Below are 288,358 nucleotides of genomic sequence, written 5' to 3' on the forward strand. Positions count from 1 at the left end.
GAAGGGCTGCGTTAGCAACCTCCTGCGTGAGGAGCTTCTTGGGCCAGTTTGGTCCATAACGCTACTGACCTCAAAGAGAAATGAGCCAAGGATTTAGGTTATGCCCTGCTAGGTTCTCAGCAGTACACAGTGTGATTGCAGTTCACGTGCTTTCCAGGTAATCTTGCCAAGCATTAACCAAGCTCAAAAGTGTCTGTGGACAGTCAGCTTTTAAGGAGTCTGAGAATGTGGGTCTTGGAGGGCCTCTGACCGACCACCAGCTTCAAGGGAAGCCCACATGGGTTGGAGGATGCCTCCGTGGCCTTTCTTCTGCATCACAGCTCACCTACAAAGAGTTTATTTGCACAGTCATCTTGACAGGAGACTTAGACTAGCTAGTACAGTGTGGGGGTCATACCTTATTCTTCGAATGTTTGAGCTGAGAAATTTGAGAGTGTTCCACACCAATGGAGGGCAGAACCCTTCTCCTGAGTCCTCACAGAAAGACTCTGGCTTGACTCTTGGCTTCAAACATGATGTTTATCAATTCTCATTCAACAGGTGTATATCTCAGGTATGTGGTCATCACTGATCTAGTGTCCTCATGTTCCTTGAATAAGAATGAGTGCCAGGAAGTCTCTAAGCTGAAGGTTCCCTCATCTGTAATGTGGGGATTAAAAGCAGTCACAGGGAGTGGAAGATTACAGAATGCACGTATAGAAGCATTTAGCACATTCCCGGCATAGATACAGCACTACACAAGTGGAAGCTTTGACGCCTTGGCCACATGATGCTCCTATGGATGGGTGACACAGTGGCACATTTGTGTCGGCCACCAAATACACACTGCCTCAGTCTGCACCTGCACTTTTTCTTTTGAGGAATCAAGGAGACTTAACAAATGTATAAGCAATGATTAACGTCCATACCAGGATCAAGAGATTAAATCATCTTTGTAGAACTTGTTGTAGAAGTCAGGAATGATTTCCACATGAAATAGTTAAAAAATGAACATATTTATAGGAATACTTTCGGTTGGATAGGAAATTTACTTATATAAAAGAACGCCTCTGTGACAATAACTGATAATCTTTCTTTGGTTTTTATTTTTTTTCAATCCAAGATGGTTCTCTACACACAGCATAGAAGAGGCTACATGGTCCCATGCAAAATGTCTAAACTAGGAGTAAGAAACTCTAGTTTCTGTATCTACCTCCAACATTTGTTGACTGTGTTATCTTCACATAATCACTTAACATCTGTAAACTCCAGTTTCTTCATCCGTAAGGTGGACATAGTAATACCCATTTTGCCTCCTTCCCTGAATCCTGGTGAGTGTCAGTGGCATCTCGTGCCCTGCTCTCTAGAATTACCTTGCTCTGAGGCCACATCTTGGCCTCTTTCCCCAACAGCACCCCACTTCTTCAGACATGACTTAACTCACCACGGGACCTTGCTGTGAAGCAGAGTGAATCATAAAATTTCTGTGAATTTTCCTCGCTTGATCTAGCACCCCTTCCAATGACACAGGGGTCACACTTCCACCTCAGGAAGTGGAACGACAGGGCAGGTGCATGCAAATGGGGGCCAGAGGGGTTTGGTGGGGCTGCCATAACAACAGCAACAACCTCACAAACTGAGTGGCTTCAAACAACAGAAATTTATGTTCTTACATCAATAGTTCTGAAGCCCAGACATCTGAAATCAAGGCTTTAGTAAGGCCACGACTTTTCCAAAGACTCTGGGGAAGAATCCGTCCTTGCCTCTTCCCAGCAATCCTTGGCATGTCTTTGCTTATAGCTGGATCACTGCAGTCTCTGCTGGTGTCTTCCCGTGGGCTTCTTCCCCATGTCTTTGTGTTTTTTCTCCTCTTTTTATAAGAACATCGGTCATTGAATTTAGGGTCCACCCTAATCCAGTATGACCCCATCTTAACTAATTACATCTATAAGACCCTGTTTCCAAAAAGATCACATTCTGAGGTTCCAGGTGGGTATGAATTTTGGCGGACATTAGTTAATCCATTATACAGGCCTTTTAAATTGTGTACTGTGTGGGTAGATTTATGCCTTCTTGGTAAACCAAACCCTAGATCCAGTACACACTTGCTTGAGGAACAGTGCCTCTGACCATGTCCTCATCTCATTCTCACCCTCTACCTCAATCCTGTTCAAAATTCCTTGTCCCTTTATTGGCTCTTTTGTTGAACAACCACCTAACCATAAACCTAGAAGTCCCCTTGCATGCACCCCCTGTCCTCACCATTGCCCTCGCCCTCCTATCCACTCAGCAAGGCCAGGCATCCTCTCTCGTAAATCTCAGTGATTCCACAGTGCTTCCATCACTGTCCCCTTAGACACCGGGAGAGCCTCAAAGTTAGGCCCCCTGCTCTGTCTTGTTCCCCTGTTCCTGGGCTTACTGTTGCCTCCAAGAAGTCTTTATAAACAAAAACCTGGTCAACCCACATCCTTGCTGATGATCCCGTGATATGACCACATCTAAACTCTCAGCTGACTTCCATCCACCTCGTCTCCTCTCTTCTGTTGTTACACACGAGCTTCACTCCAGCCACACCAAACATTTTGCAGTTTCCTGCACTTGCCATGCTCCCCCTCACCTCCACGCCTTTGAAAATACTGCTTACGCCTTCTGGCACAATGTGCTCTATGGAGCCTGCCTGGCTCACGACTATGCATTTCTGCTGACATATCTCAAGCTCCATTTTTGTTTTTGAAGCCATCTCTGCAGACCCTGCATTGGTGCACAACTCACGCCCCTCATCTGTGCACACAGTTGGCTTAGTCCTGGATTTTCTTGCTTGTTTCCCATACTGGATTCCTTGACAGTTGGTACCTATGTTCTCTACATTGCAGATATCTATACTCCAGGTCTCAAACGCAATACCGAGCAATAGTAGGTTTATTAAATGCTTTTGTAGTGAGTGAAATGAGGTCTTCCTGACAGAGTTTCAGACTAGTAGTAATTGGCCAAATCAGGGCCAATGTGTTGCTCATTCTTGTGTACTATATGGCACGTCAAGATTTCTAATTTCTACATTAGACTATTGAATATGTGATTCTCCAGGGCACACCAAGGTCATGTCATCCTTTGTTTAATGGCGATCACTTATGTGGCTATAGAAACATGGGCATGGCTCAGTTGAAGACTGTATACACTGTGTGTGTGTGTGTGTGTGTGTGTATATATGTATATATATATCTTATATTTTATTTACATTTCTATATTTTTCTAACTAAGGGAAAAATCTTTTTGACAGATTACCTTTCCTGAGATGAGGAAGTCTGAGCCCAGAGCATTTAAACAACAGGAGACATCTAGAAAACACACTCTGGTCAAGCAGAGAGATTACCAAGAAGCACTTCAGTGTGCTTCTCAGGAATTGCCTCAAAATTCCAGATCTGACTCTCGCTAGACTGCCTGTTGAAGTTGAAACCATATTTGCAAGCTTGGTCACTTTCCTCCTGGGAGTCTGGTTGGAGCAAGGAGTGGAATCTGAGTGTTAAACGTGAACAGCTCTGTATCCAGGACTCCTGTGTGGCATTGTCATGTGCATTCGCTGCACTGGCACTTTCATTCACTGACTCTGCAGGCATTTATGAAGTCCTCACTGTATACCTGTTATCATAATTGGCACTGTAGACATAGGGGAAAAAAGGACTAGAATAGCTCCCAAGGGAATCAAATTTCATACTTGTATTTCCCTAGGCACTTGTACAATGCTAATATCTTTCCTAGTCAGTCCAGAGCTTTGTTTAGCTGTGGACTCAATCACAGGATGCTTATTTAATGTTGAAAATGATGATTCTGGTTGCGGGGATGCTTGTCCTTATGTTGAAGAAGACAGTGATTCCCCTTTTTGTCATATAACATATATTGTCATATCAGCTAACAATCTCTGACCTTGCAGCCCTTAAGAAGAATTATGTAGTGCTATACCGATGGCATGGAAAGATGTCCCAAATACAGTATTTGGTGAAAAAAGCAAGTTTCAGGATAGTGTGTATGATATAAAACCAGTTTTATTTTTGAAATACTGGTGGAATGTTGTTCTGGGGCCAGGAGCATCAGCATTACCCAGGAACTTGTTAGAAATGCAAATTCTAAGGCCTCACCCCAGACCTACTGAATCAGAAACTCTGGGTGTGGGGTTGGCAATTGTGAGCTTGACCTCCGGGTAGTTCTGATGGATGTTCAAGTTGCAGAACTGCTGCTCTGGTGTGTGCAGTGTCCTGCTATAGTTTGCTACTGTCTGTGATATCCTGGGGTCCAGTATGGGCTTGGCACACCTTTATAATTGGCATACAGTCCCAGTAAATGAATTGTTTATGTTTGTAGAGGATTTTGATTACATTGTTTCTGTTCATTGTATTCATATAGGCCTTTCCTTTGCAAAATCAGTAAAATAAAAAGTCAATAAATTACATGTACTAAAAAATGCTGATGATCATATGAAAAAATCTCTGGAGGATTATTTATTAAGCCAGTGCTTTTCAGACTTTGATGTCCGTACAGATCACTTGGGGTTACTTGGGTGAAAATGCAAGACTGGATTGAGGCCTGAGGTCCTGCATTTCTAACCAGCTCCAGACCGGTATTGCTGCTCCATGGAGCACATTTTGAATCGCCAGCTGCTAACGTGTTATCCATGGTTATCTCTGGGAGATCAAATGGTGGGGAGTTTGCACTTTGTACATTTCACCTTCGTGGATTATTTGAAATTTTTTTTTTTTTTTGCAAGAAACTGTATTCAGAGAAAAGAGTAAAGAGTTTAAAAATCTTTCACTGGAATTTGCCTTACTCTACATTTCTCTGCTATGCAGACTTAGCCTTTAAAAAAACACTTTCAAGAGCAAATCAAAAGGAAACTCATTTATTGGCCCTATACATTCTCCCCTACCCATATTGCTGTCTATATGAGTGTTTAAAAGTAGTGGTAAGAAGGGATTAATATTAGCTGGAATTTTTTCAGGGCAAGTATCAGAAATCTAATTGAAATAGGCTTAAGGAGGTAAAGGAAATTTTAAAGAAATCCAAGGGAAATGCTGGCTTCAGTCATGGCTGAATCCAAGTCTTCAAATGATATTTTCAGGAATTGGTCTCTTGCCATCTCTAAGCTCTGCTTTCTTCTGCAATGGCTTCATCTTCAGGCAGTTCTTCCTTCCCCAGGGTGGGCCCCTGGCAGCCCCAGGCCCGGCTTCTATAGCTAGCAGCCACAGCAGGTGAGAAGGCCTCTTCCCAGCAAAAGCTCCAGGGAGGACTCCCATGGGAGGAACCCAGCTCGGCATCTTTCTCAGTTCCTTCAATTGGCCAGACTTGGCCACATGCCCACTTCTGGAGAAGCCTGTGGGTAATATCAACCCCACTCGAACCAGCTAGAGGAAGGGGTGATTCCCCCAAATCGAAGTTTTGTTACAGGAACAAAGTGGAATAGATATAAACAGGAGAGATGGTGTTCGGTTACTGTGCAAATCTTCCAGCCCAACCCCTTCCTTTTACTTATTTGGAAACCGAGCTAAGGGATGGATCCAAGGTCACGCAGATAGTCAACAGCAGAGCAAGATTTCCCAGCTTCTGCCCTATTCTCTATCCTCTCTTCTGTGGATTCTTGGAAACTGGGTATGAATCAAACACGAAGTTTCTATAACACTTGCCTTATCTTTGAAATATCTTCTTAAATACCAAATGTCATGAGATCGAATTGAAATGAACTGTAATTGCACATCTATCATCTTTGACTCTCCTGCGTTGACTGCCCAGAGTAAGAAAACCACATTCCTTCTGTGATAGTAATCCTTGCTACTCCTTTCCTCCTTGGGGAAACAGGTCGAAGCTTGACAAAGTGTAGCTGCTGATCTATTTGGACGAAGTTCGAGCCCTACCCAGTGATCCCCTGAGTGAGGTGGATGCCCTGTGGATGGAGAGGCTCCCCCAGCCTCTGCTCTCCTCTTGTGGCATATTTTATCCCAAGAACTTGATTCACAGTCTAGACTGGGTCCTCCCTTTGGGTGGGCATGTTGCCCTCCCAATTTTCCCAGGCACAGCAATATCCCTGCAGACAGGTACAGGCATGCATCAGAAATCTGGAGGCTTGCCTAAAACGTATGTCTGCTGTTCGTGAAGGGGCAATGTAGCAATTACATGAGTAATGCAGTGGCAGATCTTCTGTGAGAAATTAAAGCTGAAAAAAGAGGGCTTTCCTCCTTGAAGGAAGGGTGTTGAGTGAACTAGCTCTTGCTTTGGGAGTCCTGTCTTCTCCCTTCCCTTTCCCCAGACTCAATCCCTTCTCCCCAGACATTCTTTCCTGAGCACCCCACTCTGGCACTTGACAAGCCTTGGAGATGAGAAGGAACTGGCTGGAAGTAAATAGTCTGCTTGCTCACAGCAACTGAAAATTTTCTTTCAACGATTCTGATTCCATGGGAGGGAGCTGAAGATTAAAGCCTGGAGTCTGCCGCATTCCCAGAGCAGCAGCCTGGCTCCTGGTGGCTCCAGCGGCAGGTAGGAAAAGAATGGTTGCTCTTACCTTTTGTTTTTTTTTTATGAGCTATAATTTGAAGACAAATTTAATGTTAAATGTCAGTACATTGGACACAGCAGAAGCACCAAAGGATTTAAATAATTTGATTTCTGTCTGTAAACCAGCCCAGATGAGTGAGAGGGTTGGTTCTGCTGTTGAAGCCGATCTATCCCATGATTTTTTCTTTGGGGAAGGGGCTGCCCTGTGTTGTCCCATGTAACAACCATTGCAATTGGGCTAGGAACAAACTCATGTCTTGAAGAATTAGACAATGCCTGTGCTTTCTGGACTGTGGCTTAGAGTGTGTGTGTTTAGGTACGTGTACGTGTCCTGTGCTCCAGACACACACTCACCTTTGTTAAGAACACTCTCAAAAACACACAATGACCTGACCAGAAGAGAGTCCCCCTTTGATGCACTGTTATTCTAAGCATTTCCAGAGCCCAACAATGACTCCTTATAAGACACCACCATAAGTTTTTAAAAAGGAAGTTATTAAGAGTCTGAGAAATCTTGAGTAGGTGTCAGTTACATTAAGTATCAGTTACATGCTCACCCTCTGGGTTGCAAAAACAGACATTTACATATTTTGGGTTCATGCACTTCTTTTATAAGGGGTATAACTTAGGAAAACTAGACACGAGATCATGAAGTGAATACAGTGAGCTGTTACAGAGTTTGTCATAACCAGATACCAAGTGTTGTAAAATTAAGATACGACGCATGTCTGATAGAAGGAAGTAATAAAGGGAATATGGAAAAAAACAGAATGGAGTTTTATGAGAATTTTTAGGTCTACTTTTTAAAAGCAAACTGAGTTTGTGAGTCAGCAACCAGGGAATCAGTTCTCATACAAATTATTTATGAATTGTGCCATTACATAACTTTTAAAGATGACCAAATATTGAGGTTATCTATTGTTTGCCATTGTGTGTGTGTGTTTGTGCATCTGTATGTACCAGAGAAAGGGAGAGAGAGAATGAGGGAGAGAGAGGCTGAGGAGACCCTCACATTACTGGGTTACAGACAATTGTTGGGTTATTTTAAAATGCATCTCTGAAACACTGATCACCACCTTCTGTGTTTCTGGCACTGTGCTAGGCCCTGGACGATATATACATATCTAATGCTGAATTTCCTCTTCAGTAACCTTTACCTACCTCTTATTAGTGTTGCCAACAAAAAGACAACCACAGAGTTTTAGTGCAATTACTGTAATGGGACTCCTAAGGAGGCCTAGTTACCCAAACTGCTTGTGTATTTACCTGCTAGAAAAATACATATCGTCGTCAGTCGGGAAGGATACCCTGTTGAAAATAAATACTGTAGTACCTCTCAAGTTTCCTTGCTTGGGCTCAAGCTTCCTTAAAATCCAGTTCTCTAAGGCCAAGGTAGAACAAGAGCACTACTATTAAATTTGGGTCCTCTTTGTGACCCCTGATTTCCATGGGTGGGGGAAACTGGTTCTTTACTGACAGCAGGCTGCAAGGCAGGGGACAGATGGCTTTTGGGCCCTGCCTTCTGCCCAAACCCCTGTGGGAGTGAAGTTGAATGGAAGGTGTGTGGAGCCCCTTCTCTTTGGAGGACTCTTCCCTAGTGTCTCCCTGGCGACCTTCTTCTTCATTTTGTTTTGGATCTCAATGCCCTGGGCTCTCAGCAAGCATTACTGAGTCTCCTTCCGTGCAGCCCTGGACCCTCTCTTGCCTTAGAGGCTGGCTCCTTAGCCGGGCGGCGGCAGACCCAGAGGCAAGGCAGATAGAGGCAAAGCGGCCTCCTTGCAGTCACATGCTCTTCCTTCTCCCTTCCTCCCTACAGTGGCTGCTTCTCTTGGTTGCTATAAATAATACCGTTCCCCACTCTGGAAAACGTCTGAGTTTGTCATCAGTGGTCCCTTAGTTCCACATCTCTCCCAGCTCTGGTGAGAAATGGCACCATGGGTGACGTGACAAAGCTGAGGAAGAAATCAACAACGGCGGTAACACCACCTGACGTTTGCTGAGCCCGGGCTGTGTGCCAGGCGCTGTGCTGAAGGCCTTATGTGTGGGATCTCATGTATTCTGTACGGCAAGCCCGTGAGGTAGAGACCACTGGTATCTCCACTTTACAAAGAGACTGAGGCTTAGCCTTTTACCTGTTGCCGGGGGATTCCGTTCTAAGTGCCTGACTCCAACGCATTCAGCCACAGCCTGATATGAGAGTGAGAAGTTTAGCATGAAAGTCGGCCAAGAGAAGACAGTACAGACCTGTGAGGAGGAGCTTAGGCACATCCCCTTCGGGCCCTCTTAGCTGCCCTGCCCTTCTGTGAAGCCCCTGCAAAGGTCTGCTGCGAGACCACCAGGGAGACCAAAGGGCTCGCTTTGCGGCCAGAGACTGCTCCCTCCAAGTGGCCTGTTGAGCCTCCCTTTGAGGTCTGGCAGCTAACATTTATCTTGGTCTTTGTTTACAAACAAGGGCTATGCACCCTGTTCTTTCCTTGCTATTTAGGACTGACTTTAATTCTGCAGGAGCATCGTTCTGCTTCTACTGCGCTGCTGTTTTTAAAGACACACTCCAGCCTTAAGGGGAGTCAGCAGCTGTCCATACCTGTTCGTTTCTTTTCCTTGGCTTTCAGCTCGAATATTCCACACAACCTACCTAGACCCAAGAGGAGTTCTCCTTTAGGGATGGTCTCTATTGTGTCAATTTCCACTCCTAGTACCTGTTTTAAGCCCAGGAAGAGTGTGGGAAATCTTGAGGCTGTTTTCTCTTGGTGCCACAATTCACAAGTTTTGTCATTGGCTCATTTCTGAGGGGTATTGTCACATCTTGAACCGCTTGAATCTGTAGGCAAATCTTCTGTAATGTAGATCTTCTTTCACAAGACTAGGGATGCCAGGGAAGGGCTAAGATAAGCCACTTTAGCACCAAGACCACTGTATGGCCTTTGGGTTAACTTGAACATCACACTGAGACCTAGCCCCTTAAACTTCTTAGAAACTATTTTTACTGTGACTTCATAATGAATTAGTAAAGTGTCACCTTCTTTGAAATTTGGCCTTAACTCTCTTATTTTCAGTGTCAAAATTCTTATTTTGAATTTTTTTAAAAAAAGAGAACAAAATAATTGAGTGTTTGAAGCAACAAAAAGGGAGGATATTGATGTTACTTGAGCACCTACTATGTACTAGGTACACTGACAGCCTCTTTGCGTATAACACAACATTTAATCCTGACAGAGCTTGGCAAAGTAGAAAAATCCATACTACAGTTTAAGAAACTAAGGTTTAGAAAAAGTAAATCTACTAAGTGTGACAGAAGTAGAATGCAGACATGGATGAGAATGCAAAGCTCAAGTTGTTTCCCTTTTTCTGTGCTGCCTCCACCATGGTGCCTTGATGGTGAGCCCCTTCCCAGTGGACAGAGTGTGCTCAGATGGCTCATCTCATTTAATCTTTACAATCTGGGATAAAGGTACATGACGTGGATTTGGTGAATGAGGAAACCGAGACTCAGAGTGTGCTGCTGGGACCACTGGAAACAGCTCCTATTAAGGCTTGATAGTTTCCTACTCATCTCAAAGACAGCTACCTTCCTGGGAAAATGGTGTTTACATGAAAAAATTTAATCCCCCAGTCCAGATCCTAATCAACAATAACTATTTGTATCACTTTTGATTTTCCAAACCTTGATCTTAGCAATATGTGTTCACTACATGTGCTTTATTTTGTTCTATTTTATTTCTAACACAATACTATTTCATAGACACAGGCCAGTGTCAATGAAATGACATACTTGTCATTTACTATATGAATGTAGTTTTTTATCCTACTACTCAGGCCAATTTCTTATTATTGAACGTTTGAGATGGCCTAAGGAATACAACTTCTTTAGTTTTTTCTTTTGGAGGTATCAGTCCATTCAGGCTGCTATAACAAATGCCATAGACTGGAAGGCTTATAAACAGCAGAAATTCATTTCTCATTATGCTAGAGGCTGAGAAGTCTAAGAACAAGGTACTGGCAGATTTGGTGTCTGGTGAGGGTCTGCTTCCCCATTGATAGCTATCTTCTCACTCTAACCTCATATGGTGGAAGGGGCTAGTTTGGGGGTGTCTTTTATAAGGGCACTAGTCCCAATCATGAGGTGTCATGAGGATTTCAACATACAAATTTTAGAGGGATATAAACATGCAGACAATAGCATTCTGCCCGTGGCCCCCTCAAATTTATGTCTTTCTCACATACAAGATACAATTCTTTCATCCCAGTAGCCCCAAAGTCTTAACTCATTCTAGCATCAACTCAAAAGTCTAAAGTCCAAAGTCTCATCTAAACAGCATCTAAATCAGATATGGATAAGACTCAAGGTATGATTCATTTTGAGGCAAATTTCTCCCCAGCCGTGAACCTGTGAAACCAAACATGTTATGTGCTTCTAAAATACAATGGTGGGATAGGCATAGGGTGGATACTCACATTCCAAAAGGGGGAAATAGGGAAGAAGAAAGGAGTGGCAGGGGCTCACAAGTTCGGAGCAGTTCCAAAAGCTAAAGGCTCAAGAATAATCTTTGGCTTGATGTTCTGCCTTCCAGGCCCCCTAGGGCAGAGGTCCAGCCATCTCTACCCACTGGAGTCATGGTCCTTTCCCCATAGCTTTGTTGTGCACAGCCCACACCACAGCTGTCACAGTTTGGAGTCACGTGCCTGTGGCTCTCCTGGGCTGCAAGTGCATGCCTGTAACTAGTCCAGGGTCGTGGGGGCAGTCCCACCGCCATAGTCCACTCTGCATTGCCCTAACAGTGCCCTACTGTTGCTCTGTGATGGCCCTGTGCTTGCTGGGGCTTTTGCACTCTGGCCCTGTGACGGACGTGGCAGCCCTAGTGATTTCTGAAATGACTTCAGGGCCATTCTCTCATTATCTTGGACAATAGGTCCTGGTTTCTGTTTAGAGGTTGACTAATTTCCTTATCAGGTTGTTGTTTGGCCACACCTTTGTTGTTCTGTCCCAAACATGCTGTCTCATTCTTTACAATATAGATAGGCTGAGAATTTTCCAAATCTTTAAGTTCTGCTTCCATTTGAATTAATATTATAATTCCATATTTAAATCATTTCTCTCTTCTCACATTTTAGTAAACGCAGCCAAGAGAAGCCAAATCCCACCTGCAACACTTTGCTTTAAAATATCCTCAGCCAAATATACAATTTCATTGTTCACAAGTTCTTCTTGAAAACACTAGAACACAAACATAATTCAACCAAGTTCTTTGCCACTTTATTGTAAGAATCACCTTCTGTCTAATAACATGTTTCTGATTTCCCTCTGAGATCTTATCAGAATGGCCTTTAATATCCATATTTCTACCAAAATTCTGTTCACAAACACTTATGTATTCTCTAAGAATACTGAAACTTTCTCTACAGCTCTTCTCTTTTCCTTCTGAGCCGTCAGCACAGTCACCTTTACACATCCATTTTGGGAGGACACAAAAATTCAGACCATAGCAGAAGGGTATGGTTTCCAAAGAAGAACTCACTGAATCAAATAGTGTGACAAATTTGATAGCTCTTAGGACAAATTGCCAGATTGCTTTCCTCGGAAACCAGCCACAAGCACAGGTTCTTGTTTCTCTACAGTGTCAGGCCGGCCTGCTCTTTACTGAGTTGAATTTATTATAGTTATCCTCTCCAAAATGTTTCAGGAGAATCTTAGAATGTCTTTCTCCCCATCACTGAGCCTTTTAACTGAAGACTTGCACTGAGCCAGCTCTCAGCGGCAATTCCTCCCGTCAGAGTAGTGAAGACCTGCAACGCCATGTTCCGTGGCCTAATGGAGTCGGGCAGAGGGAGGACGGGCAGAGGATAAGCTGAGAAGTAGAGAGACAGGTGAAGAACCTGTGATAAACAAGTAGGTCAGAGGAGTAATGGAAGACATGGGAAACTGATCTCTTTGGGATTCTTGAAATCAAGACTAGGATATGAAATATATTTATTCACTTACAGTTCATGTGGTAAGTGAATAAAGGAGCCAGCCTCCAAGATGGCTCCTAACGGCCCCACCTCCTCATGTCAGTACCTGGGGTCGTCCCCTTCCACATCCTCTCAGGGTTGGTCTGTGTGACGAATAGATTATGGGACAAGTGATGATCTGTCACTTCTGATATGAGGGTATCCAAGATGGTGCAGCTCCCGCCTCTGTTACTCCCGTCCACCCTTAGATCACTCCCTCTGGGGAAGCCAGCTGCCAAGCTCAGAGCAGCAAGCTGGAGAGGCCCACGGCATGAAGATCGCGGTGGTGACAGTGTTCCAAATGCAGCAGAATCCCAACTCACACCTCCACCAGGAAACCCGTACCATCCGCTCAACTCGTGTTTCCTGTTAGACTGAACAGATGATATCAGAACAAACCACTCCAAAGCATGGTGGCTGAAAACAATTCTTCCTTGTTTTTTTTGCAGTTCTTTGGGTTAACTGAGTAGTTCTCATGCTGATTTTTCCACTTACTTATGTGGCTCATGTCACTGCAGTCAGCTGCAGAACTGAGGGTGTCACTATCATATCTGGGTCCTCAGATGGGGCTGGCTGGGACTTCCTCTGCATGTGGCCTTTCATCACAGGCCTTAGCACAGTATAGTGTTCTTAGTGTACAAAGGGCAAGAGTGGAAAATGCAAGGCTTCTTGAGGTCTGGGTCTGGAAGTCACACAACATTATTTCTACCATATTCTATTGGGCAAAATAAGTAGAAAGTTCAGCTAGATTAAGGGATGGGGAATAAACTCTACCTCTTAATGAGAATATTTGCAAATAATTTGTGGTTATTTTTAATCCACGAAGTCCACCTTCTAGCAACAATTATTTACATTCTTCCCATGTGCAAAATACACACACCCCTGAAGTTTCATCTGATGACCAATCAGGCTCCAAGTCCATGATTTTACGATCTGCATCTGGCCCAGACATAGATGTAGTTCCTCTTCATCCAGAGTTGAGATTTGCCTTCCAACCTAGCATGTCCTGGCCCCTGTTTGTTTCCTCTAAATCCTGCTTGTAAATTAAACCAAACCCCCAGCATACAGTGTTGAAACAGGTACATGGTAGCTCTGACAGATGTCCCCATACATACAGGGGAGGAATATAGGAGGCAATAGGCAATGACTCAGTAATTGCGAAGGGTATCCAGGCACATCTTGTCAGGTTCCCCTACTCAGGCAGGCAGGGTTCCTTGATGAGGGTCTGGCTCTGCTTTGGCTTCAGCCCTCGGGGTTCTGAATTATACCCCCTGAGATGCCTTTTCTTTTGGAAGAAGAATGGTCTATGTTTGCAGCTAAGTCGATTTCTCGGCCTGCTTCCTCCCTGTAAAAAGTTAAGGGCTCGGAGGTCTCTTATCATTTAAACTGTTACTCCAACCTGATATAACTCCTTTAAAAACTTTATGGGTTGTCTATTCTTTTATTATTGTTCCCTCCATTAGACAAAATCTATAACAACAGTTTCTTCTGGAACAGGCCTGTCTCTACATCAGTGCTGTCCAATAGCAATAGAATGCAAGCCACAGGTGTGAGCCACATGTGTATTTTTTGAAATTATAGCTACATTTTTTAAAACGGTAAAAAGAAACAGGTGAAATTCTAATAATATGTTTTATTTCATCCAATATATCCAAAATATTATCATTTCAACATGTAATCAATATGAAATTAATAATAAGATATTTTAAATTTTTTTCATAGTAGGTTTTGGAACTCCAGTATGTATTTTCCCCTTAGAGTACATCTCAGTTTGGACTAGCCACATTTTAAGTGCACAATAGCTACATGTGGCTAGTGGTTACTATATTGGGTAGCCCAGCTCTAGATTACTGGGAGATATTTTGGGACAGGCTTCTGCGAATTTTAAAAGCCCTTTTGTCCAGTTGAGAGGATCTATTCAGGACTTCCTAAAATCTTTTAGAGGACTTAATAAAGGGGCTTGTAGCCACAGTCTAGGTTTATCTTTACCCTGAGACCATTTTATACTTTGAGAATCCTTTGCCAGCTAGAGAGATAGAAATAAGGAACAGCCTTACTTTCCAACCCAGCAAGTACTGGGCCTCCTCATTTCTTCTACGTTCTGTTTGCAAACTAATTGATTCTTTAACTCATCCTCTCTTCCTGTATTTTATCCTGAAATGCTTTAAAAAAACCAAAAAACCCGTTGGTGCTTTTAGTATCCTGTCTAGAAACCACGTTAGCCAGACCTACAAATTTATTAGGTACATTTTTCACCTTACACATTACTACAGAAGAAAGTTTTATTGATTGTTTTACCAATATAGGTTGCCCTTTTTCCAGCCTCCAAAAACAATTTCCTCACTGCCCTTCCAGCTTCTGCCCACCATCTGGTCCCAAAGCCAATGCCACATGTTTTAAATTTTTGTTGTGACACCACCCCACTCACCAGTTTGTGTGTTAGTTACCCAGTGCAGACTAATAAACAATCCCAACACTCAGTAACTTAAAACAACAACAGCTTATTATTTCTTGTGATTCTGTGGGTTGACTGGCTAGTTTAATCATGACTGGTATTACCTGGGCTTATGCATGTGTCTGCCTTCAGCTGGAAGATCACTGGGCCTGGGCCAGCTGGAACAGCGGGGCCTCTTGCATCCATGTGCTCTTTCATCCTTCCAGAGGCTAGACTTTCTCACGTGGCAGTGGCGGTGTTCTAAGAGCACAGGTCAAGCTTCATTGTGCAAGCACTTATCAAGCCTCCACCATTATCATATCTGCTGATCCCTTTGACCCAAGTCAGTCACATGACCAAGCCCAAGGTCAACGTGGGAGGAAACTACACAAGGGCATGGATTCCGGGAGGCAGGACTAGTTGGGGAATAATCAGTGTAAAGCCTACCACTCTATCTCTTATGGTGTTTTATGGATTGCATGACATATTTATATCTAAAGCTCTGTTTAGCACGGTCCTACTACTTTGTAATCTGCCCAGAGTCCCAGAGGCAATAACTGAATTCGGTTCTAAAGTTGCTTTTACTTTACATTTGGAAAGATTCCATCCATGTTTGCTCTAGTCACAGTCTAACAAGGAACAAAGTGTTGAACAGATGGGACGGGTTTCCTGGCAGAGGTGAGAGTTGGGATTTCACTGTAGTTTTCATCACAGTTAGTTCCCACACAGAGAGACCTAACACGGTCCCTTGCCATAGATGCTGTTCAATAAACATGTGTTCCATGAAGCTCCTTTTCTTCCAGAGGAAGACCCTTGCCCTCCTTTAGCAGGAGATATTGACACTCAGCAATGACAGGTGAGCCTGTAGTTTTTCTGTAATGTAAAAAGTGGTCATAGGGACATGCATTCATATATACGAGAAAACAAAGAGGAATTGAGGTATAAGTGGCTTGATTTTCCTTTCCATGTTTTAGATGAAAAGTTTGTGGCAGTGTGCAGTGGCATGTCCCTGTAGTCCCAGCTACTCAGGAGGCTGAGGCAAGAGGATCTCTTGAGCCCAGGAGTTCAAGACTAGCCTAGGTAACATAGTGAGACCCTGTCTCTTAAAAAATAATAACTAAATAAATAAATAAATAAATATTTTTTGTGAAGCTCTATGGTTTTGATAGACTGTCATATCTCCTGTTTTTAAAAAATTGGCTAACATTTATCTGGTACTTGTTATGTCCAACATTGCTCAGAAAGCTTCAACTATGTTAACTCATTTAATCCTCAAAGCAGTTTGTTTTATGGTGGAGGAAATGCAGTACAGAGAAACTAGTTAACAGCCCAAGGTCACACAGCAAGTAAGAGATGGAGCCGGGGCCTGAGCCCAGCCAGCCTGGCTCTGAGGTCCATGCTCTTAGTCACTGTCCCACAGGTGTCTACATGAAGGGAAGGCAGGAAAGACTATGAAAGAGAAAAACCAGGTGTGCGGTGAGGCAGAAAGCTGGGCAACACTCCAGATTCTGTGTATGTTCTTTTCAAGTATTTGGTTTTTGGGTACCTGCATAAACTATTCTTCTAGGACCCTGACTTCTCTCTGGTGACTTGCTTTCCCAATCTGGGACATGTTTTAGGGAGCTATTTTTTCCTAATTTATCTCATTTGATTCTCATGTGTGAACTGAGCTGGTTAAATTGAAAATCTTCTGAATTGTTATGGAAATAATGACTTGGTGGCCCTGAACCCTGGCCAGAGAGTTTGCTCTGTCTCGGGAGACCAGCAGGGCTCCTGCTGCCCTGGTGGAGACATCCAAGTCCCAACAGAAAACAGTCACTCCGGTTCTGCCACTGCCACGTCAAGATTTAGGATATGTGAAGGTACTAAGTTTTCAGAGTAAGAAAAAGAAGCAGCTCACATTCATAATGGAGTCTTTTAAAATCTGCCCAAGTACTGCAGGAGTTGCACTTCAAAGGGTTTTGGCAGTTACGTGTTTTGGGAAACGATGGGGGAGATGTTAGAGATGTCAACTAAGGTGGAAGGAGGACAATGTGGTGTGTATATAAAGAGGAAAGTTTTGAATGAAGCAACATTTCTACTACTCATGTGTTTTGGGATTAGTTTTTGTTTGTGTGGACACAGAAAGGCCTGGGTCATTAAAGTGTCTTCAGTTCCCAGAGGAAGATTTATGAGGTTAAAGAAAGCTGGAGGCCACAGAAGATGCTACATGTATGTAGATGGTGTGAATCTCACGAACCTTAAGCACCCTGTGTTAGATGCCCATAAAGTGAGCTGTTACAAAGTTAATTTCTATTGCAAGTGTCAATGGTCTCAAAACTATTGTCCTAAATGAGGAAGCAGTTTTGATCTTTGATGCCAAGGGGATATTTTGCCATGAATCCTTGTAGGAAAATGACCAGCTCATCAGGGTGGGTTTTCATTAAGAAAGCTGGTGCTCAAGACAGCTTCCCTGTTCATCCTTCGTAGCATACATCATGTCCTCTGTCCCCAAACTCAAACAACTTGAGCTTGGAATTGTGCTACATGCAGAATGAGAGATTAGAAACAGAAACTCCAAATTTCTCTGTGCCGTTTCCTTCTGTCTTGCTGCCTCATTTGGGGTGTTTATGTCATTTTCAACAAACACCTTTTGAATTTTTCTAGCAGAAAACACTCTAGAGCACTAATTATGATTTCTCTTGTATAATTTCAGCACTTGATAGGAGCCATTTATTCCCAGATTCTGCATTATCAGTTCCATGACCGAGCACACGGGCTTAGCATACGTTCTCTGTGCTTCTCTACATCTCAGATTCCTAGTTTATTTAAGAAATCTTTAATTTTTTGACTTGTAGCTCATTATATCCACATTTGTAAAGGTCATGCAGACTGCAAAAGTGACAATTACCACGGAACAAAATGTTTTTAATTAGATTATCTCCTTTCTGGTCAAGTCCTTATTATTGAAATAACGGAGGTTTCATTCGTTGGTTGGTCTGGGTGAGTGCGGTGCCTCGTTGCAGACTCGTGCCTGACATGCCACAGAATGACAGTAACTGTTTGATTCCCTGGGTCCAGCCAGAGCTATGTTGCCAGGTAGCAGAAGCAGGGTCTGACTTGGCCCCCTAGAGAAAAAGGGTTGAAGGCATTCAATGAGAAGAGGAGACAGGGTTAAAAGAAAAAATGAGCCATTTCTCATCAGGCCAGAGTCAGGATTTCCCGGACTAGAGATGAGCTGCCATGTCAGCTACTGAAGAAATGAAGCCGGGAGCTGTCCCTCTCTCACATTTCCATCCCAGCACGACTTTCAAAAGCACTTCTTTTTTCTAGATAAGGATTTATTAAGATGTTGAGAGAACAGAGTAGGCTACACTTGCTCAAATTCATTTTACAGTGTTTCTGTTTAGATTTAGACGGCAGCCGCCTGGCCTTTGCATTGAGCTGTTCCGGTGGTAGCTGAGAAGCAAAAGAGCCAACGCACAGCCCCAGCCCTGGCTCCTCCTCGGCCCTGGGGCTCACGCCTGGCTCCCGCAGGTCTCAGGTGAAGAGCTCTGTCCTAGGCTCAACCTCCAGTTGGGAATCCTCTGGTGGCTGACACATCTAGTGGGGAAGCAGAGCCCCCTACCCAGAGGCAGGGTTGGCTGGTGCTTTGTTGGTGGGACTTGAGAGACCTCAGAAAGGTTCTCTGTGCCCCACCAACTTGCCACACTATTAAGGAGTCATTCATTTCTTTATGTTCACAAATACCCTTTTTAAAAAAATCATTATTTAACATAAGATAGATTGCTTATTTTCCAAATTTTGACATGAATTGGCTATGTTAAGTTCATTCTTTTTCATAACAAACTGGGCACCTCCTAGAGAAGGGAAAGGGTCTCACAGGTCTAGGGACAAGGACACCGAGGTTGTCTAGAATACAGGGTGTCAGGCCTGGATGCAGGCGTGGTGGGTAGGTAGGCGGAGGGCTTCTGGCAGACAGTATGGATTCTGAGGGCCAGTGACTCCCAAATCTGTATCCATAGCCCCAGATGCCCTCCAGAGTTCCAGATTCATCCTTACAATTTCCCTTTGAATATATTCATCTAAAGTCCAACAGGTACGTTAAGTGCAGTGTGTTCAAACCTGAATCCCTCCTTTCTTCTTTTTTGCCCACACTCACACCTTCTCCTCTGCTTCAAGTTGTCTTGAACTTCTCTCCATCTCCCCTACCCAGTCACCAGTCCTGAAAATTTTATCTCAAACAATTCTCTGCTCCAAGTCCCCACTGCCTGTGGTTTCTTTCCGACTTGGTTTCCTCACACAGCCAACTGTGACAGCCTTTTTATTGGTCTTTCTGCCTCCATCTCTTTCTTCCTACTTTACTTCTTCCTCCATATCACTGCCAAAATTAACCGTCTGAACACAAATCTGATCACCGTTCTCCTCTAAGAGCCCTTGCTTTAGCAATCTGCCATAGCTACAGGATAAAGTCTCAGCCCTGCCGTGCATCACACAGAGCCTGTCTCAGTGTGGTCAGCCTCGTCCCCCTGCCCCGCGGGAGTACAGGCCATAGTGACTTCACTCAAGCTCTTCCCTCTGCATTACATGACCTTTTCCTCTCTATTCCACTGTCCACCACTTCATCAGTCCCAGCATAAATAGCACCTCCCCTGGGAAGCCCTCTCCAGCCCCCAGGCCACCCGCTCGGCCCCTAGAGCACTTTGCACGGTGCTGCTCCTGTAGCTGCACTTAGCACAGGGCCTGCTCACAGGAAGTGCTCGGTTAATGGCTACTGTTGACGGGAGGATGCTGGTGGAAACGGGGCTCCAACAGGTGACAGAAGGTGCCAAAAGGGAGAAGAAACAAACTGAAGACCAAGTTAAAACAGCAAATCAGGTATGCCATTTACAACCTTCGGACTGGAAAAAAGACTCATAATGTCCAGTTTTGAGGATGGGGGAGGAAACGGGCAGTTTCATTTGCTGCTGGAAGGTTGATATATGGGGGACAGACTTTGTGTTAGGGAAATTTTGACAGGCTGTATCAAAGCTTTTAAAAAAGATGACAGGATTTGACCCAGCACTTCTGTTTTGAGGAATTCCTCTTAAAGGAATGATCTGACCAGCATTCAGGGATATATATAAAGACCCTTGTTGATATCAACAATAACCTAGTGACATCTGAAATGTCTAACGGTAGGCAGTAGATTAAATAAACTGCAACACATTTTTACCCTGGACTATTAAACAGCCATTAAAAATGATAACATGGACCTACATGTATTAACATAGAAGATAACCTCAGTGATACATTGTAGAATGAAAAAAGTCAGTTATAAAGATGTATGCACACTATGACCTCACTTAAAAATATTAGCATAGAAAAAATCACGAGGAATATGTACTGTAATATTAATTGTACTTATTCCCAGTTGGTGGTAATTTTTACATTTTTCTGTATTTTCTGAATTTTTTTTAAACAATCAGGAATTGGTTGTATAATCACACACACAGACATGCGCACACACGCACGAGCTATTTCCATTAGGGGGACAGGCAGAGAAAACAAGCACAGCTGCAGCTGGCTCATCCTGACTTCAGTTCCCAGCATCACAGTGGCCAGGGGCAGCCTGGCTGGTGTGGTTGCTGAGAGCAGATGAGGGGCAAAGCATCCCGTACCTCCTGTTAATATCCTAGCTAGCCAAGGATCCATTTGAGGATGTCTGGAAGACACTAGAAGCTAAATCAGCTAGTGACCCTGAATAATTCATGGCCACAGACCTTTTCAAAATTCTACTGTAGGAGAAAATCATTTTAAGAAGACCCTGCATCAGGAATTCCAGTGTGGCTGAGCTGAAACCTAGCAGGGAAGCTGGCAGGAGCTTCTGAAGCAGAGGACCTCCTCCTCTTCCCCCTCGCCCTGCCCCACCAACACATTTTAGTTCATAGAGCGCCTGTTGCTTTCCAGTTCAGTTACAAGTCCTCGGAGTGAGTGAGTGTTGAAAACACAACCCAGGGGGAGCTGAAAGGGGTTCGCTGGGCATTGCAGTGATGACAGTACTCAGTGAGGTTCCAGAGAGTGTGGCAGCAACATTTGCCTCTGGGTCATTCCCCAAACCCACGCAATGGCTTGGGCAGATCCCTGGGACAGGCAGGAAGTCAGGAAAGTCTATTCTCTTTGTGCTGGAGGACAGGGTCACTCTGCCCTCCAAGGTGCTCTGTGCAGCTTGCAATGGCATGAGCCCTTGCCTGCTCACGGCAGACACGCATCCTCCACCACCCCTTCCCCTACAGCGTGTCCGCTCCGGCACCACTGTGGGCCCTGGGGCCAGCTACTCCCCGCTCCTTCCCCTCGGCCCCCCCTGCAGCTGCTACAGCTGCCCGAGGCCTGGGCGATGAGGTGGGTGCACGGCACCCAGCCTGCCCCGTGCTCGCAGCCTCTCCCGCAGGCTGACCCCGGCCGGCCCTGCCTGGCGCTACTCTCCGTGTCCTCCCTCCCCGGGCTGCCCACACTCATAAATCTCCAGGGCCCCGGGGACCAGCACTGGCAGCAGTTGAGCCAGAGTCTGTCCCCAGAGCAAATTGTCTGGGAGCTCTGCCAGCTTCTGAAGAAAATCTGCTTTGTGAACAGGGGAAGAAGCCTCTTTTATACTTTCTGCTAATCATGTTATTCACATAAGAGAGCTCCGTGTGTTTCCTTCCTTTCCCACAAGTCCTCGGACTCAGGCCCCTGCTTGTCCCAGAGCCCTGAGGAGTCAAGAGCAAAGACGTGAACAGGTGGTAGACTATTGTCGAAAATATGGAGGAAAAAGGAAAATAAATGTTCTAAAAAATGGCTCCCTTTCTCGAAACACTAAGGTATTTTACTAAACACATTTTCTCAAAACAGAAGAAAACTAATGATCTAGCCTGACTGGGAAGTTTATACAGCCCATTATGAGCGTTCTCCCCCCACAAAACAAACAGTCATGAGTTATGTCTTCAAAAGCAAACCATAATTAAAGTCTTCTGCCTATGAGGTTGATTTCTCTGTGATGTTTCTAAGCTAATTTGATTTTCTTTGCCTCAACTTGTCCTTTCACTTTTGGTCTTTCTCCCTCTTCCCACCCCTTTCTCCAAGCCCTGGTCTTTCCCTCTTTCCTCCCCAGCATTCCCCACGTCAAAAAGGAATGGAGGCCAACAGCTCTAGTATGACCGTGAATGATTGAGACTTACGTGCTAAAAACCATCATGGTGAGCAAGTCAAGCTTAGACAAGGGACATCCTTCAAGTAATGAGTTCAGGAAGTTTTGCCTTAACATTGCTGCTTACCATCCTTCAGAATGTTTATGCAAGGCCTCACTGGAATTGCCTTGAGGGCTGGTTTACACATGCACAGCAAAATCAACCTCAATACTTTTATCTCATCCCTCTCATTCTATTCCTTCTTCGTCAGACTTGGCCCTGAATGAAAAATCCTGCATGAAAACAAAAATCTTTCTAGAACAACAGAGGTTTGCCACCAGTAGCAATACACATGTATGTATGTATTTTAAATCAGCCCGAGACAGTTCGGATGGAGGTGGTACAAAGTTGTCTTGTGAAAACAGAGCAACATTCCGGTCAGCACCCTCGAGTAGCCACGTTGGAAGACAGCATTTCAGTTTCATGCCTAAGTTCAGAACGATTGTATGTTGTTTATTTTTCATCAATCCTGTTGCCGTGGGAGGAGGCAGAGGTGATGTATGATGTGCACTAACGTTAATCGAGTGTGTTCCATGATGAGCCCGGATCTGAGCTGAGCATTTTGTGTGCAATGTCTCATTTATTCTCCCAGCAATTCTGTGAGGGAGCAGAGGCTTGGAGAGGCAGGTAATTTGACCAAGGTCACGCAGCTGGGGAGAGCAGACCCAGGAATTGGATCCATTGTGCTGACTCCAAGACCCAGTTACCAACTCATCAACACGAGGCAGGTCACTTGTTTTCTTTGCGCCAAATAAGACACTTTGCATGAAATTCACATCTAAACTGCTCAGCATTCAACAAATGTGTGTTCACGCCTTTCTCTTTGTGGCTGTTTCTCCTTAACTCTCAGTATCCCTGTTACTTTTGTTTTTCTTCAGGAACTTGTTTCCCTATTTTTCCTAGAATATTATTAATGATCTCTAAAAGAAATCCAATATATTTTATTACTACAGATTTTTGCTCTGGCCCATGGCTTCATTTGTAGATGTTTCTCATTTAACCTCATAAAAGACAGAGCTCTGTAGAAACAGTTATTGATATACTACAAACAGTACACGTTGTTTTCTTTGTAAAGCTTATGAGAAATCTGAACACATAAACACAGCATGTGTTCACCAGCTCTCATTAAAAATGCCTGCTGTTTGGTCTCCTCATCTAGAACTTGGAAATCTGCCTGTTCCTTGGGAATTATATCTCCACAGCTAACACCTGAAGGATCCATCTCTGCTACCCTCCTCAGTTTCCTTTTCCCATTGGCCTTTGCAGCAACACTGTGTGTGAGGTCAAGTTTATCCACTCATTGTTTCTTTATATTACCTCTGACCTTTCTGGATGCATTGCCTGCACTGTCCTTCTCCTCCCCTCTCTGCTCAGGGGTTCACTTGAGGAAGTGTTTGGTTCTTCTCTGTCTTTTGATCTCCCCAATGGTCTACAGCCCAGAGTGGAGCCTGGGGGGCTGCTTGGTAAAGACTTCACTGAGCTGCTTTGTGCACCTGCAGCCCTGCCGCAGCCCCTCCAAGTAGCCCCAGTAGCCCCACTGCTTTCTAGCCTACTCCCAGGTGCCAATTAAACTTACTAAACAAGACACTGATGTTCCTCACACAGGAGAGAGGCAGAGATAGATTTTAAAATCACTAACAAGTTTTGGTCTTTACTACAGTTTTTCACTTACAACCTTTGTGGTAGTTTTTCTACCAGCTTTGCAAAAAAAAAGAAAGATGGCGACTGATTCAGATAAGATAGTATCACAGAGGCCAGTGGCCATGAACTAACATGAAGAGGAAGGAAATGCTAATGATATGAATAACAGCTTTGATCGTAAAAATTCTTCAATGTTAAGTGAAGTATAAGTATAATCTATTTCAAATTGTGGGGGGAGGCTGTAGTTCCTGGAAAACACAAATACTTTTTGCAGTTCTAGAACACATCACTTTAAACGCTATCAAAGCTTACAAAAGAGTAAGATAAGAGATTGGGGAACCCCATTATGTCATCATTTTATAGATGGAAAAAAGTGAAACAAAAGTTAAGTTTTTTGGAAGGGAAAAGATTGGTTAAAAGCTAGGATTAGTGTAGTAGTTCTCATAATTCAATGACAAATTCAATGTCCATATTTTATTCTTCTCTTTTAGTAATAGCACTTCACAGTGTATGTAGGCATAGGAATCATATGCTTTTCCAGTCACTTTAGAGCTCTTCAATACAGGACTAGAAATGAAGAACACTGAATTTTGGGCCTTGATCTACAATAAGCTCAGTTGCTGAAGTCTGGCCATGCATGTTATCCTTCAAATTCCTCATCTTTAAACGGTTGGCTTGGAGCTAGGGGAGTGAATGGATAATAATTATGCATACCAAAGTGTTGTGGCAATTTAATTAATATTTATACAGTACTTGGAGATCCTCAGATGAAAGTGCTCAACCAAAGAACAATTATTATCCTATCCTAATATCATAGAATCCCTCCCTGTTCCTGCTCCACATTTTGGGGCCAAAGTGAAAGGAGTTAACCTCGAGTCTGGGAAGCCCTGCCATGAGAATTATGGTGGAGGGTGTAGATGTTAGCTTGTCACCCCTTGTGCAGAGTGATGGTTTATTTTGGGTTGCTGCGATGCTGTTGCAAATCACTGTACCCCCAGGAGACATTGTCCTCTCATCCATCAAGCCTGCCACCAGGGTATTTTCTGCCTCGGCAACTCCTCGCCCTCAAAGCTGGCCCATGCAAGGGAATCACGACCTCCTTCTGATGGTCGGTGTCATGTTTTATTTTTTTTGTGATGGATGAAAAGAACTGAAGTCTGGGATACTGCACAAATTGGTTGGTTCTAGCGGCTGCGGAGGAGACAAGTTGGGAGGAAGAGCAGCCTGTCTGTCCTTTATTCTTTCCCCCAATTCTGGAACCCACCCAGCCCTGGTCATGTGACCAGAATGGATGCAAAGCAAGGGTCAGGGCTCAGTTGTGAGGCCACGATAAGCCCCTGGCATTTAAAGGGCTCCTGTCCTCGCTGCTGTGGCCTCTCCTGGGCTTGACCATGGCAGCACTGACCACTGAGGCCCTCCAGGGCCTCTTCCTCCCCAGTACGGGATACTGGTGACCATTCCAGCACAGATGGGGAGGCTTTCTACCTGCACATTCTCAAAATTAGGAGTGTGCAGTCCAATCAGCCCTGAAAAACACAATGGCGGTAGGAGAGTTTCTTTGCAAATGTTCCCAGAGTGTCCCGACAGGCCCATCTGCCTCAGAATCACTGGATCAACCTACAGAATCTGGGGCGTTGAATTCTGCATTTTAACAAGCTCCCCAGGTTTCTCTTAACTGGCATAATTCCCCGCCCCATTCCTTGTTGAGACAAGACAAGTCTTGACAGAAAATTTGGTCCCAATGACCAAAACAGGCTGGATGTTCTAGACTTCCTGACAAAAGCCATCCCTATCAGCTGGCACATTTTGAGAAAAAGTTTTATAAATTACTAATCAGAGAATGCCAAGTGAATGGTTCCTTTGGCCATTTCTCCCAGCCTCAGTGCACGATGCTGCCAAGTATTTAACACCTACCGAGTAAGAACACCCGGTGTGGAACCTTTCTCTGTAATGGCTGTGTTGGCTTTACACTTTAAGGTCTGGACGGCAGAGGCTCAAGGCAAAGGCTCGTATGTTCCAAGGGAACCTTGTACACATTTGATCAAGGTTCTTGGCTATTTCCTGAATCTCTACATTTTTAAACTAAGAAAGCATTTCTCTAATGACCCAGAGTCAGGTGTGGGTGCCAATCTGTTAAGATGGCTTAGTCTCAGACCTGGGCTCAGGCTTCTCTGAAATTCTGTAGCATCACCCTTATTCATCCCCAGCCTTCCTCATATCTAGGCCCTTGTATCTCCCCAGCTAAGGCCTGTCTCTCCTCTCCAGTTCTGATTGGAGGCAAGAGGAATTTAAGCTTTCTCAGCTCCCATATCTGGGGGGCTTAGGCTGATGGACACTAACCAGCCCTGGGATGTCAGGGAAGTCACACCTCTCTGAGCCTTGGTGACTGTATTTGTGAACATGAGAAGAACAATTCTTACCTTGCTAGGATTAAATTAGATAATGTATGTTAAATGTCTGACCTTGTACCTGGCACTGCAAGGTGCTCAGTAGGTGGTGTGATGTCACCATTATCATCTCTGGGTCTCTCTCCCTGCTCGCCTGACCCTGGCTGCAGCAATCCTGACCAGCAGACCCCCCAAGCAGGAGGCAGCTGGGAGGAGGGAGGGGACTAGTTGTCAAAGTCCTCCCCTACCCCATCACAGTCTTCAAATGTGATCCTTCTCAATAATTTTCAAGATATAATGTTAATAAGATGAGTTAGTATGACTATGATGACAAGAAGAGAGAGGAAGCAACATGAGATGCAAGATGGTTACAGAGGGTGGTTGTGGGTATTGCTTTTTTCTTTTTAACTCTTTTTCTCTTCCATCAACCAATAGCAGAGTTTTCACATACATTCCAAGTCCGTGACCCTGTAGTACAACCACACTAGTGTTCCCAACCCCATCCTAGAACCTTGTCATGCTTCTTTTCAGAATGTGCTACAGGATGGAAATAGAAGCACACCACTTGTTGCCCTCTCATTCAGCCCCTTCCTTCAGTGGTTTGGTTCTAATAATGAACCTCCTGTCCCTTGGTCTCAAATTCCAATGCACCTCTGTTCCCGTTACCCAGATCGTAACTCTGCCTTCATCCCCGTTTCTGAGCGCTGATTCCAGGACATAACTCCATCCCCTTCTACCTCTCAGAACTGCCCATCTCTAACTAGGCCCTTTGCCTGGTAGTGGGGCCTCTGTTCTCCATGTGTCACCTTTTGATGCCCATTGCCTGCCTCCCTGAACTTCAGCATATCTGCCGCCTAAATTTCCCATGGCTGGACTCCATGTACTTGCTGAGTCCCCTCTCCCAGCACACTCATGCCCCCGTTTGTTGGAACCCTGTATGGAACCATCTATGCCCCCTGAACACAGTGTCTTGGTCTGGCAGAAGCTCCACTGTCACCTGGTCCTACCTCCCCATACCTGTCTTGTCCCTTGATGACAAGTTTGCTCCCCATTGCTACATAGTCTTCATAGTGACCAGCTGTGGCCAGGACACCAACCACTTGGAACAGGCAGCTAGCGGAGCAGAAGGAACATCGTCAGGAGATAGGATAACCGAGTGTTTCCAAGGAGACTCATTCATAGGAATAGCTGTGTTGAGGAAAACCACGAGGGAGGATGAATTTTTACCATTAAATAGCATGAAATCTCTACTGAGAACCCAGCCAATAAAGGTTGACTCTGAAGAAAAACCAGCTTCTAATACAAAGAGAATGTGAGAAGTTTTAGAAAAGCAGAGCTTTAAGGGGGCTAAGATACTGCAAGGTCATGACTAGCATAATACAAAGGGGGTGTAAGCTGGGAGGGACCTCTTTCTAACCTTCTGGGAGTTCAAGTTACCACTCCTGAGCATCAGGGCAGGTTGGCTGCCCCGCACCTTGACTTCTTTTCCTAGTTATATGCAGGGCTGTACTGCACAGAGGGGGAGGAGCTACGTGATGTATGCAGGAATCTGGAATTTTCCCCTCCCATCAAAGATCTGTCCACTGGTCAAGCCCTGACCTTGAATTCTGTCGTTCAACTTCCAGGGCACCTCTGTTCCCATTACTCAGATAATGAGAGTGTTCCAAGACACACTCTTGAAAAGTAAAATGCGTTCCACCCGAGTTGATAAATTCTCCATTTGCAGGGACTGGCTTTTAGGTTAGCTCTTTGCCATCCAGGCAACTAGACAGAAGGCAGGTCCATTTGACTGGGGGTTGGTAGAAGGAAAGAGCACAGGTATGCATTGACTAAAGTGCCGTCCACTCAGGAACACAGCTCTGGAGTGATGACATCAGAAACAGGCAGGGACCAGGGCAGTGAGAAGCCAACACAAACAACATAGCATCTCCATGTGCTTTCAGAAAGGTGCAGAGTGAGGACACACATGTGCGCGCACACTCGGGCGTGCACGTGTGTGTGTGTGTGTGTGTGTGTGTCTTTCAGAGTGGAGTAGATGATGTGAATTTCCAACTTCCATTTCTCTATATTCACAGTGCTTTAGAGCCCTGTCAGCTTGGGCATGTATAAAAATGAGAAAATGCTTGTGCTTTTTTCCCCCTAGGCAAAGGGACTGATTCTTAGACTCAGATAAATATGAAAAGCTGTGGGCTTAAAACTCAGTTTATTTATTTATTTTTTTGATGGCACTTAGAATAAAATGTTCCAAATTGAACATTTAAAAGGGAACAAACAAAGTAACCCATTATGCAAATGTTATTATGGGATGGAGAGTCCCCGGGGAAAGGAAGATAAATGTATTTATAATTGCATTTTAATCTTTTCCACTGGAAAAATTCCCTGCCTCTTTTAACCCGATGCCAATCTTTGAGTCAAGAGATGGTGATTTTAATCTAGAACTTGGTCAAGATGGCTATCGATTGCCTTGGCTATAAAGGACCTTGTAATTTTGCCTCCAAATTGTAATGTCATTTTCATTTCCCTTGGTCATTACAGATAGATGTTCTGTTATAAACACCTGAATGATTAGCTTTGTAGTATAGTTTTAATTATTATTTTGTTATAAAAAGTGCTTAAAATTTGGAACTGGGAAATAACAGGGATGATTAAGGAAACAATTTTAATTGGTATACTCCTCCCTCTAAATTACATTTTCCGATGGTTTATTTATCAAAGTTGACCAATCTGGTTTGGCTGTTTCCTTACATATGAGGCCGTATCTCTCCCCTGAGGAGACTGCTGGCAGACAGGCTAGGAGCAGTAATGAGTTTTCCAATCCAGACCAGATGGAAGCAAGGCTCCAAGTCCTTTATTCTGTGCAAAGAATGCACCACTTGTCACATAGATATAAAAATCCTTAATGAAGCATTAATAAAGAGAGCTGTTTATCCTTCAGTGTAGCAGTTTTAGAGGCCAATGAGAATGTAGAAATACAGCTGTTTGGGTAAGAGAAATTTAATTATATTTTTCTCAGTCGTAGCTCTCAACTGTTGATGGAGAAGAATAGAATCTCAAGTTCTGTTCAATTACCCAGCCCTGATCCTGAACAAAGTTGAATTTTCCTTCTTTAGGACCCAATTACAAAGCCTACAATTACACCATTGTCATCCAGGCAGAAGCAAATGCATTTTATCTTCTGCAAAGCAATGGACTGAAATGTAATCCTGCTACAAGATTAACCACAAGCCACAGTTACTTCAGAGTCATGGCCATGCTTGCAGCTGAAGATCACTCTCCAAATGCAGGCTGGCTCTCCAGCGTGTCTTGGTGTGATAGCTCACAGACAGCCCTGCCTCACTTTACTCCTTGCAGGCCTGAGCAGGAGTGATGGCTGGCTTCTCAGGCCTTCCTCCCAAGCTCCTTTCTACAGCAGCCAGCCCCATTGTCCCTCCAAGCATGGCCAAGACATTGAAATTTTTGAATAGTCTAAGCAAAGGAGTTCCTCCTGGACAAGTATAACATAAAAACAATTAAGGAAATTTTGTCTTTGTAAGAGAAAAAAATCATCTCAGTTTGTTCCAATTAACTTCTTTTAAATAAGGCTTGCATAGAAAGAGACATTAGATAGTTCGGAGAGTCATAGCTTCCCAGGCACTCAGTCCCATGGAATTAGGTGAAGCATTATGTCTAAAATTTATTCAAAAATTTGGATTTCCTTAATATTATGCACTGTAGTAAGGATAATTTATCTCATCTCATGGCATAACAGAGGAATATTATTTACAAATCAATGGGAAAACAGAAATGTAGACTTAGATGTAGATTGTTATCCATGGCACCCATAAATAAGGGGCTCTTCCTCCGAGGGCAGTGGGAAAGAATACTAGAGTCCCAGCTAGTCAGCTTCGCTGTTAAGTAGCTGTGAAATCTTGGACAAGACATTTACATTCTCAGAAGTTCATTTCCAGATCTGTATTATGGAGATAAATGTACTGTTAATAATACTCCCTGTAACTTCCTCCCTGGGGCGTTGTAATGGTTCAGTGAGAAAATGCATATGAATCTGTTTTATAAACTGCAGTAAGTACTATTTGTTATAATGGTGGGCAATCTTTATTATCAATTTTATCTCTGATATAATCTAAAGAGAAAGTATTTTCTTTGTGACTTTTCTTATTTTTGAGGTCCAGTACATTTTCTCTCACTTTGGAAAATTTTAACCATTAGGAGTCAAAATGATACACACCTTACTCCAAGTATTAACTGACTTCCCACCTGGGATGTTCCTGGAAGATCTGGATTATCTTGTTGCTACCACAGCATTGTTTTCCCCCTAGTGGCTGTGGCTATCTGGTTATAGCTCTCCTATTACAGCAAATGCTGCTTAGGGTATGGCAGGTCATTCTGAATAAAACAACCACCACCTTCACAATCACTCAAGCAAGCCAACTCTCTGTCACTTCACTCATGTGTGCATAGATACAATCATTTATACGTTAACTACGTTTAATAAATAACTATTTGCCTGCACTGAGTGCAGGGGATGAATAAGACAGTCCTGTCCTCAAGATGCTCACTGCTAACAATAAACCAAAAGATTTAATACATGGCACCGTAGATATTTCTTGCATTTCTAACAGAGTGCTTGAAATATGGGACTTTTTTTTAAAAAAAAGATAAGGTCTTGCTCTGTCATCCAGGCTGGAGTGCAGTGGCCTGATCATAGCTCACTGTAACCTCAAATTCCTGGGCTCAAGAGATCCTGCTGCCTCAGCTTCCTGAGTAGCTGGGAATACAGGTGCATGCCAACACATCTGGCTAATTTTTTAAAAATTATTTTTGGTAGAGACAGGGTTTCACTCCTGGCCTCTAGTAATTCTCCCACCTTGGCCTCTGAAAATGATAATATGTTGCATTTTAACAAATATTTGCTGAAAGAAATGAATAAAGTTTAATTCACCAGGGTTCTGAGAGTCAGTCACTTTTCCCAGCAGAAAGGACAAACTCATTGGGTTCCAATTTTGAGAGCCAAGGAGAGGCTTGAATTTTCTAACTCAGAGATTCCTATTCTCTCTGAAACCCAGAACAAACCCAACTTTTAAATTACTTTCTCTACTGCAACAAGGAGGTCATGGTGACCCTTACACTGTAATGAAATGGTGTTTGTATTCATTGCTGACTCACCTTATGTAGTGAAGAAGACTTTCTGTTGAGAAGTATTGGAGAGAGAGGAAAAAAGTGAAGGTGGACATCAAGGCAGAGACTCCTGGTAGCACAAAATTTGGGGCCGCTATATCACTGGAGGGTCTTGTGCTTGATAAGCCCTGGGACTTGCCACAGATACATTATCAATCACTGTAAAGGAGGCCATATGATTTGCCTTGGAGCTGAATTTTGAGAGACATTCACTGCAGTCATTAGCAAAGCTTATTTGTAAACAGATGTGCCCATTTTGTCCTAAGCAATGATATTTTCAAAAACTTCTGCTTTGTGGAAGACATCACTTAGAAAATGAAAAGGCAAACCACAGAATGGGAAAAAATATTCATACTACATATATCTGTCAAAGAATTTGTTTACAGATATATAAAAAACTTTTATAACTAAATAATTTTTAAAAACTTAATTTACAAATAGGCAAAAGAATTGAACAAATACTTTTCCAAAGAAGACATATGAGTGGCAAATAAACATAAATAAATGTTCAACCTAATTAGTCATCAGGCAAAAACAAATTATATACTACAATGAAATATTGCTATACACCCACTGGAGTCGCTAAAATTAGAACAGATGTGGTGCAACTTGTACTCTCATGCACTGCTTATGGGAGTGTAAAATGGTGCAACCATTTTGGAAAAGAGACAGTTTCTTATAAAGTTCATCACATACTGCTCTATGACCCAATAATTCCACTGCTAGGTATTTTACTCAATATAAGTGAAAATATATGTCTACACAAAAATTTGTACACAAATGTTCATAGCAGCTTTATTCTTAATAGCCAAGACCTAGAAACATCCCAAGTGTCCATCAGGAAATGAATGAATGTACAACGTATGTTACATCCATACAGTGAAATTAAAAATCAGCATTTAAAATGAGTGAACTAGTCATATACACAACAACATGGATAAATCTCAAAAACATGCCAATCAAAAAAAAAAAACACAAATGCAAAGGAATGCACATTTTATGATGCCAAAAAAGACAAATCTAATCTATAGTAATAAAAAGCAGATCAGTGGTTGTCTGAAGCTGGGGGTGGGGAGAATGGTATTACAAAGGAATTCAAGGGAACTTTTTCAGGTGATGGGAATGTTCTGTATCTTGACTGTGAAGATGGTTACACAGGTGTATACATTTGGTTAAACTGTATAGTAATACAGGTGTATCTTATTATATGTAAGCTATTGTCCTATAAGGTTCATTTAAAAAGCTGACATCATGAAAGGACACACATAAATGTATTAAAATAGAACTCAGAATCAAAGCATTTATATTATATATAATTTGTATTAAAGTCTTTTTATTATAGTGGAATATAAAGAGCTACAATGAGATTGGAGCATATGAATTGAAAGAAGTGTCACCTATATATGTTCTTTTAATGGTCATACTATGATATGATTCAGAGAATATGCAACACGATGCACTTGAATCTTCAGGAAACATTTACATATTTATGCTTTTTATCTTCCAATAGAGAATGCATAGCCCTAAAAACAAAGACTGGTGTCATTTTATTTAAATTTGTGGAAGAGAAGCATTGCTTTGTTGACAGAAGTGGGCAGGGTAAGCAACTAAAATGCAAAAGCCCTAGCCAAGAAGCTGGTCTTAACCCCAACCAAAACAATAAGAAGAAGAAGGAGGGAAAAGAGACACACAGGGACCAGTTTGGGATTATAAATTTTCCTGTAGGAAGCCTGATACATATTGTGGAATGGTCAAGTCTAATTTCATCCCTAAAATTCTTTTTTTGTACTTTTTTCTTTAACTCACCAAGGTAAATTTCTGAAAAGCAGAAGTGATATTTATGTACCATAAATTCTTAGCTTTGAACAAATCATATTTCTGGTTGTGTCTGGTTTCAGGCTACTTATTTATGTAGCCCTTTTCTAAGCAGTGCAGAGAGCTCACTTAAAATGCAATTGCAAATGTGGGGTATAGAATGAATACCTTTAAATGTAGTAATCATTTTAAATGTACCAGGATTAAAGGTCATTGAAATGACTCATCTGTGAAAACATAAAATGAAAAGATGAAATTCTTAATTTAGCTGTTCCTTAGGTTTGTTTTTTAGCAGAATTTTAAAAATGGCTTAAACATACCTCATACTGATTTATCCCAGACCACATATCAAATCATAAGTGGATTCTTACATGAAATTTCTTCTTTCTAAATACCAAAAAATAATCTGGTCTTAACCTCAAAATGTTTAGGTTATGAATGACATGCAAACAATATCATTTTTAGTTACATATCTTACATGTGGTTGTTTTTATGTAAAGATATAAATCCAAAGAGCAGGGAAAGAAGTAAAATTACAAAATGTTGGGCAATTTAATCTTAACCTTTGCAAACAAGCTTCAAATTTTTAAACTAGCTTTGTCATTTAGGTTTCTCTCCATCGTATTGCTGTTATAAAAGAAGCCCCTGCAGCACCATGTTTCAGGAGTAGTAGCAACATCATGAGAATGCTTGTTTTCCTCTGTACTTTTTAGAAAGCACTCTAAGAAATGGAGCATTAATTTAAAATCCCATCATATGTATCTTCATCTCAGCATCATCATAAAATCATGGATTTGACAAATTTGCACAAGAGTCCCCCGCTTTGGGGATTTGGAAAGAGAATGTTGCATATTTCCTCCTGGGTTGAAAATACTTCCTATGCTGGAAATTTCTTCTGCTACTAGAGCAAATTAGATTTGGCCTGGAGGACTCAGACCTAAAAGAAACCCTGCTGTGGGCAAAGTTAAAATATAATAAACATTGAAAATGCAACACATAATATAAACTTTTACGTACAGCACTTACTTCAGCAGCATATGTACTCAACTGGAACAATATGGGGAGATTAGCGTGGCACCTGTGCAAAGATGGCATGCAAATCCTTGTGTGCTTCCCATTTTACAAAAATCTAAGTTATAGACGTGATTGGCATGGGATAAAAACTATACGGAAATGCAACAGAATGGAAACAGTAATTATGTCTGGGAATTAGGACTACAATTTTTAAACCTGTCTGTAATTTTTAAATTTTCAACAATAGGGTGTATAAATTCATAATCAGAAAAAAATAAGCATTTATATATAAAATTATACGTTCATGCAAACTGACTACCTGAAGACAAAAGCAGAACTGACAAGAAGTGAATTGAAATTGTTTTCTTTCAGCTTTCATACCTTAGGGAAATGACTTTCGAGCTATTTTGAACAGCAGAATGCTTTTGTAAAAATAAAATGTTATATAGACTCCTAGTGCATAAAACAGGCAGAAGCAAAGCTGCTCTGTAGGGTGAGGTAGGGGCAAATGACCCACTGAACCTTCCCCTCTGCCCTCTGTGGGCCTGGGAAGTACCTGCTCAGAACCTGCAGCAATGCAGAATAGAGCTAGAAAGCCGGGGATTGTGAACTCTTGAAGATAGACACCCACACAAGTGATGCGTTGCCACTAACCCGGTGCCCTGGACGTGGTTGGTCTTCAGTAAACGTATATTGCTTGGCTGCCTGGCCGGCTTATTTTCATGGCCATCTGGTCTTTATGATACAGAATAAGATGGTGACAACGTCAAGGTTCTTCCCAAATTGTTTGTTTTGAAACTTCCCTGACATCTGATAACTCATGCATGGGTCAAGGAGGCACATCTGCTTAGGTCTTGCTTCTGAAGTGAACTACTGAACACATGCACACCTGTAGTTTAGGTCAACCTAATTTTAAATGTAGATTTATTAAAGTCACCTGTATTCAACATTACATGTCTGGAAGTGTGCTCTGTAACAGTGTTGTTGACTAAATTGCGCACCGTAAAATGCATATGGTGGAAAGCATATGGTGTTACAAATATGATTTCAGTGTGTTTTGCAGATTATTTTGTGCTAGCAATGTCAGGGGTAAAGCCTCCAGAAAGATGCAGAGTAGAGGAAAGAGTCCAGCTGCTTAGGGCCATGATTACGTTTTGCTGTTTGATAGTTGCCCATTTTTATATACACACACACACACAATATCTCATATTTGATGTACAAAAATATACAAATAGATGCACATGATTTTCATACATAGTGTAGTGATTAAGAACCTGGACTCTGAATCTAGCCTTCCTGAGTTCAAATCTTGTCTCCCTCTGACCGGGCATGTCACTGTGGGCATGTCATTATGGGCAAATGTGTTGGCTTTTCTGTGCCTCTGTCCCTTTCTCTGTAAGTTAGGGGTGAAAATGTCAGTACGTTATAAGGATTTTAAAATATAATAGACATAAAGTTCTTAGAGTACCACCAGACACATGGTAGTCACTCGATAAATATTATCTATTATCATTTTATCATTATATCATACTTATTTTTTAGAAGGACTTATAAAAATCCTTAATAGGTGTTCTTTGGGGGAGAGGGTACACTGTGGGGATGGAGAGGTCCTTTCCGTTCTGTACTGTTCTCTGCCATTGGACTTGCTGATCTTTTATATGGATTGCTTTTTATTTTTATGACAGCAGGGGTTATCATGCAGGAAGATTTTTACTTCTTTTCCTTTTTTGTGCCTCTCTATTAAAAAGCATACAATCCAGGATGGATGGATGGGTGGATGAATGGATGGATGGATGGATGGACAAGTAGAGAATTTTTTTCAACTGTAAATAGAAGGGAAAGTGAATCTCAGACTTGGTTTTGAAGACCCTTCTTTCTTCAGTTGATGTTATACTTTTCACTGCTTTTTACCCTAGTAAATATCATTCTGATGGAACTCTCTTTCTTCTGCCTCCTGCTTTGTATGAATTGCATCATGACCCCGATCTCATTTCTTTCAGCCCATTTTCCATTTATTCTAGACTATGGCACATGTTCATATACTATGCCAAACCCTTGCTCTAAAGGGAAAGTCATAAAATAGAAAAGATTTATTACTTTTAGTCTTAAAAGAAGGTCCCATGCGTCACGTGAAGGGGTCTTCTGTCAGGCACAGACTCTGCCTCAGGAAGTACAAAGTCTTTTGAAGGAGATGAATGTGCAACCACGTAAGTGCAAGAAGATGTTATAACTACCACGAAAGAGGTGAGCTCAAAGTCCCATGGGGGACACAGGAAGGGTCCAGAAGAGGGCTAAGGAGGTGACATCTATTCCGTGACCTGAAAGGCAACAGCAGTGAGCTGTGTCTTGTGCAGGTCTGAGCAGTAAGCCATAAGTAGTTGATCTTCCCTCTGTTTTTCTTTCTTTTCTTTCTTTCCTTTGTTCCTTCCTTTCTTTCTTTCTTTCTTTTTTTTTTTTCAAGACAAGCTCTCTTTCTTGTCCAGGCTGGAGTGCAATGGTGTGATCATAGCTCACTGCAGCCTCAAACTCCTGAACTCAACCAATCCTCCTGCCTCAGCCTCCCGAGTAGCTGGACTGCAGGCATATGCCACTGTGCCTGGCTAAGTTTTATTTATTTATTTATTTATTTTTTTGTAGAGACAGCATCTAACTATTGCTCTGGCTGGTCTTGAACTCCTGGGCTCAAGGGCTCCTCCCACTTTGGCCTCCCAGAGTGCCAGGATTCCAGGCGTGAGCCGCTGAGCCCGGCCTGATCTCTTCTTAACCAGTCCTGGCCCAGGGCTGTCCTGCTCTGTAGCTTGAACTCTATAGTTAAACAGCTGTCTAGCAACCAGAGAGTGGAAGGGATGCACAAGAGAACAAAGTACTTTGCATTCACACAGTGATTGCCTTTAAAAGGTGGAGCAGACAGTGTCCCCAGCTTGCATCCCCTCACCTCATCACCTCAGTGCACGGAACTTCCACCTTTCACCACGTCCTCATTTGAAGGCTCTCTCTGGTCTCTGGGGCCTGCTTTGCCACCCATTCCACAGGCAAGAAATGCCAGGGAATAGCATTTCCCAGGAACAGTCTCCTATCAGTAGCCAAAAGGATTTGGAATATAAATACCCCAGCTGCCTTGACCCTTGGGGGATGACTCTGCGGAGTATGTTTCCTCAGAAATGAGCCCCAGTTGCCCACAGCAATAGCTCCCTTCTCCTCCCGTCCCTGTATCACTTCTCCCAGGCCCCCCTGGTAGTGCTTTTTTCACCTTCCAAAGAAACCTCTTGCATTAAACCCTTGTCCCAGCATCTGCTTCTGAGGGAACCCAACTTAAGACTCACAGGCAAGCCCATTTGCAAACAAACAAAACACCACTTCTTGTATCATCCCTACATTCCCCCACTCTTAGTCACCCTCCCTCTCTGTTTCCACTCGTGGATCTGTGCAGCACTCAGCACACTGTGTCCTTGCTGTTCTGCCTCTCCTGTAGAATTGTAAGGGCTTCTAGAACATGGACTGTGTCTCTCATCTTTGTATCTCCAGGACCTCAATAAATGTTGCTAAATGAATTTCCTGTGGGCTCTGCAATCTTCCTCCAGGGAGAATGCCTGCCCAGAAGGACCAGGTAGGTGAGTACGAGGAATGATGTTCTGGGAGAGAAGAGAGAAGCAACTCTGATAATGTATCTGCAGTAAAACTTAACCCCTGCCCATGGGTACAGCACATGCATTACTGTGCTTCAATTTCTCTGCCTCTGAAGTAGAGAGATTAAATAACACTTACCATGATTTAGTGTCGGAAAAGTGCTTTGAAACTTCAGAAAGACTCTATAGGATTAAAATAGTAGCCACCGTTCCATCATTTAAATAATCTCATTGGCAAAGACCATGCATTAATCATCACAGTGGAGTATTTTTATACTCACTGAACATCTTTCATCTGAGAGCATCACCATGGTTTATAAACATTAACTCAGCATATTTCTCATGATAACATCCAGACTGGTCCTTTGCATGAATGAATAAACTGAGACCTGGAATGGCTAAACAACCTGTCCCCAAACAGCCAGAGTTGGAGGCAAGAGACAGGCTACCATTAGGCGAGTTAGTAATCAAGAGATAGCCCTGTGTAAATATTTGGGTAGATGAGACAAATAGATCAGATAGGCAGACTTAAGAAAATAGTACTCTCTCCTCCTTTCCCTGATCCTTGTGGGAGGGATCTGGGATTCCCAGGGGAGTCTCTAGAAAAACCTCCACTGAATAACAGGTTTCATGTATTATGAAAACCTCACAAAAGATTGAGCAGTTGCTTTGTGCTCTGTGTCTACTCTGTGCATTCCGTAGAAGCCCTTTCAGGTGGCCCTATATTTTTCATGCTTCTGACAATAAAACTCACTGTACCTTTTCACCAGATAAAGAGGGAAGGCTGCTGCACCTTTATGGAAGACAGATGGGTGCAGCATACAATAAAAAAGCTTCCATTATAGTAAAATATGATCCTTCTGTTTCAGCATCTGCTCTGTAAACGTAGAAGCAATCCTTCAGCAAGACGCAGTGGCAAGATCCACTGGTCAGGAGTTGCCAGTTCCTCCTGCTTACGCCCCGGTGTTGGTGGGTGAATCCCCACTTTGGCCAGTGGGTCACCCAGCTGAGGGCCGTGAGTGGCTTGTATGTTCTCTCCTTGGCCAGTCCCCAGAGAGCTGAAAGTCAGTAACACCATGATGTGATGCACAAAGCACTAGGAGCACTAGGAACTGGCAGATTCTGTGCCTGGTTGTGCCTGCTGTGTGGCTTTGGAAAAATCACTTTGCCTTTCTGTTTCTCAGGTCCTCAGCTGTAAGATGAGGGGTTTTTAGCTAGATGTGTAATCTTCCATCTGTACCATGAAACTCCTTCATTCTGGATTTCTTGGGAGCCATTTAAAAGGTCCTGAAAGGCAAAACACCAAGGTCCCCAACCCAGCTACAACCAGTTGCTTTATTTTTCTCTCTTTTATAAATTGAGCTTCCGTGTAAGATTGCATGGGGTGGGGGGAGGGTGGGCTTCTGCTTGCTGGTGGGGGGTGGGGAGTTTGAAAATCACTGGTCTTGTCTGCTTTTCCTAACTATCAAAGGAAATCATTTGATACTTTTGATATCCTGTGATTCTTTTATATAAGAGCAGAATGGAATTGAATCATATCAGTGCAGACAGACCTCCCAGCAAAACCAGTCAATCAAGGAGCTCCCAGGAAGCTTCACAGAATCAACAGCTCCTCCACCCCCCACATCTCTCCCACCCCCACCCTACCTCCACCTTGCCCCCCACTCCACCAGTCCCCACGTGCCATTAAGGCCCAGCAGAGCTTTCCTGACAAAGCGTGCTGATTTCTCCTTTTCTGTTAACTTAATTGTGAAGGCTCTCCCACAAGTCCTCATTGCTTCTCTCACATTCAGAAACTTAGTGTAACCATTATAAGTCATTCTTTCTAAGGCACACAAAGTTAGTAGTTAGCCAGCGGGACGTGCTGGCAGAACAGCCCCGTAGACCTAGAAACATGGTGTTTTGTGTTTTCATTTCATGCTTTTCCTCTAAATGGGGAAGAAAACACTTTATATTGTCTGAAAGTACAAATTATGGCACTAGACTCTTTGGGCTTAAATCCTGGTTATACTTCTAGTAACTTTTTGGTCTTGGGCAAGTTCCTTCACTTCTTTGTGCCAAAATTTATATATCTATAAAAAGAGAATAATACTAATAAATGAAAACACCTACCTACCTTTCAGAATTGTTGTGATGATTAAATGAATTAATATGTGTTAGTGCGTGTAAAGTGCCTGCCATTTAACAAGCACCGCAGAAGTGTTTTCTAATTAAATATATATATGTACACACACCCATATTTGTGTTATATATATATAGAGAGAGAGAGAGTGCAGGAGAGGGAGAAAGGGAGGGAGGGAAGGGGGGAGACAGAGAGTGTGCGTGAGCGAGGGCAAGTGCCTGCTGTTGTCCAGGCATTGGGCCAGGCATTTTATCAATATTGCTTTTATCTGTGTATTTATTATATACCCGTTAGCAATAATCTCCCTCTAATGGATCATAAAAAAGAACTGAAATTTCTCCCCAAGCAAGTGGTGGGTATAAAATTGGGAGTCCCCTAGTCCCAGCATCTCACCATAGACCACTCTACCTTAAGAGACACACATCTTAAACATCTCACCTGGTACAGGCATCTGGCAGCCATATTGCATGAGGAAGAGCCCACAGCCATTTTTACCCTTTCCTCCAGTTAAAGTACTCAGTTCCTGTGACTGGAACGAATGCCAGACCACAAGGATCTCAGAGAGAGTTCGGTTCTCATTTGCAGCTTTGCGACGAGATGTCCTGGGGGAGCCACCTGGCCACTGGCAATGATGCCTGCAGTGGTGTGCTGGAGCCGGCTCCCGCCAGCTCGTAGGAGACAACTGCCAAATTTCAGGAATTTTTTGAGTTTACTGTTAGACTTAGCCACTATTAAAAATTATATTATAGCTGGGCTCATGCCTGTAATGCCAGCACTTTGGGAGGCTGAGGCAAGAGAATCACCTGAGCCCAGGCATTCAAGACCAGTCTGGGCAACAGAGCAAGACCCCATCTCTACATAAATTAAAAAATTAGCCAGTGTGGTGCACACCTGTAATCCCAGCTACTTGGGAGGCTGAGGCAGGAGGATCTCTTGAGTGCAGGAGTTTGAGGTTGCAGTGAGCTAGGCTGACGCCACAGCACTCTAACCTGGGTGACAGAGCAAGACCTTGTCTCTCTAAAAAAAAAAAAAAATTATGTTATGTAAACTTACAATGAAATTACATTCTAAAGAAAGGTAGTAAATACTCAGCTCATCACTTCCTAATTAGTTTACTACATTTTACTATTGCCTATGCTCTTGAGATTACTGACATCTGTTGTGTCTGTGCAGTGGACACGCTATATAAAGAAGTGCTATCATGTCCCCCTTCCCAACCCCGCTTTCCATGGTGTCACACTGGAAGCCAAAATGGGCCACGTGGGTAGAAATTGGTAAATGCTACAATCAGGGTTGGGCTCATTGTTTCTTGATTATTTAGACTTAAGCAAGTAATGGGAAGATGTTAGTAATGTGGATTAAATGTAAAAGTGTGTTTCTCTATCTCAAGATATTTGTTAATTAAAAAGGAAAATAGCAACTTCACAGTTTAGAGGCCTAGCAGATACCACCTTAACAAAGATATTGTCTTAGTCCATTTTGTGCTGCTATGACAAAATACTTGAGACTGAATAATTTTATAATAAACAGAAATTTCTTGGCTTATCGTTCTGGAGGCTAGTAAGTCCAAGATCGAGGGGCCAACATCTGGCAAGGGTCTTCTTGCCACATCATCCCATGGCAGAGGGACAGAGACGGTGAGAAAGAGCAGGAGAGTGAACTCACAGCCGCAAGCCCTTTTGCAACCTGCATTAACTCGTCTGTAATGGTGGAGCCCACGTGATCTAATCCCTCCCTCTAGGCTCCACCTCACAACACTGTTGTGTTGGGGATGAAGTTTCCACCACGTGCTTTTTGGGGAACACATCCAAACCATAGCAGTGATCAGGGTTAACATCACTGGTAATAAGATATATCGACATAATGTGCCCCTTGATATGATGTGCTTAGAAGGGCACATTACTTCTGGAATATTCTTGCATTAAATGTATAACCTTAACATAATCATGAGAAAATGTCAAGCAAACCAAAATTAAGGGACAGTCTACACAACTAACCATTCTTTTCCAAAGTATAAGGTCATGAAAGACAAGGGCATAGTGAGATATTGTCACAGCTGCAAGGAGACATGACAAGTAAATGCAATGTGAGATCTTGAAAATTGGAGTAAAGTCTGTAATTTGGTTAATAGTACTGTACCAATGCTAATTTCTTAGTTTAGATCATTACAACTTGACTGTAAGTCTAACTCACTGCAAAAGAAAAAGTTAAGAAGTGTGTTGTGTCTGAACAACACAAAAAAAATTGAGGAAATATTCTTCCAGTATTCACCAGCTATTATCCAGTTTGGCAAAAAATTCTCTCATGTCACTGTTGAACAAGTGATGTAGTGACATGGTCTTTGTTGTTTCAGCTTTGTCTTACTCATTCACATAAACAAAAACAAACAGCCAATATTTATATTAGAAATATATTCATTTGTCAATTGCAACCACAGGTTGGCTATGGATACAGTACTGGAAAAAGTCAGCAAAAGTGCTGTCTGAGTATCAATAAGTTTGTGTTGCTTGTATTAACATTTATATATGTGCTACCCATCCTCTATATCAGTAAAATTTACAATAAACATATCCTTTTTTTGTTTGTTTAGAGGGTCAGTTGTTTAACATTTATCAGCACATTATTGAATATCTGTCAAAATTACTCATCTTTCCTTCTCTAGGGCTTTTCTTAAGAAATTATTAAATACATCCATTTAGTATTGCATCTATTCTTTTTGTTTGTTTGTTTTTGAGACAGAGTCTTGCTCTTGTTGACCCAGCTCTAGAGTACAGAGGTGTCATCATAGGTCACAGCAACCTCAGACTCCTGGGCTCAAGTGATCCTCCTGCCTCAGCCTCCCAAGTAGCTGGGACCCAGCTTATTTTTCTATTTTTAGTAGAGACAGGGTCTCATTCTTACTCAGGCTAGTCTTGAACTCCTGACCTCAGGTGATCCTCCTGGCTCAGCCTCCCAAAATGCTAGGATTATAGATGTGAGCCACCGCGCCCAGCTGCATCCATTCTTTAAATACACAGAAAAATTCTCCTTTAGATAGGACTTTTATTATCAATATTTTTGATAAAGTACACCTTGGTAAAGCAAATTATCACCTCTAATTTATCATTTTTATAAATATACATTTTCATACTCTGGCTTGATATATTTTATTGGTGATCATGTCTGGGGATCTTCCTGTGACTTTGTTGACAGCAATTCCATTCATTCAGGCTGAGGAGAGTGAGTACAACATCTTCCCCAAAGCAGCGCTGTGGCACCGCGCTGATCACCCGCTACTGATCGTTTTAGCCGTCATTGTGTGTGAGCTTCGTTAGGACTCCTTGAGCCAATTTTCCAGCCAGGCGGAAGTGTTAATACACATGATTTAAATTAGTAAAAATCTTGTTTTGTATTTGTTTCATAATTTGTTGAGTCTGAAGATGTCCTTTATATATAAATAACCACCTACATTGACCCAAACTCTTAAGGACAGAACTTGTATTTTGTTCTGTGGTCATTTTCAAGATCACTTTCCCCTTTTTGGGTTACATTCATCTCTTTAGCTGTGTTTTTACCAGGCTTCAGGCTGGTCCTCAATCTGACCCGAGCTACTTTTCCAGGCATTGGAGCTATTAATACCATTGCCATCCCCACTCCCTTTGCCAGCTGGACTGACAGCTGTCTGGACCCACCTTTTGCCTGCCTTCCTTCTGTGTCTGGCCATCACTCTGCTCTTGCCTGGAGTGACTTCTCCCTTCCTTCATGGCCAGATGAATCCCGGGCCTTTACCAGGCACAATGTTAGTTCTTTCTACCTCCTCCATGAAGCTCTCCATGAAGACCTCTACAATCTTCCTCCTTGCAACTCTTATATTACTTCTTGGGGGTACTGCTAATTTGGAGATTACATGATGTGTTGAATTGTCAGATTGTGTGTGTGTGTGTGTGTGTGTGTGTGTGTATTTATGTGTTATCTCTCCAACATGCCTCTAAGCCCCTAACAACAGAGACTACTTTCTATGCATCTATATATCATCCTAGGACCTTATATATTCAGTAAATATTTATTGACTGCTTTTAAAAACAAATGAACAGACAGACACTACAATTGAAGTTCTAGATTTTATTACTTTCTTCAACATTGGCCTTTAACCTTTAAGCAAATTCTTTGTCTCTAGGAAGTTTTTTTCTGAGTCTTTCGGAGAGCAAGATCAATATTATTATAATCCATATTTGCATAACACCTGTCATCCTCTGGTTTCAGTGCTAAAAACAAGAAATTAACCTTCTCAACAGTGACAGTAGCAAAGAGCTCAGTCCTAGGTTATCCTAAAGCCCATTCAACCTCATTTTGTAAATCCTTGTCATCCCAGTGCCTAGCACACTGCCTGGCTTTTAGTAGAACCACAGAAAATGTAAATGTCACCCAGCCCTTTGAGGGCTGCAGCACTCTGAAGAATGTTTCCCTAAAATACTTCAGAAATGTTTATGTCCTACAAACAGTAACTGTGTCTGCCTCCTCCGTGGCTGCCACGTGTTTGGGTCACATACCTTTTACATCTCTCTTGATTTTTACCAAGTGTTAATATAACCCAGTGGCAAAGAGAGCACCATTCAGAGGAATCATAATACCAGATGAACAAAGCCAAGACCCACTTAGATTTTTATTGTGCTTCGAGAACAATCTGTAGTTCTTTCTGGGGAAGGTTGGGTTAATAGTAGGGAATGGCTGTGCTTAAGAGCCTTTGGCAATTGCTCAGAAGTGTTTACAAGGATTTATTTCTCAGGGTGGTTTGATTTACAGAAAAGTTGCCTTTAAAAAAAAAAGCTGGATAAAACAGGTTCCACATTACATTCGTATGAGTTGTCCTGAATGGCATAAATTATTTTTCCTGAGGCTATTAGCTCAGAGTCTGAGTAAAACACTGGTATTTTCACGGGAGTGTAACGCACAAAGATCACGGTGCCTCTCTGTCCTGTATAACGCCTGACCTGTTCCTGCGTCTCACCAAATGCTCGTGATCTTCGACTCATTCACCAAACTGGAAACTGGGAAATAATCACCTTCCAATATTTCTACCTGGTTTGTCATGCCTACTAATCCCATCCTTTAAAAAAGAAATTTTCTCTTGAACTCTATCAATAAATGTCACAGTCTCAAGATGACATTACCAGGCCTTACGCCCAGGTTTCCTGCCCTTCCCTAGGGTGCCACCCACCTCTACTGCCCCCTCTGCTCCACTTCCAGAGAGCAGCTCTGGTCTCACTAGGTTGTGCCTGGTGAGTCCTTGTCACTGTGCACGGACAGTTTCCCTCACTTGCGGTTTGCCTTGTGGGCTATTTTCCTCAACACGGACCCCTTTATCGGTTGATACCAACAGAAGGAAAGCGTTTGGAGAACAACAGAACTGCAACTTCCAGGCGGGTAGGGAGAGGCCCTCGTCTGCCGCTTTGGGTTGACTGGGTGTTGGCGTGGGCGAGGCAACTCTGCCAGCGTCTTGCACGACCGAGGCGGTGAGTCTGTGGAGGGTGGGTGTGCGCAGACAGCTCACCCTGCTCTGTCTGCCTGCAGGGACTTGTTCACACAGTTCAAATGGCTGCAGATCTCAGCTCATCCCAACGGCTACTAACTGGTTATGTTTTCCTGAACCACATGCTTAAACCATCTTCCTCCACATAAGCAGCTATTTCCCACATGGTATGACTACTAAAGAAAGGAAAAACTTTTCTCACTCTGCCAATGGTAGGTAGTATGTGATTTTGTCACCAGTACGCAAAGCTCAGTCACAACAGGGTCGTATGATTGGAGAGTGAGTTGTTTCTTGTGATGGTTGAATTTTTGTTGAAAAAGGGCTTGGAGCCTGGCTACTGGGAATTCCTTCTCTGGGGTATGATCTGAGATGTTTTCTTTTTAAACCTTCTTTCCAGTTTTCCTATTGTGAATATCCATCAGGTCTGTGTAAATATCACTGTCTCTCTCCCCTTTGCCCAGACAGTAGTCACTTTATTTAGCTTTTCCTTCTATAACCTTCTACTTAAAAGGGTTTTCAGTGTCACTATCCTTCCTCTAAAACTGGGGATTAAAATTCCCAGCCTTCCAGAACGGGTGAATAATTGCTTTGTCATGAGAAAAATCAATATCTGCCCCCACAGGAAGTGGGGCAGGAAACAGTTGGACAAAGGCCTGCACTTCAGCTGAGTAGCAAGGTCATGTGTGTGACCCCAAAAGGTTATGCTTTCCTGCTTGTTTGACAAAAAGCTGATGAGCCGGGCAGAGGAACGAGAGCCCAGATATGACTGGAAGCGCGTGCCAGGTACTCCCCCGGGGAGGACACAGGGCTCGGTGAAATGTAGTATTGTCGCCCGGGGAATCCACAAGAGGAAATGCAGATTCCACGTCAGGGGACGGGGACAGTGGGCTGTTTGCTCTACAGTCTGGACGGTTTTCCCTTCCAAGGCTCAGGGACCTGCAAAGGCATTTTTAAGCCTGTTGAGTAAGCTTTTGATTGAGGTCAGGGAAACTTAGCACCTTCATGGCTCACAGGTCCTGGAAAGGCCTACCGAGCTCGCAGGGCCTGCCAACTCTTCTAGCCCCACTTTAAAAACTAATAAACAAACAAACAAACAAAAAAACCCAAAAACCCCAGCTTATTGAGATCTAGCTTACGTATATAAAATTCATCCCTTTAATGTGTACAATACAGTAGGTTTTATGATATTCACAGATATGTGCAACTATCACCACAATTTTAGAGCACTTTCATCACCTCAGAAAGAAAGCGTGTATGTTTAGTAATCATAACCCTTCCCTCCCACCCCTATCCCTAAGCAGCCACTAATCTACTTTCTGTACCTAGAGATTTGCCTGTTCGGGACATATTAATAGAATATGTGGTCTTTTGTTATGTAGCAAAATGTTTCCAAGGTTCACCCATGTTTGGCATGTGTCAGCATTACATTCCTTTTTATGGCCACATAATCCATGGTGTAGATATGCCATGTTTTGTTTATCCATTCACCAGGTGATGAACATTTGGGTGGTTTCCATTATTTAGATATTATAATGGTGTTGCTGTAAATATTCATGTGCATGTCTTTTTGTGGACATATGTTTTCAATTCTCTTGGAGTGAAATGGCTGGGTTATGTAGTAACTCCTTGTTTCACTTTTGAAATCCTACCAAACTCTTTTCCAAAGTGACTACACCACTTAACGATCCCACTGGCAAGGTCTGGAGGGTTCCAATTTCTCCACCTCCTTGTCTACACTTATTATTGTCTGTCCTTTTTTATTTTAAGCTATCCTGGTAGATATGAAGTGGTATCTCATTGTGGTTTTGATTTGTGTTTCTTTTGTGAATGAGAATGTTGAACATCTTTTGTTTATTAGCCATTTGTATATCTCCTTTGGAGAAATATCTATTTAAATCCTTTGCCTGTATTTTTTTAAATTTTTAGAAAATATTTTACTTTCTAGTTATAATCATTCATAATCCAGCCTATTTTTCATTGTAGAATGATATGGATAATGGGGTTTCTTACATAGTTTACATTAGGGTTCACTCTCTGTGTCGTACATTCTATGGATTTTGACAAGGATATAACGAAATGTACCCACCATTATACTGTCACATGGAATGGTCTCACTGCCTTAAAAGTCATCTGTGCTTCACCCATTCACCCTCCTCCTACCAGCCATATCTCTTTTTACTGTCTCCATAGTTTTGCCTTTTCCAGAATGCCATATAGTTGGAATCATATAGCGTATAGCCTTTCCAGATTAGCTTCTTTCAGTTAATAATATACATTCAAGTTTCCTACATGGCTTGATACCTCATTTGTTTTTAGTGCTGAATAATATTCCATCATATGGATATAGCATAGTTTATTTATCCATTTACTTACTGAAGGGCATCTTGGCTGCTTCCAAGTTTTGGCAATTATTAATAAAGCTGCTATAAACATCTGTGTGCAGGTTTTTGTGTAGACATAAGTTTTTAATTCATTTGAGTAAATACCAAGGAGTGTGATTGCTGGAGCATATCATTAGAGCGCATTTAGTTTTGTAAGAAACAGCCAAACTGCCTTCCAAAGTGGCTATGCCATTTTGCATATCCTAGCAACAGTGAAAGAGTTACTATTGCTCCACAACCTTGCCAGGATTTGGTTTTGTGTTTTGGCCATTCTAATACGTGTGTGGGTGGTATAGTTGTCTCGTTGTTTTAATTTGCAGTTCCCTAATGAAATAAGATATGAGCATCTTTTCATATGCTCATTTGCCATCTGTATATCTTCTTTGGTGAGGTGTTCAGGTCTTTTGCCCATATTTTAATTGAGTTCACTTTTTATTCTTGAGTTTTAAGAATTCCTTATATATTTTGGATAACAGTCCTTTGTCAGATATGTCTTTTGCAAATATTTCTCCTAGTCTGTGGCTTGTCTTTTTGGTCTCGTGATGGTACCTTTCACAGAGCATACATTTTAATTTTAATGAAGTCCAGCTTATCAATTATTTCTTTCCTGGATTATGCCTTTGATGTTGTATCCAAAAAGCCATTGCCAGACCCAATGTCATCTAGACTTTCTCCTATGTTATTTTTCAGGAGTTTTATGATTTTGCATTTTACATTTAGGTCACTGATCCATTTTGAGTTAGTTTTTGTGAAGGGTGTGAGTCTGTGTCTAGATTCAGTTTTTTGGATGTCAGCTTTGCACATTTTTTAATTGGGTTGTTTATCTTTTTTATTGTTGAGTTGTAAGAATACCTTATATGTTCTAGATATAAGTCCCTCATTTAATATATGATTTGAGAATATTTTTTTCCATTCTGTGGGTTGCCTTTTTACTTTTTTGATGGTGCACTTTGAAGCACAAAAGTTTTTAATGTTAATGAAATCCGATTTGTCTATTTTTTCTTTTGTCACTTACAAATTTAGTGTCATATCTAAAAAAACCATTGCCCAATCCAAGGTCAAGAAGATTTACTCCTATGTTTTCTTCTGAGAGCTTTAAGTTTTAGTTCTTATATTTAGGTCAATTATATATTTTGAGTTAATTTTTGTATATGGTGTGATGTATGGGTCCACCTTCATTCTTTTGCATGAGGATATTCAGTAGTTCTGGCACCATTTGTTGAAGAAACTATTCTTTCCCATTAATTGTCTTGGCACCCCTGTCAAAATTTAATTAATCAATTAAGGTAAGAGGGTTTATTTTTGGACTTTCAATGCTGTTCCATTGATCTGTATGTCCATCCTTATAACAGTACCACACTGTCTTGATTACTATAGCTTTGTAGTAAGTTTTGAAATTGGGAAGTGTATCCTCTACTGAATACTTAATCTCTTGAATTTCCATGTGAATTTTAGATTTATTTTTATTTTATTTTATTTATTTATTTATTTATTTTGAGACATGGTCTCATTCTGTTACCCAGCCTTGAACTCCTGGGCTCAAGCGATCCTCCCACCTCAGCCTCTCAAGTAGGTGGGACTATAGGCACACACTGCCACACTCGGCTAATTTCTTTTATATTTTGTAGAGATGAGGTCTCACTGTGTTGCCCAGGCTGGTTTTGAACTTCTGGACTCAAGCAATCCTCCCACCTAAGCCTCCCAAAATGCTGGGGTTACAGGCGTGAGCCATCATGCCTGGTCCTCCATATGAATTTTAGGATCAGTTTGTTAATTCTGTGAAGAAATAATCTGGAATATTGATAGGGATTGTGTTGAATCTGTAGGTCTTTTGGGGAGTATTGCCATCTTAACAATATTAAATCTTCCAATTCATGAACATGGGATGCTTTTCCATTTATTTAAGTCTGCTTTAATTTCTTTCAACAATGTTTTATAATTTCCAAGGTATAAATCTTATACTTCTTTTGTTAAGTTTATTTCTAAGTATTTTATTCTTTTTGATGTTATTATAAATGAGATTATTTTCTTAATTTTATTTTTGGATGGTTCATTGCTACTATGTAGAAATACAATAGATTTTTATATATTGATCTTATATCCTGAAATCTAGCTGGACTCATGCATTAGTCCTGATGGGGTTATGTTATTTTTGATGGATCTAGCTCTACTTTGCACTACTCTCCTCCTTGTCTTCGAATATACCCTTTCTGATCTTTTTTCACTTCTTTAACACACTAAGTTCCCTCTTGTCACAGGACCTTTGTTCATGCTGTTCCCTGTTCCCTCTTTCTGGATCTCACCTTTCTTCTGAATTTTTCCACCTGGTTAAGTCATCCTTCAGCTCTATCTCCCTGAGCCACTACCACCTTGGTCCATGTCTGGCCTCATTTTGCAAGCCATCAGAGTACTGTCCTTCTCCTCAACATTTACTTTAACTTATGCTCTCATTTATATTATACTTTGACCAATGTCATTTTCCCCAACAGACGATCAGCCCCTGTTTTTCTATTATAATTCTCAGCACCTACATACTGCCTGGTACATGGTGGATGCTTAAGAAGCATTTGTTGAATGAAAGAACAAATGTATACTTAGCATTGGGGAAATATAACCATCATTAAGAATGCTGGACAGGTGTGGGGTGGGCAAATTGAAGGTGGGGCACATACCATTTGTGTAACCAATCTGGTCTCCTTCTGGAGAATTACACTCCAGAATGGAATGTGATTGTCTTGGGAGAGCAAAGGCATTGAGTGTGTAGCCAGTAACATGTTTTTGTTTTTTCTCTACTAAAACTCCCTGCCTGGTAGTGGGAAACCCAGAAAGAAAAACCCAGCCATCTGAGTCATTTGTAGATGAATAGCCCCAGTCTGACTTTGTGTTCATTTCTTGCCTTTCCTGAGGTACAGATGACTTGGGGGGGAGGGGTGGAAGAGGAAGTAGAAAAAGATTCTTTTTTTTTTTTTTTTTTTGCCAAATTAATTCACTCTGGCAAAAATAGGGAAATCCCCAACCAGCTGTTCCAGTGACTAGCAAGAAAAATATTCCCTCACAACAGTCCAACAAAAAACACATTTTATATACTGGCTCTCTTAACAGAATGCTCTAGAGCCTTTCAATTATTGCCCACCTTGAATGCATCAGTGACAATAGTTAAACATGGTTTTTTTCTTAAGTGGAATTCTCTTAAAAGTCTGGGTTCAGCTCTGGTGCTTTGGTGGCAACATCAACCCCATGGAATGAGGTGGAAGGTTGAGGGTGGTAGAGAGCAGAATTCTGGGGCCAGGAAAATGAAGCCATGATGAGGTGGGCCTGCCCCTTGGTTGGTGTGTGACGAACTTCCTGTCCTATTGTTGGATGTTGTGTTCTAGTTGTCAGGCCAGACAGATGGAAAGTGTTTGCATGTGGAGAAAGAAGTAGGAAGTAGACATTTTCCACTTCAAGCTATATTTTAGATGTTCCTGACATACGTGAAATGAGGTTTTGCTTCAAGTGTCTTGAGACCCTTTCCACCTTGTAAAGTATTATACAGGGTGTCTCAAAAGTTGCCATACATAGGGAAAATGGGAAATTGTAGCCAAATGTACCTTTATTTACAGAATATTCTTTACAAAATGTTTCCTTTATATGGAGACTTTTGGGATACCCTGTATTACGAAACTACAAGATTATCATGGGAGGGACCACACTATTTTGTCTTTATATCTCCATTGCTCACCACAGTGTCTGGCTCAGGCTAGGTGCTTAATGTAAATTGGACAGAACGTCCAATTTTAAATATCTTGTCAAAGGAAATTTTAAAACACTAGGAGTTTATATTGCAACAAGAATGGAAGAAGTACATGAAAGCAAAATACACAAATACATTTACTTTCTTAGACTAATATATTAAGGTAAACACCATGCAAGGGCTACTCTCTCTTACTGTCCCTCCTATTTCAGAATACCTCTCTAATAAAAGAACAAAAGCCACAATTTGAGTCCTTCTGAACTCTTCCAAACCCGGTCAGTAATGTTGAAGCAGGGTATCTCAGACCAGAGGTCTCTGAGTACTCATGGGCAAGTTTCTAGTTGCAACCTAACAAAATTACCCAGGACGAAATGGTGACAGATCTCTAAGTTGGGATGACTTTACTTGAGCTTAATAATTTGAAAATTGTTACATCTGTAAATGGAACAAGATCATTGAACTTGGATTTTCTTCCTGGGATTTCCTCCACTCTCAAAGCTTTGTCTGTCATGTAGATACTGCTTTGACTTCATAAGTATTCATTGAGCATGGATGGAGGTACCGTTCTGGATTCTGGGAAGAGAGCAGTGACTAAAGCACCAAGTTCCGGTTCTCATAGAGTTTATGTCCTGGTAGAGCTTATTATTTTCCCCATAGTAAAATGGAATAAAAACAGTACATATCTCATAGGGTTGCTCTGAGGATTCAGTGAGAGGCAGGGGTGGGATAGGGAGGTGGAAGACAGAGAAAAAATGAGAGAGAAAACATCTATCTGCTTTTCAAGGATCTTGGCTATATATGGATTTGAGCAGAGGCCAAAGGAGACCCGTTGTTAGGATGCAGAAATGCATGCATGATGTTAGGCTGCAAGGAAAGAAGCGGTAGAAAGAAAAACATGTTGAAAACATGAGTGAAAGGAAAAGAATGCTATCAAGGGTGTAGGAAAGATTAACCTTGGCCAGAGAACAGAACTGTGACTCCAGATGTCACAAGAAGAATCTTGAGTGGGGAGACTCAAAGTGTGCTTATGTAACCAGGCCCCGGAGAAGTGTCATTTAAACTTGTTAAGTTTTCCATATTAAGAAGTTGGAAGTTTGAAGGGTAATATGTGATGCCTCTGAGACATTCTCCTTGCTAAATTATATGGTAGGAGGCTTTTACCATGAAAGTAATTTAAATATACATAAAAACAGCACATTGATGTTTCCCAAAGTTTGTTCCCAAGAAACCTGCATGGAATCACCTGGGTACCTGCTAAAACTATGTGATCCTAGGCCACGTGACTGCTTGCCTCACAACAGAATCTCTGGAAGTTGGACTTGGAAAGCTTCATTTTTTAATTTTGGCAAAATGCACAAAAGATTTACCATTCTAGCCATTTTAAAGTATAAATTTAGTAACACTTAGTACATTCACAATGTTGTGTAACCATCATTGCTATCTGTAGTTTCAAGACACTTCATTGCCCCAAAAGGAAACCCTACACCCATTAAGCAGTCACTCCTCAGTCCCCTCCCCTCAGTCTCTGACAATCACTAATCAGCTTTTACTATCTACGGATTTGCTTATTTTGGATGTTTTCTATAAACAGAATCATACAATATGACCTTTTGTATATGGCTTCTTCCACTAACTATAATGTTTCCAAGATTCATTCATTGATATCATAAATTAGTGCTTGTTTCCTTTTTATGGGGGTATAGTATCCCATAGTATGATATGCCACATTTTGTTTATCTGGTCATCAGGTGATAGTCATTTGGGTTGTTTCCTCCTTTTGTTTATTGTAAATTCCATTTTTTTTTTTTATTGCAGCCATCCTAAGTGAGTGTGAAGTAGTATTTCATTGTGGCTTTGATTTGCATTTCCCTAATGACTAATGACATTGAGCATTTTTCCATGTTCCTTTTGGCCATTTGTGTATCTTCTTTGAAGGAAATGCTATTCAGGTCCTTTGCTCATTTTTTAACTAGGTTGTTTTTCTTTTGGTTGTTGAGTTGTAGAAGTTCTTTATATTTTCTGGATAATAGACCCTTGTCAGAAATATGATTTGCAAATATTTTCTCTTGTTCTGTGAGTTGTCTTTTGACCCTTTTGATAATGTCCTTTGATGAGCAAAAGTTTTTAATTTTGATGAAGTCCAATTTATCTATTTTTTTCTTTTATTGCTTGCAGAAAAGTACTCAAATTGATTATGATTTTTATGGTTATGATTATTATACTAAGGCAACCAATTTTTCAAGATATTGGAAGTATTACCAAGATATTGTCTGTTGATAATTAGATTGTCTTTAAGTGTGTATATCTAAGAGTATCAAAGAAATTATACACATCTTATTCACCTGTATTATTTTCAATTAAAAGATATATTTAATTAGCATAAGTATTGTTTTACCTTTAAATTTGATTATAAATAAATTTCATGAATTATTTAAAAGGATTAAAGCAAAAATGAAAACAAAACTTCTAAGAGAAATTATTTAGCCATCTTTACTAACCGGTGGTAGTTTCATTGGTCTAAACATTTACTTTTATATAATTTGTTTATATTCCACATTTATTTCATTCACCAAAAACTTATTGAGCATCTCCCATATGCTAGACAATGTGCCAAGCACTAAAGATAGAAAGATAGATCTCACGGTCTTGCAGGAGATAAAAACATGATAGCAGAAAAGATAGTACCACACAGGACATTTCTGTAAGAGAATGAGACCACAGTGCTGTGAGGTCAGAAAAGAGTGAATTAGGTGATGGGAACTCAAAAGAGGTATTTTGAGCAAGGGAATTCCATGAACTAATTTAATTTTTTGCAGTTTAATTCTGGTATCAATGTGGGAGTAGACTGGAGTAGAATAGAACAAAATCAGACAGTAAGATCAGTTAGAATGAGTATTTTGGCAATGAATTCTCTCCATATTTTTTTTGTTCAGCCCCTAGAAATGTTCTAAAATGTTTCAAATGTTGATGTGAGGTGGGTTTTCTTAAACTTTTATTATGGAAAGTTTCAAACATATATAGAATTCTTCCGTGTAGCATGAGCACAGCTTAAACAGTTATCAAAACACGGCCAGTCTCGTTTTTCATCTATACCCTCCTCATGGTCCCTTTCCCAGAATTTTGAGGCAAATCTCAGATATCATATTATTACATCTGTAAAACTTTTACTATGTAACTCTAGCACAAAAGAACTCTTTTTTTAAAATATAGCTTAATACCATTATCCTACCTAAATAAAGGTAATAATAATTTTGTAATGGTATGAGGTTTTTTTTAAACTTAAAGACTACGTAAATATTCACATATAACATTCTATCTTATTTCCCATGGAGAATTTTTTTTTCTCTTAATACCTTTGGTAGGGGGTGTAGGAGTGATTGAATTTCTTAAAAATGAAAATAGTGCTTCTTAAAATATATACAAAATATGTAACTCCCAGAGCCATATTAATTATTAACTCTTCTATTATATGTATTAGCAGGGGAGTTTATGCTTTATTTGTTGTACACTTAAGTTTGAAAATAATGTGCATAAGTTGAGCTGTTGAGAAGTTTTCCCTCTGAGATTTTTTTTTTAACCCAATAATAATTCCTCACATTTGTGTCATGCCTTAAATTTTCCAAAGTGCTTTCATGCCTATTATCTAGTGAACTCTGAGCGTTCTGCTGTGCAAAGATGTCTATTATCTAATGTTTACAACTGTTATCAATTTTGCTTTGTTGTGGCTTTTGGGCTTGGAATGAAATAATAAGCAATATATGCAAAATCCTCTACTCGTGAGCCAAGAAAGACTTTGGAGTCAAGCCTACATGAGTGATGAAAGGAAATTAGTGCAACATCTCATCAGTTATAATTTACTTAATTTTCTGTAGTATGGGAATATTTGGCATTTATGCACACACACATGTATAATGATTTTAAATCCGTGATTATAACTCAGTATTTTCCATGGGCTCAAAACCCACTCATAAATTTCCTGAACCTCTTGGAAAGGGGCCTGTAGTAAGATTAGGAAACATGGCATCACATGAATTAGGACAGCGTTTGTGGCAGAAACATGCTGATAGATCACTCTTAATTGGTGCTCCATTCTTTTTAATCATGTCTTTAAGTTTTGTTAACATTCCCAGACATGCATTAGACAAAGTTATCCTCAAAACATTCTATAGCAGCAGAGCCTGGTGTCTGTTAACCAAAGAAATTAATACAAATGTCATGTTTAATATAGATTCCTGCTCTTTACCCATAAAAATCTAGAAAATTTAAATGCTCTTTAAACACAGTTAGTTTCTCTGCCTTCTATGAGGGGATCCCCATCCCCAGTCTCCACGTGGCAGCTGCAAACTTTGCCTTTAAAGTGGAAAGTCTTCCCAAAATTACGTCCACCAGGAAAGAGAACACTGCTTTTCTCATAGTTCCTATAAAGTTCCTGAAGTTCACTCTGATTGAACTGGCTTTGGTGACATGCCTGACTCCTGTTTGGAAGTCCTAACAGACTGTATCTAATGGGGTAGAGGTAATTTAGTCTCCAAAAGAGTGGGGTGCTATTACACTAAGAAGATGGAATAGATGTCAGGCAACCCCAAAACAATTGTCTACTGTAATTCATATTCGTCCTAATTGAACATAGATATTGATGACAACTTATGTACAGGTGTAGAGCATAAGCACACTGCTTTCTATTTGAACAAAGTTCTGATAATAACCTTCTCCGGTTAGATTTCAGCTCTGAGCACTTCTGAAGCCATTAAAGACCTTAGTCAAAAAGAAGCAAAAACAGATACTATCTATACAGGGAAGTGATTTGAGAAACCCAGGTAAAAGAATGTCAAAAAGCAAATGCTAGCAAAAAAAAAAAAAAAAAATATATATATATATATATATATATTTTATAACACCTCCTGCCAGGCAGAATTCAAGTTGAAAATTCAGCTAATAGGAGAATATTCCTGGGATGCTCTTGGAACCTTGTTAACCAAGAACCAAAGCCCCGTGGTACAATGACCTTAGAAATTTTGGAAACAATAACACCGTGAAAAGAGAGAGAGGTAAAAACTCTGTGTGTTCTGTAATGGAAACAAACCTGTTGGCATTTAGAAAGTCTACTGAGTGTTTGGGTGTCAATTTGTTTTAGAATTTCATTCCAGGAAGTAAGTTCCAACTCTAATGTTATGGAGAAATTTAAATATTTATACCAGGAAAAAAAAAAAAAAGCACAAAACCCTCTATCCCAGAGTTCCAACTATTGACAAGTTACATAATTCCACCTAAGGTAAAATGTGAAGCTCTGCATCCTGCTTTCTGCTGGGAAGCTGTTGCTTCTGTTTCTCTTGGCCGTAACTTCTCTTGGCCTGAGCCGGATGTCATCCTGGTTCCTAACCCTCCTCTTGAAGCCACAGGCTGTAATGCGTGAGTCACAGAGGTTAAAATGCAGCCTTTTCTGGTTTATATCATATGTGTATTCTATAATAATCTTGGAATATCATTCCATGATTCATATCCTAGCCTGGCATGCCCTAACCAAATGCATCTTCCTGTCTGTCGATGTATAATATATTGAGAGCTCTATAGTGCTTATTAGTATGGACTGACTTTAGGAAACCATTTTTATATCCTCTGGGAACTTACTTTCTTATGGCATCCCACCCAAGTGCAATTTGTATGAATAATTGTGATGCTTAACTTTATCTTCACCACTCCATATAATGTACTGAATAATCTTACAAACGTGCCAAGGAAAGACCAAATATAAGAAAAGTATTTATTTTATAAAAAAGAGGCACATCTGTAAGCATTTTGGAGGGTAGGCATATTTCCCAAAGATTTTGAGATCAGACACATGTTGGCACTCTGTGGCCCTGGTAAGCCTATTTGAGTCTTTTGTAATTCAGTTAGAAACTGCATACCAATCCAGAGTTTATAAACAGTGTCATATAACATTCATTTTGAAATATACAGAAATGTTAATGAGGTGATGCTGTGAAATCATCTTTACTGAGAAATACTATGTGTGCCAGCATCAAACACTGGGGATAACCAGTTTCTTTTGTCCTATAAAAAAATGATACCCAAAGACATCTGAGATCCCATCCTTTGCAGAAGTATCATTAAGGCTGTGTAACTGTGGCACCAAAGGACAGGTACCACTTAAAAATATAGAAATATGAAAAAGAGGCATTGCTGGAAAATAAGAGTATACATTCTAGCTAAGCTCTATAAGTAATGTAAACATATCTGGTGTTTGTCCCCATTTTCTTCCTGGGACCTTTTAAATAAAAGCTTAGTAATTCCTTCCTAATCATAAGCTGTTAGGTATCCCGTGGCTTGTAGCCATCAGAATTAATTGCAGGTGCCCCCGTGGGTCTGCAACATGCGGGTAAACATGATTATGATGGGTCCCTCACACAGCTTGGCAGGCTTAGGGTAATTAGCTCTGGATCCTCTCTTGTTCTGAAGTGTGTTTCATTCTCAGTGGATTTCTGAAGCCACATTTTGCCTGGCTTAAGAGAAAACTGATGGTATGTGAAATAGAAAAAAAAAAATTTTGGACTAAACTCTTAATTTTTGAAAGGGGAAGTGTGGAGGAAGATAAAAAAAAAAGTGTAAATTAAAGGTTAAAGCACTTCCGTGAAGCTCTTTCCCGAAAGCAGGAAAAGAAAAGTGAATTTGGTGGTGGTATATTTACCCTTGAATTTAAGAAGAGTGACTCTTTCCGGTCTTCAAAAGTCCAGACTTTGACACCATCTCGATGTCCTATAAAACCTTGCCCTCTGAAGTGTGGGTTGAAGGCCCAGCAATGTCTCCAGAGAACAAATTAGAATTGTATAATTTTGGCCACTCCAGAGCTGAATCAAGATCGGCATTTTAACAAGGACCCCAAGGTGATTTGCATTTGAATCAACATTTAAAGACCACGGATGTAATACAAGCTTGGGATACTTAATACATTTACAGAGCTTCTCATTCTGTCTAGGAAGCATTTAGATTCCAGGTATGATTGCCAGACGGACCCAGAAAGAAGCAAGTGCAATGCTGTCCCTTGGCAGAGCATGTCCTGAAGGCAGGGACCACGCCTCCCTGGTATGGGGATTCCCAGCACCTGGCTCAGTGTGACATATTGAGGTGGATGAATGGGTGGATGGCCAGATGGATGGATGGAGACATGGTAAACCCCTAAAAAAAAACAAACCCTTAAGTAAATATAAAAAAGTCAATTAAAAGCAGAATATTTTATTTTTACACAGCATATAGGCTTACTTAATCTCACTATCACAGTGGAATTCATGTCAGGTCAATAAAGTCTTATTTTAGGAATTGATTGGACAGATCTAGGCCTCCAAAAGCTTATGGAGCCAGGTTTGGTTTGTGGAAGGCTGTGCATTCCAGCAAAGAAGAATTCCTCTCCTTCCCTGAACTTATTTGGCACCCTGCCATTGTGTCCCTTACTGCTGTGTTCCTTTTTTCTAGCTGGGCCCTGTCTCCACAGTTAGAGTATAAATGTTTTAGAGGCAGGACCCTGCCTGGAATGTTGACTCCTCTGCCCCAGCACAAGTCCATTCACCTAAACCCATGCCATAGCGGGGCTCGTGCCATGTCTGCTAACGCTGATGGCCATGTGACAACATGAAGAAATTCACCCCGGAGAGCCACAGTCTGTGTTCTCCCTTTCTCATCCCTAAATTCACCAATTCTTTTGGAAGTAGGAATGATGTCTTTTTACTATGGGCTCATTTTATTGCATTCAATGAATTTTTGGGAATCAGAGCCAGCCAAAAGTTGTACAAATATTAGGCAGCTTCTGCTTCTCTGACACTTGATGAAAACGGCATCTGTGCTAATGCATCTACCCTGCCATCAGGAAGCTCTTCTCCCTGAGAGGCATTGCCAGCGCCAGCCTCACCAAAGGGCAGCTTGGGAGGAGATGCTCCACGCTCCCAGCCCGAAGGGATTCCTGGGATGATGCCTCATGGTGTAGGGGTAGAAGCAGGGCGGTGAAGTGAGTGGAAGAAGCATGAATTCAGAAAATCTGTATTTGAATTTTAACTCTCCCACTCACTACTTGGGTGACCTTGGCAATTTTCACAATGTCTGTGAAACACATTGTACAATGCATGGCAGGGAGTCAGCATTCACCAGATGCTAGTTTCCCTTGCCTCTCTGAGCCTCAGTTTCCTCATTATGATGACTAAGAATATTGCATACTTTAGTACTTGGCACATTGAACATGCATACTGAATGCTTTTAATTCCTTCGCAGTTTGCTGGTCCCTGGGGCCACCCACACTGTTTGGCACATGCTGTTTCCCTGTGCTGGACCTCCTTAGAGTCAAGTGTTCTATTGGATGACTTTCATTTGTCCCTTGCTGCAGTGATCTGAAATCATGGTCTATCTGCCAAGTGGACTTTCTTCTAGCACCTACACAGTAGTTTCTGCCCATCCCTGACCCTGTACTAGATAGATCCCTGGTTCACCCAATTCCTGTTCCTAGATCTAGGGACTAGATCTAGAAAACTTTCCCCATTTGCCACCGGTAACTGACTTGTAGAAAAATATCAGAATCCAGAAGTTTTTATTCTTGGTGTACTTCCTTTTCGAACTTCATTCAGTACTTTTGGTATTCTTGAAGCAAATATTTTTATAAATCATTGTCTTTAAAAATAAAGTATATAGGTTCATTGTAGGAGAAAAATTGACTTAAATATAGGTAATAAAAAGGAAGAAAAAGAAGGTCAGTCATAATCCTATCATATGTAGAGAACCATTATTTGGCACTTTGGTAAATCCCTTTGAAATCTTTATATAAATGAACATACACATATATATACTTTATATAAAAGTACAAATGTATATAATATAAAATATATTAACATATGTAAATATATGTTAAAATAGTTTAAGATATAGGTATGTATTTGCTCTATTTGCCTCTAACTGTTCCATGTTTTTAGAAACTATCAAAAACAACACATACACAATTTCAGTGTTCTTACTGTTTTATGACCTGCTTTTTTCACTTGGTTATCCCCTGTGCTATTGAATACAAATCACTGTTTCAACCAGTGGTCCCCAGCCTTTTTGGCACCGGAGACCAGTTTCATGGAATGAAATTTTTCCACAGATCGTGAGGGGTTCAGAGGATGGTTTTGGGATGATTCAAGCAGATTACATTTATTGTGCAGTCAAACCTGCTAATGATAATCTGTATTTGCAGCCGCTCCCCAGCGCTAGAATCACTGCCTCAGCTCCACCTCAGATCATCAGGCAGTAGATTCTCATAAGAAGCATAACTTAGATCCCTCGCATGTGCAGTTTATAGTAGGGTTCACACTCCTATGAGAATCTAATGCCACCCTGATCTGACAGGAGGCAGCATTTGTGCAGTGATATGAGTGATGGGGAGCTGCTGTAAGTACAAATAAAGTTTCACTAGCTTGACCCACTGCTCCCCTGTGCAGACCAGTTTCTAACAGGCCAGAGCCCAGTGCCCATCCACCGCCCAGGAGTTGGGGGCTGCAGGTTTAAACAAATCAATGCCTAGAACATTGCTGAGCCTATAACAGTACACAATGAATATATATCAAATAAATGAATAAACATATCCTGATGTATTCTCTGTGTAAATTTTGAGTTTTCTATGTTGGATTTCCTTTAAGTGGGGTAAATTTGTTGATAAAGTTTTATGAAAAATTTCATTAAAAAAAAAAACCTCATTCAAAGGGAGATAAGGTGGGTGTTTATTAACATCAGTTGGTGGACTCCTGTCCGTCATAACTTCTCATCTTAGAACTGCACACAGATTTAATATTGGTATCCTATTTGGACTAATTCAATACTGCAAATTTAAAAACTATTTTTCCTTTGAAATTTGGGAGATTTAAGTAGAATGTTTTCTGGGATTGGGCAAACAGTTACAAGGGCGACAAGTGTCCTTGGATCCCCTACCACACACACACCCTGATGCCCCCAGGGACCAGGGAGTGAGTTCACACATGAAGTAGACCGGGCGTCGGTGCAGATATAAACCCACTGCAGTCACTCTGTGAAACTGGAGTGCCCACTCCCTTCCAAAGGGCAGCCATGACTGAACATGTGGCGATACGGGGCCCAGTGGTACCAGATCTTCTTACCTTTCAAAAGAAGCCAAAAATTTGAATATTTATGTGAAATTCTTCATTTTGGATAATTGCAACTCATTTGATTTAAAAAATATAAATCTATGCAAGCCAAACAAAATCTACCTGATGACACCAAGCCTCTGAGTCAGGCTAAGGAGCTGTTTAAATTGCCTGAAAGACCACAGACGCTTGAATGCCAGGTGGGAGACTGGTTAGGCCTGCCTTCATCCAGGGGGGCCACATGTAATCTCATAAACCAGACCTAGATTCTCAGTGGCTCCCACAGGAAGTCGTAAGTACATTCAAGGAGTCCTGAGATGGCAGTTTTGCTGGGCAATTACTTCAAGGAATGCCAGTTCAAATAGAGGAGACTGCCAACATCTTTGACCTGGCTCAGTGACTTGGCAAGTAGAACAGAGAGAGGTCTTAATATATTGCGATTAAGTTCTTATTTCTAAAGAGATCTCTGGGACTAAATTATAAAAACCCTCAGATTTACCTTCTCTTGGAGCTCTACTAGAGTTAAATGTCTCTACTGCCTCTTAAAAAGGAAACAAATGTCAAAAACAGACAAATCCCAGCCAAGTGATGGGAAATGTCATTTCAGGATAATAGCCTTAATAGCATCTGCACAATACTCATTAAAATATATTCTTTCCTATGAATGCCCTTAACTCTGCAGAATGGGGACATGGCTTCAACCAGACAGGTTCTCAGATCAGGTTACATCAAGATACAAGCAGTGGATTCTGTGCTGCCTGGTCAACAAGGAAAGAAATCCAGGCATTTTTGTTTTGTTTTTTTTTTTACGATTAAAATGCTTTATGAAGGAGATGGATAGTTTGTCATCTTTATTATTGATCATCTACAAGTATTAGGGTTGATTGAACAGTGGAGGCTGACGCAGTCACTACCCTGGAAATTTTGATTTAATTTCAAAAGACAGAGGGCCGTAAATCCACAGCTGTGAGAAAATAGGCATAGTTAAGATGCACTCCAAGTACAGTGGTACTCAGTGGAGCGGCCACTTCTGGGGCTTTGTGTATACCTGACTCTGCTTCCAGTCCCGAGGTGGCCGGGGTACTCGTTAGGACTACTGTGTTCAAGATATATCGAGTGGCCAATTTCTGCACCATATTCCATAGCTACTCTGTGAGGCGGGGTTGGCACTGAGGAAACCTTGGAAACTGACCTCCCATTATCCTAGGAGATACTAGGAGTTACTCCATACAAAATACACCTGAACGAGAACTTCGGTGAATCCCACAGAACCGCACAAAATGCATGTTGGCATGAGGCAGGAAGGGACGCCTTCCGCAGGATATTCTCCAAAGCAAGCACTCGCTGGGATCTGCAGTGAAGCCCTGAAGCGTATTTCTGCAGCCCTAGCCCATTCTTATCCCAACCCCTCAAGGGCCGCAGGAACTCGGAGACTCCCAGATGACTTGGGGCATTACCTGGGTGAGGTCGGACTGATTTATAGTTTATTATTGAACACTTTCTCCTTGAAATGATGTGTTTGGTAATTAGATTCCTTTTTTCTTCATTTTGTGACATCCACCCATCTATCCATCCATTTTATACACTTTTAGTGAGCACCTACAATGTACTAGACCCTGTGCTAGGGAACAGGGATAGAAAAAGTAACCCAGGTACATGCAGTTCCTGTCCTTATAGAGCTTGTAGTCTGGCAGAGATTCATATTAAATACTCCCACAACTGGTGAATATTATTATCAGGATAGATGCCATGTATTGAACACTCCTTTTGCACCTCTTTTTCACATCCTCTCTGCCCCACCTCTTATCCGACCACTGTTGTGGCCACGGGTTCCAGACAGGCTTTGGCCGGCTTCACAGAGGTGTAATTTGATGGTGCCTGTCCGCAGCCCATAGCTACTTCTCGCTTCCTGCCCTGGGGCTTCTCTGGTGCTGAGGTGTGGGAACTGCTCAGAACACACAATTATCAAGCCTGGAGGTGGGGGCAAATTAATACCCATGGGGCCACCTGATGCAATGGGAGGCTGAGGCTAATAAATTAATACCTCCCCTTTTTACCCCTCGGTGAGCAGTTCAGAGATGATTTTCATAAGGTTCCTCAAAATGTTCCATAAGAACTGAGCACTCATTGCCCACAGCAGTGATCAAGTCATAAAATATCCTTTTACTGGCTTTCTGTCTTCCCTGTTTCATCCCCTAGGTCCCCTACTTCTACTTCCTGAGATTATCCCCAAGTAAACTGCCTTCGTGTAAGCCCTTCTCAAGCTCTGCTTTCAAGAACCACAGGCTATAAGAAGTATAACGACTCTGAGAGTATATATATAAACACACACACACACACACACACGGGAACCCTGACTTTATCAGGACTGTAAGGGAATAGAATAGTGCTTTATCCACTTTGTTAGATGTTTTTGGTTGCCTACCCAGTAGTCATTTCCCACCTCTTCCCTGCTAGTAGAATCCCCAATTTTACACACCAGACATCCACCCCTCAGCAGAGCCCATTTAATTCACCAGTGATTGATCTAGAGGTGAACATATGACCCAAGTTAGGCCTGTGAGACATAAGAAGGTCAGCTAGCGCTTTCTTGAAGTTTGTTTCCCATACTTCAAAGGCAAGAAGTAGACGCTCTCTGAGTCTAGATATGATGCATAGGCCTGTGTCAAGCATCTTGCAGTCATGAGGGTATCTGGCTTAAGGGCAAGGCCTGTACACCAAGATGGTGTGGCAGAAAGTTGGGAAGATCTTGTGGTTTTGACATTGGGCCACTGAATTGGCTAACAATTTCCTTATTTTATTTTTATCTGGTTTTATTGTTTTATTTCCTTACTATTTATTTTGAGCTGAGTCTTTGGCTACTAAGAAAGGGTCATCTTCCCTGCGGGGTGGATACCTGATATTGCAGCTAAAAGCATCAGAAATGAAATGCCTCCTGGAGGTAGGAGTATGGATCAGATTTTCTCATCTACTGATTAGTTCTAAGAGATATAGACTTAATTTTTTTTCTGGTAGCTCTTTCTACTGCTGCTTTGGCTCTGAAGGAGTTGCAGGTAATGAATAGCTAAGAGAAGAAAAGGAGCAGGGCTTACCAAGAGTGTGAGGGGCAGGGTGTGAACTTACACAGCAGGAAAGGAGAGATGGGTCTAGGAAGATGAGGTCAAGCTCCCACATGAACATCAAAACAGCACCCTAATACCCCATTAGCAACAAGCATACCTGGTGCCCAGATGTTAGTTCCTAAGACCATTCCCCAATAAAAGGAACCAGGGATCCTTGGAGACATGAATGATTCTAGGACTCGGGCAACAAATACACAAGATGAAGCTGGAGCACCTGGTAGAGCTGGAAAGTAAGAAACTTCTAAAACAAAACAAAATGAAATGAAGCAAAAGCATAAACTCAACAATGATGAAGGTATGTCAAAGGGACAAAGAGTTGGCTAACTGAAAACACTCCCAATGGCCAAACCTGGAACAATTTGAGCAACAAAATTAATAAGTATTTGTATTATAACCCAAAATATAAAATAAATATCTATGAGTCCATATGGCATAAATAAATGGTTGCATAAATAAATAAATAGGGTAGAAGAGACAAATCTCCCAGTAGAAAAATTCCTTCAGTTTATGTAGATACTCTGGCCTCAAGGAGGTGGAGCATAACTCCCCATTCCTTAAGTGGGAGCTGTGTATAGTATTGATACTTCTTTCCAAGGAGTACAGTGTGGAAAGAGGGAAAAGTAACTTTCCAACTTGCAAACAGTACCTCAACCAGGTGCTCAGGATTGGCAGCAACAGCAATAAGTCATGTTGATACTATGTATCTTTGATATGATGTGATGGGAATGGCATCTGGGGAATCTGTGATTTTCTTCCCAAAACCCATAACCACAGTCTAGTCATGAGAAAAACATTAGATAAATCCCAATAGAGGGACATTCTACAAAATACCTGACCAGTACTGCTCTAAATGAATGTCAAGGTCATTAAAAACAAGGAAAGTCTGAGACACTGCCACAACCAAAAGGCGCCTCAAGAGACATGAAACTGTGATATGGCATCTAGGACAGAATCCTGAGACAGAAAAGGGACATTAGGTAAAAACTAAGGAAATTTACATACAGCATGGGCTTTAGTTAATGATACCATATCAATATTGGTTCATTAATTCTAATACATACAGCATACTAATGTAAGATGTTAGGAATCCGAGAAATGGGGCACAGGGTATATGGAAACTCTGTACTATTTTCACACTTTTTCTGTAAATCTAAATTGTTCTGGAAAATAAAGTTTATTTAAAAAAATACCCCCTTGCCTGCACTAGGAAATACTAATGGCCTACATACTGTAGCCCCTTCTCTTTAGTACAAGATTTCTCAAAAGTAGCTTTCTTGGCTTAAAGGGCAGTGATGTGAAAACTTTTACATAAGGGCCACCAGATGGCTGTCATGTGGCAAAAGTCTACCCTCTGGACTTTCTACCTGAATACATGACCTTCAGATGCATGTTGGGGAGCATTTAACCCCCCAAGAAGAGTTCTACTGATGATGTCTATCTAAATAATGTGATACATTTCATAGTTTCAAGTGATAGCAACTAATGCACATTATAAATATAGAACTCAGATAGTTCATACCAAATTTAAACCACATTTTATGTTTTAACTTTTATTCCTTCAACAAATATATAATGATTGCCTATTACGTGCCAGGAAATATTCAAACTAAGTGCCTTTGATTTTCACAACTGGGCTATGTTGGAATTGCTTTTGGAACTGATTAATTCCAAGCACTTATAAATTTGCAGCTTTAATTAGACACTGATTCAGTCTGTTCCTGGTTAAAAATAAATAGTGGGGATATATTAAAGAAAAGATACTACTGTTGAAGTTGCTGTGAACTTAATTACATGTTGGGTTCAGTTGACTTACTATGTAAGGTCCAAACGTCTTTGGATGATTTGTTCAAAGGTTGGAACAAGAGATATCCAAAGGCACTTTATCATCACCTCTTACCTTCTGATGTAGTCATTTGTACATACCTCAGTTACTCATAAGCTCCTTCAAAGCAAGGGTTAAATATTATTCACCTCTGTATCTCCCATGTAACTACCAAAGGGCCTTGCACATAATTGTTAAATACATTTTGGTGAATAAATTAAATAAGGTTTACCTCTGCTGCTCCTGTGACTTGATAGGAGGCTTAACTGGAATCACAGCATACTCAGAATGTAGATTTTGATTACTGCCTCCTTTCTGCCCACAAAAGTCACTGGCAATATTTAGAAAGCTTTTGTTCTCTCAGCTTAGCAGATCCATGTATTTTAATGCACTATATATTATATATTTTACTATATTATATTCATTTTTCACATCAATCACGGAGTAATTAGAAGTACTTCTTTTTCTTAACAAGTGTCAAAACATTTCATAGCACCAGTTTACTTTGCAGAATTTTACATCCCGAGTAAGTGAAAGCCTTAATGATCAGAGTCAAACCTTACGCATTGAAATTAGCTCTGCGGTGACATTTACTTAATTGCTTGACAAGACTGTGGCTCAGTCAAGCTTATCTTTCCCAAGCTTATCTTTCTTATTTTTGATCTTATTAATTAAGCCATTTAGATCAAGTCCTTGGTGGGCAGGAGGTGGGGTGAATTAGACAAGGCTTCTGTTCCAAAGAAGATTTAGTCCGTAATTATGTCCAAACTTCCCAATTCACAGTCCATCCTAGCTGTTACAAGGATTAATGTACCCATTGTATGTAATACAGCAACGCCTCATTTATCACTGGAGAGGGAGGTCACCCCCTAGTTCCGTCCTGAGCTGCCCCTGTCTCCTCTGCACCCTCCACCATACTCCGTGGCTTCAACCGAGACTTCTATTCAAGTGGCTTCCAAATCCAGATCTAAATCTCTGACTTTATTCTAAACCCCAGATGCCTGCATTTCCAAACTCTCCATTTTGCTTTCTGAGGGACCATGTTATTTTCACGTGGCACTTAGTACAATGCTTTGCAGGGTATAAGAAAGTAATAAATGAGGAAATGAAGCATTATTCACAACTGCCAAGATAGGGAATCAACCTAAGTGTCCATCAATGGATGAATGGATAAAGAAAATGTGATGTATACACAGAATGGAATACTATTCAGCCTTTAAAAAGAGGAAATCGGCCGGGCGCGGTGGCTCACGCCTGTAATCCTAGCACTCTGGGAGGCCGAGGCGGGTGGATCGCTCGAGGTCAGGAGTTCGAGACCAGCCTGAGCAAGAGTGAGACCCCCGTCTCTACTAAAAATAGAAAGAAATTATATGGGCAACTAAAATATATATATACAAAAAATTAGCCGGGCATGGTGGCGCATGCCTGTAGTCCCAGCTACTGGGAAGGCTGAGGCAGTAGGATCGCTTAAGCCCAGGAGTTTGAGGTTGCTGTGAGCTAGACTGACGCCACGGCACTCACTCTAGCCTGGGCAACAGAGTGAGACTCTGTCTCAAAAAAATAAATAAATAAATAAATAAAATAAATAAATAAAAAGAGGAAATCCTCTCATTTACAACAACATGTTGGAATCTGGAGGACATTATGCTACGTGATATAAGCCAAGGCACAGAAAGACAAATACCACATGATCTCACTTATATGTGGAATCTAAAAAAGTTGTACTCATAGAAGCAGAGAGTATAATGGTGATTATTAGAGGCTGGGGGTTGGGGGAGGGGCTGGGAAAATGTTCTTCAAAATATATAAAATTTCAGTTAAACAGATGAATAAATTCAGGAAAACTGTACAACATGGTGACTATGGTTAATAACAGTGCATTATATACTTACAAATTGCTAGGAGAATAGCTTTTAAATGTTCTCACCACCAAAAAAATAAGCATATGAGGTAATAGATACGTTAATTACTTGATTTAGCCATTCTACTATATATATATAAATCATGCTGTATCCATAAATATAGACTTTTATTTATCAATAAGTAAATAATTTTTAAAAAAATCAAATGAGCAAATGAATAACTAAATATTTAATACGGAAAATCAAAGCCAACTCTCTTAAGAACTAAAAATTTTAGCCATTTTCAACAGGAAGCCATCAAAAATGTCATATTAATATAATTATATACCTTTTTCAACAAAATGTAGTAAACATAATTTAATATATATATTTTTTTTACGTAGAGATCACCATTATGAATATCAGTTGCTATAACACACAGTAACATAGTAGTCCTTAGGCATTATTAATCATTTGAGAAAATTTTCCCTCCTCTAAATCATCATAAATAATTTTCTGTCCTTTTCCTTTTAAGACATTTATGTTAGTTTTCTGTCTCTATATTTTGAAGTTTTTCTCTCCTAGGACTATCTTTTATAATTATTTTGAATCTCTGCTAATAGTAGAAACGAGCAATCTACATTTATTGACCCGGAATAAGTATGTATTGATCTATATTGTACATTATTGTTTCCTATATCACAATCAAGGTGTGAGAAGGCAGAAACTCTCCTATTACAATGAAATGAATATCACTCAACACAAAACTAAATTAAATTTCATATTTATTTAAATTTTCTCTGATAAGAAACTCTTAAAAGCATTTATATTGGTATCCTATATGTTTATACAGAAAATTATACCTTCAATAGAGTGGTCAAAAATGTAGTAATAGTCATGTCAGCTGGCAACACTGTATGAGAGCAGCATGGGAGACAAGCTTGGTGTAATAGCCAAGTGGGCAGGAGATCTCTGTTGACATCCCACTCCTTTACATTGATCCTGAATCTTCCCAAGGGTGTCCTTCCTACATCCTACCCTGACCTGTCCTCCCATGAATTTCTCCAAACTCCAAAAGTATTCTTGGTCCTTTCTTAATAAGTTTCCAGCCCATCATCTTGGTATCTGGGAGAAAGTAATTCGATGTTTGCATTTTATAAACAAAATTAATTACATGAAATGAGTTGTGGATTATTGACGTCTATGAAGTCCATATTCTTAAGCCCCTCTCCCCAACATCAGAAGACTATGAGTTAGCAACTTGCCATCCCACTTGGAAATGTCACGGTTTGGGGGAAGACTGAGCTAAATTCTGAGTACAGAATATTTGCCACTTGAATCTAGATCACTCTTTTTAAATGGAGTCTGTCTGCGGGAGGTAGTTGCTTACATCAGCTGCCTTTTAAGGGTGAGTCAGGAGGATTCAGAAGAATTCAGCCACATAGGACTACTACGGAGGAAAGAAATCACTGTGGCAGTGAGTCCCTGATATCAATGACAACATTAATTTCTCAGACTATCAATGTGGTCTTTCTCTTGTGGCCTCTAACCCTAACCCTATTACAAGGAAGATATTGCTATCATTGAGGGCTAGAATATGGAATTAAACAAAAGCAAACAATTTTATTTGAAGATCCCTTCAAAATTGGAAGGGACCTTCTTTGTACTAGAGCCTGGTGTGGCCCAGCAGTAGGAGTGTGTTGTAAACCACCAGTGCTTATTAGAGAGCAGTGGGGAAAAGTATCTTCTATTATATAAAGAGTCTGAAGCTGTGAATCATGTATTTAAGTAACAGAGGTGAAGGCAAATGGCAATGGACTTGTAAGCAAAGATTACGCTGAATTTGGTAACAGGCTTGGGTGGTTTTTTTATGACTTCAACCTGACATTGACCTGATGAGCTTTAGAAAAATAGTCTTGAATTGAAGAGCACTTACCTCCCAGCAGAGGGGTTTCCATGTTAATGGACATGCCAACTTTATACAGTAAAAGTGAAGGTCAAGGGTATCTGAATAGTATGCATGATCCTTTCAGGCTATTGTAATTGAATTTTCCAATATCATGATTCACTGAGAAGAAAAAAGGAAGAAATCAGCATAGATTCATTTTTCATCTTAACCTAATTTTTAAAAATAATATGTTTAGCTTATCCTTCCTAGAAAATCTGATCTTATACAAAGATCATGGTATCAAACCATTTTCTAAAACCATATTTCCAGAAGAGGCCAATTCAGTTTATTTTCCTATTCTGTAGAATTTGGCCAAAATCAAAAATTCCTACCCTGGCCTTTTTATCTGCCTTTCAGGGCCCAAGTCTGGCATCAGTTGCTCCTTCAGCTTCAAGATGAGGTGAGAAATGACTATTTGAGGAAACACAGGTCACTGCAAAGTCAGTGTCCATCTTTCACCTACACATCTCTATCCTGCCCCATCCTGCGGCCACAGACTACATGATCCAAAAATGAATAACTTGCCTTCTCAGTCAGAATATAAGTATTAACCAGAGATCCAGGGACTAATGGGAGTAGGTCAGGAGATTAGATCTAGCTCTTACACAGGTGGACAAATATTATACAGCTCTGTCCAGGAGGTGATGTGTGATGCCATTCATCAGATAGCAGGAGCATTGTTCAGGCCGCAAGGCACCCTGGGCTCTTCAAGTTGGCCCAGGTACGTGTACTCTGGAGACACAGTTTTATAAAAACCCTGGTGCCAACGTAGTTCAGAATGAGTAGGATTGGGAAGTCGATCATGCATGGTGACTGTGAGAGCCCCCTGCACTGTTAGCCTAGAAAAAGCTCTTCCATTAACTTCTTGTCACAGGGCATCCAAGTCATCCTCTCCCTCCACTCCCTCTCTCCAGCCAAGGTAGAATTTCTGCACAATGGCTAAATCATAACAGGTTGGAAAACATTACCAAGAAGATCTGAGTCAATACAGACTTTCTTTCAGCCTGAGATTTTATAACCTGAATTGAATTAAACATGACAGATTAATTAAGAAACACAATTTGCATTATGTTGATCATGGATTGTCCCAGTTACTGTTGCTGTACAACAAACCACCGTAAAACTTAGTGACACAAAACAATCATTTATTGTAATCTTGGAGTCATTGGGTCAGGAATTGAGACAGGCCACAGTAAGGATAGCTTGTCTTTTGCCACAGTGTCTGGGACCTCAGCTAGGGAGACACAAAAGCTGGGGTGATTTGATGACTTGGGGCTGAAGTCATCGTAAGGTTTCTCTCCAACACGTCTGCAGTTTTGTGGACTGTAGGCCGAGAGCTCAGTAGAGCTGCTGACTGAAGTGCCACCTCCAGCATGGAAGACTTCTTCCATGGTGACAGCTCCTCCCAGAGTGAGGAGAGAGAACCAGGAGGCAGCGTTATGGCCTTTCCTGACCTAGCCTCAGACAACATCGTTTCCACGGTAACAGAACTATGGCTCACAAGCCCAGACTCAAGGGCAGAGTCAAAAATTCCATCTCTCAATGTGGTGTAGAATGTTTGTATATGCTTTATAAGTGTTTTTAAGTTGCCTCATTCATATAAGGCATAACTCTTGAGAACTAGAGCTATAGTAGGAAAAAAGCTATTGTGGTTACAACACAACTTTGATGAAATGCGTATCTCAGTAACAAAACATGATGAAGAACTGAAGAAAGTATATTAGAAAGTCTATGATAACACTAATAGCTATTAAAAACGCTTAACATAATCAGGCTTGGAAAAGCCCAGGTTTATTCACTGATAGTAAGGTTTTATAACTATGTACTTAGATATTTAGAAACAATTTTATTTTCAGAATTCCTGCAAGATAAATAACTTTGCAATTGCAAGTTATAACCTTTCCTAGCCACCTTTACCTCTTGAAAAAAAAAAATCATCCTATTCCCAATTTTTAATCTTTTTATTATGCAAAATTTCTTCTTGGAAGTACAGCTATGTATTGATTTCATTTATTATAGCTCTACTGACTATGCTGCTCCTTGCTCAGCATCGCTTTGCACCCCACACAGAGGCCCTATTTCCTCTCCAAGCCTCCTTCAGTCATGTTCAAGTTTCACACCTCATTTTATTGAGTCTCTCTCTGCACTGTACTCATATTTGTCATCACTTTTAAACATTTGAATTCCTAAGCTTGGATTGTCTTTTCATTAGGGCCAGAGAAAATGCATTCATGTTGGGGCCTTTGATCTCTGAGGCACTACGTGATTTAAGTTTGTCTCAGATCTTCGGTTTCCTCTCTGCAGTAATGAATTTGGGCAAAAAAAACCTGTATAACTTAGTTTTAGGCAAAATCTCTTTTTTTTAGGGTTTTTTAATGATGGGAGGAGAAAGAAATTGACCTCTTTGAGAAGAGAGGAGGTAAAATGGAGTGGCCTGAAGGGACCCCTGGAGATTAACTGGCCTCTATTTTGAACAGGGAGCTCTGGGGTCCCAGAGAGCAGACCAAGCACAGCTTGGACAGAGAGAGATTATGGGCAGCAGCAGCTCGGAATAATAGGTAGTTTAAAGGATATAATTAACAACCTTCTTCTGAAAAGCAGCACAGCAGCCTTAGAAAGAGGGGGTCAGGGGCCCTTTGTGAAAGGCCCCAGGGCAAAAACCTCTTCCAAGCACAAGGGAAAGCAAATGTTTAAATAAGCAGTTCCCATAATAGTTAAAGAGTGACTTCACTTGCATGTAGGAGCTTGTATTTGCTACAATCAGGTACCATGTCACTTATAGAAAGAAGTTTATCATCATGTGTGATATTTTCCTAAGAATATAAGAAAAAATAATGTGTGTGCATTCCTTACGTGTGTATATTTAAAGAGAATAAAAAACACAGAGAAATGATCTTTCACAGAAGGAATAAAGGCAGACCTGTCCGTGCAGCTTAACTTGCCACGGTGTGCCGCCCAGCTTGGATTCATTTCTGTTTGTAAAGCCCATAAAAGTCTTGAGTGAAAACTTCCGTGGAAAAGCTTTTATAATTCAGAAGTCATCATTCAGGCAAAACCCAGACCTGGTTTGGCTCCTTGGCTGGCACTGCCTGGGGCCTCCTCCCTTTGTTCTGCTCTGCACACAGAGGAGGAGGAGCCAAGGAAGATGAAAGTTCTTGACACTGACGCCTGGCAGGACAAGTCCGGCAACTTTCAGAACAATGCAAATTGAATAGCCAAATTACAGTATTTTTCCCAAACTGAAATGACTTTCTTCACAGAAAGGTGTTACACTTGGTTTAAAAGTGCCAGATTCTACCGTGACCCATTTGAAGGCAGCTGTAGTTGAGTTCTAAGCTGCAAGATGCTAGTGAAACACCATCAGATCAGCCCACCAGGTTTAAGCACCAAAATTGATGGGGTGAGGCGAGGCATGCTTTTCTAGGCTTCCTGCCCAAAGGCTGCTTGAGGTTTGTTTTTAAATATTTAAAAAGAAACACCCCTTCTCACTTTCCATCTTCAGAAATGGGCAGAGATTTTTGATGGCGGTGGTGGTGGTGGTGATGGTGGCTGTCCTTGTTTTGTTTGAATGAATCACTAAGAACCAGAGAATGCCACGGTAGGAATGGACTCTGAAGGTCTAGCCCAATCACCTCCATTAACAATGGAGGAAGGAGAGCTTGAGGGAACAGCAGAGCTCTGGAAGTAGCAAGGCCTTAGGTCAAAGTCAAGTATGGGGCACATCATATTGTTATGTCTCCCTCATTTGAGGAACAAAAATCAGAAAAGTTTAATGCATCTTCCCAAGTTCACAGAACTGGTTTTAGAAAGGCCAAGACAAAGCACACTGGGCTAAAGAAATGCATACGTTTGGGGGCCAAAGGAACAAATGAATGACACTTCCAGTACCGCATGAAAATTCATTCCAAATCCAACATATGCTGCTCACATTGCCCCGTCATTTGGATGCTCCATACAGTTCCTCAGAGCAGACAATAAGGAATTGATTGTCCACAGGAAATATTCATACAGATGTGCCTCGCTTTATGGAACACACTGGGCTACTGTGCAGGTAGCTTTGACTATATTTCTAGTATATACGAACAACTCTCTGTTTTAAAAAAAATTCCTTGTAAAACAGGCACCTTTTATGAAAAATAGAATAAGCAGCCTCAATTTATCTGTTTTGTCAGTTCAAATTTTTCTACCTAAAATTCGCTTCACCTGGGTCTTAAGTAACCTGAAAAAGATAATGGAGCCCGCATCCTTCCTACAGCCATTGTTGTAGAATGTGCATTTTGAGTCATGATCCCCAATGGACTTTCAGAACCAAAATTCAAACTCTTTGCGTGTATTGTCCATGTCGGTTTCCTGTCTAGACTTAGAACAATGTATTATAAAGTATTCTTCTGTGTATCTCCTTCTGCCTTGCAAACGTGGGGCTAAGAGGACAGGATCACTTGTTTTGATGGAATTGGTTGGAGCGGAGCCTTTGCCACAGCCTCCCCAGGCAGAACCCTCCCTCAGTATACAGCAGGATCGAAAACGCGAATGCCCACAGGGCCAGACGGTTGATATAGATGAGCAAAGTAGGTTAGGGCAGAGCAGCAACAGGGAATGGTGTGGGCTGTGGAGACGCGGTAGCCAGTGCTCCGTCAGATGGGGCAGGTGCTGCTCAGCTCCAGCTCATGGTTACCAGGCACACATGTAGGCCAGGTTTTGACAGACTGTTCAATTTTTTAAGGGAAAATATAAATCTAGACTATTTAATGCAAAATCTTCCAACTTGTTGATATTAGCAACTAACTCAAATTTGTTTTAAAACCTTGTAAGAGTCAAATTTAAAGTTCTTTGGTCCATTAGTTACCATTGCGAGACCTCTAGACCCTATGATAATATGTAGTGAGTACTAAATTGTATGAAATAGTGTGTTTATTTTCTAAATAAAACACAAGTAAGACCACTCGTCTTTCTGTAGAAATCATATGCATCCTTTAATCTTTGCCTTAATCACTTCTTTCTTAAAACTTTCCCTAACCCTCTGACATCAAACATCTATCTGTGAGGTCTGTGCTGCACAGTGAATGCTTAACTGTATCCTTTCTTTCATTGTTTCTGATTATTTCACATGTACAGATCTTGTATTCAGACTTCATCATAAGCACTTCCGGGTCAAGACTCGTATCTAACACTTCCTTTATGGCAACCTCAAAGCTCCATAAATGTTTGCAGTTGCTATTTTTTTTAATAAAAGGAAAAGAAAATAGCCTTTACTGACATACAGATACATAGTTATACAAGGAATGAGTTTAGTGTCTTGAAGTTCCTGAATTTCTAGCCTAGACAAGCTAACAAGTTAACGTCTGCAGGCACCTTGCCCTGATGAGCTGAGAAGCACTGGCTTACCATACATTTTTGAGAAGAAAGCACTTGGCAAAATAGCTATGAGTTCATCATGTCTTTTCTAGAATAAAAATATTGTAGACTATATTTAGTCCCATGGAGGTGATGTGGTCCTTTACAAGCCTTGACAGTGAGTGAGAAATTTTCTGAGTCAACTCTTGTCTGCAGGAAACCTTCACATTATTTATTCAGACTTATTTATGTATTTTATTTTTATCCTGCCTCAGCCTCCCTAGTACCTGGGACTATAGGTATGCGCCACCACACCTGGCTAATTTTTCTATTTTTTTGTAGAGACAGGATCTCACTCTTGTTCAGGGTGATCTCGAACACCTGGCCTCAAGCCATCCTCCCGCCTTGGCCTCCCAAAGTCCTAGGATTACAGGTGTGAGCCACTGTGCTCAGCCCCTTGCATTGATTTAAACATTAAAAGAATGGTAGGGGCCGGGCGCTGTTGCTCACTCCTATAATCCTAGAACTCTGAGAGGCCGAGGCAGGTGGATCGTTTGAGCTCAGGAGTTCGAGACCAGCCTGAGCAAGAGTGAGACCCCCTTCTCTACTAAAAATAGAAAGAAATTAGCTGAACAACTAAAAATATATAGAAAAAATTAGCTGGGCATGGTGGCACATGCCTGTAGTCCCAGCTACTTGGGAGGCTGAGGCAGAAGGATTGCTTGAGCCCAGGAGTTTGAGTTTTCTGTGAGCTAGGCTGACGCCACGGCACTCTAGCCCAGGCAACAATGTGAGACTCTGTCTCAAAAAAAAAAAAAAAAAAAAAGAATGGTAGGCCTAATTATAGGTCAAATTCATGTTCCACATTCACTTTTCCCAGAATTCTCTGGGCCTTCTTAGAGTGCTTTGGAGGAGCAGAAGCAGGTGTGGTGGGATGAGAACTGGAGCAAGCGTTGAAGTTCCAGAAGTGATTGATGACTATCTTTGTCCCTCAGATGGGGTGCCTGAGAAATGGCAAACACTGCAAGCAACTTTTGGCCATGTTCTGGCCATTTAAGTTATCTCTCTGCTGCCAAGAGCAAGCTCAAATTCCAGAACAGCTGGGCATGTGTGCCAGACTGCCCAAGGATGGGTCTGGGAGTGGGCCTGGCATTTGGTATGAGTCCAGCACCACTTGTGGGTAAGAAAGTACAGAAACAGTGACCCCTGTGAATCCCTAAGTCCACTGGGCTTGATGTAATGTAGGATCCAGAGGCTGAGGTGAAAGGGACCCACTCTGGTATGAATTGACTGCCTGACCAAAGGAAAACATTGTATTCTCTCCTTACCTGGAAATGCTGATCAAGTACTCAAAAAGGCTTTTACTGAGGAACCCCCATCTCCATACTTGCCCTCATAAACACCACACTTACATGCCTCTCAGATACTTCTTTACAGTTCTCATAGTTTGCCTGTATTGTGTAGTAATCCAGAAAAGAAATAAATCATTAAATAGACCACATCTTTGCATTAGGAAGCAGACTTTGGAATACAAAAAAGAAAATTGGGGGGGGGGGCAGGGCGGTGTTTACTAAAAATAGTGCCTTAGTTAAACAATACTTGGGTCAAAATAAATATTAATTAATGTTATTTCAAAAATTTAGTTGTAACTCTGATACTATTGTCACTGCCTATTCAATAGAATTTCCTGTTAAATCATGAAGTTTCCTTTTTTATTAGTCACTATGTTGATCCAATTGCATCTTCTTCATCTGCAAATTTGCACAAGTTGCTAACAAGAACAAAAGTCATTCTATAAAAAAGACACCTGCACCCGAATGTTTATAGCAGCACAATTCACAATTGCAAAGATGTGGAAACAACCCAAATGCCCATCAATTCATGAATGGATTAGCAAAATGTGGTATATGTACACCATGGTATATTACTCAGCTATTAGAAATAATGGCGATATGGCTTCTCTTTGGTTCTCCTGGAGAGAGTTGGAACCCATTCTATTAAGTGAAGTATCCCAAGAATGGAAAAATAAGCACCACATGTACTCACCAGCAAACTGGTTTCCCTGAGTGCACATTTGGGAATAACACCAATTGAGTATCGGACAGAGGTGGGGGCTGGGGGGAAGGGATGGGTGTATACCTACTTGATGAGTGCGATGCGCACTGTCTGGGGAATGGACATGCTTGAAGTTCTGACTGGGGGGCATGGGGGTGGGGGAGGGGATGGGTGTATACCTACATGATGAGTGTGATGTGCACTGTCTAGGGAATGGACACACTTGAAGCTCAGACTCAGGGAGATGGGGAGGCATGGGCAATATATATAACTTGAACTTTTGTACCCCCATAATGAGCTGAAATAAAAAATAAAAATAAAAAAAAAAAGTGATGCAGAAAATACAACTCATATATCCTTGAGATAATGGTGTTTATTCTGTACAAAAGTTAATGCTAATTATAATAATAGAGAACTTTATATTTGTTTTTCTTGATTGTCCTTTATCTTTCTCTCAACAGCCTTCGTGTTCATTTTTTTCTCATGAAGCATCTTCTGGTTGGAAACTTGTCAAATTTCATCAGGTAAGAAGTACTCAATGTGAACCGATAAACCTTTTTGCAAAAATAACCCAAGTTTAGAAAATCCAAAGATGGTATCAGCCTTGGACAGATGTCTAGAATATAAACTGGGAAAGGTCAAACAGAGTCTCCAATCATGCACAATTCAGAACACACTTTAGAATCGTAGTCTGAAAATGTGGTCCCTGGAACAGCAGCAGCACCCAGGAGCCTGTGAAAAATGCATATTCTCAGGCCCTCTCCTGTGCTTTAATAAACCTTCCAGATGATTCTGATATGCACATAATGTTGAGAAACAGTTTTAAATAGGTTCCATGAACCAAACGAAAAGAAAATGTCTTCTCTGGACTGGTGGAATTTGATGGATTTGATGTCTTTTCTGCTTTTCTTCATTGCTCTCTCTTCCTTCAGGTTTATCCAATCCTCATTTAGAAAGCTAAAGTTTGTATCATGAGATCTTACTTCATTCCCAACTTACCGTGTTTAAATGCTATCTAATGTGGGATTCCATCAAAACTAGGTGTTTGGGAAGTTGTCAACTAATGAACTGATTTAAATCCCTCATTAGTTTGAGAAGGAAAATAGTCACAAAAGACACATCTATAAAAGGGTGTCCAACTTCTAAGATGGTTGCTTTTTGCAGTTAATATTCATAGCACATTCTCTTTACAAGTGAAATTAATGATTTTGTGTGGGCCAATGTGCTGAATTGTTACCTCTGAAGTCATTTGCAAAGGATTATGTTGTCCAAAATGTGATCTTGTCATCTCATAGTGTTTAGGATATGTGGAGTTCCCTGTATTATCCAGTATTGTCAATTGTGGAAGCCAGCCTAGATAGCTGCCCAGCAGCCATTTCACTCCCATCCTCACTCTTATTTGGTATAACCCTGGGAATACCATTGAATTAACTATCTGCTAAACTTAGAATATATATAAGGATACTGTCATTCTGAAATAATTGCTAAATGTTGCCCCCAAAGCACCTTTGCTTAAGATGCCCTGACATTTGCAAAGATATGCATGATTTCTTCTTCATATCCTACATATTTCTTGAGAAAGTAGGTATCAGAGTTTCTAAGACTCAGTCTTCTCATGTATAAAATGCAGATAGTAATAGAATCTACGTGTTGGAATTGTTCTAAAAAAAATAATGCAGATAATCCAGGAGCACTTAGCACAGTGCCTGGCTTAATAAATATTAGCCAGGATGAAAGATAATTTTATTAATAGAATTGTAAATTCAAAAATGTCACATTAGACCTTGTTCCCTTAAAAACAAGCACACAGGGAAGATATCAATTGTCTCTCCCTTGCATGGTTCACCCACCTACAAGTGTCCCCAGCCCCACCAGGCCAGCAACACCACTATTACATTTTTCTAGGAAGATTTGTTGTTGTTGTTGTTGTTGTTGTCGTCACTCCCTCTTCCCTGCTCCTTTAGTTCCTTGGCCACTCCTAGCACTCCAACTTAGAATTAGGGACGTGATAAAGTATGGAAAAGCACCAGGCTCATGCACAGTGCAAGGACAGCACAGAATAGCGTCTGCTAAGAGCTTCTCTAATGCCCACCAGCCCCTGGAGCAAAATCCAAAAGGCCAGCTGGGTGACCCAAGTGCAGGCATCAGAAGATCAAAGGACCTGAAGAGGACCTTGAAAGGTGATTTATCTCCCTAACCTCTATTCAACTTGCAAAGCAAAAATGTAATCAATTTTCAAAGATTTCAGGAGAAGGAAATTTCCCTAACCTTTCACATAAATGTTAATGTGAATGGAGAAGAGTTATAAATGATTGTGAAATCTCGTTTTGGCATAAGTTTAAATATTTCTTAGAGAGAATATGCTGGAAAGGTACAGTTCCATCTATGACAAATTGCCCTGTAGATGGCTTTGGTGAGAGGGGAGATGCAGAGGTGGGAAATGGGATTATTGGAAGAGAGGTATGTAAAACACTGGGATTAAATAAATATCCAATAAACAAGAGATTTCTGAGGTTGCATTAGTGACACAGAAAAAATGAGAAACATCTGGAATCTGTACTTATTTTGCTGGTCAGAAACACAGTTTTGAGGTCCTTTGTTGAATCATTTACTTTGTAAAGACTTATTAAAAACAAATGCCTCAGGTGGTTGAAGAGAGAATGTATTGAATTCGGAATGTCAAGCCCTTTAAGGGAACCATTTCAAACAGTTTTTACTTTCCATCAGCTAAGCTTAATGCTGTCTCCTCAAACTAGTCCTTTTGTTCTATTTCAATACATACTTGAAGAGTCAAAGGCTTACAGACCCACTGGAAATTTAACAGTAAATTTTTGGAGACAGAAAGAGAAGACTAATTTTCTTCACATTCTTAAGTGATATGATTCTTTCATAGCCAACACTCTTCCCACAAAAAAAGAGAGAGAGAGAGAGAGAGAAAAGAAACATCTAAGAGAAGGGAATTTACCTAGATTACGGCACTTATTTTTTATTATAGACATAGGTGAGATATAGGAATGAGGTTATTTTCCAGGGAGAAGAAAAAGACGTTATGAATCACTTAAACCTCACGCTGTTCTCAGTCAGTGCTTGCAAATGCCCTTGCTGGGCCCGTAACTAGCTGCTTGGTGTAAGAAAGCAGGGTTACAGGCCAATGAGGTGACTTGGTGTTGGAATCCTGAGGAGACCACTGACTTACTGCATGCCAATGACCTGCTGGCTTTGTCCTGAGACGAAGGAGAGGGGGAGGGATAGAGGGGAGGAAAGAAAGGTGAATTCGGATAGAGGTGAAATAGGTATTCCAGAAATACTCTCCACCCTCATCAATTTGCTAGTCTTCTCTATTACTTTATAAGAAGGTAAATATTGTGAGAAGCCAGATCTCAGGGAAGGCATAGAAAGGAATCCTACATTGAACATAAGGTATATTTATGAAATTCTACAAGCATACTGAATTCCCATGATGCTACTGTGGAGCCAGCTTCACACTGGTCTTTAGTATTCCAGTTATGGTGACAAAGACAGTCCTTGTGTCTTATATCTCGATGCCCAAGCTATTAAATTCAGGAGACAGAACACCCTTACCTTAAAGGAGGCAAGGTAGAGGGCACATGACTACTGGCCAAGACCATTGTTCTCATCAAAGAATCAAAGAATCGCCATGTATCAGTCAGACCACAGTCCTGGTTCTCTCTCTAACCAAGTAACCTGACGTTAAAATGACAACTAGGGGTAGTTTGGGAGAAAGAAAGACAATAAAGTTGCTTTCTGGGAGACATTCCTAGAATCCCTCAATAATTAGTTATTATTAAATTCATCATCCTCTTCAACCTATTTTTTTTATTTTCTAATTGGAGCATCTCTCTGGGTAACAGTTTCCATAGAATTACTAGCCACTGTGTGACTTCATGCTTTGCTTTATTTGTGCAAAAGTTATCTTTGATGAACCTGCTTAACCTACAAGGAAGGTGTTGGTGCTGGCCCCAGCAGCCCTGCCCTGCCCTTACGGGTTTATACACATCAATTCCCTCTGCCCTCAGCGTCCATCTCTTCAGACTGAAGGTGCAATAGGTGTCCCTTCTCCTCATCGCTCAGCCTTTCTAGTTGCCTCTCCTGGGTGGGGCCTGGAATTTACTGAGTTGCATCTTCCAAGCACAGATCTTGGTACAGGCAAAAATAGAGTATAAATATCCACAGAGCCTCAAAGACTACCCTGATAAAAGGTCTTTCTAAAAAAGTATCTGTATGTATTGTGTATTATTATTAACAAAATACAATGTAAACTTGTTGCTTTCATGGAGGACCAATTTGGCCTTTTTCATCCCTGCATGGAGCCTATAAAAACATCTCTTTTATGCCTAGAGAGATGATGCCTCAGCAGTCACTCAAAATGGCTACCAGGAAGCTTTTATTCATACCACCTTATTTCTGAGAATGGCTTAAATTTGAATTTTAAGATTTAATTTGTTATTTAATTTAATTTCAAGATACAGCTTAAATTTTAAGATCCAGAGACAGCCCAAAGTAAAAATTACGGGAAAGGAATTAAGGCAGATAAGCAATTCTACCTTCTCTAGTGACATGAAACTTTTTAAAAGATGGGCTGTGAACACGAGGACCGCTGTCTCTGTGCTGTCCCGGCACCGCGCCCTTCCGCCCTGCGTCAGCGGGGGGCGCCCACCCGGCTCCGACGTCCTCCTGCGCATGCTCCCCGGCACAGGGGAGCGGGGCTCCCTTCTGAGGCCTCCGTAGGTAAAGGGTTGTAAGAAAGTGTCAGAGCAGCAAGCCTGACTTTCATGGACTTGCCGGGTGTCTATCAAACTGTTTCTCTTTTCATGAGATTTTACAGAACTTTCAGCCTTCTGGTCACACAGAATGTTTTCTTTACGAAACCCTCAGAGATTTTTTTTTCCCTCTCCATCAGAACCGCTGGACTACAGAGCTTCCTTATGATTTCTTAATGGGATTCAGCTGCCCAAACTGCAGCGTTTTCAGCTGTATTTTAGAATGCGCTATGTCTCTGCCTCGTTTTTCATTTGCGGATGCCTGGAGCTCTCTGGCTTTCTCTTTCTCTCCTTGCCATGACCAGCAAGAGCTCATGGACATGAGCTGCATCTTTGGGAACACGAACCTATCAGCAGGTATTCCCAATGGAGCAAACGCTACCTTAATTCTGACAGTTTCTGGTGTGGTCCCATGTTCCTTGAGAAAGGAGACGTACATTGGAGACCCCTGTCAGCACCAAGCTGCTGGCAGCAAGTGGTTGTGGCCATGCGCCGGGAGGGAGCAAGTCCAGCTTGAGCCTGTGGTCAGCAGTGCAGGAGAAGAGCAGACAGCAGGCCCCAGCAAGGGGAGTTAGCACAGCTGAGAAGCAGAGCAGGCCTGGCGCTCAGGACCAAGGGGAGGGGGCCACAGGAAGAGGATCTGAGACCAGAGCCCACAGAGTCCACAGGGACCAGAGGGACAAGGCACAAGGAAGCACAAAGCAAGCTTGTGTGCCAACATCAAAGAAGGCATTCTAATCACTTCCTGCTTCTGCATTCTTCCACATTCCTGCAGTGCAGACAGTAAGCCCAGCTTAGGTGGGAACAGGGAATTGAGATGGGACACACAGGGACAGGGGATCTGATGGATCTTTTACATCCCATAAGAGGTCATGACAGCACAGAGAAAGAAGAGTCCTTTCAAAGCACACATGTGAACATTAAACGTGATGCAGTCTGCCAAGGCAGTTCATGCTAATGGAAAACTCTGTCTCTGATCTCAAGCACACAGCCTATCTCATCTCTTCTTTTGAAGTGGAATGCTTTTAAATTTTTTTATTCTATAAAATTCAGTATGCAACCCCCTTCTGTGACAGAGCTTCTCTTTTGGTCCTCTGTGAGTGGACATCATCTTATACTTCCCTCCACCTCTAAGGTCACAAACTTCAAGTTTCGTTTGACCCTCAGTATGTTGTCCCATGGCCTAGGCCTTCAAAGTTTTCATTTCCATCATCTGCAAAATCTTCTCTGTCTTCATAGCCCTTAAGAGTCCAGATATATGTGCTCTGGAGATAGGAAGCTCCCAATATCAAATTAGCTCCTTGGGCCCTGTGGTCTGGCCTGTGGTGTAAATGCTTACAGAAGACAGGTCCTCATCCTGGTTCCATCTTTCACTGGCCACGTGATGTTAGGCAAGGCTCTTCCTCTCTTTGAGCCTCACCTGCCTACTCTGATGACCTGTTGTAAGAATCAGACGAAATAATACAGGGGAGAGGATTATAAATTTTATAGCACTGTACAAATGATGAAAGGCATTGTTATAATAAAGTATGGATCCTTGGCTCCCATTGGGGTGGGGCTGAGCCACCTCCAGTCATTCTCTTGGCTTGTTTGTGTAACCTCTGGTGAAATTTCAATAATTGTTGGGAGGCATAGGTTTCAGCATATTCTTTGTTTCTTCTGTGGCATTCACAAGGCAGTCACATCTGCCATGACCTGATCCTTATCGGAAAGGATGGGGTGGGAAGATATGTAGCTAACAAAGGCTTGGGGGCTCTGGGTAAATGAGACATCTTAAATAGGAACCATTTACTCCATCAAAAAAAGAACAGCAAAAATATTACCAAACCCATGACACAAACAGCCAATAGCTTAGCACTATGGTTTTTACCATTTGAAGTTTCCATTCAAACATATTTCATCTCCAGCAGCCAGCATCATCGTGAACATTAAGTTTAACTGAGTTGCTGGTTCAATTAAGCCTCAGCAGATAGTTTTGCATATCAGATATGTGCCAATCCCTATGCTATGCATATAACCTTGAGTAATTCGTAGATTCTTCCTTAAGAAACTCAAATACAAATAAACAAACACATAAAAATGTTAATGCGATAATTGCTCTATTCAAAGTACTACGGGAGTGCATAGGATGGAGCAACTAACTCTGTATGGAAAGTAGAAGAGGAGGTACCATGTGACTTGGTCCTTCAAGGATGAATAAAAGTTGGTCACTGAATGACTACAGAGCAGTGGTTCAGTGCATGGGCTTTTGGGCAGCCCACCTGCTTCAAGTCCTGGTTCTGCCACTTCCTAACCACATAAGTTGGCCAGTTACTTTTGAGCTTTTGATGCCTCAGTTTCTTTATCTCTACAATAGGTATAATACCCATAGGGCCAACCTCACAGGTTACTATGAGCAGAAATGAGTTCAGACAGTTCCTGTGGTGTGGTTGGTCACTCAATAAGCAGTAGCCATGATTTTTGTTATTATTTTTCTTTGCTAATTTAACAAGCAGGAAAGAGATTCCTGGAACTCTTAGAGATCTCACCTTTGAATTTAAGAAACTTATAATAGCATCATTATCACATTATCATTATTAATAACAATAAAGCTATCACTGATACCAGACACTAGATTCTTTTTGTTTGTTTGTTTTTTGACATAGGGATAGAGTGCAGTGGCATCATCATAGCTCACTGCACGTCACACTCCTGGGCTCAAGTGATTCTTCTGCCCCAGCCTCATAAGTAGCTGGGTCTGCAGGTGCATGCCACCACCCCATGCTTGGCTAATTTTTCTATTTTTTTTTTTTAGAGATGAGGTCTCATTCTTGCTCAGGCTGGTCTTGTGCTCCTGGCCTCAAGTGATCCTCCCACCTTAGCCTCCCAGAGTGCTAGGATTACAGGCGTGAGCCACTGTGCCTGGCCACTATATTCTGTACATATGTAATTTTACTTAGTTCTCATAACAATCCTGAGAATCAAAAACCTTACATTGAAATATAGATAACACCACAAAAAATACAAAGTAAGTAAAAAATAAGTGGCACAGAGTGTGGATGAAAGAGAAGTACATAAGAAGAGATATTTACAATATAAAGTAATGAGGCAAAAGTCAAAAGGATTACAAAATGGTGGGTTTAAGACAAGTGAGATGCCAGGTGTGTTTTTCTGTCTGTTCTCATTTTTGTTTCTTTGCATGTTCATGGCCCCTAAGCAGAGCATGCCCTTTCCAATTTCCTCCAGTTCCCACCTCTTATGTCACATCCAGCCCTGAAAACATTTGAGTACTGAAGCTTGTGATATGCAGACAAAGATCTAGAACTTGTGTTTTGAGACTGCTTAGGTTTATTGAACAATGTTTTTGTGCCAGGCACTGCGCCGGTACTTTCAAATACATGATCCACGTAACATCCTGAATAAGGTATTATTATGCCCAATTTATAGATAAGGAAACTGAGTCTGAGAGAGAGCAAGCCTAGAAAGAGTAACAGGATGAAAAGCACCAAAGCGGGGAGGTTCCTGGCATGTTCTGAGATTCCCTTGACCAGAGAGGAAGATTCGTACAGGGGAGTGGTAAGAGTTTGGGTGGAAGAGGTCAAATGGCCTCAAAGGCCAGGCTTAGGAATTTGGACTTGGCTATGGGAAGCTAATAAATGATAGGTTCCCTTTTCTTCATTTTAGCTTTACGAAACCCACTGACAGCAAACATATAGGCTGCCACAAGGTTTTCTCTAAGGAAGAAGAGGTCCTAGGTGGGGCCAAAGATGTTTCACTTCTCTTTGAAATTGCCCTGTTGTGGGCAGGACAGTCCTCCCTCTCTCGTGAGACCGTGAGGGAGGAGGGGCCTTCCCATAAATGTCCTCAGTTGAGTTTTCCTATTATATGTAATATCATTTTCAAGAAAATAGCCACCCAATCTCCACCCCCCTGAATTCCAGTCCTTGAGATCTGACTAATATTTAAGCCTCGCATTTCAAAGTGCCCTCGGACAAAGAACTAACTCCTTACCTTTGATGCTAAGATGTTCCTCATGACACTCTCCTATTTTCCTCTCCACCCTCCCCTCCCTTCACGCCCACGTTGCACCCAGTCATGCTGATCCAATGACTGCTCCCTGAAAGCACCAGATTTTCTCCAAAAATCTTTATCAGACTACAGTCACAATGGAGACCCAACCTCTGTAGTGCCTTGCACTTTCTTCTAGGGTACAACTGCTCACTAAGGACGTGTTTGTTTACTTTAGATCACGAGTTCTGTGATGGTTGGGATCCTGTCCTGTTCTCTGTTCAGCGCCCTGAACCTAGCACATCCCAGTGCATAATCAATGCTCGAGAACAACTTGTCACATGAATAAGTGTTTAAATGAGCAAATAAATCACATGATTCCCTGATCCATACTCATTGTTGAATCCTAGCCTTCAACTTGCCAGCGTGTTCACCCTCTCTCGTTATTCACCTGACTCCCATCCCCCTGCAACTTGGTCATTGATTTCTAGATCCCTCTCTAGATCTGACATATTCTCCATCCTGTTCACAATCTGACAAGTGCACACACTCACCACCACCAAAGCAACAACAAAACTGTCTTCTCTCTGCTTTCTGGGGCTCGTCCTTTACCAAAAAACCATTGTTTCCTGCCAGAGCTCTGATGCTGTCACCCATGAAATCCTCCTGGGACTCACAGTTCTCCATTTCCCTCTCAGATCCAATAATTATGTTTGAATGGACTAGACTGGAAGAAGAGACAGGGAGAGGAGCCCTAACAGAATCTCGATTTTATAGCATTTTTGTCAGCATTTCCCGGAGTAGGAGAGACATGTGCGTGCATGGTGTGTGTGTGCGTGTGTTTGTGATATATCAACCCATGCCTGGGCATGGTCTAGCTAACTCTCAGAAATGAGCGGCCTGGGAGGAATGTGAATATCTCCCTGCTCATGGGGAAGGGATAGGCCCTGGATGGGCTGTCCCAGCTGTAGGGACTCAGGAGTTCTCCCAGCAGGACAAACCTGGAAGTCCAGTACCAGCAATAATAATTATTTTAGCAGCATAATTGAAAACATCTATGAGCACTCCCTATGCTCCAATCACTGTGTTAAACACTTTACATAGATTATCTCAATTATGCCTTACATCAACCCTATAGGGTGGGAGCTCTTATTCCTATTTTACAACTAAGAAAACTGAGGCACGGAGAAGCTAAGTACCTTGCACAAGCTCACACAGTAAGTGGTGGAGCTAGGATTTGAACCCAAGCACTCTGACAACAGAATTCCACCCAATCCAAATGAAATGGTCCAAAACAGGTATCCTGTAACAATTGAGAGTCAGAATGTAGAAGCATCACAAAAAAGTGACAAAATTTGTTTTTATACTACAACCCTCACAGACTGAGGAAAATGAAAGAATCATTGCCTCTTTAGAAACATATGATGGGAAAGATATTAAAAGTATTTCCCAACATGCTGTACTTACAGCAATTTATAAATTTGTAAATATATACCATTGCACTTATAGGGTGAGCAAGGGAGCACAGGACTGTCACACATTGCACTGGTGTGCTCCCCAGAATTGTGCAGTGCACAGCCTGCTCAACTTTACATGGTGGCCCCAAAAGGCAAACTTCTTTATATCCATGAATTACTATAAGGACTGAGTGAAGACCTATTATTGGTGCTTGAGCTAGTGTGGCCTTCAAAAACTAAATAAGAGAAAAAAGATATATAAATGATAAACTGGCTGCCACAGTACCATAGAAAGCAGATATCTTTCCCAACATGGCCTCAGAGTCTCTGCAGCCTCCTCTGCCACCGGACCTTTCTAATCAACTGTACCGATGTCATTGTCATTAAACTTGCCACCATTCCCCAAACATGTACCCTCCTACACATCCCAATCTATACAAATGCTTCTCCCTCTTCCTCAATATCTCCCCCATCTTTCTTCACCCACTACCTCCTTCTCCTTCGAGACCTATACATTCATCCATGCCTCATTCGTACATTCATTCAGCAAACATTTTTGGAGCACCTCCAGTAGATGCAGGAGTGAGCAAGATGAGGAAGGCATCCCCCCACCCCAAGTTACTCACAGTTTAGAGGGGGAATTAAACAAATAAAGTGAGTCTTCTCCAAGAAGTTTTATAATCGTTCTCATTCTCTTTCTTCCCCCATGTTTTGGAAGCATTTAGAATCTACATCCTTGTCAGTCAAGTACCAATTTGAAATGCTTAAAGCAAAACAAACACATAGTAGAGGAATATAGAATACATGTCGAAAGCTATAAATTGGTGCTTATATGTCTGTATTTCTTCTGGGTTCATTTTGTGAGAAGGTAATAAAATGCTAAGTTAAAGCTCTGTTGATTTTCTCCAGGCACTTGTCAAATTCTTGGCATCACATTCTACCCTGTTTCCAGGATTCAGAGGATCTAAGCGGTGCTAGTGAAAAGTTTGGTTCAGCAAAATAACCTTATATTTCATTCTGTTTCATTCTAGCCTGAAAATGCTCCCCCACCCCTAACATTAAATGTGTGAAGCTTGAACGAGACAGCTATACATAGTGTGAAAATAATTTCATCCCCAAAGACATAAGGTAGCATATCATCTTAAGGGAACCACAGCAGGTGAATGACTTAAAAAAAAAAATTCTCTGCTATGAATATCAAGTTCCATCTGGCCATGCATGTTCCGTTTTAGGACTAAAAGGCTTATCTTAGGCCAGGCGCGGTGGCTCACGCCTGTAATCCTAGCACTCTGGGAGGCCGAGGTGGGCGGATCGTTTGAGCTCAGGAGTTCGAGACCAGCCTGAGCAAGAGCGAGACCCCATCTCTACTAAAATAGAAAGAAATTATATGGACAGCTAAAAATATATACAGAAAAAATTAGCCGGGCATGGTGGCGCATGCCTGTAGTCCCAGCTACTCGGGAGGCTGAGACAGGAGGATCGCTTGAGTTCAGGAGTTTGAGGTTGCTGTGAGCTAGGCTGACGCCACGGCACTCACTCTAGCCTGGGCAACAGAGTGAGACTCTGTCTCAAAAAAAAAAAAAAAAAAAAAAAAAAAAAGGCTTATCTTAGAAGCCTGCGAGCACTTTTCAAGCAGGAGCTGTGTCTTATTTGTTTCTCTAACCCAGACACCTAGCGTAAGGCTCAATAAATATTTGTGAATATGTGATACATACTGATCAAAGTAGAAGTCTAGGTTATTTTCTAACTGTTCATCATGCTCTCTAGTGTTCTGGAGAAAGGGCCACTAGACTGTGTTTCTGATTTGTTTGGTTGAGGAGGGACAGGAGGAAAATTGTTTTGCTTTGCTTTTGAGATATGTCATAATCCAGTAGAAACCAGGATGAGAGCAAGGACCTTGTCCATCAAGATAGCTTAAATACTTATTGATCATCCCACTTAATGAGTAAAGCCGTTGGATGACATTATCTTCCCGGTGAGCAATACTCAAGAAAATAATTTTACATTCAGTTTTAGTCTACTCTGACATTGAAGTTTTGCTACATTTTCACCTCTGGAATTATAGCCACACCATTCTATAGCTCCAGACCCCAGGTCACTTCCACAGGCTGGATAGAATCATCAGGAAGCTACAGGCCTTCCCACAACCCCATACTGCTGCTGCAGTATGTATTAGTCTAGATTCCCTGTGAGATCAGTTTGCAAACAGGAACCAGCTTACAGAGCCATGCTTGGTCTGAGAAACACAACAGTCATCTCACCTTCAATGCATTGCAATATTTGATGTCATGATCCTCTTCCTGTCCCACTTGGCATGGGCATTTGGTTTGACTTGGTAGTGAGAAATGTGACAAGACTACGGGAAATTTTCCCTCCAGAGCACTTCTTAAGGGAGCTTGATTGCTTTACCAGAAATTTGTATTGCTTAGCATGCATGAAATGCCTCTTTGGTACATTAGGGTAAAGGTGCAAGGCAAAATAAACACATTTCATCTTGACCATATTTGAAACTTACAATAAAAAGGAGTTAAAAAGGTAAGCTGATGAAATAAGGACATTTTATCATTTTATTCCACACTTCTCTTTGACTTTCTCCCCTTTCCCGTAATAACTTTGCCTCAACATAATGGTACTCATATGCATTTTCAAAGGATTTTCATTTTATTGTTATTGAATTATATAAAGTAGTGTCAGTAAATCCATTAGAGATTCTCATTCCCAACTCCTACAATTTGGCTGTAAAGATTCAATAAGAAACCAGGACATTAAGGACAAGCCAGGGGCTGCAGCGGCACAGTCTTTATATGTTTGTTTATGTCGTAATCGTCTTTGTTTGCCAAAGCAAAATGGTTTAAAGTTGCCGTGCACCAGGTAGGCCCTGGCCTACGGCCTTCAGGGTTTGTTTAGAGGAACAGCTGTGTTGGCGATGCCTTGGTTTCCCTTCCCGACGCCCCACACCAAGTCCTCGGTGTTGTACCCAGTCCCACACCAGGCTGGGGGGACTGTTGCATCCGCTTGATGCCAATGTTCTTCTAGTGACAGAGTGACAAAGGGCCCTTTGTTGATCTGAGACAGACTCCTAGATTTTCAAATAAGGCATTTAGTGGTAAAGAAAAGCATTTTTTAAAAAAAGAAGTATGTTATTAAAGAAGTCTCTCAGATATTCCAGAGCCAGTTTTTAACATTCCTTCTTATGTACTGATGTTGTTTTTTTATCATTTAGCCCATCAGAATGAATAAATGTTCTTCTTTCTGAAGAGTTGAAGAAATGTACTGTTCATCCTGAGAGTCACTAATGCCTCCTGTGAACCAGCTCTTCCTAAAAGTTGAAAATGCCTGTAGACATAGAGTCAATGTTGGATTGATTTTTGTTCTCATTTTCTTTCTCCAGATCTAGTATTCTCCTGCAAAACAAGTTATAGTGCAATATGCACTCTTACAGACTGAGTCGGTTGCCATGGGGTACATGAAAGAAGTCAGGTATATTTGGGCTCTTTTCTCTAGAATTATATAAAATTGGTCTTTATACCTGCTTCTCCCTCTTGGTGAGGGGGGATGGTAACTCATTCATTTATTCATTCATTTACTTAATTCATAATCTATTCAAAGCATTTATTGAGCAGCAGTTGTTGGCCAGGCACAGTGGCTCACACCTTTAATCCTAGCACTCTGGGAGACCAAGGTGGGCGGATCGTTTGAGCTCAGGTGTTCGAGACCAGCCTGAGAAAGAGCGAGACCCCATCTCTACTAAAAATAGAAAGAAATGATCTGGACAGCTAAAATTATATATATAGAAAAAAATTAGCCGGTCTTGGTGGCGCATGCCTATAGTCCCAGCTACTCGGGAGGCTGAGGCAGAAGGATTGCTTAAGCCCAGGAGTTTGAGGTTGCTGTGAGCTAAGCTGATACCACAGCACTCTAGCCCAGCAACAGAGTGAGACTCTGTCTCAAAAAAAAAAAAAAAAAAAAAAAGCAGCGGTTGTTTACTAGGACATGAAAAAAATAGAAAATAGTGAAGATCCTTGCTATTTGCTTGGGAAGACAATATCTACATGCATAAAACAATTTAATTCTTAAGATTTATTTAAAGTGTGTAAAATTTAGTTGTAATAATAATAATAGATGATATTTATATAGCATTTATTATGTGCCAGAAGCTCTTCTATGTGTTTTACATATACTAACACATATATTAATCCTCACAACACCCTTACCAAGTAGCCACTACTGTGATTCATTTTGCACACAGTGAAACTGAGGCACAGAGAGGTTAACTGCCCAGCAGCTAGTAAGTAAGTAGCAGAGCTGGGATTTGAATCCAGGCAGTCTGGCTCCAGGATCCAGGCTTTTTGGCCACTGCCTATCATGTACATGTACTTATTGTACAATTAAAATAATGCAGCCTGAGGTCACTCAGGAAATCTGTCAGTGGAAGATATGGTTCTTAAGCAGAAACTTGACGTTCTAAGGTTTTGGCTGCGAAGAGGATAGAATTGGACTTTCTGAGAAGCAAGAAAAGCATCAAGAAAAGCTGGGATTTTTCAATGAATATGGCATGATGGGAGGAATGACTATCTCATAAAATGGTATGAGAAAACTTGTATATAGAGCCTTGAGCACCAGGTTTAAAGGTTTAAATATGTATCCATAGGCAGGTATATAAGCAAGGAATAGACTCCTTCACATATCCATATAGTTACAGCAGTGGAAGGGACCTAGAGAGCATCCGTTCCAACTCCGCCCTTTATATTTGTAGAATCTATGGTCCAGAGGGTGGCAATAACTCCCAGAGTCACTTACCCAGTGGCAGAGCATATCTCTTCTGATCCATCATTTAAAGCCATTTCCAATGTCCAGGCCACTCTGGAAGATTCAGAGACATTTGGTTCAGCCTGGAAGGGAGAGAAACAGATAAGATGACCTGTGAGGCACTATTGCAAAATCCAGGTGAAGCACAAGAGGCCTGGGCTCAGTGAAAATAGTAAAATTTCCAAGAAAGGAGTGAGAGAACTTGATGGGATATCAGCAATAAAGGAAAAGAAAGAGCTAAGGTGCCTCACGTTGGCACAGCTTTGGCAGAAATGGGGAAATTGGGCAAAGGGAGAGTATCAGTTCGTGTTTGGCACCTGTGAGAGGGAGGTGACCTTATTATAATTAGTTCTGTGTGGTACCTTCTGTCACATGTGATCAGATTCCAAGCCCTTTGCAATTTTCCCATTAAACAGTTGCCACTGTCGTCAGTGTGTGAGCAAGTCCTTGTCAACATGGTGAGATGGAATTCAACTCAGTGTTGCTTTGACATCGATTGACTGCTCCATCCTGGTCTTTCTTTTGGTAGTTTCTTTCACTGCCAATCAGCTTCAGGCATGTTCACTTCCCTTAGAGTCCGTACAGGATAGTGCTAAAGGGTATAAGCTTGGAGAGCAAATGGCCTAAATTTAAATTCTGGTTCTATAGCTTCTTACTTGTTTTGATTTGGGCAAATTGCCTCACTTCTTTATGGGTCAGTTTCCTCATCCATAAAATAGCACTGTGATCAGTACTTACCTTCAAGCAATAATGTATTGAATGAATGCATACATGTACAGCACTTAGCATAGTACTACATGTAGCAAACGATAAACAGTAGCAATCATTGTCGCTGCTCTGTGACTCCCCTTAGCTCCACTACAGTTTGAGTGTTTTTCTCTATGACAGCCTGGCAAGATGGAGTTCTTCCTTTCCACCAGCACTCTGTTCCTGTGGCTGCTGTTGTGACATTAGCATGTTACATTCACCCCAAGAAGCCCCCTCAGCTTCTCCAGCAAAGCCATCTCGGGCCCCTGATTCCTCACCATATTGAGTCCCTCCCCAGCAAACCACCCTTCACCCTCACATACATGCACATACAACACAAGGAGTAAAGACCCCTTTCTCCATTTTTATGTAATCTTACAACCTGAAATTGTGATTAGGCCACTGAGCTTTTACCCAAGAACACTCAGATTAAGCAGATCACCCAGTTCTGGGATTCACCTAGCTAAAGTTGCAAAATAAGTCCTCTGCTTCGGCAGTAGGACTGAAAAGGGATTAAATGCAAAGACTTGAGAGGCAGCTGGACCTAAGTTGAAAACCAGACTTCACATTTACTGACTATGTGACCTTAGATCTAATAACACCTGAGTCATTTTCCTCACCTATAATGTAGGAATACCTACCTTGTTTGTCATAAGGGCTAAGGGTTACAGATCTATGGAAAACATTATACCTGACACAAAATGAATGCTCAATAAGCTCTGACTCTTGGTAGTACTATTACTGTTACTATTGTTGTCACAATAACTCCATCATCCTTCCAAGCTGTAACAGGTGCATATATTTCTATATCATTAAGGAAATAATTGTAAAGCCACCCTTAATCATGAGTGCAAACACCTAATGTTTGAAAATGTAAAGATTTTTCAACAGTGTTTAAGCTCTTGTTTTTTACCTTTAATAACCAAATTGTTGCTGCTGATGGCTGGCAATATCCAATACAAGAAGGCATCAGAGCAATGTGGCAGCCAAACCATAATCTTGTTTTGGTTTCATCTTGAATATTGGCTTCTAAAGATGGAGGTGCCAGTGGCAGGCCCACCAGCAAGGGATATGTCATCTGTGTAAGGTCAGAGGATTTCAATTCTGTGGGGCACTGAATTACTGCAGAAACGGCTCTTTGAGGGGACTCAACCACTACTCTAAGGTCTCAAGTTGATATGGTGATGCCATTGCCTGCCTGTCCTCCATATTCTTTATACAGATATCATAGGTCATACGGCAGTTTTAGGCTTTTTAATAGCTCTCTGGGGTACATGAATAAGCTGACATGAAAATTTACAGATTGGTTTCATCTGCAGCCAAATTTTAATAGAAGATTAAGGTGATGTCTCTGAAAATACAGATGAGGTAGCAGTAACACCTCTGAATTCCTAGGAGACGCTGTGCAGATGACACCAAATTCATGCCTGTCCCTGTCCCTGAAAGTAACCTCGAGGATCTTTCCTACTGGTGTTGGCAGCAATGGCATTCTTATTCCTCTTCTGTACATTCAACACAATGAAGCAAGGCTTAGGTTATAGCAAGATGGAAATGAACTCCCCTGGTCCTGGAGAGGCAAGGGCTGCTTGGGTTAGGATTCTAGAGTACTGTTTTTCATCCATATTTTCTTTCTTTTTTATTATGTTCTCTGGCATTACTGTAGTCTGTATTACTCTGCTATTTCATATGCTCTCTTCTGATTTGGTTTTGGACATTTTAGAAGATGCATTTTTATTAGATGCTAACAAAACTAGCACAGGGGAAGTTAAGGTGTTCTATAGGTCTCTACTTGATTATGTAACAAATATTAGAAATTATAAATACAGGGAGCAGGAAAACTCTCCCCTGTTGAAATATCTTCTTGGGTCTGTGGGAATAGGATCCAAACAGGGATCATAGGGCTCCCATTCCTTTTAAGACAAATTTTAGCAATCAGCTTGAACTCCCAAGATCTCTTAAAAATACGACTATGTCAGGCTGCCCCCAGTCTCACACACTGATATGCCACTGTCTATGCCTGTCATTGCTCTCAGTTGAAAGGGTTCTGGCTAATTTAAGCTATAAAGAATGAAATGAAAGATCATAGAGAAGCGAAGAGATTCCATGGGAAGGTCAGAGTATCAGACTCAAAACCCACACAGGGAACAAAGGAAACTCACAAAATCTCATGCCACATAAACAGCTTGGCTCAGGCACTGCCATATCTGGGGACTATGTGCTATGGCTGGTGCCATTGCCACTGAGCAGTGGGCATCACCACGACCACAATGAGCCTCAATTGTCCAGACTTCCCCATGTCACTCACTCTGATATTAAACCCCCAGTGGACACACAGAGTTGACAATGTGCCCAACATGGGAAGGAGATCCAGATGATGGAGAGCCCAAACTGGCACTTGTCCACTTTCTTTCCCATCCTCCTTTACCAGCTCACATGCTGCCATGAATTACAATCCTTACAATGTTATCAATCCCATTTTACAGATGGGAAAACCAAGTCTCAGAGAGGGTAAGTGACTATCGAAAGTCATAGAGAGTATTTATCACTTCTAGATTTTTGCTCCATGTACAGGTTTTAAAACACCACTACCTGGTTTTTTGGTTTGGGTTGGGTTGGATTTGTTTATTTGTTTTTTGTAGGTTTTCCTTTTTTTGTTTTGTTTTGTTTTTTTTGCCAATGGAATTTTTTTTTTTTTTTACTTTTCTAATGAAACCTTAAAAGAAACCTCAATATCCAAGGCAGACTAAAGCAGCTGCTTGGGTCAAAGAAGGATGAGGGAGAACAGAGCCCCATCTGCTCGGCCTCACGTTCCTCAATTCACACACACGGAATACTCACCACTAAGGTCTGAAAAATGCTGCTGCCAGCCTCAGCAAGGGAGGTTGACCATTCCTGGTTCATTCCCTGTCACTGCCTCTCTGGCCCTGGGCTCAGGAAATAGCTATGAGTTGAAATAGAGAGTTAGCTGTTCATACCCAATTTTGTCCTGGCCATGGTCCAGCACTTCTCAAAACATGTCCCATAGAGCACTGGTTCAAGATATTAATAAATGATAAAGGTAAAGGTTAAATGAGAAAAAAAAGTTTTATAAGTGTTGAATTTTTCACCTTAGCTAAAAATATGGAAAACAATAGGTTTGTAAAAATTAAAAACATTTCTTACCTACAAGGAAAGACTCTCAGAGAATATTGTGACTCTCCAAAGAAGTGATATGGTGTAAAAAATTTTCCAAACATTTGACCAGAGACCTATTTTTCAAGTTGTATTTCTGAGGGCCAGCTCTAGAGTTTTTTGATTTGGCTTTGTTTTTAAATACCTACCAATTTCATTTGACTATTTTTGGAGGCAGGATGAGTTGGTTTATTTCCAGGCATTTTTCTTTAAGGATTCTTGTAAAACTTGTAAATCCAAGGAGAAATGCTAAACTCACCCAGGAAAGGTAAATCCCTCTGGGTACCTTATATCTGAAGGATCTGGTTTAGGTAGTGTTTCTCTGTAAGGTTAGAGTATAGACGATGTGGTTCAGAAGAACTCAGACAAATCCAAGGCTTAGATACTTTCAAGATGGTAACAACAGTAATTACAACTCTGTAGTTAAAACAGGTCTATAAAGTTCAATGACAAAAGGCAGTGAGGTGAAGGGATATTTGCTCTCAGACTCACTCTTTTAAAATCCTAGTGGTTATATGTTTACCCCTAAAGGGAAATGGAGGTATCTCCAAAGGTCTAATTCAAGTACAGGAAGTGACCAAAATTTTGGAGACATTTTTAACACAGTAGAAAGCATCAAGCTGCCCCGGGCAATCTATTCCAGGTAGACAGCCGTGACTTGTCATTCTACTCTCTGGAAGTCAGTATGTAGCCCAGTTTATAAATACCTCACAGTCTCCTGTTACCTTTTTCCTCAAATGAAACCCGCTCAGCCTGAATTGTAATACCTTCCTCAACTACATCTTTATCTCACCAATCCATTTCTCACCTTAGATAAATCACTTACCCCACGGGAGCTGCTGTGGAGTTTTTTTGTTTGTTTTTATTTTGCTTTGTTTAGTATAAAATTGAAGTAATGGTAAGTGCTTTGTCACTTCTGAGGGCTGTGGTGGAATCAATCATGTTGATCAGGTCCAAGGCTAGCCCACACCGCACCTGTGTGCTAATTAGGAAAAGGTGGCCTTCTGGAAGTAGACAGCCTACTGGCTCAGGTTTGGCCAAGAGCATAGGCTGGATTTCAGCCCCACATACCCCAGCTGCCTGATACAACTTGCCCTACTGTGGCATATATCAGTATATGCAAAAGGACCTTGTAGATTGAAAAGTGCTTTTGTCAGGCAGTGTTGTGGAGCCCTCAAGGGCAAGACCACGGAGACCTGGGTTTTATTACAGGCTCTCCCATAACAGTTGTGTCACCTGGGCAGCCTCTCTAACCTCCGAACCCCAGGGTCCTCATCTGTGAGATGGAGATAATGGCAAACAAGGTCAGTGTGAAGATTAAGGTAATGTCTGACAGTACCTGGAGTGTAGTAAGCACTCAATAAATGTTGGTATTACTATTATTATTACTAAAGCATGGAAAAATAGGCTTTTTGACATTATTGTCATTTTAATTCTAACATAGATCTTCCGTTTGAGCCAAATTAATTTTCTTCTTCTTCCCGACATAACAACACACACTGGCCAATCTCTGAGCTTTCCCTATATTTCTTCTCAGTAGGAAGAGGCTCACTCTTTGCCAATCCCTAGCTCTCATTTTACCACTCCCCTGATGTTTTCTCAATCACATAAGTTATACTACATTATCGGAGACTAGTTAAAGACAGGAATAAAATCTTATGATGCTAAGTTAAAAGGGCAAGGTACAAAATTATATATTCATGATCTCAATTTTGTAAAAAAATATTTTTAAGTATGTACATGTAGATTGTGTATGTCTTGCGTGGGCTCACTATGCATTTATTTCTGTTACCACACGTTAATTAAATAACACCTGTCTCCCAACCCCACAGTTCAAATTTCAGTTGCCTCAGTATATTAACTGAGTAACATTGCTAGCAATTTAGTCCACAAATCACAATGTGAATGACATGCACATCACAATCAGTGACCAGTCACAGCCCTGCTTTCCAAGTCAGTCTGCAATTGGTCAGTGCACATCTGTTACTCAGTTCACGCACAAACAGCAAAGTGTGTGGTTGTGTTGCCTCCTTGTCTCTTAATGATAAACTCACATGGCATTTTTTATAATGGATAATTGAAACAGGAAATTGGTCAACAATGATGAAAGTACAGCAAAGAAATGAAAAAATGGTGATGGTGGAAATGAAATTTGAATCAGATGTAAATGAAGTTATAGAAGAACTAGCTTACCATGAGAGTGTTGACACTGCTGTCCTTTGAAAGACTTTAGGTATGGACCTCAAGGAACTTAGTTAAGGTGAAACCGACAGATGAGGAAAGTGGTTGTGACAAAAAGAATGAAAATGTTGCAGAGGAAGTGATGCTGGCAAAAAATTTTACATTAAAAGAACTCTCAGAGATCGCTCACATCATTGAAAGTGCAAAGGCTAAAGTATTGGAAGCTGACCCAGACTTAGAAAGGAATAGGACAATTTGCCAAGACATGAAAGATGCTTGCTCTGCATCGTAAGTTCTACAGTGAAAGATAGACAAGCATTGTTCAAACTACTTTTGTTAAGTTTTTTACAAAGAAATAAAACACTATAATTCTCAGTGTTTCTATATTTTAAATTACAGAGTACTAAATATTAATTTTATTTTTTTATTTCCCTATACATTTATAATCAACAGTAAGAGAGTTTTTAATGTTTTGACAAAAAATTTTAAAAGTTACAGAACAACTGGATTTTCCCCATTGATTATTAAGATCACTTTGCATGGTTCCAGCTTTCCTGGTCATTTTTGCAGTCTCACACTAGTATGTAAAGTGAAATTTCCTGTACCTATAACTCCGTAGGAGAAAAATGACTAAATAAAAATATACCAAAAAGTTAGCATGGGTATAATTAACATTACAGCTGATTTTAATTTTCTCCTTTGAAATTTTCTTATTTTCAAATGTTCAACAATTAGCACACATTACCTTTATGATTAAAGAAGAAATTGTTATTTACAAAAAAGTTTGGCTTTATATTTAGTGCCATTGAGAATTTAAAACACCTTTGATTGGCCGTCTCTGTTCTTGGTTTAGGGCCCCTCAACAAAAATATGATTAAAATGACTTGTTGTTGAACTATAGCTTGACAAAGGCATTTGGGTTATTATGTGTGATTTTTTAAAAATTATCTCAACTAGATTGAAATTTCTTTTGTGTAAGGATGATCTATTTGATGTGTTATCCCTTTCATCCCCTGGAGCTTTGTACAATTAGTTTTATATACGTAATAGATGCTCATTAAATATTCTAACTCATCTCTCAAAAACCTGCCAGCAATTGCTAGGAAGATTACCCAAAGAGCATCAAGAAACACATTAGATGACATTTGAACACATTTTAAGAAATTTCATGTAAAACTATTTCAATGTTCTCATTTAATTAAAAATTTAATATTTCTTCTTTAAACAACATAATTATTGAGAACCTGGAGGCCCCTAAATTATGGTGGTTACATTTTTTTGGTTTCCTTAGTAATTGTGATTTAGCCTCAGAGCCTTAACACATTTCTTTAGATTGCAGCAAATGGGGTTAAAATTTTAATCCATGCATACATATCAAAAAAAAGCTTTGACTGTTACAGAAGCCACAATTTCATTTTTTTCTTGGAAAAGATCTTACTATGACCAGCTTACTAGTTTTTAAGACAACATTTTCATTGTTCACTGATTCAATCAGTAACTTCTTTTTGTTTTTTATTTCAATATATTCAGGGGATACAAGTGCAGTTTTGTTACATGGATACATTATAGAGTAGTGAGGTCTGGGCTTTCAGTGTACCCATCACCTGAACAGTATACATGGTACCCAGCAAGCCATAATTTCTACTTCTTAAATGTTGCTCATTTTATTTATTTATTTATTATTATTATTTTTTTTTTTTTTTGAGACAGAGTCTTGCTCTATTGCCTGGGCTAGAGTGCCGTGGCGTTAGCCTAGCTCACAGCAACCTCAAACTCCTGGGCTCAAGTGATCCTCCCGAGTAGCTAGGACTAAAGGAGCGTGCCACCACCTCAGCTAATTTTTTCTATTTTTAGTAGAGACAGGGTCTCACTCTTGCTCAGGCTGGTCTCAAACTCCTGAACTCAAGCAATCCTCCTGCCTCGGCCTCCCAGAGAGCTAGGATTACAGGCTTGAACCACCAGACCTGGCCTGTTCATTTAAAATTAACAAAATATCTCACAAATGACTTTTTAAAAAATGTATGTCCTTTCTTAAAAATATGTGAAGTGCAGAGAAGAACAAAATCTGTGCATTCCTATTGCAGCACCTGACTTTTTTTGAAGGCTTCACTGTCTGAGTCAGCTCAGACGTGGGAGCCAGGCAATGGAGGCAGAGATGGCAGGTGTGTGATGCAATTTTGCCACTCGGTTTAGTACACACAGCGTTTTGTAGTTTTTACCTAAGCCACCTTCTTGTTTTTCATGGCATCCTGATGAGTTGCCTCTCATTGCCCTGCCCTCGGCGTGGAGTGAGTGACGGTCACACCACCTCCACTTGCACAGGGAGGGGAAGAGGAGAGGAGAGCAGGGAAGGGACTCTCCCAAGTCGCCAGCCAACAGCTCCAGATGTCCCCTTCTGACAAAGACAAGGTGTCTGTAGTGTAGCCTCTACCCTAGCAAGAGAGTTTAGCATTCACCGTTTCCTGAAGAATGTGAATAAGTGAAAGAAAAGACAAATGATTTCAAATTTCAAAATACATCTAGAATTTTTTCGCTCCCCTCCCCCAGATTTTTAAATAAACATCTCCCTCCTTGCCAGCTTACTAAATTGTACTGTGACAACTGGCAAAGGAGTGACTGTTTGCAGGGTTGTGTCAGTACCAGCAGACAGTTGGCTGCTGCACGTATACTCTTGTTCCCCGAATGATCCTGTTTCGGGTCCTCTGCCCTCAGCCTTGTGAGACCGCAGTGAGCATGTCAACGTGCCAGACTGGTGAACTCGTGCTTTCTGATGACAAAATGAATCCAGTTGTTTTGATTCTGTGTGCCCTGCTAGAGCTCACGGGCTTCATTCCCAAAGAGAAAATCTAGGTAAACCCTGACTCCCATCTTTGGATACCAGAACACTTGTTTGATATTTTAAGGATAAAATTAAAGGTGACAATTTAAAATGTTTATGATATATTTTTGAAGCCGTCCCCTCTCCACCTCTACAAAATTTTCATTCCTCCTTCCCACTTTCTGTACCAAAGATAGGGCCAAATGGCTTGGCACATACAGGGGTACTCTGGGGGACAGCAGATCACGGTGTGAGAAATGGGAATACCAGGGTGAATTATCAATTCAGGGGACCTAGATGAACTCAGGGCATTTCTTACACCTCTTACAGAAATTTGCTGAGAACAAGAAATAAGTACATGTTTTAACCCTCTTCCACCCCACGACTCCAACTCCCCACTACAACTGGAGATGGGAAATGTAGCAGGAAGGATCCCTGTTCTTTATAGGTGGCAGGACTTTGGTCAGAGCTGTTGAGCAAACACAAAATTGACTTCTATGAATTTTCATTCCTTTCTTTGGAGATGGTGCTGTCAGGAAAACTACCAGAACCTGTATGGAAGAGAAATAAAGAACTGAATTCTAGAGTTAACTGTTGGGTTAACTCTGGATGATCCAGCCTCAACGGAAGGGCTAGAGAGGCCTGAACTCTGATAGAAACCAAAAGAAGGAGCTTGTAATTCTTGTCCCTCTTTGTACTAGGAGTCCACATGGACCAAGGAACCAAGCTTCTTAGAATAGGCAGACAAGGTAGATGCTTATAAAACGTGATTTGAGAGTTTCTGAAAGACCTATCTTGCCAAAGCTACATCAATCCCCTCACTCTGAGTGCCTGGAATTCCACATTTTACAGTTACCACTTTTAGACTAAGCCATTAGCCTTTGAATTCAAATTTGTGCCCTGGAAATATAATGTATATTGTTATTAGATCCCATTTTCCCAGATTATTTTACCAAACACTTTAACTTTCCCTTTACAGAAACTGGGATATAAGATACTGTGGAATCATAGAATATGGGACTGGTAAAATTTATTATATTAAAAAGGTAGAGAACAAAACCTGCTTCCAGGGTAGTCAGGGATATGAAAGGATCGTTAGCAGTGCAAAGGCTCATCTCTGGAGTGAAGTGTCAAAAAGAAAAAGACTATTTAGAGAGGAGAACATAGGGTGAACCCTGGTAGCCTCAAATCCAGCTGAATCTGCCAAATCCAAGATGGCAAGAGGAAGCCCTTCTGTTTCATGGAAAAGGCAATTAATAAGGGTGAATTGAAGATAATATTGTAAATCAATTATATGCTATAGAATAGAAAGTACTAGCTTTTCCATATGGTTATAGACTATGGTTCATTCAATTTTTTCAATAAGCAGCTGTTTCCCTTCCTTAGCATCTCAGGCTATAATGGCTCTTCTCCATTCTGGTTTCATTTTAATACTAAAATATTGCCAATTATTAATTAATGGTATTCCAGTGTAAATGGAATATAAGTTCTACAATCTTGAATTTATATTTCCTCTTTTTTCAGAGTATGCAGGGTTTTATATATTTTGGTTTGTGCTTGTAGAAAAATGTTTTACTTCTGCTGTTGAAATCATAGCCACCCGCTGCTTTTTGTAGCTGTGAAATATTAGAAGTCTTGTCACTTGCAGAACTAATGTTCCCACTGATGTTCCTCTGTAGCCCTTTTGATTAAAAAGCAGCAACAGCCTGAGACAAGGCCTGGGACTGAGAGTTGCCTATTATTTTTGTGTCTTATTTGGCCACAGTAATTCTCAGTCCAGACTTCACATCAGAATGAACTATGCAGCTTTTTCGAATTGTGGAATTTCCAGGGGAAGAGCCTGGTGTGTTATGTGTGTATGTGTGTGTTTATGTATCTGTCCATCTGTCTGTCTGTCTTAAATTTCACGGGGAATCTGATGCATAGCCAAAATCAAGAACCCTCACTTTATTGACTTCAGGGAATATTTGCAAACAGTGTACATTTGAGTTTGGGAGGTGATTTAAACCCTGATATAAGCTGATACTTATTATGTAAGATCCCGACAAATTATCAGATCAAGATATTTTGTGTGCATTCTTCTCTCTGCCTGTTTCTTCTGTGCCTACATGGAAATTAGAAGTATCCTACTTCATAAGTTGCCCACGTGGCTGAAGGTCCAAAGTGTCATCAGTAATGACTTTGAACGCTCTGCTTTATGCACGGGTGGAATTGTTTTGCATCCTGAGGGTGGTGGCCTGAGCAGTAGCTGAGCCTCAAGGTTCACGGTTAAGAATGACACCACTGTGGCCTGTGGATACCACTCGCCATATGGGCACACGGGTGATGAGAGAGTTACCCTGAGCAGAGCCCCACTGCCTGGTTCAAAAGTTCATGGGCACAGAAAGGGCAATGATAGTGCAGAGGCCAAGAAAAATGCTTTCTTTCATACAAGAACATGCAGAGAAACCATAGGATCCCTGGCTCATCTGAAACACACAGAGCCCTGTGTGTGTACGTAGGGTCCTCAGATTTGCTGCTCTGTTGCTGCAAGCTTATACACTACCCAGATGCCTCCTACCTCAGAAAAACTACATAGTATTTGATTAACACATGTGAATATACACTTTAAAAACACGCATTTTTGTAAGAGCCTGATTGCAATGTGTAAAAGAGGGTATCCGTACATAAAGTGACATGACCTATAGTGTGTGTATTCATTCATGTGTATTTCCTGCTGTGTGATTAATACAGCAACAGATATTGCCTAATGTGTGCTGAGGAATGAGCTAGGTGATGCAGGAACTGGGAGATAATCAGACATGCATCCTACCATGGAGAGCTTACCTTATATTTATAAAGAGAAAATGTATGCATACATAACTAGAATACAGGGCAGAAGGCGGCAGGAAATGCCACCTTGGTACCATTGAAGTACTTTGCTGTTTCAGAATAAGGAGATTGACTCCAGCTGAAGACAATTAGGAGAGACTCTCTGGAGGAGATGGCACCTGCCCCGGACCTCACGGAATAATAGGATTTGGACAATGCAGAGCGTGGGGGAAAGGCCAGGTGGGGAGGCTTTGCAGGCAAAGGGAACAGGGGTGAGCAGAGACATCAGACACAAGACTGAGGGCTTCTACTACGAGTTTGGCTGGAATGTGGGATGTAGGAAGAGGAAAGGCAGCTCTGCCACCTTGCAGAAAGCCATCCTGGACCATCATGAACCTCTCTGTGCCCGTTTTCTCATCTGTAAAATGGGGATAATAGTGCCTACTTGATAGCACCGTGTGAGGAACAAATGAGGTAATACATGTAAACTGCTTAAAACATTCCTTGGTACATAGTAAGTGTTCTATGAATGTTTGATCTGAGTTATTAATGAAAGGGGTAAAGAAATTCCAAGACCAGATAATCTCTAGGACGGTTCTAATTCTAAAGACCTAGCACTCAGGGCCGCACAAAGTTCTGAGTGGTGTCTGGGCTCCCCAAGGCGGGTGTGCCACTGAAACTGGGGGCAGTTTGGGAGAACAGTGTGGGAAGAGACAGAGGCCTGGGAACAAAAATGACTCCAAAAACAAGCAGACAGCTGCCCCCCTTACCTTTTGCTGTTAATATTAATATGGAATTGGAAGAAAGCAAGGAGCCATTTTATGCCATCTCTTACTCTCTCCTCAGTGAAAAATTCCCTATTTTAAATTTTCTTCGACTCTCTTTCATGTCTTCTTTGGCAATGAAAGGATTAAAAGAGAGAGTGAGAAAAATAGCTTTGCTACAGGGAAGAGAAAAAAGAAAAACAACTAAAAACAAAACAAAAACAGCAATCAACATGATAATCTGTAATCTTAAACACAGAAAGTTGCCCCAAGAGCCAGACCTTCACCCGTTCCCTTCCTGTAACCGGGAACTAATGAGATGGGTCGCCAGGGTGTTGGGTAGCAATCAGTCTGGCTGCTGTCTCTGCATCTCATTGCCTTTCTAATGCAGACACAAGCTTCCTTAGTCACTCTTGCTTTTTTAACTTCAAACTTAGTAGTCAGGTTCTGAATAATAACAACCTTCCAGGTAAAATTCTCTTTGTTAAATGCTGAAACAAATGCCTTTGAGACCGGCTCACTTCTCTGCACTTGATTCTCTTGGGCATCTAGTCTGGCCCCCGAGTGTGCCCCTGAAGGGGGTTTGCACGGGGACTGAGGAGTCTCAGCCAGTATTTCAGCTCCACACAGCCAACCTGGTCTTCCCCGACACAGGCTCCTGTCTATTCCCACTCAAAAAGAGTTGCCAGGAGACTTGAAATCACAAATCTGAAAACCCCAGCACTTCATAAATTCAAGGTAACATTGCTACTGTTCTAATTTTTTAAAATTACAGCACTCCGTTTTTCTCCAAAAAGGGTATAAACAAGAAGATAGTTTGGTTTGTACTTTTCCTCTTTCTTACCTAAATCTCTCCTTTGAATTGCCAAGGGAAATCCTTTACTGGAACACAGACACAGAGTTATTACAGTGGATAGTAAAGTAAGATATGGTGAGCTCAGGGGCTCCATTTTTTGCTTCATTCAGCAACATATTTCAGAAGAGCATCAGTAATTGGGACGTAATCTATTTGTCAACAGGAATCCGGAATACTCCCTTGCAGTTGATTTCAGAAATCCATTTGACTCTTGCAGAGTGCTATAACCAAGGTGAGAAAGGATAGAAACAGATGCAGAATTACAATTAGCAAAGGGAGAAGTGTTCACTGTGGATACTTAACACGCACTGGCATTTGGCCACCAAGCTCTGGTTCTTCCTTCGAAGCTCCTGACACCTCCCCTTTGGAAAGGAGGTTAATAATGGCATCATACCTACACCCCCACAGTTACAGCTAAATAACAATTTCCATGATAAGCCTTTGTTTTTCTACAATTGAGAATTTAAGGCAGCAATTTCATCTATAATGTCTGAGCCCAGAATTTATTTTTGGCTTTTTCCAAAGAAAGTTGTACCCATTTAACTTTGCCTGACAGTAAGAGAGAAAAATGTTTTTAAAAGTACAAATTTTAATTAGCTAGGCAATTTGCCTTTCTCTGAACCCTCAAACCCTGGCCATTGCCAAAGGCAGGAAGCCAGCTGAAGTGGAACTGTGATCAGATGCGGGGAGGCAATGTCAAGGGTTTGCAGCAAGCAGCAGTTGCCCATAGCCTGGGTTAGTAATATGCATATTATTTTAATGACTCATTAGTGCTTGGCTTTGAATGAACACTGGGTGATTAGAGAAAAGGATATCTGGGCAGCAATTTTTAGAACACAGAGGTAAGATGTATTTTTCACCACTTGCTTTGAGGGGCAGCCTGGTGCCCAGATGTTGACCTTTAAGCTACCTCTCCTAGCCCTGGGGCTTCCCCTGGCATTTCCTGGGCAGACCCCTCCCCCAGCATCCCCTGAGCTCCAGCTTTCAAAGCCTCTGTCCAGGGCTGGTTGGATAGCAGGCAAACTATACCATAAGGGAAAACCTGCTGGCTGGCAGCTTCTAGGGCTAATCTTGTATTTTGTTTCCCAAGTCCACCTTTCCGTGACACCTCAGAGGAGGGTTTTACTGCTCTGAGGTTTAGAATGTGTGTTTCAGGGAAAAAGACTCTTACAACTTCAGCCTGGGTAACTTACTTTTCTTTGCCTCCTTGGTGAGAGGAGACCTTTGCAGGAAATGCCTTCACATCAAACCCACCTTGCCCTGTCCCCCTTCACTTGTCCGGTAGTTACCTAGAGTTAGTGGCGAAAATTCCAGGTTCAGTCACTTGCTAAAGGACTCATGAGTGCATTTTGTTTGGCGCTTTGAAAATCTCTAGAAATTTAGTAAATGGCTCAAGAACTGCCTTCAAGCTTGGGTTGCTAAATAAAAATTTTTTTAAATCATTTATGCACAAGTAAAACCACAAAGCAGTAACTTTGACTAGATAAAAGGCTTGAGACCCTGAGGATGTTTTGAAGCCATTATCCATGAAAGGCAAAGGCTACGGTCCTGTGTCTACTAATGTGTAGATAAATGTCCCCAATGCCTAGGCTTGATAACACTGAGCAATTATCATAGTCTCTGTCATAGCTTAGCCATTTAATTTATTTTCTTTATCACTTTCTTGGCAGTTAATAGCCTCTGATTTGAATTTTTAATTTTTCTTGTACCACAATGGTTCTGCCTCTCTGATGAGATTGTAAGCACCAGTGGACAAGTCATCTTAGTCTTCTTGGCAAACCTCATAACACCAAAACTGGTTTCCCGAATCAAGACCTGAGTATCCTGACACTCAAAAATTGTCTTTTCAACATCCAGTTAGCCTCATTCGTGTATTTTTTAAATTTATTTATTTTTATTTAAATAGATTTTTACAGGGTGGGGAATCTGTGGCTTCAAGGCCACATGTGGCCCTCCAGATCCCCAAGCGTGGCCCTTTGACTAAGTCCAACCTTCACAGAACAAATCTCTTTATTAAAAGGATTTGTTCTGTAAAATTTGGACTCAGTCAAAAGGCCACACTCAAGGATGCAGAAGGCCACGTGTGGCCCCGAGTCTGCAGGATCCCCACCCCTTCCCCCTCCCTTCTGAGGTTCCCGTGTCCTTTAAGTCACTCTGTAGGTGCCCTTTCTTTTAAATGGAAATTCCCAGAGGGAGGGGTGATCCCCGCCAGTGACTCCTTAATTTGAATTACTTCAGTCAGATAATCAGATGTTCCAGGAAATAGAATTAAGGAAAATGGAAGTAATTTTTGAACCTGTGGAACTCTGAGAGAAGGTGGCCAGCCCACCAGGCAAGGACTTTGTGAGTGTACATGCATGAGCAGGAAGGGTTGGAAAGAGAATTCTCACTAGTTCTGTAACTTGTCTGTGGCTAGAAACAGACGTAAAATTATGTCTCTAGGCATCCATGGATGTTTCAGAGCAGGGTTGGCAAACTGTAGCCAGTCACCTGTTTATGTATGACACACACGCTAAAGGTAGTTTTATTATTTTTAAAAGTTGGAAGAAAAAATCAAAAGAAGAGTACTGTTTTATGACACATGAGAATTATATGAAATTCAAATTTCAGTGTCTATGAATACAATTTAGTTGAAACACAGCCACACTGATTCATTGATGTGTTATCTATGGCTGCTTTTGTGCTATGATGGCAAAACTAGTAGTTTCGACAAAGACCACATGGCCCAAAAAGCCTAAAATATTTACTTATTACCTGCCCCTTTACAAGAAAAGTATGTTGACCCTTGATTTAGAGCAAAGTTTTTTTTTTTTTTTCATTTCTTTTTAGCTTTAATACTTTGGATGGAACAGTTTTTCATACTTATAAAATGAGCAAACAATATTTCTTCCCTGTCAAAAAATATTAGAATGTAGAGAGATAGTTACAGAAATGTTCATCTCAGTGAGGTTAACATATACACACATAGAAACAAAACTTTATGCCTAACCATATGGTAGTGGTTGAGTGTGGTGCATTTATACAATTGATTTCTGTAGAGACATTTATTGGTGCCATGATCTAAATGTTTGTGTCTCCCCAAAATTTACGTGTTGAAATCCTAACTCCCAAAGCAGTGGTATTAGGAGATGGGGTCTTGGGAAAGTGATTAAGTCACCCAAGCCCTCCTGAATGTGATTAGTGCCCTTATAAAAGAGACTCCAGAGAGCTAGCTACTTCTTCCACCATGTGAGGACACAGCCATCTGTGTACCAAAACTTGGGCCCTCACCAACACCGAATCTCCTTGTACCTTGATCTTGGACTTCCCAGCCTTCAGAACTGTAAGAAATAAATTACTATTGTTTATAAGCCACACAATTTATGGTATTTTGTTGTAGCAGCCTGAATAGACTAAGACAAGGGGCACAGAACTGCGCTTCTAATTTTAATTGTTTGTACAGTATGAACTCATAAAAAATGCTGCAATAAAAAATATCATCAGACCGAGCATGGAGGCTCATGCCTGTAATCCTAGCACTCTGGGAAGGTGAGGCAGGAGGGTCACTTGAGCTCAGAAGTTTGAGACCAGCCTGAGCAAGAACAAGATCCCATCTCTACTAAAAATATAATAGAAAAAATTAGCTTGGTGTGGTGGCATATGCGTCTAGTCCCATCTCCGAGGCTGGGAGGGAGAATCATTTGAGCCCAGGAGTTTGAGGTTGCTATGAGCTAGGCTGACAACCACGGCACTTTAGCCTGGGCAAAACAGAGCAAGACCCTGCCTGGAAAAAAATATCTTAAAAAAAAAAAGATCCATATCAAAATTTAGACACATATCTGAGTGGTGGGATTGCAAGTGGTTTTTCTCTTCTTTTTGCTTCTCTGTATTTTCTAAATGGTTTCCAGTGAACAAATATTACTTTTACAAAAGTAAAACCATAATGAAAAATGCTTTTTCCTTTCATAATAGAGATGGATAGAAAAACAGAACAAAATTATCTAATAGTACATTAGATAATTTTTATTATTCCCTAAGGTAAAAAAAAATTCTCCTGGGAGATAGTGGAACAAGGACCTTGGCATCAAGAGGCTCAGAAACCAACTCTACCAATCACTAGTTATGTAATCTGGAGTGAACTGCCTACTGTCTCTGAGCCTCAGTTTTCCAAGTTGTCAAATAAGGAATATAACGTCCTCTTGGGGCTTTTTAAAGTATTAAATAAAATCATGCATACAAAACAACTAATTCACATGGTGACAGGCATATAAGCACTAAAAAACTGTCAATTTTTCAGTAATTTTATAGAGAATATTTGCTATAGAGATGTCCTGCATTCCATGGTAATTTCTCTTGTGATTAAAAAAAGTCCTAAGGTGAAATGTATGGATCAAGGAGCAGGGGAGGCAAGTGAGTGAATAGCAGAGCAGCACGAGGACAGGAACACCAACTATCCTGAGGACAACAGAAAATGGAGCGGTTCGACAGAGGCATTGGCTTTGTCGTTTGGTCAGGAAGCTTCTATCACTACTCACAGTAGTTGGGGACCGCTAGATTGGCTGGACGTGGGCACAGTGGCTGTATGTGAGTGATAGTGCAGGTCTTGAACCGTCTTCCAACAGTTCGCAGTTCTGCATGCCCGTTATATGAGAAGCACCAGAGATCCCGAGATGCGTAAGACACAGTCTGCTCCAGAGTGAGCTGCAGTTTCAAGGTGGGGTTAGAGGGATTGCTTTGGGCAAGGCAGTAAGCAATCAATCACTGTGTGTCCAGCACACTTTCCAGTTCAAGTATTTAATAATTAGCATTCGAAGGAATGTTTGCACAGTCAGGGTTAGCAAGAAGGAAGATTATTTCTAAAATACTATTAAAATAACCATGTTCTGAGGAAATGATTGGATATGATAAGGCCAGAAATAAAAAAAAATCACTAAAGAAATCTCATGATAAGTTGGAGGAATAGATGCTAAAAGCTTAAGAGAATGGGGAGAGATGAAGAGAAGGTTCTACAGCACATTGTATTTCTTCCAACAGACAGCAAGGAGTATCCCTTGGGTAGGATACTGCTGAGTGGAATCTCTGCAATGTGCCATATTCTTTTCATCCTCCTTGTCCATCTTGTTTTCCAGGTAATTCTTCTCTGAGAGTTCATTTTCCACCTTGGCCCTCTCTACATTGTATTATATATTCCCAACCTTCTAAACTATTGCTTACTATTAATACTGACAAGTGAATATGGTCCACTCCTCGAGATTATATTCTTGAAGTTCCAATGGCCTGTATGAGCTATGCTCCCAAGATATATGAGGGGTAAAAACAAAACAAAACCCAACCAAAAACACAACCTTCTCTTCATGAAGTCCCCTGTATCTCCACCCTTGCCCTGCCTGGCCACACATCTGATTTGTTACACAGTCATTATTTTTTCCATGCTGTTTACTTCTCTGCAGGTTTCTTTTACACATATTTGCATTATGTTATTTATTCTAATTTTAGGATGGGTTTGCATAGGCAGCCTTTGCTATGCCACACAAGGGAAATAAATCATTCTTTCTTACTGTGTCCATGCCTGAAGTATTTAGTGTCTATATAATTACATTACTTATGTCTTACCCCAAAAGATGTGTGTTCTACTCGAATGTCTACCTTGAGGACGCTGAAAGAGAATGCACATCTTAAAAGGCACTCCAATGAGGCGTCACACCCTCATCTGCAGGAGTGGCACCCAGTAGAACAAAGACTATACAGGATTAACTTTCTATGGGATCTGGGATATGGCTCTTTCCATAGTTGAGCCTCCTAGATAATTGGAGATGGTGTGTGGACCTTGCAAGGATTGATAATGTGACGTGGGTTATACATTTTGAGACCTGATGAAAGAGAAGGCAACTAGAGTCACAAAGTATGTTATTCATCTGTTAAAGGGAATTAAAGTGGGCAGGTTAGGAGAAGATAGACCTTTGGGTCCCAGAATTTGTGTCCTTCCCACTGCTGTAGCTGGGTACACTGAGCCAAGCTAGAGTGATTATTAATTACCCAGGCTCCATGCTATTGAATTCAGAGGGTCAGAGAAATTGATGTCTTGATTGAAATTTGATGATGTAACCAGCAGTAAGGTGGGTCCGTTTCCAGAGGCTAGAGAAAGTGTGTTCTCTCCAGGGTAAGGTAAGGACCATCCTCTGCCACCCCCTTGCATCCTGGAAGTCCTCGGGTCTTCAAGAACCTGGCAGCACCTCCTTGGGCTCTGGCATGAGGAAAGAATGATCCTCCCATTCCACACAAACATGCACTCACACTCTTACACATATAGACTTGTACATATTCAGTAATACACATGGATAAACATTCAAAAATACACATACATAGCCATACATACAATGTGTACACATATAAACACCCATATATACACAGTCACACATATAAATACATACACATGACACATGCACACCCTCACACACACTCTTATGTACACATTCACACACCTCCTGGGCACTGTGCAGGCCCTTTCTAAAGAACAGTCTCTGGCCCCAGCCTTCTCCTGCCACCTCTGCCCCACTGATGCTCTGGCCTTGGGCTAATAAGCAGGTGACCCTGGCTCTCCTGGATTAGCTCATGAATTATTCCTGTCCCAATAACTTTAGAATTGAGCGTCTGAAACGAATGCTGAAAAGCAGGGAGGCTGTGTGTATTCGTCAAGGCTCTCCAGAGAGACAGAACCTATAGGATATACAGAGAGAGAGAGAGGAGAGGGATTTACTAGGGGAACTGGCTCATGCGATTATGGAGGCTGAGAAGTCCATGATATGTCTGCAAACTGGAGACCCTGGGATCCTCAGGAGTGCTGACTCTAGCGTGACTTAGCCTAAATCCAAAGGCTTCAGAACCAGGGAAGTCGATGGCGAAGGTGCAACTCTCGGTCCAAGGCCAAAGGCCTGAGAACCCCGGTGGGGGGTCGGAGAGTGGGGAGGAGGGGTCGGGGTGGGGAAGACACTGGTGTAGGTTCTCAAGTCCAAGGGCCAGGGAGCCTGGAGTTATCATCCGAGGACAGGGAAGGAAGAGTGTATCCCAGCTCCAGCAGAAAGATCAATATTTGCCTTTTCCCCGGTTTTACTCTCTCCAGGCCCCCAGCAGATTGGGTAGTGCCCACCGGCATTAATGGTGGGTGCTCTCCACCTGGTCCACTCCGACTCACATGCGAATCCCTTCTGGAAACACCCTTACAGACACACCCCAGAATAATGCTTTACCAGGCTTCTAGGTGTTCTTTAATCCAGTCGAGTTGACACCTAAAATTAACCATCATGCCACAGTTGGGAAAGCAGGAGGCAGAGGCTCTTTCTGCATCTAGAGCAACATCGGACCAGTTCATCTCTTCAGTCTCTTCTGCTCAGAGCAATCTATGGGACTGTCGATGTTTGGTACCCAACTGTATTACACATCTGGTTTAAAACTGAGGGGGCAGGTGGGGCATGGTCATGAAGATCAAAGAAAGAAGTGGCCCCGTCACTGAGGGGCTAATGCCAGTCTTGACTGAGAAAGAAATGACAGGGTTCAACTTTCACGTGATTGTTTTTACTTCTTAAATTTATTTTTATTTATTTTACTATTTTTCATTATCCAGTAATACATGATGTGCATTATTGTGGATAATATTTCAGAAATGTAGGTGAAGCCATGGCCTCTGTCCTCCATGCTATGCCCCTTGCTCCTGGGGGGACAGCCACTGCCAGCAGGCAGCTGTGGCCTCCCAGTCTGTCCTGGTCGGTGGGCTCCTCTTCCTGACGAAAATAGTACTGCAGGAATGGCCTTAAAACTGGCCTTTTCCCCCACTTAATCATATGTCTTAAAGGGCTTTTTATTAAGTGATTTTAAAACAAAACAAGCGACTGGCCTTGCGGGCGGGCCCCTTTCCCTGTTTCCGCCCAGCGCCACGCTGGGCCTGCGGTTCTGTCAGACAGGCCTGGTTCTGGGCCCGCCTTTTCCCATCTCGCTGTCACAGCGCTCGCTCCGCAGCGTCTGGGCTCCCGCCCGTCTGCTGCGGCCGCGTGGAGGAAGCAGAGTCGTCTTACTGTAATTATTTGAGGTTCTGGGCAGTTTTCTGTGCATCAGATCCAGTAACACAAAACAGAAGAAAACCATTATGCCCAAACCCAGCTATTTACTGTCTCCCACACAGCTTTTTCTGGGAAAGGGAGACCGCGGTAACGTGGGAGAGGAGCTGCGATCCGGGCTGGGAGCTGTGACCTGCAGACAGGCTCTGGGCGCCCGCAGGGCTGACCCGGCAAAACGCGGCAAACAAAGCCGGGCCTGGGCTCCTCCAGGGAGAGCAGCCCAGTGACTAAAACAACACAGACGGGGTCAGATGTTTTCCTCAAACCCTGGTTCCGTGACCAGCTCTAGAACCTCGGGTCAGATACTCATTATCTGTGCGCCTTGTCCTTTTCTCATGTAGAAAATGGACGTAACAGTAATTATAGCTACTTTATGGGGTTTCGTGAAGCTTAAGTGAGAGAACGCATGCAAAGTCCTTGACACAATACCTGGCATGAGGTAATTTCTCAAGAGAGATTAACTGCTGACTGAGCTTCCTCCTCCCCTTCCTTCTCTCAGAATTCTTCTTGGTAGTTCCATCTTCTTGTGTCTGCCCAGCGAGTCCCCGCTCCCTGCTCAGGCACACTTGCGGTAGCTGGGGACCCCTCTGCTGCCCCCAGCCTGCCCCTTCTCTAGTTGGGTGCTCCCCTGGGGCTTGCCCTCTCTCACCTTTTCCTCAAACCTCAAAGCTCATTACTGCAGAGTTTCCTCTCCACACCCCACCCAGCCGAAGCTCACTTCACGGCTTGGTGCGTTTGCCATTCATTCCTTCCATATGTGTGTATGTCAGCGCCTACTTTTTGTGCCAAGTGCTGGGATAGGTGATGGGGAGAAAGACACAGTCCTGCTCTGAGGAAGCCCAGTCCACTCTACTGGGGTCAGAGATCGGCAAAATGGCTATTACAATGCAGGGTGCCAAATAAATGCTCTGATGAAAAGGCGTGTTCTACATGCCTCCAGGAGGATGTGCACACCAGCCTTGGGGTGGCTTCTCTACTTTCTAGCAGATTTCTCTATCTGTCTAGACTCTATCTTCTAAATCTGCTATTGAATTTTTATGTCATCAATTACATTTTTAATTTCTAAGTATCTTTTCTTGTTCTCTGATTATTCTTTATTCATAGTGGTTCTTTTTTTTTTTTTTTTTTTTTTTGAGACAGAGTCTCACTTTGTTGCCCAGGCTAGAGTGAGTGCCGTGGCATTTGCCTAGCTCACAGCAACCTCAAACTCCTGAGCTCAAGGGATCCTCCTGTCTCAGCCTCCCGAGTAGTTGGGACTACAGGCATGCACCACCATGCCCGGCTAATTTTTTCTATATATATAATTTTAGCTGTCCATATAATTTCTTTCTATTTTTAGTAGAGATGGGGTCTCGCTCTTGCTCAGGCTGGTCTCGAACTCCTGAGCTCAAACGATCCGCCCACCTTGGCCTCCCAGAGTGCTAGGATTACAGAGGTGAGCCACCGCGCCCGGCCCATAGTGGTTCTTAAATGGTGTGTAGGAATCAGCCAGACATGAACATTTGGACTAGGACAGAGTCTAACAACCTGAGTACCAGGACACCTGGGTATGATGATCCCGGCCTCTCAGTGTCAGGTTCTGTAAGATCCAAGGAGTCAATTGGCCAAGCTGATAAACACCGTTATTCATTCCTCACTGTTGCATCCATATTATCGTTGTCCTCTGTGTCCCAGGTTGTGGTGTGGAGTGGTGAGGGGCATGGTCTGTACTTTCATGAGTTCACAGACGGGTGGAAGAGTCCAGCACATGAACAAACAATTACAACACCAAGGGGTAAAGTCTGCATGTGCCTGTGTATGGATTGCTCAGGAAATGGCTGAGGAGAACACTGGGAAGGTGTGGGGGCAGAAGGGGCAGCAGAAGAGGCTATATTATTGCCAAGTCTTAAAGGATAAGAGGAAATTTACAGGCAGAGAAGGGGCAGAGGAAGAGGCAAAGGAGGGAACACACGCCTGGCAGAAAGGCATGAGTTCTATCAAGCAGGCATTAAAGAGCTTACAGTATGTTTGAGTTGGGGGTGAGCAGTTCGGTGGCTGGAGTTTAAACACTCACTGGGAGGGGAAAGCTGGGGGAGAGGGCACCGGTGGGAGACACACTCCAGGGAGGTTAATAGCTTGGATTGTGCAGGGCCTCACCTGTCATGTTAAGGATTATTAGGGCCGTATGTGTGTGGTTCTTAAACACTTAACATGGACCCTTTTGAAAATGTGGTGAAAATTATGGATCTTCTCATCCAAAAAAATGCACAGAAACACAAAGTTTCAGAGCTTTAAGAATCTGAAGCCCATCCTTCTCCCTTTGCTCAGGCAGCAGAGAAGCCCCTGAAAGTTTTTAAGTAGGAACGTCAAGATTACATGCAGGATCGAGTTCTGGCTCTTCCACTTCCAGCTGTAGAGGGCTGTAGAGTCACCTCTGGTGCGAGCTTCACATGTGCATAATCCACTTGTGGCTTCAGCTGCAGCTGTGGTGGGCTGACTTGCCCTCAGGTTGGCAGGCCCACCTCCCCGGAGCTGGGCACAGGTTCGGTCCCAGGGCAGCCCTTGTCCTACAGACCTATGGGAAAAGGGAGTTGGTGGATAAATACTGCTGTCTCCTTTCTCCAGGCCACCATTTCTCCAGCCACTTTCTGTCTTCCAGAATATTCTCAAATCTCTCATAAGCTGATAGCTCCCATCCCATTCTCTTTTTATACCTTTTAAAAAAATCTTTGATGTTTAGTGGCTATCAAGCAGAAAAAGAGATAAGTGTGTGTATTCACTTGGCCATTACTAGGTAAACATCTGTTTAATTTTTTGTACTACTTGGAATAAAAAGTTCAAAATGTAAACTTTTAGGTAAATTTTAAATATAAAACAAATGTTAAAATTGAAGGCAAATTGAAGGAGTTAAATAAAATGAAAGAAATTAGAACCAGGACCCCTAAAGTTCCTATAACTGGGTCTAAAGATGAAAGAATTTTAAAAATCACTTCATTGTCCAAGTGCAATACCACGTGCCCAGTGTTCTATTATAACATTCTCTACAAAAGTCAAAATATTCAGAGTGTGTGGTATGGTACTATTTTATGCATAAAAGGGAAATAATACTAAATCACAGTTTTGAAAAAGTGTATTTCCCCCTGGCCCCAGGGTTAGAAATTGTTAAACACTCTTACTCTGCAGGACTAAGAGATCAAAGCCTTCCAAGTTAACTCAGGTGTGTTTTGTTTTGTTTTGTTTTGTTTTTGAGACAGAGTCTCGTTCTGTTGCCCGGGCTAGAGTGAGTGCCGTGGCGTCAGCCTAGCTCACAGCAACCTCAAACTCCTGGGCTCAAGCGATCCTACTGCCTCAGCCTCCCGAGTAGCTGGGACTACAGACATGTACCACCATGCCCGGCTAATTTTTTCTATATATATTTTTAGTTGGGCCAGATAATTTCTTTCTATTTTTAGTAGAGACGGGGGTCTCGCTCTTGCTCAGGCTGGTCTCGAACTCCTGACCTCGAGGGATCCACCCGCCTCGGCCTCCCAGAGTGCTAGGATTACAGGCATGAGCCACCACGCCCGGCCAGGTGTTTGTTTTTTAAGTGGTCAATTGATTGAAAAGAAAATTAGAAAAACCGGTTGATGGCTATGACTTTGACTCTCTTTCTAACCTAGGCTGTGGCATGGTGTAGACAGAGTCCGGGTTTCCAAACCCACTGGCTTGCTTAAACACAGGCATAGGAGAAATTGGATGTGGGGCTTGCAAGCAGGAGAATGTGCCGGGACAAATACAATTATTGAGAAGAAATTGAGTAATCTTTCTATTGCTTCTTGGCTCTGTGATACAGGAAAACTACTTTTTGTGGTCTCCGAGCATGATCTCCAGAGAGTGGCAAGCCAGGAATCTCTTTGGAGAGGAGAAAAGTAGAGAAGGAAGCTAGGGAGGGGCAGAAAGGAAAACAGGAATGGGAAATTTAAAGAAACTTTTCATTTAAATTTCCTTAAATGTATTGTGGGGTCTTATTTTGTTTTTGTTGTTGTTTGGTCTTATTTTACCAGAATTTCCCATAAAAATTTATAGAACAACCTAGTAGCAAGAATGAAAGAACCTGGTGCTAAAGAGAAGGGCTGAATGAACATCATCTAATCAGTTTGTGGTAGGAAGGCAGTTCCTTCTTGAAGACACTGGAACCACTAGGGCAGCGTTAAAAAGGACTGATGCAGCCAGGCACAGTGGCTCGTGCCTACAATCCCAGCACTTTGGGAGGCCAAGGCGGGAGGATCACTTGAGGCCAAGAGTTTGCATGCAGCCTGGGCAAAATAGTGAGACTGCATCAATACAAAAATAAAAAATAATTAGCCAGATGTGGTAGCAGGTTCCTGCAGTCCTAGCTACTCAGGAGGCTATAGCAGGAGGCTAAAGTGAGCTATGATTGTGCCATTGCACCTGAGCCTGGGTGATAGAGTGGGACCCTGTCTCAAGGTATTAAAAAAAAAAAGACTGATGCTTGGGTCCTGCTCCTAGAGACTCTAATTTAGTCTGGGATGTAACTTGGACATTAGAATTTTGAAGATCTTAAGTGCTTCTAAAGTGTAGCCAAGGTTGAGAACCACTGTTTTTTCTCACTTCATCTTAAACTTTAATGTGCACATATATCACCTGGGGATCATATTAAAATGCAGAATTGAACTCAACAGGTCTGAGTAGGGTCTAAGAGTCTACATTTCTAACAAACTTCCAGGTGATGCAGATGCTGTTGGTCTGAGAACCACACTTTGATAAGGAAAGGACTAGAGATTTCTGAGGTCCTTTTCAGCTGTTAATGCTACCAAGTTGCTGGATTTCATGCCTTTAAATATCACTCTATTAAGACTTAACTCCAAGCATTAAGGTGTGAGAAGCTGATGGACTATTATGCAGCCATGAAAACTTATGCTAATAACGATTATATAGTGATAATGGGGGAATGTTTACATAATAATGTAAAATGAAAAAAAGTGGCAGAAAATTTATATGATCACAGATATGTCAAACAAAAAAGCATAGAAAACACAGGGAATAATTACATCAAATGTTAATAGTGATCTTGATGGTGCTATTTTTCTTCTATTTGTTTTTATAGCTATCAAGTATTCCATAATGAATACCAATTACCTTCATAACAAAAAAATATTTTCAAAAGAAATACCTAAACATCTATAAGCTGAAAAAATACAGTGTATTAAATACTTTCATATATCTAATGTTATGTTTACTTTCATCCTTATATTAACAATAAATATAGCTAATGTAAGTCTCTTAGTAGATAAGAAACTCTAAATGAGACAGGTGTTTTAATTATACAGCTAGTAATTTACAGAGCTAAGGATAAAATTAGCCTTGTTGTCATAATGTGGTTCTTTCCACTAAAACATTCCATCTCTCTGTCCAAATATGTTGTCTTTGCTTCTGTCTAATAACTTAGGGAGTGCTGCAAATTGTAAGTAGCCACATGAGAAAAGGGAAAGGTGGCTAGGCCAAGTACAAGGAGACCTGAATTCTTATCTCGCCAGGTAAGAAGCTACATGACCTTGGGCACATTGCTTCAATTCATTGAGGCCTCATTTTTCACTTCTGTAAAATGGGTATTAGTAGAAATGCCTACTTCAAAGATCATTATGAAGATGAAATGAGATTGCAGGCACTCACTAAATGATGACTCACTCAAGACCTAACGCTGTAGGTCTCGATTTCCTTATCATAGAGTAAGAGCATGGACTAGAAAATCTCTAAGATCTCTAAGGTTCCTTCAAAGTCTAACTTCTGAGGTTGGAGAACTGTACTTTTGGAATATCTGTAGAAACATGACTACTTGGAATTTCTCTGGACATCAAATAAGTTCCTACCTGTTCTTAGCACTAGGCAACAAGGACAAAAAAGTCACAGTCAAGGCCAGGCTTGATGGTTCACACCTGTAATCCCAGCATTTTGGGAGGCCGGGGGTTGGGAGGGGATCGCTTAAGCCCAGGAGTTCAAGACCAGCTTGAGCAACATAGCGAGACTCCCATCTCTACAAAAAATAGAAAAATTAGCCAGGCATTGTAGCTGAGCCAGTAGTCTTAGCTACTCGGGAGACTGAGGCAGGAGGATCACTTAAGCCCAGAGTTTGAAGTTGCAGTGAGCTATAATGATGTCACTGCACTCCAGCCTGGGCAACAGAGCAAGACCCTATCTGAAAAAAAAAAGTCACGGTCAAATAAATTTAATACAACATGACATGTGCCATAATGGGGATATATAACAAGTGCTATGAGAGCCCCAATATGGCTGTAGCAGAGATGGTGATAACATGGGGTTTGAAAGGAAAGGGGAGGAAAAGGCATTCAGGCTGCGGCAAGCACGGGCGTGGAAGGCTTGAAGGCACGAAAGAAGACGATGTCTTGTGTGGCTGGAACATAGATGGGGAGAACAGTGGAGATGAAACCAGGATGAAACAGTTTATGGAGGACTTTTTGGCTACGGTGAGGAGTTTATAATTTAATCTTTGAACCAGAGAGTGATATGATCAGATTTGTGATTTTAAAATGAACTCTGACAGCAGTGAGAGCAATGATGTGGAGGAAAAGAGGTAAGTTGGGAGGTTATGACAGTAATCTAGGTAATGGTGACAAAGAAACACAAAAGGGTGTACTGGAGAGACTGATAGGCCGTAATGATTGTTTGCATGTGTGGGTGTGGTTAAGGAATGAGAGGAGGAATTTAGAGATGCTTGTGACCCAGATAGAAAACGCAGGAGAAATAGCAGGATCAGGGTGAGAGGTGCTAAATATTGAGTTCCCAGGAAGACAGATTCAGCAGATTCATGGATGTGTGTCTATCTAAATCTAGAGGGAGAGAGATGACAGACTCTGTGCGAGTGATGGGTGGGTCAACCCGTATCTCTGAAAACACCAGCAATGTTAGAGGTTTCCAAGGCAGTGTGCTTTGAAATGTGGTCCAAGGACAGGGAGCTTTGCCTGCCTCTCAGTCCCCTGGTGCTGGGCTCTATCAGAGGCCCGCAGACACAGATTCTGCAGGCTGAGGGATGAGCACTTACATCCTTACAAATCCCTCTTTGCTCTAAGAAAAGGGGCTCTTTGAAAAACTGATGAAAGCTATAGACCTACTACCATCCAATACAAATATAATGTGAGCCACATATGTAATTTTAGTTTTACTGGGAGCCATATTTTTAAAAAGTAGAAATAAAGAGGTGAAATTAATTTTAACAATATATTTTATTTAGCCCAATGCATACAAAATATCATAATTTCAACATTAACTAATACAATAGGTATTAGATAGTTTACATTCTTTTTGTCACTGTAAGTCTTCAAAATCCAGTGCAATTTTACACATACAGCACCTCGGTTGAGGCTACCACACATCAAGTGCTCAACAGCCACGTGCAGTAGTGACCACTGCTTTGGACCATGCAGCTGTAGACACCTCCCACTCTCCTGCCCGGAATAATACACAAGTATACAACATTTTTCTAGAATTCTGGGGAGTCTCATAGCTCATGAAGCACATCTATGATTGGTTAGGAACTCTTTTTTCTAGGGACTTTGGGTTTTTTGAGCCTGATTCTGGGAATAAAGGACTTTCTTCAGTGTTGTAAGGCTCAAGTTTAAATATTATAGTCACATAGAATATAAAGTAGTGTACACTGCAGAATTATTTCAATTTTGCAATTAAAGAAAAGATGATCTTTTTGTTCTGTAATTCTACAGTGCACTGTCTACTCCGAAAGATGGATTTTTACATTTCCACAGGACACACTGCTGGTTGCAGACTTGGTTTATTAACTCTGTGGATATCATTTCTAGGCTAAACAGAAACAAAGAGTTATATGTGACATTTTCTGGGTAGATAATTTTAAATAAGATTTTTTTTTAATTCAGTGAATTCTTTTAATTGGTTTTCGTGGTTTCCTTTCACCATACAGTGGTTATACACATTTCAGAGAAATGTCTTGATACACTACTCCCTTCAAACTCCTACATGTAGTTCCTTTAAAGCAGCAGCCTCATAAAAAAATACTTCTTTCTGAATCTCAGGCAGAATTATTTTTAGAAACAGAATCATGTTGTATTTGAAAGAATGACCCTTCCTGTAATTGGACCGTTGGGATGATTTGGTTGTGGTCTCACGTAATTATAGACCTGTGACAACGTTCTAAGGGCCATCAGCATATTTCCAAAGCCTCTAAAGCAAGGGTATGTGGTTAATTGCTCACAGGTGTTTTCTGGTGCTTATGAATAAAAGCAGTCTATGAATTTTACAAAACTTGGCAGAAAGAAGGGCCATAAGGCTGAGGAGTTTCTTAGATTTACGCAGCTAATTAATCAGGCAGAGTAGGGATTTGACTAATCCACGGAGGGAGCTAAGCATTTAGAGTATGACTGACGAGTAACGTGTACTTTTGAAGGAGAGTTTGAGAGGAAAATAAAAGGAAACAGAAAAACTTTAGTAAGCTGCTGCCACTAAAAGCTCAGGATAGTGGCCCATTCTGTTCTGTCCACTCTGCAGAGGTAGGTCAGCTCTGCCCAACTGCAAAGAAATGGGGCTGGATTCTAAAATAAAGCAGGCTGCTTTGGGGTATGAATTTTAATTTCTAAACGTGTATATAAGATACAAGCCTTGCTGTTGCTTCGTATTTCTTTTGACTATTAGTAATCATTATTGTTGGGGCAGTGACCTTGGAAAGTATGGATATACCGAGGAGAGGAATCCTGTATTAAGTTTGTTTAGAAATCCACCCTAAGCAAGTACATATGGCATTATTTGCTGGCATAATACAAAACCCCAAAGAATGAACCAATAATTGCCCCAGATCATTTCTGTGGCAGTTGTCCATGGGAATAAAAGCATAAGGGCCTGTAGAAATGAAATTCAGTACAGCCAGTTAGACCACATCATTCTGTCCAAGAAGCTGGGTGGAAAATTGTTTTGTAATTCAGTTCCACAAGCACAAATTGAATGCCTACTGTTGGCCAGGTGGTGAGATTCACAAAGATGAAAATGACATGGTTCCTGCCCTCAAGGAGCTTACATTTGAGAGGAGAGGAGGGAAAAACAAAGAGAGAATCCCACTTGAACGTGCTTAATGCTTTGGAAGAGTCTTGATCCAGCCAGTGAATTCTAGAAATATTTCATGTAGGGTGTAGCAGATGAGCCAAGTTAGGAAAGATTAGTAAGAGTTAGTGCAGCTAAGAACACCTGGTATTCCAGCGAGACTATTGCCAGAATACAAAGGATTAAGTGGAGAGTGGATAGATGTGAGCCTAGGGACATAGGTAGAGATGACACCTTTCTAAAGATGAGAAGATGAGGGGACTTAAGGTTGTTTATAATCTGAAGGGAAAGATCCAATAGAGAGCAAGAGATTAGACATAAAAACATGTCTTGGAAGATCTTGGAAGAAATGGGTATAAAGGACCTAATTTAAAATGTTATCCTGAGATAGAAAGAGGGACACGTCAACCTCTAAGACTAACGGGAAGGACAACAGGGTGAGGGTGGATGTGGAAAAGCCAGAGGATAGGAAGTTGAGGTATCTGTGCTTTACAGCCTTACACTTTCTGGTGAAGTAGGAGGTGACGTTATTTGCCTAAAGCAATTGTTCTAACCCTTGGCTGTACACTGACTGGAGTCATCTAGGGAGCTTTAAAAAAATACTGGTGCTTGGATCCACTGCCAGTGAATACAATCTAACTGTTCTGGGATGCGGCCTAGACATTGAGATTTTTGAGAGATCTTGGAGTGATTGTAATGGGTTGCTGAGGTTGGGAACTACTGGCTTAGACCAGATTAAAGGGTTTGCGGAAGTGGTGAAGGTTGGGTACAGCTGCTGAGGGGGGTGGGAAAGGGAGCTGAGGATAAGCACACAATTTTGAGGCAGCCTTAAAGATCAGGTGAGTACTAAGATCATAAATTTATGAGAACTCCAATCTGCAAGGGCTGATATTTTTTTCCTCCCCAGCAGCTGTTATAACAAAGGAGACTGTTTGTAGGGCTGTCCCAAGGTGGGTTTACCGGGCTGACAGTGGTGAAACACACAGGCTCAAGGGATGAGGTGTGAGAGAGGGCCTGGGTCATTTCTACGCAGTCTAGGCTGGGCTGGGAAGAAAGCAAGGCAGGAGGCGGCCTCTCCCAGTTCACCGCAATCCTATATTTCTGCTAGTGGAAGTTCTAATGAGCAGGAATATGAGCCAAACGACAAGGAAGTAAACAAACCATTGGGAGAAACAAAGGGACCAGATACTCCACCCCCTATATATTCACTTATCTAAGTAGCTGCATCACCTAGAGGCGACTGTATGTGCTTACTATGAAGATAGATGTCAGAACTGCATTTCATGCTCATCCCTTTTTTTGTATCTATATATTTTTTAGCTGTCCATATAATTTCTTTCTATTTTTAGTAGAGATGGGGTCTCACTCTTGCTCAGGCTAGTCTCGAACTCCTGAGCTCAAACAATCCACCCGCCTCGGCCTCCCAGAGTGCTAGGATTGAGGCATGAGCCACCACGCCTGGCCCATGCTCATCCCTTTTTGAAAATCACTTTATGTGCACATGAAACAAAAAGCCAAGATATGGTTTATGATGGGTATGGCTTTCCCATTTTTCATAGGAAGCTTCTTCTAAAGCATTAGGAGTGCTGTGTGGTTGCCACCTTATTTTCCACAGGGACAAGCAGTGTTGCTCTTGCTAAGGCAGTGACCTATTATTGAACCATTTTGCATGTACACAGTGAGTCATTGTTCTGGCAGAATTCCCTGCTCTCCACACACATTTTTACCTACCTTTGGAATGTGGGAACACTGACTTTATATATGATAGCCTGGCAGAAAAGTGGCTCTGTCAGAGATTTTAGTACTGAACAGCAGGGGGAAGGGGAGAAGAGAAGGGAAGGGAAGGGAAGAGAGAAAGCACGGAGGGCAGTGGGGGGAGATGTAGAGAGAAGAAAGGGAATGATGACCAAGAGGAACCAGAAATCATTCTCCGACCTGCAGTATTGCTCAATATGGGAAACCTTATTGAGTAAAGTTCAATATACTAAAACTGCATTTCAGTTACATAACCAACATGAATATGGACCTATTATGTGAAATATATTTAATATGATATATTGCTGCATGTATATGTGTGAGACCTTGGGCATGTTACCTAACCTCTTTGTACCTCCTTTTTTTTTTTTTTTTTTTGAGACAGAGTCTTGCCCTGTTGCCCAGGCTAAAGTGCAGTGGCATCATCATAGCTCACTGCAACCTCAAAGTCCTGGGCTCAAGCAAGCTTCTTCCTTCAGCTTTCCTAGTAGCTGGGACTACTGGGGTGCACCACCAAGCCTGGCTAGTTTTTCTATATTTTGTAGAGACAGGGTCTCGCTCTGTTGCTCAGGCTGATCTCCAACTCCTGGGCTCAAGCAGTCCTCCCACCTCAGCTTCCAAAGTGCTGGGATTACAGGTGTGTGCGACCATGCCTCAGTGTAGTGAGGGTTTTGGAAAAGAAAAACCAGGTGTTATGTTTGAGAATAGTTATATTTTCTGAATACATCACATTACCTGCATTAGACTGGGTACAAGACTTTTCTGAGGATTTGCGTTTGGTTAGGACCGAAAATGAAAAGAAACTAGTCAGTGTCTGGGGCATGGCGGACAGTGGGGAGGGAAGATGGGGAAGGGGGGCAATACATAAAGAAAAAGATCTTTGGAAATGTTTTCATAAACATGGCCAGAAAGATTTCTTCCCAAATACCCCATAAAATGCACCTGCCCACATCACCACCTCCCGAACATTCCCGAACTGCTCTGAAAGTGCCAGAGACAGATGGGGAATCAGAGACTATTCCACATTTGGAGCATAGAGGCTTATAGCTAATGCAGAGCGTGTGACGGGAACCTGGGACACAGATCAGTCCAGATGTTTGGGGAGCTCTGTACTTTCTAGCAGCTGGTCCACTGTACCTACCAAAATTATGTCAGCTACTTTGTATACTTTTTGGAATATCTGAAATATCTCAACAGCTGAATTCCATGTGTTTTCCTTAGGGGTATAATATTACTCCATGGGGAAAAACGTCAGAAGGTAAAAAGAAAGATGAACTGGAGAGCAATAGACAAGTCTTTCCTTTATGACAACCATGTTCAAGTTGTCCTAGAAGACAGGTTATTTTCCCTGTAGTCTACACAGTCACCCATCCCCTTTTTACTTTCAGAGGTGACCAGCAAATAGCTATGTGAGAGCACAAGTTAATTCACCTTTATGAGCCCCAGGTGCCTTGTTTGTAAAATGAAGTGACTAATCTCAATGGTCTACATGAGATTTCTTCCAGGTCTATCCCTCTACAACTTTGACTTAGCTCCCTGGGAACGCTGCGTTCAGACATGTGGGGATTGGCTCGACTTGCTCTGCGGAGGTCATCCAAACCTGATTTCCACTCAGCCTGGCCTGTGAATTCTACTTTTAAACTGGCCTGGGAACTCCTCTAAAATTTACAACTAGATGGAATAAATCCATCAAGGGCAGCTAATTAGCACAAACATAGCTGCCAGCAGTAACTTATGAAGGAAGTTCCATAAGGATAAAGGGGAACGATTCTCCCCAGACCATAAGAAAAGTTCCACTGATTTGGCACATGGTTGGGGACTGGGTGCCAGGATGAAGGGCAGAGGGATGATTACTGAGTCTTTTTCCCTGAGAAAGATATGATTCCAAAGTGGAAATGTGTAAAGAGGCCCCTGTGACCCTCTATTTAGAACGAAGTTAGGCTACCCCAGTCAGACATTTGCCTGGGCCCATTAGGGCAGGGCTTCTGGGGCCAGCAGCCAAGAAGCATCATCTCTTGACCCCTAGGGATGTCACCCTTCCCAGGATGTCTTGCCCACTCCACTAGCCTTTCTCTGGTGGTTCTCTTTGGCTTGCAGAGCAGTGGCAGTCCAACCCCAGCAGGACCTAGCAAGACAGGGCAATGCATGGACTCAGGCTACTGCCACTCCTATGGGTCTCAGCTGTTTTCCAAGGGCTCCCACTAAGCATAAGTGACAGAAAGCCACTATGGGCCAAGGTCCCCAAGCCATATTGCAGACATACTGTTGGTGGCAAGCTGGCACCAGCCTTAGAAAGCTGGGCAGTGCACCCATACTTGTCTTCAAGTTCTGACATTCCCAGAGACAGTTTCCAAGTAGGAAGTAGTAAATTCAGGGAGAAGAAGAATCCAGACTAGCTGACTTGCCAGAATTTGCTGATAGGATCAACTTTGTTTGCTGCAATGGGGCTTTTGCACTACCACATTCCAGGGCTGAAGTATAATTAGCTTAAACACAGAGTGGCATTTAACCACGCCACTGTTTATGTGCCCAAATCAGCACTCAGAGGAAACTGCCTTTTAAACCTTAACTTTTTGATGTTACCTCAACATTGCATGTGACTTTGACAGGGAAAATAATCCTGGGTATTTGTGCTGGATGTTATATGACTCAAAGGCTCTGAAGTGGTGGCATTGGACCCAGTAGCCTACCCACAATAGAGCTATCTTGACATCCCTACTGGTCTAGATGTGCAAAACCAGCTTCTCATGGGGGTGAAGCTTTTCTGCCTGTCTTTCTCTAACAGTGATGAACTGACACAGTGTGACCCACCAAGGCCAAGTTATTGCCTAGATAAACTGCCTTAGCTCCACCAGCACATTCAGATGCAACGTTGCACCCAAAGGACAGGCCACCCAGATGAACTTTTTAACCAGGCCTGAATGTCCTGCTGCTCCACCCTGTAGCCTGTTCAAAAAGATGGGTGTATCTTCATGAAAGCATAGCAGAGAGGACTGAAACTACTGGATTAGATGGTATTACTTACAGATTCTTGGATCTCTAAGTGGAAGACACTGTACATACCAATGACTGATTTTTTAAAAAGTCTTAATACATAATACCAAAACAATGCTTTTTAAGAAGATAGAAAAACACGCAACAGAACAGAACCTTCCTTGCAACCCACTGTAAGTAGGTCAATGTGGTCACCCCCACTTTAAGACTGTGTAACAGATTCTTCCAGGCCCAGCTGGACCAGAAAGCCAGTGAAGGTGCTAAAATTAAAACTAAAAGCTCCTTATCTGGGCCCAGCTTGTGTGGTCACAGAGGGGACCAACATAAATAGGGTGATCGTATCATTTACCATGCAAACCAGGACTGTTTTTTAGAATTGAAAGGGGATTATTAAAATATAAACAAGAATACCAGACATAACCTGGAACTGCGCTGGCAAACAAGGACTTATATACATGCTATTCTGCAGCTTTCGTCAGTGGTACCACATCTGGGTGAACCATGAAGCCAATGAGTGCAAGCTTCAGGTCCCTCACTCGTGTGGGTCCCTGCGAGTGGGGAAGTGGCTGGGACTTGCAGTATGCTGTGGGTGCAGAGCAGAAGCCAGATTGCAATTAGGAAGTATTTCTAAGCAAGCATCTTCTGGTAACTCATCTAAAGATATTTTAGGCAAAGTCCTAAATCTCCAAGCCTCCAGTAAACTGTTGTGATTTCTTTACTTGCTCTAAATAATTATTCATTTTTGCACTTAATTTTTTATTCTTTTTCTTAAAGAGCATCTCCCACCCCACCCCTGACCCAATTGTAAAAGCTTGAGGCTCCACACCTATGTTAAGGGCACCTGCTTAGGTGGGGCAATAGGAAGAGAGAGGTAGGAATCACTGTCATCCCAACAGGGTGCAAATCAAGCTATTTCTAACCCTCACCACATTTTTACCAATGAAAACAGAATAAAATGATCACTAAAGGCAGCTCTAGAGAAGAAAATAAATCTCCCAGCTAGAGCTGAGGATCACAGGTAAAAGAAAGGGGGTAGCAGTAGTCCTGACTCCTAGTCCTTGATTATAGGAAGAAATACAGAAGAAAATGGTTCATTGTAGGTTTGTGAGCTTCAATCAAGTCCCTTTGTTTGAGACAGAGTCTTGCTCTGTCACCCCAACTAGAGTGCAATGGTGTGATTATAGCTCATTGCAACCTTGAACTCGAATTCCTGGGCTTGAGCCTCAGCCTCCCAAGTAGGTGGGACTACAGGTGTGTGCCACTGCAGCTGGCTAACTTTTCTATTGTTTTGTAGAGACGGGGTCTCCCTCTTGCTCAGTCTGGTCTTGAACTCCTGAACTCAAGCGATCCTCCCACCTCGGCCTCCCAGGGTGCTAGGATTACAGGCGCGAGCCACCGTGCCCGGCCCCAAGTCCTTTTATAGTATCCACTGCTAGAGCCATTTCCTGCCCCAGAGCTTCACTCTGAGTCAATCTCTGACCAACCCCCAACTCACACATAGAGAACATGCTCAACTCCGTTTCTGGAGTATTTACTCTTATTCACAGTACCCTAAAGATTCATCCCAAACCAAGCTTTGGGAGCTCTTCAATCTAATTCCTTCTCGGTGGCTTTGTTATTTGTCATAAGATCCTCAGTTTTCTTGAATGTACAATAAAAATAAATAATACCCGCTCATCAAAAAAATAAGAGATCAAATTTTAAAATCAACTGGCCTTTACATACATGTTAAAGCAATACCTTAAGTGTATGGAATGTGAGAAAGGAATAGGTGATTGTTAAAACAAAACAAAACAAAAACGATCTTGGTGGAATTCCTGACCATATTTTAAGAAATGAAATGAGATTCTCACATTGCGGAATCTCAGCCCCAGTGAGTTATGCGTTTTGAACCAGTCTGTCATCACATCTCTTGACTGCCAATCAAGGGAAAGACTGTTAAGATGGGCTCTTGAATTCCACAGGTCCAAATATGTTAGATTATGAAAACTAGACCTGGCTGGTCACTCTGAAAGCTGTAATTCTGCAAATCACTCAGCCCTCTTCCAGCTGTCACCTTTCATATTTTTGCAAAGGTCACCTTTACCTCTTTCCAACCTGGATGACTCCTCATCATCCTCCAAAGCTTTCCGAGCTAGCACAGTTTCCTGGAAGGTTTCTGACCACAGCTGCCCTCTCCCATCGTCATTAGCACCTTGTCCCATCAGCACCATCAGCGTCACAGTCCTCTGCCTGTGTTGTGAGGTTTCATTGACTTATCTGTCTCTCCCACTAGGCTATGAACAAGCTGAGTGTAAAGATTGTGTTTACTATAGTTGTAGTAGACATTCAATAAATGAATGAAAGCAAGAAGACACTGTATGGCGATTTTAAAGCAAGAACTGTGGTTTAAGGGCTCTGGAAATAGATTCAAAAAATTTCCTATCAAACTTATTCTGGTATTTTCCAACTTAGAAACTGTAGCCCTTACTGGGAAAATCACGTGGGTAAACTCGTCAAAGATTAGATAAGAGGCCTGTCAGAGTGGCTCACACCTATAATCCTAGCACTTTGGGAGGCAGAGGCAGGAGGATAGCTTGAGCCCATAAGTTCCATCAAGACCAGCCTGAGCAACATAGCGAGACCACCATCTCTACAAAACACAGAAAAATTAGCCAGGTGTGGCAGCGTGCACTTGTAGTCCCAGCTACTCAGGAGGCTGAGGCAGGAGGATCGCTTAAGCCCAGGAGGCTGAGGTTACAGTGAGCTATGATGATGCCACTGCACTCTAGCCCAGGCAATAGAGTGAGACCCTGTCCCAAAAAAAAAAAAAAAAAAAAAAGATTGGATAAGGATAATTCCAAGGGTCTAGGAGACTGAGTGGAATATAAAAGAGTAAATTGGACTCTCCAACTTTCCCCCTCTTTCATTCCTGGCTTTTAATAGGGCACATGGTGTGGGTGTATTACCCCATTGTGGAATGTATACATCTAGCCCATTGCTCTATCTTTTATATAACAGCCTTCACAAGGCTCTGCTTAGCCAGTGGACAAGGGCATCACCTGGAGCCGCTTCAGTCCAGCTCAGAAGCCCAGAGGGATACTTTCCACTTGCCCTTCTAAACTACAGTGCTGAGATAGTTAAACATCAGCACCAAATCTTTTACCCTCAGCAAATCAGTGAAATGAATTTTTTTCAGCTCTCCAAATTTTAAAGCTGAGGGAGGTTGAGAAAGTTTGTTTGGGAGGCTAGCTTGTCTTCTTAAAATGCACCAAAATAATTGTTCACCTTAATCTTGTACAAATTAAAAACAGTAATTAAACATATTGGAAAATTTTCAAGTTGTCCAGCATGCTGGAAAATTGTAATGATGATAAAAAGTTACATTGTGTCTAGAAACCATGCTTGAAAAGTATAAAGACAGTTAACACTATCTGTCCTGTTATACTAAACGATGGCAACACTATCCTAATTTTAACAGAACATAATTTACTGCTCACTCTGTCTTCAGCACAATAGAAGGGAATAGAAACAGGGCAGTTTGAGGGCATCTTCATGACCAAAATCAGTATTTTGAACACTTGGTTTGTTATTCCAGCACTCTGCATATTTAGAATCGGATGAATTTGTGTGTGAGTGTGTGTGTATGTGTGTGTGTGTATGTGTGTGTGTGTGTTAGGGGAGGTGGTGATGTTGGTGGGAGGGGTTGTATATTTTTCTCATTTAGCAGAAATTAGTTCAGAAGAGGTTCATTAATTTCTTTTGTTGCATTTTCAGAGAATGACTGAAACTGAAAACAGAACCCAGAAATTCTGATTTCTAAGCCTATATTTGTCCCATGGCCCTTCTGGGATTCCCCTTATCTTTATTTTTTTTTTTTATTTTTTTTTTTTGAGGCAGAGTCTCACTTTGTTGCCCAGGCTAGAGTGAGTGCCGTGGCGTCAGCCTAGCTCACAGCAACCTCAAACTCCTGAGCTCAAGGGATCCTCCTGTCTCAGCCTCCCGAGTAGTTGGGACTACAGGCATGCACCACCATGCCCAGCTAATTTTTTCTATATATATTTTTAGCTGTCCATATAATTTCTTTCTATTTTTAGTAGAGATGGGGTCTCGCTCTTGCTCAGGCTGGGCTCGAACTCCTGAGCTCAAAGGATCCGCCCACCTCGGCCTCCCAGGGTGCTAGGATTACAGGCGTGAGCCACCTCGCCCGGCTTCTTTTTTCTTTTTTAATGAAAAAGAGATGTATTTCTACCCATGGCAGGAAGTAGTACCTGGGTAACTCTTCTCTGGCCCCTGACTGGAACTGAATTTCTTCAGTGGCACAATGAGGTGCTGTAAGATAAATTGCTATAGCCTTCAAGTCTATTTGGCCCCTAGCACAGACCTCATCACTCCAACCAGGTGGGTGTCCTCATTGTTCTCTGATACAACATGCTCATTCCAAACTCCAAGTCTTTGAAGAATGTTCTTCCCTCTCCTCTGCTTATCCAAACCTTACCTTAATATCAGGTCCACCTAGGGCTCACATCATTTGAGGAAGCTTCCTCCATTCTCTTCAGTTCATGTTAACTGCTCCCTTCTCTAAACTCCCCTAGCATTTACTGTATGGGTCATCCTTGTAAGAACTTAATTCTATTCTCCTTTTCTCTTTACTAAATTATGAGATCCTGAAGAACAAAGTCCATGTCTTATTTTCGAGGTGGGAGGAATTGTCATACTCTAAGTTCCTGCTAGGCATTAAATAAGTAAGATAAATACTTGTTCAAGGGGCCAAAAAATCATCTAATCCTTGGTGGTACTCCAAGGTTTGATGAAGAACAAGATAGCATGATGGAAAGCACGTGGATTTTGAGTCAGATAGAATTTTTCTAATCTCCCCGTCTCAGTTTTGCTTGTCTGTTTGCTTTCTGTTCTTTTTTTCCTGTAAATAGGAGTAAGAATACCTACTTTACCAAGTTATCAGGATTAAAAATAATAAATGTGAAATACCAAGTACAATGCCTTCTATGTAGAAGGCTCTCAATAAATAGAAGTTATTATTGTTTATGTACCAAGACCTGGAAGATAATTATCCTATTTTAAATCTAGTTTGTCAACAGATTAAAGCATTTTGAGGCCGGGCGCGGTGGCTCACGCCTGTAATCCTAGCACTCTGGGAGGCCGAGGCTGGTGGATAGCTCAAGGTCAGGAGTTCGAGACCAGCCTGAGCAAGAGCGAGACCCCGTCTCTACTAAAAATAGAAAGAAATTATCTGGCCAACTAAAATATATATAGAAAAAATCAGCCGGGCATGGTGGCGCATGCCTGTAGTCCCAGCTGCCCGGGAGGCTGAGGCAGTAGGATCGCTTAAGTCCAGGAGTTTGAGGTTGCTGTGAGCTAGGCTGACGCCACGGCACTCACTCTAGCCTGGGCAACAGAGCGAGACTCTGTCTCAAAAAAAAATAAAATAAAATAAAGCATTTTGAGATTTATCTTATTGAAGAAAAATAAAAATTATTGAATAACATTATTTGAACTCATGATCAGAGAACTTTAGAGGGAAAACAGGAAAGTTTGTAGTATGTTACAAGCTTGCCGTGGGGCTTTTTATTTACCATCATCAGGGTCAGGACTGGGTTTTCTGCATAGTGAATATAGCAGCAGCTACATCTTCATAATCAAAGTTTTTAAGGCATATTCCTCTGCAAATCCCTCATTTCCTTCTCAGGATTTGTTGTTCTTCCCTGCTACTTTTACCTGATGTCATATTAAGAAGACAAACAATTCTAAGACATACCAAAGGGAGATCTTTAAAAAAATGATATATAATAATTTACCTTGAGTCAAATGACTGGTTTTAGTTACTAAAGGGAGATCTTTAAAAAAATGATATATAATAATTTACCTTGAGTCAAATGACTGGTTTTAGTTACTAAAGCATATACATATATGCACTGCATGATAATGTTCTTGATCTGTAATTCTTCCTATCTTTTCCTCAGTGGAACTGATGCCAAAAATCTTTCAATTAAATGTAGCAAACAAAATTGCTACTTAATCAGCTCTAATTACCTAGTAACCTAAACACAAATGGTTCTTTTATTTTCAGCTACTCCAGTGATTTCCAGCAACTGAAGAGTCTGAAATGTTCTGGCTGTCTGGGGAACCTATAGCTAGAATACAGGTGAGTCCCCTAAAAAAGAAAAGTACTGTTCCAGAGAGTATTATAACCTGGTGAGCAATTTAAAAAGCACTAAAAAGGAGGACCATATAGCTCAAGGACAGAAATCTACAAAGAACTGACTTGCTGCCTATTCTTGAATAAGAGTCACCTACCCTTTTCCTCTCATGGCTTCCCCATTTGTAAAACTAACCATTTTTGAAAAATATTTATAATCATGAGGACTAGTTAGATGTATAGTGTAGGGACTGAATATACTGGCTTTGGAGTCTGAAAGACCTGAGTTTGAGTCTTGGTTGTGCTACTTATCAACTGTCACTGGAGCAGAGAAACTTTTTATGTCTTTTCTCCTCTATAGGATAGAGATTATTATTGTACCTACCTCATAGGGTCATTGTGAAGATTAAATAATGTTCCTAGAACATCGCAAGTACTCAATAATATTAACTATAATTTGTAAAGTACTATAAGCTTCAGGGGAAAAAAACCCACACAATTCAAAATCCAAATTATTCAAGTGGCAGATAAGCCTGTGAGAGTATGTTCAATTTTAAGTAGGTTTTAAGTAGGCTTTCACTCTAAACACGCTCTATATGCCTAATGAACTGATATTTAGTCGATGCACATAATTTCTGATTATTTTACACAGCCCTTAGAATTGCAACCGCCAGTATTATAAGTGTATCATTTTTATCTGCATGAGATAGTACTCCCTCTCTCTTGAAAATCTTACTCTGAAATACTAGAACTGGATGAAGTTGAAAGGGGGCATTATTAAAGTATTGAGTCCTGAGCTAACCAAACTTAACTGTTCTTTGAAATCCTCAACCACACGTACTTTCTTAAAAAATATAAATTGTAAATTAATAATCTCAGCTTCTTAGATATATGTTTGTGAATGAAACCTAGAAAATTTTTTTTAAATTTCAGAATATTATGGGGGTACAAACGTTTTAGTTACATGGATTGCTTTTGTACAGTTTGAGTCAAAGTTATAAGTGTGCCCATCACCCAGATAGTATGCACGGTACTCATCAATACATGAGTGGATTAATATTAATAGAAAGACATTTTATAAGTGTCTGAAAAATACCGATTGAAAGATAGGGTTTTCCTTGGCTTGAAATATTGCATATAGGGATTAAGCCACATCAGAAGAAAGTCTAGCCAGAAAGGACACTCTGATGGACAAGTGACTGAGGAACCAACAGATGGAGAAGCACAGCCCAGAGTTCAGAAATCACGACAGAGCAGGAGTGAGAGAAGGTAGGGCAGAGAGCAACTGCTGGGCCACGACAAGAAATGACAGGATGGACATGTTGGGTGCTGGTTCTCAAGAGACCAAACCATGCAGGCATCCCCCTGCCATTTCCATTCTTGATGCTCAAGAAAAGGAGCAGCTTTTGGCCTACACATCATCTCTCTGTGCTCTCTTTGGCTCTGCTGTTACCCGACCTGCATCCCCCCTTCGCTCACTGCTCCATGCCTTACCTATTTAGAAAGCTGGAGCACTGGGGCTGTTTACCATCAAAGTCACAGAACAGTGAATACGGTCATCCCTAGGTATTCTTGGGGGATTGGTCCAGGAGCCCCACCCCCATTCCCAGATATCAAAATCCAAGGTTGCTCAAGTCCCTATTATAAAATGATATAGTATTTGCATATACCTACACACATCCTCCTGTATACTTCAAATCATCTCTAGATTATTTGTAATACCCAATACAATGTAAATGCCATATAAATAATTGTTATACTGTATTGTTTAGGGAATACTGACAAGAAAAAAGTCTGTACATATTCAGTATAGACACAATTTTTTTCCCAAATATTTCCCATCCTTAGTTGGTTGAATCCACGGATGTGGAACCTACGCACATGGAAGTCTGACTCCATTTGAGCCGAAAGACCGTGTGTGCCTACTTCCAAGAACACAACTTAATTATAATATTCCCCATAACCACTGAATACTACTTTTAATATGGCAAAGATCATTTCATGAATTACATAAGTATTATTTTTTTTAACAACTGAGGTATAAGTGACATACCATCAAATTTATCCACCTAAAATGTACAATTTAATGACCTTTCAGTAAATTTTTAGAGTTATGTAATTATCACCACGATTGAGAACATTTCCAACATCCCCCAAATATCTCTTATGCCTGTTTTCAGTCAATCCCATTCCTATCCCCAGCCAACCACTAATCTACTTCCTGTCTCTGTAGATTTTCCATTTAAATGGAATCATTCAATGTCTTTTGCACCTGCCTTGTTTCACTTAGCATAATGCTTTTGAAGTTCATCCATGTTGTAGCTTGTATCAGTAGTTTGTTCCCTTTTATTGCAGAATAATGTACCATTGTCCGTGCACCAACTGATGGACATTGAAATTGTTTCCAATTGCTCTTATGAATAATGCTGCTATGAACATTCACATCCATGTTTTGGTGTGGATGTATATTTTCATTTCTCTTGAGTAATTCCTAAGAGCAATATCATAGGTGATATCGTAGGTCCAGCTTTTTAAGAAACTGCCAAATTATTTTCCAAAATTAGGAATATTTTACATTCCCAACAGCAGTGTATGAGGGTTTCAGTGGCTCCACATCCTTGCCAACACTTCTTATTGTCTCTTTTTAATTATACCCATTCAGTAGGTTCCTAAGCAATCTACAGTGACTAGAGTCCACATATCAATTTGAAACAGGCCTTTTGATGTCTGTACAAGCAGAAAGGGATGCTTAGTTGCTATTTCTTGTGTTTGTGTTAGTCGAATAGAATCAGTAAAAGAGAAAGCTAGTGCTTGATGTGGGCAGGTGCAGAGACTCTGTGCTGGTGAGCAGCCTTCTCCCTCCAGCCAACTGACCAGTGGCTTCTCCTACACACCTCTTCCTCTGCTACAGCAAACTGAAGTAGATCCCTTCAGGATAAACCTGTCATGGCCTATGGTGTTATTTCCAAGAAAACAAAAAATCAAAATCAAGGAAGTCCTTTATTCTTGATTTTCTTCTCAAAATGATGGGATTAGGTGATAAGTTATACACACAGAGAAAAAGAGAAGAAAGCAAAGAACTCAACATTTGTTCACTGCCCACATACTGGATATGAAATGAGTATCTCCATATTTTTTATATAATGAAACTCATAATCCTTGAGATGGTTTTATAATCACCATTTCACAGGTGAAGCAGCACAGGTGCAGAGAGATTAAGCAAATTATATAATGTTGCACAGATAGTGAGTGAAGCTGGGATTCAAGCCCACTTCATCTAGTTCCAAGTTGGATTTTCTTTCACTATGACAACTGAGAATAAACAAAGGAGAAAAATTTTAATGAGCAGGGGGAATAAAAGCGAATGTCAATTAGTGAGAAACAATGAGACTTTACAATGGCCAATTATTATACCTAAATCATGCAGCCAACAGTTATCCTGTGGTGTAGGGCTTCTACTCATTTCCACACTTTGGTGCCATATGTATATGCAAACCCTGGGGACGAAGAGTCAAACTGGCAGCTTCAGGAGGCATGTAGAGGAGTGGGATTCCTGCTTATTGAAAAGACATTTTTATTTTCTCCCAGCTAAGAAAAGATTGTTCATTCTGAGTACTTGCCCAGATAGTGCAGAGAAAATCCAGAAAGACATTTCTCACCCAAGGTGAGAAACTGAGACATTCCAGAATTAAACTGGTACATTTTTTGAGTAATAGTTCTGCTTCCCTCTGGTAAGATGAATCTTTACTGATGTCACTGCCACCCACTGCCACCTGGCATTTCTGCATGGTGGCGGCCAGAGAAGTATATAGCAGGAATGGAGCACTTAGAAGTTATGGGGCACTTGGAGGAATTCTCTCGAAGCCCATTTACAGATTCCCCTGTGGATGCCCCTTACTCTCTGTCTTTAGAAACATTTGATTTATGTCTCTCACTGCATTTTTTCCCATAAATGCTTATATGGTCATTATCAGAGGAAAAAGTGATACTTTAGGATGTCTTAGGATGTCTAGTTTCATTAGTTCACCTGTTCCTCATAGAAGCAAGTTAGGGGTTGTTCATGCCTTAGGTTGAGAATGTGGTAAGAGGAACAGGGGATGTGAGGTGAGAACATGAGTGATATACTGCGAAATTACTTTTTCTCTTTATAACAATCAACACAAACTCTGGTAATTAGAGATTATATGGATTTTTATCAGTTAAGTCTTCAAATTTTAGGGCTCTAAATTAAATCCTAACTCAGGCAGCAGCTTATTACTCAGCTCATCTCCTGTACTTAATAGTACTTAGAGGAAAAATTAGCAACAGTGACTACAAGGTGTTTTGCCATAACAAATTCATATTGGTGTACTTAAGAAAAGCAGTCATAATATTAGCATGGATTAATGCACTTCCCAAACTATGTTCCAAGAGATATTAATAAGCAACCTGTTGGGAGAGGACCCCAACTCCATAATCAAAAAAGTTTGGGAAACATTGAGTAAAATTTCTTTGTAGAACACCAAAGAGTCTTTAATACAGTATGTTAAATGTGTATCATGAGCCTCCAAAAGGGAACTGCTGTGTGGCATACCTCTTGAGCTGCTTGAAAAGAATAACTTTTAATCTTAGAAACATTTTGCAAAACATTTTGGGGAAAGATGGCACAGAAAATGCACAGTTCCTTTAGAAGCATAGTTTCTTGTCTATCTAAAGTTCTCACATCCTGCAAGCCCTTTCCATCTCACTCCCATCCTGTCTTTCTAAGATCGCTAAAAAGAATTCAGTCTCATAAATCCATAGAACATGGAAATGTATTGAAAGATGAATGATGTCTCTGACCCTTTCCACACCCTAATTGTCTTCTAGAAGCCTACAGGGCCAGCCTGATTGAAGTACTGGTTAAAGATAGTTTCAGGTGAAAGGGGAATTCTTCATTAAAAAGCTAAACTAACTTGTATAATAACTAAATGCAATGCATGGAACTTGTTTGGTCCTGGATTCTAACAAATCAACTGTAAAATGACATTTGGGGGACATGGAAAGTTTGAACGCTAAGAAATTATTAATAAAATCCTAAGGAGTGATAATGGTATCTTGTTGTACAACAAGATGTCATTTTTTAAGAGCTGCATACTCAAAGATTTAGTATGAAATATCATGATGTCTGGGATTTGTTTCAAAATACCTGAAAAAATAGATGTAGCAAATAAGGCAAATGTTAATAACTGTTTAATCTAAGTAATGGGATATATGAGGATTTTTTAAATAATATTTTTCTGGGCCGGGTGCGGTGGCTCACGCCTGTAATCCTAGCACTCTGGGAGGCCGAGGCAGGTGGATCGCTCGAGGTCAGGAGTTCGAGACCAGCCTGAGCAAGAGCGAGACCCCCATCTCTACTAAAATAGAAAGAAATTATCTGGCCAACTAAAAATATACATAGAAAAAATTAGCTGGGCATGGTGGTGCATGCCTGTAGTCCCAGCTACTTGGGAGGCTGAGGCAGAAGGATTGCTTAAGCCCAGAAGTTTGAGGTTGCTGTGAGCTAGGCTGACGCCATGGCACTCACTCTAGCCCGGGCAACAAAGCGAGACTCTGTCTCAAAAAAAAAAAAGAAATTTCTGTAGGTTTGAATTATTTTCATGATGAAAAGTTTTTTAAATGCAGGTTTTTTTCAACCCCAAATCTACCAAATTAAGCTCTTTGGAGACTGGGCCTAAGAGTCTGCTATTATGTTACCTCCTACTCTTTTTTCTTGCTTTTTTTTTCCTTAATCATGCTATCAGAGATTTTTAGTTGGAAAAGCTAAGATTTTGGCTCTCTCTGGCCTGTTATAGCCTTTACACCTTACCCAGTCATTCACAGCCCAGTACTTGGTTTTTTAAGAGCCAATAAAGCAGTGATGTAGGTGTGTGAGCTAGTTTCAATATAGCAAAAAGCCTATTTATTGCCTAGATATGCAGGTTGAAGCTGCAGATGCTAACTTAAAAGATCAACCATGTCATTAAACAAGTAAGTTTAACATAGCTTGTTATTACTGATGTTTTGAAATATTTGTAGTACACATCTTTGAATTAAAAATGAGAAAGTGAATAATTATTAGCCATAATTTAGGGTAACCTTAAAATTATAATAAAAAGCAATTGTTATGTTCTACAAATTAAACATTTTAAAACAAGCAATACAAATAATAACTCTAATCAATTTCTAACATGTATACCTAAAAATAAGTTTCTTGAAGAGAATGAAACTATTTATGATTAGTATAATGAAGTTATGTATTATACTTCACATACTAAATGACTATCAACTTTCAGAAGTGACATTCTCATGTATCTTTTAAAGAATACAGTGATGAACACAGAAATTCAGTCCATGCATAATCCATGCTATTAATTCATATTATCTGTACTTTAAAAAAATCTGTGTCATCATACTTCTGAAATGTTATGGCTGAAGGTTTACAGAACATGCCTGAGCATCATGCCTACAGTTCATATGATCTGCATAACGTGGGTCACCAGCATGATCAGCCGTGTCCTAAGACATAACAGCCATTAAATATGGGTTTCTGAGCTGTTTTGTTTTTTCTACATTGAAACGAATACATAACTATATTGAATATATAACTACATTTTCATACCTTGAGATGAATATGTAGCTATTTTTTAAAAATGTGTGTCTGTTACCACCTAAAATCATGTGGCATACCACAATTAGTATATTTACTACACCTTGGGAGACATTAACCTAATTTAAGAGCAGCAAGAATATATCAGATCCTTTGCTAATAGGGAAGAAAGGAAAAAAATATTCCTCAAGGGAAACAATTATGCTGTAAATATATTTGCATAACCTGTACCTAGTACAGTGTCTAAAACATAATAGGCACGCAATACATGTCTGCCTGAATAAATGAGTGAATGCTTATCATATCTCTGAATTATCTCCATCCCCTATTCCCAAAACCAATTATTTGTCAAGGTGAAGGCTTTGATGAAAGCTCTTAGGTCCAGGAAAATTAAATTGCTGAGCCTGGTCCCTTTGTTGGAAATGTAAAACTCATGAAATCCAAGTACTCTTGGGAAATTCAAACACATTTTCATTTACCAATATCCATAAAAAAGTAAAAAAAAAAAATTAGCTACATTTACTAAAATACATGGATGTTAGCTTTTGACATTTTTTAAAATACAGGAAAAGGAAACAGAAAATTCTCTCACACAAATTTAGAGGTAGCTGAGTTACGGTAACTGAAAGAATGTAGTCAGAAAGACCAGGCTTGAATCCTGGCTGTGCCACTAGTTATCGATAAACCTGGTAAAGTCAATTGCTCTGAGCTTCAGGTTTTTTAGCTATAAAATGAAAATGTTCGATTAAATTATCTGTAAGTTTCCTTCCAGCTCTAAAATACAGAGCCTATTTTCTGATTTAAATAAAAGCCATTACATCAAAATCTTTTAAAAACTGATTTTACTCTGTAATTAATTGATTGTTTCCATTTAGTATGTAAATGAATGATGTCAAATATTAATTATGTCATTCTTTTATTTTAAGGAACACACTGTTGCTCTGTGTGTGTGTGTGTGTGTGTGTGTGTGTGTGTATTTGGAAGAATAACAAGAGTGTGATAGATACCACTGGCTAGAAATAGTTGGGGGCTGGGGATCGGGGTGTGGAACTGACCTAAAGCAAATGGCATGTTATCAGTACAGATACAATTAGTAACATTTTACAGTACCACACATACTTGCAATGCAGTGTCTCTAAAACAAACTTAAAGGGAATGGAGAACAAGGAAAACATTCCTCGCCCCTCCACTAATTAGCATAACAAGTCACAGAACTAAAGGGATTTCATTTTGAAGTCACAATTACAAATACTGGGGGCAATCTCCAAAAGTAAAGATAAAGATTAAATTCACAAGACAAGTTGATATCTTTACATTTGCATGACTGTAAGCCATAAATCCAACTAAAAGTTTTTTCAAATCGATTCCAATTTAACTCATCTTTTCCCAAATCCCCTAAGAGATTTTTAATGGCTGGCTTTTCTTGAAACTCGAGGACGTTTATTTATGAGCTCTCCAAGATACTAAGAGTAATAGGGTAATCTTTGATTTAAGAAATAAAAAAAATGTGCTAAATTCTTTCTGTGGGTAATGAGCTTAGTGACACAGGATAGCGCGGTGTGCAATCCCCAATGCCAGTGGGAATGGTGACTTTGTTCCTACCTCTCCATTCAGACTGGGAACCTCCAGATGTGGGTAGTTCTGCATTGTTTGCATTCCTCCTGGAGACTCTCTGTGCTGGGCCACTGCTATGGGAGCCACAGCTGACATGGGAGACTCTTGTCACATGCTAGATTTTACAACCTGGATCAGCAACAATAGGGACTAAAGGCAAAACTGTTTCCAGGGACTGCCAGTCAGTTCCCAATTTGTGACCTGTATTGTCCAACTTTCTCCTTTATACTGTATGGCTCAAATGAAATAATCAGAAACTTAAAGGACACAAGCTGAGTTGCAGATAGAATGCAGAGGAGTGTGGCAACATACCTGAGAGCTTTGGTCATTCTTCCTTTGGTCTGATCAGTTTAAGACATAGGCAAGCTTAAGCTGTTGGAGTGGAAGGAACATAATTGAGCACTGCCTTATTGACTCCTTCTTGCCAAATGACCTCACATAATCCTCTATAATTATTTTTAAATAGTTCTACCTACTGGATTTGGGCTGAGAACTTTGTGCCCAGCCCTTCCTGTTCCATATATATATATATACCTCTGGGTTTGAATCACTTTGAATGGGCACATATCTTGGATACTTCTCTTAGTTTTCTGAGAAGCTTGCTGCCTGAAAATCAGACACTCTTGCTAAGAAAGTGAACACTCCAGTGTCAGGGTTTGTAGGGTTTGTTTGTCTGTTTTTTAATAAAAACAAAGTGTTTCCATTTTTTTTTAGGACTTTTCCCTTTTCTTCTTTAAAAAAAAAAAATATTTGGAAACTCTACTACTAGTGAGCTATTTAACTTTTGGAAACTTGTTTGTACCCTGATTTCCTTATTTATAAAATAGGAATTATGATGGTACCTATCTCATAGGGTTGCTGTTATGATTAGATGAGATAATAACCTTAAATAATAAACTCAAATTTGGCAGTAAATAATCAATAAATGATCAGCTGTCATTATTTTAAATGCACTGCATTCCTGGAAACCACCCTTTTTAATTGATCATTTATAGAACAAAATAGTACCTATTCATGTAACCTTGTATTTATCTATGAGGTGTCACCTTCCAAAGCTCTGAGTAGGTCAGTACAATGGGGTTGAAATGTATCCCTATATATGTGGAAACATATAGATGTTCATTAGGCAGCTTCAAAAGAGCAAAACTATGAAATGGGAAGAAGTAGAAATTGGGATGCTCATATATCCTGTTCAGTCTATATTCCATTTTCTCCAAGCTGCCCTTCAGCATATTATGGAATGTTAATTAAGACTATGATTCATTTATACACTATTAGATTGATGTAGAAGTTTCTGGGGACTAGATACAATTATGTTATTCACTAAGACTCGTAGGTCCCATTGCTTTATCTTTAGTTGAATGGCTTTTTATTGACCAAATTAATAATGACAGTTTTAGTTATTCCATTCACATACAGGAAATTAAAAATAGGCAACCCTTCCCTAATCTGAATTGGATGTGCTGACGTAAATGTCCTTATTTCGATAAAAAGATTACTAATCACAGTTTAACACGTTCTCTCTCCCCCACGTTTTTATTCATTGGAAGGGGGTGGTAGAGTTACAGCACCCAGAGCATGTGTGGGCTTCAAATTAAACATTTCAAAGCTATTTTAAATTGAGCCTCTTCATTTAAAACTTGCTTTAGCATAAGCATCAATAGGGCAGCTACCCATATGGTCATGAATGGGTGTCAGAGTCATTTAGACTTTGTTGCTGTCACCGTAATTTGAGATTCCCAGCCCTGTCACCAATTCTTAAGTGGTTCTGATTGCCAGTTTGGAAACCACTGTCTAAAAGAAATCAGCTAATAAGTCTAAGTGGAAATCAGGCAATATTTGAAAAAGGTGCTTAATGATCTCCTTCTTACAGCTATTCTTGTTGGGTTTTGCTTTCATGAGAATTTGAATATATACTTATATATTCTTTATTATAAATGCCAGTGATATGATGAACAGTGAAGTATAGAGATAAGGACATGGCTTTAATTAATACAAATTAATCAATATGATTTTCACAAGGAATTTTTGATAGCCCTAATGTTCATTTCAAAGTTTACTTCTACATATTTGGCAATGGCTATTTGTTTAAAACATACATAGTTTAATTTATTAAATATATTTCTACTAAATCACTTAAAAATAAAATTTAGCAAATTATTTAAGTAATTATAATTGTTATCCATTGTAAGAGCTAATATCTACTCATGCCTGGTTAAACTTTGGAGTTTATACTTTCGTTTTTTTGTTGGTTTTTTTTTTTTTTTTTGTTTGAGACAGAGTCTCACTCTGTTGCCCAGGCTACAGTGCCGTGGCATCAGCCTAGCTCACAGCAACCTCAAACTCCTGGGCTCAAGCGATCCTCCTGCCTCAGCCTCCCGAGTAGCTGGGACTACAAGCATGCGCCACCATGCCTGGCTAATTTTTATATATATATATACACATATTTTTAGTTGTCCAGCTAATTTCTTTTGATTTTTTTTAGCAGAGACAGGATCTTACTCTTGCTCAGGCTGGTCTCGAACTTCTGAGCTCAAATGATCCGCCCACCTTGGCCTCCCAGAGAGCTAGGATTATAGGCGTGAGTCACACCTGGCCTATACTTTCTTAATATAACTCTTCTTCTTGAAGGCTATTTTTTATTCACTAGGTTGAGTCTTTTATTATTATTATTATGATTTCAGCATATTGTGGGGGTACAAAAGTTTAGGTTACGTATATTGCCCTTGCCCGCCCCCAGCCCCCACCCCCCGCCCCCGAGTCAGAGCTTCCACTAGGTTGATTCTTAACTGCTACTAACCTAAGTGAAAAGTTTGTGTTTCCAACTTTTTTAATTATTATTTTTTGTAGAGACAGGGTCTTGTTATGTTGCCCAGGCTGGTCTCAAACTCCTAGCCTCAAGCGATCCTTCCACCTCAGCCTTCCAAACTGCTGGGATTACAGGCATGAGCCATCGTGCCTGGTATTTCCAACATTTTTCTTCTTGGTCTTTGCTATCATTTCATTGGGATTGAGATAAATCTTATCCTACCTCTGTTGACAAAGAGGATATGTTCTACCATATTAGAGTCAGAGATAGAAATTATACCAATGCAAAAAAAAAAAATGGCTTTTTTTTTTCAGATAAAGGGATTATTCTATTTATCTTTTCCCCTCAAAATCTCCACATACTAAAAAAGATATACAGAAAGACATAAAATGTATATTGAGTGTCTTGGGGCTGAGGAAAGATCCAAATAAAATTAGGGTAAGGGGAGAGGTAGAAACTGAGCCCAAATACCTCACTCAGTAGGTCCCAAAGACATGATCCCTCACCTCCAGCAACTCTTTTCAACAAACCCTTGGCAGGCTCAGCCAGCATCCCCTGATGGAACCTATAACCCACCCTGACTGATACGGCATTGAAATGTTCCAGTCAAGCTTACCCTTTAGATCAGTGGTCTCAAGCGGGGGCAATAATTCTTGGTTGTGAGGCGCTGCCTCCTGCACTGTAGGGTGGTCAGCAGCATCCCTAGCCTCTGCCCTCGAGAAGCCAGTAGCACTGTCCATCGTCCCCCCCTCTTGAGTTAACTTTTGTAGGAATACTTTTCAGTGAAAATACAGCTAGTCAGTCAGTAATGACAAAGGGCTGGTTTTCAGAACCTTCTCAGGTCTGCTCAGAAGGGAAGGCAGTAAGACCTAGAGGGCTCTGGACATCTTAAGTGGGCTACTTTTTAGAAAAAAGAAGCCAGAAACTAAGAACAAACTTCCAAACGTCGATTACTTTTGCTGGAATCATTCATCCATCTGTCAAACACCTACTGAGTGCTTTGTGAGGTGTGGTGCTAGATGTATTATGAAATTCACAGTGACTTCAGCATCTCTGTAGGAGGAAGAAGGGTGTAGGGGATGGTGAGATGTTGAATATTTAGGAGGGATAATTTGAATGGGAGATTGGTTTTGTTTACCTCTGTGTCCCTAATACCTAGTACACAGTAGGTACTTAACAAGTATCCACTAAAGGAATCAACAAATGATTGCTAGAGAAGGTCCTAGGAGAGCTAGGGGAGCTTAGGATGCAGAGCTTTGGTAGGAGGAGACTTACTGGGAAGGGTCAGGAGAGAATGGCCTGAGAGGAAGATACAGTGAAGTCTGGGAGCAGAGAGGACTAAAGCTCTAGGGAGAAAATGCCTGACCAACTCTGCACCAGAAGCAAGGCAGTTTAGGGACAAAGAACATGACCTTAGAGTAAGATTTCCTGGCTCACATCACTACTTATTTTCTTTAAGGCTTTGGGCATCTGTAAGCCAGGGATAATAATAGCATCTTCCTCAAAGGGCTGTTGTGAAGATTTAACAAAGTAATACCTATAAACCTCATAGATCATTGACCAGCAAGAGTAAGGCTAGGTTGATGCTTGAGGGTGGCAGGAATTCAGAGTGGGATGAGGGACTTGAAGAGAGCCATACACATCTCCACAGTCACTGTGGCGAACGGAAAGTGAGCCAAGCAGGATGAATAAAAGGTGACCAAGCATCTGTGAGTGTCCCACTGACAGAACTGTTGGCTTGGTGATGTGACTAATTACTCATTTATTCAATTTCTTTAGGCTTCCTCAATGACTTTAAAGCAAAATGTAAGAAAACAGATGATTGAGTTGATCTGAATTTTGGGATTGTTAAAAAACAAAACAAAACACTGGATTAGAAGGTCAAAGGGATTGGGACATGAGACTACCCCAGGGATTAAACTGAAAAGGAAAGAAGTCAAGCCAAAAAACAGCTAAGGAACTGAAAAAATTGGGAGGGATTTGGGGATGAAAAGTCTCAAGGTCAAACAACAGGTCTAGGGGGAGATGGTGGATATATGACAGGATGTGGTGGGCAGAGCAGTTTCCGGTCCAAGGGTTCCGAGGTGGAGCAGCTCTAGATGACACACCATCCAGTTAAACTTTAAACGGGGGTGGGGGAGACTGAGCAGATGGAGGCAGAGACACTCACTTTCCCCTTGTTCAACTCAAACCACTCTGTTCCCAAGCTTATCTCATCAGGTTTTGTTGGCAAGGAATTCAACAATTAATAACCACTCTAGTAAAATCCCTCTAACAAACTTTTTAATATGCTGAAAGGCTGTAGGGTGTGTAGTTAAAGGTAGTGGGGAAGGCTGAAAACAGAAAGAAAATATACAATAAGGACCATCAATAGATACAGAATATTGATCATTATGTTATATATTGATACTTGAAAAAAAAAAACAGTGAACTGGCTGATATAAGGTGTCTCACTCAAATCAACCAAAAGTCTTCTTTAAGGATAGATCCTTTCTTATCAATACCTGGGATATCTGCTCAAGAAACATATCAAAAAATGTTAATCCTTGCCTATTCTCATCTCAGTGCATCTTAATTCTCTCTACCCTACACTCCACACACACACACCCTCCCTTCCTCCACATAATTTGTGAGATTTGTTTATTTGACAAATATGTGCCAGACACTGCTCTAGATGATGGGGCCATGGCAGTTACAGAGATATAGGTCTGTGTTCACATGAAGCTTAAATTCTAAAAGGAGAGACAGTTGCTAAATAAGTGAACATATCCATAAATAATTTCAGATGGTAAAAATGCTATGAAAATGAGTGATATGATAGTATTTTATATTGACTTATATATTAAGTCTGTATTATACATAAAATTATCATATATTAGGTCTATATCTTTATTATCCTTTAAGAATCGGGGTTTAAGTGACAAAAATTATCCAGTATAGACCAGTAGCAGAACAGAAAATCACTAATTTGCTGATTCTCTTTTCTGCTCAAAAAGTCACATAGAATGTTTGGCTTAATCATGTGTGAATCATAAATACATAATAAAGTTTTTTTAAAAAGAGCATGTTTAAGAAATGCCTACCCCACCCTCAGTCTTAGCCTCAGAGCCAGATCTAGTTAAGAGTACTATCGCCAGCACCTTTTTTCCCCTCTATGCTGTCAAAACCAAACATCTGGATCTGAGGGCCTTTGAGAACAATCTTCCAATCCATGATTTCTAATTCAGACACCATGGTCTAATTACCAGTGTTCTTTCCTTGAAGAAGTAGACAGATATATAAGAATTTTATTACGCTAACAGCATGATTTATTAGGTTACCCTCAAAAAAGAAAAATCTGGGCCAGATGCAGTGGCTCATGCCTGTAATCATAATACTTTGGGAGGCCGAGGTGGGAGGATTGCTTGAGCTCAGGAGTTCGAGACCAGCCTGAGCAAGAGCGAGACCCCATCTCTACTAAAAATAGAAAAATTAGCCAGGATTAGCCAGGTGTTGTGGCATGTGCCTGTAGTCCCAGCTACTCAGGAGGCTGAGGCAGGAGGATCGCTTGAGCCCAGGAGTTTGAGGTTGTAGTAAGCTATGATGGCACCACTGCACTCCACTCAGGGCAACAGAGTGAGACTCTGTCGCAAAAAAAAAAAAAGGAAAAGAAAGAAAAGAAAAGAAAAATCTAACCACTGCCTTGCCTGTAGAAGACTTTCTTAAGATTTTTTGCCATTTGGTTCCATAGCCAAGCCAAACAAGAGCGAATGCAGATTTTATTTCTAACCTAAGATCAGGTAAGAGGAAAAATAGGGATCTAAGGTAGGTATCCCAAAACATTTTCTCCCTTTCATCCCATTAGCCTTGTTTTATAACCAAGATCCTAACCATGACAGGCAGGTAGGGTGTGTGTCTCTTGAAGGGCTCACCATCACAGAGGCCTTTAGCATCAGTACACTTCCCATGAAATTCCAGAGCTAGGATCGCTTATTTGCACTTTTATTCATCATTCTTTTTAAAGCAACTATTAATAAAAACAAGTTTAAAGGCACATTTGTTATGCTTACAGTCTATTCAAGGTAACTAAATTAAAACAGAATGGACGGATTTCATAAACCCTCTTTACAAATGGAACTTTTGCAGGTGTTCTCAAGACAGCCAGCATTGGGCAGGCTGAACATGTGTATTCTGATGGCAGTTCACATCTCCCGCCGTTCCAGTTCCTTACGTCTCAGGCACACACTGATAAGACATCATAAAACGCTGAAGAGAACTTCAGTGGCTTGAGACATCTATAATGTTATCATTTGTGTTTGAAAGGGACTCCTCCAAGAATATTATCTCAGGTAAAGATAATCAGAGTGCGCCTGAGGCATAATTCTGGAGTAGCCAGTCTGTCACCAGATTCCTGGCTTCTGTTCCTCTCTCATCTAGCTCCCTCAATGGGAGTGGAGGGAGCTGCTTCCCCGCCTCAGGGAGGGGATGGTGGGGAGACATGTGGGTTTTTTTTTTTTTTTTTTTTCTCTTCTGTAGCTTTTCAGAGAGTAATCAAGGAATCAGAGATGAAAACCTACTCTGGGACCTTTAGATACATTGTATAAGCACACAAATGGCATTTGTTAACTTAGTTTTATACTGTAGGGAATCTACCCTTTGTCTTGCCCTTCTGCTCAACATTTTCCTGTACTAGAAACCTTCTACCTGTCTTCAATCTTCTTCTGTATAAGGTAAAGCCTCTTGCATAAGGCAGCAGTCCTATTTTCACACAATTCCTCAACCATATTTTAGTTAGCAGCGGTAGCCTTTAACCTAGCCTCTGCCAACTGCCTTTCCACTCCAAGGTTATCTTACCTTGTACAAGTAACACCTTCACAAAAGTGACGGGCTGGGCTTGGCCCTCCCAGCCTTTATCAACCCTTTCTTTTTACATCTGGTATATTCCAGTTTTCAAGCCCTCAAGGAACTGTAATGTGATGTTTGTGGTAAAACTAAAACCATAATAGAATGGAAACAAAGTAGCTCTTCAAATACGTCTCCTGTAAATTTTACATGCTAAATTAAAACCAAACTTTGACCCTGGATAATCAAGTTATCCTACTTTTAAATATTTTCTCAAAATTTAATGAGCAGGAGAGCAAAATTTAATAAATTTAATTTTTTCAACTTTGTATCTCTAAATTGGATAAAGGTAAATCTTCTTGAGTTAGATTGCTACAAAATACCAATCTCTGTGCTATGCTGCCTCTGCAAAATAATTATTTGTATTCTTGGTTAGGGGCTCCTGGTATATGATAGACAGCTGGATTAAATGACTGATGATCACTTCTCCTTGAGCATTAAAGAATCTCTCTTTTTTTTTCTTATTTTACAGAACACAGTAATATACTAGATGAGAATAACAAAAAGTATTTTTGGCTGGGCGCGGTAGCTCACGCCTGTAATCCTAGCACTCTGGGAGGCCGAGGTGGGCGGATCGTTTGAGCTCAGGAGTTCGAGACCAGCCTGAGCAAGAGCGAGACCCCATCTCTACTAAAAATAGAAAGAAATTATATGGACAGCTAAAAATATATATAGAAAAAATTAGCCGGGCATGGTGGCGCATGCCTGTAGTCCCAGCTACTCGGGAGGCTGAGACAGGAGGATCGCTTGAGCTCAGGAGTTTGAGGTTGCTGTGAGCTAGGCTGACGCCACGGCACTCTAGTCCGGGCAACAGAGTGAGACTCTGTCTCAAAAAAAAAAAAAAAAAAAAGTATTTTTAATGTTAGTGAAAACCAGGACTGTAACACTAGACTATTTAAGTTTCCATATGAGATTATTTTCTTTCATTAAATACAGGGACATTTAAAAGCTTAAAGTAGGACTTTAAATTTATTTTGTTTGTTTAAAGTACATTTTGTTTTGCTTTTAAAAGAATCTCAGCAATTACCGAAAAGAAAAATGAACTTAATTTCTTTCTTATGACCTTCAGCCAGAATGATAAACAGTATTTAATTTTGGAAAACTATTCTTTAAAAGCCAGTATGTCAAATTACTGACTTCTTAGACTAGAACTTATATTTCAAAATTAAAACAAACTCTGAATCCTAGATAACCTTGATGAAAATAATTTTTTTCCTTCTAATATGCTGAACTAATCTTAATTGTCAATATACTATGCTGGTGTCTTGCAAATACTTGCAAAGGAATGTAAATTACAGCAGTTCATGTATCTTCATTTTCTATATAATTGTGTTCCTTACACCAAAATGTGTAACTATCACCCATCAAAGTTTAAGCCTCTCCAATTACAAAATGAGGCTATGATCATCATGCTTTAAAAGCACACCTCCAAGTGCTTTTCCATTCTGTGTCTTCTACTTGGGGCACCTGAACCCAAGGGTCCCAAATATGCCTATGCTTAAAATAACCAGGGGATACTTAAAACATTCCAAAGCTCAGGCCATATCCCAGCCCATTTACATCATATGCCTGGGGCACAGGCATTAATAGTTTTTAAAAGGTGCCAGGTAATCCAATGTGCTGACAAGTTTGAGAACCACTACCTCAACTAACTTGTATCCCAGCAAACTCCTATTCATCCTTCCCACCTCAGTTTAGGGGGGATGTCTGATGCTGTCCCTAATGGTCCTAGGCCTTCCCACTATTCCTCCTGCAGATCTCTACCATAGCAAGCATTAAGTATGTTGTAACTGTTTACTCAAATGCCTATTTCCCATTCTACTATAAGATTCAAGAGTATTTTTATTTTTGAATCCCAGAATCTAACCCTCTGCCTGGTACACAGGAGTGCTGGATAAATTCATAGAATGAAGAACAACTTCCTAAAATAAACACATGCAAAAATATAGAGTTGTACTAATATTTAAATGCCATGGAAAATAATAGTTTAAGATGCATTTAGGATGATGTTTCATTTCTAAATATGTTCCATATTTAGAAAAACATCTCATCATACTGGCAAAAATAAAACTATATCCCAACATTAAAAAGAACCATAAAATATAACTTTGAATTACCCCCAAAATTACATTCTTTATTGTAATAAGCACCAAAAATAAACTTCTGTGATAAGAAAAAAATCTAGCTGGGCATGGTGGCTCATGCCTGTAATCCTAGCACATTGGGAGGCTGAGGTGGGAGGATAGCTTGAAGCCAGGAGTTCAACACCAGCCAGAGCAACATAGCAAAACCCCATCTCTACAAAAAATAGAAAAATTAGCCAGGTGTGATGGTGCATACCTGTAGTCCTAGCTATTCAGGAGGCTGAGGCAGGAGGATCACCTGAGCCCAGGAATTTGAGGTTGCAGTGAGCTATGATGGCACCATTTTACTCTAAGCCAGACAACAGAGCAAGACCCTGTCTCAAAAAAAAAAAAACCCAAACAAACAAACAACTAAACCCATCCTTTCTCAGCTCCTCTTCCATCTTTAGTGAATTATGTATTATTTTCCAATCAATCCTTTCTGAATTTTATGATGTTATAGGAGCTTATAAAACTGACTTTAAGAGCTTAAAGTACTTAGTTTATTCAGATGGGGTCTGACACAAAAAAAGAAAAACGTACTTAGTTTAAAAAATGTAAGAGCCTATGTTTATTGTAGCATTCATACTGTTAATATGATCATGATTCAGAAAATATTCACATAGTAAAATTTCCTATAGTCTAATTCTAGACAATAAACCCAATCTTAAACATTTTTTAAAAAGCTGCTGTATAAAATATTTTGCTGAGTCGCCTAATTATTTTATATTTGCAGCAATGTTTCACAATCTAACAATATGTTGTTCTTTATGTGTTACATTTTGATAGAAGAAGCCTGAAAATAAATCAGATTTAGGAACTGTTTTCCAAGATAGTAATACATTTCTCATTTATCTTTACATATGAAATGCAGGATTATCTCATTAGATATCAAAGACTTTATCAACTAGTATTCAATATGCATTCATTATAAATGCATACAAAAGAAATGTGAAAAAGTGCAGTCCTCCACTTTTAAATGCCTATGTTGTGATCCACTACTGTTAACCACTTTAAAATTTTAGTATATTAATTAAGTACAACTAATTTCCAAGGCAGTCATTGAAACATATTTCTTGTTCTCCTTTCCATAATGGAGTCAGGACTTTAGATTGTAAGTGCGATATCCTTACAAACTGCCCAGCTTTATCAGAAATAAGCTCCAAATGTATCATCAATTGTGAAAAGACAAAAGATTACAGTTCCTAGTATTCAGTTATAATATCATGATTCCCAAAATGTAAAAGCTGTGAATGAGGCAACTATTCCAAGTGAGCTTCAGTTGTAAGGAACACAAAAGTGAATTTCTTTTGCCATGCAAACAACAGGCACACTTTGAACCAGTAACAGCTAGCTTTACATATTAATGTTTGGGTCAAAAGGGCAGAGCAATTTTAAAGTTGACTTCTGTTAGCATCAATCAGATTTTGGACAGTGTCCTTCCCCAGGTCCTCCTCTGCTTCCTTGCCTTCTCACCCAATTGTCAAAGCCAGACACACAAACAACCCCCCTCACTCCTTCAGTGAAGGGCTCAGTGGGGGTGTTTCTGCCACCCATGGCCAGGGGTCACTGGGTCAGCAAAGTCAACAGAAGGTCTAGAAGGGCAGAAGCTCAGGAGGTTGGAGCTTTGTAGGTCGCTGGCCTGGGGGCCAGGTGGAGGCTGTCTCTCCCTTCGTCTCCAGTCCCCAGCAGCAGGTCCCGATGGGTGCAGGCTGACCCAAGATGTATAGGTAGTCCCTTCCCCAGCCCCAATAACTAAAGTTGGCAACGAAACTTCCATCTGCTAGGTCGATTCTTAGAGCTATAAAAAAAAAAAAAAAAAAAAAAATCTTCCGCTGGCCCTTTGCATCACCGGCCGCCGGCCCCGCCGTACCCCCAACCAAAATAAGGAGGGGGCAAAAATAATTTCTAAGGGGCCGCAGACACTAAAACCACGGCAGACAGAGGCTGTGTCTACCTGAAGAACTGGACAGGCAGAGTTAGCCAGGGAGCCTTGGCTTCCTCAGCGGCGCCCCCTCCATCCAGCATAAAACCGCGAGGGCGCGGTGTCCCAAGCGGTTGGTGGGCAGGTGGGTGCGGGACAGGAGGACCAGAGGGAAGCGCAGAGTCACGAAGCCTCCCCGGCTGGGCACCGCCTCCTCTCTGAGGGGCCTGCCCTCCGTCGCTGCGCATTAGTAAGACGATGCTCAGGCCAAACAGCCGCCCCCGGCCAGCCAGACTCGGCTCCAGAGGGAGAGTCCCGCAGGAGCTGGGGCCCAGCGGCGGAGAGGGCCATTCGGCCAGAAGAGGGGGCGCCGATAGCGTCCCCTCGCGCCCCCGCCTCCGTCGCAAAAGGCAAGGTGTACATCGCCAAGGTTCACACCACAGTGTCCACCTGAGGCGCGGCCTCGCTCCCCAGCACCCTGGAGAGTGGCTCCCTCCGCTTCCTCCTGCCCCCGAGTCGCCGCGCCCCTCCGTGGGACGCTTGGTTGGGTCCGGGGCGGGGCGGGCAGGCGCTCCACGTGCGGCCGTGAGCTCCACCGCCTCCGCCGCCACCTCGGGGCGGGCCGGGGGCGGGGCCTCGGGGGGCGGGGCGGGAGGCGTGGGCGGGGCGGACGCGGAGCGCTCGTCTGGCCGCCCAGGCCGAGGGGCTGTGAGGAGCGGGGCAGGCTCGGCGCCGGCAGGAAGGGACGCAGAGCTGACGGGAGTCCGACGCCTGGTGCTCGGGACTTTCTCCGAGGTACGAACAGGAACCCGGCGTCTGGGGCCTCTCAGCACGCCCCCTCGCCCAGCCGCCGGGCCCCGGCCGCCCGCTGTGCCCCCTGCCGGCCGGGCGGCGGCGGTTGGACTGGGTTTCTGGAAGTCGCGAGTCCCAGCGAAGGCAGTGCCCCCCTCTCCGCCTCTTTCTTCACCGCCTTCTCGCTCCCCCGGCTCTGGGTGCCGGGAACGGGCGGGAAGGTTGCCTCTCCGCGAGTCGGAGTTCGCCCACGCCGGGGCGGGAGGACGAGGCCCCGGGGCAGCCGAGCGGGGCAGCGGGGGAGGCGCGGAGCTCCGGGGCCGCCTCTGCGGCGAGGGCGGGAGGCCGGTCCCGGCTGCGAGCTGCGCCCCTGGGCTCGGTGCGCCGCGCCCGGTCCTCGGGATCGCGGGGCTCCTCGGATCGCAGGGCTCTCCGGTGGTCCCCGGCGCCCAGTTTTGTGTCGCTGTGACGGGGTTGCCAGGGCCAGCACCTGAGCCCCGCATTCTTGGGGGCTGCGCCGTTGTGCGCGCGGAGGCCCGGCAGCCGGGCTGCTGGGAGGGACCGGAGTGCAGCGTCTGCCCCACCGTCCCTGAAAGTGCCTAGTTGGGGCAGCGGAGGTCTAGCTGGGGCGCGTCGGCGCCGCAGGGGGGCCTCGGTGGAATACGAGTGGGGGGCGCGGCCTGCATGATTTGGGTTCCTGGAGGAGCTTGCAGCACGCAGGCCGAGCCCCAGGCTAAGGAGACCACTAGTTTCCGCTCCGGGCGGGTGGGCCAGGTGCTGTCAGGTATGGACAGCTGGGGGCCACCCATGTCAGTTCCACAGGGATTGAAACACCTCGAGTCCCGGGACGGCGTAGCCTAATGGTGAGGGCGTTTTCTTAAAGGCTTGAGTAGATGGAAAACTGTCAAAATAAGCATATTTTAAACTTGAAATGATAGCTGGCATATTTTCAGGCCGTGCAGTTGTGTAGCTAGTGTCCAAAGAAATAATTAGCTCGTTTTCCTCACACCTTTTTCGTTTTTTTTAGCAAAAATCTGCTTTGCCTGTATTTCCCACAGCAGCTAGCTGTGCATTGCCCATAGCGGGGAAGGAAAACTTAAGCGTTCTCAGGTTGCTTTTGACTTCAGTCCTGTGCTCTACTACAGCATTTCTGAATGTGGAGAAAAAGTATCTCTTGCTAGATTTTCCATGGATGATTCCTTCCCTTCTTCTCCGGGACTCGGCGATGTTTGTGGGGGTTATAAGCATCTATTTAAATTTAGTGTTTGCACGAAATACTCCCTCTTGCCACAGGGTGTAGTTTAGGGATTAGAAAATGCTATTGGAGAAAGCTGCTAGTGGCTTCATTTTCCAAGAATGTAAGTCATTTCCTTTCTGTGATTTCAGGGGGTTGATATTTTACAGCATCAAAACTTTGTGGGGAAAATTTTCCGTAATACATCTGTCATTAAAAAAGGCGTGTGATTTTTGGGTTTCCTTCTTCTTAGACTAGTGTATAAATTTAGGTTTAGCAATGTTACAGAATAAGAAGTTTTTAGAATCTAGAGCATTATAAGACTGTTGTAGAAAGTAGTTTTAACAACCAAGACCTACAAATGGCCTGCAGGATGGAGAGTGGGGGAGGGGAGAAGACCAGAAGAGAGGCAGGAAAACAGATGCCTTCGCTGTTGTCCTTTGTACTATAAAACTTTTTGCACCTAATCATTTTCCTTGGGTGTGGTTTTGAGAAATAACCATTTTGTGTTAAAAATGAAAATACTCCAAAATATGAGACAACTGACATTTGAATGCTTTTTCAGTATGTTTGTAAACATATTGGATTCATATTTCATATTAAAATGGACCTTTGGTAGGATTATTAGATGAAAAGGGTCCCCCAGGGGATATCTAATATCAAGTTATCTGCAGGATATCTTCTCCAGAAAGCAGACTGACTGTAATATGAACTAATTTTCCCCCTCTTTGAATTGCTCGTAAGAATCCCTGCGATCTGACACTGATGAGCCATAATAATCAGCAGTTCTTGCAGTGCTCAAAATATTTTAAGGGACAGAAAATCTTTATTTCCAACCCCTTCTTTTTTGGGGCAACCAGGGGAAGCTACCAGCTTTAAGTACATAATTTAAACTTGCAGATTTAAGATGTCCCTGGCTCTACAGGAAAATGCCTGAAAACAACCCAGGCCAGGATAAAGACACTGCTTTTGAAAGCAAAATGCCAATGTGTTAGGTAACAGTTTTTAGCTACAAATTCTTTAAAAACTGTTATTCAATTGGGCTAGCTAAGCTGGGGGAGAGGGGTTGTAGAGCTTTTCTAGTTTCTGGATTTTGTTACTGTGTTTGACAATGCTTATAAAGCTTTTGGCTTTCAGAACTTATGACATAATAGACTGTGTAGCCTTTTGTGGTAAATGCTTGAAATGAAAGTTTCTAACAGAATTGTTTTTGACTGAGCTGTCAAGTTCAGAGTTTAGTGTAAATGAGTCCTGTCTCACAACTAACTTTTTTGATAAAGGAATTCTTTGTAGTTTTCAACTTGGATGTTGTGCATTTTGATTTTTAAAGCTGTGGGTTTAAAAACATAAAATAAAACCTGCAAACAATTATTTTATTACATGAAAGCCAGTACCAAGAAAAGATTAATTCAGTCCAGATGTAAAAATGTATGTGAATTTTAGATTGGGATGATCTCAACAAGTTTTCCCTTTTGTTGATGAGACTGCCTGGATCCCAGATGCCATTCACAAATTATCCATTAGGTAGTTTTCTGAGTAGAGAAATACATTTCATGGGCTTTCTCTAAAGTCATTTTAATATTAAGTCTTCTAAAGAATAGAAAGCTTTCTGCATTTATGCAGAGTTGGGTTTTTCCTATTATTCATTAATACAAACTTCATAAATGCTCCAGTTTGGTAGATGAAACCTACTCTCTCATGAGTGGGAAAACAGGAGGTATTCAGTTTGTGTGTCCTTATGGGCAAAGTATAGAAGCTTTGGCTTTCATTTATGCATTCCAGCTTTCTTCTTTTAAAGAAAAAAAGTTTTATGTATATTTACAATCTTCATTGGAATGCTGCTGTAACGGTTTGTAGTTTCAGGTAAAGCAGTTGGTCCTTGTAGGAAAAACCTCTACCTCTTCCCCCACCCCAACAGGAAATGGCAAACACAGTTTATAAGAAAACTTCAGTATATTTTTAAACCTGTACTCCCAATACCAGCGTTATAAAGGGTGTTCGTTGCACACATTAAAATTATATTATTTAGGAAGTTTTTGTATGATTATGTAATTACACAATTTGGGAGTCTGCTTACATTGTGATTGTGTATAAACCAATCGAGTGTAGGAGGAGGGAATAGGAAAGATTTAGTGAAGGAATTTTAGGAGTGGTGAAATTTTAGTTAAAATGTATCTTCCCTAAAACCCAAACAGGAAAAATGGTATTTTTGGCCTCTGTGGTTAAACTTTGATATAAGAAGTAGTTGAGAGGGCTTTTTGAATTGTATATTATCCTGAGGAAGAGGCTTTGGGGGCCTATAAAAATCAGTAGCAACAATTTAAAGGGATAATTTGAGGAGAAGGAGCAAGTAGAATACTAGGCATTGAATTGCAAGGAAAATTTTATCTTAAAAGGATAAGTATGTAAAACAAGGATGAATTAGGGAGAACTTTCTATTTGAAAGTGGAAATTAAAGAGTAAGATCTTTTTAGCTGAGAAAAAAGGTTAAGAATGATTAGAATTAAGGTGCCCTGTAAGGTCTGTGTACGTGAAATAGGTAGGGCTGCTAATTGATATTTATCCTGGACTCCTTGCCTGCCTTAGCGTTGAATCATTAGTTTGGTGTTAAATAATGTGCAGGGACTGGATACTTATTACTGTATCCCCTACCCCCCAAAAGCCACTTCCCATTTCAAAGACTGGAAACATTTTTTGTCTAAGTGCTAATGATTCTACAAATATTTAATTAGTCCCCTAGCATTTGGGGAAACTACTAATGCCTGCCTCCTGTGCCGTGAGACCAGAGAGGCTCTATAGCAGTAATGGCTGGAGTTATTATAAAGTTTTTGGAAAAAACAAGCAATCTGTACTTCTAATTATCTTATGTGATTTAGTGGTGTAGTTACTTCTGGTGCAAGTTTGTGTACTATCACTTTTTGTATGTATCAAATGACTCAATCATGCAGTATATCATATTGATTAAAGAAGGGTTACAGAACAATGAGAAGGTGAAAGAAATCATTGATCTGACAGCTGATTGTATTACTTCTGGAAGAGAAAAATGTGCTGAAACAAATTCGCAGGTGAACCAAATATAGTCTCAAGGAGAAGGCAGAGTTTTCCTGGAGCTTCCTTGCAGTTGTTGGTAGTGCAACATTTTCTTGAATGTCTTTCCCTACATGTGTGGCCTCACCTAGCAGAATTCAATCTATACAGCAAGAAACTAGATAGGGATTTGGTCATTATCCAGTTCATTTCATTAATGTGCTGATACTTGGGATAGTTCTGATCCAAAGTATCTATTTAGATGTTTAGTATTCTAAATGGGTCATCTTGGGGTATTTTCAGATGTTTTCTAACAACTTTGCCTTCGTACATATATTTTGTAGAACTCTGAGCAATAATGTTTTACTGGTATATGAAGACAGAGGGAAAAGCAATATTTTATCTTAATTTATAGCCATAGTTTTATGTGAGGGAGGAAATCGTTAAAAAAAATCTAGCAAATTCTGGGTGAAGATTTTAGGAAATTTATTAAAATTTTTCACTTAGCTTTTCAGGTGATTCTCTTTCTGGTCACATTAAATGAAATGTAATTAATTTTCTTCCCATAGGTAGCAGCACTTGTGCTATACAGTTTCACTGGGTGACTTTTTTTTTTTTTTTTTTTTTGGCCCCTGTAAATTTGTTTCTTTGGCCCCTGTAACTTTGTTTCTTTGAACTTGTTATTGAATTATTTCATACAACCAGACAAATGCACAGATCAGAAGTACACAGCACGAAATGATCACACCTGGGCAACCAAATTAAAAAATAGAAGATTGCTAGCCTCCCAGAAACCTCTCCTTACAATCATAATCTTTGCCCCAAGGGTAACTACTATTCTTAGGTTAGTTTTAACATGTTCTTAGACTGCATTTAAATGTAATCAAATATAAGTTCTTTTTTGTCCTCTTTAGTTCAACATAATGTCATGTGATGTATCTGAATTGATGCAACTAGCAGTTCTTTTTTTCTGTGAATGAATATAATCAGTTTGTCCACTCTGTTGATGGATTTTTGGGCAGGTTGAGACTAATACATGGAGGATGACCTTTTGGTGAGTCTAAAATATTGAGCACTTTGGGGTTGAAAGCAGTGTATGGTCTTAAGATTAAAAGAAAAAAATAACTTCAGAAATAAGATATGAGAGAAAAAAAGCATTATCACAAAAACACTGAAGATTCAACTCAAACCACAGAATCCTAGTGTTTTAGGGATACAGTTTGGCATATACCAACTACATATTGCCAGATTTCAATTGAGAATTGGGAAGGGAAAGGGGACCTTAGATAACATCTCAGCTAGCCCCATCATTTTTTTTAGAGATGAAGGCCCCGAGAGGTTGAATGACTCATACAGAATCTCACAGATAGCCAATGACAGCGAGAGTAGAAGGTGCTTCTGACTCTCAGTCTAGTCTTGTTTAGTGCCACATGCTCCTGGGAGAGAGAGGAGGGGAGATCAGAGCTACCACCTGTAGCTGTGCAGGTTTGCCCTATAAGGTGGGGCTGAATCCCAGTCCCTACACTGTAGTCCAAGCAATGAGTCCACTGGGAGGCTCACTGTCTGGAGGATGGGTGCCCTTTTCTGATTCATGAAAGTGTGTCCCAAGGTTCTGTTCGGATAGACTCAGACCTGCCCAGAGAAAATGGATCTGCAGCCCAGTGAGGGAGAATTTTCCTTCCTCCAGCCTGCTGTACCTTTGCCCTTCATACAGACCTCTGTTGGGGCTTCTCTTTTCCTTTTTCTCCCTCTGTCCTTCACTTCTAGGGCTTCCCAATGAAACTTTGGATCAGAAGTGCCAAGTAGGTGATATGTTGAGGTCCCTCTTGATTCATTGTTTCGTTGATCCATAAATGATCTAGAATGGACCCTAATTTCAAAGGACTGCTTTTTAAATATTTTCAGAATAGTTCATTTTAAGAAAATGTTGCAAAAAAAGATTCATTTTTTAGACTCCTCCTATCTTTATGCTTCCCTTGTCTCTACACAGGTTTTCCTTCTCTGTGTCCTCTTCCCACCCCCAATCCAGTTATCTTTTCTTAAATATCCCTGGAAATGTCCAGTCTTTATCTACTGAGAACAGCAGTGAAATTCTAATGCTGAAGTCTATGGCAGTGCCCAGGAAACACTTATTGTAAAACAGGTTTATGATTTCACTGAGAGATCTAATAGATAAGGCAAAGTGCTTGCAAAAGAAAACTATTTATATAGATATTTTCTTTCATGTTTCCCAAAAGAGTAAAGAACATTTTCATGGTTCAAGAAAAGGCTCAGAGTTTCACTTAGGCACATTAAAAAAGTGAAAAAAAAGGTAAAATTATAGAAGTTTTATAAATAAGTAGTAAATATAGCCTGCTCAAATAAGATACTGCTTATCACAGCAAAAACTTAACATGTATAATGTTAGAAAATAAAAGAACATGCTGACCATAGGGCCACAACTTTGACATGTTGTTCAGTGAAATTAGTGCAGAAAAGAATAATACATTTTGAAGATAGCATAGAAGAGAAACAGTAAATTTTAATGGTAAAAATGAGATCTTTGAGATCAGTCTTCCGGGGTCCAAATTCAGGCTCCAGTATTCTCCAGTGTGTAACCTTGGGAAAGTTACTTAATTCTCTGAACCTCTTTTTCCTCATCTGTAAAATTGGGGATAGTAATAGTAACTATCTCATGGGGTTATTTTGATTATTGAATGAAATTGTAAAGCAACTGGCATGGTCTTTGACATATAGTAAATAGTCTCAAGTGATGTTAGCCATTATTGCTTAAGATAAAAAATGATGTACAGAGGATTTATGGTTTTCTTGGAGGTCCCTGAGCGTTTGTTTATAAGCAATTCATAGGATTTTATTATACGTTGTTTTTTGATGGCATTAAGCAGGCAGCTAAACAGTATTTCTCAGTTACAGATATTGGGCAGTTATGTTGCTGCACTAGGAGCAGCTGGCCTGTCCTACTGATCACTAATTGATCTGAGTTATTTTTTGTAATTCTCTTTTAATTTCCAGCCATCTCAGTCCCTCAGCTTCTGCCTGCTAGATAATTGTTTTTTTCCAGTTGACAAAAAAGTAAATCTAGAGATTTAAAAAATTCTCTTTATAGTGATTAATGTGCAAAGTTCTTTGAAACTAAAGAGTACCAGTGAGTGGCCCATGTCTTTTGCTCATGTTTCCTGTAGAGTTTCATGTGAGTCTTTTTAAAGAAAACCACTAATTATTGATTGATATGAGGCAGTTGTTTGTTCCCACCCCTCCCACCATTGGCACCATTTATATTAATATAATGTGGGTCAGAACCATTTATGATTTTCTGTTATGAGGCCCAAAGTTTTAAGATTGTAAACCATTCATTCAAAGGAAATGAATAGGTTCAAAGGGAGCGCTCAAGAAAAACAAACTTAAGCACATTAGAAAGACACATTTATATTAAACAGCCTAATTAAAAGCTCAGCCCACATCAGCACAGGATGCTCTAGAAGAATCATGTTGTATCATTCTGATCTGTTCATTAAAGGGGGTACCTGCCCAGGCAGCCCTGTTCCTAGTCACGCACTGTATGCGTAAAATCTTGAACTTAGTAGACTTAACACTTCAAAAATGTTCACTATGACCATTGAAAAACATCTTTGTGAAGTATTCAGAACTATGCTGAATACTTTGTGCAATTTCTGCCAACTTGTTTTGTGTCTGGTGGGGGAGAACAAAATACATATGTGTGGAAAGGTATTAGATATTTCCAGATGAAAAATTGAATTTTGGTTTCAGGAACCAAAATCAAGGATGGCCAAAGCTAAGATGTTTCCAACTTCCTTGGGGCTGCCGGATTTATGTTGGACGGCAAAGTCAGGCTGAGATTTTTCTATCCTTCAAGTACAAAGGGGTTTTTCTAGGAGCAAAAAAAAAAAAAAAAAAAAATGTTCAGGATCTGGTAAAAGTCTCAAATATTAAAAGAAAACTATGAACTTCAAATTATTAAATGTTTAAATTCATTCATTCAATATAATGTATGCCTCATGTATGCCAGGCACTGTTCTAGCCCCCAGATATATGTCAGTAAACAGAATAAAGAAAAAAGCTCTGCCTTCATGGGGCTTATATTCTATTAGGTGACAAACATAAGAAAGTAAATGTTATATAGTATTTTAGAAGGTAGTAAGTGCCTTATCTGGGAAAAAGAAAAAGTATAGCAGGCTAAGGGACATGAGGCGTGCTGGGGGAGGGAGGCGGGACATTGTGATTTGGAGGAGTGTGTCAGGGTAGGCTTCACTAAGAAGATCACTTGAAGAAGGAAGTGACCTATGCAGAGATACTTGGGAAAGTGTTCCAGTAGAGGGACTGGCAAAGGCCTCAGGCAGAAGTGTGCCTGGTGTGTTCCAGAAACAGAGAGAAAGCCACAGTGCTGGAGCACTGACAGCAAGGAGAACAATCGTGGATGTAGTCAGAGAGGTTTGGAGAGCACATCGGACAGGGCCTGCCTGGACCAATTTAAGGACTCTGGGTGAAATGGGGAGCCATTGGAGGGTTTTGAGCAGAGAAGTAAGATGATTTGATTTGCATTTTAATGGAACCACTGGCTGCTGTGTTGAGAATAGAAAAATGGAGGAGGGTGGTTAAGGGTGGAAACAGGGATACAAATTAGCAGCTGTTGTCAATAGTCCACTTGAGAGATGCCAATTGCAGTGGACAAGATGGTGAGAAATGGCCAAGATTTATTTGGAGATAAAACCAGTAGGATTTCCTGACCAGCTGAGTGGTATGAGAAAGATCAGAATGAAAGGATAACACCAAAGCCTTTTTTGTAATTATGGACTTGGCATTAACTGAGATGAAGATAGAGGAGTTTGTTTGGGAAAGATAACTAGGAGCTGTTTTGAACATGTTATGTTTGACTTTCAGGTGGAGGTTGAGTTGAGTGGGTTGTTGGGTGTAGGGATCTGGAGTTTAGGGAAGAGGTCCAGATTAGAGATACAAATTTGAAAGTTGGCAAGACAATTTGGATGAGATCACTTGGGGAATGTGTGTAGACAGAGAGAAAGCCTCATGAACCAAGACATGGGGCACATAAATATTTACAGTTTGTGGAGAAGAGATCTTACAAACAACTATTTTAAGCAAAAGGAATTTATGCACATTTTTTCAACATAGCAAACCCAATTAAGTGTCTGGATTCCTTGAGTAACAGTGTTATCATTAGAAGCTGTTGTTAATTCTGTTGACCCACAACATGGAAGAATGAATGATGAGTTGTTTTTCTAATTATAATGATGGACTCCGGCTAAACCTGGGATGCTTCATCCTTAGAGAGGTTGAATTGTTAAGGAGGAGCCAGTAGAGAAGACAGAGAAGGAGCAACCAGAGGAATAGGAGGGGAATTAGAAGAATGTCCCTGAAGTCAAGTAAAGAAAATGTCTCAAGGAGAGAGTGAATCAGTGGTGTCTCATGTTGCTGACAGGTCAAGTACGGTGAGGACTGAGAGTTGTCCATTGGATTTAGCAACCTGGAGGTCATTGGTGACCATGGCAAGAGCTATGTCAGTGGAGGAGTGGGAATGCAAACCAATTGGAGTGGGCTCAAAAGAGAATGAAAAGCTTATGAAATATAATCATTATTTATAATTCAGTTTTGTATATTACAAATATTTAATATTGGATGTGAGTACATTTTAATATGTCTGATAAAATATGGGGTGAGACTTCAGAAATTGGAATATTGGGAGCCATGAGTTTCTTTAGCAGGCTGTGACAGGGATGGGAAGCCTTTGAGCTTTTCCCTAGTTATTGTTGGTAAGACTAGTGTGTAGATTGTAGTTTGTATATTTTGAAATAGAAAAACAGTTCTGATGCATTTTATTTTATTTCTTTTAATTTACTTATTTATTTTATTTCTTTATTTATTTCTTTTTTGAGACAGAGACTCACTTTGTTGCCTGGGCTAGAGTGCCATGGTGTCAGCCCAGCTCACAGCAACCTCAAACTCCTGGGTTGAAGCTATTCTCTTGCCTCAGCCTCCCAAGTAGCTGGGACTACAGGTGCTCGCCACGGTGCCTGGCTAAGTTTTTCTATTTTTAGTAGAGATGGGGTCTCGCTTTTGCTCAGGCTGGTCTTGAACTCCTGACCTTAAGCGATCCTCCCACCTCTGCCTCCCAGAAAGCTATACAGGCATGAGCCACTGCACTCGGCCAGTTCTAATGCATTTTAAAAAAATTTTATTGTATGTTTTTGGATAAGAACTGTATCCTCAAAACACTTGCACTTTGTGTTAATACATTTTTGTTTCTAGCAAAGATAATATTCTTCAATTCAACCTGTTGTTCCTTAGTCTTAGTTCATTTTGTGTTGTTTATGTCTTACTTCCTTTTCTGTTGCTATAACAGAATACCACAGACAGGGTATAAATGATAAAGAATGAAAATTTATTTGGCTTACAGTTCTGGAGGCTGGGAAGTCCAAGAGCGTGGCGCCAGCATCTGGTGAGGTTCATCCCATGGTGGAATGCAGAGTGAGTTAAGACAGAGAAAGCACAAGGGGCCAGAGTGGCTTTTATAACAACCTGTTCTCATGATAACTGATCCACTCTTGAGATAACTACATTAATCTGTCCATGAAGGCTCGGCCCTCATGACCCAATCACCTCTTATGAGGCCACTCCTTCCAACACTGTTGTATTGGGGATTGTGTTTCCAACACATGAACTTTTGGGAGATGCATTCAAACCATAGCCTTTTATAGGAAAAGTAGGACATGTGCTTTGAGTTGATTTCTTTTTCAGGATGGTGATAGGTTTGCTCTGACCAGGCCACACAGCATAGTGCCGCACTGGCTTGGAAATCATCATTCACAGAGTGGATAGCTCAAGTTAGGTGTTCCCAAGAGCCAGAGAAAATTAGGTTATAGAAAAATTGCTTCTTTAATTTTTTTATACTTTATTGATGATTTTCATTGTGAAGCATTGTTTCAGAGCATGTGATTAAGCAGTTTTCATAGTTTTGCACTTTGTGTTATAATTATGCGCCAAGACTTTTCTGAGAATTACCTTTGAATGATAATGCTGACTTTCTGTGATACTGTCATCAAAACAAATCAACATGTCTCTGATACTAATTACCTTTTCTTTCTCTAAGCTTATTAAAATGTTAACACATAGGCCTTTGATGCATAAGTATTGTTTTTGAATAGTTAAAAGCTTAGAATGATTGGTAGAATTAAAACTTTGTTACATGTATTTGAGTGTTGTTTGGTAACAAAAGAAAGTATAGCATTAGTCTTTAGAAAGTTGCTAATTATGGGAAAATGCTGGAAAGGGAAAGGACTTTTCATTTGCAGTGAATTATGGCACATTTTTTGAGAAGTGGAGCTTGGGTGATTATATGTGTTTGTAGTGGGTTGTGGCATATACTAACAATGTCAGCATTTTCTTTGGTACTGCTCTGTCAACACTGTTTTATTAGTATCATTTTGAATGTTTTTTCAGCTGAAACCTGTATGTTACTCTACAGTTAGTTAAATGAATGTAATTGGCTTGTAACAGAGAATATGCAACGCCAATGTGAAATAATTTGGCAGTGCTGAGGGTTTTACATAGTAGATAATGGAGTGTGCAGAGGTATAAACCTGAGCAAATTTTGAAATAAATGTTAAGTCTCTTAAGTCAGTGACTACAGGATGAAGTCCAGATCTCTTAGCTTGGAATTCATCATGCCAAACTAGAGTTGTGAGCCTGTGGCCCACCAGCAAAATATGGCTGCAGACATGTTTTGGCTTTTAACACAGTGTTAAAAAACATTTATTTGCCGACATTTAAAATTTGAGAAATTTTACATTAAAAAAAATTGAATTTTATGCCTTCTCTTGAAAAATAAGAAGCCTAGCATGATCTGTTAGAGCAACATATCAGCTTCCCCCTTTAGTGGGGATGTGTGTTCTGAAATGTCCCATAGTCCCCATCAGAGATCCTCTTGCTCCCAACAATTGAGACCAAGTAGGCATTTTTCATCCTGCAGGCTTCACTCCTTTGCTCTGCTCTTGTAGGCATGTGAGTTTGCTATCCTTGTGTTATAGGTACTTATTTTTCCATTGTCATCTCAAAGTTCCATAAAACTAGCCAAATTGTTCTCACCATTGTCCTGTCTAACACCTACACACATAATCTATGTCACGTTTCCTCTTCTGATTTCTCCTTCCACTGAACCTGGGCTGCATGGTGCCTGTATCACATTATTGGAACCTAGCACACCCTACTTTGTATAGTCATCTTTTTATGCATATTTTGTAGCTCTCCAAGTATATTATAAATTTCTTGAAGGCAAAGATCTTTACTAGTGCCTAGCAAATTTATTTTAGGTATATTAGATTAACTATTGTTAGATTTAGCTTCCAGTGGATGGTAATCTATGATTGTGATGCTGTAGAAGAACTAGAAAACATCAACTATCTTGTGTAAAATCTACTTCCTCAAACAGTGCTTTTTAATTTACTTTGTCCTTTCTTTTGTAGTTTTGTAGTAGCGTTTATATAATCTGAGTATTAATTCACTAAACACCTCATTTATTGCCAATTCCCTTGTTCTGTTACATAGATGGATGAAATTTCCAGACAAATGGATCATTGCTACATACCATTTTATTATTTTGGATATGCTTCTTCCTATTGACTAATGCTATTTTAAATGTCTTATTTTTTCACTCATTTGGCAAATAGTGTGTATACTTCGTACCTGCCCTCTTGAAGCTTTTACCTTTTAGCTGGAAAGGCAGATTTTAAATAATAGAGTATATAATGATTAATTTTGATAAATATTACTAAGAAGTAGAGATGCTGATGGACCTTATAACAAGGCACTCTGGTCTAGGAGTGGGGGCTGGAGTGGGCAGTGTAATAGGACTGAATTCCAAATTTTTTAACTTTTTCATATATTCCATAGCAGTTTGTAAAATAAGCAGAATATAAAAATTTAACTGTATTTTTTTTCTTTTTTTTTTTTTGTGACAGAGTCTTACTTTGTCACCTGGGCTAGAGTTGCTGGAGCTCATAGCAACCTCAAACTCCTGACTCAAGCAATTCTCCTGCCTCAGCCTCCCAAGTAGCTGGGATTATAGGTGCATGCCACCACACCCGGCTAATTTTTCTATTTTTAGTAGAGACGAGGTCTTGTAAAAATTTAATTTTAGAAACAAATTAAGAGGTAATTTCTGTAACAATATAATAATAGCTTAAAATTTTTTTCCCAAAGAACTTTCCATTGGCTGTAGCTATTGTGTTCATGATAAAGAATTATAATTTATAGCTCTGGAATTTATTGTTTGGTACCCGAGTTCAATTCTTTAAATAAATAAAAGACAAAAGGGAAATTGGGCTAGAAATTTCAGATATGGGCTAACTTACAAAACAACTTTTTTAATGAAAATATAATTATTTCAAAGGTATTTACAGTGAGGACTTTTCTCATGGCCTTCAAAAATAGAATATAAAAAATAAATTTACTTATTCCCCCAGAGTCACTAGTGGATAGCACCTTTATTTAATACTTCCAAGCCCATGACTGAAGATTATTAATAGTTTATCAGTCGCATCTTGGAGTGAAATAATATGGTATCATAAAAAAACTCAACAGTAAAGTTAGTGACATGTGTGAGCCAAAAAATAGAGTGGAATTTTGAGTGGTTACATATATTTTATCACAACAGTCAGATATGCTTTATGTATTTTTTCCCAAAGAAAATAGAATCCTATACTTAACCCGTCTAAATATAGTGGTAAAGTTAATTTTTTGCATACTTTAGTGTCACACTGAAAGGTCAGCTGTAGTGGTGCCATTTCTGAAATCTCGTTTGAGGAACTCATATTACTTATAATTATAGAAGGATATTCGGAAAAATTATCATATTTAAGGAAGTTTTAGTTCAAATAAACCCCAAGATTTTCTAGTGTAGTATTAAGGATATTTAAGGAAATCAAATCAGGCAACAGTTTTTAAGAAATGTCAAGTGTCGTCTAGAATTTAAAATAAATTCTAATTAAATCTTTAAAATAAAACCCTTTTAAACTCAAATATTCATTTTCTGAGCCCACATTTATTTCAAATCTGTGAAAAAGGACATTGAGCTGATGATTTATAATTTACTAAATTTGCTTCTACAGGTGCCTAGAGAAATGTGAAGAGAAATTTTCATGAATTTCAGCTGTAGAGTAAAACCTAGCAGGGAAAGCTGATTGAAGTTAGCTGACTTATAAAACAAAATCTCCTTTAGTGACTGCCTTATGTATTTTTGAACTAGGCTCATGTTCCTGATCATTAAGTTTTCAGGAATTTTGTAATCTGTATATTATAGATATAGGATCTAAATTAACTCACACAATCAATCCTTTGTTCAGAGCAGCTTGTTGAAAAATCCTCTATTAATTTATGGGATTGTTGAGAAAAGGGAAATTAAAATAAAGGTGTTTTGAAATGATTGCACATTATGCATTTAAGGGTGAGACATTAAGTACAGTTGCTTGATTTACTATTTGGAACATTATAATCTTTAAATTGGAATGAAGGTGGCTATGAAGTTTGAATGAAATAATGCCAGTGTGTTATGGAAACGCTATCTACCATAGGCCTTTCTATAGGAAGTTTTCTTACACATGTGGACTTTGCAGGTGAAACCAAATTTAGTATGAAAACATCTGCAATTCATTCTTTCATTCAAAAATCATTAATGTGCCAGGTATTTTGCTGGAAATTCAACAGTGAACAAAGCATGGGCCTGTATTCTAGAAGCTAGAGCCTGGCTGAGTAGGAGAAACAGACAGACAAGCAATTATACAATGTGATAAGTGAAATATCACCTGTTTAAAACTCTAATCTGTAGTTTTTGTTGAACAAGAAACTTTCTTTTATCTTCCCAGGATTTTTGCTAGGTGATACCTTTGCTAAACATAAAAGGCCAACCATTATTTTTATTTAGTATCCTGGAAAATTATAGTCTCATTTTCTAAATCTCTCTGACTTCCCACATTTCAATTTTAAGGTTTAGTTTGAATTTCCTGAAGTGATAGATTTAGCTAGTTTAGCTTATTTTGTATTGTATTACAGCAGGTCCTCAAATAACATCATTGTGTTACAACATTGATAAGAGAATAAATAAATCGATTCCCAGTCAGGCCACTGTCTCCTCATATTTGCATAAGTTTTTCCCAGTACTCCGGTTTCCTCTCACATCCCGAAGCTGTGCATGTGAGGTTGATGAGTGTGTCCAGGCCTGAGTGGGTGTGCCCCTTCAGTGGGGTGGTATCCTGTCCAGCGGTTGGTTCCTGCCTTGTACCCTGAGCTGCTAGGGTGGGCTCCCCCACCCTCCAAGCCTGAACTAGAAAGAGCAGTAAATAATTATCTTACTTGTTTTTATTAATATTTCTTGAATGTATGTATAGCTCACATTTATTTCAGTGTGTAATATTAGAAGTGTTTTGGTCTTTATTTAGAAATTTGGTAGATGGTGATGTGTATGTGATCAGAAATATGCCATAGGAACTTAACTCTTGTTTGTATCAATTAGTCCATGGTAAAATTATTTTTTTTTTATATGTTGTTTCACTTGAAGTTTCCAAGAACCTATTGATGATGTTAAGTGAGGACTTAGTGTACTTAAATTTACACCCTGCCTGGTTAAACAAAGGATCTGAGGCAGTATAGTATTACTTAACATATAAGGCACTTTAAGGAGCTTATACATTCATTAATATTTTTTAAATCAGCTTTTTTTAATGATAAATTACGTACAATAAAAATGAAATTCACAAATTTTAAGTTGATAATTTGAAGTTTTGACAAATGTATATAATCATGTAACCAGCACTATAATCAAGATAGAGAACATTTTTGTCAGGCCAAGAAGTTTTCTACAGCTCCTTTTTAGGAAATCTTCCCATCCCCACCCCTGCCTTGCCTTGCTTTTTCTGTATCTGGCTTCTTTCACTTAGTATGATGTGTTCATCGATTTTGTTGCACATATCAGTAATTCCTTTTATTGTTGGGTAGTATTCAGTTGTCACAATTTGTTTATTCATTTATCTGTTAATTTTGGGTTATTTCCAGTTTGGAGCTATTGTGAATGTAGTTATTATACTATGGGCATTTATGTATAAGTCTTAGTGGACATGTCTTTTCATTTGAGTTGCATGGTAAATGAATGTTTATCTTTGTAAGAAACTGTCAAGTTGTTTTCAAAGTGGCTGTACCATGTAACATTCCCACCAGCAGTGTCTGAGAGTTCTATTATAGTTACTCAAAATTCTAAACAAGACTTGGTATTGTCAGTCTTTTAAAATTTTAACCATTCTAATGTGTGTATAGTGGTTTTTATTTGCATTTTCCTAGTGACCAATAATATTGAGTATCATTTCAAGTGTTTATTTGCCACTTGTACATCTTCTTTGGTGAAGTGATCATTTAAATTTTTTGGCCATATTTTTAACAGTTGTCATCTTCTTGAGTTGGAAAAGCTATTTATATTTTCGGGACTGTCTTTAGTCAGATATATGTTTTTAAGATATTTTTCCCAGTTTGAAGATTTTCTTGTCATTTTTTAAGTGACTTGCAAAGGGTAGAACTTAAAAAAAATTTTTTTATGGTTCATGTTTTTATGCCCTAAGAAACCCAAGGTCACAAAGATCTTCTAGAAGCTTTCTGTAAGGTTTTTGGTTTTAGCTTTCAAATTTGGACCTGTAATTCATTTCAAGTTAATTTTTATATAAGGGTTGAGATAAATTTTTTCCATATAAATATCTAATTATTTTAATACCATTTATTACAATTTCATTCCCCCGTTGAATTATCTTGACACCTTTGTCAAAAATCAAATGACTTTCTACATGTGGCTTTATTTCTGGACTCTTTATTTTACTGGCTATTTCTGGTCTCTATGTATTCTGTTTCATTGACCTATACATCTGTTTTTAGGCGAATATTATACTGTCTTGATCACTCTACACTTTCTAGGAAGTCTGAAAATCAGGTAGTAAGTCCTCCAACTTAATTTTTTTTTTCAAAATTGTTTTGCAATTTGGAATCAGATTGTCGATTTTTACTGAAGGAAAATAAAGGTCCCTGGGATTTTTAAAAAGTTTACTTTTAAATAATTTCACACTCTCAAGAAGTTGCAAAAATAGTACAGAGGGTTGTATGTACCCTTCAACAGTTTCTCCCAGTGATGATCATAACCATAGTATGTTTTCAAAACCAGGACATTGACATTAGTACAATACTATTAACTAGGACACCTTATTTGGATTTCTTCAGTTTTTACATGTACTCATTTTTAACACTTCTGGGATTTTGGTTGGGATTGCATTGAATATATAGATCAGTTTTGGGAAAATTGATGTATCTTAATATCAATTGAATCTTGAGAATTGAGTCTTCCTATTCATGTACCTTATATCTCTCCATTTAAAAGTTAGGTTTTCTTTACTTTCTCTAAGAAATATTTTGTTTTTTTCAATGTATAGGTCTTACATATATTTTGTTAAATTTATCTCTAAATATTTGATATTTTTGTGCTATTATAAATGGTGTTTTAAATTTCAATTTCCAGTTGTTTGATAGTGTTTAGAAATAAAACTGACTTTGTTATATTGACCTTGTATTTTGGGCCTTTATAAACTCACTTAGTAATAGCTTTTTGTACGTGTCTTAGGATTTTCTGCATTGACAATCAATGTCTGCGAATAAAGAGTTTTACCTCTTTCCAATCTGGATGGCTTTTCTTGCCTTATTGCACTGGATAGGACCTCAATATCATGTTGAATATGAAGTAGTGAGACCAGACATCTTTGCCTTGTTCCCAATCTTAGGGGAGAAAAGTATTCAATCTTTCATCATTAAGTGTAATATTACTGTAAATTTTTTACAGATATGCTTTATCAGGTTGAGGAAGTTCCTGTCTTATTGCTAGTTTGCTGAGGGTTTGTATGCTTTATCGTGAACATATGTTGAATTTTATCAAATGTTTTTTCTGCATCTATTAAAATGATCATATAATGTTTTTCTTCTGTTATTATGGTGAATAACATTGATTTTTGAACATCAAACTAATCTTGTATTCCTGGGATAAACCCAACTTGGTCATCATGTATTAATTAGCCTTTACATATTGCCGAATTCAATATGTGTCATCTAGTTTTGGGAAATGCTGGCCTTATAGAAAGAGTTGGGAAATATTCCTTTCTCTTTAGTTTTCTGGAAAGTTTGTGTAGAGTTGGTATTATTTTTTCTTTAAACATTCGATAGGGTTTACCATCTGAATGAAGCCATCTGAGCCTAGAGGTTTTTTTTGTCAGAAGATTTTTAACTAAAAATTCAATTTATTTAATAAATATAGTGTTATTCAGGCTATTCTTTCTTGAATCAGCTTTGGTAGTTTGTCTTTTAAAAGATTTTCCCATTTCATCTATGTTTTTTGGATTTATTAATTTAAAATTGTTCATAATATTTTTTATCATTGGGTGCTGGATTTTGAGAGTTTGGGCTAAATTACCTCATTCTAGTGTGTAAGTTACTTGGGCTTTAAAGAGTTTAGACTTTGTTTTAGCACGTAGGTAAGTTACTTGGGCTCAGTTTGATCCTTTCAAGGCTTGCTTTTAAGCTTTGTTAGACTAGGTCCAGAGCAGCCTTCGGACTGGAGCTTTACCTGCACTGCTAAAGTGATACCCTTCAGGCTAAGGTATCTGATGCCATAATACAAGGTTTCTCCCCTGGCTAGTGGGAATGAGAACTATTCCCAGCTTTGTATGAGCTTCAGGAATTGTTTGGCCTATTGCTTTCTGAAGATTTGTTCCCCTGCATTGTGGAGTTTTTCTATATAGGCACAAATCAATACTTACCAATGATCTGAGTGAACCTCTTTGTAGCTCTTTGTGCCACTACTTCCTCTTTGGTATTCTGTCCTGCCCCACAAAGTCTAGCTGCCTCTGCCTCCCAAACTTTATTGAGGCTGCTCAGCTCTGTTTGGGTTCCTTTCTTCACTGTGGACTGAAATTGCCTCCAGCAGTGAGCTAGGGGAATCATCAGACTCTCCTGGTTTGTTTCCCTTCAATGTCTAAAAACTGTTTGATGTGTTTTGTCCAGTTTTCTAGTTGTCTATAACAGTTAATATTTGATGAACAAGAATTGGAAGTTTCTTGCTATAACAGATTATAACTCCTCAAAACTGGAAGAGATACTTTGAAAAATATGGAGAGAAAAAAATTACAGAGGTGTTTTTTTGCATAATCTTGTGTAGAATGTGGTGCTTATAGTGATTCCAAGGAATGACCCCTAGAAGTAATCTCTTGCCATTGGCAGTTTGTAGGTTGTTCAGAGTTTGTGGTACAGGTAACAAGTTAAGACTCTGAAAGGAAGTGTTTTTTTTTTTATAATCAGAATCTTTGCTCTTGATGGCTTTATTCACTAAGGTGAATAACTTAGAGCTCAGCTACCATTTCCAGTTACTATACATAGAAGCTTAGGAAACTCATGACTTCTTGTACTCTTGGAGCAAATAATTTTCAAATTCCAGACAGATGGTATTCAATTGAAAGATGCTTTTGAAAGAAGGACTCTTTAGAGGGAATTTCAAGATTTTATCTCCTGGTTATTGAGACTTGTATGGAAGGTGAGAAGCCAGTAGATAATTTACAACTTTGCAAATCTTGTATCTGAGAAAGAAGAATCCAGCTTTCCCTAGAAAGCCCGTTACTAGGACCAACACCATGTTTTCTTAATTCATTCTTCCAAATGTGAAGATCATGAAGGAAAATAGGCACTCCTCTTCATGAGTGCTGCTTAAACCTTTGAGTGGTTTTGCCTCTGGGTCCGAGATGGGGTGATTCCAAGGTGATTGTTGGCAATATACAGTCTTTTCTTGGGCAGGATTAAAGGAGCAAGAGGACAACAAAGCACCATTTGATGGCTGACCTTGGAATAGACTGCTCTTGGGGTTTCTCCAGGATAAAGGCTATGGGTCAGTCGCAGGACTAGTTGCCTTTCCAGTATAATTACAGCCACGTGAAAAAGCACTGCTTAGCAGTGGTTTCTGTTTTTTGTTTGATTGGTTTGGGTTTTGTTTTTGTTTTTTTTAATGCTAACCTTCAAGGTTGAGGTATGGTTCCATTTTTCATGGAGGATTAACCCTGTTAGTTTAAAGTAAGGTGTAATTCCGATTTCCTTCCTCCACACCCTTTGAAAAGCAGACTTTAAGTCTCTCTCAGAGCATAAGCGAATGATTACTATAAGAAGGAGTGCCCTCTCTAGGCAATGTGGAGGGGGGGGACACACATCAAACAACCAGAAAATCCAATGAACAGGTAAGTCAAACGGAGGTGACTTGACTGGACTATTCAGTGACTCATTATTGGATTTTGTTGACTTCACCCATCATTGGCCCAGAGTTTCACTATTAGGTGGCTTTATTTCTAGTCCCTTTAGAATAAAATGGGTAATATTTTTTTTGTTTATTATTTTCATTGTATATATTGTTCCATCAATTTATGTTCAACATATTTGTGTCTTCATATTTAACGTGCAGCTCTTATAAGGAATATGTCATAGAGTCTTGCTTTTTATTTATTTTTTGTTTCATCTTATTGCTTTGGGGGATACAGAATTGCAGGTTACATACGTTGCCCATGTACCGCCTTTCCCCCCAAGTCAGAGCTCCAGGCGTGTCCGTTCCCCAGGTAGTTCGCGTTGCATAAATGGGTAATATTAATAGTTGAGTTGACCTTGGTTTGTATCTCATTTCAAAACCCTAATTGAGAAGAATTACAGAAATAAGGCCTGTGAATTGGCATATCAAAATAGAAGGTTACTACATTCAGATATGTACAACCTGAAAATGAAATTGCACACTTGGTGGAACTGGCAAATTCATGATAGTTACCTTCCAGAGGTAAGCTAAGGGAATTAAACACTGAATCATAGGTAGAAGTGACACGACTGAAGATTCCCCTGGCAAAAACATAAAGGGTATATCCCTGGCTCCCAGTGATGTTCCCTACAGCCACCTTAATCGTCTTGTATTCATGTCTCTCCCGTATACACAGGTCTCCGTAGAGCAGATTGGCTAATGATTTGATGATGCCCCAGGGAAAACAAGGGTTGCTTAAAGTTTGGACTGTTGAATTCTGGTTAAGGATGGCTTTGTTTAGGACAGAAGTGTCTTTTAATGTGTTGGAGATAGAAACCCTACATGGCAAGGACAACAGTAAATATTTTGTGAAACTTTAATAAAGCCTAATATAAAATAAATATTTTTATCACTTCTCTAAAGGGCTTTTAAAACCGTAAATCAGAGTATTGTCTTTATAAGTTTATGTAACAACTTTGTTTCCAACTTACGTATTCACTGCAAAACTCCTAAGGGGGTGTTAAATAAGGAATTGTACAGCATTATAAAGTCTTGTTAGAATGTCCAGAGTAATCTTTTACTTTGAAGTCTATAGACTGTGCTTTTGATCTTCTCTACTATAAAGAGTGCCAGGCCCCAGGAGCCTCACTTTGCACCATTCTGCACGTGTACAGTATGTGTGCATGTGTGAGAGGGTGTGTCCTGCTGCAAATGCTGCTCCTTTGGGTGTGTCTAAATGACAGTATAATCTCATCCCCATAATTGATGTGTATAAAGGTAAAAATTGGATTCCTGGCATGTCAAAGCCTTTTTCTGGCTTCATGAAACTTTTTACATATAAATTCTACAACTATCAATGTAAAACACAGGTTTTATTAGCTTTTGGATATATGTTTAATTTAGTAAATTGTTTTAGCACATTTCTTAACTTTGTATTTAAATATATAAAACATGAACTTTCTGAAAAGAAACTAGATTAAGCTAAATTGTTTCTTGCCCATGGGAGTTTTTGGTGGAACTTAGAGAAGAAAAATCCTGTAAGGAAAAGCACACTTGGATCCTAAAACTGACTTAATCATCTTGGCCAGGACATTCTCTCAACGTGTGAGTTTCTTCACCTATAAAATTAAACGGTTGGACTAGATCAGCTCTAAAATCTGATTCAGTGATAATCTTTTCACTTGACTGTACTTTATTACATTTCCCCCCATTTAGTAGTAGGTAGAAACTCAGAAATTAATTTATACATGTCACTAGATTATAAAAACTCCTGTAAGAATTCATTAATAATCCTAGAAGCTCTAAGGTTCTTTTTAGTTTTAGGTCCATGAAAACAATCATGTAGTAAGTAAAATAATAGTTTATAAAGATTATTTTAGTATATGGCACATAAACTCTGCATAGGGTCCTCAATGGTTTCATTGTATGTGAAATGTAGCAGGCAGTTATAGCAGAATTTTATACTTGTTATACCTGATGTATCTTTTTAAAATTTAACCACAAATATGTTATTTGTAGTATTTTCAACATTAACACTTTTGATTTATTTTACTTTTTTAAAATTATGAAATGCATACATAGATGTTTATAATGTCTATGAACATTTTAAACAATAATAGTGATGAGAGAACAACATTGTATCCACTACCAAGCTTAAGAAAAAGAATGTTTCTCTAGAACCTTCCAAGCTCCCTCTTCCTTTCTGAGTATATCTCCTACCTCCAACCTACTTCCCCCACCTTCTGCACCACTCTTATCATTTTGAGCTTAATCATTCCTTTGCCCTTCTTTATAGTCTTACCAAACATATATGTATCCCTAAATGAATCATTGTTTTGCCTGTTTTTGAACTTTCTATTGATAGAATCATACCATATGTATTCTTCTGTTACTTTTTTTGCTTAACATTGTTTTTGAAGTTCATGCTTATTAGTATATAGCTATAGTTCACTAATTTTTGCTGCTGAATTGTTTTAATGTACCATGTTTTATTTATCCTGTTGTTATTGGACTTTTGCGTTTCCAGCTTGTAAATTTCATTGTTGTTGTTTTGAGCCATTTATTGACTTGGAAAATCCTTTTGCAAATTATAAGAAAGCTAGCAACTTCCCAAATGTTTAGTTCAGTCTTTGTTAGAGGCATTATGCTCTCTTTGGAAAGTATTTCAGGAGAAAAATAAGTAAAGTTTATGTTAAGATTCATATATTGCTACCAGATAATGAGAATTTCACAGCAAAGTTATTATCTAGAAAATGGCAGTTCCTGTGTCAGAGGGAATTGAGTGCAAGTCCCATGAATGAGGGAATCAAAGATTTCATTGTGGAAATTAGAAGCAGATGCTTCTAAGTTGAAGGATTTTCCCTGAGAACAGCACTTTTTGTTGGCAATGTCATGCTAGAAATTCATCTTGGTTGAAAGGAATTTTTGTGCCTGGTTGCTAAACCTGATATGACTTTTGAATACAGATGGCTGTGAAAATAGTTTCTCTGGTTTAAAATTCATGAATTTTACCATTGCCTTTGTTCTTGTTAGTTGCCTATCTAGTATCTCCTCTCATCTCCCAGCTTCCTAAAGGCACCCAGGTTTCAAGGGAAGTTAATCCCACCTCCAGGTCTGGAGGTGGGACCTGGGTGGCTTGCGTTAATCTGACTATTCCTTGCCCCTGCCCAGTGATGGGGGGCTTGTGACCTAAGACATCCAGTCAGGGAGAGTTTCAGGATCCTTGTTTTTTCTACATTCTGGTTGATTTGGCCACTCTGAAAGATGCTAGCTGAGAAATGGAGCTGATTTCAAGGTGCCGGGAAGAAACTAGGTCCTGGATGATGCTGTGAGCTACCACATCAAACCACCCATGAGCCCACCCTTCTTACTTTCAGGCTTCAAGTTATTTTAGTTATTGTTTAACTACTAATAGTTAACACTTATAGAGTGCTTACCATATGCCTTATAATACCCGATAAAGTGTGTACTGTTATTTCCATTTTACAGATATGGAAGCTGAGATAGAGAAGTAAAGGGACTTGCCCAAGTTTATTGTCCCAAGCTAATTGTCTGAGGTCATACAGCTAGTAAATATTAATAGCTGGGTAAGAGACCCGGCAGTTGGGCTCTAGAGTCCCAGTCTGAGTAGGATATTTTTGGTATTTGCAGTTTTGTGCCTCCCAACCAATATGTTGTCTTACGTGTTTGCTTTCACGTAAGTTAGCTTAACCTGACACACATGGAAACTTTTCCAGAAACTATTTTGTTGACAGTGTTGGAGAATAGTGTTCTCACACTATTTGTCCACTAAATTTGGAGACAAAAATGTGCACCATTTCCCCTGTAACTAATGTGTAGAAAATACTCAAGAAGCTGAATATTCCGTGACCAGCACTGACTCCCATTGGTGGGGGGCGAGGGGAGTGCCTCTTAAAGGAACATAACTTTAATTGCTAGGGAATTTATTCACATTTCTGTTGAATAAGCTTCAATAACTTATTCAACAAGTCTGCCTTGGTGCCTATTACAGAGCCAGTACTACCTCAGGCATTAGAGACTCAAAGATGCTGACAGAACCTGGCCTTGAGGAGATTCTGATTCTTGGAGGGGAGCAGAAGAAACACCTCTCAGCTGCCTGGGAGAGTGGAGGCATGCTTCCCACACCAGTGCCAGGAGCTTTCCAGGGAGAATGAAGATGTTTTATTTTGTTCTGGAAGTACGTAGGTGGGTGGGATAATATGCAAGGGAGGATATTCCAGGCAGAACAGCATGGTCAAAAGCATAGAAGCATGAGAGCAATATTTGTTCAGGGATCCACAAGGAAAAGAATTGCAGTAATTGAGAACATGAGTTGGAAAATGAGGATTGAGGGGACCTGAGGATTGAGGGGACCCAATGGTGAAAGATTGCTGTGCCTTAGCATTTAGGTGTTATCCCATGGAAGTGCTGAACCATTAAAGAATGTGAGCAAGGGTATGATATGCACAGTCAGATATGCAATGTAAGAGGTTACCCTGGCAACATTGTCGGGGATGGATTTAAGGAATGAGACAAGACCGAGAACATTTGAAAGTCCAGGTGATAACACAGCTAGGATGTACAGTAGAGGAGAAAGCCATTAAAGTGATAGACTAGACAGAATTTTTTCTTCCTAAGATTTTTTAAAAAATGTATATATAGAGAAAATAATTTTCCCAGCCTTTTAATCACTGAGGATCACTTTTGTTACCATTCCTCTCCCCCACCTTACTCAGGCCTTATGTTTGGAAAGATTGTCTATCAAAACAAATTAAGTCATTTGTTTTCATTTTTTCACTCTGGCATGTAAAACTAAGTGTGCTCTCAAAATAAGCACTTAAAAATGGTATTAATGTTACTTAAGTTAATGATCTTTTAATTTCCCTTGAGATATTAGCAGGGGCAAATACACCATTTCTATCAGGCTTTTTGAGATATTCAAGGATCCGTATTATTACTTTTATGAACTCCGGCATGGGTGCTGTTGTAATAATTGATTAACAGAATTATGCTGATTACTGTTCAATTTAGAGAGGGTATACCAGAATCATCCTTTGGAGGAGTTTTTGTTTTTTTTTATTTTAAATTTAAAAAAATAAAATAAAATAGAACTTAAATAAATTGCAGGAATGGCTCGTCCATCGCCTGGCATGCAGCTTAAGGCCTGGGAGAGCGTAATGTGAAGGAGTTTTATGTTTGTTTTTGTTTGTTTGTTTTGTTTTTTTGAAACAGAGTCTCTCTCTGTTGCCCAGGCTGGCAGTGGCACAATCATAGCTCATTGTAACCTCAAACTCCTGGGCTCAAGTGATCCTCCAGCCTCGATCTCCCAAAGTGCTGGGATTACAGGCGTGAGGAATGTTTTTAACCTCTGGTATAAGGCAAGTGATGATTTTATTTCCCTGAATACCGCTGTTTTCATCACCCTTCACTTTGCCTCTGTAATCAAATAAAGCGAGTGCGGTGGTAGCAGAAAACAATGCCAACGAAGAGGAGGAATCTTGAAAGAGTCGGAGTCAGAATGGAACAGGTTGCCAAGCTGTTGCCCAAGCTAAAGAAGGTGATTGAATTAATGTAGAACAGAACTTTGAAAGCAGCCCACAGTATCCAATGCTGTGTACCATCCCAATGAGTCTTGTGAGAAGTCTGTCAGGGTACTGAAGAAAATGCCTTAAGCTGCAGGGGAGCACTCTACAACCTGATTTCTCATCCCATCCCTGACTTTGCACAGGGCAGCAGTGTGGGGCCCAGGCCTCTCTCTCCTGCCTCTCCATCAGGGCCCGTGTCTGTATTCCTCCCCACCCTTGCAGTTCTGCCGCCTTCTCCCCACAACGTATAGGCCATTTCCTCCCTTCATGAAATTGTTCCTGAATTCTATACTCTTCCCAGTTCTCAGCCTTTTCTCAAATCCCACTGCCTTTATTTTACCACACCATTTAGCATTTAATTTAAAATATCATTATATATCTTCCTGTTGTTTCTATTGTATTAATTTTGATTCTTCAAAGAGATTATTAACTTTCTAAGGGCCAGAATTTAGAAACGGTGTTGAGAAACAAGTGTCTAACAAGTGCTGAAGTACTCAAATACCAGTTGGTTTATTATTGTTCATTAACTAACAGAATACTCATGATCTTTTTCTTTCTTTTATTTTTTTGCTTTTTGATTTAGAGACTTTCTTTATTCCTGATAGTTCTATTGTAAAAACGTACAGCGAAACAAGATAATTTTTGGCTATAGTGAGTATTTGTGATTTGGGGAGAATATACTCAATAAATGTTTGTATTGTTTTTTTTTTTTTGAGACAGAGTCTCACTCTGTTGCCCGGGCTAGAGTGAGTGCCGTGGCGTCAGCCTAGCTCACACAACCTCAAACTCCTGGGCTTAAGCGATCCCACTGCCTCAGCCTCCCGAGTAGCTGGGACTACAGGCATGCGCCACCATGCCCGGCTAATTTTTTTTTGTATATATATATTTTAGTTGTCCATATAATTTCTTTCTATTTTTAGTAGAGACGGGGTCTCACTCTTGCTCAGGCTGGTCTCGAACTCCTGACCTCAAGCGATCCACCCGCCTCGGCCTCCCAGAGTGTAGGATTACAGGCGTGAGCCACCGCGCCCGGCCAAAATGTTTGTATTGTTGATATAATTTTTTATATACTATAATTTACTAACCTGTTCCCGTTGTTAGACTACTTAGGTTTTTAAAAAAAATGTTTTACTTTGATGGATAACACTTCAGTGAGTACTTTTGTTTAGAGGTATAGTATGCTTTGTTTGAATTATTTTCTTCTTATACACTCCCTAGAAATGGGATTTTTGGGTCAAAAGGTATGAACATCTTTATGGCTCCTCCTAAAGACAGAGCCAAGTTGGTTGCAGTGATTTACAATGCTAACCACAGCTTATGAGTACATAGATTTCACTAATTTTTCTCATTATTGCAATCTAAAGTTCTTTGCCTGTCTTTCATATATTCTCCCTTTTCTACAGCCAATGACTAGCCACATAATTTTTTTCATTAGTGTATGATGAGCATTACTTGGCACCAATCAAATTCACTTTCATTGGAAGGTTCTTTTTCATTGCTTATCTCAAGGTGTAAAAAATCTCATTGGTTAAATAGAAGTGAAATCATCTATTAGCTGCCAAAAGGAGAAGAACACCATTCCTTTTAGATCACAAGATGTGGCAAACAACAGAATAGACAGAATAAATTAATATCACTACTGATTGCCAAATATCAGTGCTTTCCATGATATGAAGCCAGTTATGTTTGTTGGTATGTATGTTGTATTGCCTGTTGCTATACAGTATTCCCTCTTTCCAAATTTAACCTTTCCATTGATGTCAATAACTGGTCTGCATCTTGAGTGACAATACACAACCACTTATATTTGTATAGTGTAATAATGTTAGACTCAGACACAGTTTTTATTAGATTGCATTTGGTCATTAACTTAATGGGTTTTCCCTTTAACAGATTTATAAAATATGCCTGAAATTAAAGTTATTTTTGCTAAAATCACTAGGATTATACTGTTAACTGACCAATTTTCAAATTATTTATCAACCATGCTTTCCAGTTATTTTGTTTGCGGAAAAAGTATTTTTTTCATAGCTACTCTATTACAAATGGATGGTACAATAAAAGCACATTCAGCATCATTCTGGAAAAACATATTGTAGTCTTTAATAAGACAGGACTGTTCACTCACACATTAATGTTCAAGATGAGATATTCCTTTGTTGCTGAAAATTATTGTTATGAATTAATTGTCCAATATGCTTTGCCTTAAATTAATTTATGCATTATTCCCATATATCACTTGCTGTGTGTACTGCTCTTAAAGAATGGTAATGTCTGAGTAGCAACCCAACCACCTAAATTTTTCAGTTGCTCAGATTTTTTTCCCTCACTTTCTAGGTCTTTTCTGTTTTTGGTGAATATTCATCATAGTGAATATTCTTCTTTGTTTTTAAATGGAGAGAAACTTTAAAACTTAGAGCAGTTTTTTTTCAAGTAAAGTAAATATTGACGCTGGCATAGCCAGTGGTAGTGAACATTCAGTGAATTAATGAATGAATGCATCAAGCAATCAGCCAGCTTCTTGTTTAGATGGGCTGTAGTAGAGAGGACTTATTCAGTTACAAGTGGCAGAATTAGCTTAATAGAAAAGATAATTTATTGGCTCACTACACAGGAATTCCTATGGATGGTTTTTGGCTTCAGACACAGCTAGACGCAGCAGTTCAAATAATGTAATCAGGATTCTTTCTGAGCTTCTCTTTCCTCTGTGGTGGTGTCCTTCTCAGGAAAGTTCTTACCATTTGGTATCTAAGATGATTGCCAGTAGCTCCAGGCTTATGTCATTTTCACAAATAGCAATCCAAAGAGAGGAGCAGCCCTCTTCATCCTAGCATTTGTATAACAAATTTCATGGAGGAATTCTGGTTTTTCTTAGGTTTTATGTTCATCCTTTAGACTAAGCACTGTGGCTGGAGAATAGGACACCCTGTTTGGCCAGCCCTGGGTCACAACCGTACCTTATATCACCTTTCTACCCTCCAGGATGGAGAACACACTGTGATTAGTAGTCCTACTGGAAACGTCTGGGATGGGAGAAGATGGTGCCAAGCACATTAAAACAGAGATCCTTTACTTTCCATCTTTTGGTCAGCCAGCACATATTTGAACCTATGCACCCATATATACCCTCTTTCCATACATAAAATTTCCAAGAGGTAACCACTTAACATAATGCCACTGTCCCATTTACAACCGACAATACACTTAACTGCCCCACCCCAAAGTGTAGACCTCCCAAAGTTTAGCTCAGTTGCTGCATCTGGCTCTAAGGTCTAGATCTCTATCTGATACGTATTATTGTTGATCAGCTGTAGATATTCCTTCTCATGAGCTGGCAACCCATGACTATTATTTTAATGAACAGCCCCTCTCACCCAAATAATCTGGTGTTTAATACTTTATAACCATTACCTCATTTAACCCTTCCAAAAATCTTAGAAGGCCAATATTACAGATTTTACGGATGAAGAATCTGGCTCAGAGGTTAGGTAACTTGCCCAAGGTCATACAGCTAGTGTTGTGGAATCCAGAGTAGGATCCACAGACTGGGGCGGTGAAATCCAGCTTCCTAATCAGTACTCTATCCATATTGTGTCTAAACATCTGAGGCTCCACCATATCAAAGATGATCATAGCTTTTTCCCAGTGCCTCATTTATCCACCAGAGCAATGGTTGGAAGGTGGGAAAGAGAGAGTAACAAATAATCTGATGTTCTTTACAGAGCATTTGGCTCCAGATGATTGATTGATAGATCCAATTACTCTCTTTTTAGGTAAAACAGAAACTGTAAAACAGGCCATGAAGCAGAGAATGTTCAGTTTTCTTCTCAAATTAAGTGAGGTGGTTCCTAAATAGCTTTTTACAAGCAAATGACCCTTAAAAAAAAATCCTTTAAAAAAAAATCCTCATGATACAGAGTAAACAGACAAATTGAAAATCAGGTATCAGTTGTTTCCAGGTCAGTTTTTGTATTTCCAGGTACTAATAACAAAATATAGAACTCTCCAGGAATAACTACCTAGCAATAATGGAAGCGTACTTGTGTGAAAAGTCTGGCAATACACTAAATATTTAAATTTCAAAGTTAAACTTTAAAGCTCTTCCAAAGGCAGAGGCCATATACATTCAAGAGGTGGGGAATTTTGACTTTAAAGTTCAAGCTAAGATTTCTGAGTTTGGAACTCAATTCCTGACCTTTAGTTGGAAAATATGTATTTTGTAATAATTGTGTTATTACTTAGATAAAAAAAAAAAACAGCTGGGTGGTAAAAAGTAGTCCATAATGTCTCTGGAAACCTGTAGAGCATTGGTTTTCAACTATGGGTAATTTGCCTCCAGAGAGCATTTGGCAATGTCTACAGACATTTTGGGTTGTCACAACTGGTAGGACAGGGGCTCCTGGTATCTAGTGGATAGAGGCCAAGGATGCTGCTGAACATCCTACAATGCACAGGACAGCCCCCCACTGCAAAGAATATTTGGCCCAAAACGTCTGTAGTGCCCAGGTTACAAAACCCTGCTCGAGGATCCTCGTGGATCGCTCGAGGTCAGGAGTTCGAGACCAGCCTTAGCAAGAGTGAGACCCCACCTCTACTAAAAATAGAAAGAAACTATCTGGTCAACTAAAAAAAAAAAATATATATATATATATATATATATATATATAAAAATTAGCCGGGCATGGTGGCGCATGCCTGTAGTCCCAGCTACTTGGGAGGCTGAGACAGGAGGATCGCTTAAGCCCAGGAGTTTGAGGTTGCTATGAGCTAGGCTGATGCCACAGCACTCACTCTAGCCCGGGCAACAGAGTGAGACTCTGTCTCAAAAAAAAAAAAAAAAAAAAAAACCCTGCTGGATTCTTCATTGTCCATGTGAAGATTACTACATATTGGACATGTGTACAGTAAGCTAAACAACTAACATTTAATGAGCATATGCTATGTGCCTGGCATTGGAGATTTAAAATATAAATTATAGCTAGTGACCTTGCTCTAAGATCCGAGTAGAAGCGACAGACAAGAAAAGTAACAATTATAAACTGCTGAACTAAGTGTTAGTGTAGCGATAGTGCTTTAGGACAGCAGACAAGGAATACTTGCACAAGTTGATTATCCATGAGGCAAAACTTCTAACTGAGCGTGACTTAGTCACAGGGCCAGCCCAGATTCATTTTTTTTTTTTTTTTTTCTTTTTGAGACAGAGTCTCGCTCTGTTGCCCAGGCTAGAGTGAGTGCCGTGGCGTCAGCCTAGCTCACAGCAACCTCAAACTCCTGGGCTTAAGCGATCCTACTGCCTCAGCCTCCCCAGTAGCTGGGACTACAGGCATGCGCCACCATGCCCGGCTAATTTTTTCTATATATATTTTTAGTTGGCCAGATAATTTCTTTCTATTTTTAGTAGAGACGGGGTCTCGCTCTTGCTCAGGCTGGTCTCGAACTCCTGAGCTCCAGCGATCCGCCTGCCTCGGCCTCCCAGAGTGCTAGGATTACAGGCGTGAGCCACCGCGCCCAGCCCAGATTCATTTTTTTTTCTTTTATTTCAGAGACAGGTCTTGCTAGATTGCCCAGGTTCTTGAATTCTTGGCGTCAAGCGATCCTCCCACCTCAGCATCCCTAGTAACTGGAACTATAGGTGTGTACCACTATACCTGGCTCCCAAGCCCAGATTCAAGGGGATGGGAAAGAGATCCCATCTCTCAGTGGGAAGCATGGCAAAAAGTTTGTGGTTTTCTTTAATATACCATGAGTACTTAATAACAGTGCCTGGCACATAGTAAGTATGTAATAAATGTTAGCTATTGTCAGTACTATTATTTTGCATTTTCTGAACAATAAGTGAGTCTTGGCATTTACTGGAAAACTCATTTCTGGGATGGATGGATGGATAGATGGATGGATGGAAGGAAGGAAATGACATCTCTCTCTTCATTTAGACGTTTGCCCAAATATTGACTCATCAGAGATGCTTCCCCTGATTACCCTATAGGAAGTAGCATCCAGACCACCACCTTATTTCTATCAACTCTCTCACCTACTCTGGACTTATTTTTCTTCATTGTACATGTCACTGACTGCATGCATTATATGTTTATTGTCTGTCTCCGTTAGAGCTGGGTATTGGTTCAGTGCTGTATACCCAGCACTTAACACTTGGCACATAGTAGGTATTTAATGCATATATGTTGAATGAATGAACAAATAAATGAACAAAAAGAAACACAACTGATTTTACCAAAGGCATTTTGATACCACTTTTAGGATAGGATACAATACATTAAAGATGATATACTGTTTTATTTCAAAATGATCTTAGCCACAATATTCGTAGCACAGGATTTACATACTCAATGCTGTTGTCCATTATATCCCTTGAGGTTGACATTAGAGTTGTCCATCAGAGTATGTGTGCTCTTAGGTATCAGGGACAATACAGTCACCTTAAGCTTCTTGGCAGTGACGTGTCCTTAACCAGATGGTGAACTTATGGGTGTAGGAAGAATATCTATTGCTTTTGTATTCTGCTTTTCAGCAAATAGGTATTACAGTACTGTGTGCATAATGTGAGCTTTATAAATGTGTAATGATTAGAAGATAGGGCTCTCTGCAATCCAGGTTTCAGGATAATTTTTTGCCTTGTTTTTGTTGGGTGATAAAGATAACTGTATTGACTATTGACAATACCTACATAATCATGTTTGCCTTATAGTAATCTTGCCAAGTTACCATCTTTTTGCTTTTTTAGGGAGAAATCCTAGAATTGAGAATCCTCCTTTGCCTCCATTAAATATGATACTGTATTACGTGGGTGGGAAATTTCTGGTGACCTACTTTTTTAAAAAATAAACGTTTTTGTTTTAGATTTATAGAAAAGTTGTAAAGATGGTACAGAGAGTTCCTGTGTACCTGACATGTACCCAGTTTCCCCTGTTGCTAACATCTTACATAATTATGGTACATTTGTCACAACTAATGAACTAGTATTGCTACATTACAATTAAAGTCCATACTATTATGCAGTGATGATCCAATTTTAAAGCTTATTTTCCACAATTTCTAAAAAATGGAAATCAGTGCTGAATGTCCATGGGTAGTGCCTTCCTGATTCTTAGAAGAAACTAAGTAACTTTGTCACCAATGGGGCTTACCAGGAAATAAGGGATCTATATTAATATGGGCCTAAAATTCAAGTGAGGGAATTGTATAACTTGCCATGTTATGTTTGTGTCTTGGGTATTAATAAAGATGGCAGGGCAGAGTTTGATCACTGTTAAAGCTGGTTTTTTGTCGTCTGGAAAATAAGTTATTACAACATGGTTTGTCCTTCATAAATAATCTATCCTAAGGTCATTATACAGAAAAGGGTTGCCCCAGAGTAGGAAGTATTACCTCTTGGGACTGAGTTAGAATTTAGCTTAGGACACTGGATAAGTAGCTAGTGACTGTGAGGCTGATTTCTACAATTCAAATTGATATAAATTTAGTCTAATTCTTTTCCCCAGGACTGCCCAATTTAAGATTAAATTTTATACTGTTGCGTATTAGAGATGTGGTTATTTTGCTACTTCAGTGGAACCTTTTAATCAGCTTTAATGCTGTCCTGGGTAAAGTAAAAACTTAATCTTCTCTCTCTTTATAGGCTCTTCTAGTTTGCCATCCTCAAAGCAGAAAAAGCAACAGTAAAGCTGCACTGCTTCTTGCATACTCTGTTTTTATTAAATTTGCTTCAATAATCCTCTTCCAGTCTTCTTTTGTGCTGCAAAAGAAGTATTTTCATCATAAAATAAATAAAAATTGTACCCAAATGAAATTTTCAAGTTATTTTAATGAAGCTCTGGAAACATCCCAAACCTCAGAAAATAAATTTTTTTCCTAGTTTGTTTTTTAAATTCTAGAAAGTAGGTCAGTAGGAATACCCTGCTTTAATTGGTTTAATTAGGTATGAAAAATTACAGGACTAACTCAATTTGAAATGTAGATTTAAATAAGAATTATACTGGGATTAATATTATTAATTTTTAAGGGTTTGAATTGAAATAAGATTCATTTAATCAAAGCTTATAATTTCTTATTGAACAGATTTTATATAGCAAAAAGGAGGCCCAAGTGTTAGAATATACCAACACATACAGAAAAATTTTGCTATGAAATATTAATATTTGACAAGGTAACTATTTAGAACTGTATATCTCAATGGTCTGCTTAAGAATATCATGTATTCTACAGGACCTTAATAGGTATGCCTTGGGGCGGGGCGGGGGAGCCTTCTATGTTTAAGTGAGTTAGAGAAATACTACATTAAATTTAAGAAGTTGCCTGCAGAATTTCTCAGAGCCTTTAACACTTTCTGAATTTCTAAGAGCAGGCATATATAGGGTGTGGTACTTTGCAAACTTATTTATCCCTTGATCACCAAGTAACATTTTTCAGGAAAATGTTCTGAGCACACAAATTTGACCTGTTTTAGGAATTTATACCTTTGACAATTTTGAGGCCTTTTTTTTTTTAAGTTATAGTGATATGTAATATCATTCATATATGTTGCTTCTCCCTAATTCTTCAGGATATTGTCCCAATGTATTACATCTAACCCTCTGCTCAGTACCTTCCCTCTGTTAAGTAAAACGGTGGTTTCAAAACATGGCTGTACATCAGAAATACCTGATCCTATTCCTGGAGATTCTGCATGAGTAGGTGTGTCACTGTGCTCAAGATTCTGTATTTATTACAAACACCCAGGCGATTCTGATGCGGCCAGCACTCCAACTGTTGTTTTGGAGCTGTTGAACTAAAAGCATGTATTTCTTTAGATGGGTGATTGGATTTTGGGGTTCATTTAGTTTGTGGTCATGGAACACATGGATTAACCTTATCCATTTTGGAGAGAAGTGTGGCACTGACTGCTAATGACTCCGTGAGGTGATGTGCTAACTGTAACCTAATGTGGAACAATTATTATTCTTTTAAGAAAAGCAAGCCAGGCATGGTGGTGTGAGCCTATAGTCCCAGCTACTCGGGAGGCTGAGGTAGGAGGATCACTTGAGTCCAGGAGTGTTGAGAATAGCCCAGGCAACGTAGTGAGACTCTGTCTCCAAAAAAAAAAAAAAAAAAAAGAGAAGAAGAAAAGAAAAGCAGAATGCTCCTAAGTGGCCTTTTGATCACCTTCTTAATAAGAAAATACTACATATAAAGTTATGATTTCTTATTTAGTTTTGAGTAGTTCCCTTGTGGTTGGTGCTTTATTTATACTTTAAAAAGAATTATAAGATTATATTTACTCACTGTACCATCTATTTAAGAATATATGCTCTCCCTTCCTACTGATAAGAGATAGACACTTAACCTTTCAAAGCAAATATGCCAAGATTCTCATTTATGCTTTGATTTATGTGAGTACTGACAATAGGTTTTCTGTGAAAACTGTATGGTTATGTATATTCTGCCTAGTGAAACATTTCCATATTCCTGGAAACTGTCTTTCACATCCTACAGATATATCTGGAAAGGAATAATATAAATACTAATGGTTTGAAAGACAACTAGTCTTGACATATCTTGGTTGAATACTGTTCCATTAGCAATATATGAAACTAGACACACTCATTAAAAGTAGGAAATATCCACTGCTTTAAAATGCTGTAAGGTCTCACCAGTGCAATGAGACATGAAACAAATAAAAAATATGATTGAAAATTGGAGATAAAATTTTTATTACTTGTGAACAATTATTTACATTAAAAACCTGAAAGAAGTTAAAAAATAAAACTAATATGTTTAATAGGACTAATTAGATATGAGAGGTATCCAAAACCCATAGTCCTTTTACACACAAACATGATATGCACAGTCTTGTTATATCTATGTATTAATTGGTTGGTGAAATAATAAATAGAAAAGTTTGCCTTATCAGGTTAGAGAATCAGGAGAGAACAGCACCTTAAAAATTAAGGGAGAAGAAAATTTTAAGGAGGGCTTACCAACCATGGTGAATATCGTAGAGAGATGAGTTAAATGAGTCCTATGGATACTACTAAGGGTCTAGAGCTCACAGGCTTCACTTAGCAGAGCCACGTTGGTAAAGAGAAGGAAGTGGAAGCCAGACCACAGTGGCTGAAGATGAATGTAATGTAAGAGCCAAGACATTTATTTTAGTTCGATAGTAATGGAAGAAAAAGAGTGAGTATTTTGTTGCTGCTGTCTTTGTCATTTTGTTTGTTTTCAGAACCCTTTGTTATCTCCCTCATAAGACTGGAAACTTCTCAGAGGCAAGACCTCCATTTCTGTGAGCCCTGTAGTGCATAGTCCTGCCTTGAACGTTTGAGGCTCCCATTGGCTTTGAGTTTAATTCCTGACTGTGAGTGAAAGTTTTAAAACAGTATTAGTGGTCCAAATACAGAATAAATTTCAGTGAGTTCTCACACGTTAAACTAGGCAGCCCTGGCTTGAGACATGCTGTCCCTGTGCTCAGAAGAGCAGTTGTGCTCTGCTCTCCTCACCAGTCTCACAACCTTTATTCATGAGCCTCCCTGTGGGCTTTTTTACAGCTATGAAACCTGCGTAGCTGAACACATACTTCTCCTGTAGGGTATGTGATGAGGAGGAGAGTTTGGCTTTGGAGTGCTGGGAACCTGAGGAATCGCCGAGAACTCAGAGCCCAGCCCTGACTACCGGAGAGCCCACAACACAATGAACAAACTGAATTTCCATAACAACAGAGTCATGCAAGACCGCCGGAGTGTGTGTATTTTTCTTCCCAATGATGAATCTCTGAACATCATCATAAATGTGAGTAGATCCAATTTTAGAAATGTTTAAATATTATGTTTTTGCCAGTGACCACATTCAAGTTATGGCTTGGTTAAGGGTAAAGACATTATAGAATGAGACCAATGATTATGTGACAGAATTGGGGTGTTAAATAGTCTATACAGGACTAAACCTAGCATTATGGCTTAAGTGCAGCTGCCATCAACATTCTCTTGCCTGGGGCAAAATTAGAGAATTTTGTTAACTATTAAAAAACAAACATTTGCTATTTTTAAACTTTTTGTTGAAATTTGTATTGTAGTATAGACATGTTAAGTGTGCAGCTCAATGAATTTTTACAAGTGTGTACCTACATGTAACCATCCCCAGTTTGAGATATAAAACATTTCCAGCACCCTAGAAACATCCTTTACGACCCCTCCCAGTCAATAACCTCCACCCAAAGGGTAACTACTATTCCAGCCTGTATCACCATTGAGTAGTTTCATTTGTTTGTGAACTTCATGCAGCTTAAATTATGTGTTATGTTCTCTTTTGTGTCTGGCTTCTTTTACTCAACCTTTGGCCTGTGAAATTCATTTATGCTATTTCATGTGACAGTAATTCTTTCCATTGTTGTATGATATTTCATTGTATGAATATGCCCAATTCATTTATCCATCTACTGTTGATGGATATTGGGTTGTTTTAAGTTTGGAGCTATTTTGAATGAAACTATGATGACTATTTTATGTGTATGCACATATATATATATTTCTGGGTTTATACCCAAGAGTGGATTTGTGAATCATAGGCTATATACATGTTCAGTCTTGGCAGAGACTGCCAAACAATCTTACAGTAATCAATGTCATGACTAGCATTTTTTGACCCTTCTCTATTTTATTAACTTTTGTACTCTTTCTTTCACAGATTGTATTCTGATAGAATTAGGGGAAAATTGCTTTAATGTATGCCTTGAATTAGTTTTCTTTCCTACATGCTACTATATTTTTAATCCAATTGCTATATAAAAGAGTATTTCTAAGTGTTATACTGATACGACATTTAAATAGCTTCATTAAAAAGTTTAGATAGAAAAAGGTTCTGCTTATTACCATAATCATTTTGGCTTTATTCTGACAATCAGCACAGTGTCTTGATTTTTTAATGTATCCTCGTTTTCACTCATAGGGGTAGTCTGAGCATCAAACCTGCCTACTGGATGAACTTTATCATCTGTTAGGCAGAAATTCCAGTGATTAGCTACATTCCTGCTCAGGGTACCTCAAGTTGTTTTTGGATGTGTGAAGTGGTAGGCTATATTTTGGCAGCATTTTGTTTTTAAAATCAAATAAAAATTGGCAATGTATCTCTTTCAGTGTGGGCACTGGCAAAATAACTTAAAACATAATTCTACTTACAGATGTGAATATGCTGTTTTTGAGTTCTTTTATACATCATACATAGTAAGATATCCAGTAAATTTTTAAACTATATATAATCCAGGACATATAGCATAAGCACTTAAGAAACTTCTCTCACTTCCATTTCTATCTTTTCACCCAGTGGAAAATGTATGTGTGTGCGTGTGTTTTTGTGTACATACATAGAGGATATGGAATAAAACCCTCCTAGCTGCAGTTAAGTGAAGGGAAGGCTAATCTGACGTAGTGAAGAATACTAAAAGCTGACTATAATTTTTAAATAATCTGTACTAGAATCTCAGCAGAGGAAGGAAATTATGGAGAACAGATTGGAAGATAGCTAGTTCATTTATTCCTATAGATTAGTGGTTTTGAAACTTAAATGGACATCATAGTTATTTGACAGAGCTCACTAAATATTCAGATTGTTGGACCCCACTCCTTAAAAATGCTGGTATAGGAAGTCTAAGGTAGGACGTTGGTATGTGCATTTAACCAGATCCCCTAAATAGATGCTATAGATATGCTAAAATCTTGAGCCAAACAGGCAAAGATCTGAGTACCAGCACCACTTAGTTCCTTTCACTCTCCGGAAGTCTATTTACTGGATTGTGTATTTGGCATTATGTCAGTGGCCTAGCCCTTAGAACAGTACGTGACACATACAAACACAAAGTAAATGTTGGTTGTTGTGAGTAATAATAATAATCATTATTTACATCATTTACAAGTGTAGTTGATAGAATGTTGTCTTTTTGCATGTGGAATAAAATTTAATGTTTTGGTTATTCTGAATTCCTCATGAGTTGTACTAATTGGAGCTATTTTAAATACAGAAACTTGGAAAATTTTATAAGTAAAATCACGGTAAATATCAAAGCCATAAAGTTTTTAAGTAATATAAATTAGGGCTAAGAGTATCTACATCTTCACTAAGACTAGAGTGAACAATTCTTTTTTTCTAGAGCATACTTTGGACATTTTTGCACAATAACCATTAACATTCAGGAAGGACAAAATGCTGTTTTAGTTTAAAAATTCCATATAGAGTATATTTTTGGATAAAGCTTTAACTCGTATTCTTAATACCTCATACTATATAGCACTTTTTAAGGTTTCCATTGCTCCCGAAGATTAAAGAACTTGAGAAATTTCACAATCAGCTAAAATGTAGCCTTAAAGACTCATAATATGCAAATATAGAAAACTCAAGCTTCTTTTCACAGCAGGTAAGACTTCAGAGCCACAGCCTTATTTAATTATAGTTTTTAAATAAGTACACTGTACTTACTTGATAGTTGTTAAAGAGCTTTATCAGTAGGCTCCAAATGCTTCATTTAAACTAGCGGAACAATAATTATATGAGATGCATGGAGGAAATGTAGGGTATTATTTGGACTACAGTCACATAGAGTTACAACATAGTTTATTTCCTATACATTTAGTTTGTGGTTTGGAATTTTAACTTTTTATTGCATTTTTGTCCTGGCTGCTTTGTGTCCAACATTTTTTAAATGCAGTCAAACTAAGCTTTAAGGTGCTCTAAACAATATGCCATTTTAAGTCTCAAATTTGCAGTATAATAGTTCAACTTAAGAATTTTATATGGCATTTGGTACTTTCTCCTCTTTTTTTTTTTTTTTTTTTTTTTTTTACTTCTAAATTTTCTTTAGGACAGAGTCTTGCTGTGTCACCCAGGCTGGAATGCAGCGGTGCCATCATAGCTCACTGGAGCCTTGAACTTCTAGGCTTAAGCTATCCTCCCTCCTGAACTACAGGCGTGTGCCACCATGCCTAATTTTGAAAAATTTCTTACGGTGATGGGGTATGTTGCCCAGGCTAGTCTTGAACTCCTGGCTTCAAGCAATCCTCCCACCTTGGCCTCCCCAAGTGCTAGGATTACAGGCATGAACCACTCACTGTGCCCAGCCTCTCCTTTTCTTTATCATTGTTTATTTAAGCTTATTTATAAAAACAGAATTACGGTAGGATGGAACTCAAAATTCATAGTCTTTTTACTGAATGTTGAAGATAATGTAGGACTTCTATAGGACAGAAATCAAGGATCTCAAGTGGGCAGAATCACGCTAGCTATACACAAAGAGGATGATAGTGATTTCCCACTGGCAAGTGTGTTCTCCCAGTGGTGGTGGTAGGTTTGCATTGATACGTTTTTCCTAAATTGCTGAATGGCACATTTATAAAGTGGTTTGCTCAGTAAGTCAGAGAGTAATGTGTAGTCATGGAACAGAACAAAGATGAGGAGGATCCCACAGGGAGTCAGATATCTGGCTTTCGTTCATCAAGCAGTTACTGAGTGCCTATTATTTGTCCTAAAAATAAGACACTGTTCCAGCTTGAGTTCCTGGTGCTTCTAAGCAGCTGACTTGGTTCTGCTCTGGCCTTAAATATCTTTCACTCTTTGTAGTGGGTAAGGTGCTCAGGTTGGTTGCCATTTGACAATGAATGTGGAAAAAAGCAGTAAACCCATTCTTCTTACTGTAATTGGAATTATCACTGGTTCTGAATTATTTGACTTTCGACTTTCAGGGGATCTCAGCATGTTCTTATTTTCCTAATCTGAGTTCCATATTAAGATATGATTAAAAAGTCATTGATTCAGAGTTAAATAATTTAGAACTTACAATAATTTAAACTTTAATTGTCAACATTATCATTGAAGAAAGGATTCAAAAGCTAAAGTACCAATGAGAGAGGAAATGCTACATGTGATGTGTATAGCTAAAATGATAAACTGTCATATTGCATGTGTTTTAATGTACATATAGAAAATGTTTTAATACACACGAGTTGTGAGTTGCTGCCTTTGCCACTACTAGCTGCATAACTTTAAACTTTCTGAGTTTTATTTTCTATTTCTATAAAATGAAGAAATTGACTTGGGTGGTTTCTTAAAGTCAATGCCAATTCTAGTAAACTTTTGTAATTCTGAAGTCAACAAGATAGACTCAGCAGAATTACTGTCCCCCACGACACTTCATTAAATATTTGAGAAAGCATTAAAATTGTATCTTTTAGAGACTTATAATTCAACTTGTGACTTGCCCAAGTAACTTATCCCCAGAGTTCCAAGTTAATAAAGTTTTATGGTTGAATTATACTAGGACTCAAAAAAGGAATATGGTTTAGGTACTAAAAAGGTATTAGACAATAACAGTAGTTGATTAAAATAAATAAATAAAAACTAGGCAGACACTCATTGTACAGTATATGATATTTTGCATAGACCATCAAGAGGAAAACTTTCCTTGAAAAGATACTTGCCCTGAGTAGACATTCCTCAAAAGAAGAAATACAAATGGCCAATTAGATATATGAAAAAATGCTCACCCAGCTACTGAGGAGGCTGAGGCAAGAGGATTGCTTGAGACCAGCAGTTTGGGACCAGCACACTAAAAAAATAAAAACAAGCAAAAATAAAATAAAATGCTCAGCACCACTAATCATCGGAGAAATGTAAATTAAAGCCACATGAGATACCACCTCACACCTGCTGGAATGACTGCTATCAGAAAGACAAGAGGCCAGAGGTGGCTTGTGCCTGTAATTCCAGCACTTTGGGAGGCTGAGACAAGAAGATCACTTGAGGCCACAAATTGCAGACTAGTCTGGGCAACACAGCAAGACCCCATCCCTACAAAAAATTCTAAAAATTAGGTGGGTGTTGTGGCATGCACTCGTAGTCCCAGCTGCTCACTCAGCAGGCTGAGCCAGGAGGATTGCCTGAGAGACTGGGTGTTGGGAGGTTGTAGTGAGCCACTGCACTCTAGCCTGAGCACAGAGCTTGACCTTGTCTCACAAAAATAAATAAATTAATTAACTAAATAAAAAGACCAAAGAGAACAAGTGTTGGTGAGGATGTGGAAAAAAGGGAACCCTTGTACACTGTTGGTGGGAATGTAAATTAGTACAGCCATTATGGAAAACAGTATGGAAGTTCCTCAAAAAATTAAAACTAGATTTACCATATGATCAGCAGTTCACTCCTGGGTTTATATCCAAAGGAAATGAAATCATTATGTTGAAGAAGTATCTGTATTTCCATGCTCATTGCAGTATTAGTCATAATGGTTAAGCTATATTATCAGTGTAAGTGTCCATCAATGAATAAGTGGACAAAGAAAATGTAGTATATATACACAGTGGAATACAATTTAGCCTCAAGAAAGAAGGAAATCCTGTCATTTGCAACAACACAGATGAACCTGGAGGACATTATATTAAGTGAAATAAATCAGTCACAGAAAGATATGGAATCTAAAAAAGTCTTGTAGAAGCAGAGAGTAGAATGATGATTACCAGAGGTGGGGGGGGATTGAGGAGATGTTAGTCGGAGGATAAAAAATTCCAGTTAAGAGGAATAAGTTCAAGAGATCTATTGTACAACATGGTGACTATAGTTAATAACAATGTATTATGTACTTGAAAATTGCTGAGAGTAAATTTTAAGTGTTCTTACCATAAAAAAAAAGATATGTATGTGAGGTAATGCACATGCTAGTCTGATTTAGCCATTCTACAGTGTATACATATATCAAAACAACATGTTATACATGATAAATATGTAATTGTCATTAATCAATTAAAAAAATGAATGAAAGTTTTTAAAAAATAAAAGATACTTGCCAAATGAATACTTTTGGTAGTCTGAATAGGCTATTCTCCATACCTTCTGAAATACCCATTTATCATGTACCATGGTTTGAGAGCCTTGTCCATGTGTCATAAGATTTATGAGTCTTGTGCAAGAATGCATTGGTGTTTTATTACCATGTTATAAAAATTGGTATTGTGATAATCATTACTGAAACACCGCCACATATTAAAGTGATTTTGATAAACCAGCAGTAGTTTTGCTAGTGTCAGCTTGTCCTTTCAACACATATGTTTATGTTTCAAATTGCCTGATTGTGGCTCCCTATGTGGACTTAGCTGAAATGTTATCTCAATCATGCTTTTTCCCCCTACAGGTTAAAATTCTTTGTCACCAGTTGCTGGTCCAGGTTTGTGACTTGCTCAGGCTAAAAGACTGTCACCTCTTTGGACTCAGTGTTATACAAAGTAAGTCTTAGTCCCATCTCTGATGGATGTAGTGAACCTATCCCTGAGGAAATGACATTTTATAGCTGTAACTTAAATTTGACATTTTGTTATAAAACTGTGATTATCAAAATATCCATAAACTGATAATCATTTTTAGTTTAGTATTCATTTTTTTAAATGTCAACTACTGTGTATTTCTTACAAGATTTAGGATTTTAGCCTGTTTTTATTATAGTTTGAACTTAAAAACTAATTCCTCTTTAGGAATCTAGATTTTATGTGTTTGCTCTTTTCATGTATTAGGGAACTGAGCTTAATTTTTGTTTCCTTGCATTCAGGAAACAGCTGGAACTAGTAGGAAAGTATCCTAGATAAATTTGTAGTTTAATTTATATTATAATTTTTAACATTAGACTGACTTTCCTCTTTTCAAGTTCTCTTGTTACCACTGTATAGTATAACAAAGTGATCTGTTAATGTAATCTTATTTTACTTTTTTATCTCTTACCTCTTCTCTTTTTTTCCAGTCAGACTACCTGACTTTGAAATTTAGGGTCAGTTTCTTCTGTATGCTTTCTGTGGAGAAGATTTTCCAGTAAAGCACTCGATTGGACCTTTCTTCCCCTGTACAATACCTTGGTTAAAGAGTTAGATTCCTAGGACTTACCTGCAGCCATTCTTGATAAGCTTTCTTCTTTCAAATAATATGTTTAAATTTCTCTAATTTAGTCTTTTTATGCCGAAGACTTTTCATGTCTTTGCTCATTGTGTCAAGAAGATTTTTTTTGTGAAATGTATTTAATTATATTTTTTACTTGAATGTGGATTGTTTTCTGTTACTGGAATTGGTTTAAAGGCTTAAGATACTTTGAGGATCTGGTGAATACCATAAAATGCTTACAGTTGCTAAATTGCAAGATGTATCATGGCCAGCTGATAAACAAGGCCCCTTCCCCAAAATGTGAACTGTTTTCAGTTGCCTTTTTAGGGAAGGCTAAAGAGCATGTAGCAGGGACTCCTGAATCAGCCATTTGCTCGTCAGTTTCTTCTTGCGACAGTTAAAGCAATAAAAACACAAATGCTAAGCTCTATCCTAGTGTTGGTACATATCTCAGTCATTCTATCAAGGAAGAGTCTAGGAGCAATAAGATGCCATAAGATTCTAAATAACTCATTACTACATGCTCAAAGTTAATTCTTCTTACTACAACTATAGCCACACTGTTGATCTTTGTTGTTCAACAAGTCAGTCCGATAAAACCAGTTTACAGTTTCCTTAGGTTTCAAAATAAGAGTTAAGATATCCTTTTCAAAAAAGAGATGTAGGATGGTGAAAGAACATTAGAACAGGAATCAGATGACCTGATTCTAAATTCTGGTTCTACCGCTAACTAGCAATGTGGCTTTGGACACAGCATTTGTCTTCTCTCATTGTCAGGTTTTTTTTTGTTTGTTTTGTTTTTTTTAACACATGTTTTTTTTTTTTTTTTTTTTTTTTTTTGAGACAGAGTCTCACTCTGTTGCCCAGGCTAGAGTGAGTGCCGTGGCGTCAGCCTAGCTCACAGCAACCTCAAACTCCTGAGCTCAAGGGATCCTCCTGTCTCAGCCTCCCGAGTAGCTGGGACTACAGGCATGCGCCACCATGCCCGGCTAATTTTTTCTATATATATTTTTAGCTGTCCATATAATTTCTTTCTATTTTTAGTAGAGATGGGGTCTCGCTCTTGCTCAGGCTGGTCTCGAACTCCTGAGCTCAAACGATCCGCCCACCTCGGCCTCCCAGAGTGCTAGGATTACAGGCGTGAGCCACCGCGCCCGGCCAGTTTTTTTTAACACATGTTAAATAGAAATTACTGCTCTACTGGCTTTGTAGAACTGGTTTGTGCTTGAGAATTCTTAAGTTATAAAGCTCTGGCCAAATTATGGTAGAGATATAGTGGCAGTTTAAAAATATAGGTGTGCTATTGTGGTGAACAGTCTCAATTCATTATGTTGCTTCTTCAGATGAGAACTAAAGCCAAACACAAATCAGTTTCAACAGGAAGATTGTCTGGTCTTGTCCATTTCATGTTTAACCTGTATTATGAGAGATGGGATAGTATTCGTTGATCTGATAACTGGATTTAAGTAGCATCCCTCTTTTTTTTTTCTGGGATCTCTTCCTTATCTCTTTCATTGAAATTGGTTGACTTAATGTGCAGTTTATAGCCAGAGAGTAGCTTTACCCTTCCTATTCTCTAATGGCATTTTTCTGGACAAATCCCAGTACTTAGCTAGGAGTTACCGTGTAACAAAGTATGTTTAACAAAGTTGGAGTAGTCAAGGAGACACACTTCCCTTCTAGAATGAGAACGTTTTTATGCAGAGCTTTCCATGAGGACGTCCCCTTACTGATGGTTAGAGAAAACGGAATGTTTTTTAAAAAAAGTTAAAACTTTGTACGATATAAGAAATATGTCTTGTGAAATATGTGTCTCTTAAAAGGTTCTCTTTGGAAAATCTGAAAATGTTTGTTTTTTGCTAGCTCCTTTTCATGTTTGGATCATTTTTACATAGGTTTTAGCAGTCTTATTTTATGTACACCTTAAGAACATCATCCCCTTGAAGGGATTTTTTGGCATTCATGCTTGTTTTTCATAAGATTCTTCTCTTTCCATGAGATCAATCCCAAAGTCAGTGTGAGTAATAGTTTATCATTTTGTCATGCTGTGTTTTGATGTGTGAGGGGAACAAGGAGAAGAAATAGTTTTAAAAATTATTCTTCACAAGTGTGTGGGTCAGGCTTCATCTCACTTGGAAATGGGCTGGTATGAATGTTTTCTAATTTTTTAAATAGCAATTAAGCTGGTGTTTCTACCCTGTTTCACAATTTTGCACACATGAGAACAGTCTTCTGTGAGCTAACTAAAAGCATGTTTTTCTAAGACTAAGTAATGCCCCGGAGTGTTGAAAGTTAGACTATAAGTCTTAATGACCCTAGAAACTAAGAAAAAGCAGGAGTTGGAAACTAACATTTCTTTTAAATATATTTAATAGTATGTGCTCTGTATTGCAAAAGCAAAATAATTCATAAAGAATCTTATTAATGGCCAGGCACGAGTGGCATGCACTTGTAATCTCCGCTACTTGGGAGGCTGAGGTGGGAGGATTCTTTGAGTTCAGGAGTTTGAGGCCAGCCTACGTGACATGGTGAGACCCTCATCTCAAAAAAAAAAAAAAAAAAATCTCATTACTATCTACCCCCCAGGACCTTTTATCTTTTAGGGTCTTATTGAGTTTTCTTGGTAGTATTTGAATTCAGAGTACATTTCACAAATCTTGAGGCTTTAAAAAAAAAAAATTAGTTTATTTGTATATTCTTTTAAAATCTATCCTTTCTTTATCATCTTGTCTCCTTTTTTAACATGCAGATAATGAACATGTATATATGGAGTTGTCTCAAAAGCTTTATAAATATTGCCCAAAAGAATGGAAGAAAGAGGCCAGCAAGGTACGACAATACGAAGTCACTTGGGTGAGATTACATTTATGAGCAAAATTATTTCGATTTTTTAAAATTGTTTAATTTTGCTGTTATACTTTAGGAAAAAATCTTAAGCAATATTTTATACAGTAGAGAATGGGAACAGGAAATTAATTATAAAATATCACAATAATCAAGTATTAATAGCTTACAGCATATAACAATATATTCTGTATATCTGTTAATAATGTATAATAACTTTTCCGTCATCTTGGGATAATACTTTGAAGTGAAAAGCCTGGAAAAATTATTTGCCCCTCTTCTGTGGCTATGCTAGTTGTCAAAACTGATGTTCTAAAAGTTATTAGTAATTTTTAAATTCTTTTTTAATATACTCACATTTGTTATTTTGTAACAATGTTTTGTTATTGTACTGATGCTTTTATTTAGTAAATATCAGTTCCATTTACTGGAAGAACATTCACAGGGAATTAACCTAGTGTTTCCAGGATCACCCTCACAAGTTAGGAATAATAATCCTAGATTCTCTAATTTGTATTTAAGAATTCTTGGAATAAACTAGAAGCCTACTTCAAAGCCAGCTACAAAGTAAAGAACATGAATGTCTAAATAAATAAACAACATATAATAGAATTTGGTATGTGGAATGTCAGAGGAACAAGAGAACATTTATAATAAGGAGCAAATGGTCACCACAGGGGACAGAGCTGCACAAGGAGCTGGATCTCAGCTAGAAATTTCCACTGGCATTTATTTTTATCTTCCCTTATGTTGTCATTGGCATTACAGTGAATGAGAATCAGGTAGAGGGATGGTGCCCTGTTTTGCTTTATTACTTCCTCATTTTACATGAACCTGGCATGCAGAGGGGACGACTCTCTACCCACTACAAGCCCTCACTCACCACAAGTGGATAAAACCTTTCATTGTTTAAAAAGTGTCTTGCAAATAATGACATTTTGGTTGCTTTTGAAACCCATTTTTGAAGTAGCTAGAAATAGCTTGATGTTTATGTCTGTCTTTGTTTTAGGGTATTGATCAGTTTGGGCCTCCTATGATCATCCATTTCCGTGTGCAGTACTACGTGGAAAATGGCAGATTGATCAGGTATGAGGGCAGGGAGAGATTCTAAACCTTTATTTTCCCATAGCACTTCTTTAAACATGCCAAATACGTTACTTGTGTTTATTGTTTGTTACCACCTGTTAGAATATAAACTCCATAAGAGCAGTGATTTTTTTTTTATTCTTTTTGCACACTCATCCTTAGCCCATAAAAGAGAGAAACAATAGGCACTCAAAAAATATTAGTTGAATGAATGAATGATAATGTTAGACTATTAATGAAAATGTTAACTATATCACTGGCTCACATTTTCTCCACTCTACATTTTCATAAACAAATCAGTCTCCTGAAAGATATTTCTTTCAAGAAAAAACTGGCACTTTTGTTAAGAGTGGGAAGAGATTGGTTAAAGGACTAAATGCTTTTCCGGTGGTGGAGTGGAGTTTGGGGCAAGGACAGAAACTCTTCTGTAAAAGTGCATGGGTGTTTATAGAGCCTGTTTTTCACATTTGGGATTTGGGGTCTTGCTTATATTCTTGGCAGTACCTTTAAAGCTAAGATTAAGCCCAGTGGAGGTATCCTGTGAGAATCTTAGATACAGTTTGACAAGGGCGGGTAATTGATTCTTTTTCTGGAGGTGCGTATATGAAAAATACTATTAATATATAATTGCTAATGATACAAATTCAGCATTTACCATTTCAGAAACTCAGTTTGTAAAGGAGAATTCAGTGCTGGAAAAATTTCAGAAATTTTTCTTGGCCTATAGAAAATAATAGAAATGTGAACTCTGTTTTACTTATATATTTTTAAACTTTGAGAAACCCCATGTGAAAGAAGCAAAGATACATTTGGCTAATGAGCTATATGTAAAATTAGCTTGTGATATATATATTTATATATGTAAATTTTTTACTCAGTTTACCTAGTAAATGTGTAATGCCCTGGAAAGAAGGAATATATATTATTTAACAGTTCATTACCCCTCTGGGGCTAATGAATGTTTAATTGATCCCTATACCTCTACCTTTTTCCCCAGGGATGAACCAGTCCAAACAATATGTGGTCAGCATTGTAAAAAGTACTCTGTCCCAAGGGGAAAAATTACATAAATGTCTTATTTTTAACTTCTTTGTACTTAAACACGATCTTGGTTAAAATAAACCTATATGTTTTTATTATTATCTACTAATGATATTAGCTATGAATCTGAGGTAAACATTGAACCTAAAATAATATGGAGGCAAATAAGCTCACTAAAACACACACACACATTTTTTTTCTTACATTTTTACATTGATCGCAAAAGCGTCCTATTTGCCAGTGAACATTTTTTGGAGCTTTGTCGGTGTTTTCCCCAGTCAGCACTTCCTACTTAGTGCATTTAATGGGACCAGTATTTATTTCTGACCTCAGTGGATTGTAATGAGCACACTATTAGTATTTCCTTTTGTGGGGAGTATAATGATTGTCATGGCATGTGCCTATAAAAACACTTTAGTAACATTCACTTAATAAAAAACCAAAAAACAGATTTAAGGAAAGCTTTCACTTCATTTATTCTTAGTGAATTTTTTTTAAAAAGAACAATATGGTTAAGCAAATTTTTTCCTAGAAGAGTATATAAACAGAAACATTTTTAAAGGGGTTTAGAGTGTTTGTAGCATACTCAGCTAAAAAAACAAAACAAAGAACAGCAAAACGTTAAAGCCAGGATAGCCCCTCAGATTTGCACTTATTTATATCATGTATGCAGCATCATTGTAGCAAAATTAATACAGACAACCAATGTCTAGCTTCTATTCTAATGCTTGTTCAGTGACATAGTTACCATATTAGAGTGGAATGATTCAGACGTTTTTCCCCTTCTCAGAATGAACCAAATGTTGTAAGCCTTAGGAAATGTTATTTTTGTTGTCTGGGTAGTCAGTCTGACATGGAGTTCTGAGCCCCTGCGACCTCAGTGATCAAGTATTAGCCACAGCCTCCCCCTTTTCATGAGGTGGGAGGGAGGAGCAGAGACAGAAGGGCTCCTGTCACCAGACGGAGAGCAGGATTTGGGTCTGTTTACATGCCATTGGATTGTTCCATCAAAATGTGAGTTCTGTTTTCTTTTATTTTCCTAGTGACAGAGCAGCAAGATACTATTATTACTGGCACCTGAGAAAACAAGTTCTTCATTCTCAGTGTGTGCTCCGAGAGGAGGCCTACTTCCTGCTGGCAGCCTTTGCCCTGCAGGCTGATCTTGGGAACTTCAAAAGGAATAAGCACTATGGAAAATACTTTGAGCCGGAGGCTTATTTCCCATCTTGGGTAGGCACTGTTTTCAAATTCTAAAGAGTGTTTTCTCTAGCACATTTCTAGTTCATTGTGCTGCTACTCATGCTGCTTCAAGAAATGGGAACCCAGATGTTTATGGCCAGTCAGACTCTTCATGATGCCCAAATATAAGTTTAATACGTGAGAGCATGGTACGCACTATGTCTTCATGTACTTGGTCTGCTTACAGTTAATGGGGAAGGAGATTGCTGTCCATCCTAAATGTGGGGGGGCTTGGAATTTGCCAGCCTACTTTTGGCATTTACATGGCTTTGACCATCTTATGTTCTTTTACTGGAGCCGCATTTTCCTCCCTTGAAGGGAGAAAAACATTACTCTTTAAAAGGTAAAGCTCATTCACACGGTCCCCTGGGCTGAGAAAACAAATACAAGTCAATTTCTTGCTTGCTGTGGCCTCCATGTCTTTCACTCCAGGAGAGGAGCCACTGCCGAATTTTGGCAAGAGATTGGAGGGTAGTCCAAGACGAACTGTCTCAGCTACCCTTTCTCCACCCCACCTGATTTCTGTTCTGCCCGTCCTCCAGGTCTCACCCACCCATCCTTGGGAAAGAGCTACCACTCTTGCCTTTCCTTCTCAGTAAAGCCTCTTGAAAGGTCGTGTATATTTGATTTTTTAGCTTCTTTCCTCCCACATGTATTCCTCAAGCCACTCCCACCCGCCTTCCCTGTTTCCCCCCCAGTCCACTTGTTGTGCTGCCCTGGGCCCACCAGTGAGCTCTGCATTGACAGATCCAGTGGATTCTTCACTGAATCTCACTGCTGCACTTGACTCCTAACCACTCACATCTCGGGAGATCTCATCCATATTAATGCTTTTAACCATCACTCACATGTAGTTAACTCCCAAATCTGTTTCTCTGCCCTGCATGCCTGAGGTAGCTATTTATCCATAGGTTCCTCAACCTCAGAATGTCCTAAATCAAATTCATCTTCCTACCTCTGAGTGCTTAAGAGTCCTAAGGAACTCTGCCCTATCACCATTCCTCCTCCCTGTCCCATCCAGTTGGCCACAGCACCCTTTAATGTACATACTTGATTACCCATCACCCAGCTGAAGAAATACAGTTCCGTCGTATGTTTGTTGCTGTTAGCTTTCCTAAGTGCTCATTGCATGCGCTCCCCATCACGGCCCTGCTGTTTCCCAGGTTCCAGCTCTCAGCAGCGCTGTTGCAGAAGCTTGTCCTTGCTTCAGTCTTTACTCTGCAGCTTGTGGATGAGATGATTTTGCTTCTAATTTAATCCTTCAGAGGCTCTCCATCACCTGTGGAGTGAAGCCTGGCTCCAAAGCATAACCTAGAAACTCTCCAAGACATGGTCCCCGCCAGCCTTTCCAGCTTCCTGTCTGGTTGTCCTGCACTTTGAACTTTACGCTCTGGCAACATCCAGCAATTGATATGTCTTCACACCTCTGGGCCTTTCTTCTTGCAGTTCCTTTAGCCAGCGAGACCCTGCTCCCTGTTTCACCTGGCCAACTCCTGCCCATCCTCTAAGACTCAGCTCAGGTGTGGTTCCTTGTAGGCAGACCATCTAGGTGCCCAGTGCCCCTCCTCTGGGATCAAGAAAACCCTAGACATAAGTGTTTTTACATCTTATTTTCAAATGATCTGCTCATCTCTTGCCCCCTGTAAACTGTTTCTTAATATGCTGTAAAGGACTGGCATAAACTTAACCTTTTCTGTTTCAGCAGCATTTCACACTGAGGTGCTCTGTAAGTTTTTGTTGACTGACTTACAGTGCTTAAGAGAAACCACAATATGTGTCAAGCTATTACAATCTGTAGCATGTATTTACATTCCCTAGTTGTCATCAGGTACTCATTGAATCTTGGTAATTTAAATCATAACTTCCCAATTAGTATCCCATGGTATCCATTGTGCTGAGATACTAGTTTTCTTCCACACTTGGGATCACCAAAATCATCTACTTCAGTGCCCTTACAAATATTATTTTCAACGTGTTTTTGACCTGAAAAAAGGTTGACTAGTACTGATTTAGATGTTCACCATGTAAAAGGAATCTAGGGGGAAAAAAATCTGTAACTTAGAGTTCTCAGCAGAACTTGATAATTGACCAATAATTCATCATATTTAATTCTCTGTAAAATATTCAATAGGAAGAAACCAAATGTCAGTATCTGTAAAAACATTTTAAAACTAAAAACTTTCTAATTTTTTTCTTCTGATCATTTTAAGCACTACTCTTTTTGCTTGCATTGCCTAATTCTTTCCATATTTTAAATTAGTCCTCATGAAATCAACTAAGACTTTAATCAATACTTTTCTCTTAGCCTGTAGCTGCTAGATACTATGTATTTTTGACATCTAAAAGCTCAGACTACTGTCTGATAAAAACCTAAGCCACAGTAAATCAGAATGAATGTTTGGAAGAAAATGTTTTTTTGTAAGTATTCCAACAGAGTGTTCATATCAGCCTCTTATGCAATAACCAAGAATGTTTCAGAGAATTTCTTCTAGTCCCTTGTCTCCCGTGGATTAACAGTTAATATCTCCCACTCTGTGGCTGTGTAACTTTCAGAGTTAAGTAGATCCGGAACCTTAAGATGTGCCTATAGTAGAAGTATTTCGTGGTACCAATACTTTTGCCCATGTAAACAATGATGTGTGTGAAATTATGCAAGTTTGCTTGGCTTTTTTTCTTCGTGACTTTAAAGCTAAGAGAACCTATTTTTCCTATTTCTTTTGATTTTTTTCTTCTTAGATATGCAGCTAATGGACTTTGTACCTTCTAGTATTAGCTGATTCAGCCTAGAACATAACAGATGGTGAAAACAGAATAAAAGTGGGAATTTTCAAATGGAGATTATCCAGTTTATATGTCCTATTTTAGATTCTCTTCCTTTCATCATTTTGGGGGTGGGGGTAGTACTTACATCCCTCCAACAAATGTTGCATTGCACACCCCTTGTATCCCAACAGGTTGTTTCCAAGAGGGGGAAGGACTACATCCTGAAGCACATTCCAAACATGCACAAAGATCAGTTTGCACTGACAGCTTCTGAGGCCTATCTTAAATATATCAAAGAGGCCGTCCGACTGGATGACGTCGCTGTTCACTACTACAGATTGTATAAGGTACAAAACTGCAGTAAGTCTACAGCTTCTGAGAAAAAAATTTTCTATTGAAAATTATTTCATTTTTTTAAAAGGCTTTTAAAAGAATTTCATTTGAACTGCCATTTGTTATTAATATCATAGGTTAGTTAGTCTTGGAGGCAGTGGTGCTTTTCCTCTGTCCTGGAAATAGTATAGAGTGTTTTTTTTAATGGTTCTAATAATGAGATGACAAATGGCTGCAAATTGTGAATCCGGCTTTTCAGTGATTATGGAATAGTTATTTTTCTTCTCCCCAAATCTGCTTTTCTGCTTTGAGGAGTAACATTTGCAACTTGTTTGATCAATAATTAGTATTCCTTAAAATGAAGAATGAAGCCGTATCTATATTGTGTCCATTAATTATATTAAAAGACCATCACCACAACAGCTAATGTGTATGGAGTACTGTGTTTATTGGGCACACTTTATTCTTTTTTTTTCTTTTTTAATCCTTACAACTCTATAAGAAAGGAACTATAATCTTCATTTTATAGAGCAGGAAACTGAGACTTAAGGAGATTAAATAGTTCACCTAAGATCACAAAACTAAGTGGCAGACCTAGGACTCAGTCCAGGCCTTCTTGATAACAAAGCTTGTGCGCTTAAGCCACTGTACTCCATGCTTCCCTCACTCTGAAGTTACCTTCTTTTGTGTCCTGTGCATCTCGAGCTTCATTTTTCCATCCTGGGGCAGAAGTCACACATCTAAATGACAACTGAGGCCATCTCTGCAGGGAATCACTCATACTACTGTTGACCATCTTGTCTTCTCTTCCCCTCCTCCTCCCTACCTCTTCCCTTTTCCACAAATGCCACTTTGTTGGCAAAAACTCTTGAATGCCCTTGTCAGTATTCAAAGGTAGATTCTCAAACTAAATGGGATGAAGTGGTTAAGAGCATGATCAGTTAGGCCTACCTGCCTGGGATTGAATCCCAGTTTGGTTTCTTACTGTGTGACCTTACGCAAGTTACTTAACCTCTCTGTGCTTCAGTTTCCCCACAGTTAAATGGGGACAATAACATACCTACCTCTTAGGATTACTGAAGGCTAAAGGAATTAATGGATAAAAAGTCCTCAAAACAATTCAGCACAGATTAAGCATGATGCCATGCTTGCTGCTGTTAGCATTATCATTGTTGATATTGTGCTCATTGTCTCTACTACACCCATTGTCCCATTGTGGTAAGATTAGCATAACTAGACCATTGGAGATGGGGCTCTAGTTTGGATACATTGCTTGGTAATCTTCTAAGCTGGTTCAGAAAACTTAGTAAGGGACCAACTGATGATTTTTCTGTCTCTCTTCCATGCCCAAGAGATGCATTGTTAATACCCCATCATCCTTGAAAGGCATAATTGAGTTTCATAAGATCCCTTTGGCTCAGTTGCTAAAGGACTGAGTTGTGGATTTTTTTCCCTCTCTTAAGAGATTTCATTTGTGACATTCAATTTACATGAGAAAAGGCAAAAAATTTACATTTTTGGCAATCAGTTTATATCTTAAAATGTATTAAAAGTATGAATGACATATTGTAAAGACTGTGGCCTTAGAATCAAGTATCAATTAGAAACCCTGTGTCACTCACTACTCACTGTTGCTGGTATCCTAGGCAACTACACTATAATCCTGAGCCATCTATTAGGTGGGAGTGATATAATATACCTCACAAGGTTGGGAGGATTCAATGAGATAATGAATTTGAAAAAACAAGGGTGAAATACCTGCAACATTAGTGAGTGCTTAATAAATATTAATTGCTTCTTGCCTTATTTGCCGGGAGGCTTGCTATTTTAACAAATCCTGTTAAATAAAAATCAAACACCACATGTTCTCACTAATAAGTGGGAGCTAAACAATCAGTCCACATGATCTTTAAGTGGTGTAATGGACTAAGAGGGGGTGAGGGATATAAAATCTTACCTATCAGGTACAGTGTACACTATTCTGGTGACAGGCACACTAAAAGCATTGACCAGCATTACACAATTCATCTGTGTAACAACACTTGTACCCCCTAATATTTTGGAATAAAAATTATTTAAAAATAAAAATTAAAAAGAAATAAAAATCTTTTGGTGAAGTAGATGTCCCCAATTTGCCTTTTATGTAAAAATTAATTTTCAAATCTGCCTAAAGTGTGGTATTTCTAAATTGCATAGAAAATGACTCTTTTGGCCAGGCACAGTGACTCACGCCTGTAATCCTAGGCACTCTGGGAGGCCGAGGCGGGTGGATCATTTGAGCTCAGGAGTTCGAGACCAGCCTGAGCAAGAGCAAGACCCAGTCTCTACTAAAAATAGAAAGAAATTAGCTGGACAACTAAAAATATGTAGAAAAAATTAGCCGAGGATGGTGGCGCATGCCTGTAGTCCCAGCTACTTGGGAGGCTGAGGCAGGAGGATCACTTGAGCCCAGGAGTTTGATGTTGCTGTGAGCTAGGCTGACGCCATGGCACTCTAGCCTGAGCAACAAAGTGAGACTCTGTCTCAAAAAATAAAAATAAAGAAAAAAAAAATGACTTTTTTCTGCTTAAAACAAGATATTTAATAAAAATAAAGCTGAATTAATGGGAAAATAGATATTGATACCTGATGGGCAGTTTTCATTCTGGTAGCCATTAAATCTGCTTTACGTAGGGGGTGCTCATAAACTGGAAATAAGGTAGACAAAAGGCAGGAAACATTCTGAAAAAATTATTTTCTGGCCCTTTCCCACCAATAACACCTCATACGTGAACAACCTGTATTTTTATGAGCACAGTCTTATTTCAGAAAGCAATCAGTACAGCCTTGAAAGGGAAATTTGCCTAAACACATACAGTGATGGATTGGTTTCTCCTTTTAAACCTTACGCTTTCTTGATGTAAAAATATACTAGTTGGAAAGAAACAACCTAAATAGTGAAAATAGGCTGTTTTCTCTTTATTATGCCAGCTGAGGATATCCTAAAATTATTTCTTCCCATATTCATGGGAAAACTGGCACTAAACTTAATAAAGATATGCACATATCCATTTATTTTTGTTGAGAAATCTCATAATGAAAATACTTAAACAATTTTATTTATTTTCTTTTCTGAACTTCATACCTTATATATACTTATTACATTATGAGCACTTAAAGATGTGGCCAAATTTTGGGTACATTTTTAATTGTAGAATTTTTTTACTTATGCATGTTGTGGTTTATTTTTGACAGTTTATGGTTTAGCTGGTAGAATGTGTATCACATTGGCAAGTGATAATGGAACTTCTTAAAAATAAGTATTTCCAAATTAACCGAATGTAAAGCTTTTACAACTTCATTATTTATCCTCATGAGAGAGTCTCAAATATTTAGTCAACTTGCCTCTAATTTTGGCTTCAGGGCTGGGAGATTTGCCCAGTTTTAAACATACAAAATTTGATGCATCTCAAAATATAACTACAACATTCGATTAAAATTCTAATATCTGAGAAAAGAGTAAGCATAAGATGGAAGGTTTAAAAAAATAAAATGATACAAAAACTGCAAAAATATTCTTGCTTACTAGAGTTCTCAATAACATAAATGTTTAGAATATTGTCGGATATGAAAGTGCGTATTATAGTGAAAACACTAGTCTTTGAGATCTCAGAGATTTAAAAAGTATGGAATACACCATTATTGATTTAATATGTGCTCATGATTTTTCTTAAATCTTGTAAGAAACTAGGGATGTGGAAAGACTTGAGCAGTTATTTTAAGTCAAAAACTTTCTAATCCTGAAATTTCTCTCTCTGTTTCTTTGGTGCTGAATTATCCACTGTAGAAGAAAATACACTTTTTCATAAAAATCTTATTCCTACAGGATAAAAGGGAAATTGAAGCTTCACTGACCCTTGGATTGACTATGAGAGGAATACAGATTTTTCAGGTTGGTAAATGAGATATAAGTGTCAGATGCTATTGACCATGTCTTGTATTTACAGTGTGCCTGTGTGGTCCTGCCATAGGTTCAGTGGTTCATTTCCAGCCATTGACTAGTCATTTCCTACTTACCTAGAACAGACGTGGATGATAGGATGGATAAAGTGCCTTAACCTGATCCTTGACAGTAGTACTAAGTCCTCTGTAACAGAAAAAAACAAGCCAAAGATTAGCCAGGTTCATCACTAACAGATCACTAACAGATCATTAATATGTAAACATTTCTCTTGGTCATTGATTTTAAATATTTTCTTTTATCCTCTGGAGCATTTATAACTGTGGAAAGAAAAATGACATTTTAGTAGGGTGCCTGGCCAGACGTTTCAATTTCCATTACACTTTTCTGATAAAACTTGTTCCTTGAATAAGTAACAACTATCACCGTTTAGCAGGTGGGATGGTATTATCCTATAGCCATCAACAGGGGAGAGAGAATACCTCTTTCTGCAAGACATAGGAAAATATAAAGATGTCTTATCTTTGATGTAGGCAAAATATCCAGTTATGAAAGTCTGAGTGCCTTATCGCATCTCTTGAATGCCTAAGTCTTTTGGGCTTTTTATTTAAATTTGGGGATAGGCCAGAAGGGAAAAGGTTGCCTTGAAAGGGCCAGTTAATGTAGTCCAAAGGAACCAAAAGCTACAGGCTTCTATCACTAATCTTTTTAATCACTGTCTGCACTTCTCCAAAGAGAGTTAGGGACCTCTTTCAGATTTCAGATTTTAATTACTGTATTTTAGTTTTCTGGGAGAGAAATTAGAGCCATTTTAGAGTATCTGTCATTTTTCCCATTAACTCTATATGCATTTTAATTCCTTCTGCAGAATATAGATGAAGAGAAACAATTACTTTATGATTTCCCCTGGACAAATGTTGGAAAGTTGGTGTTTGTGGTAAGTTTAAAGTAACCTACTATTTTAAAAAGTCTCTTCGGTTTGTTTTTGTGGATTTTTGTTATTTTTTGGCTTTCGTTTTTAAACAATATTGTCTCAGGCACAAAAGTTGCTATTTTTAAAAAGTCGAAGCTGAAGATAATTTGCTTTCTTGTATTCTTATGCATATGTTATGATTCACTCATATCAGTAGTGAACTTGAAATCAAAGAATCTTACAGCAAAAGAAATTACTAATTTTAATTTGTGTGTCTGGGCCCTACTGTACTACCCTACATTAGTCTACTTGCAGAAGAAATGTGGTGAGAAAGGTACAAGATGAGTTCATTAAATAGAATTATCATAAAAAAGCCTACAGCAGGAGGGATTGGAAAACAGAAAGCCATAATCACAGGGTAAATTATTCTTAGTATGGAGATTGGCCAGTTCTTTTAGAAGTTACTTCTTTTGAGCAAAGAATAAAGAGTTATATAAAAAGATGTTTCTATTAATATCTGACTATTTAAAACTCATCTTTTTAAAGAAAGGTCCACAATTCTTAACCAGAAAAGTATTTTTATTTTTACAATATTGAAAATGATACACTTTCTTTTGTTAAAGCAAATTTTTCCCAGCTATTTCTCTATTTTGCCAGCTATATCCATTTTTTGATAGAATTCAAAGAATTATGATTAATAATTTGCAATCTATTGGTCATTAAAATATATAATTATTCTTTGTTCAGAAATAATTGGACAAAATACACAAAGAAAGGAGGAAGATAAGGATTTGTAGACATGTGTTTGTCTCCTATAAGGAAGATGGCCTATATAAATAAAGGGCCATATTGCAAATAGAATGTGGGCACTGACCCCACACTGCCCTGTGAGTCAAAAGACCTGTTCCTGATTTCATATTATTTTAAAAGACCTGTTTCTGATTTCGCATTACTTTAATTACTTGGGCACAGTTCAGCCTGATTTCACTTTACTCATACATTAAATGGGGTCTGGCCTGCCTCTTCCTCACTGGCTCTTTCTTGTTCAAGCTCTTTGTGAAGGATCTGAGCTGTTCGAAAATGAGCAATACCCCTTTCATGTCCCAAATTAAGCAGTAATAAAATGCATTTATGAAATTGAGTTCTTTTAGAGTCCTGGACTCAGTGGTTACTGAATCTATAATAGTTGTGCATCAGTATTACCTGAGGAACTTGTTAAAGATACAGATTTCTGGGGTTCATCTTCCTCCCCCAAGAGATTTTTGACTCAATGGGTCTGGGATAGAGACCAGGGATCTATTTTGACAAGTCTCCCAGATGATTCTTGTTGCAGCTAACCCAGCCCTGCCTAGCCATGGTACCTTGAGCAAGTTACATAACCTCTCTGTGCCTTGGTTTCATTCTAAGATGGGATAATTAGTCCTCCCCCATAGACCTGTTATGAAGATTAAATGAGTTAATATGTGCTTAGTGCTCCATAAATGTCAGCTATTACTATTTCAGCATCGAGATCCACTGGTGGTCCCTTTAAAATGAAAACTCAGAGGTTAAAAAATATCCCATCCCTGTCTAGGTTACATGAATTCATATTGCTTTGTACCAAGTTTAAAGAGTATAGTTAGAATTTGCCTTCCTCCCTGCTTTACTTTGCCCTCTGGCTGAGAATCATTTTATCTGAAATATTCCTTTTTTGTAATTCTATTGCCTTATTCATTATTAGAAATGTTAAAGGAATTCATAATATCTCATAACTGTAAGGAACTTTGCCAAACCCTCACCCTCAACTTAAGACTTTATGTTAGTGATCCTAGACTTAAAGAATGAGATTCCTTCTATCTCTGCTGATGGCTGTCCCTTCCCTTTCCCATCTCATCCCTCCAACTCCCAGCTTCCTCTTTTGTCCAGCTAGAGAAGTTCTCCATTTTTCTAAACCCTAAATAGGTATACTGTATTGTTTATTGTATTTATTTCTTTCCCAGAATTTATCATAAACTGTAATTATTTTATGTGTTTGTTTACCATCTCTCACACTGGGATGTAGTTAGCTCCATGAGGGTAGGAACCTTATCTGTCTTATTTGCTGTTATTTTTTCAGTGCCTAGCACAGTGTTTGGGACATAGTAAGTATTCAATAAATATTTGAATGCATTCATCTCTTCTAGAATTTGTCATCTTGTTTGCTGAGTTAGGGTGTTGGGATTCCATTTGAGGGTGCCCTTCTTCTCCATTGTACAAATAGCCTGACCAGCCAGAGAACCCAAAGTTATCCTCAGCTATCTTACATAGTGTTCACCGGGACCCTGGCTAGATGCTTCCCTGAAGCATTTTTCCCTGAAACTTTTATTAATCCTCTGTCCTGTGACATTTTTGAAAGGGAAAATAATAACTTATCCCTCAGAGAATTTTAAATGGAGCTTTCTACATCTATTTCTGAATCTATAGTTACCTTTAGTAAATAAAAAATGAAGGGGACCTTGTCAAATCATAGATTTTTCTTCCTGAATTTGATTCATGCTTTCCCTCCACAGGGTAAGAAATTTGAGATTTTGCCAGATGGCTTGCCCTCAGCCAGGAAGCTCATATACTACACCGGGTGCCCCATGCGCTCCAGACACCTCCTGCAACTTCTGAGCAACAGCCACCGCCTCTACATGAACCTGCAGCCTGTCCTGCGCCACATCCGAAAGCTGGAGGAAAATGAAGGTATCGCAGGGTCTCGGGGTGGGGAAGAAAATGGTGCCTTTGCCACCCACAGCCTCTTACTCTGTAGCTGTGTGAACTGGGCTTTTAAACTCCTAGAGAATGGGATTTGGGGACTAGGACTGGGACTGTCTGGATTCAGATCCATTTACATCTCAGCACTGTTCCAGAAGACAAGGGGCTGGGCTTGAGGGCCACTGAGCATAGCACCTATTCACAATATCTGAGGTTACCCCAGGCATTTAGCTATCCTATCTCTCAAATATAGTCTCTTTAAGGTTTCCCACGCCTAGCTTGAAAATCCTTGCAAATAACCACCCTATAAAGGCACGGGGCAAGGGTTTATCTGCAGCTCGGATTTTATCTGCATCTCAGAGTTCTGTATATACAATGACCTCCCTTGGTGGTATTATCCATAAGCAATCTGGAATTCCTTCCAATGTGAGTATTCCTTAGGTCAGAGTGATAATAAAGATGGGTCACAGATGTGTCTCCATCCTCTCTGATTGACAGCTGAGAGGCCTCCAAGTCTGGCCTAGCAAGAATGACAAAGAAGAGGGAAGTTTTTATTTGAGGATTTTATCAGGTAGTTCTGTGGGGGCTTTGCTGAGATACAGATGGGATAGAGCAATCCATCTGGGGCCCTAGAGTACTGGGCCCTAAGAAGAGGGCAAGTCAGGGTAGGGAAGAACAATGCAATGTCTGGGGCCTCTACCATCAGACTTCAACTTTACAGTGTTAATCTGATGGTTAGCTCATTATCTTGAGTTGTGGCACCTTGGGGTTTCTCCGTTTAACACACCCCAACTTCTCATCACCAAAAATTCTATGTTGCATATTTATTTTTAATGTTTTTAATTTGTCTTGCAAATTCATGTTGTAGTAATTCTTTTGATTTTACAGTAATTCGATTAGATTAGATTTGGAGTATTTGTATGAATATCAGGATGCAGATTCATATCTTAGGTTCGTGTCTGAAACAAGTTTCTACCCCTCAGATCTCACCTTTCTTGCCGAAGCAAGACAAACACCCATTCTCTCTTGAACAAGCAAAAGACCCTGTAGCAGTTTATGCTTCTGATGGATTTTTCTCAAAAACTATTTCTCAGTCCAAATGAGACCCTGTTTGGAGACTCCTGTGTAATTTAATAGCAATTAGAACATGAATCATTCCCCCACTGTCTGCCACCAAACTGCATCTGTCTTTGGAGAGAATTGGTATAACTGTCAGGTGTATTGGCTCCCACTGCTGCCAGACTGCCAGTTCTTCCCCACAGTGACTCATCAGTGTAACAAATAGATCTCTCCTGTGCTGACATGAATGCTAAGAGGAACTCAGATGGGGACAGAAACACCATGAGAACCTGTGAGGATAGGTGACTTAATTAAGTGCATAGGCCATAATTTGCCAAGTCAGCCTCAGTCCTAAATGCCAACATGGCACCTTGAGAAGTTCTTTTATTCCATCAGCTCTCTACCTGCAGCATTTTAGTAAATTCTTATTTATATAACCTTAAAGGAACCCTTTGGAGCCTGAAAGAATTAATGACTTCTTCTATAGGTTCTAAGGTAAAATTACAAAGAATTTTGAGTTCTTAGTGGGGCAAGGCTTTGTCCATTGCCAAGCATAGTACCAAGTATGTTTGAGGACTTTAGTGCGCTGGGTGTCCTTGTTTTGTGCTGCTACAGCAAAAGACCAGAGACTGGGTAATTTATAAAGAACAGAAGTTTATTTTCTCAGTTGTTGAGGCTGGGTAGTCCAAGATCAAGGGGCCAACATCTGAAAAGGGCCTACTTGCTGTATCATCCCATGGTGGAAGGTAAAAGGACAAAGAGGGGGCAAGAGAGAGAGAATAAAAGGGGCCTGAGCTCCCCCTTTTATAATGAACCCATGCCTGGGGCAATGACATTAATCCATTTATGAAGGCAGAGCCCTCATGGCCCAGTCATCTCTTAAAGATCCCACATCTTAATACTGTCACAGTGACAATTAGATTTTAACACGAGTTTAGGAGGGTGGTACAAACATTCAAACTATACAGTAGGCAGTGAAGGAATGATGAAGATATAAATTGGATCTTTTATTTGGATGAATGTAGACAGATTTGGGAGGAAGCCTTGTTTTCTTCTTCCAAAGAAAACATACTTAGTTTCTTCTACTTAGCAGTGCCTCCACATCTGAAGAAGGCCTAAAACCAAGTTTCTCTGGGCCAGCTTTGGCCTGAATCCAGTTATCTTACCCACACTTAAGGGCGCCATCATTTAAACAAGGAAAACCCTTTTCTTGGCATCAGGTTAGCAAACAGCACAAAGAGAGTCAGTGTTTTTCTTAATTAAATTTCATTTGGAGTCACCTTGTCTGAAACACTATTTTAGCATTTTATAGTAGAAAATGATCACAAGAATTCTTCCATAGGGTTCGGAAGAGAAGGGAAAACATGCCTTGTATCATTAAAAAAAAATTTTTAAGCCAACTTTATTGAATAGCTCAAGCTTATTTTTGGTCAAGAGGTCACATTTACTCCATTAGATACCAAAATCATGTATGAAAAACTTTGTTGTCTCTGGGCGTTTATAACAGAGGGAATAAAAAGAACACAAGACATATTGATGAGCCACACTACTGATGCCAGTGATTATCAGGGGAAGAGAGGTTGCATTTTGCATTTCTTACAGTAACTGAGAATTATTTAAATGTTTCCCCCAGTTTGTAACGGGGTGGTGTGAAGCTTCTTAAATGTTTGCAAAGGATCTAAATGATACCGCACTAGGAAGGGAAGAGAAGCCAGTGGCATGGAACACTAAGGCTGCACTGGCATGGCGACAAGAAATATGATTTACACCAGGCTCCTGTCAGGTAGCAGGCAGGGTGGCAAGTACTTACCTCATGAATACAGAATAACTGTAATTGGCTCTGAACCTATCAGGAAGTTGGGAGTATAAAGGCTATTTTGTAAGGAGGCAGGAAAGCTTTTAAATGATTAGATTCACAATTCCTAATTGTCTTAGAGCTATAGAACTCCAATACCTTATAGACTTTTTTTTTACTTTTTTCTCTTCACTTTCCACCCTTCTAAGGGCCACATAGCTAATTATCATGCAGTGAATAGAAATTGTATGAGAATTTTGTAAGCCCCTTTAGCTCTTCATCTTCATCTCTACCTCTGTTGACTGCAGAAGATAAGGGATCATTAGGACCCAGTCTACTCCCTGAGCGATGAGTTGGACTTGGATGCACTTCCATTGTGAATGATGTGTGTGTTGGGCTCTGCTGTCATTTCCAGCCTGCTTTCTGTGTAGCTACACGTACTCGCCTTTGTGTTTCAGCCTGATCTCTTAGAAGTGCGGTCCCCAACCCCCGGGCTGTGGATTGGTACCCGTCTGTGGCCTGTTAGGGACCAGGCCACAGAGCTCCTCCGCACCCCACTCTCTTCCGTGCAGAAACTGTCTTCCATGAAAGCGGTCCCTGTGCCAAAAAGGTTGGGGACCGCTGCCTTAGAATGACATGATTGGGCTGGAGCCCAGAAATGTGCACATAGCCTTCTCCAAAGCACTTTCTGCATTTTGCATCCTGGAAGGTGTATCTGGAGAGCCTGTGGTGATTAAACTTCATAGCTGGATTCAGCTGTCAGGAGTGCAAGTATTTTCACTTAACCAAGAAACAAGACAATTAAATCCATTAACAGCCTTCTGAGAACCCAATTAGTCTACTAGTTAGCGGTTTCTAAAATGATATCAACTTAACATTCCCCAAATGCACTCTCCATTTTTAACATTGTTTCAATGTGTTATTTCTCGTCAGCATTAAGAAGGCAAGGAAGCTAAAATGTTTCTTTGTTTAAATTTCTGTCCTGAAGCACAAAAACATTTTTTGTGTCAGTTGTATACCGGCAGCTGTGTTGTAACTTTGTGCCTTAATCGTTAATTTAGTATTTGATAAAAGGGACGTTCCAATGTTGTGTCTTGTACTGCATTAAAGAACAGCACTGACATTTTAAGTCAAAGAACAGTTTTACCAATCGGAGGCCATGTGGGTTTATAGATCATCAAACCAGTAGTGATTACTGTGTTTTCTAAAAATGATAAAGCCTCACTAATTCAGCCTACATGGAGAAAAAGCAATCATATTAATGAAAATCTAAATTTTAGAATTTTTGCAGGAAATTCTCAGAAGAATAGTTTCATTTTAAATTGTATTCAACAGCCAGAGCTAAGCCAACAATGGAACAAATTGGAACAAATGAACAAATAAAATGAAAGGCAATTAGCATAATTATATTTATTAAGTAGTCTTCTTTAGCAGTGCTTCTGAAATTATCTGTGGAGAAGGGCCAGATTTTTAAAATATCTAATATGCTATGGACTGATGCTTTCACAAAATGCAAAATCACATTAGTGGCTGTCATGGCAATGTCAAATAGCTGTGGAAGTTTCTAAATGTTCGTTCTCAGTTACTGAACTTATTTTACTGTGGACCAATAACAGTTTGCATACAAGAAGTGGCCTGCAACAGCACTTTAATAGCACTCTTCTTATGGCGCCTGAAGCTTCAAAGCTCTTTAAGTAGTTTATTCCCCTCAAATCTGTTGCACCGTTTGTTTTTTAATTTTCGTTTTACAGTCTTCTTTAGACAAGCTCCTATCGAAATTATCACTACTTTCTAGTCACTAGATTCTGAGTGTGCAATTGCCCTTGTTCTTGTCCTGATGACTCACTTAAGCTAACCAGCCGTTCCTTCTGTCTTGGTTGAATATAATGATGAGCTGCGTTCCCTGCTACAGAGAAGAAGCAGTACCGGGAATCTTACATCAGCGACAACCTGGACCTTGACATGGACCAGCTAGAAAAGCGGTCTCGGGCCAGTGGCAGCAGCGCAGGCAGCATGAAGCACAAGCGCCTGTCCCGTCATTCCACCGCCAGCCACAGCAGTTCCCACACCTCGGGCATTGAGGCCGACACCAAGCCCCGGGACACAGGGCCGGAGGACCCCTATTCCGGCAGCGCTGTCCACCGCAAGCTGAAAACCTGCAGCTCGATGACCAGCCACGGCAGCTCCCACACCTCAGGGGTGGAGAGCGGAGGCAAAGACCGACTGGAAGAGGACTCCCAGGACGATGGTAACAGTGCTGTCCCCTCACTGGCTCTTTTCTTTTTCTCCCCCAGTTTTTTCAGGTATTGATTCTGTAGAATGGATATCTGGGGAGCAACTTCCAGCAGTAGGAATAGAGAAGAAGTATCTTGCCTTCTTCCTTGTTGACTTGGTTGCGTTCTTCTGTTTGACTGTGAGCAAAGCATCCGTCTAGTCTTGATCCTCTGCAGCCACAGGGTGGATGGTGTGGACCCTAAGTCTTAGCCGTTCATGTGAAGTGAGAAGAGATCAGTCCTAGAGCCCTCATCTCTGTGTTTCTGATTCCCAGAGTACTAAGGCAATGGTTAGGAGAGCAGAGTGGAGTGCAGTGAGAGTGCTGGAAACATCTTGAACTCCTGGACATACACCCTCCGCCCCCCATAAAGATTTGAGTCCATGCCATTGGGTTAAGTAGGAAAGTGTTTCTTAAGTGCCTCTCATGTGACCACAACTATCAGGAGTATAAAAAAATATATAGCACCTGGCTGCTAGGAACTTACTTTGTTTTAAACAGATAAGACTACAGCCTATGTCAGCCAAACTTAGCATTTGTGTAGCTCTTTTATATTATTTTTCTGTCTCAAATAAGTGCTATAGCATTCAAGTTTAGGGAAAAGATATTGACTCTGTTAAGGAAAGCTGCAGGATATATATTTGGTTCCCATAGAATTTGTGTGGATCTCAAATCAAGTCACTCGGTGCCCCGAAGTGGGCAGCTGTGGGAATGGGGAGCTTTGTGGCCTGCTCAGCTGCCTGTGTCAACAATCCTTGCTTTGGCATTAGGCAAACGGCTCATGAGTTTCACTTTGCCATTTGTCATTGCAGCAAGGGAGCACAGTTTTTATTCTCTCGAAGAGTAAGGCATAACTGATAATCATCCTGGCATTAGAAGATACGTAGATAACCCAGCAAACCTATGAAAAAGAGAACAAGTAGCACCTAGTTGAGAATGAGCCCTAGAGTTTCTTGTTGTGAAGAGTCTCACTAGTGAATTTATTTTCAAATATGAATAATTACATGGCCAAAGTGTGGCTGTGGATTATGGTGGTCATTTCCCTTCCTGTCATTAAACATCTTTTCTTTCTTCTATGTCAGAAATAGAGATGTTGGTTGATGACCCCCGGGACCTGGAGCAGATGAATGAGGAGTCTCTGGAAGTCAGCCCAGACATGTGCATCTATATCACAGAGGACATGCTCATGTCACGGAAGCTGAATGGACACTCTGGTGAGCTCTTACGGGAAGTTCTCCTTAGGCAGCAGATTATTCTGGTCTGAAAAGCAGGTGCCTCAGGAAATAGAAGGGGCGGGGTGGGAGCTGTAGATCAGAGAGAGGCCTGGAATACGAGCCCCTCCAGGTCCATGTCCCAAACTGCAGGATCCAGGGCCTTCTGTTGTTTTGCTTTATTTTTCCCACTCTGTTTTATTGGTACAGGAGTCTGGGAGAAAAAGTGTCAAAAAGGGTGACCCAAAAAGAAACTTTTAAACTCCATATCGGTATGAATTATTCTAGAAAACATACACTCACTGTAATTTTAGTATAGGTTTATATAATAAATACGTTTTTATCTGTCCTAAAAAAAAAACAGGCAGCAGTATGGACTTTCTTTTTAAACCTCAGTCACTTCTAACTGCTTCTGTCACTTGTCATGAATTTGTTCTTTAGAGAAATGTGCCTTAGGAACCACCACTATTGAAGTGGCCCAAGTACATATTGTTCTGTCACTTCCAGCTTTGATTGAATGAAAGACCCTGTTACAACTGGGGCGGCCTGTTAACAGCCCTGTCCGACACACAGTCCCCAGTGCTCAGGGAGCCTCTCCCGGAACAAGACCACCCCACAGTCCCCGTCATCCTGGCACTTACTCTGCAAGAGCATGACGTGCCTTTTATTTCAGAATTGCCTTTGCTAACCCGCAGAACTGTGGCCTCCAGATGCTCTTCCGGGAACAGGCCTGCCCGTGGCTGTGTAGAATTACTCTCCCTGAGCAACACAGACGCGTCAGGCTGGTTGCTAGAGACATGCTTAGAGTTCACATACAGATGGCCCTTTTTGCCCATTTGCTTTATGATATTGAATTTTCTTCTTGCAAATACATTTTAATATATATTAAATATATATTCACAATTATATACACATTATGGGTGCATGAATAGCTCTATGTATAGATGTTTATGTGAAGGAAATGATCTAAAACAGCGTATGCAAGAATGCCTGTGGGAAAGGGGGGATATGAGGGAAGCTGACTTGTATTATACTTTGTATTTATATATTTTCACATTTAATTTTTGTAAGATTGTTAATTTTGTAATTTTAAATAGAAATAAAATTTAAATAAAATAGGATGGCTGTGTAAGAAGATTGATATACAAAATATGTTTATTGAACTGTTATAGCAAAAAAATGAGTGGTTAAATTATATTCTGTTCATACAATGGAATATTATATAGTCATTAAATATGAGATTTTCAAGGAATATTTAGTAACATAAGAAAGATAGGTAAGGAAAACTGGAAATTGTATGAAAGTATGGTCTAACTTAAAAATCAAAATGTTTATATGTACATACAAAGTAAAGAAAATACATAAAAATATTAGTAGCCTTTTCTCTGGATGATAGAATTATATTTGATTTTATTCTCTTCCTTGCATCATCCTAGTTTTCCAAATTCTCTATAGTTATAGCATTTAAACATTGTCTTTAAAACAGTGAGCTAAGATTGAGTTGTGATGAAGTATACCACTGTCCTTCATTCCTGTTGAAGGCGTTGGTTCAGTGTTTTGAGCACCAGGCTCAATGCTGACATTTCTCATAGTGGGTCTGGATTTGGAGAAGATTATTTACAGGCATGGTAGCCAGGGGTACATTTATCAGGATATCCAATAGGAACCATACCAAGTGCCAACCAGTGCACAAGTCCACATGTTCCTATGAGGATTTGTTCAAAGGTTAAATCCTTTATAAAAGAGAAAGATCTTTCTAGAGAAAGACCCTCTAGTACAGCAATTTGTACTAAACCCCAAAACATGAATGTCACCTAGAGTTTTTAAACTATGTACATGTAAATCAGAAATGTCTTCATATTTCAGGTTTTGGTTGAACCCTTAATATATATTCAAGGCATATGCTAGACACTGAATCATTATGAGACAGTTTTAAAGAGTTAAGGGATAAACACAAAAAGTCATTCGTGTAGGTTCCTAGCAGTGGTTGAACAAAAATCACATGACTCAAGTTTCTTTTTCTATAAGGTGGAGATGGACTTTTCTTAAGAAGCCATTTGGCTTTATGGATCTAGGGCTTGACCTACTCACTTGCTTCATCTGTCAGCAAAAAAAATTTCAGTAGTGTTCACTTACAAATCCAGTTCTTGTTGATAATTTTTACCTTCTAAAATATTTTTTTCTGGGTGCTTCACTCACATGCCATAGTCGTATAGGGAAGTGTCAGCCTTGGATTTCTGTTCCCCCAAATTTTGCGGGTCTCCCGTGAGCACTGAGGTGATTAGGGGCTCCATTGTTCTCAGAGACCCAGTACTGAATTTTCACTGCAGCCTCCCATTTTGATCTCCTCCCCGTGGGATCTGCTGCAGGAGGTATGTGCCACAGTGTCCCATCAGCCACGTGGAGCTTCCACTCACCGTGTCCATGTGCAGTCCCTGTACCTCACCCTTTTCATGCATTTGCTGTTGAGTCATCATTAAAACTCTATGGATGGGCGCTGTTATCAGCCCCATTTTATACAAGGGGGAGCCGAGACACAGGGAGGCTAAGTGATGGGCCGGGACACATGGCTCATTGCTTGTCTGGGCCAGGTCCAGCCAGATCTGTCTGACTCCAGAGGCTGAGCCCCCACAGTGCCCCACTGCACATCCAAGTGGAGCGAAACCTGGAAGGCTGCATCACTGCTCAGCAAGGATTAAGTTCAACATTGGTGATACGTGGAAAGGAAAGGAGGGGAAGCTTTATGAGATATAGTAAAGAGACTGCTTTATAACTACAGTCTTTGTTTTTTATTTCTAACTTCATCATAAGCAGCATAATTAGGATTTTATTTTAGAAAATTCAGACTCTAAACTGCTTCGTACACACTAATCCCACATTTACTCACTACTCTCTATTTACCATAAGACGAGAGAGAATTTCATTCCTGGTAGTAGTATGTGGCAGAATATGTAGCAAGAAGTGTGAATAATTTGAAGAATTCATTGTTTTTTCCCTCTGTGTTTTGTTTCAGGGTTGATTGTGAAAGAAATCGGTTCTTCCACCTCCAGCTCTTCAGAAACAGTTGTCAAACTTCGTGGGCAGAGTACTGATTCTCTTCCACAGGTACTAAAGGAACTGAAAAGTTTAAATTAGGAACTGAAGTTATAGAAAATTTTAAGTAAGAAATTACATTTATATTTATACAAATGAGCAAAATTTTAAAACCCTAAGAAAGTGATTCTTACCAGATACATGCATTCTAGTTTTATTCTGAATTTATTTCCATTTTATTTGCTGGTTCCACTTATCTTTGAGTTGATTATTATTTAGATAAATTATATACTTCATTTCACACTTTATATAGGTGGGACACCTTTTGGTCTTCAGGCTTTAGGTGGTGTGTGTGTGTGTGTGTATGTGTGTGTTGATTGACCTCAAAAACCTGAGAGAATAATATTCTTGTCAGGTGTGTTATGGCAAAAATGTTTCCATGCCTGGTTATTCCATTCAGATTGAATTTTTAAAGTATCCTCAGCTAGAGCATTTGAACCTGTGATCATTGGTTAAACTATTAAAATGTCAAAAGATATAGGTAAAATACTCTGAAACTCATGATTTCAGCATTTGGATATAATCTGCAACTAATACCTCTATTTTCTGAGCACTCTCTCCCTCCTCCTATGCCGTTCTTTTATGGGCTCTGTTTGTATTTTGTTGTTGTTGTTTTGGGGGTTTTTTTCTCCCTTTCTGAATCTGCTCTGCTCTGCTCTGCTCTGCTCTGCTCTGCTCTGCTCTGCTCTTCTCTTCTCTTCTCTTCTCTTCTCTTCTTTTCTTTCTTTCTTTCTTTCTTTCTCTTAAATGCTGGCTCTCTTTGTTCCTGGTATTTTCCCCTTCTTTCTTTCCTTTTTTCTCATTTGTCCTTTACTTTCATTAAAGTAACCATAATGTGAAAGTGATATTTAGTAAATACTTTCTGGAAAGTCTGATGAGTAATCTTTAAAGCAGTGTGTGCAGCATGGTGAATTGGAGTGCAGGCTCCAGAGTCGCACTGGCTGGGTTGCACCCTGGCTCTGCCACTCAGCGTTAGCTCTTACTGTGCAAAAATGTTTGTGGGGCATGGCTGAGAATCAGATTCCACACTCAACAGCATGGGGAGAACACTTGTGTCTCTGCCTTGAGGGTTTGTGGGGGATGACCAAATGATTTTATGTGTGAAATCCCCTCGGAGCCAGGGAAGACTGCATCAGTACAAGGGATCGTGCTCTGCTGGGAGTGTCATTCTGATGCATTCTAGTAAAATGTCCTCCTGGAACTTTTGCCTCTAGCAAAAGCAATATCTTATTCTAACAAGGTTGCCCTTTGTGGTGTTAAGCAACAAAAGTTAGAGATACAATGCCTAGTTTTCTTAAGTAATCCAGTGAGTATCTTCCATCCATGTAATTATCTGAACCATTTTTTAACCTATTTATACTTTCCACTAGCACCACCCCCTGGGATAATGAGTTCCAAAAGTCTGCTCCCTGCTAGCTAAAGCATTTGGCAGAACGTGACCCCCCGTGAGTGTTCAGGAGCTGCTGCTTAGTCCTGGTGCTTGCCCACCTTTTCAGCAGCAAGAACACTTTATAGCCTTATTGTAAGATAATTGCTTGATTTCTGAAATGCTAGGGATAGTTGGATTCCTGTTGTATCTTCACCTCTGTGCCTTGGATTATTTATCTTTAAAATGGGGGGAATAATAGCACCTGCCTCATGGGGCTGTTAGGGAGATTAATTGAGTTAATACATGCAGAGTGTTTAGGTCAGGGCCTGGCACAAAGTACGTGTTCAGTAAATGTCAGCTGCTGTTATCGTTGGTGGAGGTGGTGTTGACATATTTCCCCACAGAGCCTTAGGGGCCAAGAAACCACGTAGATTGGAAACCACTTTCTAACATACAAGAATTACTTCACCTTTTATGATTTTGCAGCATCTCTCTTTACAGGACAAACATGCTAACCTTTCGCTTTAGTCTATGCTCTTAAAGTTGTCTCAACCGTCCCCTGTTTTGCAGACTATATGTCGAAAACCAAAGACCTCCACGGATCGACATAGTTTGAGCCTTGATGACATCAGACTTTACCAGAAAGACTTCCTGCGCATTGCAGGTCTGTGTCAGGACACCGCTCAGAGTTATACCTTCGGATGTGGTCACGAACTGGACGAGGAAGGCCTCTATTGCAATAGCTGCTTGGCTCAGCAGTGCGTCAACATGCAAGATGCCTTTCCAGTCAAAAGAACCAGCAAATACTTTTCTCTGGATCTCACTCATGATGAAGTTCCAGAGTTTGTCGTATAAAGTCCATCTGCGTGCAGCTGTACTGGCAGCCTGCTGTTTGCTTGAGGATGTGAAAGTCGTGGGTTCTTTATTATTTGTGCCATATTTTCTTCACCACAAACATAGCTCTTTCTTTATAATATTTGTGATGGAAACAAAAGCCTTGAGACAATTGCACTTTAAGTATCACACAAAAGTAAAAGAACTATAGAAAATGTACAGGAAGACAAGTGCCCAGAAGTTCATTGACCTTTTGGAAGGATATGCGCTTTACTGATTACCAAGCCTTCGGAATATCGGACTGTGGTGTGTTTGCTCATTTGTTTTTTAGGTCAGTTACACGTAATGTCACACTTTTTATCACATGAAAGATGTTTTTAGGTTTGTTTGCTTGTAAATTTTTTTTACCACTCCCTCATAAAATGTTCATGGTTAGAGGGAGGGAAGGGGGAAGGTTCTCTCTTCTTTTAGCAGAGAGATCGTGCCTAGTGCATAGCCATTGCCACCTCAGTGAGGCTGTCCCAAAGTGAACACTGACGAAGTGGGCAAAATCATGTGGTTCTAGCAAGCCAAAGATACGTACGTAATGGAAGCACCTGCTCAGAGGTCCAAGAAGACATGAATTAAGCAATAACCTGAAGATTCTGCATGCGGTGATGCCTTGTGACTCCTACACACCTGATCAGTGCCATGTCCTCCTCTGTGATCTTCCAGAAAGCTCCACAGTTCTGTTGAGTTGCTCATCCAAGTGACAGATCAATTGTGTTCATGTCATAATGCGTTTTGTGGAGTTTATAAAACTGGTTTCTGTTAAAACTATGGAAATATCTTAGAAAATGTGCTTGGTGGTGTTTTGTTTGTTCAGGTTTTTTAAATAATCAAGAACAAATTATGGTCATGTTAGTTTCTGCTTAACCAAAATACCCTAACTGTGTGTATATGTTATACATATATAAATACATGGGATTGTGTGTGTTTATATGTGTTTAAAGCTTACTAAGTCTTCATTTTGGCTTCCATAACTATCTTGTATACATGGAATTCCTTGTTTAATATTGAGGGTACATTACCGAATGAATGATCCCTGCAGACAATCAGTTGCTGAATGTAGAGTTAAGAATGACTGTTTCCTCATGTGCCTTTGGCCATGATTCTCAACCCTGATTGCATAACAGAAATTTGGGGGAGCTTTCAAAAAAATGTCTGGGTCCTCCCACCAGACCAATTAAATCAATCTCTTGTGGTAGGACCCAAGTAGAGTTGCCTTTTCTTTTAAAGTTCTCCAGATGGAGCTAATATGCAACAGGGTTGAAAACCACTGATCCAGAGGGTGTCTTTTTGTTAGTTTTGACGTAAAAGTATACGGAAGATGTGGTATATGAGAAAGGACCACTTACAGGACAGTTAACCTGCCGTGCTGCTGTTAAGACATTTAATGAAACCAAGTCAGAGACTGAATTTATCAACCTTTTGATGTATAGTAAAAACGTTGCTCGCACTTCAGGAGAGAACTTCATAGCACAATGTCTTTCTATGAGATGTTTTTAATGATTTAGTATTTTACAGCATTTGTTTACCATATTTTGATATACCATTTTTTCTATCTGCCAGGTTTTATTAAAAAACTATATATTATTTTCTAAAGAAACAGTCATATTTTTGTACAAAATTATTATGTTTTCAGGTAACAGAGAAATAGAGTTAGGGTAAAGCAGAACATAAGCAGTGTTACCTGGGGATGGGAGTCAGTATTATAAAACAAAAGGTGAGCGTGCCCCACCTGTGCTGTCCCTCCTATGCTGGGTCGCAGATGTGTATGCAACATGCCTTGTCAAATTAGTTTCACCTGACACTTTAAAAGGAAAAAAGTTCTATGGTCAGGAAATTATTTTGCTTTTATGAAATGCTTTAATAGAACCAAAGTTTCGGATATCAGAATGTATAAAAGGATCTCAGTCTCTGTGTAAAAGGATAAAAATATGAAAGGATCATTTAATGGCTATTTTCCTTGTAAGTCATTAAATAATCCACCATTTCTTATAGATGATGCTTGAGACAGACAAGTCTTGGGAAGTTTGTACTCTAAAGAGCCCAGGTCATAATGCAGTGCATTTCCTTAGCTCTTAGAGTTTCTTGCAAACATAAAGAAAAGGCATATTTAAGAAAGAAACATAAAGAAAAAAACATTTAATTACTATAAACAGGTAGTGCTTTATACTTTCTCTCTACTTTAGCCAGAATCAGGTCTTTAGGGTTTTGCCAGCATTGTTGGTGGTTTTGCACACCCTCTTTCTAATTGGATTTATGGCTAGTCTTGCGGGTTTTCAAAAATGAAACATGCTAAGGAACATTTTTGCTTTTCGATCCACTGTTTCCAGCAGAATTATATATATATGTAAATGAAAATCCACTTTGAATAATCTACATTTTTGTATTTTGAAATTGTTTTTAAAAATAAAAAGAAAAGTATAAAGCTGTTATTTATTCTGCATTTCTTACATATCCATTGCTATTCAGTATACCAGTTTGGTATATATTGCCTCTACACATCTACATTTGTATTTGCAACAATGAGCTTTATATCTACATAAACTGTAAATAATCCTTTCTGTGAAAGGATCATCAATATCAGGATGATACCAAAAGTATGTTAAAAAAAAAAACCAAAACATTATTTTGTAATTATTTCTTATAGATGTTTCATGGTAAGATTAGCAGTCAATAAAGTTACTTTTTTTTTTTTTGCCTTAAATTGCTTTTTTATTATTAGAGCTCTCAATTAAGCAAGAAGCATTAAGGAATGAATGTTTTCTTTGTGTTCTTTCCTGCAGTGGAGCATGGTAAATAAAGGTCCCATGTGATAGAACTCCAAGTAAAACAGCCCTCATGGTGACTATGGTAATAGCTGATACTGAGTACTACCATGTGCCAGACCCTGTTTCGTGTGTGTTAGAATTGTATGTGTTTAATTCTCATATTCCCATAAGGCAGTTGCTATTATTGTTCTCAAGCAAGAGATGAAGGAACCAAGTTTCCAAGAGGTTAAGTCCAAGGGTTGTGGTAGTCTGCCACTATTTAGTCCCAAATTGTGGGGCTGAAAGGATTCTACTTTTTAAAACATAATAATTTTTTTAAAAGTAAAATAACTAATTTAGACCCTTAAAACAGTCATTATTAGACTGTTGGGTTTTTTCTTTAAGACAGAGTCTCATTCTGTTGCCAGGGCTAGAGTGTCGTGGTGTCATCATAGTTCACTGAAACGTCAAACTCCTGGGCTCAAGCAATCCTCCTGCCTCAGCCTCTCCAGCAGCTGGGGACTACAGGCATGCACCACCATGCCAGGCTAAGTTTTTTTCTTATTATTTTTTGTAGAGACAGGGTCTCGATATTGCCCAGGCTGATCTTGAACTCCTGACCTCAAGCAATCCTCCCACCTAGGCCCCCCAAAGTGCTACGATTACAGGCACGAGCCACTGTGCCCAGCCAGACTGTTGGTTTTAATTTCAAAACACTAAATGGTTGCATTTAAAAATATGCATTCACAAGACTGTGAGGTCAGCATGGTATTAGAGAGAGAGCCCAGAGCTGAGAGTCAATAGACAGGATTCTGAAAAGCCCCAGCTCTCTTCTAAAGGGAAATCCATTACCTTCTCTTTACTCCAGTTTGCTTAGCTATAAAGTGGGGATAATGATGCAAAGGACTGTTTGAGGAATCAAATAAGGTCCTAGGTTTAATATGCCCCTGAAGACTAGCATGAGAGAAAGGAGGGCTTTCAAATGTAACAAACATTTACCTTTTACAGAATAGAACCACTTGGCCTTTTGGAAGCATACAGTCCAAAACACAAGCTTTCTCAGTGGTATGTTACTCATGAGTTTTGCAGAATACCTGGTAAATTGTAAGCAAGTTGGAGTCAAGGGGAGAAAATATTTGATACCTGGTCACCCACTATACATCTGATAATACACCGTGTCTAATCCTCATAATTCTTCAAGGAGTTGTCACCCTCATTTCACAGCTGAGGAAACAGTTAAACTTGCCCAATATCCTACAGCTAGTGAGTAATGGAGCAGAGTTTTAAACACGAATCTGTCTCCAATTGGAAGCTTTGCTTTTGTCTACTACATACACCATGTTACCCATTGCCCTTAGAGAAAGCTCAGAACCTAATAGGGATGACAGACTCCAGTTTTGATGGTGTGATAAATTTACTTATTAAGTAATTTTTTGAGCAGCCACTGTGTGCCACACACATACAAGGCTTATATAGGCTTTGCTTTGGCACAGAGGCAGCAAAGACCTGGGAGGTGGGAAATGGGAGGCAGGAAGATCAGAGGTTTTACTAGAAAGAAGAGCCTTGAATGGGGACTTGGGGCAGGATGCAGCGAGGTACAGTCTGCCCAGGCAAAGGCTCAGAAGCTGAGATAATGGTTGTTCAGAGACCTCTGAGGACCTCAAGGGACTTTTTGGTTCAGTAATCAATCTCCAGCCTAGTCATGAAAGGCCCTGGATGCCCGGATGAGGACACCGAGTTTTCTTCTAGACAGCAGGGAGCACTGAAGGGAGTTACACAAGGGAAGAGACATGAGTTTGGGGTTTGGGAGAAATAATGAGAGCAGCACTAGCAGAAGGTTGGGAGGAAGTTGGGACATGATGAGGGTCTGAGCTGAGTGTAGAAGCAGGGAGGAAATGAAAAGATTCAAAAGCTGTATAGGAAGCAGAACCAAAGGACTGTGTGTTACACACACACACAAACACACATGGAAGGTTGTCATCTCCTAAAATAGATGCTACTGGAGAAATAGGCACTTTTTCCTTACTTGGCAAAGGCCTTGGGAAAACTAGAGTTAACTTGTGCTTTATATTATGAATTTAAATCTACTCTGCATAGATTGTTTGAGTGTTAAAACTTGGCATGATGGTCACAACTATTCTAATCTATAGCAGTGGTTCTCAACCCTGGCTGCATGTTAGGATGACCTGGAGAGCTTCCTTTAGACAGTGATGATTGGAGCCCAGCCCAGAGCATCTGAAGTATTTGGTCTGGGTGGTTCTGCAAGTGATGCCAATGTGCGTCAGGGTTGCAACCCACTGGTCTACAGCTGAGCCCGAGCAGCATAGACCAGCCAGGCTATCTGCTTGGAACTAGCATGACCCAGTTAGGATCAAATGGGTCTCCAGAGTGTCCAGGTATATTGCATTTTGTGAGAATGACGTTTTTTCTTTTGCCAACAAAGCTGTCAGAGAGTGGGCCAACTTTTGAGTATGGCACTCAACTCACCATTTCAGAAAGACTGAATATACCCACGTTTTAGAGACCAGGGTCTCTTACATACATATAATTGGCCAAGAATGAGGGTAGGGTTTGTGTGAGTACCGTAAAATGTTTTTAAATCTCCCTGCTGTCACTGTTTTATTTGTCCTGCCTTTTTTTTTTTTTTTTTTTTTTTTTTTGAGACAGAGTCTCACTTGCTTGCCGGGACTAAAATAGCCTAGCTCACAGCAACCTCAAACTCCTGGGCTCAAGCAATCCTCCTGCTTCAGCCTCCCAAGTTGCTGGGACTACAGGCGTGCACCACCATGCCCAGCTTATTTTTTCTATTTTTAGTTACCCGGCTAATTTCTTTCTATTTTTAGGAGAGACGGCATCTCACTCTTGCTGAGGGTGGCCTCGAACTCCTGACCTCAGGTGATCCTCCCACCTTGGCCTCCCAGAGTGCTAGGATTACAGACATGAGTCACCACGCCTGGCCCCTTCCATTTTTTAATGCTTTATACAATTTGATTCCCACACAGAGGTATAAGGAAAATAAGTAAGCTAATTTCACCCAGCCCTTTGATTCTTAAGACATGTATTTTGAGTTAATGGAGAAGCCTGACCTCTGAAAAGTCCTGCTCAGATGCTGTGAGCCACTGTAAGTGATGAAGTTATATACTCTCAAGAGATTAATTGAAGGTCTATAAACATGGCACAGCTATAATTAACCAACTCATTACTTAGGATGGGTGTTTGCCCATCTGGTGTCAACTGTAGTCAGCTGAGGTCTCCTCAGTTTATTATTGTCATTACTGCAAGAGATGTATTTCATAAGAACAGACAGTTCCCAACTTAGGAAGGAAGACTCAGTTCCAAGTTTGCTTCTAAATTGGTTGGTTGACATTTAGAACACATGTCCCCAACTTCCCTAACTGGCCCATAAATGCCTGTTTAACCCAGAGATATTAGAGATGATTTTCTTTCTGTGCATTAGTAACCATCTGTCAAAGAAGAGGACCACAGCATAAATAAGGTAGGTGGAGTGACCCCACAACCAGATAAAGATGATGGCACCCCTGTAGACCAACAGTTCAATCTTCAGGTTTTATTTTTCATAGTATAATACATCCATGCCCAAGTATAGATAAAAGTAGAAGAAAGCTTCAGGCAAGCCGTGCCAACATGAAGCAGCTCTAAGCCAGTTTCCACCTTGAGGTTCCATGAGGGATGCTTCTACTGCTTTTTCATCCACCCCCAGCCCCCCAATCCAGAACTTCTCAGTGCTGCTCTGCCATCATGAAAGAGTCAGCTGGAACAGGCTCTGCTCTTCTTCTGATCTACAGAAGTGGGAGGAAGAGGATAGGTCCAGGAGCTACTCTAAGGAGCAGAAATTCTTTTGTCTCTATTGCTAACTTCCTACAGGGCAAGAATAAAATGTTTTAAGAGAGAAGTTAAGGAGCCTATATTGGGGCCTTTAAATGCAACATCAATACAAATGTATAAGACCATAAAATGTACTGGATGATTTAAAGGAAACCTAAATAAATTGATGTACCATTTTCTTGAAAGAATAATATATGTCAACTTTTCTCATCAATTCCCATCAAAATTCCAAATAAAATATTTCAGCCATGATGGAGGGATAGGGACTAGTTTTACTCTACAAACTTAAATAACTAAAAGAAAGGAAAATATGAATAAAAAATATTTTTTAGACATTTAACAATAGACAGTGTAGTGGAGTAATCCCCAGAGAAAGGAAACAAAGTGAGCATTTTCATTGCCCCACCTCACTGCCTAAGAGTTCCCAGGCCACAACACCGGGGAAAACCAAATGGACCCCAACAGTCTCCCTGAGAAGGCAGAGTTGAGAATTTAGGTAGACCAAGCTGGCCAGAGTTCATAGGGCAGAGGAGAGAGCTGTCCAGAGAGAAAGAGAAGCCCTAGAGATCTGCGGGAGGTTCTCCTCAAGTCCTCAGCCGAGTGCTGATCAGCATATACTTGTGAGGAAAGCACGTGAGGCTGGGAGTGAACCATGAGAAAAGAACAAAATGATCCTGGGAGCTCACACAGGGCCAAGAACAGTGTGATTCCCCACCAATTAGAATGAAAAAGCCTTGTAATACATAGAACACCTAGTAAAGTGCTCAGAAGGGTATTGCTTGAGGTTGCTCTGGTCCTGCCTAACAAAACTTAAAAAGCAATGGAAATGGTCTTAAATGTGGAAAGAAAAATGCTGTCAATTCAGAATTCTATACCCAGCAAAAATCTCTTTCAAAAACAAAGATGAAATAAAAACTTCTTCAGACATATAAAAACTGAAAGAATTCAATATCAGATCTGCACCAAAAAATGTTAATTGAAGTCTTTCAGGCAAAAAATGCCCAAAAACCAAATTAAAAACTAAACCTATGCACAAAGAATGAAGAGCCCCAGAAATGGTAATTATGGAAGTAAATATAATTTTTTTTCACATTTTAAATGTCTCACCACAGTAGCACAAAGACCAGGAAAGGGAAACGAAAGTATACTGTTGTAAGTTTCTTTTTTTTTTTTTTTCTTTTTTTTTTTTTTTGAGACAGAGTCTCGCTTTGTTGCCCGGGCTAGAGTGAGTGCCGTGGCGTCAGCCTAGCTCACAGCAACCTCAAACTCCTGGGCTTAAGTGATCCTACTGCCTCAGCCTCCCAGGTAGCTGGGACTACAGGCATGCGCCACCATGCCCTGCTAATTTTTTCTATATATATTTTAGTTGGCCAGATAATTTCTTTCTATTTATAGTAGAGACAGGGTCTCGCTCTTGCTCAGGCTGGTCTCGAACTCCTGACCTTGAGCGATCCACCCGCCTCGGCATCCCAGAGTGCTAGGATTACAGGCGTGAGCCACCGTGCCCGGCCTGTTGTAAGTTTCTTATGCTGTACTTGAAGTGATACAATATTGCTTAAAGGTGGACTATGGTAGCTTAAAGATGTATACTATAAACTCTAAAGAAACCATTATAAACAAAACAAGCATATGAGATAAAATGGAATAATGAAAATTATTAAACTCAAAAGAAGGCAAAGAGAAAAAAGTTTCAACGAGCAAATAGGACAAGTAAAAACCAAATTGAAACTTGGTATATTTAAACCCAATTGTATTGATAATCATGTAAAATCTACTGCAAAGACATAAGGATTAGCCTAGAGGAAAAGATGGATTATGCAATAGTTAGTGCTGGGAAAATTAGCTATTCTTTTGAAAAATAAAATTAGATCTCAACCTTTTGCCCTACACAGAAATAAAGAGCTAAATATTTTTAAATTAAAACCAAGAAATTATTAGAGAGCTTTCCTAAGGTAAGCACATTACTCACAAGTCACACATACACACAAAGTTTGATAAATTTGAATACAAAAAAGATTTAAAAACTTTCCTATACCACCACTTTAAGATAGGTGATAAAGAGGAAATATTTTCAACTTTTACAAAAGCCAAATAATTGGTATCTTAGTATATAAAGAGATTCTGCAAATCAATAAGAAAAATACAACAACACAGTAGAAATATTGGGGGGATGTGAATGGGAAATTCATAGAGGACAAAATTAAAAACAGTTAATAATTATGGGAAAAGCTGTAAACTTTACCAGTAACAAGGTGACTGAACATTAATATACTGATAAGATATTTTTTACCTATCTAATTGGCAAAATTTAAAATGATTGATAATAGTGTTTGTAAGAGTGTGAAGAAATAGATACTTCCATAATTTTTGACAGAAGTGTAAATTAATACAACATTTTTGGCAGAACAATTTGGTAGTTTCTATCAAAATTTTGAATAAAGTTAGCTGGCAAGTCAGCAATTTTATTTCCAGATATTTATCCTATAGAAATACAAACAAGTAAAAAAAGATTTAACTGTATTGATTTGAAAAGAGAAACATGTTATATGATCTTAATGTCAAATACATATTGGCAAAATCTTGTTGTGGTATAGTATGCAGCAGTTAAAAATAAACGGTTTAGGCAGGGCCCAGTGTCTCACACCTATAACCCTAGCACTCTGGGAGGCCAAGGTGAGAGGATTGCTTGAGCTCAGGAGTTCGAGAACAACCTGAACAAAAGCGAGACCCCCGTTTCTACTAAAGATAGAAAAACTAGCCTGGCATGGTGGCGTGCGCCTGTAGTCCCAGCTACTGGGGAGGCTGAGGCAGAAGGATCACTTGAGCCCCAGCGTTTGAGGTTGCAGTGAGCTATGATGATGCCACAGCACTCTAGCCAGGATGACAGAGTGAGACTCTGTCCCCCCAAAAAAAAAAAAAATGTTTTAGATGTACAGACATTAAAACATCTTCAGCATACATTAAGTACAAAAAAAGACAAAATGCAGTACACTAGTATAGGGTAGTACGAATAAAAGATAAGGTACAAAATCATATGTGTGTATTTAAATGTAAGTGCATAAAAAATGACCTTGAATTACATGTAACAAACTAACCCACAGCTAATTCTGAAGAGAATGATTAAAGACAATGGAGGAAAGAGAAGTTACCTTTTTTTTTTAAAACTCCGTATTGTATTAATAATCAAGAAAAAAAAGCAAAAGAGATAATGCAGGGAATAAAAAACTTTTGGAAAAAATAACCTATTATCAATGTTGTCAGAGAGATAGAAAATACTGCACTCAGAAAATTGGAGAGGTCTGCTCTGGAGATAGAGAAATAATGATGAGCTTTTAAAAATATGATAGCCATGGCCGGGCGCGGTGGCTCACGCCTGTAATCCTAGCACTCTGGGAGGCCGAGGTGGGCGGATCGTTTGAGCTCAGGAGTTCGAGACCAGCCTGAGCAAAAGCGAGACCCCATCTCTACTAAAAATAGAAAGAAATTATATGGACAGCTAAAAATATATAGAGAGAAAATTAGCCGGGCATGGTGGTGCATGCCTGTAGTCCCAGCTACTCGGGAGGCTGAGACAGGAGGATTGCTTGAGCCCAGGAGTTTGAGTTTGCTGTGAGCTAGGCTGACGCCACGGCACTCACTCTAGCCTGGGCAACAGAGTGAGACTCTGTCTCAAAAAAAAAAAAAAAAATATGATAGCCAAAATATATATTCTAGTGAAAGAGTTGGAAGATAAAGGAAATCTCTCAGAAAGCAGAAGAAAAAGACAAAGAGATGGACAAGAGAAAGGATAGAAAATGAGAGCTTTCCAACACGTAATGGTAGATGTTGGCACACATGTCTACTCGGAGATAGACATAGGAAAAATGGAGGAAAAGTTTCCCAAGAACATTTATCAGAACAGAAAGACATGCATTTCCAAACTGGAAAAAAATTGCCAGGAATGTCCAGAAAATGAGTAATAAAGACCAACTCAGGACACATCATCATACAGTTTTTAAATACTAGGGATAAAGAAAAGATCATAAATCCTTCCATAGATTTTTTTTTATTTACCAAAACAAAGAGGGGTTTTATAGCTCTGTGAAGATTTTGGGGAAATCTGGTGATACCTACATAGGATAACTTAGCAAGTAAAAAGAGGAAGTCATTAATTCAGAACAAAATGTCGAAGAAAAACATATAATCGTAGTACACTTACATGGCTCAACAATTAACAACACTGTACAATCATAATGTAAACACTATTATAATGTCAATTTGGCAAAAAATATAAATATTGAGAAAGGAGGGAAATTCTGTGTAGTGAGAGAATGAATGTGTGTAAAAGTGCTATATTCTCATTTTCCATAATGGGAAGCTGATATTGTCCCAAATTGAAAAAACATGAAAAAGCAGTATACAAATACAAGAATATTAGAAATATGCAGGTTAATACTTTTTTGTTTTTTAAAATCTTTTTTCTTTTTTTAATTTCAAAATATTAAGGGGGTACAAATGTTTTTGTTACATGGATAGCTTTATAATGCTTAAGTCAGGGCTGTAAGTATGCCCATCACCGGAATAGTGTTCATTGTACCTGTTAGGTAGGTTTTTACGCCCCTTCCCTCCTCCCCCCATAATACTTCTTTTCTAAAACCACTTTAAGAGTTGAACGTGTTAGTGTTTAGAGGGAAGGAAAAGGAAACTGCTATTTTTTTGTTAGAGGCTTTATAGTACATTTGAGTACATTTAAATTATGTAGATGTATTACATGGGTAAAAATAAAAAGTTTCTTTTTAAAAAGATAAAAATTATTTCAGTCACTAGCATAGAATCCTGTAATAACCCTGGGTTTCTGGAAGCCATAAAGAGAAAAGGACCAACAAATGGAAGAAGTAGGAGTGGGTGGGTGTTCAGTCTCTGTTTCGAGGGGTGGGCTATTAAATTTGTCTTGAATGAGCAGCGTATGTGGGCGCCCAGCCCAGGAGGTGGAATGAAAGAGGGAGGCTGCTATTCCTTTGGACGTGGGCTCTTCCTAACAAAGCACGCAGGCTATTCTGGGAGGTGTTGAGATATTAATGAAAAGGCTTTGGGGAGCCTTAGGGGAGTTGTTTGTAGTGAAGGTGCCAGAAGGTGAGGAGGATCCCCTTCCTCCCTGCACAATGGGGCGCGTGCAGTTGGTGCCCAGAGAGAGAGACCTGGCTCCCGTCCCCTTGGTGAGAACACGGCAGACGGATGTCTGGTAACCCGAAGCCCTTGCCGAAACCGCCCAAGTCCGTTGCTCCGCCTGTCACCAGGGCTGGGACCGACTCCGGTTTCAGCCACAGGCCTCCAGGGGCTAATGACAAAAAGTGGAGCAAAAAGACTGAACCTGAGGCCTGGTATTCAGAGGGAGAGGAGGGAGACATGCGTGGGGGGAGGGAATCCTGGGGACAGGCTGGGAGCAGAGGCTAATTAGGAGACTGTTGATCAGTCTAGCCCCTTGTAAGGGTTCTCAACCTTAAATGTTTCTTAGAAGTTCCAAAGGAGCTTTGTTAAAGTATAGATTTATTTCCAAGCCTCACCCCACGTCTAATCAGAGCCTCTAGGGGCAAGGCCCAGCACTCTGATGCACCCATTCATCTTTGCCCACCCTTGGGAGCCTGCTGTGCCAGTTCCGGACCACCCTCCCCCTGGCCCCAAGGCAGCCTCCTCCCTGAGCTCTTTCTCTTCTTCCTCCTTCATTAGAATTTCTGATGCAAAGGGAACTTTCTGAAACCCAGGGGTCTGAAACAATATTGCTAAAAATCTGCATTTTGCTAGGGGGTTAACAGTCTCTGTCAGTTATGAATTCAGGCTACAGGCGAAGCAGGTGCTTCCCGGAGGGGCCGTGGCAAAGCTCTCCTATAGTTCTGCACCGATTGTTATTCCACACAATCACCTTCAGTGAGAACCTCTGAAAGGCAACTAAGAATTTAAAATACAAATATTTCTTCCTCCTTCCACAGCCGCCAAGGTCTGGAAAGTGTGCGGTGGGGGCCGTTAGCACTAGGAGCTCAGCACCAAGCCATGGCACCAAAAATGAAGATGGGCTGCATGGGCTGAATTGCATTATGGAACATAGGAGCTCTGCTTCTGGAATTCAATTGCTTTTCCCATCCAGGGCACAAAATGCTGGGATAGTATAAGGGGGAATACTAGAGAGCTAAGAGAAGCTTTTTTCCCCAAAGATGGGTAAAAGATGGTGACTGCGTTTTTAAATCTGAGCCACTAGATGCTGTGTTCAGCTGTCTGGGACCTCTGTAGCTGATTTCCCGCCTTGAGTTTGGTGTTTGTTGTCAAAAAGCCCTCCCCATCAAGGCCACCCTCATCCAAGATCCAAAATAGATTTTCCATGATGAAGATACATGGTAAACTTAGAAGTGGAGGGTCAGCACAGCTTTAGCGTTTAAAATTGCACCGGGTTATAAGCTTCCTGAGGGCAGGAACCATGCCCCCGTTCACCACTTCATCCTGAGGAACTAACACAATCCCGGCATAGGAAGATGCCCAGTGCATGCTCAGTTAAGCAGTGAGCAAAAGTGCTGCAGCCACGTGCCGAGGTGCCAGGGCCGCCTGCGAGAACCACATATACCTGCTCCCCACCCAGGACGCTCTTCCCCTGGTCCTTCCCTTCATCCAGCTCAGCTCCGTGACCCCAACTCAGAAAGTTCTTCCTTGACCACTGATTCTGAAACTGGCCTCTCCATTGTGTCTCTACCACATAACCCTGTTTATTTGTTAATAGCCCCAGTCACAATCTCCAGCTCTCTGATTTTCTAATTCATTTTTTATTATTCTTTGATTGCCTACCTCCTGTGCCATGCTGTAGGCACTGCGCTGTGGAGGTGAGCACCTTATCCACTGTGCTCAATCGCACCACCCCCAGCACCTGGAGCAGGTTCTCGGCATAACAGGCGCTCAATGAATTTGGGTTGAATGAATACAGTAACACTCAATTAGAAGAAGAGAGAAAACTTTTCCCCATTCTAAAATACACGTTTTACCGATTCTGGAAGGGGGCTGCATCTTACAATGGTTGTGCATATTTATTGTCATGTTTTGTTCCCACTCCTCCCTGAAAGTTGCTGGCACATCAGGGTGCTTATGTAGGAGATTGTGTCTTAGCACCAATGAAGGACAACAAACAAGGATTATCTTGAGCAGAGAGCTTAGCTGCTTCTAAATCCAGGATGTTTTTCTGAGCAATGAGGAGGATGGAGTCATATCAAAGGGGATAAAATAAGGAAACCAGTGCCCAGAAATGATTAGAAGGAACGTGGAGTATGAAGGCATCCAGAGAGGGCAGGGCCAGCCTGCAGTGGTCTTCGTCCTGCACAGAGCAGGGCATGTGGGCCCAATCCCATCTGCCTGCTTGAGTTCTGGCCATAGCGCAAAACCAAAGGCTTTGCTTGAGGATGGCCCCGGGTTTGAGCAACTGCTTAAAGCATTATCTGTTCAAAGTGTGGTCTTGCACCTTCTGCATCAGAACCACTCCAAGAGTTTGCATAAAACACAGATTCCTGGGCCCAACCTCAACCCCTAGAATCAGGCTTCAAAAGCGGGACACAGGAATGTGCATTTTAATAAGCTCCTCCCCACGTGATTCTTAGGGCAGTGGTTCACAAACTAATACATGACAATGGGGGAAGGATTCACTCAGGGACCTAAGCTGACTCCAGGCAGCTTCTGGTGTGCCTGCCCATGGCTGCTACTGATGAGAAAGGAGTCCTGCAGGCCGCCACTGGTTGAGCTCCCAGGCATGGGCTGCAGGCCTGGGAGGAGACAGGACAGAGCTGGACTTTGGGGGATCTCCAGTCTGTTCCTAACTGCAGCCTGACCTCTGGTGGTCAGAAGGGAGTGGGTTGGTAAGGAGGACCCAGAGTGCTGAGCGTTTTGTGATTCTGGGGGGAAAAACAAAATCCTTATAAACTCCACCTCTACTTGCAGAGGCTGTATTGCCAAGACTGGGGTTATTTGAAAGCCAGTTTATGGCTTTCCCAGATTCCTTGTTTTGCCTCTGCTGTACTCATCTTGTCGGCTTCCTCCTACCTGGCCATTTGTAGGTGACATTTTAGCTGCATTTCTGCATTTCAACCGAGGGAGCAGAGGAGAGAGAGAAGGACAAAGAGATGTTGGGTCTTTTTCACAATACGTTAATTTTTTAAAAGGTGTTTTTTTTGCGGGGGAGAGATGGTCAAGGTTGAAAAACTGGCCAGACACTGTCCAAGTGTGCCTGTCTGTGGCTTCCATTATTCATGTCGCTGCCATTCTTCTCCCTGGATCCCTCCCTGCCTCTCACCTGGCGGGAGCACCTGAAACCACTGAGGATCGGGCGCGCTGGCGCCACTGCTGCTGCAGCCCTTGCTCTGCCCACCGTGCCCAGGTGTGTTTCACCCAGCATCCGGAGTTAACCTGTTCCCCTTGCTAAAGCTCACTCCCTCACAGGATGAAATTGGCCATAAAAACACTTAAAGAAGTCTCTCCAGTAATATATCATCCTCTCCTTTTCCTTTTTAATTCTTAGGAATTTATAACTGGCAGAAATAGATCACTTGCCTTCAGTGATGAATAATAATGTGCTTTTGTATTTCCAGAACTGAAATATAGTGCCCAACTCAAGGAGCTATCATCCTTTTGTCTAGTGACTGTTTGCAAAGAAGAATTAGCCTAACAATGGCAGTAAACACAGAGAAGGCAGGTAACAATGGGATAGGAAGTGCCCAGTCCCGGAGTTAGGAGCTGGAGCTATTGTCAGGGCAACTGTGTGCAACTCAGTCCCTCAGTCATTTAACAAACTTTAGTGACAGCCCTCTATGAGGCAGGCGGGGCATTGAATTGCATTCTAGAAAGACAGAGAAAAGTAAAATGTATGACCTCTACCCTAGAGTTATTTTCAGCCTTGTGGGAGGCAGTGGAAAGACACGTAAACCAACAATTATCAAACTATTTGGGGCATGAATTTATCTGGCATGTTTAGCTCTTTGATTTGTTATATGGTCGTCATCATTGTCAAGCTCCTTCAGTGGGTGCATAAAATCTCATTCGTTCTCACGATAATCCCATGAGGGAGGTCCTCTTATTATCCCCATTTTATAAATGAGGAAACTGAGTCCTGAGAAAGATCCGATGGTTTGCCCGAGGCCAGACAGCTGGTGAGTGTTGGAACTGGCGCTGGGACCCAGAGCCCAGGGTGGAGTCTGCCAGGCGGCGAGGCCCTCCAAGGCCTTCTGCCGCTCATCTGTTTCCGCTGCTCCCTTGCTAGGAGTCTGCTTCTTGCCCTCCCCTTCCCATGCAGCGCCATCCAGGAGCTACTTTGCCCTCACCGTCTCCACTTTCTCACCTTCCATTCACTCCTTCATCCACCTTCCTCTGACTTGTGCAGCCTCCTCATTGCCACATACATCCAGAGTTTTCAGCCCTCATCTTGCTGGGCCCCTGTGCTGTATTGGAGACTCTGGACTCCTCCCTCCTCGAGGGTCTCTAGTCACCTGGTGTCTGTGGCATCACGCTGTTCTTCTCTTTATATCTCTCCCACCATTCCTCTCTCTCTCCTGTGTGGGCTTCTCTTCACAACGCTTCTCTCTGCTGCTTATCCTTTAAACGTTGATGTTCCAGAATTCTCTCCTCGATTCCTTGCTTTTCTTCCTCTTCACTTGCTTCCAGGACAATCTCATCCACTCTCCTGGTTGTAACTGTACCTACCTGGTGGTGTCTCCCAAATTGATTTCCCCGGCCCAAGCCCTCCCTCAAGCTTCAGCTGTGTCTATATCTACCTGAGCGCTGGTCACCCCCACTTCAGTGTCCTCCAAGCACTTCAGACTCAACATGCACAAAGCCAATCGTAGCACCAGAATTCCTTTTGAAACCAACTCTTCCTCTGAGAGTGGTGGCGATGCTAGAAACTTAGAAGCCCCCCCTTGCTACCTTATATTCAACCAGTTGGTGGGGCCCTCCCCAGTGGACCTCTAAATGCTGTTCCCTGTGTCATTTTCTAGTATCCTGGTCATTTTCCAGTATCCTCGTCTTTCTCCTGAACTACTGCAATAGTGTCCTAACTGGTTTCCTTATGTCAGGAATATCCTTCCTAAATCTCTCCTCCACCTTAAGGGTAGAGCAATCTATTTAGAATATGAACTGTCTTCATCAAACACTTCAGCAGCTGTCCCTCCCCTAGAGCAAGAGCCCAGCCCCCTCGTGGGACATACAAGGCGGCGCCCTGTGACCTAGTGGCTGCCTATGGCAAGAGCTTCTCCATCCTTGACTCTCTGCATTTCTCTCTTTAGCAGAACAGGGCAGCCCATGGCTGCCTCCTTGCATCTTGGGCACCTCACTTCCACCACTCAGGTACTGCCTCTGAAGAGAATATCTTTCCTCCCCCCAGCCCACTCCCCTATGCAGCGAAGCCCAGCTAACCCCTGCTCATTCATTCACTATGAATCATCTCTAACCAACTTTCCCCACACCCTCAAGTTTATATTCCAATTATTTATCTATGTGCCTGTACCACATTCCTCAAGATTTAATAGAAAGATGATGATAGCGATTTAAGTGCAGGGCTTCTAATTACTTTAGGCAATCAAAATATTTTCCTGCTTGCAAAATGAGATTTATGAGCTACTGAGGAAGTATTACAAATGTTTTAGGCTCCATAATCTGCCTTCCAAAGATGTTTAGATGCTAAGTGAGGGGGACGGGCTTGGAAAGAGGACGCATGCCCTGTCAGCAGAGCGCTGCATGAAGCCGGGACTCTGCGGGTGGCCGGGACTACTTCAGCCCAGGCCTAGTGTGTCTGAGGTGGGATGGAGATTAATATCCACTGCACCTCCCAGTACTGGCGTAACCACAACAATACATGACGGCTGAAGTAGACATGCATCAGCAGAGAGCACGGTGAAAACGTTAAAAACATGCCCCTGGTGTTATGGAAAAACAGATAGGCAATACACTCACATGCTTGTGGGTATAGAAGAGGAAATCAGAATTTTAAAGTCTAGTCAAGGCTCAGACAGACCTTTAATCAAGGGCAGAGACCCTATATAACCCATTTGGGAGTTCTGAGCTCTGGCGAGAATGAGAGCAAAGAGGAAAGCAGTGAGACTGCAAACACCAAGAAGGCAAGTCCAACAGCTTCCAGCCAACTCCACGGGGTCTCTCTACTTCCATCTCCTCTTCTTCCATTATCTTCGTCCCTTAGCAGAGTTTCCTTGTGCTCTTTAGTTTATCCTTACTATCTTAATAGTGAGAGAGGCAAATTTTTTAAATAAATGCATTTTCATCTGATTTGAAACATGCTAGGTTTCAAAAAGATGCTTCATGAGCGTTTGTCTTCTGAAAGGAGAGAGTCGTGTGCCATCTTGTGGTTGACGGTGGCTATAACAACGATTACGTAGTCCCAGCCGCCTGCCCAGTCTGGCGCCAGGGTTCCCTGGTGTACAGCCCTGGAAAGGGGCACTAGCAATCAGAGAAAGCCCCTGTGGAGAGGCAGGTGTCACACTGGGGACTGAACTGGTAAGTAATTAATAGCATTGCAGTAAGGTCCAAAGGGATTTTTCCTGGTCTCTCAACCAGTATGATTTCGTCTCCAGATGCCATTTTTCCCCTAATTAATAAATGGATTCTGATTAGTGGTGGTTTAAAAAAAATTACCTTGTGCAGTGGCAAGAACACCAGAGAGCTAAAACCCCTGGTTTCTAATTGCCCCTCTGCCACAGACTGCCGGGGTGAACTAGCAGCAGAGGACAGCAGAAAGCCCACGGACCTGGGGCCAGGAGGTTTGAATTATTCAAATGTGACTCCGTCTAGTGTGTTACCTTAGGGAAACTGGTTTGCTGAGCACTGGCCCTTGCCGGGTGCTGTCCAAGGTACTTTCTATGTTTCTTCCTATGGGACAGTGTTCTACAAGGGAGGAAACTGAGGCTCAGCAAGATTGAGGGAGTTCTCCAAGGTGAGACAGAGCCAGTGAATAATAGTGAGTCAGGATCTGACCTGTGGTCTGACTCTAAAGCATATGGTCTTTATGTTTTTAAATCTATTTTTCTTTTATAATTTTTTTATCATATGAATATGTGGGAGGGGGAGGGAGTCATACACAAGCCAGATGGCTTGAATTTATTGAGTCCCTTGATGGTAGGGCAAGCCCAGTTTTCACAAGTGCTCAACAGAGCTACAGATGCTTTTACCGTTGCTTTTTAATTCCCTATGTGTTCTCATTTTCCCCCATCTAATTTTGTTATAAAAGCTTTTAAGAGACCTAACCACATTAGCTTCAAAAATTATGTCCTTTGATTTCTAAAGATAAAAGGTACAACCTAGGGAGAGAACACTGCCATTCTGCTTAAGGATGAATAGGAAAATTAAAGTCCTTTACAGGAAAGACAAGATGCTCTACATGTCATTGATTGAGAACTTTTCCAAGGACTGTTGCCACAAAATCTCACCTGACATGACAACCTTGTGAGGTATGTGTCATTATTATTATCCTCGTTAAAGGGAACTCAGGCACAGAGAGGTCAAGAAACTTGTCTGAGATCACACAACTCTGACTTGAGTACAGCCTTGTTCTTAAATGACTTTATTGAAGTCTAATTGACATACAATAGGCTGCTCATATTTAAAGTAAAAATGTGATAAGTTTTGAGAGTATAAACCTGTGAAACCACAACCACAATGAAGACAATGAACATATTCATTATCCCGCTAATTTCCTCCTGCTCCTTTGTCATCCCTCCCCACACCAGCCCACCGCTATCCTGCCATCACTGGGCAACCATTGGTCTGCTTGCTGTCACTATAGTTTCACTTTATATAAATGGAAACATGTAGTATACACCTGTTTGTCTGGTTTTATTCATTCAGCATAATTATCTTGAGATTTATTCATGTTGTGTGTATCAATAGTTCATTGTCTTTTATGTTGGGGGAATATTCCTTTATGTGGATAGATCACAATTTATTCATTCTCTTGATGGACATTTGGATTATTTCTATTTGGGGCCTACTATGAATAAAGTTTCCATGAGCATTGATGTGTAAGTCTTTGTAATGGACATAAGTTTTCATTTCTTTTGGGTAATAACCTAGAAATGGAATGTCTGGGTTACATGGTAAGTATGTTTAAATTTTTAACAAACAGCTAAACTATTTTGTAAAGTGGTTGTACCATTTTGCATACTATGAGAGTTCCAGTTTCTCCATATCCTTGACAACACTTGGTATGGTCAGTCTTTTCCATTTTAGACGTTCTAATAGGTACATAGTAATATCTCATTGTAGTTTTAATTTGCATTTCCTTAATGACTAATGATGTTGAGTATCTTGTCATTTGCTTGTTAGCCATTCACATATCTTCTTTAGTGAAATATCTGTTCAAATATTTTGCCCATTTTAAAAACTGGGTTGTTTGTTTGCTTATTATTGAGTTTTGTGAGTTTCTTATATATTTTGAATGTAAATGTTTTATCAGATATGTGATTTTTCAAGTATTTCCTCTCATTCTATAGATTGCCTTTTCATTCTCTTAATAGTGTCTTTGGAAGAGTGGATTTATTCAAATTCAAATTAAAAGTTTTCTTTTATGGATCATGTTTTTAGTGTCAAATCTAAAAAGTCTTTGCCTAATCCAACATTACAAAGATTTTTATCTATGTATTCTTTTAGAGATTTCGTAGTTTTAGGTGTATGATCATTTTGGTTGATTTTTTTATGTGATGTGAGATGTATATTAAAGTTCTTTTTTTATTTATTTACTTTTTTTTTGCAAATGGAGATCCAATTTTTCCAGCACCATGTATTGAAAAGACTGTCCCTTATCCACTAAATTTCCTTTGCAACTTCGTTAAATATCGGTTGACCCTATATATGTAACTCTATTTTTATAATCTGTATTTTTTCCATTGACCTATTTATCTTTATGCCAATACAATACTGTCTGATTACTATAGCTTTATAATAAGTCTTGAAATCACGTAGGTAAGCCTTCCAACTTTGTTGTTCTCCTTCAAAGTTGTCTTCACTATTCATTGTCCTTTGCATGTTCATATGAATTTTAGAATCAGCTTGACATTTTCCAAAAAAAAACTTCTGAGATTTTATTTAGGATCACATTAACTCTACATAGATTGTAAGGCTCACTTCATTTTTTTACCATCTCTCAAGAGTCACAGACTTTTGTTTCCTAATGTCTATATTTTGAAAGCCATTGTTTCTTTCTTTCTTTTTTTTTTTTTTTTAGTTTTGTTGGTTGTTTCAGGTGGGAATTTTAAATCTAGTGCCTGTTACTCCATCTTGGCTGGACATAGACTAACAAACCAAGGCTTTTGGCCCCAGATCCCATGTTCGTTCCATAAGAAGCCTGACATGAGAGAGGATGAGTATAGTCTGACCTTTAAAAAAAAAATCTTACAAAAAAAACAAGTTTTATTCCTGTTGCTTTCTTCACTAAATGCTTAAAACATTTTTTTTATTTTTTAAATACTTAAAAAATTCTGGGTCACTACACACCAAATTTTAAATTCCCAAATTTTGACTCTAATAGATTAAATCTATTACTTTTGTTTCTTTATTATGAAAAGTCACAAAAAACCTGATCTCATGACAAATTTACTCGTTTGAAGAAGAGGGACAAGATGCTATTTCCTCTGTAATTCTGGTAGTTCTTAAGTGGTTCCCTAGTACAGAGCACATAGCCATTTGATATGCAAAGCAGGACTAGTTCTTCTGATAAATCCCATCTTGTCCCCAAACAGAAAGTGGAATCCAGGACAGTGGGATTGATGGGTCTAAGCAGAAACCCTGATGATCTACCATATACACTCAGCTGGACTTCATTAACTTTTTGAAAATGAACCTGTTAGGAAAGCTAATCTAAGTCATCCTCTAAATAAGAAAAATAGAAATTAGATTATTAAAATGAATGTGGCTGGTGTGAAGGCAAACGAAACGAAAAATGCTTTATTACTCTTCCTTATTTCAAAGCAGCCCTTTAATTAAGATTTCTTCCACCAGCAAAACTCATTTGATAAGTTTATACATCCAGTACATTTCAATTTACACTTCCAGAAAGTAACCCTTTTGCATTACAGGGAATTTATGTACAATATCCACAAAGAAGGAAATAAGGCCTAAAGGCAAAGAGAGACACCTCCGAAGGGAGGTGCGATGATTTTCCTGTCCATAGTGAACAGTAGCATTTTCCATTTCTTAGACTAGATTTAGTCTTGTCTATTTTTCTCACTAATAGCTAGTCTAAAAAATATGGTTGGAGGCATCGGGCTAGCTCTGTATTTTATCCCTCCTTGAATTCGTTGATGGAAGCAGGAGTCTGAATACCAGTAGCACTTCCCATTGCTGGTTTCCTTGAAGATGGGGCAGCATAAGATTGATAACTGTTCAGAATATTTATTAAATTAAGATTTAACTAGGTAGCCAATGATCACTAGAACATACAGTACAGACCCAGCTGCGTGGCCGTCATAGAAATGGCTCAATTACACAGTTGAACAGCTGCTAGTGTCAGCCAACGACGTAGGAAAACAAAACAGTTAAAGGAGAAGAGGCAGGATTAATTTGTGGTCTAATCTTTAAGACCTCCTGCTGTCATCTTTTGCCAAACCACCAAGCCTTTACTTTTTAAAAAATGATCACATGCTTCCAGCCATTCTTATTAGTTCTCTTGATTTTGCAAAAATCGTAACAATCCCCAGGAGTCATTAAGAACACCTGGAGTACGTAATTTGTTCCAAGTGGGAAAAGCCTTCCCAAAGAGTTAAGAGACCAGTCCACAGATCTCTCGCCCTTTTCTTCCATGGTGGTCCTCTCACACCCCTTCCATTCTCTTCTCCCCCTTCTTCTAGCTCTCATCTTTTTCTCTCCTCTTCCCATCTTTCTCCCTTTCCTTGTCACCCTCTGGCTGCTGGATTGAGGCTGAAGATGAGGTGTCGGGGACATCGATCTGCAACTACTGTCAAGGTATTTATCGAGCAATCTGCATTCATGACCTCATTTAATTGTTACAATAACCTTGAGAGGAGATATTTCTCCCCATGATCCAGGTATAGGAATTGAAGTTTAGGAAGCTTACGTAATCTACCTAAGGTCATTGTGCTGATGATTAAGCAATTTTCTTTCTGTTTTAAAACTACCCTTTCTCAGCTGTTTTCTCACTGCAAAAAAAAAAGACAAAAAACAAACCACCCTTTCATCCTCTGCTTGGCAATGCAGAGGCTAGGACTCTGCGAACCACATCTCTGCTTGGTCGGCTAGCTCTCTGTTGGCATGCTAGAAGGACGCTTTGAGGCTGGATGAAGGGAAAAGGGCTTACTTGCTTCTTCCTATTTGCTTCCTGTTTCTGTCGCCATCATCCCAGTAGCGGTTTTCACCTCAGCAGCAGTAACTTTCTACCTTCTCCGAACCAGCCCCTCAGAAATACCAGCACCAGCTGGCTGGCATGCCCTGCCCAGAGGTCTGGGCCCCAGTTCTGATGGGTTCATACTTCAAGCTTTTAGGTTCTAATAACCTCATCCCCCTCTCTTTGTTCCTCTAACCTTAAGGGCAATAACTGCTTCCCCAAGTCCCTATCCTGTGGTGTCCCACTCTGCCCTTTTTACCTTTTTGGGTCACCAATACCCATTTAACCAATACCCTCCACTGAAGTTTTTTTCTGTGAAATTACTGGTTTGGTTTCTGTATTTCTGAATAATATACATAGGAGAAATAAGATTCAAAAACAAGTATGTCTGATCCCAAATCCAGGCCCTGAATTTCTACTCAGTGCTCTCCCCTCAACCCCTACCTGCATTTGCAGCCTGGCACTCAAATGACACTTTGAATCAAGTCTAATTGGGGACTGAAGTTACAGGCTTTGGGTGCATTCCTGGGGAAAGTCCTAAACACTGTCATATTGATGACTGAAGACTCCATCCGCTGTGGCATGTCTGGAAAGCACCTGGCAAGACAGAAGTGCATAAAATAGCCTCAGCTGAGTAAAATGGCACTCTGATTAATGTATTCCTAACAAGATCACAGAACTGACACATTTGCAAGTCACAGAAATGATGGGAACATTTTAGCCCTCTGCATTTCTGCTGAAAATCTCATTTCTTTAAAAGCAGAACATATACATTTTTGACCTCATCTTGCCGATAATTTCATTTTGCAGAAGGAAGAGGAAGAAACAAAAGGAACTTCTCTCTTAGATTTAATTCTGATCTACCAGGAAGAACTGGTTACTGAAGGGGAAGTGCTGGAGCCCCAGGAGCCAGGAAGTCAGAGAGCGTCTTTCTCATGGGGGATTAAAACGCCCAGAACGCCATTCTGGAAAGGCTGTGACATGTGCCCTAAATGGGCACACAGCTGTCAGAAGTGCAGAGGAAAGTGCGGTCTAATACCACAGCAGAGCAATCTGAAAGAGAAGACAGTACAAGAAGGATGAGAGGATCTCAAAAGTGAAATTCTGAGGCTATAAGAATATGGATCTTAATAGGAAGTGGAAGGAATTGGCTTTGAGAATACCAGTGTGATTGACAGAGAGCAGTTTAATGAGCTTCATTTATCAAAGGGCTGGGCAAAAAATGGAAGAAGTACACAGCAGGTGATCTGCAAATGCCTCTTTGATCCTAGCACTCTCTAGAAGTGAACAACCCAATTTGCTGCCCTCAATGTGCTCACACCCCAGTGGAGGAGACATTGGTTTATAAACCAATAAATAAACAATAAGCCAATAAATACATGAAGTAGGACAGGCAGTGTTAAGTATCACAACGTCCTATGTGGTGTATTGAAACAATTGAAATTGACAATATTCTCCCATTTGTTTACCTGCAAAAATTGCAATTTCGTGTGGCACAAGCTACCCTTTAACACCAGGTAGTGAGACAAGGCTCTCAGAGAAGGTGGCATCTGAGCAGAGACCTGGACAAAGTGAGGGAATGAGCCTCATGAAAACTGCGGCAAGAGTGTTCCAGAATTAGGAGAAAGCAAGCTTCAAGAATTTGGGGTGGGAATGCTGGGCGTGTCCAGCCTGGTTACAGTAGAGGGATGGGGACGAAGGACAGGAAGAGGTGAGATACGAGTGGCCTACAGAGACAGATCAATAGGACCTTACATGTCCCACAGGTCATGACGAAGACTTCAGGTTCCATTCTGGGAATGACGTGAGAAGCCCTTAGAGGTAGGAGAACAGGGATGAGTTGATCGGATTAACATCTCGAAAGATCAATATTGGGAACCCTGTGAGGGCCAAGTCAGGAAGCGGTACAGCCAGTTGGGAGGCCAGTGAGGGGAGGCTGCCAGCAGGGAAGGAGGTGAGAAATGGTGGGCCTCAGGGTATACTTCCAAGGTAAAGCAGACAGGATTTGCAGATTGAATGAGATCCAATCATGGAGAAAGACACGTCAAAGAGTACAAGAGTTTTGGCCAGAGCGGCGGCATGGTGGAGCCATTTACTGTGCTAAGAAAGAGGGAAGGAGGTGAAAACTTACTTGGGTGGGAAAAAAAAACAGTTTGATTTTAGACATGTTCAATTTAACATTCTTCTTGGCCATCCAATGTGAAAGACTGTGTAGGCAGTTGGAGACAAATTTAGAGTTTTAGGAAAAAGATAAGCAGAAGATACACATTTGGTAGAAGTCACCTAGGGCTACAGTCCCCAACCCCCAGGTTGTGGACCACCACAGAGCTCTGCACCCTCCCGGCCCTCCTGTCAGTGGAAAAATCGTCTTCCGTGCAACGTAGAAAAGTTGACGGTGGTGGTGGGGTGGGGCAGGGCAGCACACAGCAGGTGAGTGAAGAGCTTCATCTGTATTTACAGCCACTCCCCATCGCTGGCAGCACGGCCTGAGCTCTGCCTCCCTGCCCCCACCCCCAGTCCCACCTCTAGTCCATGGAAAAATTGTCTTCCATGAAACCAGTCCCTGGTGCCAAAAATGTTGGGGACCACTGGCCTAGGGAATGAGTACAGATAGAGCAGAGAAGAGGTTTAAGGACAGAGTCTCAGGGCCCTCCCAGCACAGAAGACTCAGGAGGAGCTGTCAGTGAGAGCAGAAAAAAATCATATAAATTGTGATTCCAAGCCCCAGTCCTTGCCACAGCCTTATTCAGAGGAGGAATCCATCAGAGTTCTAGGGAAAGTTAGAGAAGGATCCGCAGCAGAGTCCTCTGGCACGGGTTCAAATCAACATATGTCCCTCCAGTGAGAAAGAGCCCTGCACGACCCCCTCCTCCACCTCCTCCTCCCACTCCAAGTGATAAAATTGTCAGTGCTACAGACCAAAGTGAGCAAGTCTGTCAGCCCAGATGTTTGAAGTATAAAAAGGCCTCTTGCCTTTCAAATGTCCACAACAATTATAACTAACAAATCCTAATCAAAGTGCTCCCTGGAGTTCCTTAGAAAGCCACTTACTTCCCAGGGTGTGAAAAGGTCTTGGTACAAGAAAAGCCAGAGGACAGATTCTTAGATGGATCTTAGCAAATATGCTAAAAGGCTAAAGACTAAACTAATAAGACTGAAGCAGAGAAGAAACAGGAGAATCCAACTGGTCTATAAAAACTGGGGTAAATTACAAATAAAGGTCTGGGTAGTTCTGTTTGGGGACTACCTCTAGAATACAGGTACAAACCAAACGGAAAAGAAGTCCTCTTGAAGAGAACATGTCTCTGTTGCTCTGGCAATTGGATGTGTCACCAGGATTTGCTGAGCAATGCCCATATGCCCCTCTGGCTACAGAGCTGTGTTGGGGGAGATCTGCCCCTCCCCCACCTCCCAGCGATACTAGGCAGAATAAGAGACTCACAGCAAGAGAGGGGCCAATTAGTAATGTCAATCAAATCTGCCTCCTGATTCAGCATGTTTTCACCAGTCACAAATTAATGTTTTCATTTTAAGTATCTCTGTAAACGGATGGATTGATCGATAGATAAATAGATACATGCAGGTCTTCAGGTTATGTGATTTGTATAAAAGCTATTCAGAATGGATGGGTTTAAAATATAGTGTTCACCTTGTACGTTGCTTGTGGGAATGTAAAATGGTGCAGTGGCTGAGGAAAACAGTATGGCACTTCCTCAAAAAATTAGCCATAGAATCACTGTCTGACCCAGCTATTCCATTTCTGGGCATATACCCAAAAGAAGGAAAAAACAGAGCTTCGAACAGATATTTGTACACTCATGTTCATAGCAGCATTATTCACAATAGCCAAAATGTGGAAGCAACCCAAGTGTCTAAGGACAGATGAATGGATAAACACAATACGGTATATACATACAAGGAAATATTATTCAGCCTTAAAAGGAAAGGAAATTCTGACACATACTGCAACATAGACGAGACTTGTAGACATTATGCTGAGTGAATTAAGCCAGACACAAAAGGACAAATACTGCATGATTCCACTTACATGTAGTATCTAGATTAGTCAAATTTGTGGAGTCAGAAACTAGAATGCTGGTTGTCAGGGATGGGTGGGAGGGGGTAATGAAAAGTTATTGTTTAATGGGTACAGAGTTTCAGTTTATGAACATGAAAAAGTTCTGGACATGGAAGATGGTGATGGTTGTACAACGTGAATGTAAGTAATGTCACTGAATTGTACATTTAAAAATGGATAAAATGGTAAAAAAAAAAATGGTGATCAAAGATTACATTGTTAAGAAAGATTATTCACTGGGTAATAGTCTCTAAAAGAATTATTAAAATTGCTTAGCTGGAAACAAAATCATGTAATATTAAAGAGGCTGTCTTTTTTTAAAGTGCAGGGGTGTATGTATGTGAAAGTTGGTGTGTATGTGTCAGCACACGTAATAACTTTTGCGTGGATTAAATTCAAGAATTTTTCTATTTCTTCCTTTTGTGTATGTGAGAGCTATACATTTATCAATGAAAAATTATGAATCTCAGTATAATAGCTGGAGGAGAATGTATTTTCAGGTTTGCTGGAGACCAAAAAAAAAAAAAAAAAAAAAACTGGACTTTAAATAATTAAGCCAAAATCATTGTATTAATTAGCTTATATCCTTAATCACTAATTTCATTTTTTATATTTCCCTTGACTTTCGGGGGAGAAATAGTCTTTGTCTCCAAAGCGGGCTTTAGTGACCTATGGGTTTGAAAAGCAACCAGAGATAAGGAGACAAAGCTATTTAAATGGCACCATGCCAGCAATCCTTAGTTAATTGAAAGCTTTTATGGTTTTGGCTTCAGGCCAGTGCTTTTCTCCTCCACTGGGCTATCATATGGGCAAGGGAGAGTAGCGGCTTTGTTTCCCTTTTTTTAATGAAAGCATTCAGTAATTTTGAAAGTTTTATAAAATTAAAAGTTAAAAGGTAGTAAAAACAAATATTCTAACAGAATTCAAATCTGGTTTTATTTCAGCTGAGGGATTGTCTAGGAAAGTCCATGTGAAATCAGGAATAAATTTCTACTGGCAAAGTTTGTTAGTGGTAGCTATACAATTTCCACGAAATGCAAAATGAGGGGTGTGGAATGGCATGTTATCACGGTGCAGAAGCAACCTCATTTTCTCTGTTGGAACCCATATAAAATATCTGAGACTATTCAAACATATAGGTGAAAATTGCATGCAAAAATATTTGAAAAATATTGAGCTAATATAATACGAATGTAGGCGTCTAACTGAAATGTGAATTCCACATTTCGTGAATGTGGAATTATAACTGAGGTACGGTAACTCACTTATAGATATGTTTATTATAATTGAAATTTAAGGACTCAGACCACACTGTAAAAGCTTACAAAGAATTCATTCTATGTAAACTTTCCGAGTAAGAAAATAACCATGTGTGTATTTCACTAATGTATTTTAATATGCATTGTAATCACATTCCCAAGTGCCTTGAAGTAATCAAATTAAAGTTAAAGATTATTCTGAGACCGCCCCTCCCCCAGTAGTACAGCTTCCTTTGTCATTGGTTTGGTCTAAAGATGGAATATCTGCCGACAGCAAACCATTTGAGCAGGGCTTGATTCGCCTAGCAGGTTATACTTCTACATTTAAAATTTCTGAAAAAATGAAGTCCCTTATTTTATATCTTTACAATTAAATAAAACATTCTTCATTTTTTTTAAAAAGGAATGAGGATGAATTAGCACAGGCTCAAAAATAAAGTGAAAGAATGTTACCCTAAAAATTCAAACATTAGAAAGTCTCCATGGGGGTTGGCGTGAGAGAAGAAGGATGTCTTTACACAGCAAAGGAAATAAAAAAGAACATAAGGGAAAAAAACTGTAAGATTTAAAAATAAAGAATAGATAATTGATAATTCACAAAAGATGATATCCAAATGGCCAAGCAATATATGAAAAGATGTTCATCTGCATTTGTCAGAAGGAAGATGTAAATTAAGACCACACTGCAATACCACTACATACCCACAAGGATGGCTAAAAAGAAAAAGACAGAAAATATCAAGTGTTGGTGACAATGTGGAGCAAATGGAATTCTTTTATTATACAATAATCATGAATATGTAAACTGCCACAACCACTTTGGAAACCTGTTTGGCATTATGCTATACTAAAGTAGAACATATACATTATTTATAACCCAGCAATTCCACTCCTGGGAGCCAACAACAATGCATACGTGTGTTACATTTGCTCACCAAAAGACATTTACAAGAATGTTTATAACAGCACGATTTGAAATAGCCCCCGAGTGGAAACTGCACAAATGTTCATCAACAGTAGGATGGATAAAGTATGGTAGATTCGCACGATGTAACACTGTACAGAAACAGGAGGGAGGGATATAGAAGCTAACAAGCAACAACATAAATGAATCTCACAAAGATAATGTTGAGTGGCAGAAGCCAGACACAAATGAATACACAGCATATGATTCCATTTGTTGAAATTACAAAAGTGAGAAAAACTTATCTGCTGTTAAGAGAATGACTCTTGGTCGAGAGCTGAGGTTCTAACTGAAAGGGAGTCCAAGGGGATTTCTGGCTGTTAGTCATGTTCAGTGTCTCAATCTAGGTGCTAATTAAACAGGTGTGGTCAAGTTTTTAAAATTCATCAATTTGCACACTTATGATAAATGTACTTTCCTGTATGTATATTTCCATAAAATGTTAAAACAATAGGAGGGAATAAAAAAATGACACTACTAACAGCAAAATATAAAAATGGGTTCTATAACATGGTCATGCTAGGGGCCATATGCCCTGAAGATTTCCATGGTCCCGTGAGGGGAGGCTGGGTTTTGTTTTTCTTTTCTGAGAGCTGTTGCTACTCTCTGATAGTACCAACCAACACATCCTAGACCTCTGCACTATTTGTATTTCATTCCAGGACACTTGAACTAAGAGTAAAGAAGGAAGGAAGGAAGAAAGAAGAAAAAAGGACAGCATGACCACCACACTTTCCCATGAAAGTTCTCCCTGATGGATATATTGCTTGCAAGTCACGTAAGTCACCCTAAAACTTAGCATGCAGGCAGTAATAAACCTCAAAAGCTCTTTTATTGGGTGTGGGGATAATATCTGAAGTTCTGGGCAGCATTGTAACTCACATACAGGATTTAGTGTGATAATACATAACACAAAATGTCAAATTCAGTAATGGCATATACATGTCATGTATACGTACATATAAGTATGTGTGAAAGAGTAGGAAACTTACCTATGTAACAAGGTATTTTAAAACAAAGAGAAGGAACCAGAGCAGGTAATTGAAAGTATCAATATGAGCTAATGCCCTATGGTGAGTTTCTTAACCTCAGCACTATTGATATTTGGAACTGAATAATTCTTTGTGGGCTGTCCTGTGTTTGTAGGATGCTTGGCAGCATCCCTCACCTCTACCCATGGGATGCCAGCCATGTGACTCCCTTCTGCCCCTCATCATGACAAGTAAAGATGTCTCTGGACCTTTCCAAATGCCTCCTAGGGGTCAAAATCATCCTGCTGAAAACCATGCTCTATGGTACTCTCTTTCTTTGGTTCTGTCACTCCTGCAGCCAAATAGTCATTGTCATGTCCAGAGTATAGCTTTCACCCCTGATCCATTTCATGATTTTCACTGAAGGGAACCAGAGCTCCTTGGAGGATGTTGGAACTAGTCTTAGGGACAAGAAAAAAGCAAGGTCAGATGAACACGTTTTAATGCTGTCAGAAAGCAAAAAGGTTATTGGAGAGGTCTAGATTAGTATTTTAAAAAAAGAGATTCTCTCCAGTAAGGTAGAGGAAAGCTAGAGAGACTTATAATAATAATGAATAGTAACAATACTAGTAAAGTCAATTGGAATAAGTTGTATCTACCAAAAGCATTATGATATGACAATAGGCCTGTAATATAAAATGACTACAGGCTAAAATTTTAAAAATTGGATAATACCGACTGTTGGAGATGCTGTATGAGAGCAACTGGAACTCTCATACATTGCCGGTAGGAACATGAATTGATAGAGCCATTTTGGAAACAGTCGCCAGTATTTGCTAAAACTAATCATATGCCCTCCTCATGACCTAGCAATTCCACTCCTAGACATATGCCCAAGAGAATTGAGTGTATGTGACACCAAAGACACATACAAAATTATTCACAGAAGCTTTACTTATAATAGCCAAAAAACTGGAAACAACCCAAATGTCCATCAACATTAGAATAAACTGTTGTATATATGCATTCGTTAGAAAACTATACAAACTACTATATGACATCAAAGAATCACAGACATATTCAGCAAAAACACAGATGTATAGAAGTACACATTATATGATCTTATTTACATGAAGTTCAAGAGCAAGCACAGCTAGTCCATGGTGATTGAAGTCAGGAGAGGGGTTACCTCTGAGGAGGGGTTCTGGGGTGCTAAAATGTTCTATATCTTGCTGGTGGTGTACCCAGGTAGGTGCCCTTGTAAAAATTCATCAAACTTTACACTTAAGATTAGTGTACTTTACTGGATGTACGTCATATCTCAATAAAAAGTAAAAAAATAAAACCAAACAGGAAAAAAATAACAACTTGAATGTGCAGCCAGGGTTGAAAACCCTTGTTCTGTAGCCTCTGGCCTCAAAAGGGCATTTAACAAACAGGTCACACTCAGCTTTGTTTATGGGATTTACCTTTTCCTTCTTATGTCTCTGAAATCCTTCTTTCAGTGGTCCCCCATGGAAATTGTCCTTCCTGTTTATTAATCTCCACTGGCCTGGCAGCAGTGGAAAGGAGTGAATTAAATGCTTTATTAAACTACTTCTAACTTCTATTTTGACTGATAAGAATTTCTTATGCAATGATACCACTGGAAAGGATAACTTACATGTGACATTTATCTGTGTTTTTCCTTTCCTGTGATATTTTCCAAACTGCAGTGTGGCCGATGAGTTGCTTTTTTGTCATATTGCACAGTGAAGAGGTTTCGTAGCATCAGAAGCTGAAAGTGAAATTCATTTTAAAATATCTATCCCTGCCTTCAAATTATGGTCACTGCTCTCCAACCGGGAAGCCAATTACATTACAGCCGTAGCTGCAGCATGTTCTTAATAAAGTGCCACATCTCAGTAGGGAACAAGGTTGGGCTGCCATTCCCGGCCCAAGGCTGGCTGGTAGGGGCTTCTCAATCCTGCCCAATGCCAGTATCTGAAATGAAAACCAGTGAGTAAATCTTACCTTCAGATTGAAGATTCCCCTCTGGTTCCTGCAATGAACTGCAATCCTGTTCAAGATTGAGATTATAAAATTCTCAAGACTTCCACTATTCAAGGTTGGAAACTTCTTTTCCAAGTAATGGGTTCATCCCTGACCCTAGAAAATACCCTTTTTCTTATTTCAACAATACTCCTCACAAGCTACTCTGCACTAGGCACTGTGGTCAGGATACAAAGCAAATGAGGCCCAGCTTTTACCCTCAAGGGGCTTATCGGGGGCGCATGGCACCTGCAAAAGGAAATGTACTATGGCATAGACATGTCAAGAGGTTGAAAAAAAAGGGAGTTCAAACAAACTGCCCTGAGAGTTAGAGTGGTTGAGATCACTTCAGATTAGAAGAAAATAACCAGAAGTTCGCCCTCCCCTCCTTGCCAGTCTCCACCCATGTGCATTTAAATAAAGAGCAGTTAGAGGGCAACAATAATCGAAAAGCAATTCAAACCCTACTGGGACCTCTTGGAGAATGGCAAAGGGAATACAAGAAGAGATTGGCTACGGCAAATTCCGCATCCCCTCCATCTCTCTCTCCACACACTCTGGGTGCAGAGTGGGAGAGGCTGTGACCACCCTAGGCTAAATATTCTTGTCCTGTTGCCGATGGCTTAGGTCATCCTTTACCGCAAGCCTTTGATGTTGTTGCTACCCCTTTCTCTCCTCCCATCACAGCAATAAAAATTCTAAGATCTGGCGCTTAGATGGTACTGATGATGTGGTTAGTGAATATTTTACCTTCATTTAACTTTCACAACCACCCTATGAGGGGGATGTAATGCATGTCCATTTTATAGATGAAGAAACCAAAGCACAGAGGAGTCAGGTAGCCTTTGGGATTCACACAGCTGGCACGTGGTAGACCCAGACCAAGCCTGCACTCCCCGCCCATGCCGGGTTGTAAGTGTGAGCACTGTGGCCGGGGAAGGTGCAGTGCCCTGGACTACTAATCCCGCGTCTAGACGGTGGCGGTCCAGGGCACTGCTCCTGAAGAAAGGCTGCCGTGACCACAGGAGCTCACGCTTACAATCCATACTCTCAGCCCCAAAGTATTTCTTAATGTTAGTGTGTTGTCTTGGATTTTTATTAATATCTATTGATGTCTGCATGTGTGCCACCTCTGCGTCTCCATTATAAGCTATTGGGGTCAGAGGCTGTGACTTCCAGGGCCCATCAGGAATCTGATATTGTCAGGGTGGCTTGACCAGAGTATATGCTCAAGAAATATCCAATTCTCCATTCTGAACCTCCCTTTGCCCCCAGTGCCTAGAATAGTGCTATATATGTACTTGGGACTCCAAAAATATTACTTGAAGATGGTAAGGACATGAAATAAATATATTTCAGAATTTTCGGCGTAAGCTCTACATACCACTTTCATCTCCCAAACTGTACTTTGCATATTTTGTGCTGCAAAACAAATAATAAGTAACAGCAGGAAGGCTTATTACAAGACTTGCAGATGAATTATTGCAGACTAATAGCAATCTTGCCCCAAAGTAACATCTGACCTAATGCATTAGTATGATTACTCTCAGCCTCTGAGTGAATTTAAATCATTTTTTTCTTCCTCTCTCTTAGTAAGAGCAGTGATTAACCTGTTCGTGAAACAAGACAAATGGAACTGGAAAAATAAGACTCACAAGCCACAGAATATGACTAATGGTCAGAGAGAGGCTAGCAATACCCAGAGGTCTGCCCTGGGCTCGCAGTTGGCTCCCCTAGCTGGGCCCCACACCCCGCCACATGGTCTGTGTGCTTTGGGCTCTGCAGTCTGTCACATGTAGCAGGAGCTGTGGGGTCTCCTGCCCAGGCTCTGCTGCTGTAAACCACTGTTGCTCTGGCTGAATGCAAGGCTGGAAGTGCCAGTGTCCAGAATCCAGCAGATAAGCTTCTGCTGCAGGCTTCTCCTTTCTGAAAAGTGCCCTTGTGGAAAAAAAAAAAAAAAAAAAAGGTATTTAAGTACTGGGGGCCCAAGGCTTGACAGGATGAAGTGGAAGCATTATTAAGTTAGATAAACTGAACCTTGGATGATTATGAGATTGCCTTTCAGGGAGTAGAAGGGGCACTTTCAGAAGCAGACACCCCCCATGTCCCGAAATATTCCTCATGTACTCAGTTAAGTCAAAGCATTTTGGTGCAAGGGTAACTCCTCGGGTGCATTTCTTCTCCTAATCTCCCCTGCCCTGCAGCCTGAACCCCAGGCCTCACCTGACTCCTTTGTATTTTGTACCAGTTAAGATTTAGATCCACCAAATACTAACAACAGATAACATTTATGAAGCACTCATGCTTCACGACGTTAGCCAGGCACTGTTCTAGCACTGTGTATGAACTCGTTCAACTCTCACAGCAACCCTATAAAGCAGGATTTAGATTTTCCCCTAATTTATGGTTGGACAAATTGAGGTACGAAGAGGTTTGGTAACTTGCACAAGCCCACAGAGTAGGTAAGTGGTAGAGCTGGGATTCATGCCCGAGCAGGTCTACCCCTGGAGCCCACTCCCGAGCGCTGCACTGTGGCCGTGCTGAGAAAGAATACCAGGGAGAGATGAGGAAGTGAGGGGAGAGGACATGTGGAAGGAGATGGCCAAAGCTTCTTTGCCACTCCTCCTTCAAGAGATGGAGTCTATCTGGGCTGGCCCTGTGACGTGCTTTCATCAACAGAACGTGGCGGAAGTGACATTGTGTATGCTAAAGGCCTAAGTTTTGAACGGTCCAGTAGCTTCTGCTTTTCCCCCCTTTAGAAGCCAGGTGTAAGGACATCCACGCTGTTCTGCCAGAGAGAGAGGCCGTGTGGAGAAGCCCTGGAGGATGAGACGCCCCATGGAGGAGAGGCCACGTGGGAGAACACTGGGGCGCCCTAGCTGACAGCTGACCCCAGTTGTCTGAGAGAGCCCTTAATGAACTCCTGCCAGTCAAGCCCAGCTGTGGCCAGTGAAGCCATATGCGTGAACCCAAGTGAGACCAACACAAGAACCACCCAGTCACTCAGAGAACTGTGGGAAAAAAATAAACCATGTTTTAAGGCTCTGAGTTTTGGGGTGGCTTGTTACATTGCAACAGATAGACCAATGCAGATGATTATTGAAATATTTGACCTTAGTTCCTTCTTACCCTGAAAGTTTATGGCTCAGTGAAGTGGAATAAGCACACTTGGCTGAAACAGAACCTGTGTAGGAAAAGACCACAAGGTAAGTTTAGGGCTGGATGAGGAGGGCCTTCGGGGCCACCCTAAGGAATCTGACCTTTAACTTGTAGGTCCTGAAGCTGTCTGAGGAGGGAAGTGACGTGAGAAGACAGTGTTTTAGGAAGACTAACACGGCAGCAGCATATAGAAAAGCATGTGGACATCCAGAGCAGATGTGAGCAAGGAGGCAGGGGGGTCTGATTGCTGATCCAAAAAGATGCGGTTGAAAATTACTGTGCAACAAGCCACTGAGCACAGAATCAAGCATTCAGCGTCGAAAGCACAGATGTTTTCTGTCTTAACTACAGCCTCTATCAACGCTTTATTTTTTTAAACTATGAGTGTTCTTTCAAAAATCCATGGGAGGATACATAGTGTGTGGTTAAGAGGCTGGGGTTTGAAACAAGAAAAACCTGGCTTTAAATCTGTTCTCTTCCCACCTCTAGCTACGTGACTCTGGGTAAGTGACTGAACCTCGCTGTTTCTTAGCTTCTTCATCTGTAAAATGGACATAATGGTGCTAGCCTCACATGGGGATTGCAAAGATAAAAAGAGATGATGTCTGATGTGTTACTTTCAGTAAATGGCTAAATGCCCAAGTAATACAAATATTCAGATGATTGTTTCTCTTTCATGTAACAGTCCAGGTTGGGAGTTTTAGGTTGATGGATGGCTCTTGTTCACACCTGCTTGAAAGAAAGCGCAGTGAGAACTGTCTTCAGTGCATGCCTTCCAAGGTTATTCCGGTCATTGCCATTCTAAAAAGGAGAGGAGAAAAAGAGCATGAAGGAGCATGCCTAAGAGGTAAGAGCTTTTATGGGGCTAGCCAAGAAATGGCACACACCTCTACTCACATTTCTTTGGCAAGAACTTAGGCAAGTGGCACACTGGCTGCCCAAGGGGCTGGGGAATCCCAGCTAGAGTTCCATACGGATAGAAGACAAACAGGGAGGGAAGAGCTGGGTATTAGCATTACTGAGCTGTAGACCAATCTCATTGCACGTGTATGCCACCAAACTGCACATCTTGCCAGGGATGCAGCCTGGGCATCAGGATTTTTAAAATCTCTTCAAGTGACTCTAATGTGCAGCAGATTTTGCAGAACCAATGGCTTAAGCCATCATCACTTGGGTTTTCTATTGCTTGGGGCTGATATTATTTCTAACCTACAGGTTCTCCGGGGCAGTGCTTCCCATCCTTGTGCGAACATCAGAATCAACTGTGAAGCTTTAAAAAAATTTCAATGCCCCATCTGTACTTCAAACCAATCACATCAGAATTTCTGCATTCATAGTTTTTAAAGCTTTCCAGGTGATTCCAATTGCAGCCAAGTGTGAGAACCACCACACTCAGAAAAGGTAAAATTGTTGAGATTTCTCTCTTGGACACCTCTCTGCCTCATGGGTTAAGACCGCACTTCTCAAACTTTACTGAGCATAGGAATCACCTGGGGTCTTTGTTAAACCGCAGATGCTGATTCGGCAGGTCTGGGGTGGCACCTGAGATCCTGTAGTTCTAACAAGCTCCCAGGTTAGGCTGACCTACTAGTTCATGGACCACACTAGCAAGGCCTTAAGCAAGCAAGGAGTCCTGTAACTCTCAGTTATAATTTAGCAGTTAGTTACATGGATGAAGATATTTGATGATCAGTGAAGACTAGCATATACTTTCTTATTCTTTCCTCCAAGGGAACTATCATCCCATAAAAATATAAGGAATACTTCCATATTTCAAACTTGCTAGAGGGATGTTTCAAAGGAGACATCCCCAAAAAGAAGTACAGTCATCCCTCTGTATTCCAGGACCCCCATGGATACTGAAATCCAAGGATGCTCAGGTCCCTGATATAAAATGGGATAGTATTCGCATACAATCTCTGCATATCCTCCTGTATACCTTACATCATCTCTAGATTACTTATAATATCTAATACAATGTAAATGCTATATAAGTAGTTGTTATACTGCATTGTTCTTTTATTTGTATATTTTTTGTTGTGTTGGTATTTTTATTGTCTTTTCCCCCCAAATATTTTCAATCTATAGTTCGTTGAACCCATGGATGTGGAACCTGCAGATACAGGGGGCTGACTGTATTCATTAGACAGCCTCTCTTCGAGGAAAAATGACTTGACCTTTTGTCCAAGGGAGCTAGAAAATTGTAGGCAAAGAAAGTTTGCGTGTCATCATCTTTTATTTTAAACTAAAATTTTTCACTTTAACAAATTTTTCTCTCTTTAATAAGAATGCAGTGACAACTTTTAGAAGAAAATGTAAGAATGCTTTCTTAGAAAGGACACAAAATGAGTACAAACCACAAAGGAAATGGATAAGTTTGACTACCCTGGAATTAAAACTTCTGTGCATCCAAAGCCCATTAAAACTGTGAAAATACAAGGAATATCCACTTCCTCTTCTCTCATTCTTTTTCGAATTTCCTCTAAGCCTGTGCTTAACAAGGTCTGACAAACTTCCCTTTGAGAAACCCAATATTCAATGCTCAGGCCACAGCCAACTCAACCTTTTTCTCAAAAAACTGTGCTCACTTGATTTACAGAATATTACTTGCTTTTTTCTTATTAATTTTTTAAAGAAATATTATATGCACATACTTACAATTGATTCATACTTGAAGACTTACAAATAAAAAACAAAACCTATTGTTCCACTCCTCACTTCGCCTGATGCCTATTCCCCAGGGGCAACTGCTTTCAACTCATTAGCTTTATTCTTCCAATATTTAAGTGAATAATATTCTTAAATTGCTATTTTTTTTTATTTATCAATTTTAGATATTTGGCTAAGGTAGGATCTGCCACATCTCACCTTTGTTGCAGGAATGTCTTTCTCTTCGCAATAAATAAATATTCTGTGCAATGATCTTATCTAGTCTCCCAGCAACCTGTCACCTGGTACTTTTAACATCCATTGATTCTTCTAGGCTTAATCCGTATTACAATGGGATTGCAAATGGTTGTTTTTCTAACTATCATTATGTCCACATTTCTTATCCAACATGTCTTCTTTCCTTTCCTTTTCCTTTCTATCAATAATTTCAATATGTTGCCATTAGTTATACACATTATAATTTTTGGTGCTCCAATTTTTCCACATTTGGCCAATGGAGCCATTTAAGCTGGTTCCTGTAAACTTTGACATGATTCCATCAGTCTTTGAACATTTCTTACTTTCTGGAACAATCTGGACATGTGACAACAAGATATCAAGGCTCTTCCTGCACTAAACATGGACTTAGCCATTTCCCCCAAAGAGCCTTACCTTCTTTTAGTGGAGAAATAAATAAAAACCACATATTACTCTACTATCTAGAGCTAGCCACTCTAAACAGTTAGTGTACTTATTTCCAGGCTTTTAAATATGTATCTATAAATGAATTTTTAACTGTAAATTATGGGTTGATACTATGTATTTGGTATTGTACCCTGCTTTTACCAACTATGTCATGAGCTTATTTCCATGTTATTAAAATTCTTTAAAATTATGATTTTAATGTTTTTATTATAGGAACTGTATCTTAAAGTTTTTTGATCTTTCCCAGAGAATCACAACTACCTATTGTGATCAAACTAAAACCATTCCACAGCTATTAAGCTACATCCTAAAGCTCCACTAAGTAATAGGGCATTAGCTGAGTATCAAAATGTAATAATACTGTGGAATAAACAGAAATTTTCAAAAGGCAATATATTCTCTGTATTATGCCAACCATGTGAGATTTACTAGTTTCTGTGAGTACATGCATTTGAATCTAGGCACTTTAATTTCTCAAAGATATCCACCTGATAATAAAACACTAGGGACTTTATTTTTAAGTGTCCAGAGATAATTGATTTTTTAAAAATATAGCTGACAAACAAATAGAAAGGGATTACTTTTCTTCTACTTCTTCCTTGCTATATGGGTATTTACTACATTATTTAACTGCTTTGTAACTTACTTATCTATAAGATGAGACTAATAGTAGCTTCTTCTACATAGCATTGTTGTGGCAATTAAATTAAGTAATAATTAAAGTGTTTATCACAGGGTCTAGCATATAGGAGGGACTCAATATATGCTAAGTATTAGAATTATCACTGCAGGCTAAGATGATGAGTAAGATTTGAACTAACTTTAATGGTAAAGCAGGAATTAGGCTGATGGTAGTGCAACAGAGGGGCATTCTGGGAGAAAGAAAACCATAGCACAGAGTGCAGAACACACGAGGTGTATTGAGCAAACCTGTGGAGCCACAGTTGTAATGATTAACCAGGAGTGCTCTCCTGATAGCATGATAGCGCAGAGTAAGCATTTACCTTCCATTCTTCTTTTTTGGCATATTTCTGTTTATACAAGTCTAGTGCTTCTGCTGACTTGGATTAAGCAATAGAGGTAGTTTTTTTTAGGGAAGGAGTTGAAAACTTCCCACTGGAAAATGGAAATGCTAAGCTGGATTTTAGTGGTGCCCAAAGAGATTTTTACAGCTTTGAAAACTTTTAAATGTCCACATGATTCCAAGCTTTCCCTACTCATGTGTCCTCTTTCAATTCTGATAAATTTCTAAGAGGTACTCTGGCCACACTAACATGGTTATAAAGTGGTCAAGCATATGCATAGACCACTTCTGGCTGTGTGGCTAAAGAAAAATTGCTTAATCTCCCAGGATCCTAACTTTCCTCGTCTTTAGCACAAGAATTAGAATACTATTGTCTACTACGTAAGGTCACTGTAAGAACAAAATGCAATGTCATGTATGTAGCACCAGTCCTATATACAGGACAAACAACAAATTGTAGTGTTTATTTATGATGATATATTTGAGACTGAAAATGTTTCCAGTTTCAGCACTCAGATCTCTCCCCATTATATGTTTCTTATCAAATTTATAAGCTAGAATCTCTGTCCAATACATTGTCTTAAATGTGGAGTACTTACATATCAAAAAAAGAATCTTCTGTGTCCATTCCCACCATACGTATCCACGCAATTCATCCATGCTTTCCATAAACACGGACTGAGCACTTGACTATGCTTCACCGTGCTGGGTCCTGGGCATTCGGAGAAGGTGCACATACCTTAGAAAAGGTGAAAATATTCAAGTCGCCTGTGATAGTGTTCAGAGTTAAAGTTAGAATACATGTTTGGTTACAATGCTGCTTATTAGGCAAGTGGAAAATTCGAGTAAATATAAGAGGTAAGCCCTTTAAGAAGACATATCTTCCAGAGAGCCTCTAAGGCAAGAAAGGCATCTGATGGCTTTATCTGTGAGCATACTCTCTCATGTCACCATGAATGGGTGAGGGACATGGCTATATCTCTGAAATGTTTCAAGTTCACTCTTGAAGGATTTGTCATAGCAATGGTGGGAGACTCATGCAGCCATCTTCTAAGAGTGCGACAAACTCAGTGACTGGAGCCAGCAGTGAGTATTTCAATTCTGGGACCCCAAGCAATATATTGGGAAGGGCCCTTCTCTAGCCCGCAGCTTCTAAAAATGTGCTGAGCTTAAAGTTTTGGCTCAGGTTGAGGAGATGTTCTGCAGAATGTTTCTGGGGTAATGCAGTGACCTAAGACAGGCTACTCTAAGTCTCCCTGGAACACCCACACAGCTCAGCCATATTCAGCCATGAACACTTAAACAAGAAAAAGAGAACAGTATATTGACACAATAGGGAGAAAGAAGAAGAGATGGAAATGATACCACCTTGCTAGATTCTCTCATTTATCCATTAAACATGTAGTTTTGAGGACTTTTTACAGCTCAATGAACCTGGCATGTCTTAAGGCATTCCTCTCCTTGGACGAAGTGACTCAGAGACACAGTATTGATAGCTCCTGCGAACCACAGATTATTATTCACAGGGGTCCCTGTGGGGATGGTCCCAGAGGGGATAGGGAGAGGGTTGGGAGCCATAGAGGATATCATTCTATGAAATGCCCGCTGCAGCAGCCCCAGCTCCTATTAGGAAAGAATCCACTGGTCTCTCCCTCATGTCTTATTAGAGGTGAGATTGTTATTCCTCATTGGCTCATTTACCCCCACAATCCCATCAGAGAGAAGGTAATCTATGGTTATTGGCTCGATTTCTCCACCTATCTGAGGGACACAAGTTTAATAAATCAGAGCATTCTTCTGGCTGGGTCAGATTGACCAGGGTTAAAGTAACATTTTCTTCATGACACGTTTTGAGCTAAACCATTCTCTGTATCTAATGCTTCTATTTTCAAGGGGGGAGGAAATATACTAATATTCAGCATTTGAAAATTCTTAATACACAAGATGATGCTCAATCTACCTTTTCTCCTAAAAAGCTAGCACTAGATAACCACAAACAAAACTTTAAAAAAAGTAGGTCTGGGCATGGTGGCTCATGCCCATAATCCTGGCACCTTGGGAGGCCAAGGCAGTAGGATTGCTTGAGGCCAGGAGTTTGAGACCAGCCTGAGCAAGAGTGAGACCCCATTTTTACAAAAAATAGAAAAATTAGCCAGACATGGTGGTGCATGCCTGTAGTCACAGCTAATTGGGAGGCTGAGGCAGGAGGATCCCTTGAGCCCTGGAGTCTGAGGTTGCTGTGAGGTAGGCTGATGCCACTACACTCTAGCCCAGGCAACAGAATTAGATCCTGTTTCCAAAAAAAAAAAAAAAACCCTCATTTTCTGTAAAGATACTTTCAGGGGCAAGTAACAAAAACCCCAACTCAAACTATGTTAAAGAATTTACATTATCACAGAACAGAAAGAGCAGTGGCCGGAGAGTCATCAAGGCCGGTTGATTCAGTGGAGCAGCAAAGTCAGCGAGGATCCAGGCTATTCTGGTCTCTTCACCCAGCCATCATTTGTGTTGGCATCATTCTCAGGGAGGTAGTGAGGTGGCTGCAACAGCTCCAGCTATCAAACCTAGACCTAACAATATCTACAGGAAAGACAGAGAGACAAACTTCTTGCTGCTGTATCATGGGAGCCTTGTCCCACAAGCTCCATCAGATTTCAGTTCCACTCCATGCTTCATTGGTTCCTTAACTCAACACTGGCATGGAAAATGGAATTGCACGTGGCCATCAGTGCCACCCCTAGACCTACAATGGGGGCAGGGTCACCTGAGGCACTTTGTTAAGTGGGGGAGGATGGAGGTCTGAACAAATCAGGGCTCTTCTAGTGAGAAAGTAGGGGAAATGGATGTGAGGTGGGTTACATTTGGTTACAGGAAACAGAGAACCTGCCTTACATGTGGCTTAATCAAAAACTTATTTCTCTCTCATAACATGAATTATTGCCTTAGTTGGCTGCTGGTATTGATTCAGCACCTGGATGATGTCATGGTTGGCAACTTGGTGAGCTCTTGACCTCTCCCTCATGCTTGCATGAGGTCCCAAGATGGCCACTCAAGTTTCATACACCATGTCTGGATTCAAAGCAGGAAGAAGGGGGAAAGGGCCACGCGCTGTATAAAATGTTGTGTAAAGTGTGCTGGAATCTGTGGGTCATATGCAAAAATCGGTTTAGTCTCTCTTCCTTAGAAGAATTCAACGATTTACATGGGGAGACACAACATACCCCAGAACCACAACATGATGTCAGCATCAGGAGAAGCATACAAACGACTCCTACAGGAGCTGCCTACCCCCACCCCTACCTCTGCTCTACCCCACCCACCTTGTTGCAGTCCTGCTGGGTTACTGGGCTCACTGCAGCTCCGGGCAAGCTTCCAGAAATCATGGCATGCACACCTGAAGTGAGCAGATCGGTGTCTACTTGTCCTTTAAGTGGACACCACTTTTCTGTTGGGAAAACAGATAAGTATAGCAGACAGGCTCTTGGAAGACCACATTGTCCTGGCAGGGGTCCAGGGTGGCTGGGAATAGAAAACATTGAGTAGGTCTGGCGGCAGAGCAGTTGAGGTGTGGCTGGATGTGACCGAGGACAGTGCCTCTGTGACAATGACATTATCTGAGCTTCGGTGGGCTTTCTGCTCAAGTTTCAGACAGTAAGGCATCTACTGCTGGCTGCCGTCCAAGTGACATCTTACATTTTGTGACCACCAGTTAAGTTTGGAAGAAGTTTATAGAAAAGCAGCAGATAGTTATTTGTGTGTTGCTGTACTTTCCATAGCATTTTAAATTCAGTGTGTGTGTGTGTGTGTGTGTGTGTGTGGGTGGGGCATATATGTCTTACTTGCCTTTATACCATTACCCTAACCCTTGGCATAGTAGGCACCCTCTCCACTTTAGTAACACGCCTGGACAATCCCTGTGTCACCCCACCATCCCACCAAGCGCCTCTTCTTCCCCGTCTCCTCAGCTGTGTTCCTACCATGCTTTCCCTTCACACACAGATTTAGTAGAAAATCTGATCCCTGAAGGGGCACTTCAATGATTCTCTGTGCTCTCCACGGCACTTGCACCACTAACCCCAGCTCTCTCTTCTTGGATTTTGAACCCCACTCTCTCCTGATTTTTGTTCCTTGAGGGTTTCTTTTCAGGGACCTCTTCTTTAAATGTCTGTTTTCCTCTGAGCCCTGTCCCAGGCTCTAGGCTCCATTTTTCACTTTCTACATCCTCCCTCAGTCCCTCGTCCAAATTCACAGTTTAAAACTCTGCTTCTGTCTCCAGCTCAGCTTTCTCTCTCTCTCTCAAACTCCATGCGTTCTGGGACATCGCCACTAGCACATCCCACAGGTATGCTGAACTCAACAAGTCAAAACTGTAGATGACCTCTTACCCCCAAATGGAATTCCTCTCTTTTTAAAGGTCACCAGCATCCATAAGGTAGAAGCCAGCGAGTCATCCTAGAATCTTCCATGCATGCATTTCGTGTGTCAGGGACCCTTATTAAGATATTGCCATCTGCAACTGAAGAGTCCAACAATGGGATAAACATATTATGGTACATATACAATGGGATATTATTCAGGTTTAAAAAAGGAGAACCTGACATTTGTGACAACTTGGATGAACCTAGAGGACATTATGCTAAGTGAAATAAACCAGATGCAGAAAGGAAAATATTGCGTGATCTCACTTATATGTGGAATGTTAAAATATCCAAAAAAAAAAAAACAAAAACCAACAAAACCAAAACCTCAAATACATATAAACAGAGAGTAGAAAAGTGATTATCAGAGGTGGGGGTGGGGGCTGAGGGCTGGGAGGGCATGGTGATACGAAATGGGGAGATGGAGGTCAAAGGGTAGAAGGTTTCAGTTATGTAGAATCAATAAGCTTAGAGATCTAATGTACAGCATGAGGACTCCAGTTAATTGTATTGTATACCAGAAATTTATTAAGAAAATAGATTTTATGAACTTTTAGTTACTGTAAGATGATGGATATGGTAAATATACTTGACTGTAGTAATCATTTCACTATGTAGGTGTATATCAAAACATACCTTAAATACAGTCGTGTGCCACATAACAACCTTTCGGTCAACAAAAAACCACACATAGAACAGCATTCCCACAAGACCATAATGGAGCCAAAAAATCCCTATGGCCTGGTGATGTCTTGATCATCCTGACCCTGTTTAGGCCTAGGCTAATATGGATGTTTTTGTCTTAGTTCTTAACAAAAAAAGTTTAAAAAATTAATTAAAAATTTTTAAATACAGGCCGGGCGCAGTGGCTCACGCCTGTAATCCTAGCACTCTGGGAGGCCGAGGCGGGTGGATCGCTCGAGGTCAGGAGTTCGAGACCAGCCTGAGCAAGAGTGAGACCCCGTCTCTACTAAAAATAGAACGAAATTATATGGACAACTAAAATATATATATACAAAAAATTAGCCGGGCATGGTGGCGCATGCCTGTAGTCCCAGCTACTCGGGAGGCTGAGGCAGTAGGATCGCTTAAGCCCAGGAGTTTGAGGTTGCTGTGAGCTAGACTGACGCCACGGCACTCACTCTAGCCCGGGCAACAGAGTGAGACTCTGTCTCAAAAAAAAAAAAAAAAAATTTTAAATACAAATGTTTATAGAACAAGGACATGAAAGAAGAAAATATTTTTGTATAGCTGTACAATGTGTATTTTAAGGTAAGTTTATTACAAAACAGTTAAAAAGTTAAAAAAATAAAGTTTACCAAGTAAAAAAATTACAGTAAGCTAAGCCTAATTTATTACTAAAGATAGAAAATTTTTTAAGTTTAGTGTAGCCTAAGTGTACAGTGTTTATACAGTCTACAGTAGTGTACAGGAATGTCCCAGGCCTTCACATTCACTCACCACTCACTCACTCACCCACAGCAACTTGCAGTCCTGCAAGCTCCATTCATGGTAAGTGCCTTGTACAGGTCAGGGGTACCCTTTTTTTTTTTTTTTTTTTTTACCTGTTATACCATATTTTTACTGTACCTTTTCTGTGTTTAGATATGTTTAGATATACAACATTTACCATTGTGTTACAATTGCCTACGGTGTTCAGTACAGTGATAGGCAAAATAGGTGTGTAGCCTAGGAGCAACAGGCCATAGCATATAGCCTCGGTGTGTAGTAGGCTATACCATCTAGGTTTGTGTGAATATACACTATGATGTTTGCACAATAACGAAATCACCTAATGATGCATTTCTCAGAATGTGTTCCTGTTGTTAAGCAATGCATGACTGTATATACAATAAAAAAGGTATTGCCATCCTTATATGAGACACAATTAACCTTTTTTTCAAAACTTCTATCACTGCATGCCATTTGGTGCCCCTCATGTGACATATACCCCTGCTTCCTCTTCCCCTCTCAGCCAGTCCAAATTAGTTGTCCTTCCTCTAGTACCCAATAGCACCAGTAGCAGCACCCAGCCCCTTCTGTTGTAGAACTTATGATTAGACATTTTAATCATGTGTTTCCTTCATCACCTATACTAGGCTGTAATTTCCTCCTGGGCAAAGATTCTGCCCTACCATTTTGGAATCTCCAGTAAACAGCATACATAGGGCCTGGCATACAGTAGTTATGAAATTAATGTTTGTTGCATGAGGTATTCAACAAATGGCTGACAATATTTTTAAACTACAAAAGTCTATTAATACATTTTGATGCATACAGAAGGGAAGAAAAAAAAAAGCCACCTATAGTCCCACCACTCAAATTGAACTATAATCCCATTTGGGTATATTTCTTTTCTTCTATGGTTGAGATTTATTTTTACCTGAGCATAATCATACTGCACTTATAATTTTGAATCTTACTTGTCTACTAAAAAATCCTAATTTTTTCATATGGTTAAATTATTTATTGCATCATTATGAAAATGTTTTTGTTCCTTATCATAAAACAGATGCCTACTGACAGTAATTTTATAAATACAGCAAATGTAAAGAGTAAATAACAATCAACTACAATCCTGCCACCCAGAAATAGTTATGAATATTTTACATGTTTTATTATATTCTCTAAAAATGTATTTTCCATGGCTGAACTACATTTTGTACTTCTGCAGATTCCTTTAGCCATTATGAAATCAGAAACATTTTCCTGTGCCATCAAAAATATTTCCCAAATATTTTTTAATAATTGCATTAAAATTCTTTATGTAGTTGCTCCATATTTTATTCAACTACTTCTCTAATGTTGGACTTTCAGACTGTTTCCAATTTATTCTAAATTGTTGTAAATAATATCCTTATATAAATATGTGTGTGTTTCATAAGGTAAATTCCTGGTAGTAGAATTAATCTGTCAAAACATATGAATATTTAAAAGGCATTTGATGCATATTATCAAAATGCCTTCCAGAGAGTTGTTATCAATTTGTCTTCCCACCAAATAGGAGAAGGCATTTCTCACTCATCTCCCTCAACACTGGGAAGTTACTATCAGATTGACGACTCTTTAAAAAACCCTCAGATCTTACTGTTGCTTTAATTTTTATTTCTTTCACTGCAAATGAGATTGATGCCTTCAACATTTTTAAATGGCTATTTATAAATTGGCTTCTTTTATGAATTGTCCATTGGGATATTAGTTTTTTATAGAAATATTATTTTAATATTAATACTATTTTCCATATTGATTTATATAAGTTCTCATTGTAGAAATACTAACTTTTGTTGATATTATTCACAAACATTTTTTGTTAGCTTATTGTTTATTCTTTAATTTTATGAATGATTTTTTATATATAGACAATTTCACTGTTTATATAGTCAATCCAATAGTTTCCTTTATGATTTCTTCTATTGATTTTAACCTTAGAAAAGGCCTCCCTATCAAAATCAAATCTTTTTTTTTTTTTTCTTTTTGGAGACAGTCTCGCTCTGTTGCCCAGGCTAGAGTGTCGTAGCATCAGCCTCGCTCACAGCAACCTCAAACTCCTGGGCTCATGCGATCCTTCTGCCTTAGCCTCCCGAGTAGCTGGGACTACAGGCAAGTGCCACCATGCCCAGCTAATTTTTTCTATATATTTTTAGTTGTCCAGCTAATTTCTATTTTTAGTAGAGATGGGGGTCTCACTCTTGCTCAGGCTGGTCTCGAACTCCTGACCTCAAGCGATCCTCCTGCCTTGGCCTCCCAGAGTGCTAGGATTACAGGCATGAGCCACCATGCCCAGCCCATAAATCAAATATTTAGCTACCTTTCTTTAGTATTTTTATGTTTTGATGTACATTTATAGTTAATGTTTTCATCCACTTGAATTTATTTTGGCAGATCATGTGAAATAAAGATCTAACTCGATTTTTTTCTCCCAAGAATTAAGCAACTGGGTAAGCATCATTTTTATAACATTATAATATTTTGCATTGAATTGCATTTCAAGACAAGATTGCTAAAAGGAAGTCAGGATACTGTTTCTGATGAGATAAACCTCATAATGTAATTTGGAACATGAGTGAAGGGTATGGCATCCCACGATGTGGACAGGGTCAGCTGAGCAAGAGTTAGGCCTTGGAAGCAGGAATGAGTTCTATTTCCGGAGGTATCTTTGTCTGATGCAGATGTAGATAGAAAAAGCAGGAATGTGATTATGGAAGCTCTCAGGCCCAGGTGCATTCACACATACAAAAGATTGATTGAGCAATGCCTAGATATGATGTTGCCACTTCCATTTCTATGGAGGGCTATAAATACAATGAGATGGCAATAAGAGAGAGCAGATGGGAAAGATATTATTTTAATTTGCATCACTTCATATCCAGACCTCAATCCTGACCCTATGTTAAACAATGAGTCATATCTCCACAAGTTGCTAAATATTTCAAAAGACTATAGGAACTCTATATAAAACTGAATGCAAATTTGTCTTTAAAAACTTAGGATGCCTTAATTAATGTGTGCAGTTCATGTTTACTCAAAAGTCAGCGGTGACTTTCCAACAGGAGAGGAATCACTAATGAGGCCATTCCTTCCCCCATGGGTGTGAACTGAGAGTGTCAGTACATATGACAGTTGTCTGCCTTTACTTGACAGACATGGGTTTTGTTTGAAAATTCAAGTACAAGACCCAGCACCACATGCCAAGGCCCTCAGGTTAGCTTTGGTAGGCCGAGGTCAGCTACTGTGCCTATACACAGCCCTGGGGAATTTGCCTTGTGTCCTTTTTAGCCATGATAACAAAAAAGATTTTACTTCCCGTGAATCAGCATTGCCATGCAGAACTGAGGGCATCAGCAAAGAAAAAAGAGAGAGAAAGAGAAGGAGAAAATGTTGCAGCTGCATGCACACACACACACACACACACACACGTTTGACTCAGCTTTCCTGATGAGATCTTGACTGGGAAATGAAACAATTTTGTAATTCATGCAATTTACGGAACAGACCAAAAAACATCACTAAGTAAGTAGTTGTCACAGAAACATAACAAATTCTTGTTACCCAGCCACAGCCTATACACAAACTACCCAGACTTTTCTCAAAAAAAAAAAAAAAAAGTGGTAGAACATCCAGGCTTGATGGAACTCAAAGCATATTGTAGTGCAAACCCTTTGTTTCACATTTTGAGGTTTTCAACTTGATTTTACGATGTTTTCTTATCCTTTACTAATTGTTTCCTAATAACCATTTCTTAGTTTTCTTCCCAGCCAGGTTACAAATTCCTTGAGCACAGAGGCTGCATCAGCTTTGTCATGCTCACTGGCCTAGCTCATTGCCTCCCGTGTGAAAGATACTCATGCAGACAATGGTGTTGGTCCTGCAGTACCTTTCAGGGCAACCCCAGACAAGAAAATACTACAGGCGCATTTATTCTGTGTTGTTGGATGGTCCTTAAGGATGGACAAAGGAAGCAAACCAGCTTTCATCATAGCTAATGTATGATGGCAAAATTAACTGGAGCCAGGCAAAAAGATGAGTTAGCTGCCTTGTTATTCAAGAGTGGTTATGCGATTTGTGGATTGTCCAGGCCTCTGACTTTCCTCAGCTTTGGAAGGGGAAGTGAGAAGAGAGGAATGTGGACTTTTCAATCTGGGTGTCAGTGGCAGTTTCTTGTATCAGTCTGGTCAAGCACAGGGTTGGCCATCTGCATGAACTGCTTGAAGCTTCCAGAAGCCTCTTCTCTCAGTGTGTTGTTTTTATGAATGTTTTATTTCTGGCAATTAAAAATGGAAATTTGATTCATCAGTAATTTGAGGAACTGCAAATTTTTAACTTTTTATTTTAAAACTTTATTGAGGAATAATTAAAATAATCTAGCTTTAGAGCATTTCCATTCCCTTAAAAAGTATCTCAGTGCCCGTTTGCAGTAAATCATGGCTCGCACCCCCAAGCCCTAAGCAACCACTAATCTGTTTCTGTTTCCATAAATTGCTTTTGCTACACACTTCATATAAGTGGAATCATACATGCAATATGCAGTCTTTTGAATCTGGTCGCCTTCATTTGGTGTAATGTTTCTGAAGTCCATCTACATTGTAGTCTGAATCAGTAGTTCTTTCATTTTAATTGTTGAATATGATTCCATTGTATGGATTTACCACGTCTTGTTTATCTATTCTCCAGCTGATGAATATTTAACACTCCCATGAACACGCACATCCATGTCCTTGTGTTGGACATATATTTTTGTTTCTCTTGTAAAAATTTCTAGGAGTGGAATTATTGGGTCACATAATAAGTTTATGTTTAACTTTTTAAGAAACCACCAAACTGTTTTCCAAAGTGGCTGTATCATTTTACATTCCCATTAGCAATGCATGAAGTTTCCAATTTCTCCACATCCTCACTAACATGTGGTATTGTCTGTCTCTTTGATTATAGCCATTCTTGTGGGTGTGTAATGGTATCTCATTGTGGTTGTAATTTGTGTTATCCTAATGACTAACATCATTGCATGTTCTTATTTCCATTCCTATATCTTCTTTGCTGAAATGTCTATTCATATCTTTTGCCTATTTTAAAAATTGGGTTATTTTCTTCTTATTTAGTTGTAAGAATTCTTTACATATTCTGGATCCAAGTCCTTTATCAGATGTATGATTTGTAAATATTTTCTCTCAGTAAATGACTCATCTCATTTTCTTAATGATGTCTTTTGAAGCACAAAAGTTTTTAACTTTGATAAGGTCCAACTTATCAATTATTTCTTTTATGTGTCATGCTTTTAATATCAACTATTTTATATGATGTCAAAAAATTATATAAATACAATGTTTAATATAATATGTGTAATATATAATTTTATATAAACATTTTAATGTTATATTAAATATATGTTATGAGGAAAATTAGTGTCGAAGCTTTCTCCATTATCCCTCCTGACCTATTTTGTATTTTGAATAGAAGCAACAGTAATGCTCTGTTATAAACTAATATTAAGGTTTTGAAAGCCATGGTGAAAGAAACTCACTGCACATCACCTAGCAACAGAGACCCGGTCTGACACCTGGGCCACAGTACCAATGCAAGCACATTTCCTAAACCAGATTTTATATAATTGTATTAGTTGAGCAAACAAAACTGCACAGACACTCATCTGTCTGCCTTGTTGATTTCCTTCCTGTACTGCGCTTCCTGTTTGTGTTTTTGTCATTTTCCTGTGTGTGTGTGTTAGCGTGTGCATTTCCTGCCTCTGCTGGAGTTGTCACCGTGTGGATAGGAGACCCTCAAATCCTCAGACAACTGGTTTCCCAACGGGTTGCTGGATTTGTTGCGGTTTCATTGTGCTGACAGTGGTATGTACTTGCCTTTGTTGAGCAGTAAATGTTGGAAGCAAAAGCATAATTCATATCATGCTTTATGCTTCTGATGCAGCTTTCTCACTAGTGCCCAGCATACTGAGCACAGAAGTCAGATTCTAGAAATAAAGAGAAGTGTGCTGTTGACAATGTAAGCACAGTGCCCTTTCCATGTGGCAGTGCAGAAGGTTAGAAAGAAAGAAAGAAAGAAAGGAAGAAAGAAAGAAATCTTAAGAATCCTGAATACCAAATTTGAAAGCCTTTAAAGGAGGCATCTGGAGGAATTTACTCCTACTCTTGAATCAGCCATCAGTGGGCAGCAAGAGCTGACAAACAGATGCTGGGATCGTATATGAGAGGGCATTGGGGAAACAGGGAGAGTTGGAGTCTAGTGAGGCTAAGTAGTGGAGCACAGGGTCCAGAGCCAGCAGACAGGGGACAGTGGGCCCTCTATAGCCACGGGTCCTGCATCTTTAGCGTCATCCAACCTGGGATTTTTAGATATATGTGTGTGTATGTATACAATATTAAACAAAAAATACAAATTTTAAAAATATGGCATAACAACTATTTACATAGCATTCACCTTGTATTAGGTATTACAAGTAATCTAGACATGATTTAAAATATAGGGAAGATGTGCATAGATTAAATGCAAATACTATTCCATTTTATATGAGGGACTCGAGCATCTGCAGGTTTCAGTATTGGGAAGGTCCTGGAACCAATCCCCCTGAGAATACTAAGGGACAACTGTATACAAAAGGAGCATGTAATTAATCATGCTAAGTGCCAGGGAAGTGCAGTGATGTAGATGGCAGGGTGGAGGCATTGATCTTGACCTGGAGTAGGGACATACCCTCTGAAGGGTTAAGAAGGAAGAAAGGGTGTGGCTACAGATAAATTTGTTGTTTGGGTGGAGTGAAAAACAGAGATCATGCCTGACGAACCAATTTTACTTGCTGAAGTAGGAAATGAGGTCTTCTGAAGAGTTCAAGGAGGGGAATTAGAATGGTGAAGTTTTGGAATTATCAGTGAAGCAGATGGAGACTAGAGAGGCCAAGGATAAGGTAAAAGGTCCATAAATAAGCCCAATTAGGGTAAGCCACAGAATGAGATGACTCTGCGCTTTCCTCCAGCTACATTTGATGGCTGGTACTTAGAAGCAATGAGAAAATGGGTCAACACAGGTTTGAGGTTTCCTGGGGAAGGGGTGAGGCTGACACAAAGATACAGGTGGGAGGTGTGGTTTGGGTGATTAAACATGCCTTTCAGGATGAGTAGGAGGGGAAGGGAAGCCAGAAGGTGTTCACACCAGCAGTTCCCAAACTTATCTGTACGTAGAATCACCTGGGGATCTTTAAAAACTTCCACAGGCCAAGCCACATCCCAGGTGACTTTAATTATGATCCCCGGGCGTGAGACACAGGCACAGACATTACACTTGTTGAAGTTCCCCAGGTGATTCTAACATGAAGACAAGCTTGGAAAATATTGGGCACACATGTTAGGACTGTGGTTGTCAAAGTGTGGCTCCCAAACTAGCAGTATCACCTGGGAACTTGTTAGAAGTGAAAACTCTTGAGCTCCGCTCCAGACCTACCGAATCAGAAATTCTGAGAGCGGGATTCAGAAATCTGTATTTTAACAAGCCCTCCAAGTGATCCTGATGCCTGTTCAAGTTTGACGATCACTGAATTAGGAGGAAAAGAAGGAATTCGGAGCCGGTGATCCCTCTGAGAGCAGGTGTAGTGAGGAGGCCAGGAGTGGTAGCTCAGCGTTGGGCCTTGAAAAGGTCAAGGAATTAAAGTGTTCATCAGTGTGTTGGATGGTCAGCCGCATATACGCTTAAACACCCCAGAATTATGTCAGGATTTGGGGATGGTGAGGAAACAGGCGGCAGACCGTGTGTCTAGGTCTGCAGCGTTGATGGGGCGGCACGGGGAGCACGTGCTCTTTTCCGCAGGTGGAGCAGCAGCGAGGGGAGCCTGGAGTCCGAATTCAACCCCTGCCTCACCGGAGAGGGAAGCGAGGGCCGGTGCACCTTTGGGACAAGGTAGGCTTCAACTAACGGTGCTGGAAGGACACTGTAAAGAAGAAAATGCTGAAGCGATTATTCTCTGTAGGGTGGTGGCTTAAGAGGGAGTGGCGGAAAGGGGAAAGGGTTTGGAGAGAGAGGGTGAGAGTGGGAGGACACAAAGGAGGGAGCAGAAAGCTTCAGAAGCTGGAGGAGGATACAGGGTTGATGTTTACCCAAACGTCTAGAAGGATGGGGGAGGGCAAGTACCATTTGCTTCTGGGGCCGTGGGCATAAGAGGCCTTGGTAGAGCGGCTTTGCTTCCTCCTCCCAAGTTATTTGGGGCCCCTGTGGCCGATTGTCCCAGACAGTCCTGCCTCGAGTCCCAGGGAGCTGAGTCACCTGTGGTGAAGGCCACGGTCTCCAGCCGGCTGCTTTGTGAGGGGCAGGGCGGCTGCAGGGGCTGGGGAAGCCACCTCCAGGTGAGCGGGCGGTGGCAGAGGCTGGTCTGCTGTTAGCCCTTTGGCAGGGGCGGCTGTCCTGCCATGCACAAGGCCAGGGCTCGCCTTTCCTCCTGCCCCGCAGGCAGCTCTGCTGGCCTGGAAAGGGTCCCCGGGCCCCATTGTTATCATAAAGGAAAGGAGGCCCAGAAGAACCTTGAAAACTTTCAGATATTACTTATCCTGGCTCTGACTGATAAGCGGGCAGGAGGAGAACGGGAGGAAGGAATAAATCAAGGAGATAATAACAAAAGCAGAAGAAAACAGGTCCTTTTTGCTGGGCTGAGCAGTCCAACCTGTGATTTGTGTTTGACTCACAGCCACACTGAGGATTCTGGAACACATCATACCCAGGTACAAATTAGGCATTCTGACGGCCACAAGGTGTGGCTTGGTTTACACATCCATAAAACTGCTGGGATGATTGGCTGGATTGTGAAGCTGGTGAAATCTGTTTCTGACTCTACTCTGTTTTTGTGTCTCTTTTCCTCCTCCAGGAATTCTTTTCCTTGGGTTCTCCTCACCCTAGAGCCCTGCCCTCACCCTTCTGGAGCATCTCAGGGGCTCTGAGCTAGGGAGAGAAGAGGTATAGCCTCTTCCTCCTGCCTGGTGTTTTGATGTGTAGGCATTACAGCCTCTTGCTCCCAAGAACAGACACCAGCTGTGACACCTCAGTGAAGCAGCGAGGCCTGTGCTGGCTGCCCGGCCTCCCACCTGCCCAGCCTCCCTGGCCTCCGCTGTCCACTTCATGGGTATAGCCTAGATTTGTCATTGGCACCCATGGCAACCCCTTCTCAGTCATCATCTATTGCCCTTCCCCAATTCCAAACGTTCTTTAAAGCCAACAGCTCTGTCAGATACCTACAAGCTGTCGATCCACCACCTTCTCACTATCCCCATGCCACGAAACCCTTATTCCCTCTGTACCTAGCTCAGAGTCCATCGTTACTATCACACCCTCCTCTTGCTTGCCTCTCTCTCACTCCAGTGTACTCTGTGACAACCCCCCTCCTGGTTAAACTCAACTCATCACACGTGACAGGCCTACATTTGCACAGCTGCTGGTATTTCCTACCATCTTATAAATGAAAAACCTATCTTGATCCCACATTGCCCTCCAGCCACTGACCCCTGCCCCTGCTCCCTTTCATAGTAAAATCCCTTGAAAAGAAACATCTGTCTTCACTATCTCCAATTCCTCCCGCCCATTCTCTATTAAACTCGCCCCTGGCAGGACTTCACCTCACTGCTCCAACTCGGCTCCTGTCACAGCCACTGGAGACTTCCCCTGCTGCATCCAATGGTCATTCTCCATGTTCATCGTATTTGACCTGCAGCAGCATTTCATAGTTGATCACTCCCTGCTTTTTTTTTTTTTTTTTTTGAGACAGAGTCTTACTCTGTTGCCGAGGCTAGAGTGCCGTGGTGTCAGCCTAGCTCACAGCAACCTCAAACTCCCAGCCTCAAGCAATCCTACTGCCTCAGCCTCCCGAGTAGCTGGGACTACAGGCATGTGGCACCATGCCCGGCTAATTTTTTCTATATATTTTTAGTTGTCCAGATAATTTCTTTCTATTTTTAGTAGAGACAGGGTCTTGCTCTTGCTCAGGCTGGTCTTGGACTCCTGAACTCAAAGGATCCACCTGCCTCGGCCTCCCAGAGTGCTAGGATTACAGGCATGAGCCACCTCGCCCAGCCACTGCCTGCTTCTTAAAGCACCGTCTTCTTTTGATTTTCAGGATTCCCCTTCTGCAATTAGCCATTCCTCCTCCTCCTTCTTCTGGAGATTTTTCCTGGTTCTTTGTCATCTTACTGATGTCAAAATGGTGGAGTACTCCAGGACTCAGTCTTTGGACCTCTTCTCTATCAATACTCCCTTACTGAGCCCGTCTCTTCTCGTGGCTTTAAATACCATCTTTGTCCTGGTGACTACAAGTTTATATTTCTAACCAAGACTTCTCACCTGAACTCCAGTCTCATATGCTAACGGCCTGTTGGACACCTCCACTTGATGGTCAAAAGGCATCTCATATTTCACGTGTCCAAAACAAAGTTCCTGATATTACCTTCAAACTATTCCTCCTACAGTTCTCCTGGCTCAGCAGATTGCAACTCTGTCTTTCCAATTGCTCAAGCCAGAAAGCATAAAGCCATTCGTATGTCTTCTTTTTACTCTCAGACTCTACATCACAGCCATCAGCAAACTTTGTCGGCTCAGCCTTCGATATATATTTGGAAGCTGATCACTCTCATCACTCTTGTACCCTGGCCCAAGCTGCCAATGTTTCTGACCTGAATTATTGAAATAGCATCATAAATTAGCCTCCCTGCTGCCATCATTTTCCCCTCTCTGGTCAAGTCTCATTCCCACAGCCAACGCTCATTGCAAACATGAGATTATGTAGTTTCTCCTCTAAAAATCCTCCAAAAGTTTTCCATTTCACTCAGAATTTCACTTCAAAATCTAAAATCTTTAAAATGGCTGACAAGACCCTAAACACAATCTGTTTCTCTCCCCTCTTCTTCTCTGACCTTGTACCCTCCCTGCTCTCCTGTGCTCCTGCCGCACAATGGCCTCTTGCTAGTCCTCAAACGTGCCAAGCATGTTCCAGCCTCAAGGCCTGTGTACTTGTTATTTCCTCTGCCTGGAATGCTCCTCCTCCAGACCGCTGCTCTGCCAGTTCCCCAGCTCCAGAAATTGTTTAACTCCAGCAGCGTTAATGCCACATTCCCAGAGACCCCTGCATTTATATAATATTCCAACCTACGTCCTCATCCTGTTTTAATATTTTCTGTCATTTTAAAAATTTTTCCCCCAACACCTAACATACTGTATTTGTTTATTTATTGCATGAGTTCCCCAATAGAGTATAATCTCCATGAGAACAGGACAGGACTTGTTGGCTGTGTAGATCACTGTGTAGTCTCCAGTACTTAGAGCAGTATCTGGCACATATTACACGCTCGGTAAATATTTTCTGAATGAATGGATGAATATAGAAGAAAAGGACAGCAAGGGCGGCCTTGATCCATAAAACCTAGACTATCAGTGTCAGAAATCACAATCCATAGGGAGAAGTATTGCAATAAAAGGGGTCACAAAAGAGCTGTATGTTGTTTGAGCAACTAATTATAAGACAAGAAAGGGAAAAACTCATTTTTTTTTTTTTTAGGAGTCAGATATTACCTGGCACTTTTTCCTTTTTATCATGGCCTGTAAAGAGATGGACCTCCAAAATAAATTTAGATTTGATGTCACTGGAGAAGCCCTAATATAATTACTTCATGACCAATGCCAGCATAGTGTTATTTTCAAAAGAAATCACAGTTTAATATCTAAAGTAATTTAAGTCTTAATGAAGTCTCATAAAGAGATACCAAAGTGGCATGCATTATACCTCATGCAGCATTCCTAACGATTCTCATAACTGTCGAAAGTATTATTTCAAGATTTAAAGACAGAATTCTTACATAAATATGTACATAAATATGTAGTGTATCAGTTTTTTATTAACTCATTAAAATGGTGCTAGTTCAAAGAATAAGAGAATATAATGTATAATATACAGTCTATATATTAATATATATATTATACAATATACTACACGAGGGCTGTGCAGAAAGTATCCAGCCATGTAACCATTCCTGTTATATTAACAGTGGCTGGACAGCCACTGTTACTTTCTGGACAGCCCTTGTATATTGTATGTTATATTTTAAATATATAGTATAACATAGTGAAAGCAAAAATAAATGTAGGAATAAGATTCTTAATTAGATACAAAATGGGTTCATTTATTATAGGGCAATAAACCATGAATTTTAGGGTTATCGTGTCTACTTTTAGAAATAACATGCATCTCTACAGGGCAAAAATTACTCTCTCTCAGTGTTTTAGCTCAGGCTGCCATAACAAAATGCCAAAGACAGGGTGGCTTAAACGATAGAATTTTATTCTCTTACAGTTCTTAAGGTTGGGAAGTCCGAGATCAGGGTGCTAGCATGATCAGTTTCTGGCGGAGGCTCTCTCCCTGGCATTTGGATGGCTGCCTTCTCCCTGTGTCCTCACTTGGCAGACAGAGAAAGCAAGCTCTCTGTTTCCCTTCTTATAAGGGCACTAATCCCGTCATAAGGGCCCCACACTCATGACCTCATATAAACTCAGTTTCCTCTCAAAGATTCTATCTTCAAATACCATCACATTGAGGGTGGGGGCTTCAACACATGACTATGTGTGGCAGTGTGGATTGGGGGACATAGTTCAGTCCATAGCAATAGGGAAAAACATTCGCATCTTATCAGTTTTCTGCAAAGTTGAAAGGCTAGCCTTACAGAGTTCTAAATGGTCTAATAAATAATTTGTAGTTAGTCAACTTTATATACTTCTGAATTCAGATGACCCTTGGGTAGGCTTATTAGACAGGGTCCTAACATGGCAAGGAAGGCACACAGTCATCTGTTTCCCTTTCAGGGTTTGGAAAATTTTTCTTAACATCATCCATTTACTTCTTTATTGATCCATTCAAGATTTGGATTTATGGGGTCCGAAGCTTACACAGTTTGTGAGAAGGGGCACTCTATAAGAAAAATAATATAAAATAAACATGTAAACACATTACTTGGGTTTGAGGGACTTAGGAGTCTGTGCTAGTGAAAACTTCATGGAAAATCCACCTCTGGTGCTTCTTTATAGCAATTTCTACAGTGCCCCAAATCTCTCTTCTAAACATTCTATAAAAATCTCTATGCTTCACAGGTTTGCCTTTCCCCCTTTCAACTCTTCTCCATTCCTTCTTTGTCCGTGAATTTCTTCTAACGTAGATAACTTTAATCTCTGTAGGCATCTGCTAGTTCTGGTTTTTGCTGTTCTGTTACCTCTGTAACAGGAGGCAAAAAAAGAGTCTTCCTTAGAACCCAGAGTAGAGGAAGACTGTGAATGCAAATATAGTAACATTTGCTCCGTCTACAATTACTCTTTAGGAAAAGTCCAAATGCCTCTTTACACTAAAGTAGAGATACCTAATGAAGCTTAATGTGTACCCATCCTCAGGAATTTTTTTTATAATAGTGGTCAAGAAGCCTTAAAGGGATGAAAACTGCTGTTTATAGACTTTCAGGCAGATAGAATAGAAGGGTGTGATTATTTGAGGGGCATAAAAAATGGCAATATTGATTTTTAGAAAAGCTACCAGGGCCACACAGTCTATAGAATATCGCTCACTAGTCGCTGTAGTGTAGACAGTTCATCGCAGCATCATCGCAGCGTGCCTTCTGCTGGGCTGATGCATGGAATTATCTTTGCGTCACAACTGCCGCCACTTTCCCTGCCATTTGCCTTCTCTTTTGCAGAGCTATTGGTGGCCATGTAGGTAGTAGGGGGTATACTGTGTTTCTATAGCTTACAGTAAATATCCTGAGGGCTATTCAACAATAGCATCAGACTGCCTTTTAGATACCCTCATCATATGATACCAATTGAGTTAGTAAATATGGTCCCTGCTCTCTGGAAAATTTCTGGAAAAGACCAGAAAAAAAAAAAAAAAAAAAAAGAAGGCAGACAAAATGATTTGCAGAATGTTGACTTCTTTCAGAAACTACATTAGGGCCTGGCATGGTGGCTCACGCCTGTAATCCTAGCACTTGGGAGGCCGAGGCAGGCGGATTGTTTGAGCTCAGGAGTTCAAGACCAGCCTGAGCAAGAGTGAGACCCCATCTCTACTAAAAAATAGAAAGAAATTAGCTGGACAACTAAAAATATATAGAAAAAATTAGCTGGGCATGGTGGCACATACCTGTAGTCCCAGCTACTCGGGAGGCTGAGGCAGGAGGCTTGCTTGAGCCCAGGAGTTTGAGGTTGCTGTGAGCTAGGCTGATGCCACGGCACTCTAGCCTGGGCAACAGAGTGAGACTCTGTCTCCCTCCCAAAAAAAAAAAAAAGTAGTAGAAACTACATTAGATACATAACACCCTGAAGCTTTTGGAAAAGGACAATGAAAGACATTTCAAAGGCTGGCAGGAGAGGAATTGATGCCGGATTCTTATCTTTCTGTTGACTAGTAAGTAGCATGCATGTACCTCTTTATCCATAACTGAACATTCTCCAGTGTGCACCCAGTGCTCATCACTGGGGCCCCGAGCTGTGGAGACTGGATAGACATGGCCAGCACCACCGTGGCCTCCTGCTTGCCTGGCTCTGCCTGCCACAGGCTCCCCTGCTGAGGTCAGAGCCACATGGAAGCGAGGCCTGCCTTGGTGACTGACTGAATACAGAGCTTGTCCACCAGCTGGGAGACAAGCGTCACATGCTAGGTAAAGGTGGCAGATGAAAGGCTGGCGAGATGCTAATGTTATTCCCTCCAGCGGGTAAACAAGTCAGAAGGAAGCTGCTTCTGCCGTGTGCAGCAGACACTGTGCTCTGTGGACGCCGAGGCCTCTGCGTGCTGGCGAAGGAAAGCACTTGCCCCCCCACTACTTAGGTTGCTAACGCCGTTTTAACTTTCTAGGAGAATGCTTTTCATGGGAGAGAAGGAAAGCATTAGAGCGTCACCTAAGTGACTCTGGGAACACATCTAGTGCTATAATCCATGCAAGGTTATTGGGTACCTGACCTGAAGTGCTCATTAACAGAATGCAAATGTCATGGAAAGAGATTCTTTTCCATTCCCTTTCGGGTAGGGGTCCCCAACCTATGGTGAGTTGTATAAT

The 288,358-nt window shown here is 40.3% G+C and overlaps 1 protein-coding gene across 4 annotated transcripts; it reads left to right on the forward strand.

Moving 5' to 3' along the window:
• Positions 1–6,191: 6,191 nt before the first annotated feature.
• Positions 6,192–230,283, forward strand: FRMD6 (FERM domain containing 6). 4 transcript variants are annotated; one of them, XM_069486987.1, is made up of 15 exons: positions 6,192–6,498; positions 78,224–78,286; positions 191,686–191,926; positions 198,306–198,396; positions 201,789–201,868; positions 202,893–202,969; positions 205,054–205,240; positions 208,204–208,359; positions 212,211–212,276; positions 213,154–213,222; positions 215,727–215,901; positions 220,680–221,015; positions 222,122–222,253; positions 225,264–225,355; positions 227,283–230,283. In XM_069486987.1, exons 3-15 carry the CDS (start codon positions 191,828–191,830, stop codon positions 227,565–227,567), a joined length of 1,845 nt encoding a protein of 614 aa, XP_069343088.1. In that variant the 5' UTR covers positions 6,192–6,498; positions 78,224–78,286; positions 191,686–191,827; the 3' UTR covers positions 227,568–230,283. The 4 variants fall into 4 exon arrangements, with proteins under 4 accessions (XP_069343088.1, XP_069343070.1, XP_069343078.1 ...); XM_069486969.1 differs by lacking the exons at positions 6,192–6,498; positions 78,224–78,286 and adding an exon at positions 154,820–154,935 and having other exon boundaries at positions 201,789–201,892; XM_069486977.1 differs by lacking the exons at positions 6,192–6,498; positions 78,224–78,286 and adding an exon at positions 154,820–154,935.
• Positions 230,284–288,358: the final 58,075 nt, after the last annotated feature.

This window comes from Eulemur rufifrons, chromosome 2 (assembly GCF_041146395.1).
Source record: "Eulemur rufifrons isolate Redbay chromosome 2, OSU_ERuf_1, whole genome shotgun sequence".
In the NCBI taxonomy this organism is placed as follows: domain Eukaryota; kingdom Metazoa; phylum Chordata; class Mammalia; order Primates; family Lemuridae; genus Eulemur; species Eulemur rufifrons.

Bases quoted from the DNA above. Each gene is read 5' to 3' on its own strand.
- FRMD6 (XM_069486969.1), top strand. From the start codon at position 191,828: ATGAACAAACTGAATTTCCATAACAACAGAGTCATGCAAGACCGCCGG. The intron at 208,360-212,210 runs GTACAAAACTGC...TTATTCCTACAG, and splicing joins ACTACTACAGATTGTATAAG to GATAAAAGGGAAATTGAAGC. The intron at 212,277-213,153 runs GTTGGTAAATGA...TTCCTTCTGCAG, and splicing joins GAGGAATACAGATTTTTCAG to AATATAGATGAAGAGAAACA.